The 288,358-nt window shown below is 39.1% G+C and overlaps 2 protein-coding genes and 1 non-coding gene across 4 annotated transcripts; 1 reads left to right on the plus strand and 2 right to left on the minus strand.

The window, feature by feature from the left end:
* Positions 1–835: 835 nt before the first annotated feature.
* CUNH2orf73 (chromosome unknown C2orf73 homolog) lies at positions 836–23,760 on the minus strand. Of its 2 annotated transcripts, none has more exons than XM_032877780.1 (5): positions 23,676–23,760; positions 18,824–19,034; positions 12,187–12,340; positions 2,130–2,245; positions 836–1,329 (listed from the first exon to the last, which is right to left on the minus strand). In XM_032877780.1, the coding sequence occupies exons 1-5, from the start codon at positions 23,678–23,680 to the stop codon at positions 964–966; spliced, it is 852 nt and encodes a 283-aa protein (XP_032733671.1). In that variant the 5' UTR covers positions 23,681–23,760; the 3' UTR covers positions 836–963. The 2 variants fall into 2 exon arrangements, with proteins under 2 accessions (XP_032733671.1, XP_032733670.1); XM_032877779.1 differs by lacking the exon at positions 23,676–23,760 and adding an exon at positions 22,774–22,845.
* Positions 23,761–42,511: 18,751 nt separating this feature from the next.
* Positions 42,512–218,132, minus strand: ACYP2 (acylphosphatase 2). Its single transcript, XM_032877781.1, has 4 exons — positions 217,839–218,132; positions 205,854–205,870; positions 204,416–204,525; positions 42,512–43,081 (listed from the first exon to the last, which is right to left on the minus strand). Exons 1-4 carry the CDS (start codon positions 217,984–217,986, stop codon positions 42,967–42,969), a joined length of 390 nt encoding a protein of 129 aa, XP_032733672.1. The 5' UTR covers positions 217,987–218,132; the 3' UTR covers positions 42,512–42,966.
* LOC116879596 lies at positions 65,889–65,995 on the plus strand. Its single transcript, XR_004385063.1, has one exon. It is a non-coding gene; the product is annotated as a U6 spliceosomal RNA (small nuclear RNA).
* Positions 218,133–288,358: the final 70,226 nt, after the last annotated feature.

Below are 288,358 nucleotides of genomic sequence, written 5' to 3' on the forward strand. Positions count from 1 at the left end.
AACGAGGAGGGAGGGGTACCTGGGTGGCTCAGTGGATTAAAGCCTCTGCCTTCGGCTCATGTATGATCCCAGGGTCCTGGAATCGAGCCCCGCATTGGGCTCTCTGCTCAGCAGGGAACCTGCTTCCTCCTCTGTCTCTCTGCCTGCCTGTCTGCCTACTCGTGATCTCTGTCAAATAAATAAATAAAATCTTAAAAAATAAAATAAAATAAAATAAAATAAGGAGGAGGGCGCCTGGGTGGCTCAGTGAGTTAAGCCTCTGCTTTTGGCTGGGGTCATGATCTCAGGGTCCTGGGATCAAGGCTGGCATAGGGCGCTCTGCTCAGTGGGAAGCCTGTTTCCCCCTCTCTCTGTGCCTACTTGTGATCTCTCTCTCTCTGTGTCAAATAAATAAAATCTTTTTTAAAAAATGAGAAGAATTTAAGGTTACAGGAGAGTATTATCCTTCAGCTGAAACTTTAATTATAGTAATAGTGATAATGTAATCACATTGGTTACTTGCTGATCACTGTATATAATCTCATTATCACTAACCATGGGAAGTCACTATTATCCTGATTTTACAGATGAGGAAACTGAAGTCTAGAGAAGTTAAGTAACTTACCCAAGGTCACACAGCTCATAGGTGGTAGAGGCAAAATTCCAACCCTACTTTGATTCCACAGAATAATTATCCCATAACGCCTCTCATAAAAGTTTTATATTTGTTAACTATGTTCATTTTTGTGCAAAACAAAATTGTTTTGTTTATAAATAATAAAACAGAGATATGTCTCATAATCCACTACTCATCAGAGACGACTCTTAAATATTTGGTGCATTTTAATTGTCTTTTTTCATTTTCCCATTTACGTAAATTCAAATTTGAGGTTATTGATAACAGAAAAAGCAACTGTGAGGGTTTCTATGATTCCGCAATTCCTCTCCATCCCAAGGATTAGATTTTTATCTGAAGAAGGTAATTTATCCTGACTTATCCTGACTTTTTATTGGTGGATTGAAATCAAGCCTGGGGAAAAGAGCATTTACTGCAGTTGCTTGGAAGATGTCTGCAACCTTCTCCCTTCTCTCAGGACTTCTGGGGCATGCCTTGGCTGCCTCTCTGACGTCTGTTTCTGATAAGTGATTTTCAGTCTCTAACAGCTCTGGGGAATTTTGTCGGCAGAGACCTGGTGAGATCATTTTGCTTTCCGCTGAGTTTCCTTTCTCTGTTTTTTTGGACTGTTCTGATGAGCATGACCCTAGAGGATTCCGTAATACCTCCGTTCCCGTAGGAATTATTGGCCTACTCCCTGGTTTTATCTCTGTCTGCACAAAAGCTCCATGTCGCTGGAAAGGAAAACAAAGTTGACATTAACCAGGGCACACAAGTTGCTGGGAGATGCAGCTGTGAACTTATGTGCTAGCTCAAGTTCTGGTGAGGCAGGCAATTCTCTTCCTGCCTCCTCATTGGCCAACACCTAAGTCTAAACTGAAGGCAGCAGCAAGATAATTATCAGTGAGACTTTTACATCAATGGTAAAGTAGGGTGAGCCAGAAATAAAAGGGAAAAACAGAAAGTCAAAGAGGCAGCCTCTTGTTTCCCGTTCCCAACATTTCTATCAGTTGAATTGTATGTGTGCTCATATCGAATTTCATTTCCAGCTCTGGGGTTTGCTGTGGATACACTAGCCACTACAGTTCATAGACCTCAGCATTTGTGATTGCACCCCAAATGTCAGGTAGTTTCAACAAAAGACTTAAGGTAAAATATGAAGACAAACATTGGCAGTTGGGAAAAACATCCGGCAACCGTTACATTAATGTCTGACTTTGTATTAAATCTCAGATGCATTCCCCTGCCACGCCCACATGAGCATTGCCAACGGTTTATCAAACTGCTCTGATATTACCTTAAGTGAATGATTGTAATAATTGAAACCACACTCCAAAGACTGTGATCCAAAATTATGACATCATTCCTTAATTTTAACTGTAACATGTTGCTGAGCTTTTGATCCCCCTAACAACCACGTTAGTTTGTTGAAATAGACTTTTAGAAAGACATTCATGACTTGGAAAAGCTTAATGTTCTACCATAAACCTGTTCCATCCTAAAGTATTAAATAATTGATTCGGAATACTCTCACCTTTCCCCGGATGGGCTCGTTGGGAGTTTTCCTAGCATCATATTGATGTAAAAAAGAGATGTGTTCTATAAAATTCTTTTGAAGTTCTGCTGATGCATCAGGAGAGGCAAGTGGAACTGAGGAAAAAAAAGATTTTGGCAAGTCAGGACAAAAATTAGATTTGTATATGGAAATATAATCAATATTCATAATCACACTTTTTAAAAAATGCTAATAAAACTAAATTTTTTAAAGTATGGATAAATATAATGGATGCAACATTCTTTCTCCATGAAAAGAAATCAAAACAACTGAATTAGCCCCATATGAGGCATTACTAGTACTTTCTAAAACTAATATTAGTGCAATAATGGCTTTAAAATTCTGTTAGAAATGTCTCTTGCAAAGAAACTAACCAAAATTGTAGGAAAGGTGTAAATACAATTCATTTGTCAACTCATTTTTTACTACGTGAAAGGCTATGTGAACTTTATGCATATGTTGCTCCCCACTAGCACTAACAGAATGACCTGGAAGACTCCAGGGCTCTTGCAGTTGTAGTAGAACATGTGATTCTTTCCATTTCCCATTGACAGACGTTCTGAAAATTTGTAAGACTGTAAAACCCTTTAAAAACCACTTTTAAATAATCTTTTAAACTAGGTGATGGGTATATAGGGTTTGATTCTGTTGGTCTCCTCTGTTCCATATTTTTAATAACTTCTAAAACTCACTTTATTTTTACTTTTAGCATGCAAGGTTATATAAGGATCAGAACAATTCCCTGTTTAGTGAGGTAAAATTACATCAAGGAAAAAATTTTAAATTTCTCCCTTTTATAAAAAAGTCACGGGGCACCTGGGTGGCTCAGTGGGTTGAGGCCTCTGCCTTCAGCTCAGGTCATGATCTCAGAGTCCTGGGATCAAGCCCCGCATTGGGCTCTCTGCTCAGCAGGGAGCCTGCTTCCTCCTCTCTCTCTGCCTGCCTCTCTGCCTACTTGTAATCTCTGTCTGTCAAATAAATAAATAAAATCTTAAAAAAATATATATATATTTAAAAAAAAAGTCACATATAGGAAGTTATGTATACCTACCATATCTCTGGAATAACATTCAAGAGATTGATAAAGTGACTGCTGCAGGGGGAGAGAATTAGATCACTGGAGGACAGAGGTGGGTTCACTTTCATTGTATATTCTTTTGTGCCATTTGAATTTTATACCATATGCATGTGTTAACTATTAAAAAATGAAATTTAATTTTTAAAAAATCTTGCCTTTAAAGTTAGGGAGAATATATAAGAAGGAGAAATATGTGGAGAAATATGTTAGTAAACTCATACTACTAAGCATTCACGAATTCAATTTAATATTCAGACATTGATATAAACTAATTTTACTAGCAGGAATGATGAGTCTTTAAGTATTTATATATTACATGATTTGAAATGGCAATGTTTTCCCTGCTGGCAGGGAAAAAAAATGTTAACTGATGATATTTTCTTGATTTCTAGTTGAGATCAGTTGCTCAAAACTCATTTTCTACATAATCATTACTTTTTTTTTTTTTTTTTTAGGATTTGCTAGTGTACAAAAGAACAGCAGGTGCCAAAGATTTACTAAAAATATATGGGAACTATGACATTGAGAAAAGTCTAGCCATACTTACACATTATTTTTTCTACCATTTGGGAAAAGACTACTGGGTTTTGGGTGACTGTCATGGTCATTCATGGGGAGAGGGTTTTTAAATCTCCTCTTGACACCCCATCCCCACATTGCCTTGGGAAGGTCATTGCTTGCCTCAGGGGGGAGAAACTGGCAGCAACTTGCTAGCCATCTGTTGTCAACTGAGTAAGTTTGGAACAGCACAGAAGTCCCTTTAGAGTAGGGAGCTGATGAAAACAGGTGCATGCTGCCCCTTTGGGTATTTGCTCTGCTACCATTCCTCCAGCAACCATCAGTGCTGGTGGACTGAAAACATCAAGAGATTGCCTTTTCTTGGGTTGCCTGTTTTTAGGAATTTAAAGTGGGAGGGAGGGGTGGTGCTCTAACTAGAGGATGACCTAGTACAGTGACAGCAAATGGAAATGGTCAAGGTTGGTTTTACAGGATCTGACACTCTCTAGCCTGACCATCATTTTCTTTCCTTTAAATTCACTGGGAGGCACACAAGCCAGACCCTGGTCTTTACATTTTGCCTCTACAGGGCTGTTGATTCCCCTTGGGGAACATGACCTAAGATAATCTAGACAGACACTGTAAAGAAAGACAACAAAATTAAAAACATATACTGTGTGAGACTGAATAATTAGAACCGATACTCAAAGAATTTAAAATAAGCACAAAAAAACCCCTCAAAGACACAGAAAGTATTAATATGAAGTAAGAAGACAGTCCTACAATTATAGTGAAACAGTATTTAAAAATTAAAGGCTTATGGAAAGAAATATTTTTCATTTGTAATATTAAATCTGGGTTATTAATATAAATCATAAGTAACTATAAATAACTCTATATACAAAGGCCCCCTTTGAACCTTAAAAATCTTATATCAAAACATATTACTCTCAAAAGATTAACTGGACTTTCTGCAGACTTGATGTAACAATAGGATCCAGAAGACAATGGAATAATATCTTCCAAGTATAAAAGGTAAATAACCATGAACTAAGAATTCTATACCCAACTCTACCTTTACCCATTAGAGTGAAGGCAATTTAAAGACATTTCAGACAAAAGTAAAGTGAAGCGTTAGCTACTCCTAAACTCTCATGGGAAGAACAATTTAACGACATGTGATAGTCCATTACATTGGTGACTCTATTTTATTGGTTTTCCACTATTCACATCCCTGTAACAGTCCCCTCCTTGTGAATGTGGGCTGGCTTTGAGATTAGCTTTAACCAATAAGATATAGCAGAAGTAATACTGCCAGTTCCAGGAATAAACCTTGAGAAAGCCTTTCAACTTCTGTTTCTGAAATTTTGGGAGCCCTGAACTGCTGTAAGAAGTTCAGCTACCCTCATACGGAGGGACCACATGTAGAAAGAAGGGCCTGGCCATTGAAGCCTCCTTGCTGAGCCTAGTCCTCAGATGACCTTCCTAGTGAATGCAGTCACCCAAGTGTCCACCACTAAGACCAGCCAAAGAACTGCCCAGCTGAGCCCAGCCCAGATTACAAAATCATGAGCAAATAAAGTGATGGTTGTTTTTGAAGCAACGGAATTTTGGGGTGATTTGTTATGCAATTAAGAAACATACTTCGGAAACAAATCAATTAAAATGAATTATCTTTTAAATAGTGATTTAGGGGCATGTGGGTGGCTCAGTCGGTTAAGTGTCTGCCTTCTGCTTGGATCATGATCCTGGGCTCCTGGGATCAAGCCTTGTGTTGGGCTCCCTGCTCATGGAGCCTGCTTTTCCCTCCCCTCCCCATTAGTGCTCTTTCTCACTATCTCTTTCTCTCTCTCTCACTCCCTCTCTCTCTCTCAAATAAATAGAATCTAAATACATACATACATATATACATATACACATACATACATAGTGATCTAGAACCTCCCAGAGTCTCAAAAATAATAACTTTAAAAAAAAAAAAAACCATGTCTTTATGGGAACGAATAAAGGAAAAGAATACAAATCTGAGCTATTAGAGAATTTCTTTACCCCAACATATCTGTTAAAATTAGACATTACTACCACATTAACTTATGCGAATATATGAGATTTTTAAAGAAGCCCACAATAGTGAAGAACATTTAAGTAGGAAAACATCAAAGAAGATATTCAATTTCTTAGTGGTTATTCTACTTCAGAATTCAAGTTGAACCCAAAGTAATTACTTAAAAGAAGCCTTGTTTTATGAGAATTACAAAACATAAGGCAAAGTCCATGAAGAATGTTTGAAATCCACTCTCTGTTTCTTGGAAACTTGATCTAATTAAAATAGAAATTTTCTAAACAAGGATACGCCAAACAAGTTGGTGTCTAGCCATCTATATTTTACCAACAAAGCCAGAATTTTTATTCAAACACACAACTTGATCTTTATTGGTGGGAACTCAGCAACTTTTACTTTGGGAAATTTTCTTAACTTTTTGTGTGTTAGTCTACTTAAAAAACATTCATCTGTAATATTTTTCTATCAGAAACTCCATTCTTCTAGGTAGTATTTATTTTGATCTTATATATAAGTATTAGTAATATAAAAATAATGGTACAGATTTTCAAAATACAGTGAAAAACTTGAGCATAATTCTAGCAAGAAATCATTATGATGCTACACCTTGGTGCAAAAGAAACAACACTAAAGCCTACTTCAGAAAATTTTTTTCATGATAATCTGATATTGTAATTCAAGAAAACATTAAGATATCAAGTCATTGATAAAAACTGCAACTTTTATTTAAGTAGGACTTTCCTCACAAATTAGATCAGCCTTTCCAATTTATAAAGTTTTATGATATAAAACCCACAGTGAACACTTATTCTTATAGCAACTCAGGATATGATGGAGCCCAGCCGTTTGTTGAAGTGACCGTGGATGGCAGCCAGGAAATTGTGTGGTGGTACAAGAATAAAGGGTACTTTCATTATCAGCACAAAATGACATTGCTGAAATGCCAAAGACCAGGCGTAATTAAGTGGGCTGATGGAACAGAATGACCAGGAGATGACTTTTAATTGGTATGATGCATGTTTACATCCACAGTTTTGAAGTCTGTATGTATATGCACATATATATACATATAAGTAAAATCTGGAATATACAAACTAGTATATATATACATATTTTTTAAATGTTATGCTCAAATATTTCCTTTAAAAACCCTTTTCAGGGGCGCCTGGGTGGCTCAGTGGGTTAAAGCCTCTGCCTTCGGCTCGGGTCATGATTCCCAGGGTCCTGGGATCGAGCCCCGCATCGGGCTCTCTGCTCCGCAAGGAGCCTGCTTCCCCCTCCTCTATGCCTGCCTCTCTGCCTACTTGTGATCTCTGTCTGTCAAATAAATAAATAAAATCTTAAAAAAAAAAAGAATTCTTTAAAAAAATAATAAAATAAAAAAAATAAAAACCCTTTTCACTAGTATCCAAACACCATCCAAAATATGAATAAATTGCAGACCTATATTGTGTTGTGTATGTTTGTTTAATTACATTATGTTTTTAATCTGTTGGATAGATCTGGGCATCGTTCTAGGACCTGGGATATAATAATGAATGTGGCAATGAGAAACACCAATAAAAGAGAGAGAGAGACAGAGGAGGAGGAGGGGGAGGTGTGGGTAAAGGGGGAAGGAGGGCGAGGAAGGAAAAAGTGAGACTTCCACACTTGGTTTCCAAAGCTAAATTCCAGCTAAAGACCTAGCATAATACAATGCAATTATTAATAATAAAAATAGCTTCCATTTGTTGTCTCCTTTGTACCAAGCACTGTAGTAGGCAACTTTACATATTTTTTATTTCTCCTCACAGTCCTGCAAAGTAGGGAGTATTATTTGCACTTCTTGAACTGAGGAAATAAAATGATGAAATTTAAGTAATGAGCCTAGGGATCAAACCACTATAAGTGCTAAGACAGTATTACATTCTACAGGGAGGGAGTATTGATGGTGAGAAGGTGACCATGATTTCCAGTTAAACATGACAAATTCAACATGTGCATTTCCCCCACCCCATCCCAAAACATGGGTACAATGATGGTAAATACCTTAAAAAGCTTAAATCCTTAGGAAAATAGAGAACTAAATGAGAGCAAATATACTAACAAATTTGGAAACCGGAAAGCAGTTGGTTAAATGGCAATGAACTTGAGTAGACCACAAAAAAACCTGGAAGCTAAGTGCTTATGGGGATGGGGTGGGGTCCCAGGAGGGCTCAAAAAATGGAGGCTTCTGACAGATCTGGGACAGGGAACATGGAACAAGGTGAAGAGCCAACAGAGGATTATTGGAGAAATTCCCAGATCTTTTGTTCCCCACTCCAGACGGAGCTTTGGAGTATTCCACTCTGGGAAAATAGACTGGCTCAATAGAGCAGACCTATAGGCATTGAGGTTGAGGGTGTGGAGTGGGCAGTCTCTTAGGAAATGGCTGGGCCTTGCCTGGTCATCCTAGAACAAAGCCCAGCCCTCTGGTTTCATCTTCTACTGTGTCCCATACTGAACTAGAGTAGAAGCAACCACTCCTTATGAGAAAGAACTGGAATCTGACTGGTTACTTAACCAAAAAAGTTAAAACAAAGAATCATAGAATATTATATATACTAAACTTAGATACGTTATTCTAACCAGTTCAGTCTTCAAATTTTTATTGGAATGCCAATGCATTTCCTTTGTGGAAATATCCACTGATTAGAATTGTACTGTGTGTTTCTTGTGGGAACCACACTCCTAATGTATCCTTTCTAGTTTGTTTCTTTAAAACAGAATGAAAACTTAAAGACACATCTGAAATTAAATGACTGAAGAATCCAAGATTTAAAAAACCCACTCCAGCTCCTCTTTTATAATGATTTTGTCCACACCTAATTAGCACTTTTAAAAGTCAGTGACTTTTGGGGGCACCTGGGTGGCTCAGTCAGTTAAGTGTACAATTCTTGATTTTGGCTCAGGTCATGATCTCACAGTGGTGAGATCAAGCCCTACATCTACTTGTCCCTCTTCCTCTGCTCCTCCCCCTGCTTGTGTTCTGTCTCCCTGCCACAAGAGATAAATTAAGTCTTTTTTAAAAAAAGTTAGTCACCTTTGGCAAGCCTTTCCAAAGTATTCAACTTTGACTGTATTCTAGAAACTCTCTTAGTACTCAGATTTTAATTTATAAGAATAAGTAGATTATGGAAATATAGTAACAAGTACACAGGCATGAATCGTTTTGGAAATAGCCATGACTTTCAGAGAACATTCTCTGCCTCCTTGACCTGAGTTAAATACCCTTCTTTTTTTTTTCTAATTAAATTTTTTTATTTTTTTATAAACATATAATGTATTTTTATCCCCAGCTATACAGGTCTGTGAATCGCCAGGTTTACACACTTCACAGCACTCACCATAGCACATACCCTCCCCAATGTCCATGACCCCACCCCCCTCTTCCGACCCCTGTGCCCCCAGCAACCCTCAGTTTGTTTTATGAGATTAAGAGTCACTTATGGTTTGTCTCCCTTACAATCCCATCTTCTTTCATTTATTCTTTTCCTATCCCCCAAATCCACCACGTTGCATCTCCACTTCCTCATATCAGGGAGATCATATGATAGTTGTCTTTCTCCGATTGACTTATTTTGCTAAGCATAATACCCTCTTAGTTACATCCATGTCGTCGCAAATGGCAAGATTTCATTTCTTTTGATGACTGCATAGTATTCCATTGTATATATATACCACCTCTTCTTTATCCATTCATCTGTTGATGGACATCTGGGTTCTTTCCATATTCTAGCTATTGTGGACATTGCTGCTATAAACATTCGGGTGCACGTGCCCCTTCGGATCACTATGTTTGTATCTTTAGGGTAAATACCCAGTAGTGCAATTGCTGGGTCATAGGGTAGCTATATTTTCAACTTTTGAGGAACCTCCATGCTGTTTTCCAGAGTGGTTGCACCAGCTTGCATTCCCACCAACAGTGTAGGAGGGTTCGCCTTTCTCCGCATACTCACCAACATCTGTTATTTCCTGACTTGTTAATTTTAGCCATTCTGACTGGTATGAGGTGGTATCTCATTGTGGTTTTGATTTGTATTTCCCTGATGGCGAGTGATGTGGAGCACTTTTTCATGTGTCTGTTGGCCATCTGGATGGCTTCTTTGCAGAAATGTCTGTTCATGTCTTCTGCTCATTTCTTGATTGGGTTATTTGTTCTTTGGGTGTTGAGTTTGCTAAGCTCTTTATAGATTTTGGATACTAGCCCTTTATCTGATATGTCGTTTGCAAATATCTTCTCCCATTCTGTCAGTTGTCTTTTGGTTTTGTTAACTGTTTCCTTTTCTGTGCAAAAGCTTTTTATCTTGATGAAATCCCAATAGTTCATTTTTGCCCTTGCTACCCTTGCCTTTGGCGATGTTCCTAGGAAGAAGTTTCTGCGGCTGAGGTGGAAGAGGTTTGCTGCCTGTGTTCTCCTCAAGGATTTTGATTGATTCCTTTCTCACATTGAAGTCCTTCATCCATTTTCAGTCTATTTTTGTGTGTGGTGTAAGGAAATGGTCTAGTTTCATTTTTCTGTATGTGGCTGTCCAATTTTCCCAACACCATTTGTTGAAGAGACTGTTTTCTTTCCATTGGACATTCTTTCTTCCTTTGTTGAAGATTAGTTGACCATAGAGTTGAGGGTCTATTTCTGGGCTCTCTATTCTGTTCCATTGATCTATGTGTCTGTTTTTGTGCCAGTACCATACTGTCTTGATGATGACAGCTTTGTAATAGAGCTTGAAGTCCAGAATTGTGATGCCACCACCTTTGGCTTTGTTTTTCAATACTCCTTTGGCTATTCGAGGTCTTTTCTGGTTCCATATAAATTTTAGGATTTGTTCCATTTCTTTGAAAAAAATGGATGGGATTTTGATAGGGATTGCATTAAATGTGTAGAATGCTTTAGGTAGCATAGACATTTTCACAATTATTTGTTCTTCCAATCCAGGAGCATGGAACATTTTTCCATTTCTTTGTGTCTTCCTCAATTTCTTTCATGAGTACTTTATAGTTTTCTGAGTATAGATTCTTTGCCTCTTTAGTTAGGTTTATTCCTAGGTATCTTATGGTTTGGGGTGTAATTGTAAATTGTGTTGACTCCTTAATTTCTCTTTCTTCTGTCTTGTTGTTGGTATAGAGAAATGCAACTGATTTCTGTGCATTGATTTTATATCCTGACACTTTACTGAATTCCTATACAAGTTCTAGTGGTTTTGGAGTGGAGCCTTTTGGGTTTTCCACATATAGTATCATATCATCTGCAAAGAGTGGTAGTTTGACTTCTCTCCACTTTCTTTTTCTTTATTCTCCCAACCAACTTACTTTATCAACTACTTTTTTAGAAATTAAAAAATTTTTTTTTCATCTTTATAGGCATATTCCATCCCTTCATTGTGTTTACCCTTATATATGTTTTTCATTCTTTAAAATTTGGGAGGTAGTTTCTTCTAAGAGACCAAAATACTCCCAAAATTAAGTGGGTGACCCTGTTCTAGTCACCAGTCTAATATATATATATTTTTTTCTCTTTTTTATATTTTTTCTTTGTTTTCTGTTTTTAATTTTTTTTTTCTGAGCTTCTTTTTATATGGAGTGATGACCAGAGTGAGTATTCAATAAATACATTTTTGTTTTGACATGATCGTGCACTTCTTTAAGACCTGCGAATGTCTACTCCAGCCATAAAGATGATTAGGACATGTGGTAGGAAACAGATAGAAGCTGACTTAATGTGAAAATGTTTATTATAATAACATGGTCAGGTAAATAACTTTGAGATCTGACAATGTTTTAACAGTCCATGTAGCAGTATTTCCTACATTGTTTTGTGGGATACCAGTCATGTGAAAATCTAGAAAAAGGGTGAGGTGGTCAGTAGTGGGGAAAACCTAACATTCTTTATTCTTCCTTTTGGAACACATTATGCTTGTGCTTACAGTAGGGTTTTAAGAGTTCTGTGGCTTAAAAAAATCTGTCTAGCTTTATAAATTCAGTTCTCAGAAAACTTGAGCACTTCCTTCTTTTTTTGAACATCACAAGGAATTAGTGTCCCTCAGAGTACACTTAGAGAAATACTGTCTACAATTTTAGTAGTTCTTAAAATGTGGTGTCAACAATAGTGAGCAGAATGCTACTAAGTATATGACTTGGAGGCTGGTGTTATCATGATCAGGCCAATTTTTATTATGTTATTGTTAATATGTTTGGAGATAAGCTGTCCACCAAGAAGGGATAAAGAACAAACATGTCAAGGGCTGCATTGGTTGTATGTGTATTTTCAACTCCTATAGAGAAATAATTTTCTCAGGAGGGGCCAGTACATTGAATACACCTTAATTTGATAGCAGTAACCTGGGAGAATGGGAAAGGGATTTTATCACAGCTAACCTTACCTATTCCACAAGAAGGCTTTTGCAACTTGCTGTGTTTGACTGGCAAAACCAATGGACATGCTGGCTTTTGAAAGTCACTCCTCTGGGTGCTCTTAGTGTCATAAGGTGGTTGGAAGGGATGCTCCAGTCTTTTACCATGTGACCACCAGTCACCCTTTATGGGAAAAAAATTGGAAACACAGAATTGAATACTATAGAATATTTTCATATATTGCTTGATGTCTCTGAATGTTCAATTTTGATTCAATAAGTTATTGGGTATTCTAGTACTAAAATGGAATCCTATAATCTAAGAATAAGTATATTTTTATAAAGACTGAATTTTTTGAAAAGGTACTTAAAAGTGAATTATCATATATTTTCAGCAAAATAAAGCTGCTAAATTCTTAAACTACTTCCTGTCAACAGATGGAATGGTAAAAATCAACTAATTATATTTCTATATTTTGTACAACCATTTTATTTTATATATATATGTATATATATGGTTCGATTTAATGTAAAAATTATGTTCTATACTTTTCATTATGAAAATACAAATAATGTATTATCATCTAATATGGCAGATTTCATAGTTTTCCGTCCATGATCTACACCATGAAATAGATTTTGCCATGCAAGAATACACAATGTGTAAAGTACATAAAACACAAAGTTTCACAATATTTATTCTTACTACATGCAGTGCACTTGACTATTTTTCTATTTTATCATTTGTCTCTTCTATTCTATTTCACAATGCTAGTTGCAACCCACATTGTTTTATAACCCACTAGTACCTCAGTTTGAAAAATTTTGTTCTAAGGGAAAATATCTCCAATGTTACTAAATTTTTGATGGTAAAACCTAACTTAAGTATCCAGGAAAGGGAGAACTAATAGATTCTCCACAAGCACATATTCGCCACAAGAATCTGATCTCTTAGAAGTTGTGAAAAGAGTGAGGGGAAACTTACTCAGCTTAATTCTAAATAAACACTTTTTTTAAAAAAAATCTAGTTGATCAGGTAAACTTAAGACACCTTGGGAAGAGAAACTGTGACACCTGGGAGTTCTTGGATATTATTAAACAATGAAAGTAACTTTGGGTATAATCACACACCTACTTTGGGCTTTGAGGAAAGAGATGGGGTTTTTAAAAAATCAGCCATGATTTCATAGTCAGAGACTTGAAAAATATGATTCAAAGGGGAAGAATATGATATCACAGAAGTAAAATTCTGACAGTACAGTTGAAGCTACAGTGCTATGAAAAGTAAGAAGCATTTGAAGACATTTTATCTGACTCCATAGGGAGTCAATTCCCAAAGTAGCTTAGTTTCTAAGAAGACAGGCATGTATAAAAGAGGTATACAATATCAAATTAAAAAAATAATTTCATGGAGTCACCTTGTCAGGAGATTGTCAAGAAGCTTAGAAGAAATTCATGATAGTTGTCAAAGGCAGCAAAAATAGAGTTTTCTGGGAGAAAAAAAAAATCTATTATATCAAGAAATCACAGAAAGGCTAAGAATTTGAAGAAGAATACATAAATTCAGAGCTGAAAGTCAGAGCTCCTCAACTTTAGGTTCTTCGTTAAGGGATATTATCTTCAAACTGAAAAAGACAGGATGAACATGGACCCATGAGGGAACTGAGCCCTAACAGAAGAGAGAGTTAAACCTCACTTGGAAACTTTTAACAACTGCCAGTTTTTAGGCCAATGACAAATTGTAACCCAGGGTAATGAATAAGTTTGCAGAGATCAAAGGAATTTAGGAACAAAGGAATTTTGGAGAACAGGAGAGATGGGCTGAAGGGTGAATAACAAAAATTAAGACTACTTGATGTCGATCCTGGGAATTCTAGAACAGATTACTCAACAGATGGTGTCTTCTCACTATCTGGCTGAAAATAGTCCTATCTAACTTGTCAGAATGCCTGCTTCTTGCAGGCCTCCTCCACTGCATGAGAATGATAGTGCTTATTGTGCCCCAAGGTCTCCGATTTACAGGCCTTTTCTCACTTACCCTCACCACGATTCTGTGAGTAGATACACACCCACTTCACAGATGAGAAAACTGCTGGGAGGTTAACTTCCCCAAAGTGTATCCCTAGCAGGCAGCAGAGCTGACCAAGTCAGAGCCCTGCCCCCATCCATGCAGGCCTCCCAATTTCCATGCTTTATTGCTTTATCACATCTGCTGTAGAATGCAAAGCAGATAACCACAAACCTACTTAAATTATTTCAGGAGTAACAATAAAGAGATTTTGAGTAACTTGAGAAAGCTCTTCTATGAAAAGTCTTTAAGTACATTGTATATTATCTTCTTTGTTGATTAGAAACTTATTTTGCTAATACCCAAATTACTGGCTAAGTGACTCTGGGATGAGCAAACTTCCTGGCAGCACTCAATTATTTTTTTTGAACAAGAGTTTATTGCAAAAGTTACCCTAAAAGCAGATATCAATTCACCTCTCAAGATTTCTCATGAATTCAGAATTTTACCAAAACGGTCTCTTTAATTTCAAAAAATATAAAGGAAATAATTAACAATGTTTCCTAAAGTGTGACTGATGACTTGAAGACCTCAGAGTTGGAGGAAGTATTCTGATTAGTGTTGTAAATGGGGTGAAGCTTCACTTTGGCAGAATGAAATCCTACAGTTTCAAAAAAACTGTTTTTCTGTTTTCTATTTCTGGATAGCCTGCCCTTTGCCTGAAGAGTCTGGTTTGTTCCTGGAAGAGTGGGAATGTATGTGGACTTGCGCACATGCGCATGCAATTTTGGTACAAGCATTTGTTCATAAAAGATTATAAGATTAAAGAGATAGGTGGAAGCTTATTTTTTTGTTGTTGTTGCCTGTTTTTCCTTTTCTTCTTTTTTTCAAAGATTTTATTTATTTATTTGACAGATAGAGATCACAAGTAGGCAGAGAGACAGGCAGAGAGAGAGAAAGAAGAGGAAGCAGGCTCCCTGCTAAGCAGAGAGCCCGATGCAGGGCTTGATCCCAGGACCCTGAGATCATGACCTGAGCCGAAGGCAGAGGCTTTAACCCGCTGAGCCATCCAGGTGCCCCTGGAAGCTTGTTTTTTCCTTCACCCCATGCTGAAGCCAAAGACTAAGTATAAAAACTTACTGCTCTGTGCAGCATTGCTTGAAGTGGATTGTAAGGGGTTGACATGAGTTATTTATGATGAAATAAGCCAAGCTGGGAAAAGTCTCTACTGTGATTGCTTTGTCTAGATTTCGGGTGTCAGTCCACCTCTTACAGATTGTGGAAGGGGTTTTTCCTAAAGAATTCAAAACTTTGGACACAGAAAATGCAGGATGCCTTCCCTTCTAGCCCAAGGCCAGTCTTCTTTCCTGCCCCAGGCTAACAGTCACTGGAACTCCATAATATGGAGACATCTGGGAGATTCCCGAGGAAGAGACTCCCACTAACCCCCACCCCTGATGGCCATTATACTGTAAACCCCTTAGCCACCTTTGGAAACCACTGTGAGACAGTCTTTGTTATACTTCTGCTATCTCTAAGCCTTCAGAAATGCATTAGGAGACATTAATTAGTTCTCATTCTTTGGGAAATTAAGGAAGAGTCTTGGGAGAGCAATAGTTAAAGCAGTTGGGGCCTCGTGGCAAAGGCCGTTAAGAGAACACAAGAGGTGGTAGGAAGAGCTCCACAGCAGCAGCCTGGCAAAGATGGCTGCCGCTGGTGGTGATCGTCTGTGGAACACAGAATCCTACTTTGGGGATTCCTAGGGAAATACAGACTTTTGTCAACTCTTTACGCAGAATCACATTTTATTAGTGGAGCTCAAAGGCTTTCAAAACACTGAAGTGTTCTGGGAAACGGTAGCGTTATGTTGTATCTATGTTCATCTCTATTTTGCTGTGGATACCAGGAATGTTGAAATACCTCTTTTTAAGCAACTCATAATGTCCCTGATATGTTATTCCTAAATTGTGTTCTGTGGAATACTAGGTCTGTAGCACATTAAAAGGTGTTATATAGAAGTGGTTTCCAAAGTTAAATAAATTTGGGAAATACTGAGGTAAGTAAACTGAAATAAGTTTATCACAGGATTTCTTAGAATCTTTATATACAAATATGATTTGTGAAGCTTTAAGATCTAAATATATAGCTTTTCCAAAACGTATTTGACTTTGGAATGTCATTTTATTGAACACATAGGGCTAATGCTCTGAAACATACACTTTGGAACATGATGACTTAGTATCATCTCTTTTAAAATACCAATATTTAAAAACAAAACTTGTGATGAGAAGTGACCAAGCTACAGCTCCTTTTTACTTTTTCTGGCACCCCCAATTTTATGTCCCTATGTACAACTGTGTGGTTGTTTCATTTAAACATCTTGTAGGGGCACCTTGGTGGCTCAGTTGGTTATGCGACTGCCTTCAGCTCAAGTCATGGTCCTGGAGTCCCAGGATCACACCCTCAATCAGGCTCCCGACTTGGCAGGGAGTCTGCTTCTCCCTTTGACCCTCCCTGATCCTTCCCTCATTCTCTCTCAAATGAATTAAAAAAAAAACTTTAAATACCTTGTAATTAAGTAAAATTAATCAATCTGGTGTTAGGTTCTTAAGCTATTATCTTAGCAAAATATGTAAGAGAGCAGATATGCCACTTTAAATATGAGGCACTTTATTTTCTTCACTCTTGCATTAAAGCCAGCACTGCTATAAACGAGTTAATTTTTTAAAACAATCAAACTAAACATTAAAAAGAAGCCTATCATCTTAAATAAAGGAACAAAGTGTACAGATATGTGAAATGAACATTCTTTATTACTCCTCGAGTACGTGAACATGAGTACACTTAAGATAGCTGTTTTTGTTTTTAAAATATGAACAGTGCCTCCACTCCACGCCTAAAACAAATACGCCCTTAACTCGGTGATGTATCTTCAGTCTTTGTGTATATCTCCTCACTCATATCCACCAGCAGCCTCTCTTCCCTGTCCTCTCACTTCATCTCAAACTTCCTTTCACCATCTCTTAAAGATCTCTGACTCATTTAGCACCAATATTTAGCACCAATAAATAAGGATCCTACTGCTACTGTGTCACCCCATCGGGATCGCAGCTCCTAACATCACTTTTCTCAAGACACCTATAAACTAGGAGTAAGAGAAAATTAGTGCATTGATTTTTGAGATTTTTACATTTTATATTTCCATTCTCAAACCCATTTCTTTTCCTTAGTATCTCCAAGGTAAGGATGGATTCAGTTAATAGTTTGGTTTTAATTCAGTCCTGACTTAGAGCTCAGGAGAGTCATTCATTAACTTTTGTAAGAAACATGGGAACTTCACTAACCTGGATTTCTGGACCAGACTTATTTCCCTCAGGTAGGCCTGGACTGTTAATATCTTTAAAATCCCCTGATGGTTTATAAAACAAAATAGCCTTAAAACTGCCCACGTAAGGTTTTATGACATGACATTAATGCATATTTGACTACATTAATTCCTGCCTCAAGAAGATCTCCCATTCACACACAGTGCCCTTGTATGCTAGTGATTTTACGATAAGAACATTGGATGTTACTGATGTGAAGACAGGTCATTAAAAGCAATCTCTATTTAAATGTCAAGTTAAATCACAATTACACATAAACTCACATGCCAAAAGAACTTTGTGGCTGAGATGAAGTAAAACATCTCAGGAAGAGGACTATCCAGGATTATCTAGGTGGGCCCAATGTAATCATACCCATCCACCAAAGAGGGAGGCAGGAAAGTCAGAGCAAGATTTGAAGATGCCATGCTGCTGGCTTTCAAGAGGACGGGGCCATGAGCCACGGAAAGCAGGCAGCTTCTAGAAGCTGGGAAAGGCAAGGAACTGGATTTTCCTTTAGATATTCCAGAAGGAAACCAGCCTTGCTAATAGCCAATGAGACTGACTTTGGACTTCTGAGGTCAAAAAGTGTTGAGAATAAAATTGTGTTGCTTTAAGTTAAGTGTTTAAATTTGTGGTAATTTGTAATATCAAGAACAGGAAACTAACAGGATAAACTATACCTCAACAAACTGAAGTTTAAAGAAAGAAGATAATGAAATATACGAAAAGTGCGGTTTGACTAAACCAACCATCCTGGGTCAGAAACCTGGCTGTGACATTTGCTTACTATGTAATCTCAGATAAATGAATTTACTTCTTTGTGGTATGTTATCATCCATAAAATATTTCTAATGCTACCTCCTAGAAACTGTTGTACAGATTAAAGCCTATAACTTACATAAAACACTTAGCTCATCCCTAGCACTTCACACACTTTAAATAAACGGTAGCTATTATTTTATAGAGAGTATCATGGGAAATTTTTATAATAGAATTTGTAACACAAATACGATATTATAGATTTCTCCAGTATCTGCCAAACACTACTAAGTGGCTATAATCTGATCCAATCTAGGAAAACAATTATTTGGAGTCCTTCCCTATTTATATATTGTTTGTATGCAACAGTTATCTGGGAGAATAGTCTCAGGTTACTGCTTTTAACTATTGGATTATAACAAATATTAGTCTGAAATATGTCACATCCTTTACGTAGTCTGTGACCAAATTATCCTGCAAAACAGCTTCTGAATCTAAATCTGTATTTGTATATAAGGAACATCCGTCCAACCTGCTTTTCTGGCCCTTTTCTGGGATCTATGTAGGGAACTGGTTCATTCAATGTTCTTGCATTTGTATGAATGAATTTTGCATAATATATACGTCCTCTCCCAACAAATGGTTTTGAATGTTGTGTACTTTTTCCAGGTTGTTTGTCATGTTTGATTTCTTCTTTTTTTCCAGTTACATACACTATACCACCATCTTCTATTTTATGCTCTCTGAAAAACAGAATTACATAGTAAGTAATGTATCCCAATGAACATTTTAGGACTGTGTCATAACTGTATAAAATAAAATTTAATATATTTCAAGTATTAGTCAAGACAATTTAGGTTTTATTAATAGTTATAAGGGACTTATGCAATTAAAATATGGAAGGGTATCTTCTCATTTTAAATCATATAAAAGATGAAGGGATTTGTGTTATGATTATTCATAATAATTCACCAGCACAATGTACAGACTTTCACTTGCTTGGAATCAAAAAAGAGTAGTGATTTTATCATGGTTACAAATCCTGTTTGGAACATGTATTCATGAAGGTAAGTTACATGGTAATCTTAACTCATCTTCTTTAAAAGTTACTTAGGGGGTGCCTGGGTGGCTCAGTAGGTTGAATGACTGACTCCTGATTTCGGCTCAGGCCATGATCTTGGGGTTCAAGGATCAAGCCCAACTCTTGATTATGACTCAGTTCATGATCTTGAGACCCAGGGATCCAGCCTAGGGTCAGGCTCCTTGCTCAGTGGGGAGTCTGCTTGAGATTCTCTATCTCCCTCTCTCCCTGTCCCTCCCTCCCCGACCCCACACACTCTCTCTCTAAAATAAATGAATAAATCTTAAAAAAAAAAAAAAAAAGTTAGTTACTTAGTAAATTCAGTCACCTGGGCAAGGATAGCTATTTAATTTTAAAAGTTCACCTGGCAAACTTATAAAAGGTACCAAATGACCACTATTATTTATCTTTTCAGGAAAATACCATTGTGCAGGCATGAGAACAATCAATTCAATCTCATCACTTTTTGCTTTTAATAACTAGACTGGTACCAAAGTGAACATTAAAGAATTTTTTTAAATATTAAAAAATGTTTAGAAGCAATTTATAGAAATTTTCTCCTTTTAAATAAAGAGTGGTAGACACTATAAAAGGCAGTATTTTAAAATTTCACATACTTGGAAAATAAAGGAAAGAATGAAATAAATTAATGTGAATACTTTTTACATAGAAGCTTTTAAAATTAAAGCCCTGACCTATGGAAGGTAAGTAAATAAGATTACAAATTTATAGAGAAAATGAACAGTTCTGCTTAGTCTTGGCCCTGAAAATATAACCCCTCCGTTACTTCAAAACAAAGTCAGGTGCATCTTTTCTATCATATCATTTTTTAGTAAAAACCCCCAAATGGCTTTGTGTTGCATTTATAGTGAATACTGCTTCCTCATCAGCTCTGAGGCTGCAGGATCCAGCTCCAGCTAATCTCTTCAAAGGCAATGAGACCACTCTCCCCTCACTTCTCCAGACAGCACACCTGCTTTCAGTTCCTGGACACACCAGTTATTTTCCTTCAGGACATGTGCACACAGTGTCCCCTCTGCCTAGGCAGTTCTTCCCTGGGTCCCTGCACCACTGGTCCATTATCTTTAGGTCTCCGCTTAAAAGCCATCTCCTCAGAAGCTTTTCCTAGATTTCCCCCTTCCTGCCCCATGTAGTCTCTATTTTAGTACTTTCTTTCGTAATACCATGACTTATAATTTACGTATCTAGTTTTGTTTTGTTTTTTGGTAAGCACTACAAATACCCTTTACTGGTCAGTAGCTCTCCATAAGGGTGAATGAAGACTGTGTTTCTTTCATCATTATGTAGCTACCTGGGGAAGCATCCTGTTCATCACAGTTAAATGGACCGCCATTATAGTATTTGCATATTTCTGGTGAATCTGCTGGGATTGTTTTTTAGTCTGGCTTAGTATAACTGTATACACCCAACCCCCACTCCAATATACATACAAACAACATTCAGCACTCTTGGACCCTAGCTCCCTGCAGCCCAACACAAATTGCTCTCTGTAAAGGTTTTGGAAAAACTGATTACTGGTCAAGTGTGAGTAACTTCTAAGGCTTTTTCTATTACCTTTAAATAAACACTTATATCTCTGGAAAGGTCATGATCGATTTTATTATAGACATCTGACATCAGTTCTTTCCATCTGCTTCTCATGGTCGTAACTCAGCAATATACTTGCACTGGCATCACATCCTTGAAGGAAGGGACTGTGGCTCTATGCTTGCGTGCATATGCATTCGTTCAAGTAAGTATTTGGGGTGTGAGTAGCTATAGATTAACACATAAGTGTGAAGTATATGATTCTGTAGTAATTTCTTAATAGAAGGAAACACAAAAATGGGCAGTGAAGAAAGGCAGACAGAGTTGGAATCTCAACTCTGCCATTTAATATCTGAGCCTTGATTTCCTCCTTTGCATGGTAAGGCCAAGAATGCCTATTAAGAGAGATGTGACAATAACATTGAATAATTCATTCTTTCAACAGATATTTATTGAATTTTGTTCCTGGTGCTGCTCAAGGCACTGAGGATACAGCAGTGACAAAACAAAAATTCCTGCCCTCGCAGAGCTTACATTCTAGTGTGGCAAGGCAGATGAGAAATCAAATAAGTAAAACATACAGTCTTTTGGGTGGTGTTAAGTGCTAAGGACAACAACAGAGCAGGGAATGGGGAAAAGGAGTGCATGTATGTGGGAGGGAGGCTGCATTTTTAGACAGGGTGGAGGCTGCATTATGAAGGTGGCAACTGAAAAAAGGAAAGAGGGGAGCGAGCTAAGAGGATATTTGAGGAAGGGCATTCTAGCAGAGTGAACTGTAATTGCCAAAGTATGGCAACAGAAGCACCTGGCCTTAGGTGCTTCTCTAAGTGTGGTCCCAGAAGGAGCTGCATTGTCATCAATTTTACTTGATAGTACAAATTCACTGGCCCCATCCCAGGAAACTTAACCTATCCCAGATAGGTTCCCAGGAAACTTAACCAGCTCTCCAAGTGATTCTTAAGTAAGTTGAGAACCACTCTTCTAGTGACAAAAATACAGGCTTTGGAAGCAGATACCCCTGTACCTGTTGGTATTAAACTGTAACACCTTGGTCAATAGTTCTCAAAATTTAGGGTACATCAGAATCACCTGGAGGCTTGTTAAAACCCAGATTATTTATTGTTCTCAACTCCAAATTTCTGATTCAGTATATCTGTGGTGGGGAGCCTGCAAGAATATGCGTTTCTAGTAAATTCTCAGGTGATGCTGGATTGGGGCGGGGGTGGGGTGGGGTGGAGTGGAGAGCACACTTTAAGAATCACTGCTAGCGGGGAGGCCTGCGTGCTGGAGCAGGGTGCAGTCAGAGGGCAAGCAGTAGATAAGACCAGGTAAAGGAAAAGGGGCAGTTTGTGGCAGTCCCACAGGCCACTGCAAGGACCCATGGAGAATAGTGATCTAACCTACGCTGTAAAAAAAGGAAAAAAAAGACCTCTCAGACTGCTAAGTGGAGAACGTACAGAGGCAAGGGGAGCAGCAGAGACTGTTACAACATCCAGGTAAGAAACGCTGGGCCAGCGTGGGGATGATGCTGGAATTCTGGATATATTTTAAAGGTAAAGCCTAAAGAATTTGCTAATAATGTAGATGTGGGTGTTAGGAGTGGAAGATTCCATGGGACTTGAAGACTGTTGGGCCCGACAACGCCTGTAAAGCGCCTGACACACAGTGGGTGCCGGGTAAGCAGTGTGTTTTAAAAAAGTATTCCGGTAAGCGCTCAACTACTAGAGATAGGAAGGAAGAGGAAAAGCTCTGATAATGGCCCGAGGACCGAACCCTCGGGTCTCATTTCACCCTCCCCGAAGGAAGGAAATAGTTTCAGAAGGGGAAATAGAAAACCAAACCCCAGCACTTACTGCTGCTTATCCTCCTTTCCCTCCATGGGCTCCCGCGGCCTGACAGGAGGCAGCGAAGGAGCCTCTCGGGAAGATCTGGGACTAAGCCCTCCCTGGAAAGGGGCGCGCGGAGGGCCGTGACTGTGACTCGTGCGTTGCTAAGCGACGGCGGGCTCCCTGCGCGCGGCCTCGGAAACCGGCAAGGGGGCGGAGCCGGAGCACGCAGGCGCAGTAATCCGAATGGGCTCCGCGAGCTTGCTGGTGCGGCCGCCTGACCAGGCGGGGGCAGGTGGTTAGGTCTATGGGCGTCTTTTCCCGACCCGCCCCAGACTGAACGCTGTGTGTTTGAACTTGGCCTTTCCTATCGGTCCGGGTGGAGTATTTATTAAGGCCCACGCTGGCCTTGGCGATCAAAAGGGGGCGGTTCCCAGAGCCTCCCCCGCGGCCCTAGGCTCTGGTGCTGAAGGCTGTGCTGCTTGCGTATCCGCACAGCCTCGCAGGAGGCCTCCCCGGCGCTGCCCACGTATGCCGGAGCTGGCTCCAAAAGTGCACGCAGGCAGGAGAGAAGCTTGTTTACGTGAACCGTTAAATACTGTGCAAGTAATGATTGCTGCTCCTGGGCTGACTCGTCTTTGCTTGAAAAAGCTTGGCTGTCGCTGTTCTCCACGATTTCTGGCAAATCTTTCCATGGCCCAGCAGCAAGCATTAAAATAGAGCAAGGGAACACTCATCTCCTGCAAACGAGACTCCCCGCGGTGTGTGCATCTGCTCCAGCCTGAATGGGGTTCAGAATCCGGCGGAGGGAACTGTAGGCTATGGCAGCAGGTTGGGGCTGGTATTCGTAGCGCTTATCTAAAAAGAGCAAGTTCCTGGGAAAAGCAGTTGATGACTTGCGTCCACCTTCTGGCCCCCGATTTTCTTACCTCATTTCACCATTGCTTCCCAGTTTCCATTACCAGAGCCAAATTTCTTTGGCATCAGCCGTCGTAATTCTTGTATTTGCCCGGATAATGGGAAAAGAAAAATCCTTAATTGAGTTGAATTCTGCTGTATAACCAAGCTATGCTTGTGTATGTGTTTTGTAACCCAGAGCCAGTATTAATATGTATTTACATTTACCTGGAGTAATGTGGGGAGAATCAAGTCTGGTTGCTGGACTCACTGTACATACATGAGAAGAATATATGAATAGAAGTTTGATAGCTAGTTACCTACACAGCTAAATTGGTAAAAAGAGTGGAGTGTGTAGAAATACATGTGTGTTTGGGGAATAAGGATTGGGTGGGTAAATACGTATGGGGAGAGTGGGTTGAAAACCCCTAAATGGGGGAACTAACAATTGAGTTCCTGCTTGAGAGCCGGCCGTTTGTTCAGCACTGTATGACACCACGTAGTACTTACTTGGTCATTGTCTCTGGGGGCATAGGCCGCTGGGGCAGTCGGTGTTTGAATCCTGGTTCCACCCCTTGCTTCAGTTGAGCAAATGATCTATTCTCTCTGAGCTTCAGTGTCTCCATCCACAAAATGAAAATATTTTTTATTTTTTAATTTTTTAAATAAACATATAATGTATTATTAGCCCCAGGAGTACGGGTCTGTGAATTGCCAGGTTTACACACTTCACAGCACTCCCCATAGCACACACCCTCCCCAGTGTCCATAACCCCACCCCCCTCTCCTGACCCCCCCTCCCCCCAGCAACCCTCAGTTTGTTTTGTGACATTAAAAGTCTCTTATGGTTCATCTCCCTCCCAATCCCATCTTGTTTCATTTATTCTTTTCCTATCTCCCAAACCCCCCATGTTGCATCTCCACTTCCTCATATCAGGGAGATCATATGATAGTTGTCTTTCTCCAATTGACTTATTAAAATGAAAATATTCTTAAGGTTGTTCTCGAGTGAGGATTTCTTAATACAGGCAGAGTACTGACCGGGGTGGGTGGGGCAGGCTTATGGTCAGTCCATGGTCATTACTAGCTTGGGTTTTGACTGAGAAATTTGATGGGATATGCTATCCCATGTCTTTAAGACTTAGTCAACTCTCTCATCAGTCCCTCTAATATTGATATCATCCTTCACCAGTCTCTTCAAGCTCCTAAAACCACTCACCTTCAGGGACAATCCCAACTGCTTGCTGTGAAGAAATGAGGACTTTCTTAACTTTGTCCCTTTCAAAACAAATTCACCTGCATTCATACAAGATGACAGTTGTTTGGTTCTATTTTAAGTCACATAGTAGAAGACTAAAATCTAAATAAATCTATGTCACTCTCTTTCCAATTGTTAAGCAGTTCATATATATGTATATGTATTGAGGGATATAAGAAACATTTTAAAAAGATAATTATGCCTACCACAGAGAAGCCACAATCTGGTTAGGAATATAAGAAATAGATACTGGGAAAAGTTGTGAACAATGACACATGGTACTAGTATGTAACTGGTAGTCATAAGTGTCAAATTTCAGTGCTGAGGATAATACGGTATTACAAAAATATGTCCAGTTTTTTAAAAATGCCAATTACTTATGACTGGTACATCCTCTGTAAGGCACTGCAAAACAATGCAGATTTTATAATAATAGTAAATTTTTAATGTAGAAAAAGCACTGGGGTGTTAGTTTTTTCTACTATGAACTAGCTGCTCTGACCTAGGAGCAACACTTAAACCTGTCTGCTATAGATTTTCACTTGTAAGGGGGAAAAAAAAGGTAGTCAGATGAGATAATCTCTATGATCCCTTTCTGTAAAATACAGTGATTCTACTGGGAAATTTATGTTTGAAAATCAGTGAACACACTAGCCTCAATAATACATGTAATTTTCTCGTGTTAGGTAATTTGGATTCTTGTCAGCGGAGAATAATTCAAAGTGGCTTACTAATATTGTGCAAGTTAAAAATACCAGTGCTATTTGAGTGAGAACACCATATGTGAGGAAACACAATAGGATAGAAATTGCTCATCCGAAATGTTATAGATGCAGAAAATTGTCAACACTTTTTTTCAAACCATAGGAAAATGCCAAAAATAATGAAGGTACAGTTGTATAACTTGAGAGGAAAGGAGAGTCTGGCTTCCTCTCAATTCTTTCTTCAGTCATGTGATACCGGTGAGGAGCTCAAGAGTATGGCATCAAGCCAAATCTATCTCTACTTTTGTTTTTAAAGATAGTTCATTTGCCTCATTTATATGTATTGTATAGGTTAAATGAGAAAACCGAATTTATCCTGACACATAGTAATCACTCATTAAAACTTGGCTGTTAGTTTTCTACCTGATTTTATAATTAGTAGACAGTTCATCAAGTACATCTATTATATTATCTGTTTTTATCTTTATTTTATTACCTTAGACTAATACTTTTTTAAAGATTTTATTTATTTATTTAAGAGTGAGAGGAGCAGAGGGAGAGGGAGTCCCAATGTGGGGCTCGATCAGGCAACCCTGAGATCATGACCTGAGCCAAAATCAAGAGTCAGCTGCTTAACAGACTGAGCCACCCAAGTGCCCCTTAGACTAAGAATGCTTTCAACCCAAAATATACATTAATTTGAGGGCAATGAAAATGAGAAATGTTAGTGTTAGGTTTACCTTTGAAAATTAATAGGTTCAAATGAATTACAGATAGGAAAGAGGCCCTGAGTTTTCCTCTGGTCTAAGTTTAAAACTAAGTGATTTACATTGTACTTTAAAGAGAGATAGATGATAAAACAAGCAGGAGGTGTTACATCAATTAAAAGGTAAAAGTCTCTAGTATAAATCATGTAGATCATTCTAAACAGATATATGCGTGAATGTGTTTATATTCATATAATGTATACATAAAAGTCTTAAGTTTTATGAGCTCTCTTGAAATAACTAAAGCAATTACAGGCAGCCTGGTTACTCTGAAATCATGGTCAGAAATCATGAGTTTGGCAATTTACCCCATTGAAGGAAGAAACCTGTATTTTATGAGTTCGGAGCATTCTAGTCACCACTGTAATTCATGACTAAAGGTTTATTTTCAAATAATCCACCTATGGTACCTTACATAGAAGCTGTATAAGCGAAGGATGAATGAAGGTGGTCCTAGGCAGCTGTTAGTAAAGGGCCGTGTTGGTACTATCATGATGTCCTCAATTGAGTGGTCATGTAGTAAAGATTTATTGAATGAACAGCTATGGACATATTGCTTCTTCAGAAAGGAATGCAAAATGAAACATGGTTGAGGTGGTTACCATTCTCAAAAAGTTAGGAATCCCTAGTCTAAGCTAATTTTGATGGTTTTCTGTCTTCTAGCATATTTTTGGGGCTGTTTTCCTTGTTTGCTATGAAGCATTCCAGAGATGTAGTAATGACTTGCAAGGAAGGGGATCACATCTTAGTATCTGATTATTGAGCAATCCAACATATATTCCACACCTTGTAAGTTCTGGCCTCTCCTCACTGGACCGTAAGATTTATGGTTGATTCATTTAAGGTTCTCAGCACCCAGGAACGTACCTTGCAAACAACAGGTCTTATCAATGAAATTATCAATGAAATTAACTCAGAAAAAATACCTAGAAAACACAAAATATACTACTTTGAGCTTTTCAGTGTTTTTAATGGACATAGGTAGTAATTGTTTAACAACTTCCTTAGAGAATCTCCACATTTTAAAAATGGTAATTAAAACTACCTTCTAAACTAAGCAACTTAAGTTTTTGAATTCCTGCGAAATAAAATCTACCTTTGATCCCTTTGATGATACAACTATTCTCTGTACTTGCCCTAGGAGAGGAGAACTCATGTTTACTGAAATTCAGGGTCAGAGCTGAGCTTAAGCCCTAGCTGCATTTTTAAAGCTTTCTGACTCTGCGTAAGTTATTTAAATTCTTTGAGCTTTAGATTTGGACTATGTCTCTTATTAATCTTTAAAAAATAAATGAATGGTACTCACGTCAGTAGCACATATACTAAAAAATAAATGAATAAGATCCCAAAAGAATAGGGATGAAAGAACTTACCTTGTAGGGTAATAAGGCAAGTGTAAAGCACCTTGCATAAAGTGGGCACCCAAAAAGTATCGTTTCCCGCAGCCCTGCCCTAGCCTTACTCCTTGGTGGAAGCTCACCCGCTGGAAAGCGAAACAGCGAGGATTTGTTTTTAGATCAGTCTTTTTTACACTCACCGCCTCTGCCTAATGTTTCTCTACCTCTTGTTTAAATCATGCCAATAAAAATGGAACATAAAATTCAAAATAGGGTCTTCCTAGTGTCACTATGGTGTGAGAATGGGTAAAAATAACTAGAAAGACTAAACCCAGCAGATGTTTCAGGAGTAAAGGCCTTCAAAACAGGAAGGCTCCAATAGGGGAGGAGAATATAACAACCATCAGAGATGGGGGCAGGGGTGTAAAAAGTGAATGTTTGCACCGTCTACTTGTAAACTGTCACCATACACAGTGCATCGTCACCAACGATGCTCTGATGCTCCAGCTGATGTCGAGGGCCGCTGTTGGTAAAACAGAAACAGTAGCAATCCAAAAATAAGCTCATAATCGCTGGTCGCCGCAGCTCCTGGTACCACACTGTCAGCCTTTAGGGATGAGCTGCTGAGTGATGATAATTATTTTTTTCCTTCTTTTTAAGATTTTTATTTATTTGATGGAGAGAGACACAGCAAGAGAGGGAACACAAGCAGGGGGACTGGGAGAGGGAGAAGCAGTCTTCCTGCTGAGCAGGGAGCCTGATGAGGGGCTCTATCCCAGGACCCTGGGATCCCAACCAGAGCCACCCAGGTGCCCCCTGATGATCATTATTTTTATATGGATGGGTAGACCTATGATAAATTTAAAAATGCTTTTCTTCTTTAGTACATGTGAAGAGTTAGGAGAGAAGCTCCCACTTAAAAATGAGGGTTTTGACCTAGAAGTTAGAATATAACTTAAAAAAAAAAAAAATCACAGGTAAGATTTTTAAATAGAAAAGTACAACACTTTTAATAAGGGGAAGTTTACTTCAACTACCTCCTAGGCCCATCTTTTCAGTCTGACACAGCAAATCAACATTTCACAAGTCATTTCCTTTATCATTCTAACCTATCCCCATTTCCCTTATGTAATTATATGATGGTATTATATGCTCCAAGTTACAGTTAAATATTTTGGTGTTTATAAGCTTTTCAAGAGTTTGGAAACTTAGCCATGCTTTTTTTTTTTTTTTTTTTTTTTTTTTTTTTTTAATCATTAGGGTAAGCTGGGAGCAAACTTCTTGATTTAAATGTCTTTATTTATTTATTTATTTATTTATTTATTTATTTTTGCTTTCTCTGCCAACATTGCTTTAAGGCATTAATAATGGGTTGTAAGATTCAGAAAAAGAAATCTTTTTTTTTTTTTTTTAAAGATTTTATTTATTTATTTGACACAGAGAGAGAGAGATCACAAGTAGGCAGAGAGGGAGGCAGGCAGAGAGAGAGGGGGAAGCAGACTCCTCGTTGAGCAGAGAGCCGGATGCGGGCCTTGATCCCAGGACCCTGGGATCTTGAGGCAGAAGCTTAACCCACTGAGCCACCTAGGCGCCCCAGAAAAAGAAATCTAAAAGGATTTTCCCATATTGTAAGAGAAGGGAGACAGCATTAGAAAGAAAGCTTCCGTTTTTGCAGTGTTTTGCCATGTAGAGAATGGAGTGGGGAATGCCATAGTCCGTCCTTTCTCAATGCTAGTCAGTATCATGGGGACTGTGTGGGAGCTATGCAGGCTGTAAGGAGCGGCCACCATGAACAGAGGCCTGAGCGCCCTGACAGAAACCCAGAGGGCAAGTCTGACCTCTCAGAGCTTCTGTGCTTTTGTCCATACATTGGGAACCAACACCTACCCTATTGGCTGCAGCGATTCTAAGGGAACTGTTGCACACCCAAGATCTTTGTTAAAGCACCCTTTATTACATGCGTTGGTTGGGCCATTCTAGGGTCCTCCCTCCCTTTTGGGGTGAGTTGCAAGGGAAAAAGCAACTGCCCACAGGTGAAGTACAGTTTGTGTCAGTGTCTACTTTGGCCATAAACTCTTCTGCAAAATTTGTATTTCCTTTTGCTTTTTGTTTATTTTTAGCTTCTGCTCCCTTGTTGAGCCTGCTGTGAATCCTCATTTTAAGCTATATTTCATCTGTGTTAAGACTGTTAGACTGAGAAGCCCACCTATAAGATAATCTGCTCCAAACTCTCTGTCTGTAGATGGGCCTGAATAGAGTAGAAGATGGGACCAAGTAATTAACTTCTTAGGCTTTTGCTTTGAGTGGAATATAGTTTGATTAGCTTGGATGAGAACAAAAAACCTCACTAATGGGAAAATACAGTGACTTTAATTATGTTATTTCCTTAATGAATGTTTGAGGTTACATAAAATAAAATCTATAGAAGCCATATAATTTCATCTTGGCTATGCTTCATGAATTTCTATCCCAAAGTCAGTATTTTCTTTCTATCCTTTCCTATTCGTATTTGTAAGAGTTGGGTTTTTTTCCTTAGAATTACTACTCTTTAAATTTTTTACCTTATCTAAAAAAAAAATTTTATACTTCTTAACAGATCCATTATGGGTTTTGTTGCTGCTGTTGTTGTCGTTGTTTAGAGAGGAAGGGGGTGGGGGCAGGGAGAAGGGCAGAGGAAGAGGGAAAGAGAGACTCTGAAGCAGGCTCCAAGCCCAGCCCCACGCAGACTCTGTCTCACAACCCTGAGATCATGACCTGAACTGAAAACCAGAGTCAGAGTCAGACATTTAACCTTCTGAGCCACTCAGGCACCCCATCCATTAGGATCTTTTATTCTGAACTGAATATGGATAGAACTGAAATTCTACTTGTTTTTAATATCCTTTTTGCTTCTCATTCAGTTTTGCAGGAATATAGCAGAATAGGCAGAAACCGTGCCCTAAAGTTGGAACCACTCCTTGATGACATGACTTTGAGCAAGTTTTACCTTTCTGAACCTTCATTTCCTCATCAAAAAGTGGTAATAATGATTGTCCCTGTCTTACTCCTGGTGTTCTTATGAGGCTGTCATAAGATGGTCCGTGTGTACTACGTGACACATGGTAGGTGCTCAGCCACTTACCTGTCAGCATTACCATTAAAAAATAAATGTCTTAAGAGTTGAGATTGTCTCATACTCCTCTCTTCGCACCCAGCCTCAGGCACAGTGCTTGGGATCTGGCAGATTCTTGTTAGATATTTCCTGAATAAATGACAAAAGTACCCAGTAGTAAGTCTTACATAGTCCTCATTATTGGTTTGCCAGCCCACCGGTTTATCCCTGCTTCTGGAATTTTTCACTGAGAGTTATGGGTACCAGAGCTTGGACTCCTGGAGTGTCCTGAAACCTTGGTATTTATGCAAGAAAAGCTACGTTTTTAAAAATCAGACTGCATATTTTGGGGACATATTTTTCAGCCCTCTTTTGGCTTTGGACTTGGCACTCTTATGAAACATGGCTCTTCACACTGGCCCTACTGATCTCACAGCTCCACAGTTTGGATCCTCTAGTCCAAACAGTATTTTACCATAAACCATCCTCATTTCTACATTACTCTGTTTACATATCTAGTTACCTTACCTAGACTCTGTTCCCTCCTGTTTGGAAAAGGGGACTTTGACTTTTGCTCATGGTTTAAAAGGAAACAGTTGCTGTACTTCCAGTATCCCTCTCTGCACCCACTTTCATTCCACCAGAGAACAAACTTGCTGCACAGACTTTCAGGAATGGATGCTGACTGGGGCCATTTTACCAGCAGGGGGGATCACTGCATTAAAGGTCATTGCTCAGGGTTGGTGCACTTCCTGTCTCCAGGAACTGGACAAACCAGAAAGGGTCTTTCTCAGCTGGCCTGGCCATTTTAACACTCCATTCTACCTGCAGCTGGATGGAGCTGATGAAGCAGTCATCAGAATCATGCAACTATTTAGAGAGGGTCTAGAACTCAAGGGAGAGCACGTGAGGAGTAAGAGGGCTTGCTTTGGCCTCCTACTCCAAATTAGCTTCTGTAATCTAGCTTTTAGTCATAGTCTACTTTTACTCCATTGTTGAACTAGGTCCTTGTCCAGTTAATGAAATCATGACTTTGTTTGCTGTTGGGCTGTCATCTCTTGTCAATGTACTTCTTTGGCAGAGAATCCCAAATTCTTTGGGAAAATTTGGGAGAGAATACCATGGCTTTAACCAAAGCCATGAACAAAACCAAACCCTTAATGCTCTTCTCCATCCAGTCCAACCTAGTTCACAAAAACTTTTTAGACAACCACTGTAAGGATCTTCTTCTAAAGCTAGATGTTTTGCAATATTAAGAGAGTTAGTCTATTTTAATATTCTCCTATTCACCCTGTTGATGAGGGTGAGAGTCCAGCCTACAGTTACAGGGATGACTGAACACATGACACCTGACACTGGACAGATGACACCATCAACAGTTTACTAGTCACATATACTCAGAGCCACAGAGATGGACACCATGCCCAGCAGGGCCACATGGGGGTTGCATCAAGAATGTAATGAACACCCCATAGCTGTGGGAGGCAGGCTTTGTAGTGTCAGGAGGATAAGGTCACCCCTGGTTTCCCCCGGGAAATGTGATTGGCTTGTTTGACTACTTTGGCAGACTGGCAGGGAACTAAAACTTGTTACTCAGATAAGCAGGAAGTGCATCTGGTCCCTTGGAAGGGAGATTGTTAGGCCAGCGAATCTTTTCCCTGGGAGTGGAGAAAGATATGCAGTTGGGTCATCCAGTGTCAAGGCAGCACATATATTGGACCTTAATTTTTTAGGATTTGCACCACACAGATTATACTAACATAATGGCATTCGTTCATGACCTTGGAATTTTACTCTAGATGTGTGTTTGTGAAGGTCAAACTTCCCAGTAAGATTGTGCGCTACTCAGGGAGAGCCAGCACTTAAAAAACCATGAACACTATGGTTTTGAAAAACATGATTTGCATTAAAATGACCAGTCCTATCTCAAAGTGATTTTGTCAGTTTTAGTCCTATGAGTACCATTTAATACACCCAAGTTCTGTCCTTGGATGTGGTTAATTTCTTAAATGTAGCAAAGCTTTGAGCCCTAAAGGATGTGCTTGGTAGAATTTAAACTTGTATCAGTGAAGAGTTTGAACTCGTGGCTGGCAGCTCCGCCCACGTACTGCCCTCGCACCGCTGAATTCAAGCCCTGTGATGTGCCGAGGATTGACAGCTCTACACAGTTAGAGTTACCCCCAATTGCTGACAATTGCTGAGAAGAGCTAATGTGGTTTTTTTCCACTCTGTTTTCAAACAATGGGTAAAACAATAAAACAAATGGAACACTGGCATTCTTTTTAAAATCAGAGTTAAGCTAAGGCCTAAATACCAGAATGCTGATGTCTCAAATGTATTATTCAGGCCGCATATTTTAGGCACTAATGGGGCCCATTAAGAGGTCTTATTGTTGCTAAATTGAAGCAAATTGGTGTGAAGGAGGAAATGTGAGGAGGTCGTAGACAGATTGAAAGAATTGACAGTATATCCCCTCCATTTTCTAAAAAAAATCTAATACAAAGTCTTTTATTCATTTCAATTTAAGTCCATTAAACCGATTTTATTGTTCTACTTTATTAAAGTATTTGTTAAATTCTATGCAACTGTAAACACAAGGCTCTTCCCCTTATAACTGTGATCTAGTTAGAAAAATGAATGAAAATTTCAAAATTTCACTGATTTTTATATTGTCAGAATAATCCATTACGTCTCTAAGATAGAATGGCTTTCTTGTACTTCTTACAAATAATCCGATCTAGATCCATCACCGTACAGAGGAACTATTGTTGTAAAGAAACTACTCATTTCACTTGCACATGAAACCAAATGAGAGTTCCATTTTGCTCAACTCTTCGTTGGCATAGAAATTCCTACCCAGAGATGAACCCTGCTTTTAAGGATCAAGTGCTAATTCAGTTTCTCTATATTAGAGTTTAATTCTAAAAACTTTCTGGTGAAATCCCCACTTGAAATTCTAAATTAGGTATTAGGAATTTGATGTACACATGTTTTCAAGAGTTTTTTTTTTTTTTCTTTTCATATTATAAAAGAACACATACTTACTATAGAAAAATTTGGTAAACATAGGTATAAATAAAGCACAGTTTGACCTGCTAGAGAAACCAGTGTTCACTGTCAGTGGATTTGTTTCCATGTTTCCCTCATCGGTCTAGAGCTGTCCATCTAATATGGCAGCCACTAGCCACAGGTAGCAGTGCCTCCCTAAACCCCATTCTGTCTCTTCTCTTCAGCAAGGCCTCCATACACTGTATGGATTCCCTCTTCCTGCTCCTACAGTCTGGAAATTGCCTCTAGGCAGAAAATAATGGCAACTGAAGGGCTCACCACATTTGTTCCCCTTTCATGGGATCTCAGTCCTGCGTGGCCTGTGGCCCGATGTCTGGAAACAGTTGTTCTGTATATTTTGCGCGTGTTCTAGTATTTACCATGGGAGGTTAAGTTTAGGGCTTGTCGCTATATCACAAATGATAGTGGAAGTTGTCACCTTATGTGTTTCATAACATATGGTTGACTATGGGAGAAGTTGTGCATAGGGAATTGAAAACCTCTTTCATAGACTTTCATGAAGACTGAGTCTTTTGTCATCTTAGTTTAAGTCTTTGGGGGACTATTTCTTTTTCTATATTTAATTCAACAAACTCTTGAGTACCTACGATGTCCATGCACTATCCTAGGTGCGACAAATACAGCAGGGTACAAATTTACATACATTCCTGCCCTAAAGTAGCTTACATTAGGATGAAGACAATAAATAACATGTAGACTATTAGATAGTGATAGGCACCATGGAGAAAGAGAGAAGTATCTAGGGGAATGAGTGACAATTTAAATAGGTGAGCAGAGAAAGGCTGGTTGATAAAGTGACATTTACCAGAGACCTGGAGTGGTATCTGTGGATGTCTGCGAGAAGAGCATTTAAGTCAGAAAAATCACTAAGTGGAAGACGTGCAGAGGATCCCTGGAACTGGCAAGGAACACCAAGAAGGTCCATGAGGCTGGAGCAAGTGAGCAAGGGAAGAGCGGTAGGAGATGAGGTCAAAGACATAGGGGAGGCCAGATTGTCTGATTGTAATGCATTGTAACCATTGTGGCTTTTACTTAGATGGCAATTGGAAGATTGTAAGCCAAAGAGTGACACAATCTTATTTCTGTTTGAACAGTATCACTTGGCTTATGTTGAGCATAGGCTGAAGAAGGACAAAGGCAGAAGCAGGGAGTTCAAATAGGAAACTATGAGAGCATTGATGGGCACTGGGGTCAGGTGTGTTGCCCTGGAGTTGATGAGAAGTGGTTGGATTTGAGCATCTATTTTTTATCTGGAAAATACAAAGGAGAAGATAGGGAATGGTCTAATGCTCTCCTATGTGCCCACTTTCTAGTAGATGTCAGCTCGTGTTTAATCTTGTTTTATCTATACCTCAGCCACTGTCTGCCCCTCCCTTCCTCCTACTGGATTATTTTTAAGCAAATTAAGTATATTTGGAGAGAGAGATAACAGGGGAATGAATGAAAGAGAAAAGGCAAAGATGACTATCTACCCCATTCCACCCCCTCTACCCCCTCGGAGTTTTTGCCCTTGAGCATTGCAAACTGTGGTGTGTCACCATCAACAGAGATGGAGAAGTCTGTGGGAGGGACTATCAGTGAGGTGGGGAGTCTGTTGGAGTAAATTTGGAACTCAGTGTGAGACATGAATATTTGAGATGTCTAACAGAAGTCCAGTTGGCAATGTTGAGTAGGCTGCTGGTTATATGAACCTGAAGTCAAGAGAATAAGCCTGAGTAGGAAATGTAAATTTTGCAATTATCAACATGCACATGGTATTTCAAGTTAGGTGATTGGAGGGGTACCTGGGTGGCTCAACAGCTAAGGGTCTGCTTTCACCTCAGGTCATGATCCCAGAGCTCTGGGATAGAGCCCCCACATTGGGCTCCCTGCTCAGCGTGGAGCCTGCTTCTCCCTTTGCCATTCCCCCTGCTTTTGCTATTTCTCTCTGTGTCAAATAAATAGAATCTTTAAAGTTATGAGATTGGATAATATTGCCAAAGGGATGAGTACAGATTAAGAAGAGAAGATGTCTAGGACCTAAACTCTCAGATCCTCCAATGGCACAAAGTTAGAATAGGAGAAATAACCAAGAAGACTGAAAAGGTGTAAATAATGAGGTCAGAGGGAAATAAAAAAAGTGTGATGTCCAGGAAGCCAAATGGAAAAAGTGCTGATGGGTTTAAGTAAGAGAAAACTAGAGAATGTAGCAGTGGAGTTAGCAACAATGAGACAAAATTATTCAGGTTAAGAGGGGTGTCGGTAGAAGAGAGGGGGAAGCAAGAGCATAATGGAAACTGGATTACAGCCAGTATAGACTGCTCTTTGAGGGGTTGGTCTGTAAAAGTAAGAGCTATATGGTGGTAGAGGGAGGGGTCAAGAGAAGGAGAAATAATAGCAAGTTTGTAGATTGATGGCAAAGACTCATTCAGTACAAGACACAAACGGCTGGGGAGGAGTGAGATGCAGGAGCAGCGTCCTTGAGGGAATGGGATCCCAGCATTGCCTTCCCTGGGGTAACCCCATATGGTTCCTCGATAGTCATCAGCAGGAAATTCAAGGAAGTACTTGGTTACCAGGGTGGGGAGGTGGGTGAGTGGAACAGTGGGAGCTTGTGGAAATTCTCTCTTCTGGAGCACCTGGGTGGCTAAGTTAAGCATCTGCCTCTCGGTTTAGGTGATGATCCAGGGGTCCTGGGATTGAGCCCCCCATCAGGCTCCCTGCTCAGCGGGAAGCCTGCTTCTCCCTCTCCCACTCTCCCTGCCTGTGTTCCTCCTCTCACTGTTTCTCTCTCTGTCAAATAAATAAAATCTTTAAAAAAAAAAAAAAAAAGTAAGTCTCTCTTCTGATGGAAACAGGAAGCAAAGCCACGGCGGAATGAAATCATTGTTTAGGAGGGTGGGGATGAGAGAAACAGAACAGTTGCTGGGCAGCCATTAGGTTCTCTGCGAGGTGAATGCCAAAGGGCCTTGTTTGTCTTAATAAATATTTTTTAGCCAGACTTATGTACGGGCCTCTCTACAGTAATTTTTGCTTAAAACTTAACTCCTTCCTAAATATATAACTCTATACTGTATACTTTGTAGCTATATCCTTTAACTCAAGAACGTTTTCTTCTGTCATAACTGATTTTTCCTTCTGCTTCAATTATTCTGGCTTTATTTTTTTACCCTGCACTTTTACTGATTTATATGCTCCTTTCTTCTAAACCACGCATTTCCACTCTCACATTTTTTCACTGTTCTTTCTTTCACTTTCCTGCCAATGTTTTCAGATAATTCTCTACCCCAGCGTTTCCACAGCCTGCCCGATGGTCAAAATCACCTGCGGGTATTTTTAAACTTGCAGATTCAGGGACAAAAGCCATGAAAGATTCTGATACATTAGATCTGGGCTGGGGCCTAGTAATCTGTGTGTTTAAAAGGCTTCCTGAGTAATTCTGATAATCAGCTGGGATTACCAACTACTGCTCTCCCGTCACTGACATTTGCCAGTTCCTAATTCCAAAATGGATTGCCATTTCCCCGTTCCCTTCTGGGTTCCCTATAGTCTGTCCGCAGCTTAAGTGTGTGCCTGTATGTGGGTGTTACCTGCTTTTCAGAATGATTTTCACATCTCAGCTGATTTCCCTTAATCCATATATTTTATTTTAATGTGTACATTTCCCCTCCCCCACAACGGCTGTCTGCTCTTCTTTCAAAGATCAACTTTGATTGCATGCTGTCAAGGACAAAAGCAGATGCTTGCTGAAAATTTTTTCCTCTAATAACTTTTTGAGGTGTGTAGTTCACCAGACTCTGAAGGATAATGTTGCCTTTACCTTAGCTGTGGTGCTTTTTTGGGTAAATTTTAAGGCTAATTTTGTTTACTGTTTATCTTTTAATGCAGAGAATTTGGTTATATACTGGCATTTGCCAACAGAAAAATTGGTATCCCTCTCAAGTCTAAAGCCCCAGAATGGTTGATCTCGTCCAATCCAGTATTTTGTTATTTTGCTATGAGATTTCCAAGAGACTTAGTTTTTTAAAATTATACAATACAGAGGCACCTGGGTGGCTCAGTGGGTTAGGCCTCTGCCTTCGGCTCAGGTCATGATCTCAGGATCCTGGGATCAAGTCCCGCATCCGGCTTTCTGCTCCGCAGGGAGCCTGTTTCCTCTTCTCTTGCTCTCTCTCTGCCTGCCTCTCTGCCTACTTGTGATCTCTGGCTGTCAAATAAATAAATAAAATCTTTTAAAAAAATTATACAATACACATAGGAAAGGATATGTAAAATAACTTAGGAAGTTCAAATCATTATCAAGTGAACGTGTAAGGAGCTACCTGGCCTCGTTTCCCATCCAGGGTGCCACTGCCTGCGTCCTTCCCTTTCCGGCGTGCTTGGATTGAGAAGCGAGATGATGCCAGTTAGTGGAGAAAGAACGGTAGTTGTGATCAGAGAACAGAGCGAAGTCTTGATTTTTCACTTGCGACCTCAAAAAATAGTACCCAAAAAGTAGAATTTCTATTTATTCCATTTATTCTCAAAACTGATGGTACATTGTGTCTACCTGTTTATGCCAATGTCCTGGAGAAGCACTGCAAGCATATTAATACAGATTAATGTGCACTGAATTCAGTTAGAAATTTGGCCTTGAAGCTTGCAAATGACCAAATGACTGACTATAATCCTTGCTTTTAATACTTGTTTTGAAACAGAAACTCTATTTCCAATACAATTAATCTCTTGCATCTTCTCTTTCCCTATGCATTTCTAGTATTTGTAAAAAAAAAAAAAAAAAAAAAAAAGAGAGAGAGAGAGAGAAGGGGGGAAGCATCAGCTGTCTTATTGGAGGCTTGTGTTCACTGCTTCTGGCAGAGTCCACCATGACACCATGGAAAATAAAGCTAATAAAAGGAAAACATAGTTGGAGGATAAAAGCAGCATCTTGGACATCCAACCAATCATGTATGTGTTTAGCAGCAGAGAGAGCGTAAATCACATCTCCAAGCCAGGGGGAAAATCCACTTTCTGTAGAAAAACCTGCTAATCCAATCACATAGTAACTAGACTTTTTAATTCTTAAAGTTTAAAATTTTCCTCAGACTCTGGTTTTATTCCAAACAATTTGAATCCATTAAGAAAAGGAAAATTACCTCTAACACATAATTCTAAATGTCAGGTTAAAATAAAGATCTCCAAGATATGCTTGTAAAATACATTTTAATTAACCCACTAATTACATATCTGTATTTCCTCTTGTATGTTTTTCATTTTGGTAACATAGAAACAAGACCAAGGAAATCAATTTCAGAAATATTTTAGCTACCGTGGAACTTTATGGAGGCCACTGCGAAAACGAAGAATTTGTAGTACTTTTCATAAACTATGCAGGTTTCTGTGGAAGGGGCTAAAGGTAGACCCTACATGCCACACTGGCTTGATGGGAAAACAGGACATGAATTCTAGTTAAAATGTTTAGACACTCAGAAAAGAAGACTCCAGATCCTAAATTCAGTGTCTTGTTGTTGTTTGTGTTTCTTTGAGGACATGTTGTTCTCAGATGTCTTAGGGAGAATCCTATTACACAGAAGAGACGAGAGCAGGGCCGCTCTGACTGGAGCAGATCTTGGGACCCTCAGCTGGTCCATCTTTCCCAGGGCCCTTCTGTACCTCTCCTGGCACTACCTCCTGGGAGGCCCCTGGCTTACAGAAATCCTGCAAACAGTCTCAATTTAGTTGAAACTCATGATTTTGCAAACGTACCTAGGCATACAGCTAATTAATGGATAGGCTGGGCCCAGAATGCATGTCTTCTGATTCCTATTGTATACTGCACAAAGTTGCCTAATTTGCAGTTCCCGAAATTAGTTCCAGATCGAGGAAGCGCTTCCCTTGAACTAAATAAGGAACATTCTTTGATATTTAAATTAACGGACACCAGAGAGAGCGACCATATGAAATATATTTGTGAACTATAGACCTTCCAAATACAGGCTAATATTTTGGCAGTAGATTCTGGTCTTCTGTTGTCTCTAATTGTGAGCTTAGAGATAGGTGGTGCTTCTCAAAAATTCCTTTGGTAGACAGTTAAAAATATTTCATCATAACAGCAGCAACTGGCTTCCGGCACAAACTAGTCCAAGTGGCTGTGTCCCCATCCCCCACCTTTCTCCCACTGCCTGTCAGTTTTCTTCCTTCAGTGCTTCTCTGCCCTTTGTTACCACAAGTAGCTACTTTTTGAAATCACCAATATAGTGATTAAAAAAAAAAAAAAAAAGGTAGCTACCTTCAGGCTGCAGGATCTGCCCCTAAGCTTAGAGATTCCCAGTGTCAGATGAAACCTCCATTGCTTCTTCTCAAGCTCAGGAGCCCATACCCTTCCTGATGGGAAAATCTTTCCCCCACACTCCAGTCACTTCTACAAACCCCAGCTGGTGAAGAGTCTCTTTTGCATATTCCCTCCAGCCAAGAAGATTGTACTGACCTTTATTTCCTGAGCTAGCTTTTTAAAGATAGGCATTTTCATATGAACATAAAAAGTAGTATTTAATACGCTTTTACAAATCGTACCCCCCAATTCTGAGGGTGTGGGCATGTGCAGTATCGTGACACTTGGGTAATTGTCACTGAAGAAGATCTTTGGCTTAATTTTTTTTTCTTGGCTTTTTAAATGTCTAAATCTGACAACACTAAGCCTGTCAAGGTTTATTATTATCTAAAATATGTAAGTTCAAAATTCCCTATGTGAGTTCACTGTGAAAGCTGACATTATCAAGTTTACCAGTAAGATGTGTTACCTGGTCTCAATAACACGGTTTACCTTTTTTTTCCCCTCTCGTTTTCTACCCATTCATGAACACTTACTTTTAATCATTATTTACAACATTCTTCATCCAGTAATAGAATTTAGTTACGTGATCATCACTAAGCAACCTTGACTAATGTGGTTCTCTTTGTGCAGTTAGGAGATTGTGCCAGCAAAGTATGATTTTCTTACAAAGAGATCTGGCAGGGGAACTAACAGAGGGTATTGAGGTAATAAAAAGTGACATATTGGTGTCACTTCTGAGATGGTGTTTTTCTGAAATCACTTAGTCTTCCTGTGGGTAAAGAGATAGATTTTGTTTCAAACTTGAGTGTGCAAGAAATGTCTATTTTGTTTGCTGTAAATCAAATCAAGGCTGTTTCAAGTCCCATCTTGAGAGGTGGGAAGTTAATTCTCAGTCATCCCTGGGGTTTTCTACCATCTTCCGGAAGGACCACATAAAGGGTCTTATGCAGAAAGAGCATTCAGGAAAGACTTCCCTGGTTTCCAGTCCATTCCAGGTGCCAGGATGACTGTCCAAGCCACTGGTGTTTTTGTAGCACTTTGGGGACAGGAATCCTGCCTGGTGCAGGACTCTCTGGGCCTGGGATCCCACTTTTCTGGATGCTCCTGCCACACCCCCCCTCCACCGCCAGGTGCAGCCATCCTGTACAGGGGCCACTAGGGAAAAAACATGCAGGTCTCCATCTCTTGGGAAACCCACAGACTTTGGTCCCTTTCCAAAGTCTTGGATAATCTCCTCCTACCCTTGGCTCTTGCCACTTCTGCTTCTCTTTGACCTGTTAAAGGCCAAGTGTTTATCTTTGTTCTCAACTCATAACATCTTGCCCTCTTTAAAATTAAAACCTGGGAAGAGAAGTTGTCTTTAGGAGACTAGCACCAAAGCTTTCCCGGAGCTTAGGGAACACAAAAGCTTTTCTCTATGCCTTCAAACAGGAAGGAGTAGGGAAATAAAAGGAGAGCAAAATTCAAATGAGTGTCACAAGTATAATATTTGACACATGTTGAGTATAATACTCAACGTGATGATAACACTAGAATAACAGGAAAGTTCTTTATTATTTTAAGTGTTCTTGGAAAGTTTAAAAAATATCTTTGTCATTCACTGATGTTGTACCGTCGTATGTATATTTGATATTACCATTATCCATAGAGTTAACCTTTCAAAGAAACAACGTCAGCCCCATTTCATTTCCTTTTGTCAGTTCTAATCTTGCAGCAGGTGAGGGAGAGAGGCCTGAAGTTTTCTTGCTCCACACCATGGAGAGGAGCAGTGGAGATCAGTTCCCTAGGTGGAATGGTGGTTTCTAATGTGTATTCCTAGGGTGTGTGAAATTGTGCAAGGCCGACAAGCTGCAGCAGAGCAAGTGAGACCAAGCGTGCAGGCATGCAGGGAACTCTGTGCCCATTTCAATCATACTAGCTGTGCTGTTGTACTTCATGTAAAATGTTGTTTTCATGAAGGATTCCAGTGTTAGAAAAATTAGGAAATCCTTGAAGGATATATGCATGTATAGACCTGTAACATTTGAAACTCCCCAGCATTTGGAGTTAAAGATCTTCCTCTTTCAAGAGTGTAATTCTATGATATAGAAATGAACCTTCCCCTTAAACTATTCTGTTCCTTAATTACCATTTACAGATGAAAATCCCCAAATGATAGGTCAAGGTTAGAGGACAGGATGATTTATTTAGACTCTCAGTTCCTTTTCTGGTTAATAGGACATTCATTGTAGATAGCTGTTGACACAAATCTTGCTGCTGGTTATACTGTAATTGTGGGGTCTTATCCGGCTTACTATACAGAACCATATAGTTCATAGGAAGCATTAAGCAGCTCCAACCTCAACCAGGATTTTAAAAATTAATTCCTTATTGATAGGACTTTATGGTTATACTAATCATCATACATTTATATCTAATGACTGGGTCTTTATTTTAAACAAATGACTCAACTTCAATAATGAAATATTATGCAGAAGGTTTTAGAATTCATTTCAGACAAATAATCCTTAAATGGTTAGCTTTATTTTAAGCCTAGCCAAATAACATGTTTGCTAGAACATTCATTAGACTTAAAGATTCCATTAGCAAGTTTAAATGTTCATATTAAATGTTTTGTAATGCGAAGTTTTTACTTTTTAAAAACATAGTTGAGTAAAACTTTGTGTCAGACATTTTTAGTAACACATTCTGTTGCACCTTTCAGAACAGAAAGTTCCTTTTTGAACTTAGTCTATTAATATTCTAATACAGACTTAAGAATATCTAGTGTGCATTATAAGCATTAAAATTTTTATTTCTCTTCTATTAGTATCGAATACTAAAATCTGAGTAGTCAAGTTTAGAAATGAATTTTTCATTAGAAAAGTTCGTGCGGTCAATGCGAGAGCTAGGACTTCCAACTTTGCACAGCCAGGTCATCCTACAAAAAATAAACAAAAATTAGCATATAATGTGTTATCAGGACATCCTATAAAAAATAAATATTAGCATATAACATGTATATGGACTAGCTGAAATAATCCTGCCCCAGGTCCCAATGGGAGTTTACTCTTTTACATCTAATGTGAAATAAAATTCTGTTATGTTGTGTACATCATGTATGTATCAGAGGACCAGAGAGTTTAATACATAATCAAATTTGGACAAAGAAAAACTAATAGCAAATTAAGCACAGTTAACTGATGATTTCATACTGGAGTTATTTCCCCCTTCTTAAAACATCCGAAGCCATTATAACCTAGCTCTTAAATGCAAAAGGATTATATTTTTACAATTCTAAAGTGTAATAAAAACAATTCATCGTTTTTTCTCATTATCCAGCACATAGTAGATCACACACACACACACACACACACACACACACAATTTGTACAGACTGAAAGAAAAAAAATGAAAAAATAAGTGTAAAGAAAGTGATTTTCCACAAACATTAAAATGAAATTAGATGAACTTTATCTATTCAAAAACCTTACTACATATATTACCAAAGTGACATTAAAAAGGGACAAGCTAAATCCTATGAAAGTATTTTTCTGCTTCTGTAGTACAGTGGTTTTTATTAGCAAAATATATATGTGTAATTTATGCCTTATCTGAGATGCTTCCTATACCATTCGGGCTTATTTTAATATTGTTGACATTTCAGATATTACTGCTAAAGATTTTTCCAGACTTTCTACCTATTAACAATTAGTTGGGATGACCAATGAAGTGAGACGACAGGTAAACAGTATGAGGCAGTTTTATACAAGTGGTGGCTATTACCCAGCTGTTGCTATAGAAATAGTCAACCAGTTTGCTCCTGTCCCCCAAGTTCTTTCAGGTTGCGAAGTCAGAACCATACACAGCTGTGTGATATCATAAGTAACAATCTCCTATAACCTTGATTTAAAAATATTTTGTAGGCTAAAGGTGTCAGATTATCTGAAAATTACTCTTACTCAGGCTAGAGGATTCCAATGACTCAAATTGCCATTGTACTATTTAACCCTTTCTTTGGCTCTTGGGACAGGTTTGTGGTAAGTTAAATTTTTTTGTTTTTCCTTCTAAGAAGCTAAGCTCAGTAACACATCTTACTTTATTCAACTCTGTTAAAATCTTAAAACTTGAAATTGCATGTGTTGAACAAGAAAATTCAGTTGCATTAAAAGGAGCCAAGGGCTTCAATTTTACTAGTCCTATCTCCTTGAAATCTGGTCTGAAACCAGAAATAATAAAAACAAAAATATATTGAGCACATTTTGCTCAGCATTGTGTTAAAAGTTCTTTATATAGACTTTTAACTCTGATTGACACATTAACCCTGTATGTTATAGTCCATAGAGAGCAGAACAGTTCTGTATTTTGCTCAGGATAGTAACAGTGGGGGGGTGTGTGTGAAAAATGGTCAGATTCTGGATGTATTTTGAAGGTACAGTCAATAGATTTGCTGGCAGACTGGACATGGTCTGAGGAAAAGAGAAGACTGAAGGATGACACCAGAGTTACTGGTGAAAAACTACTTGGTTGTTGTGATTCACTGAAATGGAGAGCCTGTGAGAAGAGCAGGTTGGGGGTGGGGAGATCAGAAGTGCAGTTTTGGAATGCTGACTGAGCTAGTTAACTAGCAGACACCTACATGAGACGTTGTACAGCAGTTGGATCTTTGGCTGGAGAAGATAAAGTTGGAATTTTTCTGCAGGTAGCCAGTACTGAAGGCATGAGACTGGATGGCATCGCCAAGAAAATGAATATAGAAAAGGGAAGAGTTCTGAGGCGTGTGCTTTACGTTAGGGGACCACAAAGTTCAGAGCCCAGGAAGCAAAGGAAGAACCCGCAAAGAAAAGCAGCAGCATCCAGAAAAGCTGCAAGGGCATCCTGTGCCAGGAGTCAAATGCAGCCCTCCAGGAACAGGGAGGGATCAACAGGGTCCATGCTGCTGGCAGGTCAAGTAAGGTGAGGACGGACTAAGAATTAAACATAGCGGCAACACACTGGTCACTGATGATCTCACTAAGAACAGTGTTGGTGGGTGAAAGCTGTGTTTAAATGGGCTCAAGAGAGAATTAGAGGAGAGCAACTGTAACCAGTGAATCAGTACTAATGGCTCCCTGAGTTGCAATGACTAATCCACCTAGGATGATAACTCCATGTATTTAGCCAGTTGAGAGTCTGACTACCTACTTGTAGCTGGTCTTCAACATCATTAAGAACTTCATCAGCCAGAAGTATGGTCAAGAAGAAATCTATGTCACTGGTAGGGGCAGAATGGTTGTGCTGTTCGGGGATCAGCTCTGTTTATAATGTGTATTTGTATCTGATGGAGGGCCGCTTTGTACCATGTTTCCAAGCCTGGCACCCCAGTTGCTAGGAACCATCTCCCTGACCTACCTACTCCCTGGGGGTGTCTGGTCACCTGTCATGTTGCAAGCCCTAAGGTACAAGCCCTAAGACTTGATTTGTGTGCTGCTCCTGAAGTCAGCCCTTTATAGGTATGGCTCTGGCCTGGAGATGGCAGATCTAGGAGTTCTAGCTAAAGTGCTTTAATTTTACTTCCTTGTTTCATGAAGAGTATTAGTTAAGAACCACATAATCAAACTGTACCTGTTAATTCATTTCAATTCAATAAATATTTAAGTAGCACTGTATGCAAAGCATATCCCTGATATTGGGATGCATACACAGATATCTAAAAGGTTTCTTCCCTCAGTAACTCAGAATCTAATGGAAAAGTTTGGAAAAAGATAAAAATATCTATAATTCAGAATGTGATGAGCAATGTGATTTTAATATAAAGGGAAAGGAACTGGATGGGGTTAATTTCTAGACAAGGTGGTACTCAGGGAGAGCTTTGTGATAGCAGTGGCATTGAAGCTAAGTTTTAAATACTAGAGAAATTTCCAAATCTTAGAATAGGAATTTTAAAACAAAGACTGTAACGAGATGAAGAAGGACTCTTCAAGGGTCTATCCAAGGATAGGATCTAACAATTGTAAATATCTATGCCCCTAACATGGGAGCAGCCAATTACATAAGAAAACGGTTAATCAAGATAAATTCATATTAATATGAATACATTAATAGTAGGAGATCTTAACGTGCCACTCTCAGTAATAGATCATCCAAGCAGAAAATCAATAAACAAGAGCATTGAATGACACATTGGACCAGATGGACCTCATAGATATATACAGAACATTCCACCCTAAAACAACAGAATACTCATTCTTCTCGAGTGCACATGGAATTTTCTCCTGAAGAGACTACATCCTGGGTCACAAATCAGGTCTCAACTGATATCAAAAGATAGAGATTATTCCTTGCATATTCTCAGAACACAATGCTTTGAAACTGGAACTCAATCACAAGAAAAGGTTTGGAAGAAATTCAAACACTTGGCAGCTAAAGACCATCCTGCTCAAGAATGTTTGGGTCAACCAGGAAATCAAAGAAGAACTTAAACAATTCATGGAAGCCAATGAGAATGAAAACACATCAGTCCAAAACCTATGGGATACAGCAAAGGCGGTCCTAAGGGGGAAATACGTAGCCATCGAAGCCTCACTCAAAAAAATAGAAAAATCCCGAATATACAAACTCTCCTTACACCTTAAAGAACTGGAGAATCAAGAGCAAATTAAGCCTAAGTCCTGCACGAGGAGAGAAATAATTAAGCTAAGAGCAGAGATCAATGAATTAGAAGCCAGAAATATAGCAGAACACATCAATGAACACATCAATGAAACCAGAAGATGGTTCTTTGAAAGAATTAATAAGATCAATAAACCACTGGCCAGACTTATCCAAAAGAAAGAAAAGACCCAAAATAATAAAATTATAAGTGAAAGGTGTGAGATCACGATTAATTCCAAGGAAATAGAAACAATCATCAGAAATCATCAAGAGCTATATGCCAATAAGTTAAACAACCTAGAAGAAATGGATGCATTTCTGGAAACCTATAAACTTCCATGACTGAAAGAGGAAGAAACTGACAACCTGAATGGACCAATAACCAGTAATGAGATAGAACCAGTAATCAAAAACCTCCCAAAAAACAAGAGTCCAGGACCTGATGGATTCCCTGGGAAATTCTACCAAACATTCTAAGAAAATAATAGCTTCAGGAGAATAGATATTTCAAAAAATAGAAACAGAAGAAAAACTTCCAGACTCTTTCTATGAGGCCAGCATTACCTTGATCCCAAAACCAGGCACAGAGTCTGTCAAAAAGGAGAATTTCAGACCAATATCCCTGATGAATACAGATGCCAAGATTCTCAACAAGATACTAGCTAAAAGGATCCAACAGTACATTGAAAAGATTATCCATCACTACGAGGTGCAATTTATCCCTGGGATGCAAAGGTGGTTCAACATTCACAAATCAATGTAACAGAACAAATTAATAAGAGAAGAACCACATGGTCCTCTCAATTGATGCAGAAAAGGCATTTGACAAAATATAGCACCCTTTCCTAATTAAAACTCTGAAGAGTATAGGGATAGAGGGAACATTCCTCAACTTCATAAAATCCACCTATGAAGAATCTATAGTGAAGATCATTCTCAATGGGGAAAAGCTGAGAGCCTTTCCCTTAAGATCAGAAACATGACAAGCATGTCCACGCTTGCCACTATTGTTCAACATAGTACTAGAAGTCCTAGCAACAGCAGTCAGACAACAAAAAGAAATAAAAGGTATTCATATTGGCAAAGAAGAAGTCAATCTCTCTCTCTTCACAGATGACATGATAATTTATGTGGAAAACCCAAAAGACTCCATCCCCAAATTGCCAGAATTCTTACAGCAATTCCGTAATGTGGCAGGATACAAAATCAATGCACAGAAATCAGTTGCTTTCTTATACACTAATAATGAAACTGCAGAAAGAGAAATTAGGGAATTGATTCCATTTATGATAGCACCAAAACCAGAAAGTACTTTGTAATAAACCTAGCCAAAGAGGTGAAGGATCTACATTCTAGGAACTGCAGAATACTCAGGCAAGAAACTGACACAAAATTGACACATGCAAGAAGACACAAAAAGATGAATCAGAAGAATAAACATTGTTAAAATGTCTATGCTGCCGAAAAAAATGTCTATGCTGCCGAGAGCAATCTGTACTTTCAATGCCATCATGATCAAAATACCAGCAGCGTTTTTCAAAGTGCTGGAACAAACAACCCTATAATTCGTATGGAACCAAAAAGGACCCCGAATCACCAAGGAAATGCTGAAAAAGGAAAACAAGACTGGGGGCATCACGTTGCTTGAAAAGCTATATTACAAAGCTGTGATCACCAAGACAGCATGGTACTGGCACAAAAACAGACACATAGACCAATGGAACAGAGCAGAGAGCCCAGATATGGACTCTAAACTCTATGGTCAAATAATCTTCGACAAAGCAGTTTTCCAAACTCAATAGAAAAAAGACAGTCTCTTCAACAAGTGGTGTTGGGAAAATTGGACAGCCACATGCAGAAAAATGAAACTGAACCATTTGCTTACACCATACACAAAGATAAACTCAAAATGGATGAAAGACTTCAATATGAGACAGGAATCCTTCAAAATCCTAGAAGAGAACATAGGCAGTAACCTCTTTGACATCGACCATAGCAACTTCTTTCAAGACATGTCTCCAAAGTCAAGGGAAACAAAAGTGAAAATGAACTCTTAGGACTTCATCAAGATCAAAAGTTTCTGCACAGCAAAGGAAATAGTCAACAAAACAAAGAGGCAACCCACCGAAAGGGAGAAGATATTTGCCAAGGACACTGCAGACAAAGGGCCAGTATCCAAGATCTATAAAGGATTTCTCAAGTTCAACACCCAAAGAACAAATAATCAAGTCAAAAAATGGGCAGAAAACATAAACAGATACTTCTCAAAAAAAAGATATACAAATGGCTAACACACATGAAAAACTGTTCATCATCATTAGGCATCAGTGAAATTCAAATCAAAACTACATTGAGATACCACCTTACACCAGTTAAAATGGCAAAAATTGACAAGGCAAGAAACAACAAATGTTGGAGAGGATGTGGAGAAAGGGGAACCCTCTTACACTGTTGGTGGGAATGCAAGTTGGTGCAGCCACTTTGGAAAACAGTGTGGAGGTTCCTCAAAAAATTAAAAATAGAGCTACCATGTGACCTGGCAATTGCACTACTGGGTATTTACCCCAAAGATACAGATGTAGTGAAAAGAAGGGCCATATATACCCCAATGTTCATAGCAGCATATCCTTCTGGAATATACAGAGATGGAAAAAGCAGAGATGTCCTTCAACAGAGGAATGGATAAAGAAGATGTGATCCATATGTACAATGGAATATTAGTCATCAGAAAGGATGAATACCTGGCTTTTGTATCAACATGGATGGGACTGGAGGAGATTAGGCTGAGTGAAATAACTCAAGCAGAGAGAGTCAATTATCATATGGTCTCACTTATATGTGTAACATAAGGAATAGCGTGGAGGACATTAGGAGAAGGAAGGGGAAAATGGGGCGTGGGAATCAGAGGGGAAGACTAACTATGAGAGACTATGGACTCAGGGAAACAAAGTGAGGGTTTTAGAGGGGACAGGGGTAGGGGATGGATTGGCCTAGTGAGGAGTATTAAGGAGGGCACATATTGCATGGAGCATGGGGTGTTATATGTAAACAATGAATCTTGCAACACTACATCAAAAACTAATGACGTACTGTATGGTGACTAACATAATAAAAAAAATGTTAACACAGATTATGCAACAAATGAATATGTTACTTTTAAAGCATTTTTTCATTTTGTATTAAGTCACAATTTATATATAGTAAAATTCAATCTTTGTATACAAAAAATGCAATTTTTTTGTATACAAATATATAGCCATCTAATAAAAAAATGGTCAAAGAATGAACAGATGAAAAGGAAAGAAATATAAAGGGCCAATAAATATGTACAAATATTCTCTCTTACTCATAATTTTAAAAATACAAATCAAGCAAGAATGAGATACCATCTGTTACTTATGGAATGGCAAATATTTGAAAATTTGATATCGAATAATGACAGTTAAGGTGTGGGAAAAGAGGCACTTTTCTGGATTGTTGATAGGAATGCAAATTTGTACAGCCTTTTGAAAGGGAAACTTGGTACTCCCTATCAAACTTTTAAATGTCCATGACTTACAGAATTGCTGTCATAGAGAGTGGAGCCTGGGATACAGACTCTGAGATGGCGACTAGCTTGTAGAGATGCTCTCAGGTTCAAGAACTGTGGGAGGCAAGGACAATAGACAGAATTGGACTGAGGGAGAGGCTGGGTGAGATGCAGCTTCATTGAAGACCTCAGCCAACACATGAGGAATTATGAAGCAGGGAAGACCCTTCAGTGTTGTCCCAATTTACAGTGAGAGGGCAGGTTCTTAATATCCACCCCACCTCCCACTCCCACCATGAGCCAGTCATTAGAGAAGAGCTGCCCAGAGAAGGAGGTGTGACAGTATGGTGACTTCGTTCCACTGAGGCAACTCCTGAAGTGGGCTGATGGCTGAGGGCCACCTTCTACCAGCACTCCCAGTATCTGGAGAATAAGGCCCTCAGTTTTGAAAGGGAGGCTGAGTGGCACATCTCAGCGCTACTGCACACATTCTAACAAGTGGGCAGAGGGAATGAATTGAAGATGCAAGACAAGTGGTAATCAGTTGGACAAGGCTCCAGGGCAGGTTGGAAGAAACAGGATCATTAAGTACTCATTAGGTTTAGAGAAGAGGCCACATCTTCTCTGTACGTAAGAGAAGGAGTCAAGAAAATGAGAGCAACTTGGATATGAAGAGATATTGGCGTAAGACAGCCTCCATTTCTTAGTAAAGTAACAGATAAAGTTGAGGTTTAGGGTTGAGGAATTAGAGTGAAAAGGTGTAAATAATTGCTATGGAAGTTCTTGCTGAAGAGCAGGGAGAGCCCCTGAGGGTGACCAGATGGCCAGGAGCAGTATACATGCTGCCTGCATTGTAGGACATCTGTCCTACAGCATAGGTGGGACCAGTGGGGCCAAGGATCAGTGCTTGTTTGGGCCAAAGGCTTCTCCACTGGGACATCCCATCTTAGAGGCAGAGTTAACAATTCATTCAGATGTTTCCTAGAGTGAACAATGGAAGGCAGGACTTCCCATCCCCCAACCTAGAATGGACTTCTCTTAAGCCAGAGGCAGAGCTGTGGTCTTAGGTTTACTAGAGAGAGGTCAATAAACCATTTCATGGGGAAGCCTCTAATTTTGATATCTTTGTATCTCTTCTCTTGGTCTGGGCAAATCTTCAGGGAAGGTGTGTCTCATATCCCACTTAGAGTCCATCAATTTGGCTGTGTGTGTTTTGGGAAGAAGGGTAAGGCCTCAATATTCACTGTGTAACTTTCACTGAATAACTGTTTTCAGCTGTTCCTAGAAGACCCTCTCTAGAGCATGAAACTCTGGCTTCCACCTAGGTGGGCAGGGAAGCTACTTCATAGTGTAGGAGGTGGAGAGAATAGCTTATTAACAAATTTTAAATCCTTGTATAATGGACCCCACTTTTCTGCTCCCATCCAGTGGCCTGAGTCTTGGGGTGTTTCCACTGTTGAAAGGGCCATATCTCTGCTCCTCCCACTGGACCCTTACCACTCAAGTCACTAGCTCGTCTGATTTCTGAAGTTTTGTTGCCTTGTTTTTCAAAGTTTTGTAGCTTTCTCTCCCATTTTTCATTCCTGTGGGTGTTTAAACCTTAAAAAAAAAATCAATTTTACTCATACTTAAGTGGGGTTTAGGTGGGAGCAGAAGTAAATGCATATGTTCCAAATGTAACATCTTGAATTGAAAATATGACTTTATTCTTTATATTTAAATCTTTAATCCATCTGGAATTATATGATTGCATGGTATGAAAAAGAGGTCTTAATTCTGAATGTTTATTTTCCCCAGACCAACTATAATCATAGATTAAATCTGTGTATGTGCCTGAATATTTTTCTAGACATTCTATTTAAATCCATTGATGCCTTTGGTTAATCCCTAAACCAGCATTAAACCATCTTATTTCTTATAGCCTTAGAATATATATTAATGCTCAGCAGTCCAGTCCCTATACTTCCCCATCCCTTAACCTAATAATTCTATTTCTAATTGTCCTTGTTTATCTAGAGGTCTACTAGATTTTAGCATACTTTAATCCCTTCAAATCCCTTTTAAATCCCCTTCAAATCCCTTTTAAATCTTAAAGATTTTATTTATTTATTTGAGAGAGAGCGAGAGACCGCACAAGCAGGGGAAATGGCAGGCAGGGGGAGAGAGGGAAACAGACTCCCCGCAGGGCAGGGGAAGCCCAATATGGGACTTGATCCCAGGACTCTGGGATCTTGACCTGAGCCCAAGGCAGCGGCTTAACCTGCTGAGCCATCCAGGTGGCCCTCCTTTTAAGTCTTAAAATAATTCAGAAAGAAGTGGCATTCTAACATTTAATCTTGTCATCAAGAGTAACAATTTTTCCTGCTTTTGTTCAAGTCTTTATGCTCCTCATCAAAATTTTACAGTTTACTTGATTCAGGTCCTATTTCCTGATAATACTTAAATATGTTCTATTTTTCTTGCTATTTTGAACAAGATGCTTTTTAATTGTCATGTTTTTAAACTAGAATATAGGGAAAGTAGAGACATCTTCATTGTAATCAGATGCCTTACTCAAGTTCTTTAGTGGAATAGTTTTCTTTTTGGGGTTCGTAGGTAAACCACCCTATGTAGTTCTCCAGAATTTGTTCTGTCATCCATTTTTATCACCTTGGTTGGATAATTTCAAACTCTTTACTGTAGACTATCAAGCCACATTCTAGCTATGTCCGTACCTTCAAGAGAATTGCCTTAGTCTGCAAAGAAAAAATCATAAACACTGTTCACTCAGGACAGGGCCAGCATACGCGGCTCTTGCTCCAGCATATTTTACCTATTAGGTTAGTAGACTGAACAAATACTGATGGATGGTTGGAAGGACGAGTGAATGACATTTGCTTGAGCGACACTGAAGTCTCATATTTCTGCGGTAAATCTCAGTCTGCTTTGCGTGTGTATATCTTTCGGGTATTTCTATTTAAGAAATATGATCCACTGATAGGCTTTAAAAAAAAACAAAATAAGACAGTTCAACTAATAAAAACGGAAGGATAAGATGTTAAGGGGAAACTCTATTAACATGAGTCGTGTTACTTGATAGTCATGTTCTCCCTTCACTCTAATATATTTTAAATGCTGTACGTAGAGTTTCTGCAAATGAAACTAATTTCTATTTACCTAAATCAAGTTGTCCTTAACAATAAAGTAATAATCGGGGCGCCTGGGTGGCTCAGTGAGTTAAAGCCTCTGCCTCCCGCTCAGGTCATGATCCCAGGGTCCTTGGATCCAGCCCCGCATCGGGCTCTCTGCTCAGCAGGGAGCCTGCTTCCTCCTCTCTCTCTCTGCCTGCCTCCCTGCCTACTTGTGATCTCTCTCTGTCAAATAAAATCTTAAAAAAAAAAAACCACAATAAAGTAATAATAGAAGAGAAAATTTCATTATGGATGCATCTCTTACATGTTTGATGAGGATTATACATAGCTATAAGAATAATTTCTGTGTGGAATGGCAAAAGACAAGAATCTTGCATGTAGTTAAGTATTCTCCAGGCCATCTTTGTGCAAAAGAAAATGAATAAAACATGGTGCTGATAAATGTAAGATGACCAAGGAAAAATCTATTCATTTAATAAATTAACTATGTTGTGTTTTTCCATTCCTGCTCAGGTAGGCACCAACTATGGGTCCCCTCGGGGTTTCCAGGGCACTCTGACTGTTCGGTGCAGATGGCACACATTTTCTATCAAGTATAGTAAACGCCACACATTTATGGCCTCAGCAGCCAGCAAAGAGGCCAGCTGTGGCCTTCTAAAATGCACTCAGGTTTCTACCCTCCCAGAGACCCTTTGCTGACTGCCCCTATCTAAAAAGGACCCTGCCCCCAACTATGATGTGTATCATGGGAATGATCACATTCTGTAATTGCTATGTCTATGTAATTCTTGATGTGTTCACTATATGCCTCTTCCACATTAGAATGCAAATTCTAAGAAGGCAGAGTAGGAGTCTGAGTCACTGTTGCCTCCCCAACATCTCACATGGTGCCTGATGCCAGTGGGCACTCAATAAATATGATATGTACTGAATGAATCCCTTAGTCCGCTGCCTGCCTTCTTCCAGTCTAGAGATTCCATGCATGAGAAAGGGGGGCATTTCTCAGGTGTTCTACAGTCCACACACAGAAGGGAGCCCTAGGCACAACATTTTAACTCTGACTTTATCTCACATGAAACAAAACACTCCCATTTTTAACACACTTTGAAAGGTAAACAAAGAGTTGCTCTTATCACAGGAAAATGATAAAAATTCATGGCAGTCCCTATGAAATAACACGAGTAATGACTATATTCATCCTCTTAGAGGAAGCTTAGAGGAAGCTGAAGGTCTGTGGGTCTGACCTAATACCTGCATGTAAGCACATGAACCAAGTTTATTTGTGGAATCTCTTCACCTATTTTTGCCAGCCTCCGAATTCTTGTGATTTTAAGTTTACTCATTACATAAGAAAGCATGGTAACGGACTTCACCCAGAGTGCTGAGTGACTATTAGAACACCCCCGGAGGGCCAAGTCCGTCCGTAAACCCAGTCGCACAACCTGCCACCATTTAAGTTCAGGGCACAGTTGGTTGTATATCTTCAGATGTACAAAAATCTTTAGACATTATTCTTAGTATTCCAAAGATGTGCAAACGCCTACTGTCGTAGTTGTAGTCAGGCTTTTTAAACTTTTTAAAAAGAAGAATCCCTTCCAACATAATCTTTCATGAAAGCTTGATGCTTGTAGAAGTGCGTGCTTCTCTGAAGTAAGAGAATGGTTGGGGGTGAGGTGCAGAAACTCCCCCTCAGGCCTCCATTTCCCAGCTCTACCTGGAGCACCTCTGGGGAAACCCAGGGGCTCTGAAGAGTCCAGTGTAAAAATTGCCCTATTAACTGATCACTGACAAGGATATAGGGAGTGCAGTGTATGGAGAATCCATTGTAAGTATAAGTGAAAATCAACATAGTACTGTCTCTTCTATTACTCAAGTAATAGAAGTAACATTTAGTGTTTCCTACAAAATGTAGTAAGCTCCTGGCATGACAAGAAAAATTCCATTTAACTAATATCCTTCTTGAAACAAAGAGGTGGAATTAAAGCACTAGAAAGCCAACACTATTAATAATTCATACCGGTTCTATTTCCTGGGTCTGAAGTGGGGCAGAATAATCCTTTCGGATATCTTTGCAGCACTGGTGTAAAATGTAGACCATAGCAAGAAAGCAGACAGTAAGAAGAGACAGCTAATGAATTAAAAGCAAACGTGGTGCATGCTGGAAAATATTGAGTTGCCTGCCCATTTTAAGCTTTTAAAATAGCATTAATAATGGAAGGAAAGTACATAATATTTTTGCTATTCTCCTTTCTTAAGCATGTTTCTTACTCCATTACGTGTGGACAAATAATGCCATAGACTTGTTCATTATTGATACAAGCTTTTTAAATGGTATTTTACTATATAGTTGACCCTTGAAGAACATGAATTTGAACTGCACAGGTTCACTTGTATGAGGGTTTCATATAGCACAGTACTGTAAATGTATTTTAATAAAATTTCTAGCTTATTTTAAGAGTAGAGTGTATAGTCAGGGGCACATGGGTGGCTCAGTCAGTTAAGTGGTTGCCTTCAGCTTAGGTCATGATATTGGGGTCCTGGAATTGAGCCTGCTTGGGGATCCCTGCTCAGCAGGGGAGTCTGCTTCTCCCTCTCCCTCGGCCCCTCCCCCAGCTCATGCTCTCTCTCACACTCTCTCCCTCTCTCTCAAAATGTTAAAAAATATATAGTATATAATCTAACATACAAAATATGTGTTAATCAACTCTTCCTGTAATCAGTAAGTCTTCCTTCTGTCAATAGTGGGGATTAGCAGTTAAGTTTTTGGGGATCCCAAAGTCATACATGGATTTCGAATAGTGTAGTGTTGGCACCCCTAACCCCACCCCCAGCATCGTTTAAATATTAACTGTAATGTCTAAAATTTCTCTCATCTATAGCCCATGAGCAGAGAAGTGTTCAGTGATTATCAAGGGAATCCCAGCACTTCCATAATTAACCTGAACCCAGATTACTCCTCTTTAAAATAGGGGTAGCCCCCACCTTACTGAGCTCCTGAATGAATTAAAGAGAAAGTATAGAAACTGCCCAGTGCAACATGTGACACACAATAAACTCTTAATAACAGTTGCTACAGTATACTTGTTCTCCGTCTTTGCCAAGGATGGCGGAGAGCCTCTTAAGCAAGCTATGATGGTCTGTGATGGTCAGAGTCCTGTACTTCTAGTGCAGTTCCACTAGGAAAACCCACTGGCGTTACTGCTCTGCTGCAGGGGGAAAGGGCGTGTCATTCCACCTCCCCAGCTGGGAGAGTCTGGAAGAGCTGCCCAGGCTTCTCAAAACCAGACATGGGGATCAAAGGGCCTGGGAGCATAAGAGGCAGAAGTGAGGGCATGACTGAAGCCTCTGGCTTCTCTGTCTCACCGCCGTTTTCAGGTCAGCCAAGAGACAGTTACCCTCTCCTTTCTGTTTTATGGAGGAGAAAGACAAGAGAGAATGGCACAGTGGTCCTGGAGGAAGACTTGGGGATCAATTCCGCTGGAGTGCGAATCAGCTACCACCTCCCCGCTGGTCATGTGGGGCAAGTTTCGTCAACTCTCAGTGTCCCCGTCGGTAAAATGGAGAGTATGTTACCTGCCTCTGAGTTGTTACTGAAGATGAAATGAGGTCATCTGCCAAGTGTTTCAGACAGTATGCAGAACCTAGGAAACCCTCCATTTTTAGCTATTGTATCAGGGGGCTGTAGCAGGTGATGAAAACCACCTTCGCGCTTTCAGAAGGGAATTTGGTCCTTACAAAATCACTAGGAGGGCTGGAAGAACATACTTAGATCAGGTCTGTTGGAGCAACTCTGTAGAATTGGTTGCTAAAGAGTAAAATGTTAAAACTGAGATTCTCCTGCAAATATAAAATGACTTGTGTCGAATATCTCTATTCAATGCATTCATTGATGACAGAGCATCTGCCAGGTTCTATCTGGTTCAAAAGAGAATTGAGAGACGCATACACATGTAGACATATGCATGTATATAAATACATACAATCAGGGATGCTGAACTCATCTGGCTAAGAGGGCGGAACCTGGTTGAAATTGGGCAGGACTGCCCAAGAGCCGTAAGATGAGCATCTTCAAGGAGCCGTATTAAAGTAAAAATAAGTAGGTGAAATTCATTTTGACATTTTTTTAGTTCAGTATATCCAAATTACTATTTCAGTGTATGATCCATACAAACAATGAATAAAGCAAGCTATTTTACATACTTTTTATATTGAGGTTTTGAATTCTGGAGTGTATTTTACACTTAAAACATATCTCAATTCAAACTTGCCACACTGCGAGTGCTCAATAACCACATCTGCCTAGGGGCCCCCATATTAGTGTAGTTTTAGAGCAATTAAAGAAAAAGTGTTTGGGACTGCCTTTTCTTAGGGGCAAGAGTCAATTCTCTATCTACCAGAAAAAAAGTAATTTGCTTTGCTATGAACAAGAAGTATTTGCATTTCTTTAGTTGGCTACAAGTAAATTTCTACCTTAGAGTTGTAAAATCGCCTTGTTAGTAGAAAATTAAAGGTGCACATCTGTATAGAATCAGAAAATTCCTGAAAGCCACCTGCAGAGAATACCCAGAACTTCCCTGAAAGACACTCCCTAATCTCCTTTGCTAAGCCTTGGACAATTTTTTTGTGTGACAAGCCCATGGGGGAAACTGCTGGGGATCAGGAGGCTGGCACCGAAATCACTGCATTAATGACCCTGCTACTCTCACTGCACTCCAGGCATCAGGAAGTCCACCAGGATTGCTCCAGAGCCCAGGACGATCTGCAGGATCATCATACCAGCTAAGTGCATGACTCAGATACGCCTGCCGCTTCGCTTTCCACCTAGATCAGTTTCAAATTCAGATGTCACATGAGGACCTCTGATGGATGAAATTACATCTCCTTTGAGGCTTTAGCTGCAAGGGAGTGAGGAAACCAGGTTTCCTACCTCGCCTCTGCAGTCAAGGAAAGGCACCAGAGGGAATGTCGAACCATGATTGAGCAAGGCAATGTACCATGTCCACCACTGCTGTTATTCAGTGAACTAGAACTGAATGAACTTCTACACTAAGGGATACAGAGGTTTTTTGTTTGTTTGTTTGTTTTTAAACTAATCTGTAAGACAGCAACCCTGCTGTGGGCTCGCTCAGATCTGGAGTTCCTCTCTGCACTAGAACTGAATTCCAAGGAACACCAACATTGAAGAGGCGGGTGGAAAAGTAGAAGCGGGCAGAGGACAGGTGGAAGGAATGACTGGCGAACAGGGAGATATCCACAAAGTATGGCGTTGAAGAAAACCCAGGCCACAGAATATTTTAAGAAAGACGGAGAAGTCAACTTCCAGATGCTGCTGAGACCTAAATAAAATCGGAGCTGCAAAATGCTTTGGGGACCTTGGCAGGATCAGCCTCAGTGATGTGGTGGGGTGGAAGCCAGATTAAAATGGCTTCAGGAATGGGGGACGTGAAGCAACGTAGACAGCGAGAACAGATCAATCTTCTGAGCTGTCTGATGCTGAGGGAGAGGAGAGACACAGAGGAGCTTTATATATCTTTAAGGTTCTGTTCTTGGCAAGCAAGCCTGCCTCGATTCTGAATTCAATGCCTTCCAATATTTATGAGCGCTTTGTCTCAGAAGAACAATATTTGAGGAGGATTGTTTTAATAACACACAGTCTAGGGCGTTTCCTATTCAAGATATGTTAAAATCTACTCCTACATGAAGCCAAATGAAAAGTGAGTTGGCCAGACTCCACTGTGTTTTCATCCCCTCACCCTGACCTCTCCACCTCCCCCGCCTAAAAAATGCTCACAAGCCAACTGAGTGGGGTGATGCCATTAGCTGATAGAGGGCTACAAGACAGTTTAGACAAACTGTGACCCACCCAGAGCAGAGGTTATTATTTTATACATTTTTTTAAAGCCTTGTTCCTGGCCCTAGTTTATGTTCCCACCCTTGTTTTTTGTCCTCTTTCACTTTTATTTTTATTTTTTTTAATTTTATTTATTTGACAGATCCCAAGTAGGCAGAGAGGCAGGCAGAGAGAGAGAGAGAGATGGGGAAGCAGGATTCCTGCTGAGCAGAGACCCCGATGCAGGGCCCGATCCTAGGACCCTAGGATCATGACCTGAGCCGAAGGCAGAGGTTTTATCCCACTGAGCCACCCAGGCGCCCGGTCCTCTTTCACTTTTAAATGTACACACTCTCAGGGTGCGTACATTTAAACCCACTGGGTAGCTCAGTGGGTTAAGCCTTTGCCTTTGGCTCAGGTCATGATCTGAGGGTCCTGGGATAGAGCCCCGCATCTGGCTCTCTGCTCAGCAGGGAGCCTGCTTCCCCTCTCTCTCTGCCTGCTTCTCTGCCTACTTGTGATCTCTGTCAAGTAAATAAAATCTTAAAAAAAAAAATAAATGTATGCGCTCTCATTATAGTTTTTATATTTTCTGGCAAATCACTTTAAATCATGTGGGAACAAAGTGAGGTATAAAAACAAAACTGAAAGGTTTTTCTTTTTCCCTTGCTGATACTGTTTCTTTGATTTTTTTTTTAAAGGAAATTATTGGAAAGGAGGGTAGAGATTTATTTATGAAGTTTTTCTTTACCATCGACTTTATTAGATATTTTTCCATTTAAAGCAAGGCAGGTAACGTTCCGAGGTCCTAAAGATATGACTCTTTAGGGCAGTGGTCTCTGTTGCTGACTGCCAGTCTGCTGATGGCCCTGAACTTGGGGATTAAGAGCTCTCATGGCAGCTTGGAGCTGGGGGGTTCCCCTTAACAGAGTGGGGCTGGCCAGGGCAGAGACCTTGAGTGTGGTGCTGGGTGAGAGCTCCCATACAGTGCTCTCCCAGAGTTGCTGTGGAGGAGTATAGGCTCTCCCAGTCCAGGCCAGCATATGTGGAGTGGAAGCCTCGTGGGGAGGTGTGTGCGCAGGCTTTAAAGACAACTTATGAAGCATCTCCCTGACAGTCACTGAAAACAATTTGCGCAGAATTCAATCTCAAGAATAGTTCGAAGGAGAATGGAGAGGCAGGCAATAACACAGGAACCACCGGAAGAACAAGCAATTTGACAGGTGGAAAATGTGAAACAAACATGTTCATGGAGAGAAGACTGTCAGGATTTCTTTTAAGAGCATCGCCTGTGACAGAGTTTATTGCACTACATGTTGTTAACCCTAAAGATGGGGACCTCCGTAAGGCCTTTAAATATTCACCAAGGAGTCAAAATAGCGAAACTTTTCTTTATTGGGATTTTTTATAATTAGGGAAAAGGCTTATCTTCTGAACCTACCAGGGTTAAAAAAAAAAAAAAATTTTAGATTCTCATTTTCCCCTAGAAGAGTATTTATTCTTTAAATCTGCGTGATTCCGTTCATAGGGAGGCTCATGATAGGATGTAAGAACATCACTGAAGTGCCTCAGTTCATAAGCGGCCACCCACGAGTGGTACTTGGGTATTACATTCTGAGTATTTTTCAGCACTAATGTATTCAATGCTCATAAATTTCAATCTGTTATAAGAGATTCAGAAAGACCCGTTTCCCCTCAAAAGGTTTTCCTTTTTGTATTCATAAAAATATATGCCAGTTCATTTCCTCCTTTTACAAAAATAAAGAGCAAAACGGAAGGTGAAGGAGAAAAATACGTATCCTCTTAACATTAATGATTTTTTTTGCAGATAGTCAAAAACACTCATTGTTAAATCCCAATGAACCCTTTGGCCTAAAATTTAAAACCTAAAATTGCATATATTGTCACCTTAATAACAAAAAAACTTATATAGTGTGTGCTTGCTAAATGACTTTAAACAGTTATATTTTTCATAAAGGAATCTGATGAATCTTAGGCAACTTGAATATATTGATGATGTCCTTTTATTGGTCTATTGAGTGAGCTGAAAAGGGCAAAGAAGAACAGACTACAGGCTGAGGGGGGAAGGGAGAAGATGTAATGGAAGACGCTGAGAGACAGGTGATGATCCCTCCCTGAAGTAAAATGCTTCCTCATTTTACTACTGCATTCTAAGATGTGCTCTCTTTCTCTGACACCATTAATAAAATGATCAAAAAACGTCTAGTCACTCGGATAAAAATGCCATTTAATTAATTATATCTCCCTCTTCTGAATCGAAAGCTTCTTAGAGAGTAGATGGCTGTCATATTTAGTTTTCCAAATGACTTTTAGATGAAGCTGCTCGAACTGGGCATATAAACCCAAACTCACCAGCGTGATACGCTTGCATTTCAGGAGAATTGAAAGTATGAGGTTTCCAAAGTTACAAGCACAAAGCTGAAGTCAGTAGATAGATCCTACTGTGGAAGGAACTGGCTGGCCTCCCTGACACTGGGTCTGGCAATCATCCAGATGAGGACTAATGTTTGGGAGCCTCTTCTAATTAGACACACTTTCTTGCTACAGTGACACTTGGATCAAAGAAAGAACGAAATTAGCTAGCAGCTTCCTCTAGAATCCTTTTAGTTATCATTACCTTGGTGAAGACGCCCACAGTCTTTGGTGGTCTAGGAAATTGATCCTAAAAGCTTTCTCTGAAATGATCCGGTTTAGAGGCACAAATAAATGCTAACCAAATTCACAGATCAACTTATAAGACAGAAGACCCTGTCTTCTACAGGTGCTGTATTTGTCAAATATATCATCGGTTTGTGCAAGAATTTCCCACCTGAGGAAGTGTGCTGAAATGGAATTACATTAGATTGCTTTCTCCAGTCTAGGCATATTTTGGTTTAGAGAATCTAAACGGACAGTCCTTCTTCCCAAGGAAACATTGAAGAAGTGATAATATAGATGCCCTTTTTACAAACTCTTCATCACCTAATGCTTTTCACTCAGCACATCATTGCCTCAGACAGGTTAATGAGGCTATCGTTTTCTTTACGCTTGCTTTGCTCCGGTCCTGAGCACATTCTCTGGCCACCTGGATTACGCTGAAACTTAGTCTTGGTAGACGCTCATTGTCCTCTCCACCGCATTTTGTCTGACAGAAGCCAGTCACCAAGGATCACCCATATTCAGGGGCAGAGGAGTGGAAAAGAATTTGTGAGCTTGTTTAAAATTACCCCAATAACTCTGTAGAGCTGAAGAATTATAGGCAATCATACCCTTTATTTATTTACTCATTCATTCAACAAATATGTGTTGAGCTTTTACTATAAACTAACTTAACCTAGCCTTCTTAAAGGGTTCAAGATACCCTAGCCTGAAACAATTCCTATTTGGACATGACATGCATCAGGAAGAATGTACTTTATTTCAGGCCTGTCATATGAAAGCACGTCAACACAAAAAATCAGATGATGACAGTCATCCATTGGGAGGGGAATATAATCTCAGCGCATAAATGCATTTTTATTAGAACTCATTCAAAATAACCTGAGAAAAAAGCAGTATAAATCTTCATTAGATACAAATATATTCTAGAAAATGTATTTGGTGAACAAATTTGTGTAAAAGCAAATCTTTTCTACTAACTTTACACGTTTAGTGATGAATATATAAGAAAGTTTTCCTTGACTTCCCAAATATTCCAAATTGCTTAGTATGTGAAAGGAGGGATGTTCTCTGATAGGCCAAAGATAAAATATGGAATACACAGGAGAAGGTATTGGGTAGGAAGAGATTCAGCTGTGGGGCACAGTGACACTGGCTTGAACAAGGGAGGTCTTCACTTGGAAGGAAGCCTGGACGCAGGTAGTCCAGGACTGATGTGACAACTCAGGGATCCTCAGACACATTTTCAACTTACCACTCCGCTAGCTCTGGGATGTTGTCCTCATCTTCCTTACCCAAGACAGACACTAGAGCTCCAACCATTGTGTTTGTATTCTAGGCGGCAGAATGGAGGAAAGGTAAACAAAGGGGCCAGGAATGTGTGTCTTACGGTAAACTGCCTTAAAGTGTAGTTCGTAAATATGGTACAATAAGTATTTCCCAGAAGTGGCTACAAAGTACTTCCAATTACGTTTTATTGGCTAGATCACACTATACAAGAGACTGAGAAATGTAAGCCACGTTGACTTTATCCTGAGTGGCCATAGGCCCAGTAGAAGTCACTAGCATTACAGCAGAAGAAGGGGAAGATGGTTCCTGGAGGGCAGCAAGCAGTCTCAGCCACAGCATGGAAATCAAGTACTCTGTGTTGCACATGTGAAGCGTGAGATGCCTCTTAGACACTCAAGTAAACAACAGTATATACGAGTCTGGAATGTAGGGGAAAGACTGAACCCAGGGTTAACAACTGGGAACTTGTTGGCCTACATATGATGTTAATAATATTAACATGTTAATAATATTAACATCATATGTAGGCCAACAAGTTCCCAGTTGGGAATGGGCTGGATGGCAACACGTGAGGAATGAATGGAGACAGGGAAGAGAAGTGGTGAGCCAGAATGGCCGCCCCCAGAAGAGGCTAAGAGGATGTGGTGAGAGAGAGGAGAGGAAAACCAGGAGACTCTGGTACCCTAGAAGCCACGGGAAGAAAGGATCTAAGGAAGACCAGAGTCTCCACAGTCTCACAGGCTTCGGGGAGTTTAAGTAACACAAGGCCTAAGAACTGATGACTGACTTCAACAAGGAGATCAAGGAGACCAGATGTGCCCAGTTACAGCATAGAGGTGGATGGCAAAGCCTGCTGGAAGGGGCTGTAGGGGGGCTAGGAGAGGGAGGAAGTACAAACCAACACTATCTAGAGCTTTCTCCAGGAGATGTGCTGTAAAGGACAGTAGCTGGAGAGGAATATGGGATCTAAAGAAAACCTTTAAAAACATGACTGTATATAATAGAACATATTTGCTTATGGAAGTATACTAACAGAAAAGCAAAAAGTGATGATGTGGAAGAAAAGGATAATTGCAGTAGAAAACGAGGGTCCAGTATATAAGTGGAGAGATGAAAGAGTTTAAAGAAAGGATAGACAAAGAGCTTAGACAAGAGAATAATGTAAGAGTTACTGAGAGAAATCAAGGAAAAATACATGGTGAGTGGATTCTGGCAGTGGAATCAAAGAGCAAATACTCAAAAGACAAAGAGGATTCACCTCCACGGCCACCTGGGATTCACTGGTGGTGGCTGCCTGGGTCTCTGTGGTGAGCAGACTGGGAGAAGCCTTATCCACCTCAGCAGGGGACACTGCAGTGATCAGTAATGTGCTCCCCAATGTTCTGACCTAAAATGCTTAGGAGCCTACTTTTGAAAGTCTGTTTCTTTTATTTGGTTAAATAATCACTACTCCCTACATGAGGCTCAAACTTATGACCCCAAGATCAAGAGCAACATGCTCCACCAACTGAGCCAACCAGGTGCCCACTAGTAGCCTACGTACTGTTGTAATCTTTCCCACTTAATAATATTAAGACAATTTGCTTTTATGTCAATGGATCAATCTAATCTCTACATCATTTTTTTTTTTTAGATTTTTATTTATTTCTTTGACAGAGACAGATCACAAGTAGGCAGAGAGGAAAGCAGAGAGAGGAGGAAGCAGGCTCCCTGCTGAGCAGAGAGCCCGATGTGGGACTCAATCCCAGGACCTTGAGATCATGACCTGAGCCGAAGGCAGAGGCTTTAACCCACTGAGCCACCCAGGTGCCCTCTACATCATCTTTTTAAACGTCCCTCAAATCTTGCATTTTATGGATGGACCCCTTTGTACATACATCCTATTGTTGAAAATCCAAGTTGTTTCAGTTTCAAAAATAAATATTTACTCGTTAAACTCCTCCTACTAGATTACACAGACCTTGTGATCTGGAAGACACTGTGAAGTGGTGGTTTAAAAGAATGGACTGTTGAGCCAGAGCCTGATTTAGTCCTCTGGGATTCAAGTAGCTACTACCTTAGTTCCTAGCTGTGCAGTCTTGAAGTCACCTATCTGTGCCTAAGTATTTTCATCTGTAGAATGGGGTTAATGATATTTCTATTGTATAGAAGTGACATAAAGACGAAAGGATACAATATTTACAAAGCACTAAGCACCATGCTTACAGCATGGAAAGCATGCAATAAAGGCTAGCTTGTGTAATTGAAGGATATTCATGTCTGTCCAACTCTATCCTCAGTGCCCAGCCCAGGGGCTGACAAGGAGAAGATGTTCAATAAGCCTATTGAATGAGTAATTTGTACACAGGGTCTTAGGTAACAATATTCAAAGATTACAATCCTAGTAGGAGAGACAGGACTAAATTGTAGAATCCCGAGCCAAGATATACAAAGTTAACAGAGGGTTTATGTATAAGAATTACTTGGATAATTTTTTTCTTTTTATTTATTTTCATTCATCTATTAGGACAAAACCTAAAATATACATCATTGATTTAAAAACACCACTGTGAAAAATGTAAAGATTTCAAATCCGTGGTGGTGCTATTGTTTCACAGTGCTGTTGTCTTAAGTATGTGAATGCTTATTAGAAATAATCATATTTTTATTCCTAAGCTATTGATTAAAACAACAATATGTGTTCATTTTGGCAGCACATATACTAAAACTGGAATGGTACAGAGAAGATTAGCATGGCACCTGAGCAAGGACGATACATAAATTCATGAAGCATTCCATGTTCTTAAAACTCTGACAGTGTAGGTCTAGAGGGTACATATCTCAATACCATAAATGCCATCTATGAAAAACCCACAGCAAATAAAATTCAGTAAGGAAAAACAGACCTTTCCCCCTAAGGTCAGGAACATAGCAGGGATGTTCACTCTTACCACTGCTGTTTTCAACATAAGACTAGAAGTCCTTGCCTTAGCAATCAGACAACAAAAAGAAATAAGAGGTATCTGAATCTGGCAAAGAAGAAGTCAAACTCTCACTCTTTGCAGATGACATGATACTCTATGTGGAAAACCCAAAAGACTCCACACCAAAATTGCTACAACTGATACAGGAATTCACCTAAGTGGCAGGATATAAAATCAATGCACAGAAATCAGTGTCATCTCTATACACCAACAACGGACAGAATAAAGAGAAATTAAGGAGCTGCCCATTTACAGTGGCATCAAAAACCATAGGATACCTAGGAATAAACCTAACCAGAGGCAAAAGATCATATTCAGAAAACTATAGAACACTCATGATAGAAATTGAGGAAGACACAAAGAAATGGGAAAACGTTTCATGCTCATGGATTGGAAGAACAAATATTCTTTTTTTTTTAAAGATTTATTTATTTATTAAGATTTTATTTATTTATTTATTTGTCAGAGAGAGAGAGAGAAAGAGAGAGAGTGCACAAGCAGGCAGAGGCAGAGAGAGATGCAGGCTCCCTGCTGAGCAAGGAGCCTGATGCAGGATTCGATCCCAGGATTCTGGGATCATGCCCTGAGCCAAAGACCACAGCTTAAATGACTGAGCCACCCAGGCATCCCAAGATTGGAAAAACAAGTACTCTTTTTTTTTTTTTTTTGAAAAACAAATATTCTTAAAACATCTATGCTACTTAGAGCAATCTACATATTCAATGCAATCCCTATCAAAATACCATCAACTTTTTTCACAGAACTGGAACAAGTAATCCTAAAATTTGTATGGAACCAGAAAAGACCCCGAATAGCCAAAGGAATGTTGAAAAAGAAAACCAAAACTGGTGGCATCGCAATTCTGGATTTCAAACTCTATTACAAAGCTGTAATCATTAAGACAGCATGGTACTGGCACAAACACAGACACATCGATCAATGGAACACAACAGAGAACCCAGAAGTGGACTCTCGACTCTATGGTCAACTAATCTTTGACCAAGGAGGAAAGAGTATCTAATGGAAAAAAAATAGTCTCTTCAACAAATGGTGTTGGGAAAACTGGACAGCCAAAACATTCAGAAGAAAGAAAGCGGACCATTTCCTTATACCATATATAAACATAGACTCAAAATGGATGCAAGACCTAAATGTGAGACAGGAATCCATCAAAATCCTACAAGAGAATATAGGCAGCAACCTATTCGACCTTGGCCACCAGAGCAACTTCCTGCTAGATACATCTCGTCTCCAAAGGCAAGGGAAACAAAGGCAAAAATTAACTATTGGAACTTCATCAAGATAAAAAGCTTCTGTACAGCAAAAGAAATAGTTGACAAAACCAAAAGACAACTGACAGAATGGGAGAAGATATTTGCAAGTGACATATCAGATAAAGGTCTAGTATACAAAATCTATAAAGAATGTATCAAACTCCACAGCCAAAGAACAAAAAACTCAGTCAAGAAATGGGCAGAAAATATGAATAGACATTTCTTCAACGATGAGATATAAATGATGCATGGAATACAATGTTCCACATCACTTGGCATCAGGGAAACACAAATCAAAACCACAATGAGATACCACCGCACACTGGTCAGAATGACAAACATTAACAAGTCAGGAAATGACAGGTGTCGGCGAGGATGTGGAGAAAGGGGAAACCCCCTACATTGTTGGTGGGAATGCAAGTTGGTGCAGCCACTCTGGAAAACAGTCTGGAGGTTCCTCAGAAAGTTGAAAACAAAGCTGTCCTACAACCCAGCAATTGCACTCCTGGGTATTTACCCCAAAGATACAAATGTAGTGATCTGAAAAGGCACCTGCACCCCAATGTTTATAGCAGCAATGTCCACAATAGCCAAACGATGGAGAGAGCCCAGATGTCCATTGACAGATGAATGGATAAAGAAGATGTGGTATACCTATATACAGTGGAATATTATGCACCATCAAAAAATTGAAATCTTGCCATTTGCAGTGACATGGATGGAACTAGAGGGTATTATGCTAAGTGAAATAAAGCAATCAGAGAAAGACAAATATTGTATGCTTTCACTGATATATGGAATTTAAGAAACAAGGCAGAGGAGCATAGGGGAAGAGAGGGAAAAATGAAACAAAACAAAACCAGAAAGGGAGAAAAACCATAAGAGACTTATTCTTAGGAAACAAATTGAGGGTTGCTGGAGGGAAGGGAGTGGGGATGGGATGGCTGGGTGATGGACACTGGGGAGGTAATGTGTTGTGGTGAGTGCTGGGTGTTGTGTAAGACCTATGAATCACAGACCTGTATACCCCTGAAATAAATAATGAACATTATATGTTCATTAACTGAATTTAAATTTTAAAAAAGCAAAACAAAACAAAACCAAACCCAGTAATACCTGCTCATCAAAACAATCTCAGTCTTACAGGATACAAGTATAGGAAGCAGAAAGTGACAGCTCCCCTTCGTACCTCCCACCCCACTCTTAGATGTTGCCACCCCTGAGGTATAGTCTCTGACCCTGTTCCTCTGCATATACAAATACAAGTATACACAAAACTCAGTGTGCGTATACCCGCACAGAGAATCATCATCATTGGATCTTAAGTCTCAAAATGGTGCTGTACCTTCATACTAAAAACAAAACCAAACCAGCCTCTAAGCGATTGCCACAAGAAAAGATTGTCACCAATCTGGTGTTTTTACCTGCTGAAGTTTGTTTCCAGTGGCATGTTATGCCTGCGAGTGACCAACTTAGTACTGTTGGTTAATCACTGCAAAACAGATTAGATGTTTTTGTTCTGTTCATAAGGAAGTGCTTTTTCTTAAACATTCATAGGAGTACATGGGGCGGAGGTGGGGGGACGAACACATAAGACCAGAACTAAGACCAAATTAGGGAGAATCATGCTCTAGTTCAGAACTAATTTCCAAGATCTTGAAAATGAACCACAAACAGGGTGATCTGCCAACCAAGAAGCAAAGTCAAGACTGAAACAGGCAGAGGACACAAAGGAGGATTACAAACCAGTTTGGGAACTGTTAAATTCCCAACACTGAAATTCCCAGCATGAACACTGATTTTTAGTTTCCCATCATTCCTGATAGTAGGATTTGCTAGTCATTTATTGGGGTGTTTTTTTTTTTTTTAAGATTTTATTTATTTATTTGACAGAGATTACAAGTAGGCAGAGCAGCAGGCAGAGAGATGGGGAGGCAGGCTCCCCGCTGAGCAGAAAGCAATCCCAGGACCCCGGGATCATGACCTGAGCTGAAGGCAGAGGCTTAACCCACTAAGCCACTCAGGCGCCGCTATTGGGATTCTTTTATTTAAAGCCCCTGATCTCTACCCCAAACAGACATGGGAGTGTAACTCATCTTGGGATACAGTTGTATTCCAGAGGAATTTGCGAGGGATTTGGAAAACCTGGATACTCTTCTGAATTGTTCTTTCCTAAGAGATTTGGATTTACTATATAAGTCAAATGTTGGAGGCAAAAATACTCAAATTAACATAAATTTCATTTCCAAGGGAACTGGGGTCTCCTGTGTAATGAATTATTAATAAAGCTACCTAAAGTGAATAGCAACAGTCACTTCAGCTCCTTTGTGGAATTAGATAGTATATAAATAAGTAAACGTATAAATGAAAAAATGAAAAAATAAACAGCAACGAAGTTTGCTAATTATGTTGCTTGCTTCTGTTATAACTCCATTCTAAAGAAGGAAATAATTAGTGGGTAGGGCACAATTACTATTTTTATAACTTTCTTGTTCAGACATATTTAACTGAATTTGTGTAATGGGAAAAAAGTGGGACTCCGTAAAGAATTTTCTATAATCCTCTAGGTTCTCTGTCACTTGGATCTATATTTAACTCCTTAGGACACAATCAAGGTCTCCTTCCTGGTGTTTTCACCAAGAGATAAGCTACTGTCATTTTAAAGAATATGGTTCCAATTTTGTCTTTTTCATTTTACTTCAGGATACCAGAGCCTAGAACCAACTTGTATATCACAAAAAAACTGAGCACCCAGGTTTCACCAAACTCTAGCTCAGGTGACTTCTGTCATATGATGTTTTCACTGTCTAGTTCCAAGTTATCTTAAATAACTGACGTTTGCTCTGGTCCCAAACCCAGCCCATCCGTACCTTTCCTGGGCATTATTAGGCTAATCCCGTGTACCTCTCAGCTTACTGACTGAGGCGCTGGTATCCATAGAGTGTCCATGGACAGAGCCCTGTACAGGTGCACTACAGCAGCACCCCTGATTTACTTTGTACATGGTGCTTACTTTGATGAACTGAATTAGTTAGCTACCTGGATATGATTTAGCAATCCCATTTCTGGGTATTTCTCCTCAAGAACTGAAATAGAGATCTCAAAGAGATATTAGCACTCCCACCTTCACTGTAGCACTATTCACAGTAGTCAAGATAGGGGAACAACCTACATGGCTTGTTGACAGATAAACAGATGAGGAAAGATGGATGAATGGGTCAAGAAAATGTGGTGTATATATACAAGGGAATATGATTCAGCCTTAAAAAGAAGGCTAGACCTTGAGTACATTATACTAAGTGAAATACACCAGTCATAGACCAATACTGCACCATTCCACTTATATGAAGTATCTAAAATATAGCTAAATTCATAGAATCACAAAGTAGAATGGTAATTGTCAGGATCTAAAGGGAGAAGGAAATGAGGAATTGCTTAGCAGTTGCCGTAAAATTTCAGTTAAGCAAGATGAATGCATTCTTGAGATCTGCTGTCCAACACTGTACCTGTCATCATCAGTAGCAAACGTACGAATGAATGATGGAATACGAACATAACTGTTTCATACACCTAATAAATTTAAGAGCGTAGCTCTCATGTTAAGCGTTCTTATACAGACACAAAAGTTATCTGGCCTCCAAAGCATCAGAATATATCCAGTTGTCAGAAGAAGGGACTCGTGCCCTGATTTCTGAGCTGTAGTGACAAGGTTAATCAGAAATAGATCCTAATACTAAGTCACCATGACAGAGACTAATCAAGCGTTGAGTCAAAGTAATAAGTGGGAGTTGATAACACAGAGTGTAATGAACTTTAGAATAGCGCTCTGCTATTTCAAAGTGTTTTTGATTATGTTATTTCATTTAAACCTCCAACATCTCTCTCAGGAAGATAGTATTGCCATTTACATACAGAGACCTAGGATCACAGAGATAAATTCCTTTCCCTCTTCGTGAAGTCTCCTTTTCCACTTGACTTTTAAATGCCTCCCCACTATGATCCTGACACCTGGTCAATTCCCTTCCAACAATAAATCAATAATGCTAACCATTTGATGGAACATATACCCACTTTCCAATTACCATCTCATTTCTCTGTTTTTCTCTAATTTTTTTTCTTTTGTGTCTTCGGAGTAAAATGTGTTCAATGCCTCTTCCCTACCCCGCATTAACTCTTCAACGCATCGAAATTGGCTTTTAAGTCTACTCCTCCACTAAAGCTGCTCTCAGCCAAGTTAGCAGAGACCTCCGTATCCATTACTCAATCCAAAGCGTCATACGTTTTGGCTGTTTTCTTACTTGCCATTTCTCCTCCTCACAGCCCTCAGCTTCTGGGACATCCCATTTTGTCTTCCTACCACATCTCCAGGTGATCCTTCTCAGGGAGAGTTCCTCTTACTTTGTTAAATCCTTACTTACTTACTTCCTTCTGGTCTCTAGGCTTCTGCTCCTAATCCTCTGCTCTCTCAATCTCTATCTTCTCTAAATGATTTTTTTTTTTTTTTTTTTTTAGATTTTATTTGACAGAGCTACAGTGAGAGAGGGACACAAGCAAGGAGAGTGGGAGAGGGAGAAGCAGGCTTCCCGCTGAGCAGGGAGCCCGATGTGGGGCTCAATCCCAGGACCCTGGGATCATGACCTGAGCCAAAGGCAGATGCTTAACGACTGAGCCACCCAGGTGCTCCCTGAATCATTTCATCTAAACTTAGATTTAATACAAAAGCTCCAGATTCATATACTCCTCTGCCTACTGAGTGTTTCCACTTGATTGTACCGTATCTACCTCCACCCACACTTCCCTTATCCAAAATGCTCTTCCTCGCACATTCTGAAACGTGACAGAACCTGGGGAGTCATGGACTCTCAACACTCCTGCATAATCGATCAGCCATCTCCTGTTGATTCTAGCACTCTTTCTTCTCTCCTGTCCATTTTTATTGCCCTTGACTTACAACAGGCTCTTCTCTACTTGCCAGGAATACAAGTCAAAATGGGCTCTGAGGCTTGGGGCCATTACTTATCAGGTGCAGTGAAAAGACTGGAGACATGTTACCTTCCTAATACAGTGTTCTGACTCTGAACATCTCCTGTTGCTGGGAGATTAGGGATGGGGAGGCGCTTGCTCAGGAATGGAAAATTATAAACTACAATGTTCGCGTTTCAGCTTTACAACAGTTGAAGTTTATCTTAAAGTAGCCATGAAAGATGAGGTGTCAAATGCAAACCAATGAACAAATAGTTGTTAGAGATTTATTCTGTCACGTGTGTTGGGTATCTGGGTTATGATGACAAATGTGGCATGGTTTCTATACCCAACAAATTCACGATCTAGTGGGAAAGCCAAATGATTAGAATTCAGCATGATGAATGGGATAACCAAGGACTATCTGAAGCATTGTAGGAGCACAGGACAGTTTTCATTCTGCCCTTATTGCAGTAAGTACATAAGGTGATGGAGGAGGGAGTGACATTGGCCTGAGGAGGCAGAGTAGGGCTTCCAGAAGATGTGAAAACTCGCTCTCTCACAGAAATCTTAAGGGACTGTACCTCCACAACCTGACAGAGATGACGTGGGGAATTCAGCCAGCTGTTTTCTCAAGTTACATAACTGAGGTGATTCCCAATCTCTCCATCTCTAAAATGAAAAGGCTGGTTTGAATCAGAGCTTCTATAAAGGGCCAGATAGTAAATGTTTCAGGCTTTGTGGTCCGTATAGTCTGTCACAACTACTCAACTCTGCTCTTGTAATGCAAAAGCAGCCACAGACAAGGCAAAAACAGATGGGCCTGGCTGCATTCCAATACAACTTGATTTACAAAAACAGGCAGTGGCCTGGATTTGGCCTAAGGGATGTCTTTTGCCTAGGCTTTATCTCAATGATCTTGAAGATGCCTTCTAAATGTACCATTCTATTGGTTCATGAAACGGTAGTTCTCAAAAACTTGATATACTTGATATTTTTTAAATATACTTTTGTTGTGGCTAGTGAGCTCGGTAAGTTTAAATCAAGTTAAAGTGAGATTAAAAATAAGATTTGGGGTTTGATTTCTTGTGGGTCACTTAGCTTTTCTGCTCCAAGACCACAAACCACAAACCACACTGGGAACTTGAACAGATTCATGGTCCTGCCTGGAGTCAGGTAGAGCCTTGTGACCAGGTGAATCCCAGACTTTCCTGCTTCCACAAACAAGCCCCTCCCCCCCACCAGTGCTCCCTTAATGATGGGGCAGCAGCCCCCTCTTTACACGTGTACCAGCACCACTGAGTCCATTTCAAAAGAGCAACTTATTTTCGAGAAAGGTTGTCAATGTAAAAGCAGGCTTTGGGCATCTGTAGGTCAACAGAAACATCTCATAACTTTTTCATTAAACCAAATTGGTTTTTATGGCTGCTAAACAAAGGAATGGTACAAAAGCACACTGTTACGGGCTTTAGCTGAAGCAGAATCAGCAAACTACAGGGCATTGATACGAACAATCCTCCCTCCCTGCCTCCTCCCTTTCCTTTGGTAGACATTACTAATTAGTTCTAGCACTTTTCCCCACAGAGCTGGAAGTGTTCCCCTAATTCTTCCAAACACATGGAACCAGGAAGCTACACTAAGGTGAACGGCATCACTGTGCTAGATTAAATCTATTGTCCTATTACAACCAATAGGCCTTACTTTTCCTATCATCTTCCCTTCCTACCACCAAGTTTCTCTTGTTAAAAAAGATTACGTAAAAATAAAGGCATACAACCTTGAATACAGCAGCTCTAAAATTCAACAAAACAAAACTGAAGCTAGTGTAAATCTCGTAGAGCAGATAAGAGTATAAATCAGTAAAAACGTTTTATGGAGAAAAACTCGGCATGGTTTATTAAAAGCCTTAAAATGTGCATACAAGTCGTGTACTTGGGGCTTCATTATATTGTTCTTTCTGCTTCTGAATGTGTTCAAATTTATCTGTATAAAAAAATGTTAGTGTTTAATGAAGATAAAAATATCATGGTAGTAAGTGACATAGTACATAAAAGTAAAATCTAAAGTAGTAGTACAGAACTGAGATAATTTCACGTTGCCTTATTGTAGAAAGCTTTTGTGTCCGTGATTTTTTTAAGCATATGAAATTACAAAACAAATTCTACTACTGAAACCATTTTACTAGTCTCTTAACAGGCATACTGAAGGATTTACATAAGTTTATAAATGCATGAGATATTTCTGGAAAAATACATGGAAACCACCATAAGTAGCTACTTCCCAGGAGGAAGAACGGAGCCTTACTTTTCAAGGAATATCCTATTGTTCTTTTGGAATTTTTGTACATCTTGCACACATTGCCTAATTAAATAAATAAAATGTGACTCCATGATTCCACTCCTAAAAATTTATCCTAAGGTAACAATTGAGGAGTAGCTAAAGATCACACCTCAAAGATATTCACTATATGCACGAAAATACTTCAAGCAATTTAAATTAGGAATTGGTTAAATAAGTTACTATATATAAAGGACTATAGGAGATAAATTACTATATATATATAATTACTATATATAAAGGAATATAGGAGATAAATGTTTACTTATAACGATGTTTGTAATATCGTGTTAAGTTTTTTAAAAGCAAGTTTCACAACAAGATGTATAGTATGACTTTAGTTTTATAAGAAAATACACACGGACATAAAAATATTTGAAAGCTATATATCACAGTGATAATAGTAATCATCTCCTGAAATCTGGATAGTTTCCTTCCTTTCTTCATTCCTTCTTTGTTTACTTTCAAATTTCTCCAAATAAATATTAATCATTTTAAATTAACAAAAGATTACTGGGAAAATGCCTAAGGGAATAAAAATAATTTTTCTCTTCTTCCTGTGTGAAAGAGCAATCTGACACAGAAATAAAAAATTTTGGCTTTTGTGATCAAAGTCATTACAAAAATTGCTGAAATTTTATTGACAATGTCTCTTGCAGGGGGATAGTGACATCCAGAGATGGATACTACTAATCTTTTACCAATGATATCAAGTTTTTTCAAATTTAGTAACTCCAACATGGTGATGTCAGGAATGATTTTCTCCATATGAAAAATAGGTTTTGTAATACTAAAAACGGTTAGACATATATAGAATCTGTAATTAATAAATGAGAATATTGGCTGAAATACCAGGTATTCTAAGTGGGAGACTCATATGATTTAAATAGGCTATCGCGGCCATGGGCTTGATGGTGAAGGGTCTTGTACAGTGTCCAAGGGATTTGGACTTTTTCTATAAAGACACGGACTGAGCTTATTTCAGAATGAAAACTCAAGGTGTCCACAGAGAGTAAAAATTAAAAACAGTAGTGCAGCTGGGGCATTTTTTTTTTTTTTAATTGACAGAGATCACAAGTAGGCAGAGAGAGAGAGAGGGGAGGAAGCAGGCTTCCTGCTGAGCAGAGAGCCCGATGTGGGGCTCCATCCCAGGACCCTGGGATCATGACCCAAGCCGAAGGCAGAGGCTTTAACCCACTGAGCCACCCAGACTTTCTTTAATCTCCCCTACAAGGATAGAAAGGGCCCACTAAAAGCTATTTGATTCAGAAAGAAAAAAGATATATATATACTTAAAACCCATAGCAGGGGTGCCTGGGTGGCTCAGTGGGTTAAAGTCTCTGCCTTCAGCTCAGGTCATGATCCCAGGGTCCTGGGATTGAGCCCCTTGTTGGGCTCTTTGCTCAGCAGGGAGCCTGCTTCCCCCCTTTTTCTCCCTGCCTCTCTGCCTACTTGTGATCTCTGTCAAATAAATAAATAAAATCTTAAAAAAAAAAACCACAAAACCCATAGCAACTGTTATGTACACAATTAAAATATATATAGTTAGGAATATGCTTAATGTTGCCTTTTATCTGACTAAATATTAACTAATAAATTATATTGAATTGGAACTTACTTTGTCCTTATCAAATACCTTACACTAGGTAAATCAAGTACAGCTAGATGTTCATTATAAATCAATACATGCTGACATTCCAAGTTCGCCTACATGGAATTCACCTAATATGTTAGATTCTACATATCTACTTTATCATTTCTCAGAGATTAATATTCCTTAGAAAGATAAGTATTAAATACAAAGGCGATCCCCACTCTGAGGGCTATCCGTTTCTTCCCATGGGACCCTCGAGAAGCACAGCCCTGAGGTTGCCAAAATAAAGTACTAGAAAATGTCCCCATTTCGTCTTATTCCATGATTTTGTGGAAAATGTTAGAAAAGGGTTTTCTTTCTTCATCTAATTCCAGAAGCTAGAAATACTCAAGAAGTACTAGTTTCCTTTCAAAATTAAAAACTGCTGAAAACCTGAGACTTTTACCTCTCACCAACAGTCCCACAGAGCGAATGCTCAGACTCCTGTGCACGGGAGTGGCACAGGGAAGCATGCGACAGAGGGGCAGGTGCAAGGAGTCAGATGTGACCGGAAGGGTACACTGGGATTTAGGTTGACATTGTTCAGGCTCTCTTTTGGAGAGCGTAGTTGAACTCATACAATGTAAGGGTTTCCCTGGAATTTAACTTGAATAAATACAGAGAAGCAGCCCCATTATAGTCACCCAGGAGAGCTAAGGCATTTTAACTTGAGGTCAAAATAAACTTTATTGGAGCATTTATTAAGACCAAGTTTACTGAGGTGAGAAGGTCCTTGTCAGTCATTGTCTTTCGTATACCTCACCTTGCACAGAATTGTCAAATACCACTAGGAAGCCTGGAGCACAGTCTAGAGCCTCCGAGACCGCCTCTGCTCAGGCTGCCAGAGCATCCTCTACAGCTCAGCCTTGTGCCTTTCCTTTCAAACTAAAATAACACTGAGAATGTAAAAAAAACATCTACACTATGAATAAGTTATTACCCAAACTTAATTAACATGATGCTTCCCCAGAAGAGATTCTGGGACAATAAAGCTAACACTATCGCAAAGTGGTAAACAAAACAAAAACCAAAACAAGATTCTGAAAGGAAAGACATTTGTGACTGTATTACCTGTTTCTCAGATTGCAACTAAATGCAGATATTTTGGGTAATAAAGGATAAGGAAAGAAGGTCTCTGGGTGGCTCAGATGGTTAAACAGCTGCCTTCCACTCGGGTCGTGATCCCGAATCCTGGGATCGAGCCACATATCAGGCCCCATGTCGAGCCCCACATTGGGCTCCCGGCTCAGCGAGAAGTCTATTCTCCCTTACCCTCAGCCTCTCCCCCTCAAATGAATAAACAAAATCTTTAAAAAAATAAATAAAGGGTAAGAAAATAAAGGATAAGGAAAACACCACTGTTGGTCTTTACTGGGGCAGCTCTCACCTGCTGTTGTGGTTTGCATCGTTCTCCTTTATATCTGTGTTAGGCAAGCTCTTCTTGGTTTATGTAATATTTTCTTTGCCTGCAAATACTGTGGCTCATTAAAAAACAGTTTGACTCATTATGGCTTTCCCTCTCTAAGTTTCCTTTTTTATAAAAACTCAGTCAAAAATTGTTTGACGTGCTAAATAATTTTCAACAAAAAATGTTTAATTTCCCCCAGACTTTTAGCTTCAGGGAACAATAATTGTATTGCCTCACTATGATGTGGGTATTATGAAGCTCAGGAGACAAAGCCAGCCACTTGTGCATGCTGCAAATTCCTGCTTTTATTCCAAAAATAACCTTCGCTAACTAGTGGCCGTGCAGGTCTTCCCTCCCTACCCTCCTTGGCTGGGGGTGGAGGAAGGAGCAGAAGGGTTGCTGGGACATCTGCTTAGAAGGTTTGGGACATGAAGGTATAGAACTGGTAACTAGTGACTTCAGTGAGATTTTAAGTTTAAAACCAGTAATTACAGGACGCCTGGGTGGCTCAGTCGGTTAAGCCACTGCCTTTGGCTCAGGGCATAATCCCAGGGTCCTGGGATGAAGTCCTTGCTTGGTAGGGAGCCTGCTTCTCTCTCAGCATCTGCCTGCCACTCTGCCTGCTTGTGCACTCTCTCCCTCTGACAAATAAATAAATAAGTAAATCTTAAAAAAAACAAAAAACAAAAAAAAAAACAACCCAGTGATTACAAAATCCATAGGTTCTATGCCTCTCGAGGGCCTGTGTATCTTTCTTTGGATTTGGGAGGCATAAAAAGAGAATATTAAATAATGCAGAAGTGGTTCAGTTCTATCTTCTGAGGGTGCACTGAACACGTTGTGTGTTTCAATTATAGATGGGAACTTACAACGTAGTAGTTCCTAGCCCGTGCCCAAACAGAGAAGTTAAGGTATGCTCCCCTTAATCTGCCATTTATTCAAGATGGGGTTTAGACAGGCTTTAGTTTTGTTAAATATGAATAGTCAGGTTTTTTTGTATTGTCACTGTCACAGCAGCACAGAGATAGAAAGAGCCCAAAGAGCTTTATCCGAGAAAACTCTACCTACCACAGCTCTCACCTTGATCCTTCCTAGGCTTCCAGCATCCCAAAGCTCTATTCTTTGTTCTTTTCAGACGAAAACAAGCTGACCGTTACAAAGTAAGTATCTTCCTGTGAAAAGGCCAATGACCAATGCAGTCTTTATAAAAGACTCCACAGTTGAAACATGAAATATCTTAGGGGCTCCTTGTGTCCTAGCATTGCAAATGTTTTGTGGGAAAAGCGCTAAGACTGTTTTCTTTGACTGACTGATTAATCATTCATTCATCCAGCATCAATATTCACTGGATGCTTGTTATATGCAGAGCAATAGGAGTGATTCGAAATTGTGCAAGAACAGTCTCTGACTTTAGAAATTTGCAGTCTTGAAGAAAGAAGTATGTAATGTGTATTTAGTAACAGAGTTGTCGTCCTGCCTGTCAAAACTGGACTGTTTATAGGATTCTCTTGTTGGACAGATGAGGAAACCACAGAGGGGTGAGATGAACCGCCCGGATCGTATCACGGGTGTAGACATCATTGGGAGAATGGAGAAACCACCGGCTATCAAGGAAGTCATTTACTCCATCACCATTTCTATGATTTGGGACACATACTTAACCCACTGAGCTAAGCCAGACCTCAAAGAGCTGACGAGGATTGGAAGACTGATGAGAAAGGGAATACGGACTTCCTTCAGGACCGTTTCACACAGACTTACCTACCATGACCCAGAGACAGGAAATATAAAGTGTATGTACAAGACAGGGATGAAAGTGAGCTAATGCAGCTTCTCCATGCCTCCTGCCTTCCTCACAGACCCTTGGCTGAAGTTCACTGGTCACTGCAGCCCCCAGGGAGTGATAAACCTGTCAGGTCACCAGGCTGCAGGCCCAGAGCGTGGGCCATCCCTGGCCTACTGTACCTGCTCAACTTGACTCTCCTCGCTTATGGTATTTAATGATATACATACTCTGTAGGCTTATTCTAAGCCTTAGGCAAGATGGCCTCTGACAAGTGCCTAGCAGGGTGTCTCGCTCAGACAAGGTGCTTCATAGACGGCTTTCTCAGTTGAGGATATGGAAGTACAATTCAAATTTCCTGACTCTCCAGCCTGAAGCTCTTTTCAGTATGCAAATAATGGCTGCTCCATTTAGTAGGTACTCACTTAGTGCCAATGGAATGTGATGTATTGAAGGGTGACTGTAGGTCTAGAAATCCTAAGAATCTGTTTAAGTTTATTAGCCTATATGCCTTTATTGAATTAGATTGACTTTATAATGAAGTTACTGTAACTAGGAGCTTTTTTTATGATGGTATGTACCAGCTCAATAATGTAATAAAAAGGGAAAAAATTCCATTGAAAATAGCAAAGTTACACAAACAGGAGGGAGGATAAACTTATATAATGCTGATCTACTTCCTAGGATATCCTAAAACTGAACATGTTAATTATTAAAATAAGGGGTGTCTGGGTGGTTCAGTCAGTTGAGCATCTGACTCTTGGTTTCAGCACAAGTCATGATCTCAGGGTTGTGGGACTGAGCCCTACATCAGGCTCCACGATTAGTAGGGAATCTGAGATTCTCTCCCTCTTCCTCTCCCTCTGCCCTTCCCTACCTTGTGCTCTCTCTTTCTCTCTCTAAAACAAGCAAATTCATCTTTAAAAATAAATAAATATATGAATAAATAAGGCAGTGTGGAACAGAGCAATTAATTTACAAGTACCATAAAATTAGGAAAAATAATAATTATTTAATAATTGTGTAACTACACTTTAATAATTCCGAGGATAACTAGCTAACAAACACAAAACAAAACATGATTTTGATTGGCTTTCACACCACATACCAGACTAAGCCCCCAGTGGATTAAAGAGTTAAATATTTGCTTTAATTCTTAGCAAAGCAAGGAGAAATAATCAAATATTTATGAAATCTTTAGAGGGATATATCTCCAAGAAGCTTATAGCAATAATGGAAATCATAAAGGAAAAAAAAAATGGCTTCAAAAAAACCAAGCAAGAAAATGACTGTAACATAAAAAACTAACAGAATTAAGGAGAACATTTATATTGATTATGATAAAAAAAAGTTGGTATATGTAATATAGAATTTATTCAAACCTTCAAAAATATTAAAACCCCACGAGATAAATGGTCAAAGGATGTAACTGCAATTCTCTTATGAAAAAATGTATGTGAATTATATATGTATATTAAATATAAAATATGTAACGTATACTCAAATATATATTGGTATTATATAATATATAATATTAGAAGACTATTTACAACAGCAAAAACTGGAAACAAGCAAAATGCCCAATATAACTGTATTATATCAACCCAATAGGCTATTATATACAGGTAATAGAATTATAAAAACCAGAACAAATTGTTCTTATTTAATAGTGGAGGGGAACCCAGTAGTAATTCCACTTACTGTGCATATTGAAGAAGACAGAACTGAAAGTCACTATTGACATGGACTAGTGCAATCATGGATAGTATTTTTTTCCGTATATAAATCTGGGGAAGAAGGAGGAACCAGCCATACCAGTAGTTGGACAGTACTAGTTGTTGAACATTACTGACTCTAACACCTAGGTTATTTTTCAGTACCTATGGTATTTTATAATTTTTTTAAGATTTTATTTTTTTTGAGAAAGAGCTCATGGGAGATGGGAGAGGGGATAGGGGAGAGGGAGAGGGAGAAGCAGACTCCAGCTAAGCAAGAAGCCTGACCTGGGGCTAAATCCCAGGCTCCTGGATGATGATCCGAGCTGAAGGCAGACGCTTAACCAACTGAGCCATCCAGACACCCTAACACCTACAGTATTTTAGATGAAAGTAAAAAGTTAGAAGAAAATAGGACTATCAGTGTCAAGTGGCAAGTTATTAGCTTTCCTAGAGGAAGGATCTTTCACTGTGCCAGCACCTTACAGAGACCACTCGTGTTTCCAAAAGGCTCAGGAGAATGCAAAACTTACACACCTTGAGAAACAAGGGTTTGCAGTTTTGCCACAGCTTTGTGGAGCCTTGTTCTGAGCTGTTGGTATCCTGTCTTCCCTCTTCCTGATGATGCTTTATTTTTACCATAATATTTGTTTTAAAAGTTTGCCTGAATTTAGACAAATGTCTTCATCTTTTACATGTGAATTTATTTCTTACAACTCCTAATACATTTTGCTTTCTGTTTAAGGTCCTTTGCCAAATCCCATATAAAAGACATAATTTAGATCAGGAGTTATTAACTAGAAATAACAGACATGGATTTGAATTCTGACTCAGTTGTGTGACTTTGAGCAAACTGCTTATTTTTAATCTTTGGATACCTTCATTTGTAAGATGGAAATAATACTCCATAGGATGGGTAATTATGAGATCTAAAGAAGATAATTCATGTAATGTACTTGGTGTAGTATCTACTTCTAACATTAAACTTTCAGGTAATGACATATGAATATGCCACTTGAAATTCTATTCAACTACAACAATTTCAACTACATAGATAAAAAGGAAAACTTACAACCTTAAAATGGTCCTTCAATTTTTTCCAGTATGTATAGTGGATCATTTTCCTTACAGAGAGTCATAGCTTAATGAAAAAGAGAACTTTCCATATTTTCTGTCCTGTCTTTGCCTTTAAAAAAAAAAAAAAATTATTTGAGAGAGAGAGACAGTGTGTGTGTGCACAAGAGCATAAGTGGGAGGGGGAAAGCGTGAGGGACAAGCCAATTCCCCATTGATCGCTGATGGGGAGCCTGATGTGGGGCTGACACCAGCACCCTGAGATCATGTCCTGAGCCAAAGTCAGATGCCTAACCAACTGAGCCACCTAGGTACCCCCATCTTTGCATTTTTAAAGATGCTCTGATTTCTTCCTAAAATGGAATCATGTATAAATAAATAGATATACCAAGTTCCCTTAATTCCAACACCCAAATGAAAAGTGTTCATTTACTAAAACTGGAGAAAAGACGGAAGAAAATGCATCTGTTCGATCCTGGCTTTCTGACTCTAATAGTCCAAAAACCTCATTTCTCCAAGTGAAGGCTGTAGAACGATCAAAATCAAAATACACGACTATGTGATGGGGTTCAAATTTAAACTTTTGAGAATAAAAAATGAATCTCAGTTAAAAAGTTCAGGTAGGGAGAAAAGGGCATTTTAACAAAATTAAATGTTGTGGCTCAGGCTCAGAATACCTACGCTGGCAGAAAATCAAGGCTTTGTGTCTTCGGCACTGTCAGTGACTAGTGTGGGTTTTCTGGATGTGTGTTTTTCAAATGCTTCTTGCAATCAGTAAATGTAATATGAGCATTCCTTGGACCTCATTTGAATTTATTTGAATTTCAACAGCTACCAACAGATGTGCTTAGAAGGAATGGGCCCCAATTCCCAAATAGCACAGTATTTCGAATCTATTTTAGACTCTGAAATGAGAGCCCATTCTAGGAAGACAGTACTGAACTCTTCTCCCAGCTATAGAAATACCTCCTCTTGTTGCCCCCGGACGTACACCAAGGGAAGCCACTTGAAAAGATGTTCTTTTGCCAGCAATCATTTACCACTATAACCCACAAATAGAAAAATACAATGTTGGCTCCTCTTCAGACAACCCATTCTCACATCGCCAGAACCAGGCAGATAAATAAAACCATAGAGTTCTTTTCATTCCCTTCTCATTTTCCAAAACTATCTTGTTATTTTTGTTACCTCGGTGAGCTCAAAAAAAAGGGGCTCATCTACTAATGGTTAGGTCATATTAGTCTTTCTCAAGGTAAGTTCCTTTAGCCAAGGTTCTAGGACAATCCCTCTCCCCCATTCCTTGGGACTTAACTCCATTCGTTTTCACACTTACCTAAACTGATGTCTCTTCCTCCCACTCTTCTACCCAACACTTGAGCATATACAAGCCCTTCTTACCGGAAATTTAGAAACCTCTAACCCCAATTCTTCTCTGCCTATTGCCCTATCTTATCTCTTCCTTCAACAACCAAGCTTCCAGAGCTAATAAATCCCCCCTAGGTCAAGTGGAAACTCGAGGACTTTGCTTTCAGACATAATAACAATGACTTTATTAGGTGGCTCTCTATGCCAGACAGTCTTATAGGCCTTAGAATTTTTTAATTAATTAATTGAGAGGGAAAGAGAGGTGGGGAGACGGACAGGAGGAGAAGTAGAGAGAATCACAAGCAGATTCCACACCCAGCACAGAGCCAATAGGAAGCTTGATCTCACAACCCTGAGATCATGATCTGAGCCAAAATTAAGTCAGATGCTCAACCCACTGAGCTACCCAGGGGCTTGATATTTTTTTCTTGATCACAAAAATGTATTAATAACTCATGTTTGTTATTAACAAATCAAACAACATAGAAACAGATAAAGACAGAATCAATGCCTCCCCCGCCTAAGCTCCATATCTTATCTCATCGTCACAACAACCAGGAGAAAATTGAGGCAGAGAAAGGCTCAGAATATACCCTGCAGTGTTTCAGAGGAAGAGCTGTGGGGTCGGATTGCCTGGATTCCTATCTTGCCTTAGCAATTTACTATGTGTCCGTGAGCAAATTACTTATTAGTTCTGCACCTCAGTTTTTATATCTGTGAAATGGGGCTAATAACAGTACCTAGTTCAGAGGGTTCAGTGAGGATGTAATGCACCAAAATGCAAAAATTTTGTTGTTTCTAAAGGAAAAAAAAAAAAGATCAGAAAGAGATTATTTAAAAATGACAGTTAAGAAGAAAGCACCAGGCATTAAAACATTCTGTTCACCATTCTTTAACTAGTAGAGTCTAAAGAAGTCTTTAAAGCAGCCGGAAGAATTTGCCCAAAAAATATGTTCTTGCAATGATGACACCATTGATGTAATTTGTTTTTTAAGATCATGCTATTTTTTTTTAAAGATCCCACAATATTTCCAATTTTCGTAAATATATTTTGACTTGCTATAGTATCAGTCATTATTCTTAGTCATTCATTTTATACAGGCTGGAATAATTATGTTTAACATTTAGATATTACAAACACATTTTCTATGTTATGTTTTATACTGTATTTTTCCATTTTTGTACTGGCTCTGTAGACCCCTGGGCTGATCTTGGTCAAACCCTGTCATCTGGCTCTGCCACCCTGGGGCCAGTCTGCCGGGCCAGCCATCGACACAGACCTTCAGCCTCTCACAGACCCATCAGGCACCATCGTGAGTGTTTGCGCTCTCTGAGTGCTGTCTTACTAGAAAATGATTAAGTCACAATTATTGACTTTCCCAGAGTAAATCATTATCCACACTCTGGTAACTAAAATATTTTCACTCCACTTCTCTTTATTTATATACGTTTCTAAGAGGCCATAGATGACTGCCACTGTAAGTCTATTTGGTCAATCACTCAAAGCCTCTTTCTCACCATTCCCTCTGCAAACACGGTTTCATGGGCTTTCTAGGGGAAACTGAGGAAATGAACAAAGTGTGCATCTCTGTCTCTCCTCTACCCACGTTCTTTCCAGTCTTAAGCAAGTAATATAGTCCTGAGGCCCTCGGCATTCTGCCCTGGGTGGGCTAGCCCAAGGAACCACAGCTCTACGTGCCAAATCACTAGACAAACACGCTTGTTTAAAGAATTAAGGCAAGAGTGAGAGATCCCTTTCAAAACAGGGAAGCACTGCTCAGCAAAATTGGAAGAGTCCAAGGGAAAGAAGACTATACAATTCACAGCCTCTCTTCATTCATCTTCTATTAAGTTTATCTGTTAAAAGAGCATGCTTTCCCTGTTTCCCAGGGAAGTCAAACACCTCACAATTCTACACTATGCAGAACAGTGGTCACACTGTACCTCTCCCGAATAGCCATCCTTCCTTCTTTTTCTTCTTTTCTTCCTTCCCCTTTTCTTTCTCTTTCTATCCCTTCCCATTCCCTCTTCCTCTCCTTTCTCATCTCTGTCTCTGCCTCTGGTTGACTAAATGGTCAACCAGATATTTTGTATTATCTCTCTTTATCCCCCCTTTCTAAAGAAAAGATTATTTATATATGTGTGTTTGTGTGTGTGTGTGTGTGTGTGTATGTGTGAGTGTATTGCCAGAACATCCCATTTTGTTATTTTTAGTCATTTCTAGTCCATCCTCTAGGACACAAGCAGAATAAAAGACTCCAAAAGAAAATTACATTTCACACTAAACAGTATTATCACCGATCACTTTCCAATTAAAAAAAAAAAAAAGTAGACATACCTTAATTTCGATCAGCTATTCTATGTGTAACCTTCCTCTAGGCACTTAGAAAAATAGAAAAATACAGGGTCTGTGACATTAACATGCAATTCTAAAGGTGTCTGCTTTCCCACTAACTGATTTCAGCCAAAGGTGGCATTGCTATGTAATTAACCTTGGCCCCAGAATACAGACCGAGCTTTAAATCTGTCATCAGTTTAGATCACCTAATGTCCTGCATTCATGCCACTCCCACTTCATTCCCCTCATTCTTAATGATTTTAGCTCCTGGCTCATTCTCACTGCTCTCTGGTCTTATTTTTCTGTGATTTCAAAATACACATCAGTGATCCATCCCACCCCAGCCTCCTGGTTCATTGACCTTCTCCCCTGGAATGGTCTTACTCTCAGTCGGCTTCATCCAAGTCCCACTTGGAAGGATGCATATGATTCTGACCAATCCCTTACAGTCCACTCCCAGACCACTACGGCATCCTTCTAGCTCACTCTGCTACTCGGCCTCAGTGACCTTCAATTCCCTGGGTCTTCCAGTGTATTGATCAGGCCACCGTTTCACTGCCCCTCATCCCTGTGTGTCCTCCACTCCTCCAGGCTTAAATTCTAAGATCGATTATTGTTATTCTCTTGCCTTTCTTACTTCGGCTCTAAATCTAACTCTGCATACTCATGCTGGGCCTGTACACTCTATGTGGCTGAAGAAAAATTCACAACCACGCTGATGGGCCTTACTTCAAATGTATGACCTTGATGCTCTTTCCACAGAGTCTACTGCCTCTTGCCTCATCCTCACTCACTTAATAATCTTGCTTTCTACTTTACTGGCAACACTGAAACAACCAGAAGAGAATTCCATAGATTCCACCACTTCTACCCACTGACCAACATACACACCCTCATCCTTTGCCTTCCTGCTGGTTCCCATGGGTGAACTCGTCATGCACCCATAGACTGCCTCCTCCTCCACCTGGCAGATTCCATCCGCTCTTATCTATTCAAGGACCTCTATCCATTGGTTCTCCTTCCTCTCTCCTCCATCATTAGTCTCTGCTCCCTACTAAATCATTGACATCAGTATGTACACATACTTCTTTTTGTGTCATTCTAAAAACCTTTTCTTTGACACTTTCTCCATCAGCCATCACCTCACTTCTCTGAAGTGAACTCCTCAAGAGTTGTGTATTCTTGCTGCTTTCACTCTCTCCCTTCCCATTTCCTCTTATACACATGATAGCTAAGCTGTCATCCTCCCGCTCTTCCAAACCTGTTGTCAGGTGAGGACCCTATTCCTTTCTTTCCTTTTGGAGCAAATTCCTCAAAAGGATTGTCAGTATTCATTGTCTCCAATTCCTTTCCTCTCATTCCAACCCCCACACCACCACTGAAAGTGCTCTGAGTTACCAGTAACTTTTTGTTGTAAAATCCACTGATCAATGCTCAGAGTTCATTTTACTTGACCTGAGAGCATCACATCACACAGCTCAGCACTCTCCTTTACACATCTGGCTGCCAGCATGTTGCACACTCTCACACTCCCTCCTACCTCACTGATCTCTTCTTAGTCGTCGTCTTCCCCTTGACCTTGTAATTTTGGAGGCCCCAGGGCTTAGTCTATCATTATTCACACCCTTGGTGAGTGCATCCAGCTCTAAGGCTTTAAATATCATGTATACTGATTATTCCCAAGTATGAATTCCTGTCCCAGACCTTTTCTGAGCTCCAAATTCCTAATGCTTATTATCTCAACTCTGTTGTCCAAAAGTGATTTTAAATTTAACTCCTCCAAAAGCAAACTTCTGATTCTCCTGTGGAGATCTGCTCCATCACGACCTTCCCCTTCTTTGTTTCTGGCAACTCCATCTTACCGGCTACTGAGGTCAAAGTCTGTGGAGTCGTCCTTGACTTCTTTCTTTTATTTCTCCATTCAGTTCACCATGAAACCATGCTGGCTATAACATCATACTACATCCACCATCCACCTCCATCGCTACCACTTCAGCTGAGAAATTTCTTTCACCTGGTTTACTTGGACAGCCTTCTACAAGATCTCCCTACATCTACTGCTGCCCCCCTCCAATCTATTCCTCATGCCAGAGCCACAGCGATCCATGCAAAACCTACGTCAAATTCTGAGTTATCTCTTCAAAAATCCTGAAATGGCTTTCCATTTCACTATGAGCAGAAGCCAGACATCTTGCAATATCAGATTAGACACTACTTGATCTGGCCTCTCTCATTCAGTCTGCTCCAGTCACACTGATCTTGTTATTCCTCGAACACCCTAGGCACGCTCCTGTCTTAGGGTCTCTGCTTAGCTCTTCTCTCTTCCTAGAATGTTCTTCTGTAGAATACCCACTAGCTAAGTCTCTCATCTTTGAAACTCTGCCAAAATTTCACCTTTTCAATGAGGCTTTTTCTGACCACCTTATTTAAAACTACTGCTTCCCACTCCCAACCCCAAGAACCCTCAACCCCTTATTCAACTCTGTTTCTTTTCCTTACCACTCATCACTTTCTAGTATGATTTACTATTCACTTGTTATTGTCTTTCTGTGTTACAAATTTCAAGAGGGAAGAAATCTTTGTTCTATTTACTGATATATCCTAAGGGCCTAGAAGAGTGCCAGGTATACCACAGGCACACAATAAATATTTAATGTTTAGTAGGTTATGCATTCCTTAAATGTATGGTAGTATTTGCCTCAAGACCATTTCAGCCTCATGCTGTTTCTGTGGTAAGATTCTTTTCAAACTCTTGATTTAACTTATTTATTGCTTCTATGTCTATTTAGGTTTTCTATACACTTCAGTGTTAATAAGTTACACATGCCATGAATATATTTCATCCAGGTTTGAAAACACAGTGGCATAAAGCTGTCCAACATGCTCTCTGATATTTCTTTAGATCACTGCTGTGACTACATTTTTCATCCCCAATACTGTTTATCTCTCTCTCTTTTTATTGTTAATCTTTAGTTTGATACTCTTTTGTCATTTACGTTTCTTCTCTTATGTTCATTACCTTTCCTCTACTTTCTTTGGCCTAACTCTGCTGATCTTTTACCCATTACTGAAGTTATACTCTTTGAGGAGTGATATAGTGCTCACGAGTACTTCTTGTTTTCCTCTTCCAGGCTCGGGAGATAACACTTACCCAACCTTCTGAACTAGGCAAGGCCATCTGACTGGCTCTGGCCAATGATATATGCCACTTTTGATGAAAATATTTAATGCACGGGGAAGTGAGTCTTTTCAGTAAACAGTGTCTAGTCAATTCAATATTCATATGGAAAAAACACATCTTGATTCCTATCACTCACAAAAGCCAATTTCAGATCGGTTGTATATAAAAATGAAAGATCTTGGAGAGGGAAGATTTCTTTAATAGCACAAAAAGCACTAATCTAAGGGGGAAAATGATAAATTGGACTACATTACAATTTACAACTTTGGTTCATCCAAAGACATCATTAATATAGAGAAAAGCAACTCAGAAAGGGAAAAGATATTTACAAGACACCTTCCTGAAAACAGATTTGTATCTAGCACATATAAAAGATTCCTACTAAAAATATGAAAAATACAGAATACTCAATAGAAAAATGGGGAGAAGACTCAGATGCTTCATAAAGAGAGGATATCAGAATGGCCCCAAACCACATGAAAAGGTTCTCATTTTGTTACACAGTAGGTAAATGCAACTTAAGACCTCCGTGTGATCCCGTCACACATCCACTAGCAACACAGAAATAAAAAGGATGACAGAGGTTATGGAAATGGACTGTCATGAGACTGACCCATGGAGGGCCTGGAAGCAGCCTCTGGGCAACTGATAGCTGCCTGACCAAAAAAGGCTTTCAGTGTGAAGAGCCACATGCCCCTGGTGGAACAAGGGCTTAGAAATCTAAGGCACGGGGAAGCTGGGGTCTGAAGTGATGACTGGGGCAAAGGCCAAGGAAACAAAGACTGAAGGCTGTGTCGTCTTCCCCGGAGCAGTGCATGAGGAGGAGGGGGCTGAAGTGGTGGAGTGAAGAAACGGAAGTGGTGGAGAAAAATAAGGTGGTAAGTGAAGTGAAGGTCAAGGCACGTCCCTGGTCCCTGAACATGGATGCCCACACAAGCTCCCTGGAGGCCATAATCCAACTGGAAGTACAGACTGAATGCTCAGGCTGAAAGAGCCGCACTACAGTTACAGTGCAAGTGTGGTCAGCTACATCAACATTTCCTAGAGCGGAGGAACTGCATCACTTAGAATACCCCCTGGCTTCTGGGTCAGTGCCTTTTGGAATCAGCAACAGCTATCTACCCTGCTTAGAGGCCCAGAAGCAGACATGTTAAGATATAGAGCCAGGGGGCACCTACGTGGCTCAGTGGGTTAAGCCTCTGCCTCGGCTCAGGTCATGATCTCAGGGTCCTGGGATGGAGACTTGCATTGGGCTCTCTGCTCAGCGGGGAGCCTGCTTCCCCCTCTCTCTCTGTCTGCCTCTCTGCCTACTTGTGATCTCTCGCTCTCTGTCAAATAAAATCTTAAAAAAAAAAAAAAAAGATATAGAGCCAATTTGGAGACACTTTAGGATGGGCTGCAAGTTCAAGTTCCTTCAAATAAACCCACGGTGCAGAAACAAGCTGACTGTCAAGGAATAGGAGGTTAGATCATCTAGCCAAGTGGAATCTCTTGCCACTCCAATCATATGGCACCCAGGCCATGAACTCTAGTCCTTCATTCACAGGAATCAAGACATCACCTACAGCTTCTTCCCCTGGTTTTCAGACCACATCCTTCCAGAGCCTTACACTCTTGCCGAGATTATCAAAGGGGACCTCTTTGACCAAATCCACTTGAGTAGTACCTATTGTGTGAAGGGGCCCGTAGAGTTACACTCTGCCAGATAAGGAAGCTGATGGACATCCCTTTGGGTTCCAATCTTGTTAACAGCTGCCCTTGGAGATACCCACATGCAAGATCCCCACCACTTCCTGCTTTACCTGTGCCCATTACTCTTCGTCTGCTGACCTTTCTGCACCTTCCTTCCTTTGAACACTCACTCTCTTAGCTGCAGGACGGAGACCTTCGTGGCTCTTCTGCATTAATGGTTCACACTCTTCTAAGCCAAACAAATGATGCTATAAATTGCACTGTCTTTATCTACACTGCTTGCACCCTGTTTGTTCCCAGGGCCTCTAGTCTTGTTACTACCACCTGGGTTTCTAGTTATGTTTAGGAGCCTGTTTGTTTTTTGTGGTTTTTTTTAATGTATTTTTTAAATTTAAATTCAGTTAACTAACATGTATTATTAGTTTCAGGGGTAGAGGTCAGTGATTCATTAGTCTTATATAACACCTAGTGCTCATGCCATCACGTGCCCTCAGGAACCTGTTTGACTCACTCTGCTCATCACTGGACAACTGCTGGGCATTAATCAAGCCCAGGGAGAATGGCAGTGTGCCACTTGGTCTATGTGACATATGCAACCCCACTGATCTTCCCACCCTTCCAGTCACTGAGTGCTGCCTGCAACTGGCAATACATCCCCCCCTTGGACTGCTGCCTGATGGATGTCCATTTTCGAGACCACTGTCAGCTCCACTTCCTGGTTTTTGATCAACAATGATCTCCATAAATGCTGGCAGACAGAGGCTCCCCTCCATCAAAGGCATTCCTATTCCTCCCCTCAACGACCTTAATTCCACACCACCATGACCACCATTCAGGCACTACTGGCTGTCAGGCTGTGGCTGAGGGGACAGGTTAGACCCGATTCAGATGGCAAGGATGACAGTAATGTCCTTGGTGAGAACGTACCAGGCTTTTTCAGCCTCTCCCAGTGAATTCATACAAAATGTAGGGACTTTGATTGGCCTCCTTTCTTCGTCCTCAACATGACCAAGTGTCAGAGGTTCCAGGGTGGTGTACACCTTCTGTTCTCTTTCTCCTCTTCATCTCCTTCTGTTTCTCATCCCTCTTTCGTATCTCTTCTACCTCTTTTTAAAAGTGGTAGACCCTCTCCCCCCCCAAAAAAAAATAAAGAAAATAAAAGTTGGTAGCCCAGACATGTCTGCAGAAGCAGGCTCTTTAGTTTATTTATTTTTTAAAATATCTTATTTGACAGAGATCACAAGTAGGCAGAGAGGCAGGCAGAGAGAGGAAGAAGCAGGCCCCCCACTGAGCAGAGAGCCCGATGCGGGGCTCGATCCCAGGACCCTGAGATCATGACCCGAGCCGAAGGCAGAGGCTTAACCCACTGAGCCAACCAGGCGCCCTGCAGTCTCTTTAATCTAACTCCCTTTTCTTCTCCAGAGGCAGAGCAGGTGTCCTGTCACGGAAACTTCCGGAGCTCTTATTGTCCCTCTGTGGTCTTCCCGCCCTTCCTTCCCTTAGCAGTGCCTACAGGGTTCAAAGGAAGACCAATGCACAGGGAAGGAAAGGTGTTTCCAGTTCAGAATGGATGAAAGGAACCAAAGAGATTGTGGTTGGTGCCCTAAGCAAGGCGAACTGAACAAAAGGCCAGATGCAGAAATGAGCCAGTGACATGCAGGGCCTAGAATTAAGACTGGCTCGACCGCGAGCCTGCGAGGAAGGCAGACTCGCTTTGCGAGTGGTGATGGGAGGAGGAATACTTTTCTCAGGACTGGCCTGGGAGAACTGCAGGTAGCTGAAGAATTCACTCTGTTGCCCCACAAAGGGTTCTCTAAAGAAAAACAGTGCCACGTAGGCTGTTTTCTCTCTTGTTCCCATGTGATCTTATTCACGTGGAAGATCAATACAATACTACTGTGCCCTTAATTTCACTCGTGTTTAGTAAAATCCTATTACTTTCTCTGCTTCTGTTTACTGGGAAGATTTGGCGGAAATAGAATATTTTATTTTCAACTGGGAACATTTGGAAGAATATCCGTCTCTTTTCCGTATACCATAGAGAATTCTGTGAATATTCATAACAGTTTTCACCTTGTTTCTGTTAAAACTGTCTTTAGAAATGTATTTGAATAACGTGGTTTTGTCAGAAGCTGAAGACTTCAGAAATTGTTATCTTCATGGAAAAATTCCCTAACAAAAAATTTGTGGTTCTGATTGTCTTGACAATTTGCCCTGGTAACAACTTAGTCATTGATGTCTCTCTTTTTTCTAAATAGCAAAATGACTTGTGAGATTGCTCTGTAAAATTGGAAGGGTACCATTGGCATATTTATCTTTATTTACACACAGTATGGCAAAATCAAAGCATGTCAGCCTGAAAAAACAGTGAAACTAAAAAGATGGAAAATAACAAGGGTGGAAGAGTACACAGAGAAACCAGAATGGTAAAGAGTAGCCTGATACGAGTACTTCAGACAACTGTTTGGCAGTCTCTGTGCACACCCTCTGATCCAGCTCTGGGAATATTCCCAACAGAAATGCATATATGTATTCACAAAGACATGCATAGATGTGTTTATAACAGCACAATTCTACTAGCTAACACTGGGAACTGCCCCAATATATTCACCACTGGTGGAAAAAAATAAACAAGCTTTAAATATTCACACCATGGAATACTGTGAGAAATAAAGATCTATGCCTACATGTAATAGTATGAATGAAATTCACAAACATGATGTTGGACAGAAGCCAAACTCAAGAGTATATGCTATATAATTCCATTTAGATATGAAGTTTAAGAACAGGTATACTTGATCTATGGTGGCAGAAGTCCAAACAGTCATGACTACCAAGAACAGTGAAGATTCTGGTATCTGACCCCACCTACTTACGAACTTAGCATGGTAGGCTACCTAGTTAGAGGATGCTGAGTCAGAGCCAAAGGCCAGTGTCAGTACTCGCACCAGTCTCTTGAGCCCTAATTCTTATTCTGCAGCATGAAGAAAGCCATGTGACACCTGCCCATGAAGTGGGCTGCGTTAGAGGAGAGGAACCCTGGGCTTAAGGAAAGTGAAACCTTTATAATGGGAATTAAGGTGTCTGCCCTTGGCTTTGAAGGCAGACATTATCTTAATTATACTGAACAGCAAGTAAACCTGTACTTTGCTCCATAGGAGACACAAGCTCTACTTTTTCAAGGCTGTAAGCAAACTGCCCTTTGCTCTGAAGGGAAACACCATTTTTGTCTTCCAAGGCTATTCACAGATATCCTTGAAAAGATACTCTGAACAAAGGTAGTTAGTGTTTCTGCTTCCAAGAGTGCAGAAACATCAGAAACCATGATAAGGATCTCCCAACAGTTTTGGGGGGTGGATACCTATTGACTGGAAGGGACTATAATGGGTGGATTCTAAGGGACAGGGGGTATTCTGTGTCTTGATCTGAGTGCTGGATACCTGGGTGTATTCAATTTGTGAAACTTTACTGAGTTGTACACCTGAGAAACATACTTTTCTATATGTATATTATCCTTTAATGAAATATACTTGAGAAAAAGGAAAAAAAAAAAGGAAATCCGAAGTAAACTAAGAAAAATAAAACAAACCAAAAACAACAAAAACAAAATCTCATTTTTCTGGAACCTCCAAAATGACTGGCCAACTTAAAAGTATGTCTCAGATCTTTCTGGGTAGGCAATGATTCCATAGATGAGAATTCTAATGGGGTCATTTACTGTGCCACAAATGACTAAAATCCATTTTCTAAGAATAAAGGCACTCAATTATCTAATGGGCCATCAACTTTTACTATTTTTACTGCGCCTGCTCCTTTTGTCAACGGACCTTTATCAGAGTTTTTCAGTCATAAACAGTTCATTAATTATGGCTTTTGATAGTTCATTTCTTTTTCTGTCACGTTAAGTGTACTCTTTAATTCTCATCACATATTTCACCCACCTCCCCTCTGATAACCATCAGTTTGTTCTCCATAGTTAAGAGTCTGTTTCTTGATTTGTCTTTTTTTCCCCCTTGCCTGTTGGTTTTGTTTCTTAAATTCCACATATGAATGAAATCATATGTTATTTGTCTTTCTCTGATTTATTTTGCTTAGTATTATATTCTGTTCCATTCATGTCATTATAAATGATAAGATCCATTCTTTTTTATGGCTGAATAATATTTCATTACACACACACACACACACACACACACACCCCACACATTTTCTTTATCCATTCATCAGTTGATGGACACTTGGGCTATTTCCATAATTTGGTTATTATAAATAATGCTGTAATAAACATACGGGTGCATATGTACTCCCTTTGAATTCGTGTTATTAGATTTTAGGGTAAAAACCCAGCAGTCCAATTACTGGATCATAGGATAGTTCTGTTTAATTTTTTAAGGAAAACTCCATACTGTTTTCCACAGTGGCCATACTAATTTACATTCTCACCAATAGTGCAAGAGGATTCCTTTTTCTCCATATCTTCATCAATCTTCCTTGTTCCTTATATTTTTTTATTTATTTTTTTTTTTATTTCAGTCATTCTGACAGTTCTGAGGGGATATCATGTTGTAGTTTTGATTTGTATTTCCCTAATAATGGGTGATGTTGAACATCTTTTCTTGTGTCTGTTGGCTATCTGGATGTCTTCTTTGGGGAAATGCCTGATCATGTCTCCCACCCATTTTTCAACTGGATTATTCATTTGTGGTTGTTGAGTTTTATAAATTTTAGATATTAACCCTTTATTGGATGTGTCATTTGCGAATATTTTCTCCCATTCTATAAGTTGCCTTTTAGTTTTATTGGATGTTTTCTTCACTGTGCAGAAGCTTTTTATTTTGATGTTGACCCAATAGTTTATTTTTGCTTTTATTTCCCTTTCCTTAGGGGATATATCTAGAAAGAAGTTGCTATAGTTGATGTCAGAGACATTTCTACCTATGTTCTCTTCAAGGATTTTGGTGGCTTCCCATCTCACACTTAGGTCTTTAATCTATTTTGAGTTTATTTTTGTGAGGATTGTGTAAAAATATGGTCCAGTTGCATTCTTTCACATGTAGATGTCCAATTTTTCCAGCGCCATTTGTTTTTCCCATGTTCACGCTTTCCTCCTTTATCAAAGTTTAACTGACTGTGTAATAATGGGTTTATTTCCGGGTTTTCTATTATGTTCCATTGATTTATGTGGCTGTTTTTATGCCAGTACAATACTGTTTTAATTATTGCCACTTTGTAATGTAAGTTGCAATCTGGAATCATGATACTTCCTGTTTTTTTTTGTTTTTTTTTTTTTCAAGGCTGCTTTGGCTATTCAGGGTCTTTTGTGGGTCCATACAAATTTTAGGATTATTTGTTCTAGTTCTATGAAAAATGTTGGAAATATTTTGGTAGGGATTGCACTAAATCTGTGTATTGCTTGGGATAGTATAGACTTTTTTTTTTTTTTAAGATTTTATTTATTTACTTGACAGATAGAGATCACGTAGGCAGAGAGGAAGGCAGAGAGAGAGAGGGAGAGAGAGAGGAGGAAGCAGGCTCCCTGCTGAAGCAGAGAGCCCAATGTGGGACTTGATCCCAGGACCCTTGGATCATGACCTGAGCCGAAGGCAGAGGCTTTAACCCACTGAGCCACCCAGGTGCCCCTAGTATAGACATTTTAACACTATTCATTCTTCTAATCCATAAGCATGGAATGTCTTTCCATTTCTTTGTATCATCTTCATTTTCTTTCATTAGCATTTTATAGTTTTCAGAGTACAGGTCTTTCATGTCTTAGATTAAATTTATCCCTAGATATTTTATTGGTTTTGGTGTAATTTTAAATGGCACTGTTTTCTTAATTTCACTTTCTGCTGCTTCATTATTAGTGTATAGAAATGCAACAGATTTTTGTACACTGATTTTGTATTTCATGATTTTACTGAATTTGTCACTTCCAGTAGTTTTTTGGTGGAATCCTTAGGGTTTCTATATATAGTATCCTGTCATCTACAAATTGTGAAAATTTTACTTATTCCTTACCAAACTGGATGCTTTACTTCTTTTTCTTGTATGACTGCTATAGCTAGGACTTCTAGTACTATGTTGAATAAAAGTGGTAAAAGTAGATATCCTTGTCTTGTACCTGCACTAGGGAAAAAGCTCTCAGGTTTTTCCCATTGAGCATGATGTTCACTGTGAGTTTTGCATATAAGGCTTTTATTATGTTAAGGTATGTTCCCTCTAGAGCTGCTTTGTTGAGGGATTTCATCATGAATGGATGTGGTATTTTGTCAAATGCTTTTTCTGCATCTACTGAAATGATATGATTTTTATCCTTTCTCTTATTTATGAGCTATATCACATTGATTGACTTGAGAAACTGAACCACCCTTGCATCCTGGGAATAAGTCCCACTTGATTGTGGTGAATGATTTTTTGAATGTATATTGTTGGATTTGGTTTGCTAGTATTTTGTTGAGGATTTTTGCATCCATGTTTATCAGAGATAATTGGCCTGTAGTTCTCTTTTTTTGTAGTGTCTTTATCTGGTTTTGATATTGGGGTGATACTGGTCTTATCGAATGAAATTGGAAGTTTTCCTTCCTCTTTTATTTTTGGAATAGTTTGAGAAGAATAAATATTAACTCTTCTTTAAATGTTTGGTAGAATTTGCCTGTGAAGCTGCCAGGTTCTGGACTTTCATTTATTGGAAGCCTTTAGATTACTGATTCAATTTCATTGCTGGTACTCAATCTGTTCAAATATTTTATTTCTTCATTTGGAAGATGATATGTTTCTAGGAATTTATCCATTTCTTCTAAGTTGTCCAATTTTTTGGCATATGATTTTTTCACTATATTCTCTTAAAGTTGTTTGTATTTCTGGCATGGTTGTTATGTCTCTCTCTTTTTTTTTTTTTTTTGCTTTTGTTTTTGTTGTTTTTTGTCATTTTATCTATTTGGGTCTTTTTTTTTTTTTTTAAATGAGGTGATAGTTCATTTCAAAGTTCAGCTCCACCAGCCAAATAAATAAAATCCGTGTATAATTTAGTTCCATTGTTCAGCAAGGGTGATGCTAGTCCAAGGATGGGCCCCATTATATATCATTATGATGGTCTTTATCAAAGTTTCATGACTTTGTTTTCAGGCCTCCCTCTTTGAGGTGTATTTCACTTGATAATTAAGAGTTAAGGGCGCCTGGGTGGCTCAGTGGGTTAAGCCGCTGCCTTCGGCTCAGGTCATGATCTCAGGGTCCTGGGATCGAGTCCCGCATCGGGCTCTCTGCTCAGTGGGGAGCCTGCTTCCCTCTCACTCTCTCTGCCTACTTGTGATCGCTCTCTGTCAGATAAATAAATAAAATCTTTAAAAAAAAAAAAAAAGAGTTAAAATAACCAAGCCACACCTTTGGCACATACCATAGAAGACTGTCATTAATAACAACACAATCTTGGGTGCTAAATGAGAAAAATATACAGCCAAGAATATTTTAACCCACTAGGGTCTCATTAAAAATAGGAGCAATAAAAAGCTTCCAGGACAAACAGAAACTAAAATAATTTCTGATCACCAAACAAGTCCTACAAGAAATATTAAAAGGGACCCTCTAAGCAAAGAGAGAGCCCAAAAGTAACACAGACCAGAAAGGAATAGAGACAATATACAGTACTAATAGTCACTTTACAGGTAATACAATGCCTAAATTCATTTTTCAATAGCTACTCTCAATATAAATGGGCTAAATACCCCAATCAAAAGATACAGGGTGTCAGATTGGAAAAAAATCAAGAACCATCAATATACTGTCTGCAAAAGACTCACTTTAGACCCAAAGATACCTCCAGATTGAAAGTGTGGGCATGGAATACCATTTACTATGTTTATGAACATCAAAAGAAAGCTGGGGTGGCAATCGTTATATCAGACAAATTAGATTTTAAAACAATGACTGTAACAAGAGATGAAGAAGGATACTATATCATAATTAAAGGATCTATCCAACAAGATCTAACAATTATAAATATTTATGCCCCTAACATGAGATCAGCCATTATATAAACTAATTAATAACAAAATCAAAGAAACACATTAATAATAATACAATAATAGTAGGGGACTTTAACACCCGCCCCCCTGCAGTGGACAGATCTTCTAAACAGAAGATCAATAAGGAAATAAGGGCTTTGAATGACACACTGGACTAGATGGACATCACAGATATATTCAGAACATCCCATCCTAAAGCAATGGAATGCACATTCTTCTCAAGTGCACATGGAACATTCTCCAGAATATATCACATAGTGGATCACAAATCAGGTCTCAACTAGTACCAAAAGACTGGGATCATTCCCTATTTTCAGATCATGGTACTTTGAACCTGGAATTCAATCACAAGAAGAAATTTGGAAAGAACTCAAATACATGGAGGCTAAAGAACATCCTACTAGAGAATGAGTGGGTCAACCAGGAAATTAAAGAAGAATTTTTTAAAATTCATGGAAGCAAATGAAAAGGAAAACACAACTGTTCAAAATCTTTGGGATGCAGCAAAGACGGTCCTAAGAGGGAACTATATAGCACCATAAGCCCTTCTCAAGAAACAAGAAAGGTCTCATATATACAACCTAACCTTACACCTAAAGGAGCTGGAGAAAGAACAGCAAATAAAGCCAAATCCAGCAGCAGAAGAGAAATAATAAAGACTAGAGCAGAAATCAATGAACTAGAAACCAAAAGAATAGTAAAATAGATCAACAAAACTAGGAGATGGCTCTTTGAAAGAATTATTAAGACTGATAAGCCCCTGGACCGACTTATCAAAAAGAAAAGAGAAAGGACCCAAATAAATAAAATCATGAATCAAAGAGAAGAGATCACAACCAACATCGAAGAAATACAAACAATTATAAGAACATATTATGATCAACTATATGCCAACAAATTAGGCAATCTGGAAGAAATGGATGCATTCTTAGAGATGTATAAACTGCCATAAATGAACCAGGGAGAAATAGGAACCTGAAGAGACCCATACCCAGCAAGGAAATTGAAGCAGCAATCAAAAATCTCCCCAAAAAACAGAGCCCAGAACCAGACAGCTTCCCAGGTGAATTCTACCAAACATTTAAAGAAGAATTAATACTTATTCTTCTGAAGCTATTTCAAAAAATAGAAATGGAAGGAAATTTCCAAACTCTTTCTATGAAGCCAGTATTACTTTGATCCCAAAACCCGACAAAGACCCCACCAAAAAGGAGAATTACAGACTAATATTCCTGAAGAACATGCATGCAAAAATTCTCACCAAAATACTAGCCAATAGGATCCAATAGTACATAAAAGGATTATTCACCATGACCCAGTGGGATTTATTCCTGGGCTGCAAGGGTGGTCAACATTTACAAATCAATCAATGTGATACACTACAAAAATAAAAGAAAGGAGAAGACCATATGATCCTCTTAATAGGTGTAGAAAAGGCATTTGACAAAACACAGCACTCTTTCTTGATTAAAACTCTTCACAGTGTAGGGATAGAGGGAACATACCTCAATATCATAAAAGCCATCTATGAAAAGCCCATAGGAAATATCATTCTTAATGGAGAAAAACTGAGAGCTTTTCCCCTAAGGTCAGGAACACAAACAGGGATATCCCCTATCATCACTGCTATTCAACATAGTACTAGAAGTCTTAACCTTAGCAATCAGACAACAAAAAGAAATAAAAGGCATCTGAATCGGCAAAGAAGAAGTTAAACTCTCACTCTTTGCAGATGACATGATACTCTATGTGGAAAACCCAAAGGACTCTACCCCAAAATTGGTACAACTCATACAGGAATTCAGAAAAGTGGCAGGATATAAAAACAATGCATAGAAATCAGTGTCATCTCTATACACCAACAATGAGATAGAAGAAAGAGAAACTAGGAGCTGATTCCATTTATAATGGCACCAAAAGCCATAGGATACCTAGGAATAAACCTAACCAAAGAGGTAAAGGATTTGTACTCAGAAAACTATAGAAAAGTCATGAAAGAAATTGAGGAAATTGAGGAAGACATGAACAAATGGAAAAATATTCCATGTTCATGGATTGGAAGAACAAATATTCTTAAAACGTCTATGCTACCTAGACCAATCTACATATTCAGTGCAATCCCTACCAAAATACCATCAATTTTTTTCACAGAACTGGAAAAAATAATCCTAAAATTTGTATGGAACCAGAAAAGACCGCAAATAGCCAAAGGAATGTTGAAAAAGAAAACCAAAACTGGTGGCATCAGAGTTCCAGACTTCAAGCTCTATTACAAAGCTGTAATCATTAAGACAGTATGGTACTGGCACAAACACAGACACATAAATCAATGGAACACAATAGAGAACCCAGAAATGGACCCTTAACTTTACGAGCAATTAATCTTTGACAAAGCAGGAAAGAGTATCTAATGGAAAAAAAGACAGTCTCTTCAACAAATGGTGTTGGGAAAACTGGACAGCCAGAACATGCAGAAGAATGAAAGTAGACCATTTCCTTACACCATACATAAAAATAGACTCAAAATGGATGCAAGATCTAAATGTGAGACAGGAATCCATCAAAATCCTAGAGGAGAACACAGGCAGCAACCTCTTTGGCTTCTGCCATAGCAACTTCTTGCTACACATGTCTCCAAAGGCAAGAGAAGCAAAGCAGAAATGAACGATTGGGACTTCATCAAGATAAAAAGCTTCTGCAGAGCAAAGGAAACAGTCAATAAAACCAAAAGACAACTGACAGAATGGGAAAAGATATTTGCAAATAACATATCAGATAAAGGGCTGGTATCCCACATCTATAAAGAATGTATCAAACTCCACAGCCAAAGAAACAAAATAACCCAGTCAAGAAACGGGCAGAAGACATGAACAGACATTTCTCCAAAGAAGACATCCAAATGACCAACAGACACATGGGAAAATGCTCAACATCACTTGGCATCAGGGAAATACAAATCAAAACCACAATGAGTTACCACCTTACGCTAGTCAGAATGGCCAAAATTAACAAGTCAAGAAATAACAGATGTTGTCAAGGATGTGGAGAAAGGGGAGCCCTCTTACACTATTGATGGGAATGCAAGCTGGTACAGCCACTCTGGAAAACAGTCTGGATGTTCCTCAAAAAGTTGAAAACAGAGGTACCCTATGATCAAGCAAGTGCACTACTGGGTATTAACTCCAAAGATACAAATGTAGTGATCCAAAGGGACACCTGCATCCCAATGTTTATAAGAGCAAGTCCATGATAGCCAAATTATGGAAAGAGCCATCAATAGATGAATGGATAAAATGGATAAAGAAGAGGTGGGGTGTGTGTGTGTGTGTGTGTGTGTGTGTGTGTATTATGGAATACTACTCAGCCATCAAAAAATGCAATTTTGCCATTTGCAATGACATGGATGGAATTAGAGGGTATCATGCTAATAATTGTCTTTCTCTGACTGACTTATTTCACTTATCATATGATCTCACGGATATGTGGAATTTAAGAAACAGAGGATCATAGGGAAAGAGAGGAAAAAAAGAAAGACAAAATCAGAAAGGGAGACACACATAAGAGACTCTTAACCATAGGAAACAAAATGAGGGTTGCTGGAGGGGAGGGAGGTAGGGGGATGGATATTACGGAGGGCATGTGATATAACGAGTACCAGATATTATGTAAGACTGATGAACCACAGACCTGTATCTCTGAAACCAGTAATATATTATATGTTAATTAAATTGAATTAAAAGTTTAAATATATATATGTATATACATATACATATATATATTTAATAATATATATATTTCTCAAAAAATAGCAACACGATCTTCTATTAAAAATGTAAAGAAAAGGGGTGCCAGCAAAGGAAACACTCAACAAAACAAAGAGGCAACCCACGGAATGGGAGAAGATATCTGCAAATGATAGTACAGACAAAAGGCTGATATCCAGGATCTATAAAGAACTTCTCAAACTCAACACACAAAACAGATAATCATGTCAAAAAATGGGCAGAAGACATGAACAGGCACTTCTCCAATGAAGACATACAAATGGCTATCAGACACATGAAAAAATGTTCATCATCACTAGCCATCAGGGAGATTCAAATTAAAACCACATTGAGATACCACCTTATACCAGTTAGAATGGCCAAAATTAACAAGACAGGAAACAACATGTGTTGGAAAGGATGTGGAGAAAGGGGAATCCTCTTACACTGTTGGTGGGAATGCAAGTTGGTGCAGCCACTTTGGAGAACAGTGTGGAGATTCCTCAAGAAATTAAAAATAGAGCTTCCCTATGACCCCGCAATTGCACTACTGGGTATTTACCCCAAAGATACAGATGTAGTGAAAAGAAGGGCCATCTGTACCCCAATGTTCATAGCAGCAATGGCCACGGTCGCCAAACTGTGTAAAGAACCAAGATGCCCTTAAACGGATGAATGCATAAGGAAGATGTGGTCCATATACACTATGGAGTATTATGCCTCCATCAGAAAGGATGAATACCCAACTTCTGTATCAACATGGACGGGACTGGAAGAGATTATGCTGAGTGAAATAAGTCAAGCAGAGAGAGTCAATTATCATACGGTTTCACTTATTTGTGGAGCATAAGAAATAACAAGGAGGACATGGGGAGATGGAGAGAAGAAGGGAGTTGAGGGAAATTGGAAGGGGAGATGAACCATGAGAGACTATGGACTCTGAAAAACAATCTGAGGGTTTTGAAGGGATAGGGGGTGGGAAGTTGGGCCAGCCTGGTCGGGGGTATTGTGGAGGGCACATATTGCATGGAGCACTGGGTGTGGTGCATAAACAATGAATTCTAGTACACTGAAAAGTAATTACAAAAATAAAAAATTTAAAAAAGAGAAGAAAAGAAAAGGGGTGCCTGGGTGGCTCAGTGGGTTAAAGCCTCTGCCTTCGGCTCAGGTCATGATCTCAGGGTCCTGGGACTGAGCCCCGCATTGGGCTCTCTGCTCAGCAGGGAACCTGCTTCCCCTCTCTGCCTGCCTGCCTCTCTCCCTACTTGTGATCTTTGTCAAATAAATAAATGTTTTTTTTTTAAATGTAAAAAAAAAATTTGGTTTGGCTTATTTGAGCAAAAATTTTCCATTTCTGTATATAACAAGGTATTGGGGGATAAAAAAATAATTCACTGTTCAAAATGTAAGCTTCATTTTCGCATAAGGGTTATAAAAACATTTAATAATATACAAGATTAACTTATTGCCTTTGAAGCAGAAGGTAGATTAGGCTTTTTACAATGCATCCTATCAATTCATATCACACATAATTTTAAATGGCATCCATCTGGATGGCTTGCCCTATGTTTTCCAATGGCAAAATTTTGTTTGCTACTGGTAGCTAGAAGCATAGGACATATAGGATACTTTGATTCATGTAAAGGGGTCCAAAATTCAAGTTTATTCTGTCTTACCAAGTTGGATAGTGACAAAAAGGTAATAGGTGGGATTTTTGAATCTAGCATTAAACCAGAGTCCAGAGCATTAAACTAATAGTGCACTGAGTTATAGGTGGGGACACCTTCGTTCTAGGGGGCTCTGCCCTAAGTTGTTGGCAAACCACTTAATTCCAAAGACAGTTTTATTCCTCTTCTAAATCTGAAGATTTACCTATGCATTAAAACTAAATTTTCTGCAAAGTTCTGTGCCATTACCAGGCTTGCTATCTTGGTACTTTTCATGGGTGACTTTAACTTCCCATCATCTTTGAAGAAAAGACTCTAAAATCTGGAATCGCTAACCCTCACTCTAGACCAGGGTCTGACATGTGCATTTGTACAGTGTTTTCAGAAATCTCCAGTCTGCCTCTCCTAAATCTGATCTTTCTTTTCCCAACATTGACAGAATGATCAAGTCCCTTTTGACCAGGTATCTTTGTCAGCACACCACTGCCTGCAGAACAAAGTCCCAACACCCAGCTACTGCACTCAGTAGCCCCCATTCAATCATCTTGCCCACTCACATGGGACTCTCTACTGTACCTCAAGCAGCCATGCACTGTCCTGCTTCTGTACCTTTCCCTCATCTTGAATTTTCTTCCTCACCTCCCTACCTATGGAAGTCCTATCAAAATTCAATTTAAATGCCATCTCTTCTAAATAACATCCCCAACCCCCTACTTCCTGCGTCATATACTTTGTAGGCATTTATTTCATACAGACTCATACTGTATTCTTTATATATGTTACTTGCTTATATACGTCTTTGTTACTCAATTTTAAGTTATTTAATGGCCAAGATCATGCTGTAGTTATCTTTTTCTTCTGTAATGGATAAGACACAGTCTTGTCCTCAGGTAGCCTAGAATCTAGCACAGGAGACAATTTACAGTGTGAGAAATGCTAAAAGGAGTGTAAGCACAGAATGCCACAGGAACACATGAGAATAGTATTTCCCAAGCTGAGGCTAAGGGGTGTCAGGGAAGGCTTATATTATTATAAGAGGTGGCTTTCAAGTTCCTTTGTAGACACCATACTAGACTATAAGCTTCTTCAGAGAAGACATTTATCTTTTCATCTCTGTATCCAGAGGGATACATTTTTTATGTTTAGCATAAAAAAGACCCTCCAAAATGAATGAATGTGTAAATAAAAGATGGCCAAGTCATTTATAGTTCTAAATTTATAAGTGAATCATATTAGTCTTTTGTACTTTTTAATCATACTTATCAGAAGTCAATTAATAATTGGTTAATGAAAACCTCATAAAAAAAGTTAATAACCTATTTTTAGGTTTGAGGTTTTAGGTAAGTGTTAACTGGCATAGCTACCCAAATAATTCCTAAGAAAGAAGAGCCAGAGCGGAGACTTCAGTAAAAATCCTTCCATATACCTTAATTCCAAGTCTCAGAAAGGAGTATATGTGGATAAGTGAGCTGTTTTGAAACTATAGATCCAAATTGTATCAACACTGATGTTTGCTCCTTAATCTCTAAATTCATCTAAGTTGAAAAGAAAACAGACCTTTATTACAGTCCTTAACAACAGATTATACTAATAATAGCTCTCATTTATTAAGTCCCTACATCACGGTACCACTGTGCTAAGCACTTTATGTATATTATTCCCTTAATTCTCATACAACTCTACAAGGTATTCCTGTTCCCATTTTTCAAATGAGGAAAATAAGACACAGTTGAGATACTTGTGTTTGGTCATTCACCAAGGTAGTAGTAAACTCAGGATTCAAACCCAGCTCTGACTCCAGAGTCTCATAACTATATATGGATAGAAATCTTATCTTTTGTTTTATAGTGGAAAATCGTTAATCAAGATAATCTGCCAGTGGTTTCGATTTTTCCCATTTGTGTACAAAATTTTTATAGCATATGAAACACTTTACCAATTTTGATGATTAATGAAAATTCCAACAAGAAAGGGTAAGTGCAAAATCAGAAGAACAGTACTAATAATATATAATTGTTTTTCCTTTAACGATTATCAACCATACTATGACCTAATGTCTTTTGAAATCTGAATACCACATACAAATGACTTTGAGATACAATGGCATTTATGGCACATCTACTGTTGGTTTGCATCACTTTGCTAAAGTCACTGTCACAGCTGAATCATATTTTTAGGTATTCAGGTGGCTCCAACAAGCTTTTTGTCCCAAAGTAACCAGCAAGATTTGGAAGACAATTCAATTTGTCCAGGAAGACCAAATAACAGAGATCTTTCTGGGTGGGAAGGGATTATGTCACTGTCTAGAAATCTTTGATAAACTTGGCTCCTCAGCAATGGCAGGCTGGGGAAAGAACCCACAGCCAAGCAATACATGTGAACTCCCAGAAATGTGATGGAAAGAGAAGGATAAAATGGAAAAATCTCAAGGAGAAAGCACAATGAAAGAGAAAAATAGTTGTAAGAGAAATTTGCAATGTTAGTTGTATATACCCAAAAGACCATTGGTGTGAGAGACCTAAAAGACAGTGATTTTTAGTTCCAGCTTGTTTTTCAATTTAATTTTGGGACTTCTGGGAGGGGGGGTGTGTAATCTCCCTGTGGTTAGAATTTATTACTCATGATGAGAGGGAGGTGGACTAGAAAGTCTAAGTTTCCTTTTAGAGCATTGATACTACCATGCTAGGGAGGCTGCAGATACACATCCCCAGGGCTTTACTACTAGTTAGAAATATGGTAGAACTTAATAAAGGAGATATAAATGGGTATCTTCTTAACTTGATAAAATATACCTTGTCCCCAAAGTGACCACTGTACTTCTGGGGGCAGCAGTAGAGGTATTCCCACTCAGGTTAGGAACAAAGAAGGACATTCACATTCATTTGTCATCACTATTACTTAACAGTACTTGATATTAGACAGTACAATTAATAAGAGAAAATTAGAGGTACAGAAATGTAGAGAAAGAAATAAAAATATCACCATTTGTTATTGTGGGAAACCTGAGATATTCAACTGAAAAAGGACTAGAAACAAGAAAAAGTAATAAAGTAACATGACAGAGAATTACTAGAAAGATATCATTAAATTTCAGATGAACAAAGACAGCAAACTAGAAGAGGAAATGGAGGAAGACTCCATTTACCATTGCAAAGGTAAAGGATGAAATATCTAAGAAAAATAATTTCAGAAATATTTAAGATTTATAAATACAATTTCAAAGCCACAAAGATGTGTAGAAAAGGAGTGACATAGGGATGCCTGGGTGGCTCAGTTGGTAAGGGGCTGCCTTTGGCTCAGATCGTGATCCCAGGTTCCTGGGATCAAGTCCTGAATTGGGCTCCTTGCTCAGCAGGAACCCTACTTCTCCCTCTGCCTGCTCTGCCTGCCCTGCCCTCTGCTTGCTCTCTCTGACAAATAAACTCTTAAAAAAGAAGAAGAAGAAGAGGAGGAAGAAGGAAAAATAGTGTAACAAGTTCTTAGATAGGAAATCTCAAATTCAAAATGTTCTTCCTAAACAAATTTTAAAAGTTATTATATGACCCAGCAATTGCACTACTGAGTATTTACCCCAAAGATACAGATATAGTGAAAAGAAGGGCTACATGCACCCCAATGTTCATAGCAACAATGTCTACAATAGCCAAACTGTAGAAAAAGCTGAGATGCCCTTTAACAGATGAATGGATAAAGATGTGGTCAATATATACAATGAAATATTACTCAGCCATCAGAAAGTATGAATACCCACCATTTGCATCAACATGGATCAAACTAGAGGGGATTATGCTAAGTGAAATAAGTCAAGCAGAAAAAAACAATTACCATATGGTTTCACTTATACGTGTAACATAAGGAATAGCATGGAGGACGATGTTAGGAGAAGGAAGGGGAAAATAAAGTAGGGGAGATCAGAGGGGGAGATGAACCATGAGATACTATAGACTCTGAGAAACAAACTGAGGGTTTCAGAGGGGAGGGGAAGGGGGATGGGTGTACCTAGTGATGGGTATTAACAAGGGCATGTATTGCATGGAGCACTGGGTGTTATATGCAAACAATGAATCATGGAACACTACATCAAAAACTAATGATGTACTGTATGGTGACTAACATAACATAACAAAACAAAAACAAAAAGACAAAATAAAGGAGTACTATTGAATAAAGTGGTTTTTAATTGGTCAAGTCCAGAAATTTAGGAAGGGTCAAAGAGAGAAAATCCTAAAATATATTAAAAAAACAATGGCCGTGGGGCACCTGGGTGGCTCAGTCTTTGGGCATCTGCCTTCAGCTCTGGTCATGATCCCAGGGTCCTGGGATCAAGCCCCACATCGGGCTCCCTGCTCGGCGGGAAGCCTGCTTCTCCCTCTCCCACTCGCCCCGCTTGTACTCCCTCTCTCGCTGTCTCTCTCTGTCAAGTAAATAAATAAAACCTTAAAAAAAAAAAAAAAAAAAAAAAGCAGTGGGTGCCTGGGTGGCTCAGTCGTTAGGCGTCTGCCTTCTGCTCAGGTCATGAGCCAGGAAGCCTGCTTTTCCCTCTCCCTCTGCCCCTGATTGTGCTTCCTCTCTCACTGTCTCTCTTTCTGTGTCAAATATATAAATAAAATCTTAAAAAAAAAAAAGAGAGAGTTTTTATCATGAATGGATGTTGACCATGTAGATTTAAAATTTTTTTCATGAATTACATTTAGTTATCATTATTATCTTTTATGTATGCATCAATCTTTTCCTTAACATCTCCATATTTTAAAATAATAGAGAGGCCTCTCCACTCTAAGTTAATAAAGAGATTCTCTTTTGTGTTCTTCTAGTTTTTTTATGATTTCATTTTTTAAAATTTAAGTCTTCTTTGAAATTTACATGGTGTACATCATGAGGCATAAATCCAAATTTATTTTACTAAAAACATCTCTCTAGCTTTTAGAGTTTTTAGAGTTGTCCATCTTTTCCTCAATGATTTCAGGTACCATGTTTATCCTACACCAAGTTCTATATGCAGTAGGGCCTATTTCCAGATTTCCTTTTGTTTTCCATTGATTCATCTATTATTGTGTAAAGACTATACTTTTAATTATCACAGTTTTATGTTAATTTGTAATAAGTATTAGAAATACATCCCCTCATTTCTGCTCTTTTTTTTTTTGAAAGTACCTTCTACCCCTAGTGTGGGGCTTGAACCCATGACCCCAGGATCAAGAGTTACATGTTCTACTGACTGAGCCAGCCAGGCACCCCCCTCATTTCTACTCTTTTTTATTTCCTTCAAATTGTTTTTTTGTTTGTTTGTTTTTTGATTTGTTGAGTTTATTTATTTATTTGACAGACAGAGACAGCGAGAGAGGGAACACAAGCATGGGGAGTGGGAGAGGGAGAAGAAGGCTTCCCACAGAGCAGGGAGCCTGATGCTGGGCTCAATCCCAGGACCCTGGGATCATGACCTGAGCCAAAGGCAGACACCTAACAACTGAGCCACCCAGGCACCCCCATGATAAAAACTCTTAACCAGTTAGGTATAGAAGGAATATATTTCAACACTATAAAGGCCATACATGACAGGCCCTCAGCTAACATCATAATCAATGGTGAAAAGGACGAAAACTTTTACTGTAAGGTCAGGAACAAGAATGGACTCTCACCACTCCTATTCAACAGAGTACTAGAAGTCTTAGCTAGAGCATGGGAGTGGGCGGGGGGAGGTGGGGAAGAAGAAAAAGAAAGAAGAGAAAGAAAGAAAAGAGAAAGAAAAAAAGTATCAAAATTGGGAAAGAAGAAGTAAAAATGTCTATTTGTAGACAGTATGATTTTTATTTTAGTAAATCCTGAACACTCAACTAAAAAACTGTTAGATCTAATAAATGAATTCAGAAAAGTTGCAGGATATAAAGTTAGCAAACAAAAACCACTACTAGCTTTTCTATATACTAACAACAAAATTTCTGAAAAAGAAATAAATTAACCCAACTCATAGTATTTTTAATATTCTATTTCTAGAATATATATTTATGAAATATATTATTCATATCATATATTATATAATTTATATTATATAATTATATAATCATATTATACAATATATAATATTTATATATTATAATAGTATATTACTATAATATATAATATATGTGTGTGTCTATTTAGGTCCTTTACCCATATATATATTAATTTATATAAATAAATTTACAACAGCATGAAAAAGAATAAAATACTTAGGAATGAATTTAACTAAGGAGGTAAAAGCTCTCAATGCTGAAAACTATTATAAGATACTGATGAAAGAAATCAAAGAAAACATGAATAAATGGAAAGGTATCCCCTGTTCATGGGTTGGAAGAATATCATTAAAATATCAATGCTACCAAAAGCAATCTATAGACTTAGTGCAATCTCTATCATGAGTCCAACGGTAATTTTTAAACAAGTTAAAAAAAAAAAACAAAAACCTAAAATTTGTATGAAACCACAAAAGACCGTCCCGCAAATAGCCAAAGAAATCCTGAGAAAGAAAAACAAAGCAGGAGGCATCACACTCCTGATTTGCAAACCATATATGTGGAAAGGGGTTAGTATCTGAAACATAATGAAATCATACAACTCAATACCAAAAACACATAATCCAATTAAGAAATGGGTAAAGGACCTAAATAGACATTTCTCCAAATCCAAAGAAGGTGAACAGGTACATGAAATAATGTTCAAGATCACTAGTCATTAGGGAAATGCCAATTAAAACCAAAACTCTTACACCTTTTAGAATAGCCATCATGTAAAAGACAAGAGATAACGCAAATGCTGGTGTGGATCTGGAACAAAAGCCATCCTTGTGCACTTTTGGTGGGATTGTAGATTGGTAGAGCCACTATGAAAAGGAGTATGGAGGGTGTTCTAAAAGTTAAAAATATAAGTACCATATGATCCAGTAATTCCATTTTGATGAATATATTCTAAAGGTAACAGAAATACTAACTTGAAAATATATCTGCACACTGTTTCTATCAGTTTAACTTACAATAGCCACGACAGTGGAACAACCCAAGTGACCACTGATGGATGAATGGATAAAGAAGTTGTGCTATATACATACAATGGAACATTATGCAGCCTTAAACACACACACACACGCACACACACGCACACACATACATCCTGCCATTTGTGACAATATGGATGGACCTTGAATACTTAATGTTAAAAGAAATAAGAGAAAGCCCAAACCTATGTGATCTCACCTTAACGTGAAATCTAAAACAAACAAACAAACAAAAAAAAACCCATATATAAAAAGGTGAGACTGGGGCACCTGGGTGGCTCAGCCATTAAGCATCTGCCTCTGGCTCAGGTCATGATCCCATGGTCCTGGGATCAGAAGCCTGTTTCTTCCTCTCACACTCCCCTTGCTTGTGTTCCCTCTCTTGCTATGTCTCTCTGTCAAATAAATAAGTAAAATCTTAAAGAGAGAGAGAGAAGAGATTTGTGGTTACTAGAAATGGGGCAGGAGGAGGAGGCTGATTGGAGGAAACTGGCCAGAAGTTACAAATTTCCAGTTTTAAGATAAGTACCAGGGATGTGACATATGGTATGATGACTACAGCTAACACCGGCATGTGATATACAAGAAAGTTGGTAAGAGAGTAAATCCTGCAAGTTCTCAACACAAGGAGAAAATTTTTTTCCTCGTTTTTCTTTTCCTCATTCTTTTTTTTTTTTTTTTTTTTTTATCATATCTATATGAGAGGATGGAGCTTAGCTGAACCTCCTTTGGCAGTTATCCCAGTGTGTGTATGCAAGCCATCACACTATATGCCTTAAACTTACAGTGTTGTAGGTCAATTATTTCTCAGTAAAACTTGGGGGAAAGACTTTAAAAATCTACATGATAAAAAAAAAAAATCCATAAGCAAGTCAAAAGAAAAATCCCCAACTGGGAATATGTAATTTTGTATCACCAAATTTCTAGAAGGGTAAGAAAGGATTACTCTGAAAGGCTGCAAATCACTAACCCAGGGATTTCCCAAAGAAGGATACTAACTTTAGTTGATGTGTTAATTTCACCTAAGGTGTCAAGTAAATGTTTCTTCTGTCAAATATAAGTCTGTTTTCCATTTTAGTGGGGAAAACCAATAACCAGAAGGCCACCAGTGCAAAATGAGTAAGACAAGCCTGCACCTGTCTCACAGGACATCAGTGATGAGCAAGGTCACCTTGGGATTACTACATTCTGGGAGGATATTCTATTTAACAAGCTTGATCATTTCCATCCTGTTTGAGGCTGTGTTTTAACTGCCGCAGACTGCAGCCACCAGTCACTTCTGGAGTGGTGTGCATGAGTTTGCACAGATTAACTCGAATGTTATGAATATGGCAACGCTGATGTTACTTTCACCAAATATGCCACGCTGTTATGGCCTCTGCATTTTTATTAGGCCTATTAGAAATTCACAGCTAATTTTTTCCCACATACTATTATTTCATCTGAAGTATTTTTATACTCTTGACAGCAACGCATGAAGAGTAAATCTGGTCTACTGAAATATGGTTTATCTCTTGGACAAGAACTTTATTCGATCATTCAAGAGAAGAGTATGATTACCTCCAGGTCTCCTGACATATAAATCTTGGTCTCATAGAGGAAAAAAAAATAAAACCACAAAATTTTTTTGCAGTCTCTTTCAGTGTTTGACTTTGGATAGAAATAACCCAATAACATCACAGGTTTCAATTAAAGAGGTTTGAGGGAAGGCCCAGGGTTACTGTACCTAGAATCTTTTCAGTGAGTTTTATCAAGTTAAGCCTACCTCCTGAGCACCTGAGCATATACTTGAGAAAAGCTCTGTTAGTAGGATTTCTGTTTTAGGGTCAGTACCACACAAAGCAGCTGGATATTTCAAAACAGTCCCAGAACACACTGTGCCCTAAGAGTGCTATTTCCATGAAAATTTGGATAGTGGTCAATCAGCATATATTATAAATAGTTTCCCGCACTATGCCTAAATTAGAAATCAATTCAACTTATAATAACTGAATTAACTTAATTAACAAATATTTTTTCATGGCTTGCCACTAACGGGCATTTGCGGAGGGGATAAGAGTGCTCCATTTTGGTACTCCTTGCTCCAAGGGTGAAAAGAATACATTCTTTGGACCATGTCAATGGCACTTGCTCTCCAGCAAGCCAAAGAAAGAGAAAAGAACTAAAGGATTAAAAAGGAACATTTTTATCAAGAATTATTTAAAAAAAAAACAAAAAACCTCTTAACTTCAACAAGAGCACAGATTCATCCCATCAGCCTAAACATTTTCTTTCTAGAATTACTAAAATTCAAGTGTTAGATCTAAGTTACATATCAAAGGTGAAAGGGACCTTATTTTGCAGCATGAGCCACGGAAGCCAGGAAAACATAATCACGGTCAGCCTGTGAGAGAACAGGAGGCCTAGTCTGGCCCCCACTGGTTTTCTGTCCCAAACACCCTGGTGCTCCTCACGCTATCTGCGGGGGAGCTGCTCATCTCAGTTGCATCCTTTGCAATACAAGTCTGAGTCCTGGAATTTTAACTTGCTATGGGTATGAGGAAGCAGAGGATGCTACAATGGAAAAAGTTCTGACCACCCATAAAAATAGGAAAAGTAGAAGCTGGAGAAGGAGAAAGTTACAGATGTCTTCAGGTATGGTACAGAAGCTCTGATTACAGACATTTCCAAGTTAATAGAGAAAGAAACATCTCCAGAGTAGAGAAGAAGAGTGAGTTCTCCAGGCCACAATCGTTTGATGAGTACTTTACAGAAAAGACAATTTTCTTTTTTGATTCTTTGACTCCCAAAAAGGTTTCAGTACACATGCAGATGGATTCCTGAATGAGGTGTGTTTTCTACTCTAAATTAATACACTGTTATCTACTTTATTCATCATTCTCTTCTTAGTTATGAGATTATGACTTCATTCTTCACCTAAAATTTAGGTCACAGTGACACTGCCCAGCCCCACCCCAGCCACCTCTGTAGGCAGTCTCAGCCCCACCCACATGCGTTACAGGAGCCCCAGAGCCCTCTCAACCATCCACTTGGTCAGGAAGGCAAGAGCATACCTTTAACTTCATTCTGAGAAGAAATTCCCACCTCTACTGGCAGAATGCTTGGCTCCTACACCACTGGAGTCACTGTTAGGGTCCGTAATCAAAGGAGCGAGACTGATACAAAGCGAAGGTCAAGCAAAGCTTTATTTCGCGCCAAGCATCGAGAATTAAACTGACCGGTCAGGGCCGTCTCTTGCAAAGAGGCGACCCCTCCCAGCCTCACAAACTAACTTTTATAGAGGTAGTTTAGCCGGGCTATACACAGGTGGCCAATGAGATTGCAATACACAGAGAAAACTACACAGTCATGCTAAGTCTGCCACACACAGAAAAAAAAAACTGCTAGGTAACACACGGGTGGCCAATTGAATTTCAATTTACCCTAGTAGATATATGCCCGCCCAACTGATTGGATGTCTTCACCTGGCCTGACCCGCGCTTGTATCTAGGCTTTGCAAGTAAGTTCCTCTGGGAGGGGCAGGGCCAATCTAAGTTTACTACAACAAAATGGCTCCCTCTGGCCAACCAGGCCCTTACAGTCACCCTTCCTTCTAGGGAGCACTCTAATTTTTCATTGCTGAATATATGTATTGTTTTTGTTATAAATACTTTATATTAAGGGCTTGTCTTTAGAATACTTCTCAGAAGAATCCTAAAAATATAGAAATGAATAAATTCAGATGTAAACCTATGACATTTAGAAATATTTACCAGTTTCTTCTTCCCTATTTCACCATGAAAACAGCGTATTTGGCCTTTCGATCAGCTGTGACTAAGCCCCTCTATTTAGTTTCTCTGCCATACCACCTTCTTAGATCACCATGGGTGGTAAAGTAAGAATTACACTAAATTTTAGTGCCCCTGAAATAATGCTGTGCCCCTCATAACCTTGCTGGCTTAGACAAACCCCTGGTGCTTCTTAGTCATTATGAGATCACTGTTTCTGACAGGGACATATGGCATAGCCCTCATCCTCCTCTAGTTCCTATCAGATTCTAACAACCCTATTTCAAAGATGAGGAATGGGGGTGGTGGAAGCTTTCCTTCTTAACCTTTCTAGGAAGTACTTATTTACATCATTAGCTTCATTCTAGACTAGAAAAACACATGGGCGGTGCAAGGAGGCTCTGAGTTGATGACTTTATCAGTTCCATTTCTGTTTTTTTAGGGGCCAAGTTTGTTTTAAGCTGGCTAAAAGAACAAGACAAAGCCCATGCTTGCTCTCTTTATAGACAGTGAAATGTTACAGTATGGCATCTTTTCTTTCAGGCAAGATCCCTCTGAGACATTCCTGAAAAAGCAGCACAGTCCATGAACACCAGAAAGGCATGCTGACCTCGGGCAACCTAGCAAAATAGTGGGCAGCAGTGAGACAAAACAAAACAAAACAAAACCAAAAACAAACAAAAAAACACCTTACTATTAGGAGAGTCCAGTCTCTCTAGACAACTAGCTTTGGCCTACATGGTAGATTCTTTCTCAGTAGCTATAATGACAGCACATCATGTGTAAGTCTAGGCATTATAGGTAGATTTATGGTTTATTTAGGGGAAGAGATTTAGGAAGACAGAAATTAGAGTTAGTTTTTTAGCCCATAAAAAAAGGATCTATTCATGTGAGTCCCTAAATAGCAACACCATCAAAAAATGAAACAGAGAAAGCAATTCCCAGGTGCTGCTGAATTTAGCCTTTGTACTTATAAGCAAGCATTCATAGTATCTTAAAAAAATAAAATTTTCTGTGCAGTCACAGTAATTTTGCACTATGAAAAATATTCATCTTGAATGTACATGTTTATTATTTCACTGGAAAATAATGTAGCTTATTTGGTAGGTGCTGTAAACTGAACTGTATACTCACCAAAATTTATATGTTGAAGCCCTAACTCCAATGTGATAGTATTTGGAAATGCGGCCTTCGGGAAATAATTAGGTTTAGATGAAGTAGTGTGGGGTTCAACTGCTGAGATTAGTGCCCGTATAAGAAAAGAAAAAGACACAAGCTCTCTCTGCCATGTGAGGACACAGCAAGGATGCAGCCATTGGCAAACCAGGAAGATGATCCTCAGCAGAACCTGACCATGTTGGAACCCAGATCTCAAATTTCTAGCCTCCAGAACGATGACAATATAAATCTCTGTTATTTAAGCCACCTATTCCATGGTATTTTGTTTAGCCAATACAGGTTTAACTTTTTTTTAATTAAAATGTCTTTAAGAAGTTAAAGCACATGGGACATGTGTCTAAACTAAGTGATGAGATGCCAATTAATTTAATGAAAGTGCTATTTTCAAACTGATATTTCATGTTGCTATTTTAGGTAACAATGATAGAAATATAATCAATGATACTGATGAGGGAACAGAAGGCTGGCTGAGGACAAAGCAAAAGCAGGCACCCTCCAACTTTCCCCCACCCCCACTCCTGGGTGGGACATCTGTGACATTCTTCAGGAATCTCCCACCCATCTTAATGTTAATACCTTGCTAGAGGGCAAATTGACCTTGGCAAAGGCAAGGCCTCTGGTATCCGGTATCTTTGTAGGTCCTCTTTAGCATATGAAAGTTCTATTGAAACCTCCCTTTTCCTTACTTCCCCCACATCCATGGTATATAACCTGCCATCCCTCACAACCCGTGGCAGCCGCTCTTTCTGCCCACAGGTCTTGTCCCCGTGCTTTAATAAAGCACCATTCTGCACCAAAGATGTCTCAAGAATTCTTTCTTGGTCATCAGCTCCAGACCTCACCCCATCAAACCTCCCCTATATTCTAGAACTTCATCAATACTATCCTTATTTACAAAAGAATAAAGCATAGATAATAAAATTTAAATGCCTTCCTTAGATTATTTTTTTGTCTGCTTTTTTCCTTTTCTGTAGAGAACTTTATCTTTCTATATGCATTATCTATTAATCACTCATTCATTCATTCATCCCAACAAGTATTTACTGAGCACCTAGCTCTGCTCTAGGCAGAGTTCCCGTGATATGAGCAAAAAAGTCTTTCTCATAGAGTTTATATTCTAATGGCGGGAGACAGAAAAGCAAACAAATATTAAATATAAAATATGTCCTATTAAGTGCTATGAAGAAACAAAACCAGGTAAAGGGTAAGAGTGCAATGTGGAAGAAGAGGAGTCTGAGTAATCATTTCGAAAAAGTAATCAGGGCAAGTCTCTGATACGACCACATTGAGCGGATACTCGAATCATGTAAGAGAATGTGTCTTGAACAAACAGGGAGAACAGTGTTCCAGGCTAAGGAAGTGGTACTTTCAAAAGGCCTGAGGCAGGAACAGGCTTGGCTTGTTAGAGAAAGAGCAAGGTGGTTAAAACAAGTGACTGAGTGTGGCTGAAGATAGAGTTAAATAGGCTTCCAGGGATCCATTCATGTATGCCCAGAAAGTTAGAGGGATAATGAGAAAGTCCCCAGAGGCGAGGGAAGAAAGAATGAAAAAGAAGCAATATTCAAGAAGATAATGGCTAAGATTTCCCCCAAAGTTGATGAAAAGTCACAGATTAAAGTAGCTCTCTGAATACAAAGCAAGATAAATAAAAAGAAGTACACGACACATTAGAGTAAAACTGTTGAAAATCAAAGTTAAAGAGAATATTAAATGAAAATTCAAAGATAAAAATGAACTTCAAAGGAGCAAATTTTAGACTGACTGCTGACTCCTCTGAAGAATCAAGGAAATGCAGAAGAAAATGGGATCTTCTAAGTGCAAAAAGAATAGTGAAGTCAATCCTCAATAATGCAGTGAACAACACATTTTTTCAGGGAAGAAATGGGGAGAATTTTTCACCAACAGGCTACTTTTTTTTTTTTTTTTTTTTTTTTAAGCTGTAAACCCAATGTATGGCTTGAACTTATGACCCTTGAGATCAGTAGTTGCACGGTCTAGGGGCATGTGGTTGGCCCAGTCAGTTGAGCATCTGATTCTTGGTTTGGGCTCAGGTGGTGATCTCAAGGTCATGAAATCAAGTCCCACACTGGGCTCCATACTCAGCCCAGAGTCTGCTTAACTTTCTCTCTCCCTCTCCTTTTGTCCCTACCCCTTTGCTCTTGCTCTCTAAAATAAATCAATAAATCCTTTAAAAAGAAAAAAAAAAAAAAAAAAAAAGAGTTGCAGACTTTAGCAAGGGAGCCAGCCAGGCACTTTAAATGCTACTTTAAAGAAAATACTGAAGGGCGTATTTAGATGTTACAGTATTAGATACCAAATTGGGAGCTCAAAGGTGCTGGAAGGAATCTAAAAATAATGGAAAGGACAAACATGTGAATAAATGTAAATGAATTTTAACTGAACATAGGAAGAATTATAATAATATATTAGGGGATTTTAGGTACATATAATATGAAAATATTATAAGCCATATTTGTATCAGACACAGGAGACTAAGTCAAAAACCATAACTAGAAATACTTCAAAATTACATAGGGTTTTCAGTAAAAGATAGTAATTCTACATTTTTATGCACCTAGTAACAGTCCAAAATTATATATCAAACAAATATTGACACACCAGGGAAATAAAAAAAATAGAGCAATTTTAAGATACCTCTTTCAGGCACATTAGACAAAATAGTGTATACAAATATATAAGATTTGAACAACAAAATTTACATGTTTGACCTAATAACCACACATATAACACTGTCCCCTAAAACCCCAGAATACACACTGCTTTCAAATATACATAGATTATAAAAATCAACCATGTGAAAGCAAACTGCTATAAATTCTAACAAATTGAATTCATAAAAGCCAATTTTTGAACACTAAGGAGTTAGACTAGAAATTGCTAACAAAAATATACTTAGAAAATCTACAATGCTTGTAAATTAAAAAATATACTTCCTAATAACCCATGGGTTCAAGAAGAAAGCACAATGGAAATCAGAAAACTTTGAAGTCAATGTTCATGAAAATTTATGAGATGCATTACAAGTATTTTAAGAGGAAAATTTATGTTCCTAAATACATATATTAGAGGAAAAAAGGAAAGCTGAAAGGCACTGAGCTAAACATCCATAATAAAAAGTTATAAAAGAAACAAAGAAAATAAAAAGACACAAATAAAAAAGTAAAAACAGTAACAAGTAAAATTTAAAAAAACAGACACACAGGAGATCAGAAAAAATAAAAACTGGTCTTTTGAAATGACAAGATATAAACCAGCCCCACTCCCATTATGATGGAGAATAATGAAGAAATACAGAGTTAGCTTAAATAATAATATTAGAAATAACAGAGGGGATATCAGCACAGAGCCTACAAATATCAAAAAATATTGTGAGCAACCAATAAAGTGTGCATTTGTAAAAAAAAAAAAAAAATCAGCCTTTGTGCTTAATATCATACACACCATTAGGTATCTGTTATATTTCACAAAACTCAAGAAAACACGCATCTTATAAAAACTTACAGCAAACGAAGAAACAAAATGTGAATGGTCTGTGTCTATTTTACTTTGTTCATTTAAATTTTGCATATTTTTTGTTTTTATTTTAATTCCAGTTAACATACAATGTACTACTAGTTACAGGTGTTCAACATGATTCAGCACTTCCACACATTGCAGTGTCCATTACCAGTGTCGTCCTTAATCCCCATTGCCTATTACACCCACCCCCACATCTCCTTCCCCTCTGATAACCCATTAGTTTGTTCTCTGTAACTAAGAGTTTGTTGACTGATTTGTCTTTTTCTCTTTACCTGTTTGTTTTGTTTCTTATATTCCACATGAGTGAAATCATATGGTACTTGTCTTTCTGTCACTGACTTATTTCACTTAGCATAATACTCTCTAGCTCCATCCATGTCATTATGAACTGTGTCTATTTTAAAAATGAATCAGTATTTTAAACCACAAAGAAAACTCTAGGTCCAGTTGGTTTACCTTGTTGGTTCAAACCAAAGATTTAAGAAAAATAACATCTCTTTTATACAAGTTCTTCCAGTGAATAGAGGAGAGTAGAAAACACCTTTTGGCTCATTTTAGGCGGTCATCATAACCTTAATATCGAAGTACAACAAAAGTGTTAGTATAAAGAAAAATTATAGTCCAATTGTAGTTATAAACATAGGATTTTGCAACTAAGCAGGATATTAGATTAAATGAATATGGAAATATATAAGAAAGACAGCCAATATACAATTAATTGTTTGGGTTTATTTCAGAAATGAAAGGTTAGTTTGACATTCAAAAATACAGTCAGTAATGCAGCTCATCTATAGTGACAGCATATGGTCATCTATGATGATAACAGGTCAGTGACTGGGAGTCTCTGTGAAGAGGCATCTCCAGGGAAGGGACTAAAGATGGATTATGAGGGGCATGAGGATACCTTTGGAGGGAAGTGATAAATATGTTCATTATTTGATTTCAGTGATAGTGTCATAGGTATATACGTATATGAAAAATGATCCCACTATAGAATACAAATATGTGAAGTTTATTTTATACCAGGATACTTCATTAAAATTGTTTTAAAAAATGATAAAGAGGGTACCTGGGTGGCTCAGTTGGTTAAGTGTCTGCCTTTGGTTCAGGTCATGATCCCAGGGTCCTGGGATCGAGCCCCACATCAGGCTCCCTGCTCAGTGGAGAGCCTGCTTCTCCCTCTCCCTCTGCTGCTCCCCCTGATTGTTCCTTCCCTTTCTCCTTCTCCCTATCTGCCAAATAAACAAAATCTCAAAAAAAAAAAAAAAAAAAGGGATAAAGAAGTTGTGGTGTATTTATACAATGGAATATTACTCAGCCATAAAAAGGGGATGAAATCTTGCCATTTGTAGTGATATGAATGCAGCTAAAGTGTACTATGCTAAGTGCAGTCAGTCAGAGAAAGACAAATACTATATCATTTCATTCATATGGGAATTTAAGAAATGAAACAGATGAATGTGATGGGGGGAAAGAGAAAAAAAACATAAAACAGAATCCTAAGTAGACAGAACAAATGGAGCGCTGCTGGAGGGGAGGTGGACAGGGGTGTGGGTTAAATCGGTGATGGGTATTAAGGAGGGCACTAGTGATGAGTACTGAATGTTGTTAAAATTTTTTTAAATAAAATCAGTTGGCCAATTAAAAAAAATCTATCAGTAATGTATCACATTAAGAGAATAAAGAATCCACACGATCATCTCAACAGAAATGAAGAAACATTTGATAAAAATCAACTTCCATTCATGATTTTAAAAAACAATTCTTAAACAGTGAAAGTAATTTCCTTAAACTGATAAATATCTTAAAAAAAAAAAAAACCTCCTATAGCAAAACATCATACTTTAAATTAAAGTGTCAAAAGCTTTCCATGTGAGACTGGGAATAAGACAAAGATGTCTACCCACTATCACTTCACCTCTTGCTCCATCATGTACCTCTCTGATTTGATTGACACTGACCACAGCCTCAGGTATAGGTTTGAGCTAAGCAGCTAAACAGATTCCTTGTGTCCAGGGATAAATCCAAGAAAGGACAGGAATAAGTTAGTCAACACACTCCAACCCCCTACTCTCAGTGAATGTGTCAAAGGTAGCACAAGATCTAAATTGGTCCAGTCAAAGGAAGACAAAGAGTTTCTGTTTGGGAGAAGAGAACCTCTCATTCTAAAGCAGGGTACAGTATGTCCTGTCAGGAACTGCTGCAACAATTTCTAATATGGTAAGGGGAGCCATGGATGAAGATGGAATGAAAAGAAGCACAGAGAATATAGCCCAGTCATGAATTATTCTGTGTGTGTGTGTGTGTGTGTGTGTGTGTGTGTGTGTGTGTGTGTGAAAAATTCCCTTTATTTTTTGAGCCAGAATGGTTCTGCTTTTCGGTTATTTGCCTCTCAACGCCTCCTGATACAGTCTGGCTACATAAAGTGCCATAATTAGTTCAAATCAATAGAAAGACTAAGGAAGGCAAAAGGCAAAGGAATATATGCCCTAAAAGAAAATACACACAGTTCAAAGTTGTGGTACACAGTCAGAAACTAAAACTTTGCTTCAAAGAATGGCTGTTCTGATTAAATGATATAATATACAGAAATCACCTGGCACAGGGCCAGAAGCACACTAGGCCATCACCATTAACTTCAGAGAGCTAATGATGCAGCAGGTTGTACAGAGTGCCCAGGGAAGCAGGGAAGTCTTTTATGTCAACAGTATTTTCTTACAATATGTTAATTTGACTCAACAGTCTTAAAGTTCAGATGCCAATGAGTGGTAACAGTTTTTACTGGAAACCTACATTTGCAACTTAAAAAAAAAAAAAACACAACAGATGTGTATAAAGATTTTTATTTATTTATTTGACAGAGATCACAAGTAGGCAGAGAGGCAGGCAGAGAGAGGGGGAAGCAGGCTCCCTGCTGAGCAGAAAGCCAGATGTGGGGCTCAATCCCAGGACGCTGGGATCGTGACCTGAGCCAAAGGCAGACGCTTAACCCACTGAGCCACCCAGGCAACCCCCACACATCTGTTTTTTCACAAGGACCCTGCAAGATAGGTACTATTCCTAAAGGACCCATCAAGAAATAAATTCAGAGAAGTGAACTGACTCAGTAGCTGGGTAAATAAATGGTGACACCTGCTTTCACCACAGGTCCCAACTCAAGCCCAGGCTCATGCTCCCTCTCAGGCTGGCTCCCTAAGGGGGAATGAGACTCTAAGACGCACGTGAAGCCTAACAACTTACAGTACAGATATCACAGAAAGTCACTCTAATTCCTGGAAGCATCCTATATTTTAAAATTTCTTCTTTTGGACATCTCAGACTTGGTCCATAGTAACAAAGCTATTTACTGAACAGATCATGACAAATGCATAGATCAAGGGAAAGATTTTTGAATAGAAACCACCCCGTATTATGGGAGTCATCTAGAGAAGAGCTTCCTAACACAAATGAAGCTAACCTGGGTTCTTGAAAACATTTTTGGGAGATCTTTAACAGCCCTTACAACTAGATCTACGAAATCATGACCTTTAAAAAGAATGGATCATTGTACAGTCTTCAGAGCTGTTCTAAAATATGGAAACAGCAGATAAACACTACATGAAAGAAAAAATAAAATTGCTTGTTTCTTCCACAGAATAGAGGATGGGAATAGGAAATGTAAACCATTTAAATGACTCTCCTAAGTACTGCTATCTTGAATGTTTACTCAGGCTTTTAAGGATACAAACCCTATCTACTCTCCAAAAGTTATTATAAGTCAGAATAAACAAGTGACATGAATTATTAAAGAACAATTTCATATCTACTTGTTCTTTCTAATAATCTCCCAAGTGTCTTAGCAAACTCCACAATCAATATATTACATAACATATTATGTTTGTTTTTAAAAAAGTAGTAAGAGAACAGAACTTAGATTGGGCCCTAACGATATATGTAAAAGAATGCTATTTAGGTTTGTGATTATGCTATCCAAGTTCATTGCCATATTCCACAGTCTTGGCATCTCCTGGCACAGCCACATGATCTCTCACCATCTCCCTGAGATACAGGGGCTGCCATGGGGAAGAAATGATGTTAGTGAAATGAGTAGATTCTAGCCTCTCCCTGGAGCTCTAACCCACTCTGGTTAGGTTGTCATGGCTCACCTAGCTGGTGTCCTTGCTTCTCTTTCCCTCTGAGCTGAATCTATGAAATTAACCTGACCTATACAGTTACACATCCAACTCTGGGGCCAACTCCAGCTCTCAGCAGTTTAGATACAGTAAGAAATCCTTTGTCAAGATCTTCCTGCCTGTGCCCCAAATTATTGTTCCTCTGACTTTGCTCTGATTTTATCCCAGTACCCTGTGACTGGGTTCCCTGCCTCGTATTCCAGTTTCCTGTGGCTGGGTATCTTACTGTGACCTCCTCAATCTCCTTTAATGGGTCCTTAATACTTCATGGGAGACTCCCACAATACAAAGTACCTGTTAGACTGAATGTTTGGTTTTGTTTTTTTGTTCTTAAGAATTATCTTGGTATTTGGGCCAGTTCCTAAGTAATTTAGAAGTTGGCCTCCGTTAGAGCCACATTCCACCAGATCCACACCATCCCCTCATCTGTTAACAAATTTGATGGATTAGGAATCTACTTTTCACATTCATGGGAGGTAGTATGACAGACTGGTTATCAATCAGACTAGCTGGCAATCAGATTCCCCAGGTGTGAAATCTAGCCCAGCTATGTATGACCTTGAGTAACAAGATTCTTATTCTCTGTATACCTTGATTTCTCCATTTCTTTTTTTTTTTTTAAGATTGTATTTATTTATTTGACAGAGATCACAAGTAGGCAGAGAGGCAGGCAGAGAGAGAGGAGAAAGCAGGCTCCCTACAGAGCAGAGAGCCCGATGTGGGACTCGATCCCAGGGCCCTGAGATCATGACCTGGGCTGACAGCAGAGGCTTAACCCACTGAGCCACCCAGGTGCCCCGATTTCTCCATTTCTTAAACAGAGATAAAAACAGCACCTGCCTCACATGTGAATTCTCTGTCAATGTGGCTGATAAATAATGAGCACTCCATAAAAATTAGCTGTTGTTATTATTATGGTTCCTGTCTTCCCATCTATGCAATTATAGGCTGTATTACTATCTTTAGGTCTTGCCTGATGCTGGAGATCTGCCTAACCCCATGTCTATTCATTTGTGATCTGCCTCCCTACTTGTATGTAAATTTCTCCTTAATTTACTGTAAATGTAATCATTTTTCCAAAACAAAGTAATAAGGGATGGAAATCCATTGTTTGCATCTATCTTCTTTTCCTTCCAAAGAGAAAGGAGCTATTGTTTACCCAGCTGAACCTGTTCACACTTCTCTGTATCTAGAAGATGCTACTTTTAGAGCCACCCTGTCATCATGGCTTAAGGAGCAACTGGGGTTTAGTTTCTGAGCAGCTGATGTGTAAGTTTTGCAAATGTTTTAGCCAAAATGGTAGTAGCTTTGGGTACTGACCTGTTCCATTCCTACAAGGCCTTAATGCTAGAATCTTTAAGCTGTGACCTGAAAGATAGAATCTGAAAATAGACATGTAGGAACCTTTGCATCTGATTTTGTTGTTCCAAATACTTGTGGAATTTTTATAAAACAGGAATATAAAGATTTATTAACTGTGAATAATAAAGGTTAACTAATGTAGCATTCATTTACATGACTGCTGTTATTTTATGCAATGTTGCTACCACTGTCCATATACATAACAAAACCCTGGGTTGATAAAGTCTTAAAATACCACTACTTCTGATATTTTAAGGCTTTATCATGAAGAGTGGTACATGCATGACACCTTCAGATACAGGCAAGCCAGAATTAGTGTACTGATTTTATAAACTGAATAAAAGAAACAAAATAAAAAGTGATTTACTCTAAACTCTTATAAGGGAGAGTTAAATAAGAAACCTAGTCCCTATCCATCTAATACCTGGCTAAACTGCCTTTGGAAAAAGAAAAACTCATTACTCATTCTTTGTAAAAAAGATACTCTAGGGGCACCTGGGTGGCTCAGTGTTAGGTTAAAGCCTCTGCCTTCGGCTCAGGTCATGATCCCAGGGTCCTGGGATCGAGCCCCACATTGGGCTCTCGGCTCAGTGAGGAGCCTGCTTCTTCCTCTCTCTCTGCCTGCCTCTCTACCTACTTGTGATCTCTCTGTCTGTCAAGTACATAAATAAATAAATATTTAAAAAAAAAAAGATACTCTAAATATGTACAGCTATTAAGGCTCGATTTGAAACTGAAGACGTCCTACCACTGACTGTCCAATTTGGAACTCTGAAGCAGTCAACCACCAAATTCAACTCACTTTCAATATTTATGCCTGAAGGCTTATGGACAGATCTTCAGATTATACGTACCTTCACTAAAATATATTCTTACCCAATTTCATAGACTTGGACAGCTTTCCATTACTCTAGACAAATGTATTGATAAAAAATCCTAAATCTTGTTTAGGAAAATGTCATCCCGTTTCTTTGAGCATCAAGATCAGTGCTATGAAGAGTCCAGCTGTTCTGAGACTCTAATCCGGAATTGTGTTTTTACACTGTGCTGGCTGCTAGGTGTGGATTCATGGTAAGGGAGTGGTGAGGAAGGAGCCGCTGCCAAATCCCACGCTGGGGCAAGAACATCAGTCAGAGAAGACACTGGATTCCCTTCCTAGGACTGAACTCTGTCACCCCTGCCAGCATTTACTTCTCCTCGCTGTGGTTTCACTTAGGAATTCATTACTTCAATGCCTCTTGTGACCCACGGCCTGTGAATTCCCCTGTTAACTTTTCGGGAGTAGATCACAGAGGTATGTTCTCCGGTATTTGAAATGAACACTTCTTTCTTACCAGAAATGGCTCAACTCTTCCTGACATCAACATTATTATTGAAAGTTCTATACTGTAAATTCTTTTTCCTTCTGGACCCTGCCCTTTCTTATTGCCTACAGCCAGTAACAAAGACAGACTGTCCAAGCAAACGGGCCTCACAAATGCACATAAGAATTCCAGATGCTCAACATCTTTAAAACACGGATCCAGACTTAGCGAAGAGAATCCATTTGTACTCACTTGGGTATTGAAACATTTTTTGTTTTGAATTTTGAACGTGGGCTTAGCTACCATCTCCCTAAGCATTCAGTACATCGTGTGACTTTTTGATAACAGTGAGTATTGGGGCCACACTAGTGCCACTGTGGGATTTATACCATAAATACAAACAATTAAGACCACCATGTTTACACAAGACTTCATCTTCTCACAAACTTTCCCTTATTTTCTCTAAATATTTATTTTAAAGTAGGCAACAAAGTAGCAATTCTACTGGAGTAAAACAGTAGTTAGATACAGTACAGAATTTGCTTTAATACCAGATTACTCCCCACCCAGATTACGCCACCCCTAGATTTTTTGTAGTTTTTAATCTTAGGTTAGCTTCCTTACTTTACTTGGCATCTTCTAGAATGTCTCCCCTTCTTACTGTTGTACTACCATGAAAGTGAACTGCTTATTTTATTATTTGTCTAAGAAAGAATTAAGTTGGGAAGAAATCATTAAGGCACTTTGGAGTAAAAAATGATTACCATTAATTGGGAGTAATCTTTTCATTGGGTCCTCATTAATATGAATAATATGTTATCCACTTATATGAATAATATGTTATCCACTTAACCATCAGAGATAAAGCTCACTAGCAATTTAACTTTTGAATACAAAAGATGAGGTTAAAAAGGATGGCTGAAGATTTACTGTCCAACCAGAACACTAGCAATAGAGTAGAACCTCAAAGTGACAGTGTTCTTGAAATCTGAAAAGAGCATAAAAGAAACATGAAACATGACAAAACTATAAAGAAGACCCTGCAACTCCTCATTTAACAAAAAAAAAAAAAAAAAAGGTATACTCAGGGACCATGCTAATCCCTGTATTATTCCAGTTTTAGTGTATGTGCTACTGAAGCAAGCATAAATCAAAACCACAGTGAGATACCACCTGACACCGGTCAGAATGGTTAAACTCAAGAAGACAGTAAATTATACATGTTAGTGAGGCTGTGGAGAAAAGGGAACCCTCATGCACCATTGGTGGGAAGGCAGACTGATACAGCTGCTGTGGAAAACAGTATGGAGTTTCCTCAAAAATTTAAAAAGAGAATTACCATATGGTTCACTAATTCCACTACTGGGTATCTATCTACCCAAAGAAAATGAAGACACTACTTTGAAAAGATATATGCATCCCTATGTTTACTGCAGTGTTATTTATAATAGCCAAGATATGGAAGCAACCTAAAGGTCCATCAACAGACTCATGGATAAAACATTAAGATACTGAATAAAGAAAATATTTGAGGGATGCCTGGGTGGCTCAGGCAGTTAAGTGGCTGACTTTGACCTGGGTCATGATCTGGGATCAAGTCCCATATCCGGCTGCTTGCTCAGCGAGGATCCAGCTTCTCCCTCTGCCTGCTGCTCCCCCTTGCTTGTGCTCTGTCTCTTTGACAAATAAATAAATATAATCTTCAAAAAAAATGTCTGAGATAGTGTATACTCAAATTTTTTAAAAATATTAAAGGAAAAGATATGATCATGGGATTTTGTTTGTAACCACCCTTTTTAAACACCCTAATTCTTTTCTTTTTTATGTTAAACTGTTAAAAATATGGTGCATTGTTTCTTATTTTTTTGTTTAGGTACAATTTATACACAATGTTACATTAGTTTCAGGTGTACAACATAATGGTTCCACAAGTCTACACCATATGCTATGCTTTCACCACAACTGTAGCTTAAATTACCCTATTTAATGATGGAAAAAGACATGCCACACCCAGTCACAATAACCAGCTCTTTTCTGCTCCAATCACACTCCGCCCAGCCTTCTTCCAGCTCACCTCTGAGTAAGGATGTACAGCTCTGTTGTCCATAGCTGGATTGGAAACTGCTGGAGGGCAAGATGTGTATCTTGTTATTGTATATATCTCTAGCAACCTCCATGTGCCCAGTCCTTTGTAAACACTCAGTATTACTGAAATGATTAGAGTTGGCATTCACTGGGGTCAGTGAATAGTCCTGTCATTGCTGTGCCACCCACTGGTGGTACCCTCCCTGCTATCTTTCTTTCTTTCTTTCTTTTAAAGATTTTATTTATTGGGGCGCCTGGGTGGCTCAGTGGGTTAAGCCACTGCCTTCGGCTCAGGTCAGGATCTCAGGGTCCTGGGATCGAGTCCTGCATTGGGCTCTCTGCTCAGCAGGGAGCCTGCTTCCCTCTCACTCTCTCTGCCTGCCTCTCTGCCTACTTGTGATCTCTCTCTGTCAAATAAATAAATAAAATCTTTAAAAAAAAATAAAGATTTTATTTATTTATTTGAGAGAAAGAGTAGGGGAAAGGGAGAGAGCACAAGCAGGGGAAGCGGCAGACAGAGGGAGAGGGAGAAGCAGACTCCCCTGCTGAGCCGGGAGCCCAGTGTGGGACTCGATTTCAGGACCCTGGGATCATGACCTGAGCCAAAGGCAGACACTTGACCAATTGAGCCACCCAGGCACCCTCCCTGCCATCTTTCAACCATTTAGGATTTGAAGACAATCCATTTTCAAATACACTGAGGGAATGAATTTAAGAACAACCTTCCTTCTTATCCATCTTGCCACTTTTGTGCTCCACAAATATAATCACCCATGTCTAGTTACCTTACAACACAAAGGACTTTCATATTTACTGTTTTTGTCTGATCCTTACAACCTTTAGAGGTAGGCAAAGCAAATACTATCCCTATTTAACACATAAGGAATAGGAGGTTTAAGGAAGGTTAAAGAATCTGGTCAAGGTCACACAGGGGTAAAATGTTATTTTTCAGTCTTAGTATTAAGACCTCTTTAACAGTAAGAGCACCTTAACACCAATGTTCCAATGTGCAATCGTGAGACATCCCACTTTTAAATGCATCTCACTTCTGAGATCTACCCCATCTTTCACTCATTCCCTTTTGCTATTGCTTACATGTTTGAAACATGCCCCAATGCAATGCTTTCACAAAAAAAATAATGTTTGTTAAGTAAAAAACAGTACCACTATAATAATGAAATATTAAAAAAGCACATGAATTCCTCAAAAAATCCTTAGGGCCAGTATCTTTGGTAAGGTTTTATTTAAAGGAACTAATGACTGCCAAATTACTAGGAAAATTGCTTCCTAAATTAAAAATGAATCAATGAATATTATATTTGAAATGAGTGAGAATCAAAGTGTTTTTAGTCAACTGGTTTTTAGATTTCTCCATTAAGAATAATTCTGACAGGGACGCCTGGGTGGCTCAGTTGGTTAAGCGGCTGCCTTCGGCTCAGGTCATGATCCCAGCGTCCTGGGATCGAGTCCCACATCGGGCTCCTTGCTTGGCGGGGAGCCTGCTTCTCCCTCTGCCTCTGCCTACCACTCTGTCTGCCTGTGCTCATGCTCTCTCTCTCTCTAACAAATAAATAAATAAAATCTTTAAAAAAAAAAGGTATAATTCTGACAGGAATTAAAATTTTAGTGGCCAATCATACAAGACAAGACAGTAGTCTAGGCTTATCCAGAAGCAGAAAGCAGTTCTTCAACCATATCTAATACAGTGTTGTAGACGCAAATGCTTCAGTCTCTTTAAATTTATACCAGTAGCTAAATTCTAGACTCATACACAAACTAAGCTCTCAAACTCCTAAAGTTCACTCTGAATAGCTAATAGGAAAAGAGGTCTGGAAAAAAAAAAAAAAAAAAAAAGACAGAAAAAGCTTATATTCAGATTTATTCTGTAATTTTTGTAAATCACATTTTTGGAAAGAGGTAGGAAGAAAAATTCTAAATATAGGCTTTTTCTTAGTTATGTAAAGTATTTTATTTCTAACCTAGGAAGAGTAGCTCTTTCTTTTATTAGATGTTTTCAGTTCCCACCATTTAAGGTTAGTTGAACAAAACTGTTGATGTTGAAAATTCAGTGAAATTCAAATAAAAATCCAGCTAAATGGGGGCTGTGACAGTGATGGGACTAATTCCAACTTTTGCTGTTTTCCCAGGAGGATCTATTTTTGCCTTTAATGAGATAGAGACAGGGAAGGCACACAGTGGTACTCCCATCTGGGGAGAGAAATGATTCCCAGAGCTGTCAGGTGCCTGGAGTATCAAGGCTTCAAAGGGAACAGAAAGATACTCCGCAGACCAGAAGGAGAATTTGGAGAGAGCATTCCAATTAGGGACAAGGCTGAGAGAGGAAGAATGGTGGAAGACCTTGGGTGTTTCATGGGATCCTTAGTTCATAAATTTAAATATTCATAAATGTTCATAAATTGCTTGGTGAAGGTCATGTGCTGCAGGAACTGGGAAGGACAGAGCTCTACACCCAGACGTGGCAGATCAAGGTGGCCTCCAGACACACAGGAGAGGGACCATAAGAGCATGAAACCTGGGAATTAGAAATCGTGGAGAGAGCTTCAGACTTTCAAAGGCCGTAACATAACTGGCGTCTAAGCTAATTACTGATTTCTGAATGCTGACGTAATTCCACGTGATACCCGGTTTAAACAGCAAATGATGGTTAAAGAGAGACAGCACACCAACAAGCATACGGTAAATCCATTCAAAAATTCTATCTTCTCTCCTGCTTCCACCCTTCCAAACATGAGCAATACAGTGACAGCAGTAGTTTGATCTTTGAAGTCCATCCACAAGTCAAATCCCAGCTCTGCCCTTCCCTAGCTGTGAAACTTGAACAGGTCACTTAATTGCCCTGAGCCTCAATATCACCAAAAATTAATGCAAGACATACTTTGCAGAATGGCATATAATTAGTGGCTCAATAAGTATCTGTTTACTGAATGACAGGTTTGCTATGAGAATAAGATGTGATATTAATGCCAAGCACATGTGTGGCCAGGTCCTGAACAAATATTAGCCATGGCTCCTATGTCATTCTGTTTTGTGATTAAAATACAGTCATGTTGAAAGAAAGAGAGGGAGAGAGAGTGGGAGGAGAATGAAGGGGAAGGGAGGGGAGAGGGGAGAGGAAGGGAGGGCTTCAAAAACTAATTCATCAAGTTTCATTTCAAGCATTTTACTCAAAATTTGAAATGGCCACTTGCCAGGAGATAATCTCAAATAGTATTATGTAATATTACTTTTCAACTAATAAAGCAGAGAGCTGGGACGCCTGGATGGCTCAGCTGGTTAAGTGTCTGCCTTTGACCCAGGTCATGATCCCCTGCATTGGGCTCCTTACTCAGCAGGGAGTCTGCTTCTCCCTCCGTCTGCAGCTCTCCCTGCTTGTGCTCTCTCTCTCTCTCACAAATTAAAAAAAAAAAAAGTCTTAAAAAAATAAAATAAAGTAGGGAGCTGATAGTTTAGGCATGTATAATTATGCTTTTGCTCAATGAAAATATAAAGACTGATTTTTTATAGACCATGCTAGTCAGCCGTTGCTACAGTAATCCTACAGAAATAAAATCCCAAACTCAATGGCTTATAACAAGCACTTACTCTCATGCTCATGCATCTGAGCATGCAACATCCATGTTGACTGAGGTTTGGCTAGTCTAGGCAAGGCTTGGTTGAGATGCTTTGCTTCAGACTGTGGTTTGGTTCAGGCTCATTCCACCTATGTTCACTCTGAGACCAAGCTGAAGAAGGGGCAGCAGCTGCCCAAGGTCTTCACAAGGGATATTACCAGTGTGCAAAACCAAAGCCAAACCATGTGAATATACATACGGCTTTGTGTCACATCCACCAACATTCCATTGACCAAAGCAAGTCTCACGGCCAAACCCATTATCAGTAGGATGAGGGCTGAACAGTCAGAGAATAGCCAACAGTGAACACTAAAATTTTAACTAATTGGGTATAATTGTATTATATATTTATTTCTACATGGAGCTAAATTTATACTATGGAATCTCTGACAGGAAAGATCTTGTGGTAATTAAGAGGAAATTCTGGAGAGATAAGACACTAATGAAGCTGAAAATTCCTGATACTCCAATTACTAAATAAGTGATGTAAACTCAGGCTTCAGATGTTCATTTATGATTATGTAGGAAATAATTTCAAGCATGTTTTATGTGTTTCAATTGAATCAAACTGTCTTATCAAACTGCTGTGTCAAACCATCAAAACTAATTGATGTCACTATTAAAATAGAAGATAAATCTTTACTATTTAGAGATTTACACTTGAATAAATAGCTGTCATTTTGTAAAATTCTTAAGTGCACTGGTGAAAATCCCAACACACCTTACTTATTTAAAAGAAACTTCGCAAACTGCACTAAGAGTGACTTAAAAACGAAAATGAAACAGTAGGTCAACGTAAGTGCTTTAAAGATTAAGCATTTTTGACAAACTTAAAATTCTAGGTTGAGAAAATAGCGGACATCAAAAGTACATTTAGTCAAAAGAGCACCAATCTGTTTTCAATCATCTTTTTATAAATTATTCAGTGCAAGCTTAGAGAAATGATTTTAATTAAGAAAGATTACATGTGGGTATTAATATGATAAAATATGCTGACATAATATTTAAAATCTATTGGTATTAAGGGAAACAATCTCTCCATAATATTAAAAAAATACATTTAACAGAAAATTTGATTTCTCAAGTTACACTGGACTGTAATTGGAGACTTCAAATATAACAATATTAGCTATCTATTTTAAGTACTGGAGACTCCTTAGAACCAATTGCTTTGGTCAAAAGTATTATGAACCATCTTAACTACTGGATAGGAGGTACTGCATTAGAAATTAATTCTAATGAACAAATCTGTGAGTTATTCTTTTAAACATTCTCCCCAACTTATTTTCTCTTCCCCTGTAACAAGAGTACATTACTTTTGCTAAGCTGGTCCCGTGACTCAAAAACATAGCTTAAGCATGTTATTTCCTACTTGCAAAAGAGGCATCCAGTGCCTCTGTATCATACTACGACAGTACTCAAGTCCTACCTCTCACACTCAAGATTTCCTGGTCAACTCCATCTTTCCAAGAGCTCTTGTACTTCAAAGGTCTAGGAGCACTTACTACCTGGTTGTACCTATGAAATTTTCCCTGCAAAAAATTTTGGAACTTGACAAATTATTCTCAGATTTATCTAGAAAATGACCTGCTATTAGACTAGCCAAGAAACTTTAAGAGGTTTTGCTCAAACACAGCAAATGAATATTACAAACAAAAATTTAAAAAATTTCCCTGTAATTGTCTTAATTTGAACTTTTCACATGTATCTTATCCCCTTGCAGATCCTAATGGCTTTAAGTGTACATTCCATATCCAAAGTACATACTCCAGGTTGCCCATCCAAGATTCATTCTCCTTTTCTTCCTTATGAATAGAATCCAAGTTTTGCTAGGTAACAACGTGCACAGTTAAAAACATGCACCTTCCAAAATTCCTGGCAGATGGAAATGCCCATGTGACCACAGTTTTAACTAAAGAAAAGAGTCTATTTTTAGAGACCTCTAGAAAAGCTACTGTTCTCCTGATAGAAAGGGACAAAAACATGAATATGATGCTTGGAGGTGGAAGGCCCTCACACGGTTATAAGGACAAAATGTGACATGTTTTATATGTCCTTAAATGTTAAGGACAAAAAAACCCTGGCACATTCATGACATTATGGCATCACTGTACCAGCCCTAGACTATATGTCTCCAGACTTATTATTTGAGAAAAATAACTCATGTGTCATTAGGCTAGTCTAGTCAGATATCCATTACACACAGCAAAATGACAATCCTAAGTGATAGGTCTTGAAACTTTTTATGAATATTTTAAATAATTACCAAACAGTTATTCAATACTTAGCCTTGTGCTAGTACACAGAAAATACAAAAATACATATGATCTCTGCTCTCCCAAAGCTATCATTTGAAGACATACAAAACACTGATGATCAATATAAGTATGATAGGAGTCATTTAATACTTACTGAGCACATGTATATAGATACACGTGTGTGTGTGAATATGAATACACACACACACACACACACACACACACACACACACAGCACACCAGCAGAGGACAGAAAAATAAATCAGTCAAGGATTATTTCCTCAAAAAGACTACAATAGATATTATAAATACTGCAAAAGATAAACATATCTTTTGTAAAACCTATCAATAGGTACAGATATGTATCTGATATGCATTCATGAATATTTTGAAGAAAATGTGTAGGACTAACCACTACAAAAATGAAATTAAATCCTAGTTTCAAGGAAGACAAAGCTACTTTTAATCAATGACATCAAAAAAAGGGTCTTTCATTCAGAAGACACATTCATGAAGGACCTTCAAGAATGGGTAAGAAGTACGTCTATGGAAAGAGGGGAGGGGTGGAGGAGTGTCTGGGTATTTGGAGACTAGACAGAGGGGAGAAAAAGAATACAGTTTTGGGCTGGAATAATGGTAGAAATGCAGAAATAAGGAACACAGAAGAAGGTACATGTTTGGGTAGATAAACAGAAGGTTGACTTTAGGAGTCTTAGTAACAAAACAAATAGATGGAAAACAAGCTTTCCTTCAACCCTCATCCAGTTATTCTACTCTACTCTCACATTACGTTACAGGCATCTCACTTTTACCCCATCTCCTTTATTCCTAGCTGGCTTTACTATCTTTAAGATGCATCTAAAATAAATACTCAATATAATTAACAGTGAAAACCTAGAACTGTTCAATACAATAGCCTCTAAACTGCTGGCTGTTGAAATTTAAATTATTTAAAATCAAGTAAAATTAAAACTCAATTTTCAAATTTCAGTTTTCTCACTAGTGACATTTCAAGTTCTCACATGGCCATACGTATGGGACATTGGGAAAATAATCCCATAGTTACAGAAATTCTACTTAATAAAACATAACAACCTAGTCTTTCTCTTTCAAGTCAGGAATCAAGAAGGAAGCCCAGTTATTGAAATTTTGAATACTTTCCTACAATAAGTTTGAGCCTAACACAATGTATCAAGAAAGGGAAATGAGATCTAAAGGAAAGAAGTGATTGTCTCTATGAAAAACCCAGAAAAAATAAGGTAAAAATCTGTTAGAAGAAAAAAAAGTTTAAAAAATTCTATATAAAACAAATATAATCAAATTCAGATGTATTTGTACTAGCAATACTCAAAAAGAGAAAAGGGTCCTATTTATAATATCAACAAAGAATAAAGTGTTTTGTAATTAACTTAATAAGAATATTAACTATATGAATAAACTAAAAAAGGTCATTTGGAAGTAAAATAGATAAAATGAATAAATATGGATATGTTTTATATTAGGTTTTTTCCATATTTATTGAGAAATAATTGACATATAGTATTGTGTATGCTTAAGGCATACAATGTAATATGACATAGTATATTGTGACATTACTGCAATAAGGTTAATTAATACATCCATTACCTCACATAGTTACTTTCTGTGTGCTAAAAATATTTAAGATCTACTCTCTACTACAGTACTATTAACCATAGCCACCATAGTTTATATTTAATGGGAAAATGTCATAAATATGTTAATCTCCCAAAAGTAATCTTTATATTTAACATAATTCCAATAAAAATATTCAAGTTACAAAAAATTTTGGAACTTGACAAATTATTCTCAAATTTATCTAGAAAATGACCAGCTATTAGACTAGCCAAGAAACTTTACGAGGTTTTGCTCCAACATAGCAAATGAATATTACAAACAAAAATTAAAACAATAAACCCGGATCTTACACAGGAAGAGAATACATCAATGAAATGAAATTTAAATGTCTAAGAACAGATCTAATTATTTATATCAATCATTGTTTATGACCAAACTGGCATCTCAAATTAGTGGAGGAATAAATTACTTAGCAAAGGGTTTTAGAATAAAAATAAAGTTAGCTTTCTGTCTCATAATATGAGACAAATTCTGTACTGGTTCAAGCTTTTACTATTTAATTAGAAACCAACTAACCGAGTACTAGAAAAAAAAAAAAAAGAGCTGAATAATTTTTTTTTTAATTTGTATTGAGAAGGATATCCTAGGAATGATGCCCAAAAGAGACACAGTAACAAGATTGAGAGATTGGACTCATAAAAATGTAAAACTTATGTACGGTACAAACCCCATCATAAAGAATTGTAAGATAATTTTTTAATCCTAATGAGCTTTTTAAATAATGTATTTTTTAATATATCCGTACAACGGAATGTCACACAGCTTTTATTAATAATGGGAATATGTATTTGCTAACATGGAAAAATACACAAAAAAGACACCTTAGTATGTATGGTGTGCTTCCATCTAGTCATAAATTTATATAATTTATTGTGCAATTTTAGTCTGGAAGAATCTATACCAAAATCTTAATATCTGCTATCTCTAGATGGTATTACAATGGGTATTTTTTTAAAGATTTTATTTATTTATTTGACAGACAGAGATAACAAGTAGGGAGGCAGGCAGGCAGAGAGGCAGGCAGAGAGGGGTGGTGGTGGGGGAGTGGGCTCCCTGCTGAGCAGAGAGCCCAATGCGGGCTCCATCCCAGAACCCTGGGATCATGACCCGAGCCGAAGACAGAGGCTTTAACCCACTGAGCCACCCAGGTGCCCCCACAATGGGTATTTTTAAATTTTAATCTATATTTCCTATTTTTTCTACAACTAAATATATGTTACCTAGGTAAAAAAAAAATAAGTAATTTTAAGTTCTTGTGGTGAGAATAGCCAAGACATTAAGAAAAAAAAAAAAAAAAAAAAAAAAAGCTTGGAGGAGGGGTAAAATAGAAGGGAGTGGGGGGACTCCATTTCAACCAGTCCCCTGAATATAGCTGGATATCTACTAAGCCAGTCTGAACACCCATGAAATTAGCCTGAGTTGTAAGTTTATACGTCTGGATCTCTACAGGGGCAGAGGATCTTCAGTCTCGAGGTACAAAGGACAGAGTTGTGATGGCACGGACAGATATTGGAGGATAAAAAGAAGGGGGAGGGGCCCACCAGAAGCTACCCACTGGAAAGAAAATAACACCCCAGTCCAAAATTTCCTGCACATAGGGATCAGTGATAGCTTGCAGAGCAGTGGTGGTGGGACAGGAAGTACCTAATAACAGTGCTCAAACAGAATCCAGGAACTTAAGGGACAAATGCTGGGACCCCATGGCTGCTTGTGCAGAACTGTGCCTGCAGACCTGGGGGGCTGGCCTTGGGTGCCACTGCCTGCACTCACTGCCAGCACCCACCACCCAAACCTTCCCAGACACGGATTGCTGGAGGTTTTGGAGACATGGGGGCAGAGACAAGCAGGGGCCTGGGTCAACCATTGAGAGGATCGCTGGGGGCGTGTACTGCCTGTGAGGGGCTGCAGTTTTCACTGGCACTTACAGGGGGTGACTGTGTTCTAGAGGGTTCAGAGAGGAGCAGACTGTGGCTTCTCTCCTCTGGGGAAGAGGTGTGGGTGTGGATATTTTCCTTTGCCCTGAGAAATGTGGCCAGAGAACAAAAGCTCAAAAACCAGTTTCCACAGAGCCCAGCCCCTTGATAGGGGCAGGTTAATTCTGCCAAAAACAGGGGTCCCTGAAAAATAACCCAGCAGGCCCCTACCCCAGCTAGAAGAACAAGAGGACAACAACCTCAGGGTCCCCATAAAACTGTAAAACCCCAACACCAGGGGAAAATAGTATACTGAATACCTAGTGTTGCCTCACGGCCTGTATAATTCTTAGATTCAACTTTTTTATTCTTTCTCATGTTTTTTCTGTTTACCTACTTAGTATTTAAACTAGATGCTTAATACAACATATTCCATAGTAACTTTTTAACTTCTGTTTTACACATATACATTTTTCTTTTTCTTTTTTATATACATATATATAAACTTCAATGTAGTCCTTTTTTCCCTATTCAATACTAATATATATGTATATTATATATATGTTTAATATATATTTAATATATATTTACATTCTTATATAAATATAAAATATATATTTAATAAAATATATGTTTAATTAAAATATATTTAATAAAAATGTAAATTTCATAAATTTTTAAATTTTAATAAAATTTTACAAATTTTATGAATTTTATAAATTTGTTAAATATATATTTTTATATAAATTTATAAATAAAAATAATTTATATAAAATTATATATTTAATATATATATATGTATAGCATATATATATATATATATATATAGTAGCTGGGAACTTCCCTAATCTAAGGAATGAAACAGGCATTCATGTCCTAGAGGCAGCAAGGACCCCTCCCAAGATCAGTGAGAAGACAAACAGCCTGGCATGTAATAGTAAAACTCACAAATCTCAGAACCAAGGAAACCATCTCAAAGGCAGTTAGGGGGAAGAGAGTCCTTATATACAGAGGGAGGAACATCGGAACAATGTCAGACCTGTCCACAGAGACCTGGCAAGCCAGAAAGGGCTGGCAAGACATATTCAGGGCAATAAATGAGAAGAACATGCAGCCAAGCATACTTTATCCAGCAAGGCTATCATTCAGAATGGATATGGAGATAAAGAGCTTTCAGGACCGGCAAAAACTTAAAGAATATGTGAACCACTAAACTGACCCTGCAAGAAATATTAAATTCTCCTATAAAAGGAGAGAGACCCCAATAGTGACACAGAACAGAAATATACAGGGACAATCTATAAAACAAGGACATCGCAGGCAACAAGATAACAATGAAATCATATCTTTCAATAATCACTCTCAACATGAATGGCCTAAATGCTCCCATGAAATGGCACAGGGTTGCAGACTGGATAAAAAGACAGGACCCATCCATATGCTATCTATAAGAGACTCATTTTAAACCTGAAGATACATCCAGACTGAAAGTGGAGGGATGGAGAAATATCTTTCATGCCAACAGACCGCAAAAGAAAGCTGGGATAGCAAGTCTCATGTCAGACAAATGAGATTTTAAGCAGAAGACTGTAGTCAGAGATACAGGATACTCTTCAAGGGTCTATCCAAGAATAGGATTTAACAATTGTAAATATCTAGGCCCCCAACATGGGGGCAGCCAACTACATAAGCCAACTGTTAATCAAAATAAAGAGACACATTGATCAGAAAACGTTAATAGTAGGAGACCTCAACACTTCACTCTTAGCAATAGACAGATCATCTAAGCAGAAAATCAGTAAAGAAACAAGAGCTGTGAATGACACACTGGACCAGATGGACCTCATAGATACACACAGAACATTCCACCCTAAAACAACAGAATACTCATTCTTCTCGAATGTACATGGAACTTTCCCACATCCTGGGACACAAATCAGGGCTCAACCGATACCAAAGATGAAAATTATTCCCTGCATATTCTCAGAACACAATGCTTTGAAACTGGAACTCAATCAGAAGAAAAAGTTTGCAAGAAATTCAAACACTTGGAAGTTAAAGACCATCCAACTTGAGAATGTTTGGGTTAACCATAAAATCAAAGTAAAACTTAAATAATTCATGGAAACCAGTGAGAACAAAAACACATCAGTCCAAAATCTGTGAGATAGTATATAGGCAGTCCTAAGGGGGAAATATACAGCCATTCAAGCCTCACTCAAAGAAAACAGAAAATTCCTGAATTCACCATCTAACTTTACATCTTAAAGAACTGGAGAAAAATCAACAAATGGAGCCTAAGCCAGGCATGAGAAGAGAAATAATTAAGATTAGAGCAGAGATCAATGAATTAGAAACCAGAAATAGAGCAGAGCAGATGAACAAAACCAGAAGCTGGTTCTTTGCAAGAATTAGTAAGATCAATAAACTAGTGGCCAGACTTACCCAAAAGAAAACAGAAAGGACACAAATTAATAAAATTATGAATGAAAGAGGAGAGATCACAACTTGGTGTTACCAAGGAAATAAAGACAATTATCGGAAATTATTATCAACTACTATATACCAATACATTAAGCAACCTGGAAGAAATGAATGCATTCCTAGATACCTATAAACTACCAAGACTGAAACAGGAAGAAACTGACAATCTGAATAGACCAATAACCAGTAACAAGATTGAAGCAGTAATCAAAAACTTCCCAAAATACAAGAGACCAGGACCTGATGGATTCCCTGAGGAATTCTACCAAATATTCAAAGAAAAAATAATACCTATTCTCCTGAAGCAGTTTCAAAAAATAGATATAGAAGGAAAACTTCCAGACTCATTCTATGAGGCCAGCATTACCCTGATCCCAAAGTCAGGCAAAGACCCCAACAAAAATGAGAATTTCAGACCAATATCCCTAATGAATATGAATGCCAAAATTCACAGCAAGATCCTAGCTAATAGGATCCAACAGTACATTAAAAGGATTATACATCATGACCACGTGAGATTTATTGCTGGGATGCAAGGGGGTTCAACATCCACAAATCAATCACTGTGAAAGAACACATTAATAAAAGGAGAGAGAAGAACCACATGGTCCTCTCAATTGATGCAGAAAAAGCATTTGACAAAATACAGCATCCTTTCTTAATTAAAACTTTTCAGAATGTAGGGATAGAGGGAACATTCCTCAATTTCATCAAAATCATCTATGAAAAGCCCACAGTGAATATCATTCTCAATGGGGAAAAGCTGAGAGCCTTTCCCTTAACACCAGGAACATGACAAGGATGCCCACTCTCGCCACTATTGTTCAACATAGTACTAGAAGTCTATGTACTAGAAGGAATAGCAATCAAACAAACAAACAAACAAACAAAAAGAAATAAAAGGTATTCAAATTGGCAAAGAAGTCAAACTCTCTTCTCAGATGACATGATAATTTAAATGGAAAATCCAAGACTATCCCAAATTACTAGAACTCATACAGCACTTCAGTAATGTGGCAGGATACATAATCAGTGCACAGAAATTGGTTGCTTTTCTATACACTAACAATGTAGCTATAGAAAGAGAAATTAGGGAATCTATTCCATTTACGATAGCACCAAAAACCATAAGCTACCATGGAATAAACCTAAACAAAGAGGTAAAGGATCTACACTCTAAGAACTACAGAACACTCAGGAAAGACACTAAAGACGACACAAAAAGATGGAAAAACATTCCATGCTGATGGATCAGAAGAATAAACAGTATTAAAATGTCTATGCTTTTCTGAGTAATCTATACTTTCAACACTATCCCTATCAAAATACCAGTGGCATTTTTCACAGAGCTGAAACTAACAATCCTAAAATTTGTATGAAACCAGAAAAGACCCTGAATTGCAAAGGAAATGCTGAAAAAGAAAAACAAAGCTGGGGGCATCATGTTGCCTGATCAAGCTATATTACAAAGCTGGTATCACCATGACAGCATGGTACTGGCACAACAACAGACACAAAGATGAATGGAACAGGATAAAGAGCCCAGATGTGGACCCTGAACTCTATGGTCAACTAATCTTTGACAAAACAGGAAAAAATATCCAATGGAAAAAAAGATAGTCTCTTTAATAAATGGTGCTGGGAAAATTGGACAGCTATACAGAATAGTGAAATTCAACCATTCTCTTACACCATACACAAAGATAAACTCTAAATGGATGATAGACAATATGAGACAGGAATCCATAAAAATCCAGAGAAGAACATAAGCAGTAACCTCTTCAACCTTGGCCACAGCAACGTCTATCAAGATGTGTCTCCAAAGTCAAGGGAAACAAAAGCAAAAATGATCTTTTGGGACTTCAATATAAAAAGCTTCTGCACAGCAAAGGAAACAGTCAACAAAACAAAGAGGCAACCCACAGAATGGGAGAAGATATTTGCAAATGACACTATAGACAAAAGGCCAATATCCAAGATCTATAAAGAACTTCTCAAACTCAACACCCAAAAAACAAATAATCAAGTCAAGAAATGGGCAGAAGACATGAACAGACACTTCTCTAATGAAGACATACAAATGGCCAACACACATATGAAAAAATGCTCATCATCATTAGGCATCAGCAAAATTCAAACCAAAACCACATTGAGATACCACCTTACACCAGTCAGAATGGCAAAAATTGACAAGGCAAGAAATAACAAATGTTAGAGAGGTTATGGAGAAAGGGGAACCCTCTTACACCATTGGTGGGAATGCAAGTTGGTGCAGCCACTCTGGAAAACAGTGTGGACGTTCCTCAAAAAGTTAAAAATATGGCTATGCTATGACCCAGCAATTGCACTACAGGGTATCTAACCCAAAGATAGAGATATAGTGAAAAGAAGGGCCACAGGCACCCCGGTGTTCATAGCAGCAATATCCACAATAGCCATAGGGTGGAGAGAGCACAGATGCCCTTCAACAGATGAGTGGAAAAAGATGTGGTCCAAATATACAATAGACTATTATTCAGCCATCAGAAAGGATGAATACCCAACTTTTACAACATGGACGGAACCGGAGGAGATTATGCTAAGTGAAATAAGTAGAGAAAGTCAATTATCATATGGTTTCACTTATTTGTGGAACATAAGGAATATCATGGAGGACTTCAGGAGAAGGAAGGGGGAAATGAAAGGGTGAAATCAGAGGGGGAAACGAACCATGAGAGACTATGGACTCCGGGGAACAAAATGAGGGTTTTAGAGGGGAGGGCGGTGGGGGGGATGAGTTAGCCTGGTGATGGGTATTAAAGAGGGCACATACTGCTTAAAGAACTTCACATTAAAAAAAAAAAAATACACACACTAACACACACACAAATTTCTTTTCTTTTCTTTTTTTAAATATTTTATTTATTTGACAGAGAGAGATCACAAGTAGGCAGAGAGGCAAGCAGAGAGAGAGAGAGAGAGGAAAGCAGGCTCCCTGCTGAGCAGAGAGCCCAATGTGGGGCTCGATCCCAGGACCCTGGGATCATGACCTGAGCCGAAGGCAGTGGCTTAACCCACTGAGCCACCCAGGCGCCCCCACACACACAATTTCTAAGCAAAAAAAGGCTAAAGGTAACTTCGATTGAAATGTGGTTATTTCTAGGAAGTAGGATTATAGTTGATTAATATTTTCTTCACCAAGACTTTTTGAGTATTTTTATACAAGAATATATTTACCCTTTTGGTCAAAATAACTTAACTCATCAAGTACATCTGGCTACTGTGTAGCTAGTGATTACACGACAACTTTATAAAAGGAAATTTGCTGACCCAATGGGCAAACTGACCAATGAGGAATGCACATGACCTACTCTGCTTCACACTTATTGCCTGGGTCACATCTAAGAAGCTATATGTACAAGGTCAGACATTAAGCCATTTTCTTTGTATTCTTTTAGTGTCTCACTAACCACTGATGCTGGGAACAGGGAAGCAAATGGTAAAGGCCAACAAGACAGACTACTACTAATATGATCATAACTGGGTTATTCCAGGCCCAGTAAGGCACAGAGAAATACATTCTCACCCAATAGTGCAAGGAAAAGGAGATTACATCTGAAGATCCCAAGTGAGTTCAAACTAAAATTGAAAAGCAAGACAAAGTAGAAGTTCAATGTGCAATTTGATGTCTGATCTATGACAACCATTTCCTGTAATGTGAAAGGCAATCCATCCATTTGGTTATCCAAAGATCATGTTCCTCCTAAATACATTAGCTAGAAGAACTAGCAAATTTTCCACAAGACTCCTGAGTCTCCAAAAGTAAAGGTTCACTCAACACAAAAATCAGTAAGACAAAGTCTCCAGCTTCAAATGATAAACCATCTAAAACATAGCTCTCTGGTGTGTCTAGGTGGCTCAGAAGGTTAAGCTTCTGCCTTCGGCTCAGGTCATGATCTCAAGAGTCCTGGGATCGAGCCCCGCATAGGGCTCTCTGCTCAGCAGTGAGCCTGCTTCCCCCTCTCTCTCTGCCTGCCTCTCTGCCTACTTGTGATCTCTCTGTCAAATAAATAAATAAAATCCTTATAAATAAATAAATAGATAAAACAAAACATACCTCTCTTGAGAAACTAACATGGCCCCACCATCACCTCTACTACCACACAAAATTCATCCATCCATTCATTCTTCATTCATTTCTTCTTTCATTCACCTACAATGAATATCTATGTGCCAAACACTATAGCAGGCAGTGCGTGGAGCTTATAATCAGCCCCTTACCAAATGTAAACATATTACGCCCCTGACTGAAACTGTGCCAGATTTAAGTTAGCGGAAAATTAATTCAAAAAATCAAGCAAGCAAGCAGAGATCCTGGCATCATGAAGAATACAGCTTTGCTCTGCTTGAATTTTCAAGCACTGATCATGTCCTACCCTTTTGGTCCATTAGAGGTGGAAATAATGAGTCTTGAAGTTGTACAAGAAAGAAGCCACTGTAATGCAAACCATAGAGACATGGCAGGAGCCAGACATCTGACACGCAGAAAGGGTACGGAAAATAACTGGTGAGGCTAGAGTTCAATTTATTCTTCGGTAAATGAATCACGTCTATTATTTAGAAATTAAATGTAACCAGTAACACACAAAAATGTTGACTATCACAATTCTCAAAGTAAAATAAAATTATATACTTAAACATAAAACCAACAACAGTGTCCAGAGTCAGGACTGGATATAGAAGCCACAAAAACGGAGTTGGGACACCTGGGGAGCTCAGTCAGTTAAGGGATGGACTCTTGGTTTCCACTCAGGTAAGATCTCAGGTTGTTAGATTAAGCCCCTCATCAGGCTTAGCTCCAAGTCTGCTTGAGATTCTCTCTCTCTCTCTCCCTCCATTCCCCACTGGCCCTCCCCCTACCTGCACACATGCATGCTTGCTCTCTCTCACAAATAAAATCTTTAACAAGAAGAAGGCAACGATGAAGACAATGACAGTGACGACAAAGACACAGATGAAGATGGCCCCAAAGCTGAGCTTCATGGTCAATCTTTCAGCCAAGCTAAGTAGTTTAGGATGTTCACTGCCTCAGAAGAGCAAAGGCTAACAGGAGTTAGTGTGGTATCTTAAAACCTAGGACATATCCAAGTTCTTTATAACAACATATTTCATAAATAAATATAATACTTATTTCATTGTAGGTCCTAGATAACAGATTTAAATATCAAAGTGCTATGCTTTAGTAGTGGATCTAAAATTGAACACCTATTCACAAATCTATCCACAAATAGTGGATCTAGAATTGAGAATCTATTCACAAACCTATTCACAAATCTATTTATTTATTTATTTGTTTATTTTTTATTTGACAGACCGATCACAAGTAGGCAGAGAGGCAGAGAGAGACAGGAGGAGGAGGCAGGCTCCCTGCCGAGCAGAGAGCCCGATGCGGGACTCGATCCCAGGGCCCTGAGATCATGACCTGAGCCGAAAGCAGAGGCCTCAACCACTGAGCCACCCAGGCGCCCCACACAAATCTATTTAAAGACAGAAATTTGTATTTGGAGCCCAGAGTCTTTTTTTATTATCAGTAAACTGTTGAGTACTCTGTGGCAGTATTTCTCAAACTAAAATCTAAGGATACTGTATTAAAGGTCTTCAAGTTCTGGATGATGGTTTATAAAAATATGTGTTTTAATTTTTATAATTTTTTACAAAGAATATAAAGACAATCTGCATCTTTTGGACGATCTCCATGCAACTACATATTACCACAAGATTTTTATGCAGTAGTCCGTATGTACAAGTGGGTTTAAGTCATTTGTCATCAGGCAAAGCTGTGCACCTGAAAGGTCTTGGGGTCCAAATAAACAGAGTGGTGGGAGAGCCCAGTAACACCTTCGTGCCAACCTATATCCATTTATTGGGAGTATGGTGATAAGAAATAAATTTCCTATTACTAACCCTTGCAACAATTACATCAGATACCTATTTAATGAAGACATCAGTTAGGCTAACTTTATCAAGTGATGAGGTTTTACAGAGTCACCCAGGACTGTAGCTTTAATGTGCTGTACCAAGACTACTCACTGGCAGTTTCACTAAAGATAAAGCTTAATTTGCCTAACTTCCAATTATAGACTTCAAGGTACTAACATTCTTTGAATAACATACTTAAGTAAACAAGCATTTATGTAGTCTTATCAGAATCCAAATACAGAAACGGATGAACCACACAACTAGACCTGAGGTGACATCTTTCTGCTGTGAGCCCCCAAATCAACAGCTATTTTAGCAAAGTAGCATCACCCATCCCATTAAGTCCATGTGGATATGCCTTCAATTGTAATGTTCATTTGAACTCTACTGCTTTCATAGTCCTATTTACATGTAGTATGAAAATTTGTTTTGCTTTTATATAGTCTTAGAGTTACAAGCATAAGATACTATATTGTAGTTTTAGGTTTGTGTATATTAAGTAACATAATGAACAATTTAAGTAAAATAAGTGTTTAGAGTAATATAATCATTTAGGTCAACATAGGAGTTCACAGGTATTTTACTTTTTCAACAAAGTGGGACAAATCCTTCAGCTTGAGGAACTCTGTTTTATGGCACATTAGTCTTATCTAGGATTTAAGATAAAAGGAAGCATATTACCATGGTTCTCCGTTGGCAGCTTAAATTTTATTTATTTCAAAGTAAGTTGCTCTGTGTCCTTACTTCTGCTTTATTCCCCAACTTCAAAGCTCAAAGTAGCAGGCCATCTAGAGATGACCAGAAATGGTAGGACACAATCAGGAAAAGGACCAAAAAATTTCCAGTTTTCAGACTAAGGACTGCAGAGAACTCCAGTCTAGCTCCAAGAAAATGGGTCAGAACAATGTCTTAATACAGTGATTTTAAGAAATACTCTACAAGAAGTTTATTTGATTTTGACTGAAGAAACAGTCACAACTGATTAGTAAGTATCAATATTCTCCCAGACTAACCTCTGTAAGAGGCTCTCCAAATGATCATCAACAATCCTAAGATCACATGAACTGTATATTCAAATTTTCCAAAGAAAATAAACATGAGCAATTTTATCTCCTTTCCAGAACAATCGTTAACTATGAAGTAATGAATACATCAACCCAGAACAAGAAGCCAAAAACTAATAGTGAATTAAAAGGCAGTATTCAAAATGTTCTAAGATATATTTTTAATTTAGTCATTCACAAAAACGAAAAGTCTCCATACCTCCCCCAAATATTTTAAGAAAACAGATTAAAAAAAAAAAAAATTTCTGGGTGGTACTAACCTAGAAGCCAGCAAACATTCCTAGCTTCATTCTTAAGAACGGATGAAACACATCTGCAAAAATAAACAGCTTGAAAAAGCTGAGTTTGCCCAAAAAAAAAAAAAAAAAAAAAAAAAAAAAAAGGGTTTTTGTCATTTCCTCCATACTTTTCTTTCATAAAGGAGAAATCAAAGGAAAAGCTAATAAACTTTATATTAGGAATTGCTTCGGTGAACATATATGCCCTCCACACATACACACGTAATCACACAATAAAGTGTGAACACAATCTGATAAATGACTAATCCTATAAAAGGTGATTTATGACCCAGAATATTGCTCAGTACTCTAGGCAAGTAACCGTTTTTCTCCTTAATTTTTTCTATGACCAGGACCTATGCTAAGCCCTGAAAAACAAACAAACAAACAAACAAAAAAACCTCCCTTTCCTTCCAAAGTCTAAACCTCCACTCTTAGCAGGCTGTCTAATGAGTTAAGTCAATCACTAAGCCACTATTTTAGTTTTGCTTCTGCAGCAAAGAGGCTTTGGAGCTAAGAAAATCATTTCTGTTGTGTCCCGCTATTCTGTACAAAAATTAATTTCCTGCCCAACCCTAAGGGTCACATGATACCAAGTTAATGGAAAATCATGTAGAGATCAAGCTCCAGCAATTAAAAAGACACATACACACACTCAACTTCCATTCACCATTCTAGATTTAAAGAATAAACTGCAATCATCTTAGGGAAAAAATATAGTTGAAGACAGTCACCTAATTTGAAAATAATAATATACTGTCCTTAATCTTAGATTTCTCAACAGCAGGATCAGAACTGAAGGGGCAAAAGGAGGGAAGGGGGGAGCGAAAGGGAAGAGAAGAAGAGGGAGAAGCACTTTAGGACTGCAGGGAAAAAGATAAATACACTTTTTTTTTTTTAACTTGGAGACAAAAATAAAAATTAGAGGGTGGAGTGCAACCTCCAACTGGATCATGTGAGGTCAAAGGAAAAGCAAGCTCCACATCTCCTTGAGCTGGAAGAGCTGGAAGCAGACACAAACCACATGAGGAATATAACCCAGAAGATACATTTTATGGATCTGTGTGAGGTCCTGGCACATTCTGTGTTGTAACAATTTTGGGATTTCAGAAATTCCACAGGATAGCCAGTTGATTAGCCTTCTCTCTTTAATCTACCTTTTGGCCAGTATTTTAATTATGCACTCAAGATTGCCCAATATTGAATTCACACAAAGAATTTGAAGGCTAAGTTTCAAAGAACATACTGAAACAATACTATTATAGGAGATTGACCCCTCCCTCCAAAAAGGGAAAAAATCCAAACTTATTAATAAAAAGTATGGCTTATGATTTGTATGTTTCATGTCCCCCACTCAACTTTGGAGTACTAAATAAGGTACAAATCGATATCTTTATTACTGTAGAGTTGTGCCAAATATTGAATCCAAGCTACCAAAAAACCTAGCTACCATTATATTTAATTTAGGTTCATAAATGTATGCAAGATGCCAGTGATGATTAATTTTATGTGTCAGCTCGGTTAGACTCCATAGTGTTCGTTGTTTGGTCAAATATTAGTCTAGATGTTGCTGTACAGGTATTTTAAAGATGCAATTAACACTTATAATCTGTAGACTTTAAGTAAAGCAGAGTATTCTCCATAATGTGGGTGGGCACCATCCAATCAGTTAAAGATCTTCAGAGTAAAAACTGTTTCCAAGAGAAGATGGAATTCTGTCTCCAGACTGCAACTTGGAAATTCTGCCTGGGTTTCCAGTTTTCAGACTAAGGACTGCAGCATCAATTCTTAACTGAATTTCTAGCCTAGCAGCATATTCTACAGATTTTGGACTTGTTAGCTCCCATGACAGTAAATCAATTTCTATATTTATATGTAGTGTGTGTGTGTGTGTGTGTGTGTGTGTGTGTGTATAATAGTATTCTAGTATACCATATATATTTATATATATACTATTGGTTCTGCTTCCCTGGAACTCTGGTTAATGCAATGCCCAAAATCCTAACCAAAAAAATGAGTATATCATTTATCCTAATAAAATTCCAATTTTATAAGTAGTGACAAACATCGGTTATCATCACATTTTCATGGTTTTCAAATCACTCAAAGAACCTGTGTTAATATGAAGAGAGCCTACAAATGTTCCCTCTATGGATTATAGATTTTATTATACTTACTAAGAGTTTAAAACAGATTGCACCCCCTACAGGGGAACATTTAGTTTGCATTTCTAAATTATATTTTGGAACAATTAACAGCAGGGAAAGATTACAAAGAATATTTGATTAAACCAAAGTGAAACGGGTTGATACACCTGTTTCAGGGAAGCAAAAAAGAGACAGCAATACCATGAAGAATTTATATAATGCTAACAGGCACCTGGCATAAATAAAGGATGTCAGCTCTGAAACCTCTAAGAGTCTTAGGTCTGTCAAAGCACAAAGGATAAATTATCTTGTTTTCAAAGAACCTTTTAGTATATTAGTTTTGAATCAAACACAATAGAAGTATCACTAATTACACCTTTAGCAAATTGACAGGAAACCTAATTAAACGAAAACATATGAAATATTTTGGGTAGAAACATTTTATAAACACCACAAGACTTGAGGGGAAAAAAAACCTTTTAACCAAATAGAAAACAATGCCAGATCATTCTCTGGGTGCAGCCAGCAATGACAGTCAATAACAGATCTAAACTGCAATTTGTGACATGTACCTCTAATTCACAGTATCATCCGTTACAGTTATTTAAGAAAACTATTGGCAAACAAATAAATTACAATGACATCTTGAGCCCAAGTTCCCAAACTTAAAACCCAAATGCATTCTAGAATAAGGGAGTGAACAGAAATGCAGGAAGCATGAAGTGTAATAGACAAGTGAGGACACAGGGCATGCAGACTCCATCAAAAAGAAGTTTACACTAAAATGACATGGTTAACAACTTTATTTCTTCCCAACAAAATGCATCAGCCCCAAGTGGAATTCAACCAAGAGCTGCCAGTTTGTGATCCTTGAATAAGACAACAGAAGTAAGTTAGAAGAGTAAATACATGAATTAGTGATAGAGAATACAGCCATAAGGATTCAGGAAATATACTCTAAAAGGGGATGTCTATTTGCTCATTACTCCAGGATTACTGAAATCTATTTAACCATAAAGCAAAGCCTGTATCATAGGAAGAGTGCAAAGTTAGCTGCATAGGAGTATTCATGACCCAATATATGAATCACTTTGGTAAATCGGTATAGATTAAAAGGTACAAAGAAGAGAGTTAAAGTCTGGGGAGTAGAAGAGAATTTCAGGAGAAGGGATTTAGGCATGGAATGAGTTACTACTGGAAGAGATTACCAGAAAGGAGCTACCTGGTAAGGTAATTCTAAGCCACTAAAGGCAAGAATATTGAGGAGATGGCTCCCCACCACCTCCTGAGGCGGTGGGGAGACAAAAGCATCCCAGGCAACAATGATGTGACTGCTGCCTCATCTGGGAAAAGAAATCAACTCAAATCATCTTAAGAAAGGGATGGAGGTTAAGTGTGCTGTAGGAGTGGATGGGAAGAGGAGATATATAAACAGTAACCTAAGGGGATTTGCAAAAGTTTTGTGAGAAACCAAGGATTTAAAAAAATAAAATAAAAAAAGTAGACCTCCCCTTCAAGAACTGAACCTTTCCTTTCTCACAGTCAACCTATCTGCTTCTCTCTGGGCATTATCTCTTTGAAGCAAACTGGTTTCCTTTGGTTCTTCACCTTACCTTTGACCAAAATGGCCTCTCCAGGCCCAGGTGCATTCCCAACAGTTTCTGAGATCAGCTCCCACAGGTCATTGGCAACATTCACCCGGGCTGAGAGACTTCACCCAACACACCCTGTAAGATGCTTGGGAGTGAACACTCCCTGGACCTAAGAAAGCAAAAAAATAAAAAACAACTGCACAGACATTTCAGGGAACTGGCAGTTCAAACTAGGGAAACCAGAATGGACAGAATAAGCAGCTTCTACTAACACCAGATGAATGGAAGAAACAATAAAAAAGTATTAAGAATGTTCGAGGGGAAACACAAAGAAAAATTACAAAAATTTCAGGGAGGGGGTTGCTAAGGGAAACATGAAATCTAAGGTCAAAATTCCAACAGAGGAAGTAAAATGGCTAGTATTGAAAACCAAACTATAAACAGGAAGATGAAGTAAAGGAACTATCTATCACATGATAAAGCACAGATTACAAAGAAATGTAAATTACTGGTAAAAATATAAGAGGCATAGAGGGCCAACCCAGGATTTCCAGAAAGAGAAAAGAACAGAAGCAATGTAGGAAAACTTTAGTGAGCTGAAGAAAAAATTGAGTTTTCAAATCAAAAAAGTTCACCAAATGCCAAGCAGTTGTAATGGGGGCTGGGAGGGTGGGGAGAGGCACAATTAACATATTATGGTGAAGTTTTTGAACTCCAAGAATAAAAACCAACTCTCAGAGATCTTGAGAGAGAATGGGATATCCACAAAGATAAAATAATCATACTGCCAAAGGATCATGCATACCATACTGGCCCCTGAAAGATGTGTATAGACTTTAAAGAAAAAGGGACTGCATTCCAAGAATCTGGTCTCCAAACAATATATAGTATGTAACTTGAATGAGAGAAATTTCAGACTTAAAAGGATTCAGAAAATGGATCACTCATTTACCTTTTTTTGAAGGAAAAAGAGAATTTAAAAATCACTTCAGGTTCAACATATTTTAAAAAAATCGATTAGCCTAATATCCCATAGTATTAGAAAGAAAAAACATGTGACCAATTCAACAGATGCAGGAAAAACATTTTGACAAATTCTAGCATCCTGAGATGATTAAAAACCACTCAACAAACTAGGAATAGAAGGCAGCTTCCTTAAGCTAACAAGGGACATCCACGAGAAACCCACAGCTATCCCTTTAACAATAGGATAAGGATCTCCAACCTCAACACTTCTGTTCAACATTGTACTAGAGGTTCTAGTGAGGTCAACTAGTCAAGAAACAGAAATAAAATTCATCTAGGCAGGAGAGGAAGAAATGAAACTATCTCTATTTGCACATGACATGATCTTGTATATAGAAAATCATAAGGAATCAACTAAAAAATTATATGAACTAATAAATGGATTCAGTAAGGTCATAGAAGGCAAGATCAAATTAAGAATCAGTTGTCTGAAGAAAGAGAAATTAAGGAGTCAATCCCATTTACAATTGCACCCAAAACCATAAGATAGCTAGGAATAAACCTAGCCAAAGAGGCAAAGAATCTGTACTCAGAAAAACTATAAAGTACTCATGAAAGAAATTGAAGAAGACACAAAGAAATGGAGAAATGTTCCATGCTCATGGATTGGAAGAACAAATATTGTTAAAATGTCTATGCTACCTAAAGCAATCTACATGTTTAATGCAATCCCTATCAAACTACCATCCATTTTTTTTTTCAAAGAAATGGAACAAATAATCCTAAAATGTATATGGAACTAGAAAAGACCTTGAATAGCCAGAGGAATGTTGAAAAAGAAAGCCAAAGTTGGTGGCATCACAATTCCAGACTTTAAGCTCTCATCATCAAGACAGTATGGTACTGGCACAAAAACAGACACATAGATCAATGGAACAGAATAGAAAGCCCAGAAATAGACCTTCAATTCTATGGTCAACTAATCTTCAACAAAGCCAGAAAGAATGTCCAATGGAAAAAAGACAGTCTCTTCAACAAATGGTGTTGGGAAAACTTGACAGCCACATGCAGAAAAATGAAACTGGACCATTTCCTTACACCACACATGAAAATAGACTCAAAATGGATGAAGGACCTCAATGTGAGAAAGGAATCCATCAAAATCCTTGAGGAGAACACAGGCAGCAGCCTCTTCCACCTCAGCTGCAGCAACTTCTTCCTAGGAACATTACCAAAGGCAAGGGAAGCAAGGGCAAAAATGAACTATTGGGACTTCATCAAGATAAAAGACTTTTGCACAGCAAAGGAAACAGTTAACAAAACCAATAGACAGCTGACAGAATGGGAGAAGATATTTGCAAACGACATATCAGATAAAGGGCTAGTATCCGAAATCTATAAAGAGCTTAGCAAACTCAACACCCAAAGAACAAATAATCCAATCAAGAAATGGGCAGAGGACATGAACAGACATTTCTGCAAAAAAGACATCCAGATGGCCAAAAAATACATGAAAAAGTGCTCCACATCACTCGACATGGCTAAAATTAACAAGTCAGGAAATGACAGATGCTGGTGAGATGCAGAGAAAGGGGAACCCTCCTACACTGTTGGTGGGAATCCAAGCTGGTGCAACCACTCTGGAAAACAGCATGGAGGTTCCTCAAAAAGTTGAAAATAGAGCTACCCTACGACCCAGCAATTGCACTACTGGGTATTTACCCTAAAGGTACAAATGTAGTGATCTGAAGGGGCACGTGCACCCGAATGTTTATAGCAGCAATGTCCACAATAGCCAAACTATGGAAAGAACCTAGACGCCCATTAACAGATGAATGGATAAAGATATGGTATATATATATATACAATGGACTACTACACAGTCATCAAAAGAAATGCAATCTTGCCATTTGTGATGATGTGGATGGAACTAAAGGGTATTATGCTTAGTGAAATAAGTCAGAGGACAATTATCATATGATCTCCCTGATATGAAGAAGGGGGGTTTGGGGGGTAGGGAAGGAATAAATGAAACAAGATGGGATCGGGAGGGAGACAAACCATAAGAGACTCTTAATCTCACAAAACAAACAGAGGGTTGCCAGGGCGCGGGGTGGGGGGGGGGGCAGGTCGGGAGAGGGTGGTTGGGTGATGGACATTGGGTAAGGTATGTGCTATGGTGAGTGCTGTGAAGTGTAAACCTGGCGATTCACAGACCTGTATCCCTGGTGCTAATAATACATTATATGTTAATAAAAATTTTTTTTTAAAAATCAGTTGTCTTTCTCTAGACTAACAGTGAAAAATGTGAAAAATGAAATTAAGAAAACAGTTACATTCACAACAGAATCAAAAGGAATAAAATACGTTAGGAATAAATTTAACAAATGAAGAGCAAGACTATGCACCAGAAACCACACAGCACTGTTGAAAGAAATTAAAGAAGACCTAAATAAATGGAAAAGCATCTCATGTTCACGGACCCAAAGACTTAATATTGTTAATATGTCAATACTCTTGAAATCTATAGTTTCAATAAAATTCCTATTAAAATTCCAACTTCTTTTTGCATAGATGGACAACCTGATCCTAAAATTCACATTGAATTTCAAGAGACCATGAATAGCCAAAAAAATAAGACAAAACAAAACAAAAACAAACCTTGAAAAGGAAGATTTAGTTGGAGCACTCACACTTTCCAACTTCAAAATATAGTATGACTCTACAGTAATCAAAAATGTGTGGTAATACCATATGGAGACATAGAGGTAAATATAACAGAGTTAGTAATATGCCTATCTCTCTATGATCAATTGATTTCCTACAAGGATACCAAGATTATTCAATCAGGAAAGAGTCCTCTAACAAATGATGTTGGACAACTGAATACCTGTCTGTAGAAGAAAGCAGGTGGATCCCTAACCTTATTCCATATGTAAAAATTAACTCCAAATGAATAAAAGATCAAACTATAAGAGCTTAAAATATAAAACTCAGGGTGCCTGGCTGGCTCAGTCAGTGAAACATACCAACTGTTGATCTTGAGGTCATGTGAGCCCCATATTGGGGATAGAGTTTACTTAAAACAATAAAAAATAAGTATTTTTTAAAGATTTATTTATCTTTAGAGAGAGAAAGAGCATGTGAGAGAGAGTTGGGGGAGGGGGAATGGGAGAGGGAGAGAACCTCAGGCAGACTCCCCCCTGAGCCCAACTCCGGGCTCCATCTCAGGATCATGACACCTGAACTGAAATCAAGAGTCCTATGCTTAACCGACTGAGCCACCCAGGCATCCCTAAAATATATGCATATAACTCTTAGAAGTAAAAAATTGGTATATATCTTTCCGACTTTGGAATAAGCAAGGTTTCCTATATGTAACACCAAATGCACAAGCAACAAAAGAACCACAGATATCATCAAATTAAAATTTTTTTGTGGGTGCCTGGGCTGTTCAGTCAGTTAAGCCTCAGTCTTCAGCTCGGGTCATGTTCTCACGGTCCTGGGATCGAGTCCTGCATTGGGCTCCCTGCTCAGCAGGTAGCCTACTTTTCCCTCTGCCTCTCTCCTTCCCCCCCCTCCACTTGTGCTCTCTCTCAAATAAATAAATAAAATCTTAAAAAAAAAAAGAGGAAAAACAATTAAAAATTTTTTGTTTTGTTATGCCCCAATAACGGGTCCGTGATTAAAGGGGTGAGACTGATATAAAGCTAAGGTCAAGCAAAGCTTTATTTTGCGCCAAGCATCAAGAATCTAACCGAACGTTCAGGGATGCACCTCTTACAAGAGAGGGCGACCCTTCTCTGTTTCACAGACTAGCTTTTAAGGGCAAAGGCCATACAGTCGGGCCTGGCCATGCACAGGTGGCCAATGAGATTGTAACATACACAGGAAACTCCACAGTGATGCTAGGTGACCAGATGAGTTACAATTTACCCTAGTAGACATTTGAACCAGCCTATTACACCTTGATTGGGATTGGCGCCCAAAGGGCAGGGCCCATACTCCTTGGTAACCAGGGAGACAGTATGCATCCCCCCACTGATCGATGTCTCCACCTGACCTGACCCACCTTTGTATCTGGGCTTTGTTACCTAAAGCTGGTTTCCCAGACTTGTCTCCAAGTAAATCCCCTGGGGGAAGGGGAGCAGGGACAGTTTCTAAATAGGTCCTTACAGTTTCAAAGGACATTATCAAGGAAATGAAAAGAGGGGCGCCTGACTGACTCAAGTCAAAGGAGTGTGTGACTCTTGATCTTAGGATCATGAGTGTAACCCCCATGTTGGGTACAGAGATTACGTAAATAAATAGGACTTTAAAAAAAGAAAAAGAAAATTAAAGAAGTCTACAGAAAGGGGGAATATGTTTGCAAATTCTATAGGTGATAGGGGTCTAATAGAAGAATACGGTATGGGCGCCTGGGTGGCTCAGTGGGTTAAAGCCTCTGCCTTTGGCTCAGGTCATGATCCCAGGGTCCTGGGATGGAGCCCCGCGTCGTCGGGCTCTCTGCTCAGCAGGGAGCCTGCTTCCTCCTCTCTCTCTGCCTGGCTCTCTGCCTGCTTGTGATCTGTCAAATAAATAAAATAAAATAAAATAAAATAAAATAAAATAAAATAAAATAAAATAGAAAGAATACGGTATATAGAAAACTCTTAAAACTGAATAAAAAGGCAACCAAATTTTTTTAAATGGCAAAGGATGTAGAAAAACATTTCTTCAAAGTGTATATAACTAGTAGCTAATAAACACATGAGAAAATGTTAACATCATTAGCCATCAGCAAAATGAAAACCAAAACCACAATGAGATACCAGTTCATACCCACTAGGATGCCTATGATACAACAACAAAAAAAAGAATGTTTTTTGGTGAAGATGTGAAGAAATCAGAACTCTCATGCATTGCTTTGCAAAAATGATGCAATCACTTTAGAAAACAGTTCAGCCACCCCTCAAAATCTTAAATATACAGTTACCAAATGACTTAATTCCAATCCTAGGAATATTCTCAAAAGAACTAGAAACTTAGGTCCACACAAAACCATGCATACAAATGTTTACAGCATCATTATTCATAAAGGCCCAAAGAGGAAACAACCCAAATGTCTATCAACTGATGAATGAGTAAATCAGATTTGGCCAGGTCACATGATAGAATGTTATTCAGCCATAAAAAAGAATGAAGTACTGATCCATGCTGCAACACAAATGAACCTAGAAAGAAGCCAGACACCAAAGGGCACATATTGTAGGATACCATTTATACTACATGTTGAGGACAGGCAAATCATAGGGGCGGAGCATAGGTTAGTGGTTGCCAGGATTTGAGGCTACTGGGGAAAGGGGGTGATCACTAATGGGTTTCTCTTTGAAGTGAGGAAAACATTCTGCAATTAGGTGGTCATAACGCTTGCATAATCTTGTGACTATACTAGAAACCAATGAACTCTTTTAAGTGGTAGAAGAGGAAGTCAGAGACTTGAAGCATGAAAAGGATTTCATGCATGGTTGCTGGCTGAAAAATGGGAGTGGTTCATAGGATTCCACTCATATGTGGAATTTAAAAAACAAAACGGGAGCGCCTGGGTGGCTCAGTCGTTTAAGCATCCAACTCTTGATTTTAACTCAGGTCTTGATCTTAGAGTCATGAGTTCAAGCCCTGCACTGGGCTCTGCACTGGGGCATGGAGACTACTTAAATTATAAATAAAGAAATAAACAAAACCAAGGGGGGAGGGGGGAGCGACACACACAAACGAAAAAACAGATTCTCAACTATAGAGAACAAACTGACGATGGGGGGAAGGGAAATGGGTGAAAGAAATGATGGGGATTACGGGGTGCACTTGTAGTGATGAACACTGGGTGATGTACAGAATTGTTGAAACTGTACTGTAGACTGGAAATCAATGTAACACTGCACGTTAATTATACTGGAATTTAAAAATTTTTTTTAAAAAGATGGAATTAGATCATATCACTCCTAAAAGCTGAAAATGACCCCCAGAAAACAGCCAGCAAAAATGTGAGGATCCCAGTCCTACAACCACAAGGAACTGGATTCTACCAAAAACCTAAAAGCACTTGGAAGTGGATTTTTCCACAGTGTCTGAAGAGTGACAGGAATTGGTTTCTGGCTTTTGTGATACCGTGAGCAGAAAACCCAACAATGCCATGTCAGACATCGGACCTACAAAACTGTGAGCTACTAAATGCGTGTTGTTTTAAACCACTAAATTTGGGACACCTAGGCAGCTCAGTCAGTCAGTTACTTATCCGCCTTTAAAACTCAGGTCATGATCCCAGGTCCTGGGATCAAGTTCCACATCGGGCTCCTTGCTCAGCGGGAAGCCTGCTTCTCCCTCTGCCTGCCACACAACTTGCTTCTCTGCTCTCTCTTGCTCTCTGACAAATAAATAAAATCTTTTTAAAAATAAAAAATAAACCACTAAATTTGTAGTAAGCTTTTACACACTGATAGAAAATTAACAGACTCCTTCAGGGAACAGTGGCTGGGTCTTTGTGAGTATCAGTGAAAGGAAGGCAGCTTACTGCCCCTTAAGGTAACCAATGGGAGTCAGGGGAGACATTTCTTAGCCTCTTTCAAACTTAGCAGACAATGAAGGGAACTAATTCTGAGATGCATTCTTCATGGCTCCTCAGAAGGGTCCCAAGAGGTAGAGTGCTCTGGTAGCCTTGGGGTAACCAGATCCCAGCTCAACATCAATTGCTTACTGGCTGTTTTTCCTTCCAAGTTTCCTTCTCCCTTCTCCATCACTGCCTCCTGGGACTGTCTCCCAACTCAGTCACACCCAAGCCAGGGCCTCAGGGGAATCGAAGCTAAAATAACCTCCACAACTCCTTTTTCTCATCTGTAACATGGGGGTAATAATACTATCTAATATCATTAATACTTTATATGCAGTGCTTTTACATCAGGTAATATATGGAGAGTTCTCATCCTAGTGCGTGGCACACAGTAAAAATTCAACCAACAGTACTTTGTTCGTAACAAACAGCGACCAAGTAAGATCTACAATGACATGCTTTTACAGAAAACCAAACAGACAATTTAAATATATGTGGGGCTATCTTCCCACACAGTGGTTCTCAGTGAGGATGATTTTGTCCCCCCAGGGAACATGTGGCAACATGTGGAGATACTTCTGATTGTCAAAATTGGGAGCTGTTACTGGCATCTAGGGATGCTGCACAAGACATACCCCTCACAACAAAGAATTATCTGCCAAAATGCCAAGGGTGCCAAGGTGGAAAAACACTGTCTAGCACAATATCCTTGCAATAGGAGCCTCATAAATATTTAATGTAACTCATCAAAAACTCTAAAAAATTTTCTTGAAATAATCCTATCAGAAGAAGAAAATTAAGTGTTGACAGAACATTTGTTCATGTTGACCACAGAAACAAAACCACATGAAACATACCTCCATAGCTCACTTGGTAATAAAGGACAAATCTTAAAAATAAAATGGGTTAAATATCAAAAAGCAGCAGAACTTTCTAAACATCCATATAAGACATATTTCGCCCTTCTTCCTTAGTAATAGAACCCCAATTTTAATTGATATGCCAATATGCCAGCTCAAAGAATTTATTTATCATCCCTTCTTGTGACTAATACAGCACAAATCACTGAATGGGGCTCCTGAGAAAATGCTTTTAAGCCAGGAAGCATGCCCTTTTGCCTTTGCCCCTTCTTCCTTCCTGCTGCCTCAGCTGTCGATGTTATAGCTGAACTTCGGGGGCCATCTTGCAATTCTGAGGAGCCCTAGAGGATGGAGTCTGTGATCCTTATGACCAAGGAACTGCCAAGTGAGTCTTGAGCTGCCTGTCTCTGGACTTCTCTTACCCAAGAAAAAAATCAAGTCTTTATTTTGTTTCAGCCAGTATTCATTACTTGGATTTTCTGTGACATGCAGCTAAACCTATTCCTCACATTTACTCAAGAGATTAAACCTACAAACCATAGTCATGAAAGATAAGTGAATGTCAAAAGAGCTATATGTAAAATATAATCTCTCAGTTGACTATCATGCCAAAGAAGTCTAAGAACCTGAGAAGATCTGCAGTGCAAGAGGTTGACTGAATCGGTCTGTGGCGAGTATAGCCCTCCATGATGGAAGCACGCAGGAACCCACACTCCACCCCTGACAACAACAGCATTCCCAAATGAGCTAAGGCTGAGAAAAGACAACTGTCATCCTGCAGACAGCTGCATGCTAGGTGCAGTAAAGATCAAACTTTAACTGAAAAGAAAAGAATGATGCAGTTTAGTCGGAGTTTTCAGGGCTCTTTTTGACCTAGTTTGGGGAGGTCCCCCAAACAAGCAAACGCATATGGTTCTTGCTTTCTTGACTTCCACTTGAATATTCATTTATCAGAAAATACAACTTCCTAAAATAGCTCCTAGAGTTTTTGCTAGTGATACCAACTCTGAATATTTACACTAAGTAATATCGCAGTTGAGCAAGCACTCCCTGTGTGGATAGCATTTTAATGAGGTACAGAAGTTTATAAAAGAAGATTTCACCTCTAACCGAAGAATTTTTCATATGTAGGTAGAAATAACAAACATTACACTTACAAAGAAATCAACTGTAAATTACAAAGCAAAGGAAAAGAAAAAATGTTAACAGAACTTGTAAATAGAGTAAAAATAGAAAAGAAAATAATAATAAAATTGTTGAGGAAAATAAGAATCATTGACATTGACTGTACTACTCTATAGGTATGTATTTTATCTTTATATAAAATTATAATATGGACTTCCTGATAAGAGAAAAATTTCAGTGCATTTAAGATTTGAATCAAATACTTCAAGGATAAAGAGGCTGGGCTGCACACAAGATTTAACTCAATAAACATGTACAGTTAATTTTTTTCAGCCTCACTTATTGATGTCTTCCTGGAGCATTGAACCAAAAGCCATTATACAGTGTTCCCAAAGAAAATGCCAATGGGATGAAAAATGATCAGTCTTGAGGTTTTATATATCATGCCTATTTAAACCTCTGGCTTCTAATTTTTTTTTTTTTTTTTTTTTTTTTTTTAGAGTGAGTGCAAACGGCATGGGGGGTGGGTGTTGGGAGGGAGGAGGTAGAGGGAGAATTCTAAGCAGGTTCCACGCCCAGCAGCACTGAGGTGAGGCAAGGTTCAATATCATGACCCTGAGCCCAGGACCTGAGCTAAAATGAAGAGTCCAACCCCTAACTGACTGAGCAACCCAGGCACCCTCTTTGTGAACACAGTACAAATAAAAGCAAAACAAAGAAATATTTTACTCTGTAATCTTATTTTATTTTATTTTATTTTATTTTATTTTATTGGGAGGGGGGCAGAAGAGAGACCCTAACCCTAACCCTATGTGGGTCTTGATCTCACAACCCTGAGATCCCCAGACCTGGGCAGATATCAAAAGTTGGTTGCTTAACCATCTGAGCCACCCACACACCCTTTACTCTGTAATTTTGAAGCAAACTTTAACTGAATTGAAAATGGGAACGTTTCTATATTCTGCAAATTCATAATGTCAACTATTTTCTAATCTATGAGTATCACTTGCAGATAGAAAGACAATTAACAACAATTCCAAAACATGAATTGCTGCCGTTGTTCTAGCAGAATGTGCTATTTGTGTAATAATAGTTGTCGATCATTCCAGGTTACATTCCAGCCTATATTATAGGCTAAAAAATAGGAGCTTAATCTTTTATGGTAGTATAATTATATATAATTATATATATTATAAATAAAATAATTCACATAATATAATTCACATTATCATTAAATGAAAAACTGGACTCTTGAGCAAAACAAGAACACACCTTCCAGAAAACAAAGTTTCACTTACTTTGATGTATTTTATCTTTGAGCACTTATCCTGAGTATACCAGTTTTCAGGAACTAAGTTACTGATTCAAACTCATTGTGGAGTCCCCTGCTGGGGGCTCTTTCTAGTCCTACCATCTATAAATGGCATCAGGTTCAACAAGTTCCTTCACCTTCCCTAAACTTCCCTTCCCTCAACAGTTAACAAAGTTTGTTAATAATTACAGTCTTACAGAACTAATCCAAGAATTTAATGAGATAATATATTCATGTGACAACAAATACATAAACATTCAGCAAACTACCTGTTATTCCTATATTGTTACAATAAAGCTTAAAAGTACACCTTGATAAACAAGGAATATAGACATCTTTTCCTCCTTCCAAGGCTAGCAAAGACCTCAATAGGTCTTAAAACAAGCCCTCAACTTGCATCCAAATGTAGGTTACAGGAACAGCAGTGATCAGCGCTGTTGTCATGTTTAATTCACATCTGTAATATTCTTTAAAATAAGGACTACTGGGGCACCTGGGTTGCTCAGTTGGTTAAGCAACTGCCTTCAGCTCGGGTCATGATCCTGGAGTCCTGGGATCGAGTCCCACATCGGACTCCCTGCTCGGCAGGGAGTCTGTTTTTCCTGCTGATCTCTCTCCTCTCATGCTCTCTCTCTCTCTCTCTCTCTCTCTCAAATAAATAAATAAATAAAATCATTAAAAATTTTAAAAAAAAAATAAGGACCACTAATTGAAAACCGGCTTTCTCCTATTTTAAAAATATTCCAACCTTCCATTTTTTTGTAAAAGGCAAAATCTTACTAATTAAGCAGCACCAAAGTCTACTAACAACACAACTTCCCAGGTTTTTGCTGGAGTCAGAACCTTACATCTATGAAATTGAATGTTATCGGTATTTGTATTTTGAACAGTGCTTAGAATTCTGGATTTCACAGACCAGTTGGTTTTTTGTTTTTGTTTTTCAATTTTGAGAAGTACCATAATGTTGACAACATTTCATTCTTCAAATTTGTAAGAAATTTTAAAATAGGGATAATAGCATTTTAGGGGTGCCAGGGTGACTCAGTGGTTAAGCATCTGCCTTCAGCTCAGGCCATGATCCCAGAGTCCTGGGATCAAACCCCACATTGGACTCCCTGCTCGGCAGGGAGCCTACTTCTCTTTCTCTTGCTGTGGCTCTGTCAAATAAATTTAAAAAGTCTTTTAAAAAATAGTATTATATTAATTAGAGTAATAAAAATAAGGATACTAGGAAAACATTTAAAACTATGATCTACTATCAAAAGCAATTAATTAAAGAAAGGATATTTTGACACTGTAAGAGGAAGGACAGACTTCCAGAATAAGGAAAGAAGTTATTTCCCAAGCAAGAAATGCTGGCTACCCTATTTTGATATATATGTATACATGTTCATTCAGATATTCTGATAGTATTCTTTTTGATCTTTGCCAGTTTGTGGTGGGAAAGGTCTCTCTAAATTTCCTTAACTACTAGGGATATTAAACCTTTTGCATGTATTTGCTGATCAAAATTTTTTGTGTGTGTGAACTATCTGGCCATTTTTTTCCCTTTGTATTTTTTCAGGCAATGTTTTGTTCTCATATTTATTTTCTACTCACAACATACCTCATTTAGCTATATTTTAACAATTTCCTTTTGCCCATAAATTTTGTTTATGGTGTCCCTTGGCATATAAAGTTCTAAACACTTCAAGTTTACCTTATGTATCCTTTACATTTTATTTGCCTTTCAGTTTTTATAAGGCCCTCACTAACTCCAATGTAGAGATTTGGTATCTGTATATCCTTCCAGTTCTTCTATGGTTTAATCTTTTACACTCAACTCTTAATCTAGATAGGATTTACCTGGTAGGAGGAAGGAAACTAATATATTTTTTTTTAATTTATTTATTTGACAGACAGAGATCACAAGTAATCAGAGAGGCAGGCAGAGAGAGAGGGGCAAACAGGCTCCCTGCTGAGCAGAGAGCCTGATGTGGGGCTCCATCCCAGGACCCTGAGATCATGACCTGAGCTGAAGGCAGAGGCCTTAACCCACTGAGCCACCCAGGTGCTCCCTAACATTCTTCTTAATAGTTACCCATGGTCTTGGCATTGCTTACTAAATAATCCATTTTCATCATATAGGAAGTGCATGCATTAGGGTCTGTTTCTGAACTTCCTATGCTCTTTCACTGGCCTGACTAATGTATTTGGATTAGTATTGCACTGTTAAGATTACTGTAAGATTTTAAATTTTTCATTCCTCCACATAAATTTGAAAAGCATTTTCTCATTTCATTAAAAAAACATTTGTGGGAGATAATGATGACTATATTAGTTAAGATGCTCTAGGGTACAAAACCCTGAAAGCCCAATTCAAAGACATTAAAACAATAAAGGAATTGATTGGCATTCATAACTATGAATCCAAAAGCAGGTCAAATTTCAGTATTCCTTGAAATGACGGCTCCTCCATGTCATTAATAACCCATGTGTCAGCCTCCAGCTCTGCTACCCATTAGGTCAAGTTCATCTTAAAGCTACATCTCCTCGTGGCTGCAGGATGGCTGCCAGAAGCAACCTGGACCATTGCGTCCTCACTGACAGCCAGCTGAAGACGAGGAGACACCAGCAATTGTTTGCTCTATGCAATTAGGCCTGAATCATGTCATCTCACCAGTTCTTTTTTTTTTTTTTTTTTTTTAAATCAATCACAACTAAGAAAACAAGATTAAAATTATTTGCTTGGATTAATGAGGGGTACCCACAAACCTGGCATGGAATTTGTATTGAGGAGACAGTCACAACTTTCACTACAATTAGAACTGCTTAAATACATAGGTTCTTGGTTGGCTCAGTGGGTTAAGTCTCTGCCTTTGGCTCAGGTTGTGATCCCAGCCAGGGTCCTGGGATCAAGTCCTGCATTGGACTCTCTGCTCAGCAGGCAGCCTGCTTTCCCTTTTCTTTTTCTGCCTGCCTCTCTGCCTACTGTGATCCTCTCTCTGTCAAATAAATAAATAAAATCTCAAAAAAAAAAAAAAAAAAAAAACAGTTTAAATCCATTAATTTTAAATGCACTGGCATCTTTATAATTTTGAGACTTTTTATCCAAAGACATAGCACCTCTTCCCATTTATTCAAATTTTCTGCTTTTCCAACATGTATTTTAGTAAGGGCTTGTGGTTTTCTTCATATACACACTATACATGTATGTATTTCATAATCTACCTAATTCCAGATAATTTTTATTTAAGGTTCTATTGTGAATGGGATCTTATTACATTATATTTTCTACATAGTTGTATGAAAGTTTGCTGGTTTAGGTCACTGCCAAGTCTTAGAGAGTACTACCCTTCGACACAAGCAAGAGGGCTCCTGCCCTGGCCTCACACTCTACAGCCCCCCCACCAGAAAGGACACTAATAAATACATTTATTAAACAGTGCACTAGTTCCTCTGTTACTCAGGAAGTGACACTAAGAGGTGACAAATGCAACCTGTAATGCTAAACAGCCACTCTTGTGACTAACACTATTTAGGCTCCTGGGAAGTATTTCTTGTCACTTCTTGCCCTGTGTCCTCAAAATTAAACAGCAACTTTTTCTAAATACTCTCCAACCGTGACTTTTGAGACAGACCCTGCTCCTAATTAAGAATAGTTTTATTTTCCTGAAAATAGGGTTAAATTTCAAGATATGAATGTTAAATCCTCATTTATTTAAATGACTTTTTAGATAATTCTAAATATTTTAGGGAATAAATAACATTTTTGGAAAATATATTAAAGGGATGCCTGGGTGGCTCAGATGGTTAGGCATCTGACTTTAGCTCAGGTCATGATCTCAGGATCCTGGGATCAAGTCCCACATGGGGTTCCATGCTCAGCTGGGAGTCTACTTCTCCCTCTCCACCTCCCCCTACTTGTGCTTCTCTGTCTCAGTCTCTCTAATAATTCAAAATATAGATATATTAGAACATTTAATCTTTCAAATGTTTGCAATTGCTTTAATATACATTTAAATGAAATATTCAATTGGGTACATTTTAAATATTATCGCATTTTTTAATATTTTAGATTATGATCAGTAATTTTTGTTGTACCTACAATAATTTTAGTGATTTTGCTAAAATGTAAGGGAAATATATTTTGTATAATTATGACTTGTGTTATTTTATATTAGTACTCATCCTAAATTTCTGACCCCTGATCAGCACACCCAGGTTTGCAAGATAATTATTTAATGCAAACATTTATTTTGCCAGTTTACTGTCTTATAGACCGCACTGTTCTACAATTGATTTGCATGTTTAATTCTGTTGTACTAGAAGGTTTATCAAAGTAGGGAGGTAAAACATTTTACTTAATGGCTTAATTTAAAAATTCAACATAGAAACATGGCTGGTGGGCCTCCATTTTTCCTCTCACCCAGACCCTGCAACGATTAGGGAAGGACCTGGTCTGAAGTTTTTATGTGGCCTGACTACGGCTAGATCCAGGGATCAAATGATGTTGCTAGGATGGGATGTCTGCTGACAATCCCGTCAGCTCCTAACTCTGTAGTCCTAGTAGAAGGTGGGCTCTTTCAGCATTTCTTATTAGTCCTGCTTGGGGCCTATGCTCACCCCCCAGATGTATCATGGTACCAAGGGAATGTGGTATCGTGACAAGCCCAGAAACATCTCATACCCTTCCCTGTATCTGGGACTGGGCAAGGGTCACATGGAGTGGATCAGGGGTGATTCTCTAAAGATAAAATGCCAGCAGTTAACAAAATTAAAATTACACTGAAACATAAGGCAGGTACTTAATTTCATAAATTAATTTTATATCTTCCCTCTTATTTATTTATTTATTTATTTATTTAGGGCGAGGGCGAGGGCGAGGGGGCGGGCGAGGGCGAGGGGGCGGGCGAGGGCGAGGGGGCGGGCGAGGGCGAGGGGGCGGGCGCGAGAGGGGGCGGGCGGGCGCGAGAGGGGGCGGGCGGGCGCGAGAGGGGGCGGGCGCGCGCGAGAGGGGGCGGGCGCGCGCGAGAGGGGGCGGGCGCGCGAGAGAGGGGGCGGGCGCGCGAGAGAGGGGGCGGGCGCGCGAGAGAGGGGCCGCAGGAGCACGAGCTGGGGTAGGGGTAGAGCGAGATGGAGACGCAGATTCTATCTGCTTGGGAGCAGGCTCCCCTCTATGTGGGACTTGGTCCCAGGACCCCAAGATCATGACCTGGGCCAAAACCAGATGCTTAATAGACTGAGCCACCCAAGTGCCCCTGAATCTTCCCTCTTAATGAACTCTTATTAATTCCAGTAATTTTTCTGTTGGTTCTGGTGGATTTTCTAGGTAAACAATGACATAAAGGCAGTGATAATCCTATCTCCTGCTTCACAAATTTGTTATAGCTTTCATTTTCATTGTATTACCTTAAACTCTCAAATCAGGATTCAGCGGTGGTAAGAGCTGATATCCCTGTCTTGTTCATACCTTGAATTGGATTTGCCTTTAGTATTTCGCCATTAAATATCACTTTGATGTTGGTTTAATATATTCTTTGTCCTTTCCATAGGAGATCCTTCCAGAACTAGTTGTCCAGTTCTCCCTGGCAAGTTCTGGGGAATATGGGTTTGTACTAATGTGGACACCACTATACACAAATGATAATCCAAAACAAAATACACAAAAGACCCCCCACAACACCCAACTGGATAAACTGCTCAAAATTCAGAGTCACTGCCTGTTTCATAACTTTGCAGGACTGCACCCCAGTTCTTTTGCTCCAAGCCCGAATCCAGAAGCAAGGCTGTCCGGGCAGCCAATGGTGGCCATAAATGCTCTCTTCTATTTTTCTGTTTCTTTTATTCTTCTTAGTGAAGGAACAGAGATTTATGATTGGCACAGAAATAAGCATTTTGTAAGAGAGGGCTCATCAGACTGTAAGATTTATAGCCCATGTTTTATGCAGATTTTGTACATGTTTATTTCATTTCACAACCACAACAAAATTTGAATATATAATGTGCCTACCAGTGGGATGAAGCACTGTCACTACTCGTCAGGAGAACCAGTGCTCAGAAACAGTTTTGTCAGTCACAAATAAGGTTATCAGATGAATTCTGACAAGGCAGGGATGGTGACTCTTTCATTTGCCGTAATGGATCACCACGGACAGGTGCACAGTAAGTGCTCAGTAAATATCAGATGTGTTAAATTGATTCAAAGATGTACAGAAGAGTTTTCTGAAGTTAGATCATTGGAAAAATGGGTATTCTAGAATTCAGATTATATATAATTTTAAGAGCTTTAACAAGAAACCTAATATTTATTTGTGACCTGACAGAAAATAATGCTCACAGTGTCAGGAATTTTCTCTAATTCTGTAACTCCTGTAGGAATCATTATCTTCAGGCTGTCAAGGTGTTCTGAGAGGCTGAGCAATTTGCCAAAGGTCCTCAAGCCAAGTCCCCATTTGACTACATCATTCTATTCTAGGGTGCTAACTTCTGTGACAAAATGAGTTTGGCCTTACCCTGACCATCCAACGTAAAGTGCCCTACCTCATTTACTCTTCATCATCCTATGTATCCCCTTCTTGTCATTATTCATGAGTATCTTATTTGTGTACTTATTAATTACCCAACTCCCTCGAAAGATGTCAGGTACATCTACAAGTAGATAATTTAGCCAGCTTGTTCACAGCCATAGCCTGGTCCCTACAACATGGTAGGTGCTCGGTGAGTATTTTTTGAATGCACTGAATGAATGAGCGAATGAATGAACGGGCTCAAGGGATTTTTGTAAAACTGGGGGAAAATTAACCTAAGTCCAGAGAATGTACACAGGGTAAGGTAGTAAGGTAGAGAACTAGCAGCCCAGAATTTAAGAGCCCGTTATTCCTTCGTCTCCTACTCCTTGATTAAAACCCTACTCTTAAGGTTTTCAAATATGGCACTATCCTACACAAGTTAGGTCAAACTATGTTCTCTCCAAATCTTTTCCACTAAATGCTTTTTATTTTTTCTAGAATTATGAGCACACAGGAAAATAAAAAGGTCACCTAGTCCATTATCCAACACCCAAACAAAGGCTAGTCCAGAAAACAGAAAAAAATCTCAGTTTCAAGTAAAACTATTACTTCCACCCGTCAGTTCAACTGTTCTGAGCCCAGAATTAAAGAACTTGAAGTTTTAGGTCTGGGCCACAGACTTGCTTTATTCTATAGAGGACAGAGTACAGCCAGCCAACTATCTTGAAAATACACTTCTTCGTCATCATAAACACTACATTAAACAAACCAGATGGTTGACAGCAAATCTCTTGTCACTCTTCAATAAACAACTCAAGCTTTGTGCTTTGTTCATAACAGAGTAAACATTTAAAAATGTGTTTATTGGGAGTTTTTCATGGTACCATAAATGCTTTGACGTATCATGATAAAAATCAGTATAACACTGTGTACACACTTCAAAAATAGAGAACTAGTTCGGGAAACACTGGGAAGGCTATGTGACAGAATTTCACGTGGCCAATAAAAATCCTGTTTCAGAAGAATATTTAAGAAGTAGGGAATGCTTTCCACTCATCTTGGCATCAGTCCTGGTCCTTCCAAAGAAGAGATGGCACACTCAAACGGGGTGACCACGCTAAGTAACTGCTTATGAAGGACTGAGCAGGGATAGAGGAAACCACGGAGAGAGGGTGAAGCACCCCAAGGCTAGCAACACTGGAGAGCTGCTCTTGTGTGGTTCCTACATACGCCTACAAAACGTACAATAAATATTTCTCTTCCCATTCCCTTGTAATTCTTACACTCCTCACTGGGATGCAGAGATACAGAAAAGAAGGTTGGTGCCCTTAGCTACACATTTTGTTGGAGGGGAAAGGACTAAGGGCATCGGCTGTTGTTACAAAGTCTGTGACCACTTCGGTACCATCAATGTGACAGTAAGTAGATGCTAGTGGGTCTAACTTCAAACGCTGGGGCTGGTCAGGTAACTTGCTATCAAGAATCATAGTCTAGAGCGGTCAGTTGATGGTTATAAAAAAGACAACATTCCTGAGGCAGGTTCTACAAATCCTTCGGCTGTTTATACCAATGAATGACACTTTGCTACCTAGCTGCTCTTTTATCAAAAACAAGTTTTTACTGGTGAATTAGTGACTTGTTCATTGGCATGACAAATGTTCAAAATGAATTATCATTGGTGAAATTAAAGGCATTCCAAGTATGTGGATTAGCTCAAATGGCTTAGAAACACTCCTCCATCTTTGCACAAATACAGTATAAAAAAGTGACTTATAGCATGCACTATTAGGGTCGACAGGAAGGGTTCGATTCTGTAACTGGTCCCATATGAACTACTAGTTTCAGAGGAGTAGTGATGGCATGATTTTTTTTTCTTCCCCTGAGAATGTAACGTCCGTCTTTAATAAATTTTGCATACGAGCTTAAGTCAAAGCACTTACAAGAACAGGGCACTGAAACTCCACTGGGTTTATAGAAAGTTTGAATGAACTGCTTTGGGCTACTTGCTAATGAATGCTCAATAAAAACCTGTATGTGTGCCTGAATTTTGCCTAAAACCTGCTGTTATAATTACTGACAGCAAGTCTGTGAGAATAACTAACCATACCAGCCCTCTGATAGCTATCATTATTCACAAGAACACAAGAGTCATGCATGTCTAAACTAAGAATATTCACAACATGTATTCTGTTAGCCAGGCCAAATCCAGGACATTGAAAGAGTGGATATATTCTTATCCTTCTAGAACTATGTATTTATTCAGAATTAATTTACAAGAATATTTTCACATTCTATTTTTTTTGGAGTACATATATTGATTTCTTCATGTAAAAATTCCTCCCTTTCATTCTACTTTACTAATTCATTCATTATAATAAACTGTAAAAAGTGTTGGCTAAACAATGTTCTTCATCAGGGGTCAGGAAACTACAGCTTGAGGACAAGATCTGACGTGCCATCTGTTTGTATCTAGCCCACAAGCAAGAATGGTTTTCACAAATTAAAAAGGTTAAGGTTACAGCATTATTTACAATAGCCAAATTATGAAAGCAGCCCAAGCACCCACTGACAGATGAACAAAGAGGTGATATGATACATAGACACGCACACACACACACATTTATAACAGACTATTACTCAGGCATATAAAAGAATGAAATCTTGCCATTTCCAACAACAAAGATGGATCTAATGCTATCAGAGAAAGACAAACACTATGTGATTTGACTTCTATGTGGAATTTAAGAAATCAAGCAAATGAACAAAGGAGAAAAAAAAAAAAAGAGATAAGCCAATAAACAGACTCTTGACTACGAAGAACAAAATGATCATTCCTGAGGGGAGGTGAGTGGGAGATCGGATGAAATAGGTGATGGGGATTAAGAGTATACCTTTCATGGGGCGCCTGGGTGGCTCAGTGGGTTAAAGCCTCTGCCTTCGGCTCAGGTCATGATCCCAGGGTGCTGGGATCGAGCCCTGCATCGGGCTCTCTGCTTAGCAGGGAGCCTGCTTCTTCCTCTCTCTGCCTGCCTCTCTGCCTACCTGTGATCTCTGTCAAATAAATAAATAAAATCTTTAAAAAAAAAGTATACCTTTCATGATGAGAATGGAGGAATGTACAGAATTGTTGAATAACTATATTGTACATCAAAAACTAATATAACAGCATATGTTAACTATACTAAAATTTAAAAATATGTATTATATTGGAAACCAAGTGCTTATTTTGACAATTTTATTAGGGCATATATTAAAAAATAAGTACATAAAGCTATCCCAATAAAAAAAGATTAAGGGGCGCCTGGGTGGCTCAGTGGGTTAAGGACTCTGCCTTCAGCTCAGGTCATGATCCCAGGGTCCTCGGATTTAGCCCTGAATCAGGCTTTCTGCTCAGGAGGGAGCCTCCCCCCCCCCACCTACTTGTGATCTCCATCTGTCAAATAAATAAATAAATAAACTTAAAAAAAAAAAAAGGTTAAGAAAAAAGACTAATAATCATGACACATAAAAATTACATGAAATTCAGATTTCACTGTCTATAAAGCTTTATCAGAATACAACTTCATTCATTTGTTTACCTATCATGTATGGCTGCTTTTGAGCTATGAGAAAAAAGCTGAGTAGTTGTGACAGAGACTATTTGACCGATGAAGCCTTAAATACGTGTTACCTGGTTCTTCACAGAAAAAAAAAAGGCTGAATTCCTTCCTTTGATGATGCGGATATACCATTGACCCAGCCCAAATACAGACTCAATTCTCATGGAGCTAAGATTCTGGAAGGAGATAGAGAAAAACACAAAAATACCCAATGGCAGTAATGCTGTGGTGAAAATAAGGCTAGGGTGACAGAGAGTGACACCAGGCCTACTTAGATAGAGTGTCCCACAAATCTCTCTGAGGAGGGGTGCTTGAATGGAGCACTGAACAACAAGGGGATGACCTTGTGAAGATGGGGACCCTCCAAGCTTGCAGTATTGGGGGACCAAGAAGATGGCCAACAGAGCAGGTGCACGGCCAACGGGGAGAAGGTGATAGAAAAGTGAATGTACTCGCCATGCCTCTAGAGATTGTCAGGGACATTAACAATCTACCTGGAACTTGATGAGAGCAGCTGAAGAACCATTAGTGACCACCACTTGGCCAATGTCAAAGACACGGAGACACAATGGCAGATAGGCTGAGAGTTTGCACCATTTCCCTCCATTCACAATCCTAAAAGAGACAGCAACTTAACTGAAAATTACCCTTTTCCTTCCACTTTTCATCTCCAAGTGTTTGGAAATAAAGTGAGCAACTTAGTGGACATCAGTCAAGGTAATATGTAAGCCTTGCCATGAGCTACCAACTACAGACAGATGAGCCGAGGGCTGACTGCAGTGCAGTTCCCCACCCCCTCCCCACTCCGGCTCACTGTTCCTAGGCCACAAGTGGAAGCGGACTTGGTCTCCCCACCCATTCACCATCATGGGTTATACACGCTGTCGGGTATGATGGATTTGGAGAGATGAAAGAAATTTAACCCAGCCCATCACTGCAGTTGCTACAAATGTGTTCACAAATAAAAGCACATGATCATATTCAACAACATCAGTGTGAAAAGCCTTACTTAAAACAGGACTTCTGTGTTATCCCTTCGCATGTATTTTTTAAAAGTACGGTTGGAGGAAATATGAATTTTTAAAATGTATTAGTACAAAGAACTCAACACCTCTTTAAAGAAAAACAAGCTTCTCAAAAGAGAAGAAATGTAATTAGAAATGTATTAAGGCCTAAAAAGCTGTTTTAAACTTGTTTCCTAAGAAACCAAAAATAGAATTGACAAGTCTAACTTCCAAAGAAGCTTAGATCTACTTAGTCTATTATTAAATTTTCCAATTCAGATTTTTAGAATCACTAACTTAAGGGGTGAAGAAATCTCTTACATGAAATAAAATTAAGTCCCCCCATTAATTTTGTTTATAATTCTCCTAACTCATGAAAACGGACCTTCACAAAGAAACTACACTGTTGCTCTCCAGCAGGGTAATTACGTATTTAGCAACCACTAACACATTGACATTCTTACATAACCACAAGTGACACCAAGAGAGTCTGTTCAATTTATGCAAAGAAAAATTCCTGGCAGCTAAAGTTACTTATTTTTTGTAAATTCAGTCATTGGAAATGAAAACTCTCAAGAGATAGGAAACAATCAACTCATCCTTCTATAGTATTTTCTTTTTGTTTTAAGATTTCATTTATTTATTTGAGAGAGAGAGAGAGAATATGAGAGAACATGAGAGGGGAGAAGGTCAGAGGGAGAAGCAGACTCCCTGTGGAGCTGGGAGCCTGATGTAGGGCTCCACCCCGGGAGTCCAGGGCCATGACCTGAGCCAAAGCAGCTGCCCAACCAACTGAGCCACCCATGCGCCTCAGTATTTCCTAGTCTAATTGCTATCTTCAGTGCGAGGACACTTGTGACTGAAAACTGAGCTCCTGTGTCTTATAGTTCTTTTAAGTAGTTTTGTGGTACTGAAAGGGTCCCTATTTGGGGCTGGTACAGAGCAGACATGAAGGAAAGCCAGCAGGAAACCTTGGGAATACAAGACCCAACCACAAGCTTCAAAAGCCAGCATACTCCACCTCATGCAACCATTCCACTCCCCTCACTAACCAGCTACACGAAGAGCAGCTGTCAGAGGCAGACCATGACTGCGTAACTATGTGCCATTCAAGGAGTTCAGGAGCTTCAGATAAAGCCAATAGACCAAGAATATAAAAGACGTACCCTCCCTTCTGTGGCTTATCCAAATCCTAAACTGCCCTTCCCAAATCCCCTATTCAGAATCCCTGCTCTCAAGAATTTTCAACATCTAGGGAGAGATGTGAATAGGCTTCCAACCATAAAAGAGGTTATGTCTGGTCTATGACCAAAAGTGTTTTGGGGGCACGTAGGTGGCTCAGTCAGTGAGGCATCTGACTCTTGATTTCAGCTCATGATTTGGGGATCCTGAGATCAATTCCCGTGTTGGTCTCTGCCCTCAGCAAAGAGTCTGCTTCAGATTCTCTCTCTACCACTTCTACTCCCCCTAGTTGTGTGTGCTCTCTTGCTCTCTCCCTCTCTAGAATAAAAAAAATTTTTTTAAGTGTTTTAAATAAAATGTTAACTGGATCCAGGGGTCAAAGTTTGCCAATTGCATACAATGGACAATAAAATACCATTAAGTGTCACCAAATTATAAAAAGGAGACAAAAACTGGAGCCAGATTCCTTCCTGGGGCTTCTTAGGAGAATGAAGAACAGTTGTACCCCCTCCCAGACTTTAAGAAGGAAAAGGGGTGCCTAGGTGTCTCAGTCAGTTGAGCAACTCTTTATTTCGGCTCAGATCATGATCTCAGGGTCAGGAGATGGAGCCCACAATGGGCTCTGGGCTCAGTGTGGAGTCTGCTTGAGATTCTCCCTCTCCCTCTGCCCCTTCCCCTGCCGCCCTCTCACTTGGTCGTGCACTCGCTCTCTAAAGCAAATAAATCAAGGAAGGAAGGAAGGAAGGAAGGAAGGGAGGGAGAGAGAAAGAGAGAGAAAGAGAGAAAAGGAGAAGGGAGGCAAGTTACAGGCACCTGCAACAAGGATGGCCTCCCAAGGGCTCCCAAGTATGTTCTTGGAGAACAGACTACTCACCTAACAGTAACACTGAGATCTCAGAATATAAAAACTGACTGCTAATTCATACAATCCAAAGTCAGATACAGACATGCTAGGGGGATGAGGAAAGCTAAGTGTGGTATAAGCAGTGTAACAGAGTTACATCCTCATCGATCATAATAAAACGTCAACAGATTCATCTAGCATAGTAGAAAGTCAACAGAGATATATGTACTTTATACTAAGTATATTTGAAGGATATTATTTAGAAATTCAAAGGAACACCCAAAGAAATCATTAAAACTATTGCTGAGGAGCAGGATGGGATGGTTTGGAGAGGGGAGGCTACTATTTGTTACTTTTAGCACTATTTCACTTTTAAAACAAGGTCATTTTTTTAAATAAAAAACAAAATCGGGGCACCTGGGTGGCTCAGTGGATTGGGGGCCTCTGCCTTCGGCTCAGGTCATGATCCCAGGGTCCTGGGATTGAGCCCTGCATCAAGCTCTCTGCTCAGCAGGGAGCCCTCTTCTGCTTCTCTCTGGGCCTGACTCTCTACTTGTGATCTCTGTCTGTCAAATAAATAAAATCTTTAAAAACAAAACAAAACAAAATTAACTTAAAAACACACAAGGCAGAGTTTTCCTTAGGTGGGAAAAAACTATTAATTTTTGTGGGCCTTTCCTATGAGCTGTTTGTCAAAAATGTCTAGAGTGGGGGCCCTGGGTGGCTCAGTGGGTTAAGTCTCTGCCTTCAGCGCAGGTCATCATCTCAGGTCATAATCTCAAACCCCACATCGGGCTCTCTGCTCAGCAGGGAGCGTGTTTCTCCACCCCTCCACCCCCGCCTGCTGCTCTGCCTACTTGTGATCTCTCCCTCTCAGTCAGATGAATAAATTAAAATCTTTTTTAAAAAATGTCTAGAGTAACAGATATAGCTGGTAGACTACAGCTAGTTTGAAGTCAAAATCCTAGAGGTTGAATTTTTCTAGTAATTTTTCTGATATAAGGGCCAGATAAAAGTATGTGTTTGTTTAGGTCAGTGATGACCATATTTTAGAAATGGAAGACTGGAGGGAGGGGCAGGGGTGGCACCTGGATGGTTCGCTCAGTGGGTTAAATGTCTGCCTTCAACTCAAGTCATGATCCTGGGGTCCTGGGATTGAGTCCCGCATCAGGCTCCCTACTCAGCAGGGAGCCTGCTTCTCACTCTCCCTCTGCCTGCCACTCCCCCTGCTTGTATGCATGCTTGATCACACTATCAAATAAATAAGAAAAAGAGAGAGAGAGAAAGAGAAAGAAATGGAAGGTTGGAGAGAGAAGGGAAAGGCTCTCATGGGCATGACCACAATTTTACAGAAACTAATAAAAGCCAGGTAGACCCAACAAGTCAAGAATACCATAGAAGGACTGAAGAACTCAAGAACACAGTGACCATTTGGCATTAGCACAAATTAGCACTACACATGTTAATTGGCCCTGGAACAGTCATTGCTGACTTTACAGACTGAAGTTGTCCAAAAAAGGTTAACATCTATAAAACAGCTTCAACTTGGGGGGCGTGAGGTAAATGGATGAATGTAATACACTTTAATAGTTTACAAAGAAGAACATCAAAAATGTGTAGGTAAAAAAAAAACCTAAAACTAAAACAAAAAAACCACCACCAACAACACATCACCTCTAACATCCCTAATTGGCTCTTTTGGCAATAAAATCAAGTTTTACAAATCCCACCAGGTTTAAAGGGATGGAAACTGGTGCCAAAAATAAGTGAAACCCATGTTTCACCTTGGTTGCCCACTTTATATGCCATTTCATTGAATTCATGCAATACAAATTTTGCCTTTGTCATCCCTAGCTCTCCAGAAAACTCCAGTACTTAAACTTTTATTTCTAATGGTTATAAATACAGCCATACAACTAAAGTATTATCTATAATAATCATACTCTCTAGTACTGATGTCTTATCCATGTTACATTTCCCAAGAGATGTTTTATATTCATTTTCACAGTTCTTTATTAAATGGAATTTCTTACTTTAATTCAACAATTACCATATATATTTTTAAATAACTGCAGATAAATAATTGATTCTATTACACCTGTCTAAATATTATCCTAGTAATATGTGTAAAGTTATATTATTAACGCTTCCCTTGGTAATATCCCATTACTTTTTATGGCCCCTAATTCACCATTCATGTTGCCTTTTTCCTTTATTGAATATTTTGATGTAGCAGATTTGACCAGTGGTTTTGTCTGGGGCATGTCTATTGGCCTAGAGCCAACAGCAAAGTACACATTTTAAGAGGTCTATACCAAAATATAGAAACACTTTATTCTAAATTACAGTAACACTAGGGGTGGGGAGATGGGATGGTGTGAGGCCCTGGGATGGTAAAGGAACCAGGAGAATAGTTTCTGGTTTGCATATAATATGGTAAATTTTTTTTTAATTAGCTTGTGGGGCACCCAGGCCTCACAGTCGGGTAAGTGTCCAACTCTTGGTTTCGACCCAGGTTGTGATCTCAGGGTCAGGAAATTGACCCCATTGAGCTCCATGCTCAGTGCAGAGTATGCTTAAGATGCTCTCTTCTTCTGCCTGTCCCACCTCCCCCACACATACTCCAAAATAAATAAATCTTTTTTAAAAATTGGCTTGTTATTAAGAACTTACCAAAATATTCCAGACCCAAAACAAGTATATCCGTACAGAATGAACAGACCATTAGCCATTACTCTCTCTTTAGGTATCCCCTACACAACTCTCTCCCCACAGACTTCCTCATGACAGTCTGAAGCATTGTAAATAAAGTTACAGACATCACAACACTTATACTTCAAATACTTCACTATACAGCTCTGAAAAACAAAGCCCTTTCCTGTATAATCATGATGTTAATATCACAACTAACAAATTTAACATCAATTCCTTAATGTTCTTTAGTTCCCAGGCTATATTCAAATGTCCCAATAGTCCCTCAAGTATCTTTCACAGCTGGTTTATCCAAATCAAGAAAAAAAAAAAAAATTAGTATCTATATTTTTGACAGGAATCTAGAAAGACCTTATAATTACAAAATCTAGAGGTAGGTGTTCATTATGCTATTCCCTCACTTCCTATTCATTTGAAAATATTTATAATCTAATGCTCAAAATAAGTACATATTATGTTTTTACATATTTGTCTATATGCATGAAAGAGAAGTTTCTCAATCATGTACCTGGGCCTCGTCCTGTTCAATATGGTCATTAATTACTTGGACAATGATATAGAAATAGCTTTGTCAAATTTCCCAGTTGATGAGCTGGGAGAAATAATGGAGGTGCTGGACACCTGAATCAAGACCCAAAAACATTTTAACTAAATATAACAAGGATTGGTGAAAGGAGTGGTGATATATTGGATATATTTTCATGTTCAGCGAAAGCTGGAAGCAGAAAGACAACAGATGTAGTAATGAGGAAGGGACCTGAGGACTGCCTTCTAGCTTTCCTGATGGCTACAACAAATGGAATTGTTGAAAGCATGTAAAAAAGGGGGGGGGGATTCTTTAACAAGAGGGGCCATTGCCCTTCCTTGCCTGTGAGCTGTTTGTCAGCTTCACATTGTAACGGATACTGGGTTGATCAATGTCCAACTAAGAAATGGAACAAAGGGGTGGGATGAAAGGCAGAAGTACAAAAGCCAAACTGCTGTAAAAATCCCACGGGTCTGTGGTTCTGGAACACTTCAAGGTGAGAAGCAAGGCAGCCTACCAACCTTGCTAGTGAGAACTGAGTGTCGCTCAGGCATCTAACTCAGGCACTTGGTCCAGCCCACCGTCAGAGATTCCCTAGCTGAGTGTTGGGCAGATTTCACAAGGACAGAATTATCAGCCAAACTGGAGATGAGGACATGTTTGAGCAATAAAATACCAAAGTACCAGAATGATGTGACCTCAGCATATAGAAGTGACAAGGGAAGCAGGAGGGTCTCAGTTTCTGAGAAGGGTGAAGTCCTGTACATAGCCCCCAGGACCCTTTGAGGTCAAATCCTCATCTTGCTTCATCCTATATACATCTTCTCTGTTCCTTTGTCCATCTTCCCTGAACCTTTGAGGGCAGAGACTCCATGACTCATCTTTGTATCCAGAGTTCCATCCTCTCCCTGGTTGATACACAGTAGAAACATCATGGAATGAACATACATTTACCTACAGGAAACAGGCAATCATCTGTGCCTCCCATCATGTATCGAAGATTTTACATAACGTTCTGGACGCTCTCAAGGCACTATCACAGCCATAAAGAAAATACCCTTGAGTCTCCTTGGCTAGCTGAGGTTGATAACTGAGACTGCACCCACATTAAAAAACAAACAAACGAGGCACCGCTGGTTAAAGCTCCCGTTTTGCTATGTGACTGTCTGAGCTAAAATGCATAGCCACAAACTTAGAGTTCACACTAGTGTGTTTTGGTGTAGTAAGGCACTGTATCTTCTTCACTGACTCAAAACCCTTATAACGGTTCCAGGGATTTTTGGAGAGCTAATCTGCAAATGACCATTAATTGTCAATAAGGAGCCACCTAGATTTCCTGCCAGAAGATCCCAGTCCAAGTGCACTGGTTTTCCACTGGGGTAGAAGAGGGAGGCAGACTCTTTGAAACTCTGCTTCAGAGTGCTCTACTCATACCAAGACAGACACCTCCCCGCTCACCCCAGCCTGAAGCACCTGTAATCAGATCAGACACAGCTTTGCAAAGCATCTTATCGGGGACAGGGCTTGGTGATACTAGTCATTATTTTCAAGTGCCATTTCCTTCTGCCTCAAGTTCTAAAGGACTTCTGCTGTTTCTAAAGTGCAAGAGAGAGAAGACCAGGAAAAGACAGAGAATGCGTGTGTCCTACCAGATCACTTCTCAGGTTCCTTCTAGATTTAAAATTTTAATATGATTGCTTTCAAAGTACAGCCTAACATCTTGGGAATTTGTAACTGGCAGTATGCAAAAACATACTCATGATAGCACAAAGTAAGGCAGAGCACCATAAAAGGAGATATAAAACCCACAAGATAAATTTGAGTGTAATAAGCTATAAATCTCAAACCATACAGAAAGGCAGTATTACTTAACCTACCTAGTCTACACAGTGTCTTCAAGATGTTTACATGGGAGATAAGGTTGTTTGCCAAAAGGAGGACCTCAAAAGGATAGACATAAGGACCCAATGTCCCTAGTTGCCACTTATATGAATTTATCTTAACTTTTTAACCCACTTGTATTTTTGGCTTAGATTGCTCCTTTGCCAAATCTCTTCCTCATATTTCCTGCAGCGTTCTCTCAGGCCTACTGCCAAGGCCACCCAATGGAATCCAAAGTGTTTCTGCCTCCAGTCTTTGCCATTGCAATTCTTCCTGCACATTTCCTTAATGACTTTTTCTAAGTCCTCATGACTGGGTCATTCACGCACATCCCACCCCCCACCAAAGCCTTCTTCAATAGCTCCTTGGTATACAAGGAATTTAAGGCAAAACTCAGAAGTCTGGCAGTTAAATCCTTACCAATCAGGCTCTAGCTCCCCTTCATAATGTCCCCAAAACAAGACATCTAACCTCTGTGGTCTGAGCCATTCCTCTGTCCCCATGTACACCAAAGATTCACCCCTGAAAGCCACACCTTGGCCCATGCCACCTTGTGTTTTATGGTATCCCCTTCTTTCATTCTCCTCTAAATATCCCAATTCTACCCACCCCCAGAGCCCAGATTCCCCACTTTTAACCTCCTCAGCCAATAGCTATCCTTTGGTCTTTGAGATTCAGCCACACTTCTTTACCATTTGACAGAATGTTCCCTATATTTGTAATTAGCTTATACATGTATAGGTTTTATTGCCTCAGGTAGATCGTCATCTCCAAGGTCAAGGAATTTAGCTTTTCTTATTTTTTTTCTTAAGTGCCCAGTGCAATGGTTTGCATGCCAGGGGCTCAGTAAGTATGGAGCAATGAATGATTCCCAGCACTTGTAAACCACTTCTCTTTGGTTGAGATTATTTTGCCTACAAACACCAAACTTCAGAATTGTCTCCCTACCTTTATCATGCCATGAATGAACAAGTTTCCTCAATTAAAAAAATAACACAATCCACAGCATGCTTATTGTTTAGCAGAGAGGGTCTCAGAGACAGATTCTGGCAAACAATACCCTCTTGTAGCATTTAACAAGGGTGAGTCACTTTAGACAAGACAGCGTTATATTCTAGAACTACCTTCTTCACACTATGACAGATAAAGGAAAACACAATGACTTTAGGCATACTAAACCAAAAGTAGATATTGATAAATCATAGATGACTGCCATATGTGGGCATGAGTATAATCAATATCCTAGTCAATGTCCTCCCTACTCAAAATTTAATCCATGGACAAGAAAAACACACATCAGTTGGGAGCTTGTTAGAAATACAGAGTCACAGGCTCCACCTCAAACTTATTCAGTAAGAATTCTGCCTTTTAACAAAATCCCAAAGTGATTTTAAAAGCACATGAGAACCTTAAATGAGCACAGCTGATTGACCGTACAGGAGTTTTTGGAAGTAGGCATCAATGAGTATGGAATTTTCTCATCTTTTCAAAATAGCTTATATTAGGGGCTCACATAGGTTGCACACTACCCACAGGGTTTCTGGTTCGGTAGGTCTTAGGTGGGAGCAAAGAACAGGCATTTCTAACAAACTTCCAGGTAATGCCAGTGGCGATGCTGCTGGTCCAGAAACCACAACCACTAGGTTGCACCATCCCAAAAAACGCTGCCTATTCTGGAAATTCTGCTTCAAGCGTACTTCCAGCAGAAGGGAGAATACTGAGCTAGTTAACAGGTAAGAGAAAAGAAGTAGCAGCAAAATATTTCCTTTTTGTTACAGGAAGGTAGTTGTTAACACGCCTTTGTACACAATGGGGTAAAAACAGCTGAAGAAGTTACTATAGCAACAGCTGTGTTCGCCACAAAGTCTTCCTCCACCAACAAAAGGAATCCCACCTTATGTCAATTCTATTTCAACACTAAGAATCATCAGAAACAAAAACCATGGAAAACATCCCATTCATTAAATACTACAGATAAGGGGCACCTGGGTGGCTCAGTGGGTTAAAGCCTCTGCCTTTGGCTCAGATCATGATCTCAGGGTCCTGGGATCAAGCCCTGCATCGGGCTCTCTGCTTAGCAGGGAGCCTGCTTCCTCCTCTCTCTCTCTCTCTCTCTCTGCCTGCCTCTCTGCCTACTTCCTTTCCTCTCTCTCTGCCTGCTTCTCTGCCTACTTGTGATCTCTGTCAAATAGGTAAATAAAATCTTTGAAAAAAAAAAAATTACTACAGATAACAATACAGATTTAAGATGGATTTGAAAATGACTCTGAGCTCTGGATTTGGATTCTTTGGGCAAGCAAGGAAACAGAAGTGTAAGCATTTATCCGTATGACTCTAAAACAAGAAAAGGAGAATTGAGAAATGTTGTAATACTTACGAATTTTTTTAACATCTTTTTAAGAAGAATCCCAAACACCTTTTCTGAAACAAAGACTCTCAAAATTATAAATAGAACAAAATACCATATAAACCAAAGAGCTCCACCTAGACTTTGCAAACAGGTTCTCGTTACTTGAACACACAAATGACAAAGCACTATTTACCAGTATCTACACACTACTTTTCACTGATGTTGAAAAAATATTTTTACAATACCTTTATAAAAAGAGTAATTTCCTCAAGTATGAGGTAATGTTAGCTAAGAGGAGAAAGTAATTTTTTTTATAAACCTGTCTGTAACCTGTTTTTCCAATAATCTGGCAGTTTTGTCACTGTGACAGATTTAAAGACCAGTCTCCTAAAAGCAATTTATTAAAAAAAGTGGGAATAGTGTTCATCACCACACAGAGAAGACAGTTTTAAAAACTGACTCTGGGCATTTGGGTGGCTCAGTTGGTTAAGCACCTGAATGTTTGAATTTGGGTCCCATCATGATCTCAGGGTTCTAAGATCCAGGCATGCGGAGTCTACTTAAGATTCTCTCCGCCCTTTCCTTCTGCTCTCCCCACCCACTCTTGAGCTCTAGACAGAAAGAAGGGAGGGGAAGAGAAGGGGGAAGAAAAGAGGAAAGAAAATCACTCTCACCTGAACTTTAGGACCTTGAGCAAGAGGATTTCCAGCCCTGAGTTTTCTCATCAATAGGGGTTCTGCAAGTTTAGTTCTCAGCCCTGGCTGCACACTGGAATCCTCGGGGAGAAACAGAGATGGACTAGTGTCTGGTTCCCACCCCCAGAGATTTTTATTTAATTGCTCCAATGTGGGGCCCAAACTCACTGACAATTAAAAAAAAAAAAAAGCTGCACAGATGATTCTGCCATGCCGATTGGTTGCATCAGACCAAATGCTCAAGCTCTTCATCTCAGGTGTCTGCAGCTCTAGGTAGTGTCTCTCAAGCATTAGGTGCTTGAGAGTCACCTGAAGGTCTTGCTCGAACAGACTGCTGGAACAGCTTCGGGAATTCTGATTCAGTGTCGGCGCATGAATTTCCATTTCTAACAGACTGCCACATAGTGTTGATGTTACAGGGCTGGGATCATACTTGGAGGATTACTATTCTAGATGAGGACCTCAAAATGACGTTCTCCAAATTCCCCCCAAATAATCCTTACTCTACCCTAACAAATCACAGTTAGGTACTGTTAATGAGCCTCCCGGACTCCAATCGCTCTCCCACCAATTCCTACACCACACCACCAACACATTTACTATGCTAACCCACAAATCCTATGGTCACTCCCTTGCCTGACACTCTCCAGCAACTCCCCAGTGCTAATACAGGGAAAGGACAAATTACCAGGACATTCAAGGCTTCTCACAGTTTAACCCCAAACCGCTTTTCTAGCTTCAATTTCCACTAGTCCCCAAAACACACAACGGAGGCTCTTTCAGGCTCCCTTCTTTTCCTGACATACACGTCACCATGCAGCATGCCAGATACTGTGCTAGGCACTAAGAATTCAAGGAAGAAAAGGATATACAATTCCTTCCTGTAAGGAGCCTAGAGGGGTACGATGGCCATTGTTGAACAGTGAACTCAACACATGATAATTATCCCTTCTCACTGTATTGTGTGTGTGTGTGTGTGTGTGTGTATACCCACACTTTTTTTTTTTTTTTTTAACTTTCTGTATATTATGTTTTGACATCTTAAAAAAACCTTCTGGCTGGTGGAGAGGAAAGTGGACACTGCCTCTCCTGGGGACTAACCAATTCTTCCAGGTAGCAGAGTTCAGCCTTTAGTATATACCTTTAATACGCAAACAAAACAATCCAGAGCCCTACCCCTTCCTCTCTCACACCCATGAATCCCAGGGCTAGGTACCCAGCAACTAAAACCCAAAGCCCTTTGGAATTCTTCAAACTACCCAATCCTCAATTGTTCACCATGCCCTGTCTTGCCTTTCCCTTGGAAACCCTGATATAGGCTCTGGCCTAATCTTCCCTTTGCTCCCTCCTGACCGTGCTGGTGTTTTCCCCTGTGACCCTGTGTGGCAGGCCAACCCCACCATCTCAAAGAGCTCAAGTATAATACTCTTTTCCGAAGCTGCTGTCTGCTCCTGTGGCCGCAGCAGACTGACCATCTCATAAAAGAACACAAAACACTTACCTTCCGCACCAGGTGCTGGAAAAGCTGGTCACAGGTACAGATAACCAGTGGCACGAACAAGAAAGTGTGCTACAGGCTTCTGGGAAAGTTTGCTTCCAAGACGTAAACAATAGACCCAAAGCCATCCCTTCCTTCAGCCTTGAATGTGGGTGAGGCTAGGAGTGGGGGCAGTCATTTTATAACCAGAAGGAAAGACCAAGAGAATCCTTCACAACAAACAGCTGACTCGGATAGTAAGACAATTACCTCCAACGTGCTCTGGTCTCCAGCCTCCTTTACATCTGCGAAGAACCAACCCCTCTCTGTCTGAGCCACTTGTTTATCAGGTTTCCTGTTCTTACAGCAGCTGAAAGCATTCTCTTGGGGTACAGGTGGTGGATAGTAAGCAAGTAATACTCCCTAACAGCTGTAGTATGCGTCTCAAAGAAGCAGAGCATGCGCTGAGAGGGTCTAACGGGGTGGGTGGGAATCATCAGAGAGGCTTGGAGGTACAAATTCCAGGCCGCCAGAGCAGCCCTTGCAGAAGTCCCAAGTGTGCAAGAGCGTGGTATGGTGCAGGGACTAAAAGTCAGCGAAAAGAACAGTGGCACAAGAGGCCAAAAGAGAGGCACGGCCTGGAATGCTCCCCAAGGCCGGAGGGGCACCCTTGCACAGTGCACACACACACACCCTCACCCACCGCACTCCATTCCCAGGCCCCACTCTGGCCTGAATCAACCCGTTGCCTCTTTTTCCCTCGTAGACTGGACTTGTCACAACACATTCGACCATCTTTGTACCCCCGGCACCTCACAGGGGAACATGGGAAGACACATACTAAGTATCTGCTGGATAAAACATTATCATGATAGAGTATTTTAACTATTAAAAGTCATCTCCCAGGGGTACCTGGGTGGCTCAGTGGGTTAAGCCTCTGCCTTCGGCTCAGGTCATGATCCCAGGGTCTTCGGATTAAGCCCCACATCGGGCTCTCTGCTCAGCAGGGAACCTGCTTCCCCCTCTCTCTGCCTGCCTCTCTGCCTACTTGTGATATCTGTCAAATAAATGAATAAAATCTTAAAAAAAAAAAAAAGTCATCTCCCAAACTTATAATCCAATAAGGGACCTGACTGATTATAATTTTTGAGGCCCCATTCTGCAAGTAAGTCCCGTCACCCATGCAGGCATGCCTTCTCCACATGATTGACTGAGATGCCTGTTCCAACAGGACCTTAATAGGGTTAAAATATTATGTGAATTCTGATAAGCCAAACAGTCCTATAGCTTCCTAAATATGAGTATTTTCTAAAATCACTAGGATCTTGACTTTAATATCCCAGCAAAAGAGAGACATAAATAGTTCCATTATTAATCAAAATAATATTTGCATTTATTTGTTTGTATTTATTTTTAAACAGTGAGTTTTTGGATGACTATTTCATTTCCATTTCTTAAATCTATATAATTGTTTACTCACAAAAGCACATAAAACAAAACTTCTTCATTCATGAGTCCTTAGTTTATTCAGTATTTATCTGAAAAATACTTAATTTTTATAACTGAAAGTGAACTACCAATTTACATTTTAAAAGCACATACCTGGGGCGCCTGTGTGGCTCAGTGGGTTAAGCCTCTGCCTTCGGCCCTGGTCATGATCCCAGGGTCCTGGGATGGAGCCCCGCATTGGGCTCTCTGCTCAGCAGGGAGCCTGCTTCCCCCTCTCTCTCTGCCTGCCTCTCTGCCTACTTGTGATATCTGTCAAATAAATAAATAAAATCTTTAAAAAAAAACAAAGCACATACCTTTGTTTGACTCATGTCTAGGAATCAGTACTTCAAAACTACAGGGATATAGGAATAAGCACACAATGTTAGTGTTGTAGCGGGGGGACCTAGTGGAGAACAGGATGTTATTGGTTAGAATTGCTGGCACAGGGTGGTAATAAAAAGTGACCCGATTTTAGCTGGTTTGCTCATTTTCAGGTTCCCTACATACAGGCACCCTCATTGCCTGTAACAGGCAGATGCTCCCACTGCCCTGCCCTGCAGGGTGCACAGCTGCTTGTCCCCACCCTGTGCACACTCCCAGGCTCAATCACAAACCAGCAGCCTCCTCTACACCATGCAGCTCTCAGCTGGGATGTCACCTCCACGGAAACCTCCTCCTTGGCCATCCCATCTGAAGTCGGAAAACCACCACTACTCCCTTCTATCTGAAAGTATCTAGTTTATTTATTGTTTATTTATTGTGGGTCTCCCCACACAAGAAATTGAACATCATCTCTGGCTCACTGATGAATGCCAGCACCTGGAACTCCCTGGGACACGTAAGAAGCCAAATAAATAATTACAGAATAAATGAAAAAGAAATGCATACATAAATACAGATGCTCACTGTAACAAGATTCATAGTAGCAAAAAATTACAACAATATGAAGGTCCAACAGTAGATGAATGATTAAATTATGATTGATCCATACAGTAGAATACTCTGCAGGGATTTAAAGGACACTTACTGCCCTGGAAAGATACCCATGGTACTGCAACAGTGTTGTATGGTGACAGATGGTAGCTACACTTGTGGTGAGCAGGGCATAAATATAGACTTGTCAAATAACTACGATGTACACCAGAAACTAATGGAACATTGTATGTCAACCAAACTTCAGATTTTAAGAAAAGCTATCCACAAAACACAAAGTACCACAAAGTACCGTGAAATGCTTAAAAGTTGCAGAATAATATGTATAGCATGATTCCATCTTTGCAAATGATAAAGAGATGAATATAACCATATGGGTATATATAGTTGTGGGTTTTTTATAATAACAGGATTATACCATACGTATTTTTAACATATATACATGTTTTATGCGCACAAATAAAAATGTGTTAGACTATGATCTTGGAAAGACAGGCAAGGCCTATATCTTGTAGGCCATATGATTCTATAGCACTTGAATTTTGGGAACAACCATGTAAACCTGCAAATTAAAAAAAAGAATTAACACATTTATTTTGTAGCGGGTACACTGAAACAGGTTTCAAGCTGCTAAAAAATTGAGATATCTTTTTAAAAAATATTTTATGCCCACATTTTCATAGTAAGTTAACTTTAAAATATGTAACAATAAATATGTTAAAAGGGTATTTATTTTATTTATATTTTAAAAAGTAATTAATCTCATAATCAAGATGTCTTTCAATAACTAGATGGATAAACTTACTGTGGTACATCCATACAGTAGAGTACTATTCAGCTCTAAAAGGAAATGAGCCAAACCCACAAAATGTACAGCACAAGAGTGAACCCCAAGGTAAACTGTGGACCTTGTGTGGTTACAGTGTGTCAATGCAGGTTCATCCTTGGTTTAAAAAAAAAAAAAGTGCCATTTTGGTGAGTGATACTGATAATTGGGGAAGTTCTGCATGTGTGGGGGAAGGCATATATGGGATATGATTAGGCCTTCTTCTCAATTTTATTATACACCTAAAATTTCTCTTAAAAAGCAGTTTTTTAAAAAAAAAAGCTTTAAAAATGTCACTGTTTCTGTAACTTTTGAAATTCAATGTATACATCGAATATACATCTAACCAAAATCTGTTTCTTGAAATAAATTCCAAGACCACACACACATACACACACACACACACACACACACACACACACACACACACAAAAGAAGGAAGGAACTCTCCATCCAGGAAAAGACATGGAGGAATCTTAGAGGCATGTTTCTAAGTGAAAGAAGCCCATCTGAAAAGGCTGAATGCTATGGGATTCCAACTATATGACATTACGGAAAAGTAAAACTGTGGAGACAGTAAAAACGTGACTGGTTGGCAGCAGTTGGGACGGGGAGGAAAGAATGAGTAGGTGGAGGAGACTGTTCTGTATCATGCTACAATGGTGGATCCGTGTCATTATAATTTGTCAAAACCCCACAAAATATACGACACAAAGAAGGAACTCCAATGTAAACTATGGGCTTCAGTTAATAGCAGTGTATCAATATTGGCTCATCAATTGTAACAAATGTGCTACACTAACATATGATCTTTATAATATAAAGGAAAGAGGGGTGGGGTTGGGGGGCAGATGTGAGGGGATGGATGGGAACTCTACTTTCTGTACTTAATTTTTCTGTAATCCTAAAATTCTCTTAACAATAAAATCTATTAATTTTTTAAAAATTAATTAGTGCTGCATTATGCACTTCTTAAATATGATTATCTTACCAAATTCACATATCTAAAACGTAAACTTTTAAAGCAAAAACCATGAATTTAAGCAGTTTTAATAAAGATGTTACATTCCAAAGGAAAATAAATGACTTAGTATTTGAGGTCTAAAACCTGATGTGAGAACTCCAGCTCCACTATAGATATTTTTTATTTCTAACTTCTCATTGGAATGATTTATATCATCAGGTCACATGAAAATTTTTTCCAAAATTACACCTCCTCAATGAATTTTTGTCCTAAAAAATGTCCAAGTCTTCTGTACTTCAGTAGAACAATCCCATGTACTCATATAAGAAATACTGATGGATAGGGCATAAAAGTGTTAGCTCAATGCTTTGAGATCCCCTGATGAAAAAGTTAGGAAAAACTAGTAATTCTGATTCCATAGAAATTCACACCACTAATGAGCTGCCAGAGAAAAGTTATTTTTAAAAATTTTAAATAACTTTGAATTGGACACTACCTAATTGTTTACAAAATCTATTCCAATCTACTGTTTTAACAACTAGAAGTTCAAAACAATGGCATTTCTCAGAGCAGAAGGCTGTTAAAATTGGCCATCTCACACAAATGCTAAATATCTGTGGAAGAGATAAACAGAATTATTTCAGTGAATCCACCCCTATTCTACTTTTAACTATGAACACATTTTAAAATTCGTGTACATTATCAACGCTGTAGACAGCCACAGAACCTTAGCTGGGCAGGATCTAGGAGGTCACCTCCACTAACTTACCACCCAATAAGATCTTCCACAACGTCCCTGACCCGTCTGCTATCTCAAGCACAGGCTGGCAGATTCTTTCCGTAAAGGGACAGATAGTAAATACTTGAGGCTTTGTGGTCATCTGGTCTCTTTCAATTGCTAACTCTGCCACATTAACACAAAAGCAACAGCAGAGCAAAGGCGAATGGATGGGCGTGGCTGTGCTCCCAAAAGCCTTTATTTACAAAACAGGCAGTGGGCCAAATCTGGCCCCAGGATATAGTATGAGGACCACTCCTAGTCATGGCTAAAATTCCATTAGATATATTAGATGTCTTTACGGGAAAATTCTTTGTCAGGGTGAACTGAAATACACAAAGTCATCCATTGCTATACCCAAAATTCTCACCCTCTGGAACAACAGAGAACATTCATCTTTACCCACGTATCAGCCCTCCAAGAAACGATCACGATTCTTTCAAGTATTCTTTTCTCCAGTCTAAATACCCTGCCCGCCTTCAAGCACTCCCTGTGCTGTGACACCGGTCTCCGGACCACAGAGCGTTTGATCACTGTCTAGAGTCCATACTCCAGCCCATCAGCGATGCTTTCAAGTGCAGAGTACAGATACAGGACATATGGTTTTAAAAATATGTACCAATCAAGATGGAATTTTAATTTTGGGATTTGGCTCAATGTCTCCAAATGCAAATGTTTTTAGTTTTTTGTGGGGTGTGTGTGTGTGTGTGTGTGTGTGTGTGTGTGTGTTTTCAGAATTACCACTTAGGTTCAAAGAAAAATTTTTTTTGGATAGATTTAGTCAAAAGATGATTACCAAGAAATAGAAAATATTTTTGTTGAATTTGGGGGGCGGGAGGGAATAGGTTTTCTAAAACAAAAGACTCAAATGGCTTCTACACATCAAAAAATGTTGGCAGATCTTACCGCCACAATTGGAATCACACAGTGCAATTTGCAGAAGAAAGCCATCAGTCATTGCTTCTGAGAAAATGAAACACAGAAGGGGAAGGAAGCAGAGAGATCTGTAGCTGGTCCTGGGACGCTGCTGGTTCCTTTGCACGAAGAGAGCACAGCTGCTCTAGTCCCAGCCAGACCACCTCCAAATGATGGTCCCCATTGAACTCCACATTTCAATAACTTAGGAAGAAAACACACCTGTGTTTATGAAGACAATTTAATTCTGATTTTTGATGTCATAGCATTCTTAAGTAAGTAAAGAAAGTTTTTTTTAATAACAGGATGAAAATACGGCCATATTTATATAACTATAAATATAGCACATGGGGTCTGACCTTAACCACCTATTTCTGTAACTTCTCTCAACAACGGTTTAATTTTTGGATAATTCAGTACTTTAAACAATATGTGGCACAAAGTAGCTGCTAGAAGAAGAAATTCACTCTCCACAATCTAAATATGTTTATTTGTAATGACATCCCAATTTATCATGTTGGTTAAGCTTGATTTACATTCTCTGATGTGTGCTTCCGGCTTGCTTGTCATCACAAAAGCTCTCCCTGGATAATCCCATCCATGCACATAACTTCAAACACTACCCAAACAGTGATGACAACCAAATTTATTTCTCTAGCCCAGGTTCTCTGCAGGGATGACCCATATATCCAAGAGCCTAGTGGCATTTCCACCTGGCCAGCCCAACTGCCACCAAAACAAGTGCAAAGATGGAGAATCACGGTCCCATAACCATAGCAAATGTTTATTTATTACTTTCTGTGCCAGGCTCTGTGCTAAGTGCTTTATGTGGATTTTCTCACTTAATCTTCACAGTGCAATTAAACGTGGTATGCTTATCTCCTTTTACCTGAAACCCCATTAAAATGATAGCATCAAAATACAAAAAAAGGTAGCAGACATCATTCATGGCTTATCTATTACCCATTACCCTCCCCTTCTTCCTGGCCCAGAGAACACTAATTTTGTTCAGGGAATCAATATGCCAAACCAATTTCCCAGTCTTCTTTGTAGCAAAGAGTATTTATATGACCATATGCAGGGCAGTGAAACACTCACAGATGTCTTTTTGGGCGAGTTCGGGGAAAGCAACACAACCATTATCCCTCCTTGCTTTCTTCAGGCCTTAATTATGGATATTCTGTGCAGCTGCACTTTCCCTTTTTTTGACCACGAAGGAAAGGCTGAGAGAATCACAGAGACATTGACCCTGACACCACAGAGCTACTGAACCAAGCCCAGTAAGCATCAACCCCCAGACTTCTTGTTACTGAGAAAAATGAACCCCTGTTTGGTCTATCTATTCTAAGTCTGGCTTTCTTTTAACTTGCAGCTGAAACAGTTCCAGTTGATACAGAACTATAACCTGAGCAAGAGATTTCAATACATTCAAAGGAAAGCAGATGTGGGATAAGTAACTACACAGAAAAACAAAAGATAGCTTCCACATAAGTGACTGCAGAACCCAAAACGAGGAGCAGCAAGTCAGATCGCCTCCTGACTCCACCACAGAAGTGTCCGGAACTGGAGGCACCAGGAAAAACAGAAGACAAAACCTACAGATTTAACATTTTGGAGGTTTGCCAACAAAAAGGCCATCTCTCCCTGCTTCTCCACCATTCCTCCAGCCAAGTTATAATTACATGTTGGAGAATTTCCTTAAAAGTCTGTTTATTTGTGGCTGTCTGTTCATATTTATGAGGAAGTTACTGAAAATATGATTTTAAGTATAACAACAGAGAAGCAAAATAAGCAAACCAAAAACAAGGAAAGGCAAGGAAGAGTGGGGGAAAAAAGGGGGAACTTCGAGGAAACAGAAACAATGAAAAAAGCAGAAGATAACAAAACACACACACACATACACACACACACAGAAAATACCCCCAGAGAGATCTGGAGAAAACATGAAGAGCTATGAAGCAGAAACAAAACACCGCAACAAAGACAAAATTAATCAGAAAGTTGGAAGACGAAAGTAAGATAGTTTCCAGATAAAAAGTTTGGAAACTAGGTGAGGAAAAAATGAAAATTAATGAGGATGAGGTCCACAAGCAAGTTTCAAAAGAAGAGAACCAAGGGGAGAGCAGGCAAGAAATCGTCAGAGACAGACGATTCTCCTCCTCTGAGAGACCAGTATTTAAAGTGCAATTAAAAGAAGCACAAAGGCAGATAACTGTGAAACACAGAAAAATAGGGATACAATGAATATCTAAAAAGCTTTCTGAGTGAAATAAACATAACTTCCACTCCTTTGTAGGAGAATGACATCAAATCTCTGGACAGCAGCACAAGAAGTCATGCAGTTTTGCCTTCAAAATTCTGAGTGGGTGATGTTTGGGGGGCATAGAATTTCTTTTTAAAGATTTATTTATTTGAGAAAGAATGTGCACACACACTAGCAGGGGGAGGGGCTGAAGGAGAGGGAGAGTGAGTCTCTCACAGACTCCCCACTGAACACAGGCCTAGAACTCACGACCCTGAGATCATGACCCGAGCAGAAATCAAGAGTCAGCACTTAACCTACCGAGCCCCCCAGGCACCCCGAGGGCATAAAATTTTATAACTTGAACAATCAATCAAGTATGAGGACAAATGAAGGCGGACAAGGGTACAAACTTTTTGTCTCTCTGGTACCTTTCCTGGGAAGCTTAGGGAGAATTATGCTTCAACAAAACAAAGGAATAAATCAAAGATGATGAAAATATGATTGAGAAAACAGGAACCCATTTCACAGGAAAGGGACAAAGGGCAGCATGAGAATGATGGCTGTCCAGCAGGCAGAGACCCACCCTGGGAAAAAGACAAGCCTCAGGGAAGATGCAGTAGGTCTGTGACAGAATGCACTTTGATATTTGGAGATAGATCTGCTGTGGGTTTGGAAAAATACATTGAGGGCACCTGGGTGGCTCAGTGGGTTAAAGCCTCTGCCTTCAGCTCAGGTCATGATCCCAGGGTCCTGGGATCGAGCCCCGCATCGGGCTCTCTGCTTAACAGGGAGCCTACTTCCTCCTCTCTCTCTCTCTCTCCCTCTCTGTCTCTCTGCCTACTTGTGATCTCTGTCAGTCAAACAAATAAAGAAAGAAATAAAAAAAAAATACATTGACACGCACATAGAGTTTCTGTCAGAGAAAAACAGTAAAAGTTTTAGATTAAAAAATGTGAAATTGCCGGTTTGTACCTTAAAATTTTGTCAAATTGACAGTTTCACATTGTTCAACCTAACTTACAGGTGCATAATACAATGCAGAAAATTGGCTTTATATACTCTAAAAATGAGAAAAGCAAAAAACAAGTTGGAGAACTATGTGGAATTAGAATGCCAGAAGTTATTACTGAAGCTGGTTAATAGACACATGGGATTTGTTGTCCCAGTCTCTCTACTCATGGATAGGTTTGAAAATCCCATAATAAAAAGCAGTGAAAAAAGAAAATCATGACAACCCCAAAGTGTGTGAAATTTCACTAATTTTTCAGGCAGCTGGAGGAAATTCCATTTAGCAGTACTCAGATGAAGTCCAGTTAAAGAACACAGGAAAATGCCAGTGACAGAGCCTATCCACACCAGCACTTCACTCACGGCGGGGCAGGAAACAGAGATGTCTCACATCCCCACTCTATCCCTTTCCTTCTGCATTGACTCCACGGATTCCGGGCTGCATTGCGCAACACAACAGTGCTCCCAAAGCTGTCACAAGTCCCTAGGCCCACAACTGAATAAGACAACCATTTCTCACCACCCATCAATTTCTTGCCAGCCCATTTCTCATCTTGCCCAAACCTGACTCTAGGCTCCATCATTCTAGGCACACTCTTGTAAATGCCCTCCAGCCCGGCTCTCTCACTTCTTGGAGAAGGCAACAACCAGCCCCCAATGAACCCCACTTCATGCCTCCCCCGCATATGTACCCAGGGAACTAAGTATTACTGGGGAAAATGACCTAAACCGACTGACAGGCTTAATGTTCTACTTATTATCGCAAACTGTAAACTGGCAATTTTACCACTGCTGCCATTTTAAATGTGCCAAAATTACTTTAAAGAAGCAAAGTGCAAAACTGACAGCCGATTTCACAACAAAACAATGGGTGCTAGACACTGTAATGGTATCCACAGGGTACAGAAAAGAGTAACTGTCAGGGGGCGCCTGGGTGGCTCAGTGGGTTAAAGCCACTGCCTTCAGCTCAGGTCATGATCCCAGTGTCTTGGGATCGAGCCCCACGTCGGGCTCTCTGCTCCATGCGGAGCCTGCTTCCTCCTCTCTCTCTGCCTGCCTCTCTGCCTACTTGTGAACTCTGCCTGTCAAATAAATAAAATCTTTAAAAAAAAAAAAAAAAAGAGTAACTGTCAGGTAAGAGTTCTATATGCAACAAAGACATTTTTCAAGAATGAAGGTAAAATAAAAACATAGAGAGAGAAATGAAAACTGAGGTAATACATCACCAACAGCCCAAATGAAGGAAAATACTAAAGAACAATCTTTTGGCAGAATGAAAAATATTCCTATACAGAAGAAGCCCAAAGACTCAGGAAGGAGGAAAAAAGCAACAAAAATGGCATATACACAGAAACCACCCCCCCAAATCTTGACTTTCAGAAATAATTGCTTTTTTTTTTTAAAGGTTTTATTTATTTATTTGACAGAGAGAGATCACAAGTAGGCAGAGAGGCAGACAGAGAGAGAGAGAGAGAGAGAGAGAGAAGCAGTCCCCCTGCAGAGCAGAGAGCCCAATTCAGGTCTCAATCCCAGGACCCCGGGAACATGACCTGAGCCAATGCCAGAGGCTTAACCCACTGAGCCACCCAGGCACCCTAGAAATAATTTCTGATGAGCTTTAAAACAGATCATTTAAATTACATCTAAATAAATAGATAAATGGACTTAAAGGGCACTGTAGATCTCACATTGTTAGGGAAAAGAGTAAGACATCAATTAATATCAAATTTTGACCAGTTATGGTTGTATGTTGTACCTCTAGGAAAATACTAGTAAAAGAAACAAAAAAATGGAATAATAAAAAACAGTCAATTTAAATGAAGCCTAGAGGGGTGCCTGGGTGGCTCAGTGGGTTAAGGTCCCGCCTTTGGCTCAGGTCATGATCCTGGGGTTCTGGGATAGAGCCCCGTATGGGGCTCTCTGTTCAGCGGGGAGCCTGCTTCCTCCTCTCTCTCTCTGCCTGCCTCTCTGCCTGCCTGTGATCTCTGTCTGTCAAATAAATAAATAAAGTCTTTAAAAAATAAAAATAAAAATAAATGAAGCCTAGAAGAAGAAAAGGAAAGCAGAAAACAAGGGGGGAAGAACATAGTAAGATACAAATTTAATTCTAAATATGAGTAATTCCATTAAGCTTAAATGGATAAATACATTAATTTAAAAACAAAGGTTGCGTGACTGCATAAAGAAACAAAACCCAACTATATGCTGCTTGCAAAGGACATATATAAAACATAATGAGATACACTTCAAAGTAATATAACATTGCTCATCAACTACTTCAACAAAAATAAACAAAACCACACAATAAGAAAGAAACACTGAAAATTATACAAGGAAAAAATTATATTCTACAGTAACACAAAGTGTGTATAACTGTTAATATCAGATAAAGTAACTTTTAGGCAAAAAACATTATTAAAGACAGAGAGGGACACTGGATATTTCAAAAAAAACACATACCCAGAAGACCACTGTCATTATTCAAAGAGGAACTAAAAATGAAATTACAAACTATCCCGAAAGCAATGAAAAGAACACTTTTAACCAAAATCTATGGAAAAAAACAAAAGTTTATTCAGAGTGAAATGCCTAATCGTCTTCATTATTAACTTAAAAAGACTAAAACTAAAGGAAGCTACAATTCATGTTGAAGACTTAGAGAAGGATCAACAAAGAAATAAAGAGGGAATTAGTAAAGATGAAGGTTGAAATTAATGAACAGAAAACCAAAAAAAAAAAAAAAAAAGAGAGAGAGAGACAGAAAGAAAGAAACGATCAATAAATCCAAAAGTTGTTTTTTAAAATATACCAACAGATAAATTCCTCCAGAACCTGATTAAGGAGAAAGGAGGTGAGAATAAAATTATATAAGATTAGGAATTTTCAAAAGATATATAACCACAGATACAAAAGAGACTTTTACAATATAAAATCCAGAGGCACCTCGATGGCTCAATTAAGCATCTGACTCTTGATTTCCACTCATGTCATGATCTCAGGGTCATGAGAGATCGAACCCCACATTGGGCTCCATGCTTCGGAGTCTACTTAGGATTCTCTCTCCTCCCTCTACCCCTCATTCTGCTCTTCCATGAGTTCACTCTCTTTCAAATAAATAAATAAAATCCATAGCAAGAAATTTGGAAACCTAGAAAAATTGGATAATTTCCTAAGAAAACATAAATACGGGTCCCTGGGTGGCTCAGTCAGTTAAGTGTCTGTCTTCAGCTCAGGTCATGATCCCAAGGTCCCAGGATCCAGTCCTGCATTGGGTTCCCTGCTTGGTGGGGAGCTTGCTTTTCTCTCTACCTCTGCCTCTGTTTCTTTCTCTGTCTCTCATGAATAAAATAAAAATAAAATCTTAAAATCAAACAAAAACAAAACTTATAAATGAATCTGGGAACAAGTAGAAAACTCAAACCCACCAATTACAATAGACTAGATTGGAACAGTGGTTAATAGCCCAGCATTGAGAAGGCACCAGGACCAAGTAATTTCATAACTTGTTTGAGCTAATTTAGTAACAGTAATTTCGATATTATTTAAGTTATTCCATAATGAAGGAATGGATGGAAAATTTCCTAATATATTTTGTGAAGCCAGCATAACTTTAACACCAAACCTGATGTAGTAAAAAAGAAAAAAGAAAAAGAAAAAAGAAACCATAATCCCACTTATAAATATAGATGCAAAAATTCTAAATAAAATATTAGCAAATAATATTCAGCAATGATTCAAAAGAAAAACACTCTGTAACCGATAAGAGCTTAATTCAAGGAATGCAAGAGTGAAAGTCAATGTGATAAAGTATATTTAACAATAATCAATAGCAAGCTCTTCTACTTGATGAAATAAAACCATTTCAAATACAGACAGGGATGCCCACTATTGCTATTACTCAACATTGTCTTGATGGGTCGGTCTGGCAAATGAAATAAACACTGAAAAAAGGATACATTATTTTTGCTAATTACATATTTGAATACTTAAAAAATCCAATAACTATAGTTTACAAAAAAAAAACTTAGTAGAATTAATGAGAACATTTGATATGGCAACTCTGATATAAGATAAATATACGAAAGACATTAGGCTTTCCCTATTCTAGCATAAGCACACAGAAATAGAAATGGGAAAAATATTCCATACATAATGATTAAAAAGACAATAAAATCTTCTTATGGAATGTATGTATCCCCCCCATTCATATGTTGATGCCTTAATCTCAATGTGATGGTACTCAGAGGTAGTTAGATCATGAGGGTAGAGCCCTCATGAATGGGATTGGTGCTCTTGTAATAAGAGGCTAGAGAGCTAACTAGTGCTCTTTCTGCCATATAAGGATAGAATGAGAAGTTGGTAGTCTGCAACCTCTCGGAGGACTCCCACCAGAACCTGACCATGTTGGCATTCTAATCTCACATTTCCAGCTTCCAGAACTGTGAGAAACAAATTTCTATTGTTTATAAACCACCTGGATTATGGGACTTATGTTATAATAGCCCAAACTGACTAAGACAAAGAGTTAGGAATAAAGTCAAGAAGCAAAACACAAAATCTATGTGATGATAAATATAAAACCATATTGAAGGATAAATTTAAAAATCTGAGTAAATGAAAAGGTATCTATAATTTTAGATGGGAAGATTTAATATCAATTCTCTTAATATCATAAAAGTGTGGGATTAATAGCAAGTAAAATATGAGTTCCTAAAAGAGAAAAGGACTATTAGGTAAAGCTGAAGAAATCTGAAAAACCATGAACTTTAGTTAATACTAATTCATCAATACTGGCTCATTAATTGTAACATATGTATCAGACAACATAAAATGTTACTAGGGCAAAGTGGGTGAGAAATATATGGAAACTCTTGGTAATATCTTTACAATTTTTCTGTAAGTCTAAAACTGTTCTAAAAAATAAAGTTTTGGGTGTTTTTAAGATCTGATTTTATTTTTTTGATACTTATTTATTTTAGAGAGACAGAAAAAGAGAGACAGCACAAGTGAAAGGGCAAAGGGAGAGGAAGAGAGAATCTCAAGCAGACTATCGGCTCAGCGGGGAGCCCAGTGCAGGACTGGATCCCAGGACCCTGAGATCAGGACCCAAGCTGAAACCAAAAATTGGACACTTAACTGATGGCACCACCCAAATGCCCCTAAGATTTATTTTTTAAATAATCTCTACATTCAGTATAAGGGCTCAAACTCGTACCCCCTCAGACTAAGAGTCTCGTGCTCTACGCACTGAGCCAGCCAGGTACTCCGAAAGTTTATTTTAGAAAGCACATCTGTAAGACCATCAGGGAAGTTTTAAAAAATATATACATATATATAATTCCTTGGGGCAGTTAGGTGGCACAGTCATTTAAGCATCCAACTCTTGCTTTTGGCTCAGGTCACGAGATGGAACCCTGCATCAGGCTCTGCACTCAGCCTAGAGTCTGCTTAAGATTCTCTCTCCCTCCCTCCCTCTCTCCCTCTCCCCCTATCATGAGTGCACGTTCTCTCTCTCTCTCAAATAAATAAATAAATCTTTAAATAAATAAATAATAAAAATAAAAAACAGATATGATTCCAATTAAATGGATAAGAGTATCTTAAAGTTTAGAGAGAAAATAAATGCCCAAGGAAGCAAATAAATGAATGAAAAAAATAGTGAAGGGAAATAACCTCCAAAGACACTGTAATTAAGTCAATATGGAGTCTTAGTCTAGGAATAGGTGAGTAGCTCTAGTAGGGGACCAGAACAGAGAACCCAGGAATAAAATCCAATTTATATGCTATTTCAATATATGAAAAAAATGTATTCCAATTTGATGGGGGAAGACTGATTGTTTAATAATAGTGCTGGCACAACTGGCTATCTATCTGGTAGAAAACAGTCCCCAATCCCATATTATAAATAAAAAAAAACAAATCCCAGATGGAATAAATGCTAAATATAATAAATAAAGCATCGAAAATTTAGAACAACACTTATAATCTGTTTCTCTTTTTTTAAAGAGTGTATTTATTTATTTGACAGAGAGAGACACAGAGAGAAAGGGAACACAAGCAGGGAGGACTGGAGAGGGAGAGGCAGGCTTCCCCCTGAGCAGGGAGCTCGACATCAAGCTCAATTCCAGGACCCTGGAATCATAACCTGAGCTGAAGGCAGATGCTTAACAACTGAGCCACCCAGGCACCCCCTACAATCTGTTTCTTAACCAGAAAGAAAAGATAACCATATTTGAGTTTATAAAAATTAAAACAGTTTATGTTGCAAAAGCTATCATAAATAAACAAAACTAATGAATAGGCAAAGGATAGATTTGGGAAAATACTTGCAAAGGAGATAAGAGATAATGAGTTAGTAATCATTACCAATATAAAAAGAGCTCTTAAAAATTGGCAAGAGACAAAGAGTCCCATGGAAAAATGGGGAAAGGATGTGAAAGGGAGTTAGTTCATGAGAACAAATCCAGATAGCCATAAGTATGAACATGCTCAAAATAACCAGCAATTAGAGAAATGCAAATTACAGTGAAAAAAACAATACATCACTCTATACCCAATCAGATAAAAGAAAATTAGAGAGTAATAATACAATTGCTCACAGGATGAATAGGAAAAAAATATAAATTGTTTACAGCTATTTTGAAAAGTAGTCTGACAAATATTTTTAAAATTAACAGTAAACAGACATGTCAACCAACAAACACACTTCTGGGAATCTATCTCTCAAATATAAAATCACCAGTAAAATATTTATTATGGCATTGCTCTTACTGGAAAAAAAAAAGAGAGAGAGAAACAAAAAGAATTCTCAGCAATAAGATAATAAATAATGGCACATTAATACTGTGGAATATTAAGCAGCTATTAAAAAGAATGGATTAAAGCTCTACCATTTGATTTGGGTGAGTTTTCCTGGATGTATTTTTGTTGTATTTTGTTTTCTAATTCTAGTATAATTAATATACAGTGTTCTGTTAGTTTCAGGTCTACACTATAGTGATTCAGCAATTCTATACGTTAGTGCCCATCATGGTAAGTGTACCCTTAATCCCCTTCACTTATTCTACCCACCCCCCCCTTCCATAACCATCTGTTTGTTCTCTATAGTTAAGTCTATTTTTTGGTTTGTCTCTTTTTTCTTTGTTCATTTGTTTTCTTAAATTCTGTACACAAGTGGTATCATATGGTATTTGTCTTTCTCTGACTAATTTTGCTTAGCATTATACTCTCTTGGTCCATCCATGTTGTTGCAAATGGCAAGATTGCATTCTTTTTTTTTTTTTTTTGGCTGAGTAATATTCCAGGGTGTGTGTGTGTGTGTGTGTGTGTGTAAGTAACATCCTCTTTAACCATTCATCTATGGATAGACACTAGGGCTGCTTCTATAATGTGACTATTATAAATAATGCTGCAATAAACATACAGGTACATATATATTTTTTGAATTAGTGTTTTCATTTTCTTTGGGTAAATCCCCCATACTGGAACTACTGGATCATGTGGTATTTCCATTTTTAATTTTTTGAGGAACCTCCATACTGTTCTCCACAGTCACTCCACCAGTTTGCATTCCCATCAACAGTGCTTGAGCGTTCCCTTTTCTCCACAGACTCACCAAAAGTTGTTTCTTGTGTTTTGTATTTTAGCCGCTCTGATAGCTGTGAGGAGATATCTCAGTGTGGTTTCGATTTGCATTCCCTGGTGATGAGTGATGTTGAGCATCTATCCATGTATGTATTGGCCATCTGAATGTCTTCTTTGGAGAAATGTCTATTCATGCCTTCTGAACTCTTAAAAATTGGATTATTTGTTTCCTGGAGATATTTTTGAATATTAAAGTGAGATGCAGAAAAGTGTGTACACCATGATCCCATTTTTAAAAAGCAAATACTGACCACAACCCAAAACTGTGAATATGGAAACAAACACGGATTGCTAACACGGATCACTGGTAGTACTGGGAAGGAAGAGGGGGTACCCAGGGATTGAAAAGAAAAAATGACAGAATGTATCATATGGGTATGTGAAGGATATTAATCAGAAACCTGCTACAGCATGGATTAGGCTATAACGTGATAGACATGAGCATCTATCCTCCCTTGCAGCGCCCATTCCCAATACTTCATAGTCATTTGGCGCTTTATCATTTTATGAACTACTTAGTTCTATAGAACATAAGTCTCACAGTCTTATCTGCATTTTGGGCAATCCTACTGAAAATTATTGTTTTTCCTTAACTGTTACCATATACTTTATGAAATTGAATTTTTAGACCCACTTTCCAAGTTGGGGTATAATTTTATACACAAAGTATGTACTTAGATGTAAAGAAATTAGAAAAAAATAAGGACTTAGTGGTTAATTGTTTACTGATTGATGGATATCTATAAAATGAAAAAGTAGTTACAGAAAAATATGTATAAAGTAGTTTATTTTGGTAAAAACAAGCAAAATCCTAACTATAAATGCTTAAATACTTCTAAGTGAAAGAGAAAGCTTCAGAAAATCTTCACAAGGCCACAGGCCCGTGTTCTATCAAGGGGAGGAAAGGAAAGAAGGGGCAGATTACTAGCTTTGCTTTTTTACCTCTCCGCATCTTATTACTTCACTTATTACAATAAACAAAAAAGTATTACCTTTGAGATCTGAAAACATTAAGTAATGAAAACAAAAATAAATTGCAAACAATAAAATAAATTGGGTATGACTTAGCACTAATTTCATAAGATCCATTGTGAATATTAAATGAGATAAACCACTTGAAGTGTGTACCATATTGCCAAATGCTGCTAATCTGCAGTAAACGTTAGCTATTTTTTATTAAAAAAAATACTACAGAGAATAGTGGAATTTATGAAACTGAAAAGATAAGGCTTTTGAATATGACAGGGCACTTTTTTCATTACTACTGAATCTGGTCTCCTTTCGAACGCAAGGACTCATTATGGTAACCATACAACTCATAAAACACACTTTTACCAACAGTAAAAATTACAGTTAGATAAATAAGATACTTAATAAGAAAGAGAGAGCAGCCTTTTGGCCTTGAAGTCTACTTTAAGAACTTTAAGAACCGGGGCGCCTAGGTGGCTCATTCATTAAGCATCTGCCTTCCACCCAGGTCATGATCCCAGGGCCCTGGAATCAAGCTCTTTGGCAGGAAGCCTGCTTGTCCCACTCCCCCTGCTTATTATGTTCCCCCTCCTGCTGTTTCTCTCTCTGTCAAATAAATAAATAAATAAATAAAATCTTTTTTAAAAAAAGAACTTTAAGAACCAGGAATGCCTGGGATTTCAGCTCAGGTCATGGTCTCAGGGTTGTGATAATGAGCCCCATGTCAGGCTCTGTGCTGTGCATCGGGCCTGCTTGAGATTGTCTTTCCCTCTTTCTCTGCCCCTCCCCTCTTCCTCCACTGTCACATGCTCACACACTCTCAAAAAAAATCAATCAATCGTCAATTAATTAATTAAAAGAACTTCTAAAACCATCCAAAGGCTTTTGCTTCTTCACAGCCACTTTGAATGAGAGATACATGGGCCCAAGATGTTTGTTTCCCCCACGTTAGAAGAGACAGAACACAATTCAAATAGATTAGAGAATGACGCCATTGTTCTTTTGGAGGGCCTGGCCAAGTGGGAAATCCGTTCCTAAATGCACAAATTCCATTCCCAACTCTGAAGAGGCATATCAACAAGGAGCTCATACGCCTAAAAGCATGTTAGTTTAGTTACAATCTACAAACTGAATTTGGTCCATCGATACTATTCTTATTGTTTAATGAAACATTAGAATAAGTTCATTAATCACATGAGTGCATTATTAGTCTTACTACTTACATGGAATCGACTTTCTCTTCAGGGCCTTGCACTTGGCCTGTCACAGTGCCTTTGCTGGTATTCTTCACCCAGCCAACCACTCCTATTTTCTTAGCCTCACCTTCTGTGTACTGGTTTTAGGAGAAAATTAGTGAAACAAAATCCAGCGTCAAAAAATGTAACCGATAATTTTTTTTCCTACAGTCCATGACAAAAATTACGTAGCTGACCTACAATCACTCCTCTGTTTACAAGAACCTTCATTTAAGGGTAAATTTTATTAAATTCCACTTTCAGTAAAGATGAGCACATTATGAGAAAATAAACTGATAGAAAACAGTTTCCATGATGTGTTTTGGGATTCATAAAATTCAGTTGCACTGCCCCAATACCTTCCAACACTGAATTACATTGTCTGGGTTCCAAATGATGATCATCCTAAGATTTTCAATCACTGAGGGAAAATATTGAATTATGATCAATACACAGTATTCAGTTAAAAGTTTCTGATGTCTTCCACTGGCTGTGGACTTGCCACACAAATGTTATAATTGTCTATACGTAAGTTTATTTCTCCTATTATTCTTTACAGTCTTTTAAAAATTTCTCAGTTTTAAATTCAGTTATGTTTACAGATGAAAACCTAGCAACATTTTAATTTGAACAATTTTAACTACATCATACTAAATTCTTGTGGATGCTATCTACTGGAACTTTTTAAAAACACGGTCTTCTGTTTGGAGGTCAGAGTGACTAAGAATCTATACACTCTACTTCCCCAACTAAACAGAGATGGTTACAGCTAGGATTTATGTGGGAGCCGGTTCTGAAAATAATAATGAAAGAGGAGACAATCTGAACTGTGGGGCAGGGGACTATCTCAAAAGGAGGAGACTTCACTGGTTAGGAACATACTAGAACTCTTGGGAGGTTAGGAAGAGAGAGCTAATCTAGTGACTGCTAGCTCTGACAGTAGGTGAAAACACATGCACCTTTTAAAGGAGAATATTAACAAAGGAAAAATTTTAAAAGCATTAAGGAGCCTTAACCTGTCTTAACTCCTGAGAACCACTTCCTTACGCAACACGGGCATTTTTCATCCTGGAACTCAAGATTTGCCTGGAGGACTTCTTCCATCCAAACATGGAGCAGATCCCACACTTTATGTTCAGTACACCTAGCCAAAATGTTTAATTCGATCATCCCAGTAAATGAATTTTTGAAATTCATACAAAAGATTAACTACAAACTAGACAGGCTGTAATGTTTTTGATAGACTACTTTCAAAAGACAACTTTAATAAAAAATTTCAGGCAGTAGTTTGGAAAAAATACAAATATTTCATTTACTGTCAAGGACAGAAAATAAGCAGTAAGCTAGCACTAAGTAGAAAACTGCTCTATCTCTGTAAATAGAAATAACAAGTAGGGGGAGGAAAAAAAACAAAAAATTGACTTACCATTCTGAAGCAAACACCTGTATTAAAAAAAGAAGATAAAAAGAAATGTTAGTTTGTCTACCTTTAAAAAAATTATGTATTTCCTGATTTAACTTTCATCTACTTTATTAAATAGTAAGTAAATGAAATGAACAAAAACTTTCATATCTGAACATATTCAGAAAGTGTTTTTTAAAATTATTTTCTTTTAAAATAATAACAGAAAAAGAAGGCTTTTTGGAGAAAAATGGTAATATTCTGAAACCAAAGACTCATGAAAAGCCACACTGCATATTCACTCTATTTCAAAATGGTTAATAAAACAAAATACTTATTACCAAGGACCGTTCGGTATATGTGGCATACAACTTACTTATCCTCAGCTTTCAGAATTTCTTCTTTAAATGCAAGGACTAAATTCAAATTTGAATGTAATAAAACATTTCTGTTTTTATTTCAGGGACAGGAAACTGATCAGGTTTGCCAAGGGCTGGGGGAAGGAGTGCTGCAAAGAGGCAAGAGAGAACTTTCTCGGGTGAAGGCACTGCCTTACATCTCAACTGTGGTGATGGCTAAGTGTATGCATTTTTCAAAACTCATTAAACTATACACTAAAAAGGATGAATGTTACTGAATTTAAATTATACCCCAACTGAAAAAAAAATTTTTTTAATACATTGGGAAATCATAAGTGATAGATCAAACCAATATTCAAAGAGGTCAAAAGATAGTGCCTATACATACAGCAATTAAGCCTACTTAAGAAGATACAGAAGGGATTGATGGCTTAGATAATGTTATATACTTTGTAAGCAGATTTATAATAGCAGGGGGTATCATTTGTTTCCTGATGATTGCGTATTGTGGTATTGAATGAATATGAAGAAAAAGAGCAGTAAAGCAATAAATACAGGATATATCACAAATGGGATTTTTATATGGCTGTAAAAATATTTAAAAGGTACATATAAAATGAGGAGAAATGATGAGTGGCAAGCATTGATCAGAAGGGGATTCACAAAGGTATTTAGTCATATAGACAGAAGGGAAGACGGTAGCTTGTAGATATGCTAGGAACTGGTGGAAAAGTCACAGAGAAACTTCCACTAAAGCAGACCATGTAGACGAGAGTAATGAAACAGAAGAGAAAACAGGCAGAACTGTGAAAAGCGTTTAGTCATTTTATCCTAAGCGTGAGGGGATCCCGAAAGACGCTGCCCAAGAAGCACGAAAGGTTTGAGGCAGGGCTGTATTGTGCCCATTCCCCAGAGGTCCTCCACAGCAAGCAGCCCCCTTGATGTCAGCATTAAGAAAAAAAAGTCAGGCAACGGAAGTAAACAGAAATTGGAACAGCTGGTCCAGCTCTTTCCCATTTAAAAAATAGCCCAATGCCCAACAATAGCACCAGCAGAACCAGAGTTTTTCAGATAATTGTATTCTCAGGCCCCTCCTCAGACCTACAGAAACAAACTCTGCAGGTGGAGCCCAGGAATCTGGTTTTAGCATCCTCTCTGTGTGATTCACATGCCCACCAAAGTGTAGAACCAATGCGTGATGCTACCTTCATGGAAGGCCTGGGAAAGGCTTGAAAAGGTTTTTGTTTTTTGTTTTGTTAAGATTTTATTTATTTCTTTCTTTAAGAGAGAAAGAGCACGAATGGGGGATAGGTGCAGAGGGAGAGGGAGAAGCAGACTCCCTGCTGAGTTTGGAGCCCAATGAGGGGCTTGATCCCAGGACCCTGAGATCCTGACCTGAGCCGAAGGCAGACGCTTAACCCACTGAGCCACCCACGCGCCCCATGATTTTTATTTCCAATCAAGAACTGCATCAGAAAGGGAAGAGTCTGATAGGGTATCGCAAATCTGATGCATTTCTGGTTGACACTGTTCATGTTGGTAATAAATCATGTGCTTGCAGAGCAGCGTTCATTCACTGATTTTACACGCCCACAGCACCACAGGAGAGGAGCTACAGACAATAAAAAGCCAAAAAAAACCCTCCCCTGAGCCCTCCTTGGACCTGGTTTGGGAGCAGCCCAGGCAGCCCTTCACTTAGATTGTCACTTAAATATTCAAAATCATGTCACTGCACTCACTTTACAAATTATTTCTAGTCCCAAACTTCATTTAAGACCTATAATAAATAAATAAATAAATAAATAAATAAATAAATAAATGTGATTCTATTTCAATGTTTTTAGAAAAATGGGTAATACTGTTTTCATGCCCTGGTCCAAATGACCATCATCTCTCCACAGCCTCCTTAACTAGTGTCCCAGCTTCTAGTACTGCCCTCCTACAGTCCATTCTCTATAAAACACCCAAGGTGATTTTCTTTATTTAAGTAATGTCATATCGCTTTCTTCCCCAGCTTAAAACACTCTATCTGTTTACCATTACACTCAAAATAAGAGGTATGCTACTTGCCACAGCCTCCAGACCCCTACCCCCAACTTATGAGTCTACCTCATATTTTAGGACTCCCTCTTGAGCTCTCTCCATTTCAGACAAATCTCCCTCCTTCGTGCTCCTCAGTATGCCAAGCATACTCCTGCCTCACAGCCTTTGCAAGTACTATTCCCTCTGCCTGAAATGCTCTTCCCCCAATCTTCTCATGACTAACTTTGGCTCATTCATGTCTCTGCACAAATGTCACCTCCTCAGAAGTATTAATTAAGTTGGAAGAAAGGCAGGCAGGAACAAGCACCCCATGCCCCCAGTCCTAAGAGGAAACCACCCTTAAAAGGATTTTACACCACCCTGGAAGGAGCCCTCCACCCTTTCCCACGTGATAGGTAGATGACAAAAACCTGACTGGGTGACAGGCTGGTGGAGGGTTAATCAGATGAAGTCAGGTAGGTCTCAGCAGGGGGAGCTCTCATGCCCTACCACTCATAGTCCACTTCAGACCCAACACAAAGTGAGAGACCTGACCTTACACAGGCTTGACCTTGCCCGTGAATACTATTCTACTTCTCCAGCCTAAGGAAGAAACACTTTCCTCATCCCCTACCCCCTATCTGGGCAACAGCTCAGCCAATGAGAAGCCACCACACTTGATATTCCCAGTTTACTCCCCTGGACTTTTAGTTCATGACAGCCTTCCCAACGTACCCCTTTTCTCCTTAAAAAGGCATGCCTGTCCTTTGTTGCCCAGATTCACCTAAGGTTGTGCCCCACCTTGTTTGTCCTAACTCTCAATTCTCTTTCATTCCCAAATGAACCCTTTTTTGCTGGTAAAATAACTGGCAGTTTTACTTTAAAAGTTAAAATTACATGTATACATACCTATTTAGTATTTAATATAAAGGATAGCAAGAAGCCACTGAGAATATCTAAGTTGACAAAACAAGAAATAGTAATATCTGCATGTTGTTTATAAATAAAGACATAACAACCACAAGAATGGAAAAAAGGAAAGGTTGAATTGGTCATCTTGGAGAAGTTAGAGGATTTGAGATGAGAGACAGAGCAGGATCTGGTGGCTGTGTTTTTAACTATGAGTGATAAGGGCACACTCATATTTACCGAACAAATCCTAAAACAGTAGAACTCAAGGACTGCCATTTAAGTTTATGAGACATAATTTTAGCCTAAATTCATACTGCTTGACAAACAGGGTAGAAAATGGAAGTGTTGCTCCTGACTCTAGGCAGTGACTGATGGACAACAAAACATAAGACTGAAATAAATCATGTATGAAAGATTCAATATGGACTTAACAGAAACTTGGCTTGCTTTGGTTATCGATCTAATGTTTTGAGGTTGAGATTTCCTGTAACATGTCCTTCTGTGTCACTACCTGGGGAAGTATACAGAATGTAATCATTACTGTTAAATTTACTTAATATATGTATATCTGTGGGGCAGACACTGCTAGCTGCTTACACAGAATTCATTCTCCCCTTCTACCTCTCTAACAGACTCTGATTTTACTTGGGGCAATAACATGCCTTTCTATATTTCCCATCTTCCTTGTAAGTAGAGTGGCCCATGAGATGCAATCCATGTCTAGAGGTGGAGGGCTTCAGGAAAGCACCTTGACAGGACTGACTCGATGGTGGTTTGGTCCTTATAGCCTCCCCCTTCCTGACTGTAGGGTGAATATCATGATGGGGCTATAGCAGCCTTCTTGAAACCATGAGGAAAAGACCAAGGCCATTGCAATGGGCTCGGCCTTTGACCCTCCTGAAGGGAATGGGGAATGACTGCTAAAGGGGAATGTGAGAGAGGAGTTTTTGGAAATGTTCTGGAACTAGATAGTGGTGATGGCCGCAAAAAATTGTGATTATTGGAAAAATCATTGTATATTTAGTATGCTTTGAACACTTTCAAAGGATGAGTTTAATGTTATGTGAATTATATCTCAATTTTTAAAATGTCACCAAAAAAAAAAAAAAGAAAGAAAGAAAGAAAGAAAGAAAGAAAAAAAAGAAAGAAAGAAAGAAAAAGAAGAGCAGAAAACAGGACCGTATTTAGTCCTTCCTGCCTTTATCTGCCGAACAAGGGCAGTCATTCTTCCGTTGTGGTCACCAGACAACCTCCCTGACTCTTCCTATTATCCCACACAAAGACACTCTGGGGAACAGAACATCTTTAAGTGCCTTTTTAGAGCATCTTTAAGAGCTACATGGTTGAGATCTCTCTGGACTTTACAACCTATTTCTAGAGGAGAAAGCTTCTTTGCCTCCATGATAGTTCCTGCCTTGAGGAGAAATAATCCGTTAGTGTGACCCTCCTGGTCACTCCACCCTGCCCCTACTCCGTCACAGCGACATGCAGGGACTTACTGAACTGGTAAGTCCAGAAGGAGAAACAAGCATAGCCCAGTGCTTCGACTTCTTCCTTCTCCTGGAGAGAGCTTCCCTCGGGGATCATATCTCTGCTTGTCAGGGGAGCCCTGCCTGTCCCCCAGGAGAGTGTGTTTTCTTCTGCACTAGAGACTGTCATGAAGTACACTTACCTGAAGATTCACACCACATTCCCAAACTCTGCTTCACATAATGAAGAGGGGGGTTATTTATTAGGCCTCTTAACCACAAAGGCTTATGAGGAATGTGCATGGAGAGGCATCAGGACCTCTAGCCCACTCACTTTGTGAAGCAGTGAACCATGCAAGAATTAACTATCCAAAGCTCCTCTGTTCTCAGAACCTTTCTGAGAGTGCTGATCCCTAGTTGGAAGCACTTGGTGCAACAGAGGGAGGGCCGTATGGAAAGAAAAAGCCAACGCTAATATAGATTCTCTGCAGTTTATCGGCCCTGGCTGGAACGGAGCCCTCCTGGGACGCAGTCTATGTGGCAAGAGATGCTTCTATGGGCTTCCATGCCCTCTCTGCCCCGCTTCCACCTCGCTTGTTAAAGAGCTGAGGTGACACATGCAGGTTTTTTACAGACACACCACTCTGGAAACTGGGACAGAGACATCAGCCCCTTCAGTTATGAAAGACTCCAAACACAATTCACTGCTGCGTCGGGGCTCAATCGGCCGCAACTATGGAAAGATGTGTCAGTGAGAACCTCTGAGATGAATATTTGCAAAGCAAATCCTACTTTAAATTCACAAAGAAACACTGATATTTAAAGAAACCATGATGAATTTTAAACATCCGCATCCTTTCATATAAAATCAAATTTTTATATTGTCTTTTGCCCCTTCATCCTGGGATGTGACTGCATGTGTCAGGTTTGAGCGCGGGAAGTCATCCAGGCACTACTTTACACAGCCGCTCTCAATGAGGTTAAACATATTTCTTTAGAAAGTCCTTCCTTTAACCTTCACCTTCCATCCAGGGTCTGTCCCCTGGAGCCACACACCATGGCATCTTTCAGATTGTTGAAACAGCCGTCTCACTACTGTTTCTTCTCCAAGCCAACTATCCCCAAGCACTTCAATTTAATTGAAGACACTTTTAAAGTCCCCACCAGAAGCGCAGCTGTAGGGGCTATAAAAACAAGCCATCAGCTTGACCTTGAAAATACTATCCTTTTTGCCTAGTAAGGGGCACAGATATGTGTACACAAATAATTGTAGTTGAAAGCAGAATAGATTAACAAGAAGTAAAAACAAGGAGTAGAACAGGACTATAAATGAAATGCTATAGGGAACAAAGATAAGCAAGGGAATTAGACTTCACAATATTTATGTGTCTTGACTGTTGGTACTAAAATTTTCAACTTCTCAAACACAGCTTTTCCTGTCTATGTAAGGAAAAATGTGTACATCCAAATCATGTGGTGTCTGACAAAGCTATTTAATAACTCACCCCAATTTTTATTTTAATCAATCTTAAAGAAAATTATGTATGTCTGTAGTCCAATAAGCTACTCCTATTCTGAGTCTGAGTTAACATTGTCAAAAATCAACTGTTGAATTTCTAAAGCACAGGTAAACCAACAGAAGGCCACAATCCATTTCTATGACTGTCATTAGTATTTACCCAAGAGCCAGCAAAGCATCAAAGCATCTATACACAGCTTCATCAATTTCCTTTTCAAATTTTCAGATTATATTCTAGATGTAACTGTAATTAAAGATTTGTAGAAACATTCTAAGCCATGCATGGTTACAAATGCTCTAAAAAGACAGAAGGTCAGTCCCCTGCTCCCCTTCCCTTATCCCAAAGGCCCCAGTGCAACAGAAATTGGTGGGGGAAAAACATGTTAAACCATGTTCTAGAGAACATGGAAATTATAAAGATTTTTTTTAATTAATTAATTTATTTATTTGACAGATGGAGATTCCAAGTAGGTAGAGAGACAGGCAGAGAGAGGAGGAAGCAGGCTCCCCGCTAAGCAGAGAGCCTGATGTGGGGCTCGATCCCAGGACCCTGGGATCATGACCTGAGCCGAAGGCAGAGGCTTTAACCCACTGAGCCACCCAGTCGCCCCTAGAGAACATGGAAATTAAAATGTAGAGGATGAAAAGGGGTGGTGGGAGTAACTTAACAGTGGTGAAACCTGATGAACACTATCCCAGCTAGGCAATCGAGGTTAACATCAACAGTGATAATCACAGTGATAGTATGTACACTCAGTACTGTGTCTGTACCCTCGATAAGTACGGTGTAATGAGAATGGCACTTTGCCTCTATGGTCTTCCTCCCAATAAGCCATAACCCCAACCTTACTATGACAAAAATACCAGAGAAATCCCAAATGGGGAGCTTTATACAAAGTACCTAAACTCAAAGTAATCCTCAAGACTACTAAAATCAATGAACACGAGGTAAGTCTACAAAACTGTCACAGCCTAAAGAAGACTAAGGAGACACAATGGCTACATGTAAAGTGATATCCTAATGAATCCTGCAACAGACAGAGGACTTCAGGTAAAAACTAAACAAATCTGAATAAAATACAGACTTTAGTTAATAATAATGTATCAGTGTTGGCTCACCAGCTGGGACAAATGTACTATACTAGTGTAAGATGTTAATTAAGGAAACTGAATATGGGGTATCTTCCAACTTTTCTATAAATTTGAAACTATTCTAAAACACATTTATTTTTTAAAAAGGTAGAGTTAGAGATGTGGCAATGAAAGCAACAGCAATCAAAGGCTCTCTATGTAAACTTTGCAGGAAAAACTGAGAGGTGAATCCACTATTGGTAATATTGTTTCTATAAGTGTATGTTCCTGAATTTCAAACAACCAAGTTATCTAATTCTTGGAATACAATCTGTTTGTAAATTAGGCTGTGTGTATTTGAGAACAAGGCAGGTAATACTCGACCCCTAGAATATCTTGACTGCCTTTTGTCACCAAGGATGTCTCAAATTCAAACATTCTAAACAGAAATATAACAAACTTTTTGGCTGGAAAATATTTTCTATCATAAACTCCAGCAAGTCAGTTAATTCATTGACCAATTTTTCATCAGGACAGGACAATTAAATCATTTTCCATATCTTCTATGTTCATTTTGCTATCACTGAAACCATCTTCATCAGGAATATTTTCCATTTAAATATTTTACTGACAATTTTATTTGTCAATCTGTTTTGTCCATATTAAATATTCCCAATTATAGCTACTTCCATTGTAAATTTATTTTCATAGCCATTATTTCTAGCAAGCCAGCTTTCACTTTTATTTCATACTTTAAAAAGTTAAATTAGCAATGTTCCCTCTAATTATTATCCATTTTATATTAAAATTAAATTTTATTTTGATTATTGTCCATTATTTCAACATCATCATTAAGACTCAGACAAAAGGCTAATGGTTGTATTTATTTCTTAGGTAATCCATGAGAAAATAGTGGATTTTATAAGACAGAGATACAGACTGATGAAATAGTGGCAGTGTCAGCCAGCAGCAGAGAAAGAGGCATAGGTCTGATTGCTTATAGACCAGGTCAAACTTCCTTGGAGCCAAACTACTATAAATATACCCTCTGGGTCATCCAGAATTGTACAAATGGCTGAGTCCAACGTCCTACATCAGTGTATATATGTATATGCGTTTGGTGCATTAGTTAGGAAGAAGGCAAAATAAAAATGGAAAAGTATTGAGAGGAGAATCAATAGATTATAATGATTAAGAAGAGCTTGGGCTCTAATATCAAATTGTCGAGGTTCAAATCCCAGCACCACCACTTAACTCACTGCATAACCTGGGAAAGTTAATTGTCCATGCCACAATTTTTCAACCTGTTAAATGGGGGAAATGTTGAGATCACAACAGGGTTGAGGATTCAATGAGACAACTCATGTAAAACATTGAGTACAAAGCTTGGCACATCCTAAATTCTCAGCAAATGTCAGTGTATATGTGTGCAAACATGTGATTGTGAATTTGTCTTACAAACTATGTCTTGATAAATCAATAGTATACATGTACTCTTCCATTGAACATACTGCAAACTATGGGAGTTAGCCCTAAAGCTGATTTTTTAAAATCCCACTGCTTATGTGTAGTACATTTCTTTCTTATATTTGTAATGCTGCCCAAAATTGATCTTCACATACCACAAGACCACCATATGCACAAAAAGTATAATTATATTGTTAAAATCAAGAGAAACACATTATATATTAACAGAAAAACACTGCATAATGGAAAAGTACAGGTTTTAGAATCTGAAAGATGCAGGATCAAATTCCATTTGTCAACTAAGGACTTGTCCAACTTAGTGAACCTCTCCATTTCTGCTTTCTCATTGTGAAAACAGCAGTGAGACATAAATCTCACAAAATTGTAATGAGGATTAAGTAAAGAATAGTAAGATGCTCAGCACATGGAACATACCCCATAAATGTCACCTACACACACACACATGCATGCACTCCTTAACTACTGCCATTTCTATCCAAATGACTAAATATTTTGTCAGATGGTCTCTGCCACCATTTTCATATTCCATTGCTTCCAACGACTTACTGCAGTTTTCAATCCACAATACCAGACCATTGGGTGTACCCAAAGGCTTTCTATAGGGTACAAGGCCATGGATAATTTTAAGCAAATCGATTTCCAGATCTTCAACTTTCACATGTATTCTTTCCTGACAAGGGCCTGAGAAAGCACCTGTGCTCTGAGGTGGTTCTCCTTTCCTACCTTTCTTTTCACATCTATCTTTGAAAGGAAGGCCCACTGAATTACAAAAAGCATACTCTTGCCCTTCTTTGATCTGACCTTGTGCATCACCCTAAAGTGTAAAAACCTCTAGTGTACCAAAATAGAGTACACATCCTTTAATCAATGTTCCATAAATACCCCCAGATTTCTCCTTAAGGAATAAATTTCCGATACAAACTTTCCTTTTAAATTGAATAATGTTTATCATATCTTTAAATGTATTTTTAACTTCCTGATAGTGTTCCAATAATAATCACAATAGCAACTCACGCCAGAAGTGAAAAAAAAATAATAGAGCTTTATGGCCAAAGGAAATCAAGAAAATATATCTAAATGTATATGTGTATATATACACACATACATACTATACATACAAATTACCAAAAAGCTTGATAGGGTGATCGGTAAGAAAGTCTCAAACATAACAATGGGATAAAATTCTGTGGGGGAAGTAGAACGGAAATCAAACTCAAAAGAGGAAAGGTATGATGTAAAATTTCCCGACTTTAAAAAGCTTTAATTTAAAATGGATAAAAGACCTCAATGTGAGACAGGAATCCATCAGAATCCTAGAGGAGAACATAGGCAGTAACCTCTTCGAAATCAGCCACAGCAACTTCTTTAAAGATATGTCTCCAAAGGCAAAGGAAACAAAAGCGAAGATGAACTTTTGGGACTTCATCAAGAGCAAAAGCTTCTGCAAAGCAAAGGAAATAGTCAACAAAACAAAGAGGCAACCCACGGAATGGGAGAAGATATTTGCAAATGACAGTACAGACAAAAGGTTGATATCCAGGATCTATAAAGAATTCCTCAAACTCAAGACACACAAAACAGACAATCATATCAAAAAATGGGCAGAAGATATGAACAGACACTTCTCCAATGAAGACATACAAATGGCTATCAGACACATGAAAAAATGTTCGTCATGACTAGCCATCAGGGAGATTCAAATTAAAACCACATTGAGATACCACCTTACACCAGTTAGAATGGCCAAAATTAACAAGACAGGAAACAACATGTGTTGGAGAGAATACGAGAAAGGGGAACCCTCTTACACTGTTGGTGGGGATGCAAGTTGGTGCAGCCACTTTGGAGAACAGTGTGGAGATTCCTCAAGAAATTAAAAATAGAGCTTCCCTATGACCCCGCAATTGCACTACTGGGTATTTACCCCAAAGATACAGATGTAGTGAAAAGAAGGGCCACCTGTACTCCAATGTTTATAGCAGCAATGGCCACGATCACCAAACTGTGTAAAGAACCAAGATGCCCTTAAACGGACGAATGAATAAGGAAGATGTGGTCCATATACACTATGGAGTATTATGCCTCCATCAGAAAGGATGAATACCCAACTTTTGCAGCAACATGGACGGGACTGGAAGAGATTATGCTGAGTGAAATAAGTCAAGCAGAGAGAGTCAATTATCATATGGTTTCACTTATTTGTGGAGCATAACAAATAGCATGGAGGACTAGGGGAGATGGAGAGGAGAAGGGAGTTGAGGGAAATTGTAAGGGGAGGTGAGCCATGAGAGACTATGGACTCTGAAAAACAATCTGAGGATTTTGAAGGGGCAGGGGGGTGGGAGGTTGGGGGAACCAGGTGGTGGGTATTAGAGAGGGCACGGATTATATGGAGCACTGGGTGTGGTTCAAAAACAATGAATACTGTTACGCTGAAAAGAAATTTAAAAATAATAATAATAATAATAATAAAAGCTTTAATTTAAATGAATAACGGTAAATAGTAAATCACCGCCATACTTATGTTCCATTGAATAAATGTGAGTGACTTAACATTTAGAAATAACAATAGTAAAAATAAGCCAGACATTATATGCTTTGCAACTATTTAAATTTAGGATGAAACAAAAATTAGATAACTTAATTTTTTTAGGAGCTGCATTGGCGGGGCGAGGTAAGGAGTGTAATCTCTCTGGCAACGTGAACCATCAAACATCAGTTAAGTGTCCTTTCTGAAACTCAGGTCAGCCCAGTAGTTTTAGTGGCATCAAACGAGGACCACTAGCTCAAAGGCCCTTTCTTCCTCTCCCACCCAATCTTGTTCTTTCCCTCTCTGCCCGCCAGGCCCCGACCGCACACCCCTTCACCCAGCGGGCTCGGAACGCCCAGCGGTCGCTTTTCTCCCTCCCCTCACACCCCACTCCGCCCCCGCCCCCCGCGTTCTCCACTCTCCTACCCCGCCCACCCCGGCTCTACCGCGCAGGCGCGCTTCGCTTTCTTGGCCTCCCGCGCCTGCTGTGTCATGGCAGAGCGGAAGTCCCGGCCACAGCAAGTTGGGGAGCGAGTTGGGGCGGGGGGTTCGTTAAGATGGGTGGCGCTTCTAGTAGCTTTCTCCCCGTCCTCCCCTAACGCTTCCTTGATCTCCCACTGTAGGGGGGCGGTCCCCTACCCTGCACTCTCCCGAACACTTCGTAGTCCACGGTTTTGAGTCGCCCTGCGGCAGACATGGCGGCGGCGGTAGCAAGTTCTCTGCCGAAGAGCCGGAGCGGGATTCGGGACGCGGCGACTGAGGCAGCCAGGAGAGGGAGGGGGCACATGGGATCTCTCGGCGCACCCCGCGCCTGTCACCGGCTCAGGACGCTAGCGCGCCGGGGTCACGCGTTGGAAGGCGGCAAATGAACGGCGGGTGCCGGGAACGGGGGCAGCTAAGGACACTAGAGGGAAAGAGCGCTCAGCCACCGGCGGAGAAGCCTTCTTCCTTGTCCTGCCCTCCCTTGTGGAACCAGACTGGCTTCCCTGGGAGGGATGCGCCGCTTTCGCACTCCCTGCGATTCAGTTAACCTCGGGGCTCATTTCTCGGTGTTAAGTAAATAAAAGCCGGATTTCGTGCCCAGATGTCAAGTTTGGTAACCAAACGTGATTGCTTTTGAAATGAGAGATCTGCTAGCTTGGTGGTTGAGGGTACTTGGTTAGTGAGTTGATTTTTATGAAACGTTTAGGCGACTGCCAAGTCTATTTGGCGATTTTGAGCCAATTCTTGTCCGCATCCTCTTCACCTCAGTGTTGAATCAGAAAGGTTTGGGGCCTGAATCCATATTCTTTGTAGACTGTGATATTTTCAAGGACGAAACTTAAAAAAATCTAACCTGTTCTATCCTAGTTGGAACGGGGAGGAAAGCAATCGTCTTGTCTGCTATTGACTTACATAGCTTTTTTATGGTCTTGATTGTTCAGTAACATCCCAGTTGCCTACAAGGTTAAGGCACTTTGTACTTAGAGAATTTTGCTTCATGGTGAACTGTTATGAAGTCTTAATTGAAAGCAGCCCACCACTCCAAAGAATCTGGATACAGCTATTGATAAGCTGCTGTCTTCTAGAATTCCGAATCTTTCTACTTGTGAGAATTTGCATTTCTCAACATATTTGTTGGCTTCAATACCTTTCCATATTTCTCTGCATCTGGCCACAGAGTTAAAATAATCCTCTGCAGTCTGATTCAATATTATGTGCCAGTTCTGTTAGGGAACACCAAAAATCATCCAAAACTTGTTTGGGATTTGGTTGAAACGTTTTGTGCTAATTCAGGTAATTTTATGTAATGAAGATAGTGCTTTATTGCAGAGACCTCACAACTTATGCCTTCCTTTCATCTCCCTTCCAGTTTATTCCATGCAGATTCTAGAATCATTTTTTTCAATGGCTTTTCTTCAGAGTCTCTACGTTGCATTCTGAATAACACTGAAGGTCTCCAGCCTCCACTAACCTCTTATTACCTGCTTATCCTCATCCACAGATTATTCTATAGTTTATAAGTAAGGTATAGTCAAGGCACTTTGGATTTTTTACCTCTCTGAACATAACCTAACCTTAAAAAAAAAAAAAAAACAAAACCTTCACTCTTGGATCTACTTTATCCTACTACTTCCTCCTACTCCCAAATCTTCCTCTATCCTGTTTAGTTGTTTGTGCAAGTACTTACCAGATTTCATCCTAATTATTTCATCCATATAATTATTTCATCCTAATTATTTAGTGTCTTCCCTGCTAGTACTGTGCCTTCCAAGAAGTAAAACTCAAATTGGGTTGAGATCCTGTCACTATCCTTAATCCTGTCACTGATGAGGTTGACATTTTCTTAGTCTTGAGTTTTCTCTACATTTACCCAAGAGTAATCCTGCCAATTATTATGTAGCTTTATTGTAATTTTAGAAATGCTATGGCAACAATTAGATAACTGCAAATAGAAATGCATGTAGCAACAATTGCCATTTGCTTAGCTAAAGTATTTTGGGTCTGCCAACTACAGAACATTAGTAAACAGGCATTTTTATGTACTGTTTCAGCATGGATTGCCAATAATAAGTAATTCTAAGACTTTAAAAATTTAAAGCAAATATTTTTAATATTTAAGCTAATTCTAAATAATAGAAACATCCATGCATAGAGAAATTTTTTTTAACTGGAGAAAATCATAACACAACCTTTATCGTTTGTGTATTCTCTCATATATATTTTTTAAGTAGTTAAAAACATAGCATAAATTCAACTTTTATTCTTTCTTTTTCCATATTGTAGCCTTTCCAAAAAATATTTTATAACTTCTAATTTTTCATTACTGTAAAAAATATTATGAGGAAAATATTCATGCACAGAGCTTCCTTTCCATATTTTTTAATTATTTAGAATAGAGAGAATACCCAAACTGTATAAATGTATACTGTTATTGATACATATTGCCAAGTGGTTTTTCAAAGGGCTGCACCCATTTCCCTGTACCACTAACAACACCGTATGAGTGTATGACTATTTGGCTTCTGATCAACAGATGTAAGCAGGTGCTTCACATACACTACGGGATTCAATTAGAAGAAAATTTTCATTTTGTAACCTGAGCAATAGCCTTATAATAACTAGGCTTTGTGTTACTGCTCGTTGAAATTAAAACCTAGCAAAATCAGTTGGTTTCTGGAACTCTTTAAGAACTCTAAGGTTCAAGGGTTTCTTGAACTTTTTGTGTGTGATGTAGGATCATGTTTAAGGTAATATATAGAAAAGGGAAATCCTGCCTACATAATATAAGAGTAAAAAATGACTAGGCCCCAGAACCTATGAAGTAGGGACAGACAATATAGTCTCTGTACCCAAAAGACATTTGAACTGAGGAGGTTCCACCTATAAATCTTTAATTCATCACCACAAAGGGTCAGTTGAGTGTGATTTCTCAGAAATTTGCTACTAAGGTATAGTTAATTTCAGGGACAACCAGAATTACTTTATCCATCAACATATTTCTACCCCTGAAATAGTTTTATAATAATTATGTTAAAAGAGCAGGAGTCAACAGAATACATACTGTTAACTTCCACAATTGAAGAGGCCTAAACGAACCAACTCCATGATTCCCTCATGGATGGAATACTTTTTTTTTAATGGACGGAATACTTTATAGACAGATGGTTAGATAATTAAAACCAAACTGGATTCAAGATCATTAGAGGTCAGACTATTAGGTGAGAAAGTAGCTAGTTTCCCAGAAGAGGCTTTAATCTCATTACAAATTATCAGAAAATTGCTTAAGCATTTTATCAGGAAAGCATATTTCTTCCCAGAAGGAAATTCTGCCCCGGGTTTCCACCAATTTTTCTTTATCACAATCCAATTTGATATTCAAAACTCAGAAGTACATTTATCATTAAAGTCACTTCCCTCAGGGCACCTGGGTGGCTTAGTCAGTTAAGTGTATGCCTTTGGCTCAGGTCATGATCCCAGGATGCTGAGATCTAGCCGCATGTTGGGGCTCCCTGCTCAGCCAGGAGCCTACTTCTCTGTCTCCCTCTGCCTGCCTCTCCCCCTGTTTGTGTTCTCTGCCTCTGTCAAATAAATAACATCCTTTAAAAAAAAACAAAACAAAAAAGTCACTTCCCTCTCCTAGCTTGGTATTGCTAGAGAGGGGAGAGGACATGGTTGCTACTTCCCTACCTCAGTTTCTCCCTGCCCGCATGAGAATTGGATAAAAGTCATACTTCCGGAATCTAGTTTGGGCTCTTCAGGTTTGGTAGATACTCAAAACCGATTAGTTCTTGTGAAGGAACCTTTCTGGGGTGATTCAGAGCTTTTCCCCCCACCAGAAATTCCCAACTTTTATTCTCCTGATGGACAACGCCTATACTTTGGACGTGCATACACACCCCATCCCAACTTCTGTATTGAATGCTACACCTCCAACCCCTTTCTGCTGGATGACTAGCCCTCAGCAAGAAGAATGCATGGGTGGGATCCCTTCTAACATGAACACAGGACCAGATCCCTCCTTCCTGTCACATCTAATTGTGGGGCTCCTATCTCTGCCCTACCACTGAGAAGTTGCAGTTTGCTCTGAATTTGAACGCCTCTTTCTGCTGTCTTGGCAGGCATCAGACAGATCATCTCCAGCCACAGCCTCTTCTCTTTACCTTCCTCAGGTATGAACCAAATACCAGTCCCTTCTAGCTCCAAGGAGTAAATGACAAGCTCTCAAAAAAAGGGGGGTTCTTTTAAAGACCCTCTCAAGTGGGTACGTGGTGAATGGAAAACACCTGATTTCTCTCTCCCATAGTGGGAAGGGGGAGAAGGGAAAACCACAGCTCTCCAACCACTTCTCCTGGAAGAAATCCTCTCATGAGCCTGAGGTGGGTATTGGACTAAGGATCTTAAAGCCAGTTTTAAAACGCCCCTTTTGCGTGACATGGTGGTGCAGTACCTCACCTTGAAATGAGGTGTAGCTATTGTTTTCAGTCTTAGGTCTCAGCTAAAACTGAGGCCAAAAGTCCTACTTTTCAAATCAACAGAATTCAATATATAAACCCTGTTTGGATCCTGATTTGAAATTAGGAGTCAACCAGATATTTTTGAGACCATTGGGGAAACTGAACACAGGTTGACTATTAGATATTACAGCATTACCGGGGCGCCTGGGTGGCTTAGTGGGTTAAGCCTCTGCCTTCGGCTCAGGTCATGATCTCAGGGTTCTGGGATTGAGTCCCGCATTGGGTTCTCTGCTTAGCAGGGAGCTGCTTCTCCCTCTCTCTCTGCCTGCCTCTTTGCCTACTTGTGATCTGTGTCTGTCAAATAAATAAATAAAATCTTTTTTAAAATAAATAATAAATATTACAGCATTACCTTTGTTAATATAATCATGACTTATAATTTTGTGGTTGTAATTTTTTTAAAGGCCTTACAAAGTAGACGTGTACACTGAAATATGGAAGGGTGCTGTGAAATGATATTTGGGACTTGCTTTTAAACCCTCTGGCATTGTTGTAGGACAATGTAGATAGAAGAAACTTAGTAAGTTGGTGATAGTTATTGCAGGTAAGTCGTAAGTACATGGGGATTGGATTCACTATACTATTCTCTAATTTTGTTAATGTATTTGAAATGTTTATGTAAAGTTTTAAAATAAAATTTAGGGGTACCTGGGTAGCTCAGTCGGTTGAGCATCTAGCTCTTGATTTCAGCTCAGGTCATGATCTCAAGGTCCTGACATGGAACCTACTTTGGGCTCCATGCTCAGCAGGGAGTCTGCTGCTCTTTCTTCCTCTGCCCCCCACCCCCTGCCCCGCATGCTCGCTCACTCTCTCCCTCTCTCTCTTTCAAATATTTTTCAAAATTTTTTACTTTAAAGATGAGAGAGAAGAGAGAGAGATAGGGGAGGGCCAGCAGGAGAGGGAAAAGTGGACTCCCCATTGAGCAGGGTCCCCACTTCGGGGTCCAATCCCAGGATCCTGGGACCATGACCTAGGCCAAAGGCAGATGCTTTACTGACTGAGCCACCCAGGCATCCCTTTAAAGTGTAAAATGTAAAAGAGTTGATTTGCAGTCTACAAATTATGTGATCAATGATCCTCAAAACTGTCAAGGCCATGAAAAACAAAGCCTGAGAAATGACCAAGAGGAGGCTAAGGAGACATGCTGATTAAAGGTACTGTGTATTCTGGATGGGATTCTGGAACAGAAAAAGGAATTTAGGTAAAAACTGAGGACATCTGAATAAACTGTGGACTTTAGTGAAAGAGTAAGGTATCAATAATTGGCTCCTTAAGTGTGGCAAATGTACATATTAATGGAAGATATTAATAATAGGAGAAACTAGGTGTAGGGTATAGAACTCTCTGCACTATCTTCATAATAATTTTATGATCTAAAGCTCTTCTAGGGGCGCCTGGGTGGCTCAGTGGGTTAAGCCTCTGCCTTCGGCTCAGGTCATGATCTCAGGGTTCTGGGATTGAGTCCCGCATCGGGCTCTCTGCTCAGCAGGGAGCCTGCTTCCTCCTCTCTCTCTCTGCCTGCCTCTCTGCCTACTTGTGATCTCTCTCTCTCTGCCAAATAAATAAATAAAATCTTTAAAAAAAAAATAAAGCTCTTCTAAAATTAAAAATTTACTTTTCAAAAGTCCATTTTAATATCCTATTATATTTTCATAATAACATTTCAAAATAATTTCTCACGAAGTACGTGAACAAAATTATTAGTCAAAAAAGATTTTTAACTCTTTCATTAAATGGGCACATGATTTAAATTTTTAGTGATCTAAGTCAAGCTAAGATAGGACAAAACAAATGACTTTCAAAGCACCAGATCAGGCCTTAATTGGTATAAAGAAGCACAAATAGATAATTAAATATAGTAATACCTCAATTAATGAAAAGAAACATAGTTTACTTCCAGAAGAAGAAAATATACAAAATGCATAATATGTCTAGGTATGAAGAAACAGTATGGAAAATGCCATTATACTTAGCACTGAGTTCTTTAGAAAACAGGAAATATGTGTCTGTATGTCTTAACTAAGGAAAAGATACAGTTAAGGTTACATAAAGAGAGAACTAATCCTAGATACTCTTACTTGGACACTTAACAGAGACAACAAATGACAAAGCCAGGTTTTAAACAAAGTATGCCCAGGCTCTGAGCTATAGCACCAAGATCAGGAAGGGGGAAAGGGTCAGACACTAACTTGGAAAAAAGTAGGCAATATAGGCCCTTCTCTTCCTATTACTTCTCAAGCACAGAATTCAGCCAGTCTTGGATTTGCCTTTCCTGTGGAAGCGAGAAGCCTATCTGGGAAAGACATTCTTTTGGCTTCCTCCTTAGTTTACACACACACACACACACACACACACACACAGAGTCAAGCATTCACGCTCATTCCCTGAGAGATAAAAATCACATTTACCCTCAGATCTGGGCTAGTGCCATCAAGGGTTCTCCTGTCTTTAAAACAAATTATTTCATGATGCACTTGGTAGATAACTGAGTTGGTACAGAACAACCATTTCAATTTCCTTCCAGCTTGCTTTCCTGTTCTGTAGAACTGAGACGCTTAAAGCTCCATCCCATGGACATTCTTGCAATTGGGACTCCTTATGTGATAGAGGATCAACCATCAGAAGTTATCATGCTGGATGCAGAGGGAGGGTGTGAGTGAGGCGGAGGCCATCTGCTGCTGGCTCTGTGATAAGCACAATCAGAGAGGAGGAGTTTTCCAGTGGTGGTGGTAACTGAGGTCACAGTGACTGGAGCTTCTTGGGCACCAGGAGGCAGGGTGTATGACATGCATGTTACTAGTTAATATCATAGCAAGTGTGGCAGATTCTGGAGTAGCAATTCCCTGGATGTGGCAGTTTCCAGACCACGGCAGCTTCCTAACGGTGGCAGGGGAGACATGGTTTTAAAGCCATCTCAATTCAGCACATTTCCTGACTGCAAAAAATCAGTAGCTCCCTTGGTGGCCCTGTGCTGCAGTGAAGGTCAATCCTGAAACCTCAGCCTCAAAGTGATTCTCAACCCTATATGCACATTAGAATCACCAGGGGAGCTTACTAATTATACACATACACATGCCTCCCCCACCCTACCCCCCAAGGTTTGGATTCAATATGTCTGCAGTAGATTCCAGAATCTATATTCTTAAAATCAACCCAGATGCTTGGGGTATGAAGCTAAGGCTGAGAACCACTGACCCAGAGACTCTTTCATTAGCCAGTTAACAACTCCATAAGCCATTTAATACTCAGTGTTAAATCCATTTCTGTTTAAACTGTCTAGAATGAATTTTTTTTTTCTGTAACTGAACCATGACCAATGCAATGCCTGGGGACAAAATCTTCACAATAGGAGTAGATCAAAGTTTAAGCAGGATGAAAGTTCAAATATGCCACCCACCCTCCTGTCAATAAAGAGGCATTAAATTTTCAGTGCTCATGAAGAGAAGGAATAAAAAGTGTAAGAATAAACAAGCTGAGACCAGTCATAAAACTAAGCCTAGAGTTTTGAAATATAACTTGCTGTTGAGAGATTATAGCGTGAAGATTTAGGCAGCCTACATCCTGTAAATTAGTTACATCATGCTCATTTATTTTCGATGTCTACTTGCTTTGCAGCTGTACTTTTAATTTTGAAAGAAAATTAATGAAATGATAAAAATAACCCTTCCAAAGCCTGGGTTGGTTGAATTTACTGTAATTTCTGGTCTGTTACTGCCACCTACCATCTGTCCAAGGCAAGGCAGGCATGTGCAGGTGACTACTATTCCAACCCTTCCGGAATGTTAGTACCAGCTAAGTTACCACTGTTTCAGAGTCACACTTCTAAAATACTTTTAGGTGCATGCTGAACCCTAATAATAAGCAGTTTCAGTGTTGTCAGGGCTCTTTACTCAAGAGATCACTTAAATATGAAAGGATCTTGACCATGAATTACTAGTAGATATGGATGTTATAGGTAAAGCAAAACTTTTAAGAAAATCCATCCAGTAAATGCTGATTGAACTCCAACTATGTACAAGGCATCATGGTTCACAGTATACTCATCTACTGCATCCTTTAAATTAACCTCCTTTAAAATCATGTGTCTCAGGGATATCTTGTTATACTAATAAGATGGTGATGACCTGGGCATAGAAAACTTCTGCAACATGGAAATTTTTCATCTAGAATGATTTACTTTTGGGGCACCTGGGTGGCTCAGTTGGCTAAGTGGCTGCCTTCAGCTCAGGTCATGATCCCAGAGTCCTGGGATTGAGCCCCATGTTGGGCTCCCTGCTCAGCAAGGAGTCTGCTTCTCCCTCTGCCTCTCCCCGCTGGCTTGTGATCTCTCTCTCTCTCTCTCTAATAAATAAAATATCTTTTAAAAAATAAAATGATTTACTTTTCACTATCATTTATAAAGTCTTGTCTTATAATAGTTGATAATAAAAAAAGTTGTTAATGAGATGAATATAATGTCAGTAATCCAGCACAGAAAACATATTTTGCTGATTGAATATATATGGTTTCCTTTTGAGTGAGTCAATGGTACACTAAATTACATTTGCAGTAGCATTTTACAGTTACTAAGACACTTATATATGAGCTCCCTTTAACATTCACAGTAACCCTGAGAATGAAGTACATCAAGGCTATTTAGGGAAATGGCCTCAGGACATCCAACAGCTAGCCAGAGATCACCCAGGAACAGAACCCCACCTAGAACCTCCCCTTCTGACATCAGCTGAGTTCCTGAATCAGGTCGGCCCTGAGACCAACATCCAGACGAATGAGGCAATAAATCCCATATTTTGCTTAAACTAGTTTGTATTAAGTCTCTGTCATTATAACCAAGAGACCTAACACACTAATATGTTATTTGTATTTGTCCTAACATAACTGAGATATTGAGTTCCCTAAAATCACAAATAATAATAATAATAATAATAATACTGAGTATTATTGCTGATGTGCCAAAATAGAAACTCTCACACATTGCTGGTGTTTGGATACAAACATTTTGTGATTTGACTATCAATCTCAAAAGCCTTAAAAATTACACATACTTGGAGGAGGGAGAAAAAGATGACTAGGGACAACACAAGGGACCTTTAGAGTAGTGGAACTCATCTGTAAAATACCTTAATGATGAATACATGGCATCATACATTTGTCAAAACGCAGAGACCTGCACAATACAAAAAATGAAACTTGATGTACAATAGGACTTCAGTTAGTAATAAAGAAGCAATATTCATTCATCTATTGTAAGCACATATGGACCACACTAATGTAAGATGTTAAGAATAGGGGGAATTCTGGGGGGGGGGGCAGGAGGGTATATGGAAGCTCTCTATATTTTCTGCTTAATTCTTCTGTTGTCCTACAACTGCTCTAAGAAGTGAAGTGTATAATTTTAAAAGAAAGAAAAAATTACACATGTATTACCCAGCTGTTCTGCAATTATAAATATTTTCCAAGGAAAATATTGGGCAAGGATGCAAAGATATGAATAAAACAATTATCATTGCAAAGTTGTTTTTTACTATAAAAATTTGGAATTGGAATCTACTCGAATATCCATCAGTTTTTAAAGGTTACATACATTCCTAGGCCATCTTAGAGAATGCTGATGTTGATCAGGGCTTCTTACCTAGAGTTCAGGATGGGCTGCAGAGGTTCAAATGCTGACTCTCTCGTGGAGCCACTGGTGGGTTCTTTGAATGCCATGTGAGGCACTGTCCCCACAAAGCTCTCTGACATGGGGAGTGCTATTAAAGTACCCGTGGAACTTGGAAATTCCTTTGCCCTGCTGGATCGCAGTGCCTTCTTTGGACAATTACTTCCAAGAGAGCTTAACCTCAAGTGCCTCGCATTCCTTAAAAACCTGCAAGAGCCTCCTAGGACCTTCAAAGTCCAAACTTCTCGGCATGGTATTCTTTCTTGACCTTCCATTAGAATTAGGTGGTTTGAGTCTACTGTTCCAGCCTAATTTCCCATTGACAAGGGGCTTTTTTTTTTTTTTTTTTAATACTAGGTACTTTCTTCTATTGTGGTTCAAAAAAATTGTCCCTTATGAATAGCCTGATGATGGAATGGTCAATCCAAACCAGTTTCAAACATCATTCCTGTCATGTATCAAATACAAAGCAAGTTAAAATGTGGCACGATTTTGTGCAATTGGTGGAGTGTAAAAAAATGAGAATCTATTTTAATGTGACACTAGAGGACATTCTTTGGTATAGGGGTTCTAACACAACCACATAAAGAAGAAATCAAAGAGTATTTTTTGGCTCTGCAGTTGAACTATGCCTGAAAAGCCACAATATTGTAAATGGGCATTTAATTTCTACCATTTTAGGATAAACTAATAGGCAAATCCCAGAAGACAAAATTGTGATTACAGGAAAAAAAATGTTATCCAGCCAGAAAATTTAAAACTAGATTTACTGTCGATAGAATTTGGGAAGTAAAAGGGAAGAAGAACAGGTGATGGGGACCATCCAAGCATGAACACCCTCAATGACAGGTGCTCTCCCGGTTGATGGAATGACAGTTAGAGGTTCAAGAATACTGTCTGAAATCACAGAGGTGAAAGAAACAAAGATCCATGACAAAATCATGTTGGGAGAAGTGAGGCAGCGGAGGAGAGAGGCAGGGCAAGCAAGCTAAATTTGCACACATCATGATGTCTAAATCAAGAAACACTCATTTAAAGATATCAAGGTAATCACGAAGAGAACTAAAAACAGGAATTGCTAAAAGTAGTTACCTCCAGAGAGCAAGTTAAAGGACACCACAAGGAAGCCATCAGTCAAATCCAGAATATGGGACATTTCACAAGATGACTGACCTAGTTTCTCCAACAAATCGATGGTATGGGGGTGGAAATGAGTTATAGAATAAATGAAATTTAGGAGATGAAACAAATTCAATGTGGAGATATCATTTAGGATCCTTATTAGAATTATTTTGAAACAATTAGAAAAATATGATTATGATTCGGATATAAGATGATGATAGAAGATGGGCGCCTGGGTGGCTCAGTGGGTTAAGCCGCTGCCTTCAGCTCAGGTCATGATCTCAGGGTCCTGGGATCGAGTCCCACATCGGGCTCTCTGCTCAGCAGGGAGCCTGCTTCCCAATCTCTCTCTCTGCCTGCCTCTCTGTCTACTTGTGATCTCTGTCTGTCAAATAAACAAATAAAATCTTTAAAAAAAAAAGATGATAGAAGAAACCATTAATTTTGTTAGGTATAATAATGTCATGGAGGTTAGGTTTTCAAATACACTTGTTAGAGGCATCATGAAGCATTTCTACATAAAGTAACATGATGCCTGGGCTTTGCTTTAAAATACTCTAGTGCCAATCTCCTATAGCCCCCAAATATAGCAAGACAGAGAAACAAGACTGGGCAGTTGTTGATAATTATAGAAGCAGGGGTCATGGGGTTCACTGTATCATTCTCTCTGCTTTTATGTATGTTTGTTTGAAATTTTCCAAAAGAACAAACTAATTTGTTTTTACATACATACATACATATATACATTTATTTTTAAAGCAGGTGTCTCTGAGAAATGTGATAGTGTTTGGAGAGCAGTAGAGCATGCAAGACTGTTTTATGTTAGGGATGCCTGGGTGGCTCAGTTAGTTAAGCTTCTGACTCTTGGTTTCAGCTCAGGTCATGATCTCAGGGTCATGAGATTGAGCCCCGCATCCAGCTCCACAGTCATCTTGGAGTCTGCTTGTCCCTGTCCCTGTCCCTCTCCTTCTGCTCCTCCCCCCACTTGTTCTCTCTCTTTCTGTCGCATAAATAAATAAATAAATAAATAAATAGAATCTTTTTTAAAAAATTGTTTTATGTTTTTAATTTATTCAATGAATATTCATTGAGTCCCTGCAGTGTATGAGGCACTGTTTAGGCACGTTGGGGATTGGAAAAGAACAAGTCAAAATTCCTGTTCTACTAAAGCTCACATTCCAGTGAGAGGAAAACAACAACAGCAACAACAACAACTAAATTACATACAAGAAGCACCTGACTGGCTCAGTCGGAAGAGCATGCAACTCCTGATCTCAGGGTCATGAGTTTGAGCCCCACATAGGGTGTAGAGATTACTTTAACCAAAAAACCACAGACAGAATAAGTAAGCTTTAATATGTTAGAAGTGGATATGTGCTATGAGGAAAGAATAAAGTAGGGTAAGAGAAATCAAGAGTGGGGCCAAGTTAAAGACAAAAATAACATGTTCAGGAAAGGGCTCATTGAAAAACATGACATTTGAACAAAGACTTGAAGGCGTGAAGATTATAAACCCTCCTGAATTGTTGCCTTTTAATTATTAATTATGTCCATGGTTTAGCTTGATAAAAGGAATTGAAAATTACTTTAAAAATAAAATAAAATCCCCTTCCTCCTCAGTCCTCCTTCTCTGCCTACTAAAATTCTCTTTTAGTCTTCAGGACAACTTCTAAGGTCAGTCCTCATGAGGTCTTTCATCTACTGACAGAATTAACTGCTCTTTTGTGTTCTCTAGTTCCTGGCTGGTAACGTGTATTCCATTCTCCCATCTAATATTTATGACTTTACTAAGCATTTTCACTTTCATTATTTTATTTATACCTCACCATACTCTTGCATAGTTTTTACTTCAATATCATTATTATTCCCACTTACCAGATGAGAAAACTAATGCTCTGAAAGAGTAAGTGACCTAAACTAGATTAGCCAGACCAAGCATAAAATTCCAAACCTCTGAATGCAAACATTACTTCTTGACCTCCCTCCACTATTTCTCCACAAACAGTTGCCTCAAAGAGTCCTTACTTTATGTTAAAATGTGACTTGAATGAAAGTACTATTTGCATGTGATTTGAAATGAGATAGGTCAGAAAATCTGAGAGAAAAAGCAAGGCTCCACGTGATCAGTCCCCCCTGACTTTACAAGGACAAGTCATTGTCATCTCTATTTGTAGTTTTCTAACAGTGGTCGTCTGTGTTAACTCTAGACAATATGTTTACACCTTTATATATTGATCTTTTTGCCTTCAGGCATTATTTGCTGGCTTTCTCCTATGAAAAGGGAAGATTTTGGTTAGGTTTCTGGGGACACAGACTCTGAGACAGAGACTTGTGTGCAGGAGGCTTTGGTGACAATGCTACTGGAGTAAAGGTGGCAGGACTGAACGGCAGGAGGAGGTGACCTGCTGTGCAGAAGAAACCTCCACCTGTTTCAGAAGCTCTGGGGCAGGGAGACCCCTTCAGAGTTATCCTGAATTTGAACAAGTGGACTGGGACCTTGCACCCTGCCATTGAGCAGTCTTTGCGTATGAGCTGGGAGGTGTAAAATTAGACAGCTAAGACTCTTTCCTCTCCAGAAAAGTACTTTCAGGGAAGTTGTCACCAGACAATACTTCTGAAACGGGAAAACAGACAGCTTGGTTCCAAAGCATGTCAGGAGGTGAGCAAAGCACCATGGCATCCATCACAGCCCACTGTGTACTGTGCTCGGATACACTTGCTTCTTTTAGTAAATCCATTCTATTTGCAATTAGCTCCCTTGGCTTTCTGCTTGGTTCCTTTGTTTGGAAAACTTAGGAAAATGTTGGTGAGTTGGATTACATCCCTTGCCCCTGCAGGTGCTCTCAAAACCACATCTGAGATATTCCATTTCCCTTCCCTACTGCCAATTCCAGATTCCCCTTCCCTCGGCTAGCACTTCTCCCGGTCTAAATGGCTTACTTGGAGTGGTGGTGGCAGAGAGTGGGGGGACCCTTGACCTTCATCTCAGAGGTCTCTGAGGAACCAGCTCTACCGAGGTTAGGTTGTCTACGTTGCCTACTTATCATCAGAACAGGACAGTCAAGAAAGAAGAGATCCCCTGAATCAGCTGGGTGCCAAATGTATTCTCTGCCCTCCAGGGAGCAGACATCTCTTCTTTCCTGATGCTCAGCACCCATTATCCCTTCATTATGCCTTCCCTGTCCTCTGTGGTTTCCTTTTCTATTCTTCTCTCTTTCACATCTCACATACTTACAGGTGCCTCTAAGACAGCTTTAATCCACTGTCCCCTAGAACCACAAATTCAAGGTCTTCAAAACTAAATCAACCTTTTTTTCTCACTCATAAACTTGTTCTTCCTCTTTCATCCCTCCAGCTCCTATGCTGGAAATCTGATTCATAACCTCCACCTCCCTTCCCTATATATCCACCAAGTTCTGAAAATTCTACCTCCTACGCAGCTTTTAAACTCATTCTCATTCTCCTTCCCCATGGTCACTACCCTTATTCAGGGGCTCATCATTTCTCACCTGGACTATTACAAAAACCTCACAGCTTCTTTTCCTTTCTCCCGTCTCCCCTACACCCCACCCACCCACATATCACACCACATCTTTCTAAAAGGCATGCCATTTCGCTGCATAAAATTCTTTTCATGGTTAGGCTTTTCACAACTTGGCCCCTTCTAGTTCTCTGTTCACTCCTCTCCACCCCTTCCTACCCCTACTTGTCACTTGCAGCTGCCCAAAGATGACAGACCTCCTTCATGCCTTCATGTCTCCGCACACTCTTCCTCTTGTCAGATTCAACTTTTCTTTTGAGGTTTACTTCACTCCATCCACGACTCTTCCCAATAGGTAGGATCAGGTGCCTCTCTCCCCATGGTCACACTGCAATTCTTCCATACCTTTATCAGGACACTCATCACATTACATTCAGTTATTTGCCTCAGACACACAAATATATGTGGCTGAAATATATAAAAAATTGCAGTGGGAGCACCTAGGTGGCTCAGTGGGTTAAAGCCTCTGCCTTCGGCTCAGGTCATGATCTCAGAGTCCTGGGATCGAGCCCCACATCAGGCTCTCTGCTCAACAGGGAGCCTGCTTCCCCTTCTCTCTCTGCCTGCTTGTGATCTCTCTCTCTCTCTCTGTGTCAAATAAATAAATAAAATCTTTTTTAAAAAATTGCAATGGTCTTGTATTATATTCAGTTGTGATCCTAGTGTATTGCATTACTTTCACAGTTCCTAGAAACAGTAGATAACAAAAAAATATTGAATGGATAAATGAAATATATAAATGTTGTTTACAACACAATACACCTGACCCACCATCAGCAATTGAACATACACTTCACAGTTTCCCAACAGTGTTGACTGATGTTTGCTGACTGTCCCGTATTCTCTGGCTTAACCTCAAGATGACTGCCAAGATTTTATATTCATAGCCTAAGAATGAATAATTCTGTTTTCCCCAAGCGATGAACCAATGGCTATCATCTACTTTAGGGACGAGACTGCAAAAACTAAAAACAAAGCAGGCAGACCAAAGGAACACTGGGGAAGAATCACCTTAACTATAAAGGGCGACTTATCAATTACTTACTTATCCAGAATCCAGTACAATGACTCAAATAGAGTAGGCATTCAATAAATACTTGTTGAATGACTAGAGAAAAAAGAGGAAGGAATAACAAATGATGCCCTTGCAAGTGATGCAAAGTTTCAGAAACCTCTCAGTAGGGTAGGAGAGAGTGAGATGAGCTCAGATTTTAAGCAAGTAAGTTGTAAGCTGTTTGCCAAGCAGGACATAACCTAAAAATGTAAAAAGAAGGAGAAAATGGGTGTCTCGGTGGCTCAGTGGGTTAAACCTCTGCCTTCAAGACCTGCCATGGCTCAGGTCATGAGCCCAGGGCCCTGGGATTGAGGCCCGCATTGGGCTCTCTGCTCAGCGGGGAGCCTGCTTCCCCCTCTCTCGGCCTGCCTCTATGCCTACTTGTGATCTCTCTCTCTGTGTCAAATAAATAAATAAAATCTTTTTTAAAAATTTAAAAAAGAAAGAGAAACTAAGAAATCTGCAATTGGAAATATATTTACTTAAAATCAAGATAGTGAGGTGCTCCCAAGAGATAAAAGGTCTACAGGGGTAACCATGTTTTGTACTTTTTTAACTCTTTTGTTATTTACCTCCATGATCCTAAGTAATATATTTATACTGTTATTTTGTTGAATTTTTTTCCATTTTAGAAATTATGTATTGATTTCCTAATTACTATGGAAGATGAAGATTTAGCTTTCTTCCTGTGAGCCCCATGCCAATATACACATTCTTCTCCCATCCTCCAATATAGTTATATTACATATGTACCAAATCAATATTCAGTGTTTATTTTATTCATTTATTCACCCAATAAATACTCATTTGAATTGCTTTAAGAATTTTAATCAGAGTATATAATAACACTCACGCTTTCAATCATTCCAGGCTGCCTTTTCTAGGTGTTACCTTTTGAGAAACATTAGCATAGTTCCTCTGCCCATTTTAAAGTAGAAAAATGAACAATAAATAAGTCAAATCATGTCAGTTCTTATTATGTCCAAGGCACGTGAGGGAAATCAAAATGTCTAAAACAGAATTGGGGCACTTGGCTGGCTCAGTTGATAAAAGCATGTGACTCTTGATCTCAGGGTTGATCTCTCAGTTCGAGCTCCTTGTTAGGGGAAGATATTACTTAAGTAATAAAAAAATCTTCAAACAAATAAAAATAAAACAGAATCCTTAGCCTCCAAATATCAAAATCCAGATGGTCAAATCATGCAAACACACACAAAAAGTTAACAAGTTAATGCCTCCTGAGTGGTGTAGCCTGATAGATTCCCAGAGTCAGAGAAGAGGTCCCTGTGTATTGGGCTGACCCAGGACAATGCCATAGAGAAGGTGGGACAGAGTTATGAGGGATCCATTAAGATGCAAGAGTAAGTAGGGCAAAGGGCAAAGAGGAACAGGAAGAGCACTCTAGGCAGGAGGAAATCATTAGGCAGGAAGGGAGGAAACACTGTGCATTGGGGGATACCAAATAGCCCAGCTTGACGGCAAAACAGGTTCATGGACAAGAATGGCAGGACAGAAAGGGGCAAGGACAGGTGAGAGCAGAGTGTACTCAGGCTTGAATGGCAACAAGAGAATTCCCAGCATTTTCCATCTTGTGGCTCCATTAAAATTTACTAAGCAATGATGCAGGGATGTACAAAGTTTTTATAGTTACAATTCAGTGGGGAAAATAAAGTGCTGAATTATGATGGAACATATTAAAATGATATGTTGGAGGACTAAATTCTCACATTGGAAAATAGTAATAACTCAATAGCATTAATATTACTGAAATATGTAGTTTTAAAAAATCAACAATACTGATTGAACTAGTAATGTTACTTACGGTTACATTAACAGTTAAGAGTAGTTTATCAGCTTTTTCTGTGTTCTGGAAATTGAAGTAAACCCTGAGAAGTAAAGATGAATAAGAACCAGTCCTTTGTTGGAAGAAGACTCAAGAACCAGTCCTTTGTTGCAAGGAGTTCATGGTCTAGCAATAAGACAAACATTCTCAACCCCTTTTTGCATCATTCCAGGGTATCTCTAGGATTCTCTAGCAACATCTGGGAATTGTTAGAGTAGAAGTTCTGCTATCTTTATCAATCAATCTTACTATCTTATCTTTCTTACTCTCTCATCTACCCATCATCTAACACTCAGCAGCCACGTGAATGCACAACTTGTGCGGTGCACAGACTCAGAAAAAGGCCACTGCAGGCAAAACAGAAAGTTAGGTCATAACCACTGGGGCTGAGAAACAGGGATGCGTGTGATCAAGCACAACTTTACTTCTATCTTCATGTGCTCTTTACGAAGAGTTAAGCAGGGACAACCTTTCCCCGAATCTGAAATGAAAACGGTGCCAGTTTCCATAACTTTTCAGCTCAATCTTAATTAACAGATTGTTCACTCTGACTTTAAGTGACTGTCACTTTAAGTCACAGTCTTAATTCATAATTAGACTTTCAGCCCAAGATGTCAAATAGAATTCTGAACTTGATTTAAGGGTGGTTTTTCCTGTTTGCCTGGCTGGCTCATGTTGGTAGAGCTTGCCACTCTTCATGCTGTGGTTGAGCTCAACCCCCATGTTGGGTGTCGAGATTGTAATGAACAAATGCTTGAATGAATGGGTAAATAAATAAAGTGATTCTTTTCTACCCAGTTGAGTCCTGTTGCAGACTACAAACCTGCAGGGAGAGAGGGGGTTGTGTGGTTGGTTTCTCCCCCTCCACCTCCAACCCAATCTCAGTTTTCAGGCCAATCTCGGACCCCTGCAAGGGAGCAGGGAGTGTGGGGTAGGAGGAGATACTGTGTGCTCTCTGGCCTGGCAAACATGTAATAAGTTAGCACTGGGGCGCCTGGGAGGCTCAGTCAGTTAAGCGTTTGCCTTCGGCTCAGGTCATGATCCCAGGGTTCTGGGATCCAGCCCTGAATTAGGCTCCCTGCTCAGCAGGGTGTCTGCTTCTCCCTCTCCCTCTACCTCCCATCCCCACTCCTGCTCATGCTCTCTCTCTCTCTCTCTCAAATAAATACTAAATAACATATTTTTAAAAAATAATAGGTTGGCTCTCTGATGGGCCATTTGCATGGGTTCCTCAAAGACCACCCCACTTTTTCTTCTACCACTTTATATCCTTGATCTAAGAGTCTTGAGGAAATCTCTCTTGTAAACTCTGCATATGGGAATCTGTCTCTAGCATTTCATGTCTATTTTATTTTGGTGTTCTGGATAAAACTTCAGTTTTAATATCCTGCCACCTATCTATCCATCTGTCCATCCATTTATCCACTATCTACCCATCCATTTGTCCTAGGCAACACTTTTAAGGAAGAGTTGGTGGCAATAATGAAGTACAAGAGAATAGCAAAAGATATGGAAGAATGAATTTAGCATGGTGGTGACAATGAGATTGGGAGGGTTTAGCATTAGTGAATACCAGGATACACTTTAGTTTCTAAAATGTATGTGTGTCTAAAAACAGCTACAAGTGTGTTTTCTTAATTTGGATGTCTCCATAGCTTAATATTCTACTTTTCGAATGCCTCATTTTCATTGAAGATTTATATCTAAGTCACATTGGCTCCTAGAACTTTCCAACCATAACTTAACATACAATAGTGTATACAAAACCAGTCTCTGGGAAAACCATTGTTTCTAGATTGTCATTTAATAGCAATAGGATTTAGTAGAAAACATGAAGGTGTGATAGGTTTTTTGTTTTTTTTTTTTTAATCTTTTTTTTTTTTTTAAGATTTTATTTATTTATTTGACAGACAGAGATCACAAGTAGGCAGAGAGAGAGGAGGAAGAAGGCTCCCTGCTGAGCAGAGAGTCCGATGCGAGGCTCGATCCCAGGACCCTGGGGTCATGACCCTAGCCCAAGGCAGACGCTGGACTACTGAGCCACCCAGGCACCCTGGGACTTCCCAGAATTTTAAATAAACTAATGTGCTTTGACTCTGAAGGAGATAATATGATATGCAATGTTTCCAAACTTATTTGACGACAAAGCACTTCTTTTTTTTTTTTAAAGAATTTATTTATTTGACACATAGAGAGAGAGATTACACGTAGGCAGAGAGGCAGGGAGAGAGAGAGCAGAGACCCCAATGCGGAGCTCCACCCCAGGCCCTGAGATCGTGACCTGAGCCGAAGGCAGAGGCCTAACCCACCGAGCCACCCAGGCGCTCCTACACATTTTTTTTCAAATGGGAAAACAGTTTAGGAAACACTAATTTCATTCCTTCCACTGTAGCATTCTGCAGTTGTTTCAAACGCCTAGCAAATGTACCTGCATGCTCTCACGCAGCACACGCACACAGGTACAGACAAGTGCACGGCTCGTCTCTTGCATCAGAAACTCCCGGGGGGCACCTGGGTGGCTCAGTCCTTGGGCATCTGCCTTGGGTCGGGTCGTGGTCCCAGGGTCCTGGGATGGAGCCGCGCATTGGGCTCCCTGCTCAGCGGGAAGCCTGCTTCTCCCTCTCCCACTCCCCCTGCTTGTATTCCCTCTCTCTCTGTGTTTCTTTCTGTCAAATAAATAAATAAAATCTAAAAGAAAAAAAGAAAAGAAACTCCTGGGATGGCACTTCCTGCTCTTTGGTAGAAAAAGTTGTTCCTTGAGACCAGAAAAACAGATCTGGTTCTCAGATCAAAACAGTAATAAATGACGCAGCAAAATAGAGAACAGAGAAATATATTAATCACTTCAACCTTATGTTCTTTGTTTTTTTTTTTTTTTTAATTTTAATTTAATTCCAGTGTAGTTAGCATACGGTGTTACATCAGTTTTGGTGTACAATACAGTGATTCAACAGCGCCACACATTACTCAGTGCTCATTAAGATCATTCCTAATATATTTCACCTATTTCACCAACCCTCTTACCCACCTCCCCTCTGGTAACCCCCTGTTCTCTGTAGTTAAGAGTCTGTTTTTTGGTTTGTCTTTTTTTTTCTTTTGTGCATTTGTTTTGTTCCTTAAGGTCCACATATGAGTGAAACCATGCGGTATTTGTCTTTCTCTGAATGGCTTATTTTTCTCAGCATAATATCCTCTAGATCCATCCCCGTTGTTGCAAATGGCAAGACTTCGTTCTTTTTAGGACTGAATAATATTTCATTGTGTATGTGTATTTCACTTCTTTTTTATCCATTCGTCTACCAATGGACACTTGGGTTGCTTCCATAGTTTGGCTATTGTAAATAATGCTGCAATAAACCATAGAATGCATATATCTCTTCAAAATACCGTTTTTGTATTCTTTGGGTAAATATCCAGTAGTGTGATTACTGGATCATATGGTAGTTCTGTTTTTGATTTTTTGAGAAACCTCAATATTGTCTTCCACAGTGGCTGCACCAGTTTGCATTCCCACCAAGAGTGCACAAGTGTTCCTTTTTCTCCACATCCTCACCAACACTTGCTGTTTCTTGAGTTTTCGGTTTTAGCCATTCTAACAAGTGTGAGGTGATACCTCACTGTGGTTTCGATTTGCATTCCCTGGTGATGAGTGACATTGGGCATCTTCTCATGTGTCTGTCAGCCATCTGAATGTCTTCTTTGGAGAAATATCTGTTCATGTCTTCTGCATATTTTAAAAATTGGGTTATTTGGTTTTTGTGTGTTTTTTGTGTATTGAGATATATAAATTCTTTGTATATTCTGGATACTAACCCTTTATCAGATATGTCAGTTGCCAAAATATTCTCCCATTCAGTAGATTATCTTTGTTTTGTTGTTTCCTTTGCTGTGGAGAAGCTCTTATTCTGATATAGTCCCAATAGTTTATTTTTGCTTTTGTTTCCCTTGCTTCAAAGAAATACTATCTAGAAAGATGTTGTTAAGACTGATGTCAAAGAGATTACTGCTTTTGCTCTCTTCTAGGATTTTTATGGTTTCAGGTCTCACATTTTGGACCTTAATCCATTTTCAGTTTATTCTTGTATATGGTGTAAGAATGTGGTCCAGTTTCATTCTTTTGCATGTAGATGTCCTATTTTCCCAACACCATTTGTTGAAGAGACTTTTTCCCATTGCAAATTCGTGCCTCCTTGGTCAAAAATTAATTGACCATATAATTGTGGGTTTATTTCTGGGCTTTCTATTCTGTTCCATTGATCTACATGTCTATTTTTGTGCCAGTTCCATACTGTTTTGATTACTACAGTTCTGTAATGTAACTTGAAGTCTGAAATTATGATACCTCCAATTTTATTTTTATTTTTTAAGATTGCTTTGGCCAGGGGCGCCTGGGTGGCTCAGTGGGTTAAAGCCTTTGCCTTCTGCTCAGGTCATGATCCCAGAGTCCTAGGATCGAGCCCCACCTGCTTCCTCCTCTCTCTCCTCCTGCTTCTCTGCCTACTTGTGATCTCTGTCTGTCAAATAAATAAATAAAATCTTAAAAAAAAAAAAAAAAGATTGCTTTGGCCATCTTGGGTTTTTTTTTATTCCATAAAAATTTTAGGATTGTTCTAGTTTGTTCCTTGCATAATACTTTGTGCTTAACCCTCTACCTCCCACGTCCACTTATAGGATCAGTGAGCAAATCAAACAGCATCCTAGGCTCTCCCTCTGCTACATGAAGTCCTGCCCACAACAATCCTCCTGCCCATTTGCTTTCTAGTTTTTGGAGGAACAATGCCTGAATTAATTAATGCATGGACCACCAGATGCCTGGTATGGAGTGTCAGCCTCTCAATTCTGATTCAAAGAAACTTGGACAGACAGTCCTTAAATAGGTATATTCTCCAGGATCTTAAGGATGTTGGCATAAAAATCATTCTTATATTTTTACAGTAGGGAAAGCTTATTCATTAGGATCACCTTTCACTTAGAATGTAAAATTTGGTTTGGGGCTTTCTTTAGAAATGATTCAAAGAAACTTCCAGAATCACTAGAGGTCAGGGACTATAATTTCTTTTTACATATGTCTTTTTCCCCAACATTTTATTTTGAAAATTTTCAAACCTTCCAAATAGTGAAAATAAAAGTGGTACAATTAACATCCATACATTTTTTTACTGAGACCAAATTATTTTATTTTTTTTTATTTTTTATTTTTGTTTTTTTAAAGATTTCATTTATTTATTTGACAGAGATCACAAGTAGGCAGAGAGGCAGGCAGAGAGAGAGGAGGAAGCAGGCTCTCTGCAGAGCAGAGAGCCCGATGTGGGGCTGGATCCCAGGACCCTGGGATCATGACCTGAGCCGAAGGCAGAGGCTTTAACCCACTGAGCCACCCAGGCGCCCCTGAGACCAAATAATTTTAACATTTGGTGCATTTGTATCTGCCTACCCCCTGCCTCCCTCCATTTTTTTCTCCTTTTCCATATTTTTTTAAAGATTTTTTATTTATTTATTTGACAGACAGAGATCACAAGTAGGTAAAGAGGCAGGCAGAGAGATAGGAGGAAGCAGGCTCCCTGCTGAGCAGAGAGCCTGATGCGGGGCTTGATCCCAGGACCCTGGGATTATGACCTGAGCCGAAGGCAAAGGCTTTAACTCACTGAGCCACCCAGGTGTCCCCATTCATGTTTTTTTGAAAGTAAAATGAAGACATCAGAAAATTCCACCCCTAAATATTTCACATGCCTCACCTAAAAATAAGAACATTCACCTACATAATCACAATACCCTTACCACATCTAAGAAAACTGACATCAATTTAATAGTGTCTTTTGATACACAGTCTGTATTTAAGTTTTCCCAGTGAGGGATTCTCTCAGCACCCGCCTCCAAGGTCCTTACTCGCTCTGCTGGACATGGATGGCAGGAAGGGGGCAGCACAAGGCAAGCAACAGCCCATGTGGGGAAGCCCCAGAAGTTGGAGCCCATTTATGTTGGTATTCCTTTGCTACTAAGTAATACTAGTAAACGGTTAGGAATAATCAAATGACTTGCTTAAATGATTGTGATTTTCACTTTTACTTCCAGCAAATCCATTAGAGGAAAATCAAATCTGCATTATTTATAAGTTAAGAAGCAAACAAAATACTAAGATTTGAATTTAATCCTTGGACGGTCCTCAAATGGGTATGTTCTCTAAGCTCTTTAAGGATATTGGCAGAGGGTGCCTGGGTGGCTCAGTGGGTTAAAGCCTCTGCCTTCAGCTCAGGTCATGATCTCAGGGTCTTGGGATCAAGCCCCACATTGGGCTTGATCTCTGCTCAGCAGGGTGCCTGCTGGGCGGGGGGTGGGGGCAAGGGGGCCCGGACTACTTGTGATCTCTGTCAAATAAATAAATAAATAAATAAAATCTTAAAAAAAAAAAAGATGTTGGCATAGAAATCATTCTTAGATTTTTGCAGTAAGGGAGGCTTAGTCATCAGGATCATCTTTTATCTAGAGTGCAGAATTTGGTTTGGGTTTTTTGTTTGTTTGTTTGTTTTGTTTTGTTTTGTTTTTTGTTTTTTAAGGTGTTTTGCCCAGGATCTAGGAGAGTATGAGACTGTGTTCTTTTTTTGTCTGTGAAGGTGGAGTTCCCATGATTATCAGCAGGACCTCAGCTGCTTGACAGCAGGCCAGACTCTCCCAATCTGCTAGTGTAGAAAGTCATTTCTGTAACATATACTTGTTTCTTTTCATCCTTCTAGATTCATCATTCTTTCCCACCACTCTGTTTACCACTGACCACTCCACCACTGGCTGTTCTCTATTAATTTAGGACTTTGATTTCTCTTGAAAGTAACAACCCATTAGGACTTGTCCCAGTTGAACATTCTGGGTCAGATTTGGGGTTTTAAATCCTTAGAGCTCACCAAAAAAAAAAAAAAAAAAAAAGTAACTGAACAAAGAAAAATAGGTATGCTGTCATTAGAGCTTCATATATAATGGAAAAGGAAGATAATGTGTCAGCTTCACATGGCTTGCCATTGCTGTGGTCTCTGTCTGGAAAGGTAATGCTCTTAGTGATTAGTTCTCAAGAGAGACATCATTCGCAAACTGACCCCTGGCACTGTGGCAGCAGAGTCACACTTGTGTTAGCATCAATAACCGTATGAGGAGATCCTGGTGGTGTAAAGACATGGGCAGCTGTTGCCTTGACAACACAGCATGCCAGTCTCTGGTTCCCTGAGAAGACTGTGATTACTTATCAGTCCTACATAATGAACTTGGGTTTTGCTTACAAGACAAAGAATGTGAACCTACAACTCAATTACCGAAAGTTTGTCAGTACCAGAAAATTTCACCTAGATTCAGGCTGCAAATACAGAAAACAAACTTGAAGACATGAAATGCCAATGATAATGTGGAATGGTAGGCTTAAAACTTGATTACTGGGGACAAAGCATTCCATTTTAATACAAGATACTTCTACTAGGAAAGAATTATACAAATTATGCATCCTAACATAAGACAGGAATAAGGAAAACTGATTCAGCTCCATCATTAGAGATCCTTAAAGCCATATCCCTGTACCTAATTACTGTTGGATCAGGGTTAGGACTCAGGTAGAAGAGCATCAGGCCAGACCAAGGCAGAATTTGAGAATTGGGAAGGGTTTGTGAGACTCTTGTGATTTCGTCCATGAAGCAAGCAGAGACTTGAAAAGGACTCACACTTCCGAATTTGCTCTATTACAGATCTTGGAACAGTGACCGCCCTGTGAAGGAGCCCAAGAGAGCTTCCTGGAAGATGGGACACACGAAGCCTAATCTTCCCTGTTGCCTCAGCTGAGGGCCAGCCAACCACTGGTCACCAAAGTTTGCATCCCTGCTCATCCAGTGACCACCCACCAACTGACAGCCACGTCACACCCATCAGTGAGTGAAATGTGATGAGCTGAGTCACGACCCAAGGAATCCAATCAGATCATCAGATGGGGCAAGTGTAAGCAGAAACAGAAATTCTCTCCTGCCAGGTATACACTGGTGATGCAGTATATAAAATTAAAAATGTACCAGGCTCTTTTTTTTTTTTTTAATGATGGGAATCATTTGAGATAGAACTTACCAGAATTCCTGTGCTTCTAGGACACAAACTACAGCAGTGCAGTAAACAGAACTGAGGAGTCACATGTATGTAGCTGCTCCAAGATACCAATATCAATGAGGAGAGCAGGAAATTCAAATCTGCCACGACCAAGAAGACACTAAGGACGGTTGGTAACTACAGTAATCAACTCAAAGTGCACTAAGTTTTACATTTTGAGATGTAATATTTAGGACTATCATTGTTCAAGAAAATTTGAAAGATCCTGAAATCCTTTAAGTCACATATGAAATGTGATGGAGGGTGTCCCAAATTTGACAAACTTGTACACTTCGGATGCCATTACTATAATGCCATAAAAATGAAATAAACTTTTTTTAAGGTTTAAACAAAACAAATTTGGATCATGGAAGAGGAAATACTGCATTCTCTTCAAGATTATAAAATCTCTCTAATGCTATTGTCTTAAGAAAAGGACATCAAAGAAAATGCATCCCAAAAAGTAGGAGCAAAAACTGCCATAAAGATATATAAGGCAGGAAAGAAAACAAAAAAAAATAGTTAATTTGGAAATATTTGTCAGCTTTTCAAAATTCATGGTTTGGTATGATTTTTTTCTCATTCTAATTAAATATTCACATTTGAACTTCCTTTTGCATTTGTAATCTTGCATTCCTTTTCTTTTTTTTTTTTAAATATTTTATTTATTTATTTGAGAGAGAGACAATGAGAGAGACTATGAGCGAGGAGAAGGTCAGAGAGAGAAGCAGACTCCCCATGGAGCTGGGAGCCCGATGCAGGACTTGATCCTGGACTCCAGGATCATGACCTGAGCTGAAAGCAGTTGCTTAACCAACTGAGCCACCCAGGCACCCTTGCATTCCTTTTCTTAAAGAGAACTCTCCAATTGTATAAGCTTTGAAGTCACTCCAAACCTAAACCTGGATCTGCCCATGGTTAGATGGGAATCATTTGACATAATCTCAACACTATCATCAAGGAGTTCCTGTCTTTCCATCTCTCTGCTCTGATATCTATGGTATCAGCATCATCTTAATTCTGGCTTCCGTCTTTGTGACAAAATGAGTGCAGCAGTTCCAACTTCCCATCTGCATTTCACTTCAGCCAGAAGGAGAATGACTGATTTCATAAAAAAAAAAAAAAAAAAAAGAGAAAGCTTTCTCTCAAAAAAAGCAGAAACCTTTTTAAAACAGAAGTCTCTAGTTATAAGCCTGAGTTGGTCATCTGCCCTTCTTCCTGAATCACCGATTGACTTAGGTTTAGATTACCTGAACAAACTCCCTGTATCGAGGTGATGGAAGGGGTCAGTCTCCTCCTCAAGCCTCTGGACTGCTGCATGGTGAAGGTGAAAAGGATGATGGAGAGACAAACACAATGTCTAGCAGAAGGAAGACATGAGAATTGTGACGTGGTGACTCATGCACTCCACAGCCATCTCCCTAGAACACACCATGAACTCAATTCTATCTCAAGTGTCAGACGAGGGAAACAAAGGCGAGTAAGAACTAGAGAGTCCCCAGCTTGTCCTCCTTGTCCTTGGGCAGGTTCTTCATTTTAAAAGTCTATTTGGGGCCCAAAAATAAGAAAAATAAAATAAATATATAAAAGACCATTTTGGAGTTTGGGATATTTGATTTTGATACTATAAAGTGAATTTATAAACTACAGTGAGGGACTCCTGGGTGGCTCAGTTGGTTAAGCGTCTACCTTCACCTCAGGTCATGATCCCAGGGTCCTGGGATCGAGCCCCGCATCGGGCTCTCGGCTCAGCAGGGAGACTGCATCCTCCTCTCTCTGCCTGCCTCTCTGCCTACTTGTGATCTCTGACTGTCAAATAAATAAATAAATAAAAATCTTTTTAAAAAAAGATTTTATTTACCCATTTATTTATTTGAGAGAGAACCTGCTCACATAGGCACCCATGCTTGAGCAGGGGGAGGGGCAAAGGGACTAGTAGACTCTGTACTGAGCCCATAGACATTGTGGGGCTTGAACTCATGAACGTGAGATCATGACCTGAGCCAAAATCAAGAGTTGGAAGCTTAACCTACTGAGCTATCCAGGCACCCCTTGAATTTTCGCTTTCAACGAGGGTTTGTTATCAGTGATTACTTCCAATCTGGGTGAGAGGCAGTAGGTACTATTACGTATGCACTTTGACCTGTGGGACTTCTCTCAGACATCAATTCTCTTGTAGAACAACGTACTTCCCTGTGTCAGAGACGAAAGAGAAAGCTCAATAGTTACTGCTTCGGTAGGCTGAGGGAGTTTACACAGAACACACTCCTAGTCCAGCATTGCATGACTTTGTCTCTTAGGTGAAATGGTACAAGGGAAAGAACGTTAGTCCAAGGAGCCAGAAAACTTGGTTTCTTTTCCCAATCCTGCTACTGATTTACCAGACACCTTGGGAAAGTCACAGCCTCTCTGAGCCTTAGTTTACTGGGAACATAGATCATTTAGATCATTCCCCTGTCCTATACTTTTCCAGGCTCCTTGAAGCCATTGCTTACTTTGCAGGATGAGTTTGCTGGGCACTCTGATGGTCACTGTATCCTCATGAGCCATTTCTCTGTATCACCACCACTTCCTCTGCTCAGAAGCCTCTCTTCCTTGGCTTGCTTTGTGCTTGTCAATAGTTATTTGCCCACATCCAGCAGCCAAGCTGCAATATTCCATGCACTGAGAATTGTTGAGCCTCTGTTACTGACTCTGCAATTAGCCTTGAAGTCATTCATTTCACAAATATTTATTGAGCACCTATTATGTGCCAGGCACAGAGTTAGGGATAAAATGTTGAGCAAAAAGTCACTTTGCCCTTATGGAGCAAACAGTGGATAGATTCACCAAGGAGCTTATGAGAGTAAAGGGAAGTCATAAATTTAGGTCTTTTGTCCTTTAAATTCACAGCTGAGCTAAGTTAGCTTAGGTGAATCTACAACTTTCTCTAACTCTTAAAATCTCTAATTTGCTTTGACTTTGTTGTATTTTGTGAAAATTCATCTTAAATTTTGCCAAGAAAGAAAACCAAGACACAGAATATAGTGAATTAAAAAGTAACTCAAAGGGGTGCCTGGGTGGCTCAGTGGGTTAAGTCTCTGCCTTCAGCTCGGGTCATGATCTCAGGGTCCTGGGATTAAGCCCCTCATCGGGCTCTCTGCTTGGCAGGGAGCCTGCTTCCTCCTCTTTCTCTTTCTGCCTGCCTCTCTACCTACTTGTGATCTCTCTGTCAGATAAATAAATAAAATCTTTTTTTTTTTTAAAGTAACTCACAATGAAGATAGAGTGTATTAGCTTTGTCTATAAAGGAAAGTACATTATTAAAAGCCATATGTGTATTGAGATACACATATATATGTATGTATATATGTGTGCTTAGTAAAATTAAATATTGTTGTTTTGCTTTCTTTTTTTTTTTTTTAAGTAAGCTTAGCACTCAGCGTAGAGCCCAGTGTGGGGCTTGAACTCATGACCCTGAGATCAAGACCTGAGCTGATATCAAGAGTCAATGCTTAACCAACTGAGCCACCCAGAAACCCCAAAATTAAACACTGTTTTATTTCCAAATAACACATAACTAGAAGACCCTAAAAATCCAGGTTCAGGTTTAGAGGTAAATAGAAAGAGTTTCTAGAAATAGTTAAATCTTCATACTCAGACATAAAATCACTAAGGCAACTTTCAGGACTGAATACAGGGCAACTACTAAGTGCTATCTTTTTCATACTCCATGGGAGCCATATTTGACTACAGGTAAAGGACACTGGTCTGTGTACCAGCCCCACTCCAGCATAGCCTTAGCCTCTCTACCCTCTTTCTCTCCTTCCTTGACTCATCTCCAGGCCCACCAGTTCTTTCTCCAAGGCACTCTGGTTTTTTTCCTACTGGAAAACACAAACTTGAATCTTGCAACTTAATTTCTCTAAAAGAACCTACTAAGCTTCTAGACTAGTTAATATTTTCTATATTCAGTATATGAAAAAAAGATGGTTTGACCTTTGTAGTACATTACTGGCTGGGTAGATGATTTAGAGCATGGGACTAAGCGACATGGCTTAGTGGAATGGGCTTCTAGTCCTGTTGCTACCAGTAGAACGACTTCCTCCAAGCCACTATTCTGCAATCTGCGAAATAAGGGAATCAGATCAGATGTGTTATTTTTTCTTTGCTAATTACAAAAGTCATCAGTGCATATATTCTTCATATCGATTTTTAATATAATACAGATAAGTTTGAAGACCACTTTGAATTTCCCCCATTTTCTCAGCTCCAGTTCCTTTTCATCTCCCTATAATTATCTCTTTCTTATATCTCATTCCAGAATTCTTTCCTCAAATTTCTATAAGCTCCTTACCAGGTTTAATATTTTATATAAAAAACTAAGCAGCCTTTGTGCAAAGAAATAAGAGCTTAACTTGTGTTTAAATGTAGGAGTTTCCAGATGGGAACATTTTCATTGCTAGGCCCTGGTGAATGTTGAAGAAAGATTGTTGCATCTAAAATCAAAACAGCGGGGTGCCTGGGTGGCTCTGTTGGTTGAGTGACTGCCTTGGGCTCAGGTCATGATCCTGGACTTCCGGAATAGAGTCCCACATCGGGCTCCCGGCTCCTTGCGGAGTCTGCTTCTCCCTCTGACCTTCTCCTCTCTCATGCTCTCTCTCACTCATTCTCTCTCAAATAAATAAATACAATCTTAAAAGAAAAAAAAATTTTTAAAAAATAAAATAAAATCAAAACAGGGAGCCCGGGTGGCTGAGTCCATTAAGCATCTGACTTTGGCTTGGGTGGTGATCCCAGAGTCCTGGGATCCAGTCCTGCATTAGGCTGCTTGCTCAGGGGGGAGCCTGCTTCTTCTTCTGCTTGTGCCCTCTCTCTCCCTCTCTCTCTCTCTCTGACAAATAAATAAATAAAATCTTTAAAAATAAAATAAAATGTTTGGCTCTTCTTTAAAAAAGTAAATTTTAAAAATATAATAAGATCAAAAAACTTATGGGGAACCTGGGTCAGTTAAGCCACCAGTTCTTGATTTTGGCTCAGGTCATGATCTCATCAGGGTCCTGCGATTGAGCCCTGAGTTGAGCTCCAGGTTCAGCATGGAGTCTCCTTGAGATTCTTTCTCCCTTTGCTCCTCCCCCTGCTCTTATGTTCTTTGTCTCTCTCAAATAAATAAAATCTCTTTTTTTAACATTTTATTTATTTGAGAGAGACAAAGATATGAGAGCATGAGTGGGAAGGAGGGGGAGAAGCAGACTTCCCACTGAGCAGGTTGCCCAATGCAAAGCTCAATCCCAGGACCCTGGGATCATGACCTGGCTGAAGGCAGACACTTAATTGAGCCAGCCATGTGCCCTGAAATAAATCTTTAAAATAAAATAAAGTAAAAACATTTTTTTAAAAGATTTTATTTATTTATTTGACAGAGATCACAAGTAGGCAGAGAGGCAGGCAGAGAGAGAGGAGGAAGCAAGCTCCCTGCTGAGCAGAGAGCAGGATGCGGGGCTCGATCCTAGGACCCTGGGATCATGACCTGAGCCGAAGGCAGAGGTCTTAACCCACTGAGCCACCCAAGCGCCCCAAGTAAAAACATTTTTAAAATGCAAAACTAACAATATATGCTACAAGGAACTCACAAAATATATATGTTAATAAAAAGGAGAAATGACATGAAAAGAAAAAGAAAACATTAATGACATTTTAAGCCTTTAGTTGTATAAAAGTTTAGGAAAAGGAAATTTCTAGAAGTAGATACTATGTCATTTTACTATTAAGAATTATTTTTATCAGCCCCATTATTAATGCTATTAATAGCCTAATTAGTCTGTCAGGCACACACTGTCCACTGAAATTTTACTGTACAGAGCAAGCTATATCTAGAACTCTGTAATTTGTCTAAATTAACAATGACTTTCCTAAAGTTTTTCAGTCTCTGGGACCAATAAGAAAATGGGAAGAATAGGTCTTTGTGTTAATTTTTTTGTCAACTTGACCAGACCAATGTCCAGGTATGTGGTCAAACATATTCTAGATGTTCCTGTGAGAGTATTTTTGGATGAAATAAAGATTTGAATTGGTGGACTTTGAACAAAGCAGATTATTCCCCATAATGTTGGGAGGGGGTGTCCAAATAGCTGAAGGCCTGGATAAAACAAAAGACCAACTTCCTCTGAGCAAGAGGGAATTGCGCAAAAGACAGCCTTCAGATATGAACTGCAATTTCTGCTTATCCCTGGATCTCCTGCCTCCTGGCCCTCCTGGTCCAAAACCCTGCAGATTTTGGACTTGCCGGACTCCAAAATCATGTGAGTTAATTCTTTATATTCAATCAATCAATCAACCAATCTACCAATCTACCAGTCTCGTTAGTTCTGTTTCTTTGGAGAACCCAATACAGCTCCCTCCCCCCATATAAAATGGATATATAATTCTTATATCATACAATTCACCCATTTAAATGTACGATTCTATAATTTTCAGTATATTTACAAAATTGTGCAGCCATCACCATAATCAATTTTAGAACACATTCATCACAAATTTAGAACACATTCATCAACACATCATCACATTTTAGGAACTTCATACACGTTAGCACTGAACTTTTTTATTAGTTCTTTGAGTTTTCCATAGATGCTTTTAGATTTTCTATATGCAAGATTTTATCATCTGTAAATAGGATATTTTTACTTCTTCCTTTATAATCAGGATGCTTCTCATTTCTTTTTCTTGCCTAATCACTCTGGCTTGAGCCTCCAGTACAATGTCAAATAAAAGTAGTGAGAACAGACATCCTTGTTTTGTTTCTAACCTTAAGGTAATGTTTTCAGTTTTTCGCCCATTTAGTATGATATTAGCTATGGGTTTTTGTAGATGACTTTTATTAGGTTGAGAAAATTCCTTCCCTATCCTAGTTTATGAGTGTTTTTATCATGAAGTCATGTGGGATTTGCCAAGCAAAGAATAGCTTATTTGGGGGTGGGGGTCAGAAGGAGAGAGAGAGAAAGAATTTTCAGCAGGCTCCATGCCCAGCTTAGAGCCTGATGTGGGACTCAATTCAATAACCCTAAGATTATGAAAGCAAGGGTCAGACACTTAACCAACTGAGTCACCCCAGAGCCCCTGAATAGGTTTTGAAAGTAACTTGAATTATATTTTGTTTTCACTTAGCTATCACTTAAAATTAGAGTATAGTTTGTAAAGTAACTAGAATTATAAAAAAGGTTCTCTGAAATTCACAGGGATTAATTGGTACAGTTTTCACCAATTCTGGAACAATATACTATTTCAGACAGATATTAACATATACAATTAAATCACATTAGAACTGAGTATACATAAAAGAACTGAGTAAGTGGAGAACCATCGTGGCTTCTAGAAGCACAATATATAATGGAGAGGAGCAGAAGGTAGTATACTCTGATTCCATGTAAGTTTAATTCTCATGAAACCACTTAACTCATGTTTGACTTCAATTTAATTATTTGATTTTTTTAAAATATTTTATTTATTTACTTATTTGACAGACAGAGATCACAAGTAGGCAGAGAGGTAGAAGAGAGAGAGGAAGGGAAGCAGGCTCCCTGTGGAGCAAAGGGCCCGATTCGGGGCAAGATCCCAGGACCCTGGGATCATGACCTGAGCTGAAAGCAAAGGCTTAACCCTCTGAGCCACCCAGGCACCCCTCTTATTTGATTTTTTAAAGATTTTATGTTTAAGTAATCTCTACACCCAACATGGGGCTTGAACTCACAACCCTGAGATCAAGAGTTAGCATGCTGCAATGACTGAGTCAGCCAGGTGCCCCTGACTTTATTTTAAATCACTGCAATGCTTTAACTTGTATTAGGATTTCAGAATCCTCATTACAAAACATTTTGTTGATTATCACTGGACACTTGCAGATTCCAAATGCATTTTTTCTTTTTTTTTTTTTTAAGATTTTACTTATTTATTTGACAGACAGAGATCACAAGTAGACAGAGGCAGGCAGAGAGAGAAAGAAGGAGGCAGGCTCCCTGCTGAGCAGAGAAACCCGATTTGGGACTCAAACCCAGGACCCTGGGATCATGACCTGAGTGGAAGGCAGAGGCTTTAACCCACTGAGCCACCCAGGTGCCCCCAAAATGCATTTTTTCTTGAGAAGTAAAACATCTTGAGCTTTAACTTATCCCCATATAAGTACTCTAAATTAATTATTCCTAGCACAATCTGTTCTATGTTTTGTTAAAATCTGCATATTTTAGCAATCACTGTTTTTATTTTTTTAAAAGATTTTATCCATTCATTTGAGAGAAAGAGAGAGTAAGAGAGAGCATGAGAGGGGAGAAGGTCAGAGGAAGAAGCAGACTCCTCATGGAGCTGGGAGCCAGATGCGGGACTCAGTCCCAGGACTCCAGGATCACGACCTGAGCTGAAGGCGGTCACTTAGCCAACTGAGCCACCCAGGTGCCCACAATCACTGTTTTAAACACATATAACTTGCTAACTATAATAATCACATACCTCAATTCAAAACCTTAGTGACCTGCATGCATATTCATCAACTGGTCATCTCTAGTGTGTTTTTAAATATGGTGGCCATACAAAAATCTTTCCATTTATCCCAAATTTGGTTTCATTTGGGCAGTGGGAGATGTTTATACAAGTTCTTGGGAAAGTTGGGGAGTAGGGAATGTCATAGTAATTATCCTCATATATGACAAAACTGAAACACATAATGTCCTGCTTTGGTTCTAGATATTCCTCATCTCTCTGATTACCAGCAATGGGCATATTTTGATGCTGACCAGTTACTATCAGGGAATCTATAGTTGGCATTGGCAAATAGCGCAAAATGGGATCCTAAGTCAGAAATTAGCTGATTTCTGACTTCTGAAACTCCAAGTGACTCTGGAGCAGGAACTACATCTTGGCAATCCCCTATATCCCCTGCAAAAATACAACCCATGTTAAATAACAGGCATAAAAAGTCACCTATTTGTTTAAAACATAAAATAACTTATATTATGATTCAATAAGAATTGCCATTTTGCATAACCCCTTGGCTATAAGAAAAGTCACCATTAAATACCACGTTTATTGCAATTTGCTTATTTTAAGTATTTCATAGATATTCCTGTCAAGGTTGAACAGACTACTCCTGATCCCCAATATGTGCCGTTGATCAATATTTGGTTAATTGTTCTAATTCAGTTGTTTTCTTCCACAGAACAAAGCAATAGCAAAACACTCCTTCATTAGAAATCTATTCCTACTTACTAAAACTGGCCAGACTTGCTTAAATATACCCCATCTACATGGCTATATCTTGTGCTCTTTACATATTATAAATAATGTTTTATCAGTTATACCAAACAAGGATATTTAAAATAAAATTTCATTATACCACCTAAAATGGCTGTATCAATAAATACATGTACCAGCAGCCTCCTCAAATAGCCTGAGTAGGAGGCTTTATTACTTTATTAATGACCACTAAATAATGAGTCATTTGGGATACTGAGAGCACATGTAACAGAAAAGAACTAGCAAAAACAAGAAGAGAACATTTATTATAAGGACACAGATGTGTCATAGAATCTAATGTCAGGAATTCAACGAGGCCCCAAAAAAGAACTGGAAATAAGAACTGAAAAGCCATCAGAATGCGGGTGGTTTTCTTCTTTGTACCTGAACTAACCTCCTCTTCTGGCAGAATAGTCTCTTTTTGATCCACGTAAGAGGAATGCAATGGCCAGTTCATAGGTATCATAGCCAGACTGACTCTATTTCTTTATTCAAATTTCTAGAGAGAAAATCTCACTGGCCGAAAGTGTTCTTCCCTCCATCTGTGGCCTTTTGCCAGGTGGGAATCCTCTTACTTCCCACTGATGGCTTGCTAGTGCACCGTGTAAACATATCAATAAGTGTGGGACATTTTGCATAAGAAAAAATAAATCACTTTTTAAAAATATCACTTTCAGATATAAATGCAAAGTTGAGATGCTTTAAAAAATTTTTAGCTACCTTTATCACAGACTTTCCCTCTTAGTAATGAATAATTCGCTAGACTGAGTTCTAGGAATACCTGAAAACCACCCCCCCGCCTTTTTCTTTCTTTCTTTTTTTTTTTTTTTTTTTTTTTTTTTTGCAGATAACAATTCATACTAAGTAGGCTCTCTCTCTAAATATATTCTCCTAGTCTCATCTTTCAACATTATCTGCTAAATTTAACCACAGATGCTTTTTTCCCATAAATGGTCTTAAGCAAAGCTATTCTAAAGAGGGGGAAATGCACAACGCAAGATAGAATTTAATCCAGATTTTATTTCTGATTTTCTCTCTGACACTGGAGAACTTATTTCAGCTTCTTGTTCTGTAAATTTTCTACACTGGCAATACCTCACGGTGCTGTAGGAAGAAAATAAAACATGAAGATTGAGCAAAAGCTAAAATTGCCATGATTGTTGATATTGCTGTTAGTAGCATTGATCTGTTTACAGGAACACAGACATCATTTGCCCTAAACTTCGCTTCCAAAAATTCTAACTTTAGGGCTTCATGTAAGTTAATAATACCTATATTTGCATAATGCTTTATAGTTGATAAATAACGTATGTAAATGTTGCTCATTTAATACTCACTGTTACATAACAAAAGTGCTACCATCTGAGGAGACAGACTCTGAGATGTCAAGTGATTTGCCCAACTTCACACAACTGGTAATAAAACTAGGATTCAAAAGCTGAGATTCAAACCCTATATTTTGACCCCAGGGCCAGTATTTCCCCTTTATTGTAATAGAGATGGTCTTATTTTTTTAAAGATTTATTTATTTATTTTAGAGAGTGGGTGTGTCGGGGAAGGGCAGGAAGAGAAGGAGAGAAAGTCTCAAGCAGACTCTACGCTGAGCACAGAGCCCAATGTAGGACTTGAGCCCATGACCCATGAGACCACAACCTGAGCTGAAACCAAGAATCAGACGCTTAACCAACTGCACTACCCAGGCACCCCTTGTATAATGTTTTAAAAAGCTTCTAATCCTAGGCTCACCTGGCTGTCACAGTCAATAGAGAGTGTAATTTTTGATCTCAGGGTTGTGAGTTTGAGCCCCACATTGGGTGTAGAGTTAACATAATTAAAAAAAAAAAAAAGAAAGAAAGAAAGAAAGAAAGAAACCTTCTGATCCTATTTCTCACCCTAAATTATAGGATTCATATGGAAGAATCCACTGAAAAATGTTAGACTAACTTTTCCAGATTGATCAGAGATCCTGATGACTTTTCTTAACCGGTTAAATTTTCAATTCTTTAACTACTTTAAATCCTCACTCTACTAATTCACTAACTCATTTGTCTACACTTTTATCACTATAAGACTATCTAACATGATGTCTTCAATTTCAAAACAATATAATACATTCTGGATTGATAGCAGTTAGGTAACATAGAATAAAGGAGAGGAACAAATGGTAAGTTACATGATTTTGTGGCACAGTGATTTGGCATGGGCCCAGTAACATATTAGTGGGTTCAGATTAGGATTTCTAAATGTGGACCTCAATTCTCTTATGTATAAATTGGGGTCAACAATACCTATTTTACATGGTTAGAATGAGAATTAAATAAATATATGGTGTGGGAGGGGCATATAAAATATATTTATTAGTGGTTGACAGAGTAATTGATACAAAATAAGTGTATAATAAGTTGTAATTTTATTATTTTGGTTGAGGAAAGTTGTCAATCAGTCAAGTTTGGAAGAGGTATAAAACACAGCTTGACCCCCATTGAGGAGGTTATGAATACCAGTAAGAAACACCAGCCTCTCAATTTCCAGATGTCAGGTCATGGTGTAAGGGCTGATGCTAGTGGACTTTATAAATTCTTTCAACTGAGGATGTACAAACAAGCCCAGAAGGGCATTTAAGCAACATCCTTAAACAGAAAACAAAATTTAGAGTTTTCTCATGAATGGAGTTGCTGCATATCACTTTCCAGCTACCACCTGTTAAATGTTTTATTCACCAGTTATGTGTAAGAAGCAAAGCCCATGCACAACAGATGGCAGCCTAATTCTGGCTTCTCTAAAAAGGTTTTCCTCCTACTCATAAGAGCCCAAGGATATGCTGATGTGAGTGTTGCAGATGAATCCTCAGCACTACTACTTAACAGTGAGACTCAGAGACCAACTGTGTTTCTCCTTATGGGTGATAGCCAAGCATTGAAACATGGTCTGAATTCAGAGTCTCGATCTGAAATCAATTTATGTGCAATTCGTTATCCAACTCCAACAAGTTTATGCATGTATATAAAGCATAGAAGGATGAAAAAATAATTTTGACCAACCATTACATCCTTGGTAGGGATCAAGGCTTTAAACAAAGTAGTTGAATCTAGAGTCAACACTGGCTCAGGAAGCAGAAAACTGAGGATTACCTTTGATGCTTCTCTTTTCCTTAACCTCCCCCACATCTAATCATAGCAGCTCACTTGCTAAACAATCCTCAGGTCCATGCACTTCTCCATATCTCCACTGCAAGACCCCCTTGTTCTAAACCAACAACACCTATTTCGTGGTTTCCCTACATTTAATTTAGACCTTCTTCATTGCAGTCTGAAAGATTTTTCCAAAATGCAAACTCTATCTGTCACTGCCACTGCTCTATTCCTGCTGCTTAAAAGCTTTAAATAGGCTCCCTTTGTTTCTGTGGTAAAGGTCAAAACATTGAGCCAGGTCATTAAGGCGCAAGGTTCTTAGTTACTACCCTGTACTTAGTTACCAGATTTCTTAGTTACCAACAACAGAAATAGCTTCTGGCCCACTTAAAGAGCAAAGAAATTTATTAAAAGGAGATTGCCTCTTGCAAGAAATTGACTCTGGTCTATTTAGGCAACAAAGAAATTAATAAAAGATTGTGAGCTACCCGCAAGGCTGAGGGCCAAGCTGAGGAAACAGATGCCACAAGCTTGCACTGCCAATCCCCTAGAAAGCACTGCCCAAATCACAGCCATACCTGCCAAGAGAAGAAAATTCTTCACTGTTCTGCTTCTGGCTCCAGATCCAAAATGGGGTGGGTGTTCTTGATTGGCTGTGATTACACCTAGCCACCTGGAGGTGAGCTTCTATAATGGGAAGCCGGCCAGCCTCCCACCAATACTCCTAAAGTGGGAATTCCCCAAACACAAGGAGGAGTTTCAAATGTGGAGCAGCCAAAATGAAGAAGAAGAAGAAGAAGAAGGAGGAGGAGGAGGAGGAGGAGGAGGAGGAGGAGGGGGGGGAGGAGGGGGAGGAGGGGGAGGAGGAGGAGGAGGAGGAGGAGGAGGAGGAGGAGGAGGAGGAGGAGAAGAAGAAGAAAAAGGGAAAAAAGGAAATCCTTTACGTCTTTTACATGACCTAGGATTCGGCCCTTGCCTCCCACTCCACCATCATCTCACCCCTCCCTCTCTATGCTTCAGCTACACGGTCCTGTCTTCAAACACTTCCACTCCAGGTCTCTTCCTTTTACCTGCAGTGCTCTCTTCTCCATCAACAGCCCCACCCTGCTTTGGTCTAGGCAAATGTATCAGTCTAGGTGCTGGTAGGATGAGTTCAACGAAGGGACCATTTACAGAGATATGGGTCCCGTGAAAGGAGACCAGCCAGCTATGGTAAAGCATCCTAGGCTAGCAAGAGCAGGAAGCCCTATCATCTTTCACCTAAAAGAGGAAATGATGGCGGGTTTTTGGAACCCACAGGGAATAGCTGTGCCCTTCAGAAAAGAAAGAAGTCAGTCTATACTGGTGGGGAGAGAGAGATTAAATAGCCTGACCTTATTCAGCTCCCACCCTCTAACCTCCTGCTCATGCTTCTGATTGGACAAACCCAACCTGAGACCGGACGACAAGTTCCCTGTTGATGAAGGCTGTAGAAAAACAGGGTCAGAAAGATGGAAGATGCATCTGGAAAAATTCCAGGGTGGTCGGTGTCCTTTGCTTCAGGTTCCTTTCCTTAACAGTATCTATCTCTATTTGTAAATACATAACTATAAGTGGTTTTTAAATTTATTTATTTATTTTTAAAGATTTTATTTATTTATTTGACAGACAGAGATCACAAGTAGACAGAGAAGCAGGCAGAGAATGAAGAAGAAGCAGGCTCCCTGCTAAGCAGAGAGCCCAATGCGGGGCTCTATCCCAGGACCCTGGGATCATGACCTGAGCCGAAGGCAGAGGCTTTAACCCACTGAGCCACCCAGGCACCCTAAATTTATTTTTAACATTTAAAAATTATAGTTAAACTCCTCAAGGTCAGGAATTGTGTTTGTCTTTGCTACCATAGTTTCCCCAGGAACTAGAAAGGTGTCTGATACATAAAAGGGCCTCAATAAATATTTCTTGGGTTAATGAAAGTATCTTCAATATGCAATATCATGCTTTCATCAGGCTAATTTTCAAGCCTTTAATAACTAGAATAGGGAAATCATGCCTTCCTACTTTCTTGTTAGCCAGGCTCTTTCCCAGTTTCTTCTTTGCCCACATAGTAAAATGCCCTATAATCGCAAAATCTCTGAAGCCCTGCCAAGATTAAACTAAAATTCTAATAATTTATTTTTATTTTGCCCAAACTCTCTCCTGGTCAGTTATTTTTTCTAGGTTATTCTATGGTCATTCTATGTTTTCTAGGTCATTCTATGGCATATATGTAGAAAGATAACTTTCTCAGGCTTTGTGATAACCAGAAAGTTTAAACCACAATGCACAGCATACATTTCAGCTTAAGCCTTTTGCCTTTGTGCTATATTAAAATATCCTGAAACAGGCATAATGCCATATGATGAATAACATATGGTACACGACAGTCCCTATTCATATATGGAAAATATGCTAATGATATTCCATACAGGAAGCAAAAATGGAACCATATTTATTTTTTCTATGTGGGTTTATCTGGATTCAGCATCTAAAAATACTGATTTCTAATGTCACGGAGGGAATGATATGGAAGCTGAACAAAGATGACTGGTGTGCAAGGTCAGTTACAAAATAATCCACTGGAGGGAGATAGGAGCAATCCATGATCTTGCCTGGTCAGAGTTCAAGTAACGTGGCGGGCTACGAAGAGATGTTTACAGAAGCCCCTGAGTCTTATCAAGGGAGCGTCCTCAGATGCAAAGGACTGTCGTCAGATGCAAAGGACTCACACCTACCCACTGTGGGAAACCGAGTCAGCTTCCCCCAGATGTTACTTGCACGGGTACATCATCTTGTCTTCACTGGCCAGAGCTCTCTCAGGCCCAATGACCCCTTTTTTATAACAAGCATTTTGTAATGCCTCCTCTGCTTTCCTGAAATGGAATTCATAGGTAATATAATTTACATGAGACATTTTTTTAAACCAGTATAATGATCTAACTACAAAACAAAGGATAAGTAAAATACACTTACAATAAAGTGATATACATGTCAGAATGTAAATTCTTAGGAGGCACTCAGCTCTTACATCTATGGGTAGAATCACTGTGAACGTAACAACCACAAATGCATATCATGTTGCCCTGGAGACTCAAACACCCTGAGCAGTGTTGTTGTCAAGGATGGGCATTTTCAAAATAGTGAATGCCTCTTGCATTCCCCTGCAAACAGTGTGCAATCTTCTCTCGGCTTACATAGCAGATACATTCCTGGAAAATTCAGTGATCTTAAAAAATATGTCAAAACTACATAAAGCTTCATATAAAATAGAGTTGGGTTCTAGGCACAGATAACTGTATACATACATGAAAGTCCTATGCAACATTCAAAAGTCTCACTCAATTCAAGGAACAATTTTTTTGATGTGTGGGTTTGTCTTGTACATTGAAGAACATCTCCGGCCCCAGCCCATGAAATGCCAGCACATCTTCCAACATTTTAACAAGCCAAAATGGGTCAGCAAATTTTCAAAATGTCCCCACAGTATATAGTGTCTCCTCTATTGAGAACTGCTAGGCTGGAGGATTCTGTAATCTGTTTTCTGACTATGATAGAATCACTGTGATGCTATCAGTATGTGACATTCTAAACCTTCCTTTGGCTGGTACAATTCTTTCCAGCAAGCCCAGAAACAGTATCCTTCTAACTCAAGGGGGAAAAAAAAAAAAGCTAAAGCTTATGAAGGATACTGGGGCAGTTCACACAACTGAAGAAAGAACTGAAAAGAAAGCTTCAGTGAATCACTTAGGATTAAGTTCCATTAAACATGATAGAAAGCAGTGGCTTCATCAAAATGGAATTTTAATTCTGTCTCACAGAAACTGAGCCTGATGGTGAGATGTCCAGAGTTGGTATAGCAGCCCTACTTCATGAAGTTTCCTGGAAGCCAGGCTCATTCTACCCACTCTCTACCATCCTTAAGATGTGGCCCCGGGGGACGCCTGGGTGGCTCAGTTGGTTGGGCGGCTGCCTTCGGCTCAGGTCATGACCCAGCATCCTGGGATCGAGTCCCACATTGGGCTCCTTGCTCTGCAGGGAGCCTGCTTCTCCCTCTGCCTCTGCCTGCCACTCTGTCTGCCTGTGCTCACTCTCTCTGACAAATAAATAAATAAAATCTTAAAAAAAAAAAAAGAAAAAAGAAAAAAAGATGTGGCCCCGGTCCTCATTGGCCAAGATGTCAGCAGAACACATGAAGGGATAAAGAACCAGGCAAATCCCAACTACCTCCTTACAAAGTGTCTCAGAAGCTTCCACAAGACAATTCCACTTACACCTCATTGCCCAAAACGTAGTCCTATGGCTATGTCTTGCTGCAGGAAGGCTGGGAAGGTGTTTATGACTATCTGAAAATTCTATTACTAAAGAAGAGAAGAGAATGGATATTGGATGACCAAGTAATAATCAGTACCCTGCTTGTGGGGAGGAGGAATCAAGGCAGCTCTGGGGTTTCAGCTGATGGCAGTGTTTGGGTATATTCAATGTTGGCAGCAGTGGCGGTTTCTGACCATGCTGCACTGTAACCCAGCTGTGTTCATGGCTGTTTAGCTCTCCTTGATGTGGTGGGCTGAATAACGGCTCCTGAAATATCTATGCAGCAATCCCTGGCACCTGAGAATACTTTGCTTTACATCGTAGATGGAACTTTGAAGATGTAATCAAAGTAAGGTTCTTGAGATGGGGAGATTATCCAGGACTACATGGATGGGCCCACTGTAATGACAAGAGTCTTTATAAAAAGGAGGCAGGAGATCAGAGAGAGAGAAAATGTGTCAACAAAAGCAAGAGATGGGAGGGATGCGAGGAGTGGGCAGTCTCTAGAAGCTGAAAAGAGGTAAGGAAACAGATTCTTACCTGAAGCCTCCAGAAGGAGCAGATCTTGGTTTTACACTTCTGATATCCAGGGCTATAATAAAATAAATGTGTGTTGTTTTAAACCACAATGTTTGTAGTAATTTGTTACAGTGACAGTGGAAAACTAATATACTTGATGACTGACTTTTCTTTGAACCTGATTCTACAATCTCAAAAAATTGCACAAACCACTAATATGCTCCCATTAAATCCCTTTCCTACTGTAGGAAAGTTGTTTTCATTGTGTCTACCAAAGGACCCAGGCTAGTACAATCATGAGCCATTCCTCTAGGGGTCACCAATAAGAAAACTCAGCACCATCTGTACTCTTGGTCTCTATTTGTCTCTGCTCGGGAGTCATATTCCCATGAGAGTAAAACCAATTTTCCAGATTAGATCACATGCCCATTCCTGTGGTCAGGGGCTGAGGTTCTGTGACTGGGCAGTCCCATAGAATCACATGGATCAGAGAAGGGACAGTTCACTCAAAGTAATGAAGCAAGTGCTTTTATCAGAGGAAGGAAGAAAATAATGCTGGTCAATCAAAGCCAACATGTTTTTTTATTAATTTAATGTTTCAGAGACATAAAAGACATCTTCATTTCCATGAGCCAGACTGCCAAAATAAAAAACCAGTAAGGGACTTCCAGTTAAATATGGCAGATAAACTAGATATGTTTGTCTTGTTTTGCAGAGGAGTAGAATCCCACCAAAAAATGGTACAAACCTCAAGGGTAAATAGGAAATGAACACCAGCAGAGGAAAAACAACACATTTTTGAAAGCTAGGAAACAGATGGAAGAATGGTAAAACACATTGCTGAGCAAAAGAAGCTAAACCCTAAATATCCAAAGAGATAGATACCAGGAAGCAGGCAATTTACCCTGTAGACATTCAGAAAGTTAAGGACTTAGAAACATGAGTATTTCCTGTGCATAAAAAGAAGCATTTCAAACCTCATTATTAAACGTGAGCAAATAGAGAATTTAATAAAATTCTATGTAGGTATAAAATATAATTGAATAAATAAATTAGTATACCTTACTTACCTCTGGAGAAAATTGTTAGATTATTAAAATATAAGTAGATAACCAATGACTAAACAAGATATTTGAGGAAAAACTCCAGTATCAACAACTAATCCCAGAGAAAACAAAGATAACACAAGGAACAAAACAAATCTTTATTAAAAATTATAACTGATCTCATCAGAGAGATAAAAGAAGGTATTATATTCATGAGACAAGAGAAGAATGGTGTTTTTTTTTTTAAAGGATAATCAGAACAAGAAAAATAAATTAAAATTAAATGGAAATTAAAAACATGGTTTCAAAATAAACAAAAACATCCAATAAAACTGTTAGAAGATAAAAGCAAGGAAATCTCCTAGAAAGTAAGATTAAAGAAAAAAAAAAGATGGACAATGGAAGGGGAAAAATAAGATGCTTAAAGGATCATTCCAGAATGTCCAACATCTGATTGATAGGATTTCAGGAAGGAGAAAATGGGAGTAAAGACTGATGGGATGAAATCATCAAATAAGAAAGAAAATAACCCAGGGCTGAACTACATGAAATTTAGCCATGCAATTTCAGATAAAAAGAGTCCACTAAATGCCCAGTCCAATGAATAAAAAAAGACTTATACCAAGTCACATAATAAAATTACAGAATTCTAAGAAAAAACTTAAAATTTCTATTGGGTTGAGGGAGGGAGTAATCACATAAAAAGGATCAGGAATCAGAACAGGCATCAAGCTTCTTGATAACAATGGAGTTCAGAAAACAATGAGGTAATGCCTTTCCAGTTCTGAGGGGAAACTATTTCTATCCTAGAATTCTATTCCTATCCTTAAGTAACAATGACCTATGAGGATAAATATGCAAAGATGCCCATGCACTGTTTCTCAGGAAGCTACTAAAGGATGGGCCCCAGGAAAATGAAAGACTTGACCAAAAGAAGAAAATATGGAAGCTGGGAAACAGGAACTGTCCCATAAAACTAGCAAAGATTGTCAGTCCTGAGAGATGCCTGAGTGGCTCAGTCGTTTAAGCATCTGCCTTCAGTTCAGGTAATGATCCCAGGGTCCTGGGTTTGAGTCCTGCATCCCCACATGGAGTTCCCTGCTCAGTTGGGAGTCTGTTTCTCCCTCTGTCTGCTGCTCCCCCAGCTTGTGCTATCTCTCTCTCTCTCTTTCTCTGACAAATAAATAAAATCTTTTTTAAAAAAAGGAAAGAAGAGAAAAATAAGATTGTTAGTCCTCAGATGACAACCAAGGTATCAGCCAGTCCAGATAGGAACAGGGGGACAGAGACAATCAATAGATTATCTGAAATATTAAATGTAGTATGATAAGCATCTGAAAACCTAATGAAACATTTGATCAGATTGACAGAAAACTGATAGAATGAAAAACTAGGCAATTCTTAACTCTCAAGAAAATAAAAGTTTGTACAATGAAAGAAAAGTAGTCACATACACTTACTTGACTTACCAATGAACAACACTTACATAATAATGTAAATACTAAATATTGAATTAGCTAGAAATTAATTTAGATTATATTAAGAGAATGGGAGAGAGGATGGGGAGAGAAGTATATGTATGTATGGAATTAATAGATAAAGCCTAAAATTTATATATATATTTTAAAGATTTTATTTATTTATTTGACAGAGCACAAGCAGGGGGAGTACAGAGGGGGAGAAGCAGACTCCCCACTTAACAGAGAACCGATGTGGGGCTCAATTACAGAATCCTGGGATCATGACCTGACCCGAAAGCAGATGCTTAACCAACTGAGCCACCCAGGGACCCCTAAAGCCTAAAATTTATAAACCAAGAAATAGCCATACAGTTAAAGGCATAATATAATCAGGAAAACTGCCAAAGAGTTAAAAGCCTCAGATGTGGGGTGGGAGAAGGCACTGCTTCTTTTTTTCTTTTTTTAATATAAGCTTTGTACTATTATTTAATATTTTGTCTAAACTTGATTTTAAAAAATTAATACTGGAGGCACCTGACTGGTTCAGTCAGTGGAGTGTGCAACTCTTCATCTCAGGGCTGTGAGTTGAAAACCATGTTGGATATAGAGATTACTTAAAAATAAAATCTAAAAATTTTTAAAAATAAAATAAAATCTTTATTTTTTTAGAGACAGGATGAGCGAGAGTGGGATAGTGGAAAGGAGAATCCCAAGCAGGCTCTAAGCCCAGCACAGAGTCCAACATGGGGCTGATCTCAAGACCCCAACACCACAACCTGAGCCAAAATCAAGAGTTGGACACTTAACTGACTGAGCCACCCAGGCACTCCTAAAATAAAATCTTAAAAAAAAAAATTATACTGTACTCCCTCTAAAGAAAAAGAACCAATGAGAAAAAATCCACAGATTATTCATGTTTTAGCTTGTGCATCAATGCCAACACTCTTTAGTTCAAATTCTCTTCAGAAATTCAACATTTGCTGAGTTTAGAAAAAGCTCTGGGCTCCATATGCCCTGTCTCCCTCCAAGACCGGTATTTGAATTTCCAAAGAATTACTCACAATGGGAAAAATATTCTCTCCTATTTCCCTTGTGTGATTAGAGAATATAAGAAAGCACGAAGTATTTTAAAATATTTGTTTACTGAATGTTTATTTATTCTCTATATTTATGACTACTCCTTTGTTTGCCATTTGGTAACTGAGTGAAAAGCCTCCCTCACTCTGCTGTGCCTTGGCCTGGTTCTCTCTCAATTCCCTCTAAGACCTTGACTCCATTGCATCACGCAGGGCTTTCTCTGATTTAATTCCCAATTTATGTGAGTAATTCCTACATTTCACTTTATAAATTACCGAAATATTTTATAAACAAGAGTATTGTAGATATTTTTGCAAACAACAAATACATATAAAGAAGTTTATGAATTCAGAACCTATTAGCAATCTAGAATAAATACACTTTTAGCACAATAAAATGTACCTTCCTGATAGAACAAAGTCTGTTAGTGACTATGTGACAGTAAACAACTAGCTCAGAATTGAATTAATCAAACACAGGCCCAAAGTTTACGTCTTTAAAAAAAAAATATTCATTTCTGGGGGTGCCCAGGTGGCTCAGTCAGCTGGGCATCTGACTTGGCTCAGGTCATGATCTCAGGGTCCTGGGATTGAGCCTGGAGTTGTGCTCTCCACTCAGCAGGGAGTCAACTTGTCTCTCTATCCCTCCCCTGGATCATGTGCTCTCTCTTGCTCTCTCTCAAATAAATAAATAAAATCTTAAAAAATATTTTCATTTCTATACATGGGCATTTTCTCCTCAAACTGTTTGTGATAGGTTCTGCCGTACTGAGGATAACTTGGCAAACCAAAGCCTCTGAAGAACTGTAAAGAGAATATATTCATTAAAATTCAGTATTTATGTTTAAGACTTACTTTAGTTAATTACTGATTTTAAGAAAGCATTCGAGGAGCAAACAAAATGTTCTCCACCCATGATTTTTTCTAACGATCTATTTATTTATTTTAGAGGGTGGGGAGGGGCAGAGGAGAGAGAAACTCAAGTGGACTCCGCAGTGATCACAAATCCCATCACAGGGCTGGATCCCATGACCAGAGATCAGATTTGAGCCGAAGTCAAGAGTCAGACCAACCAACTGTGCCACCCAGGTGTCCCTCTCTGTGCACGATTCTTCACTCACAATTACGATAGTTAAGAATAAACTCTGATACTTACACAGATTTCTAGCTAGGAAAAAAAAAGAAAGATGCATATCTTCAAAACAAAATGTCAAAACAGTAAGAAAAATTTCATCACCAGAAAACCCCCAGGGGCAGGTTGCATAGTTATCTGATGAAATTAATAAAACTAGACAGTGTACTTTATGGTTCAAGTCAAAAGTCATACATTGTCCCCGGGGTACCCATATACTTAGGGGAGGGGGAGGACTCACTAGAAAGCTATTTTGCCTGATTTATTTGGATAATAGCTGTATTTTCCATTTAATTTTAATTAATTTTAATTTAATTTTAAGGAAGGTTTTGGTAAATTATACTGCTCCCTTGTTTGTTTGTTTGTTTGTTTGTTTATTGAGAGAGTTTGAGAGAGAGAAAACAGGGAGAAGGGCAGAGACAGAGGGAGAGAGAGAATCTTCAAGAAGACTCCCTGCTAAGCGTGGAGACTGACTTGGGGGGGGGGGCAATCCCTGGACCCAGAGATTGTGACCTGAGTTGGAATCGAGTCAACCCTTAACCATCTGAGCCACTCAGGTGTCCCTGTTCCCTTGTATTCTTAATGCAGGAACCAACAGATGATATAGCAGAAAACTGAAAGCAAGGTGAGAGATGGTGACTAAAATGCCTTCAGAAACAACACGCAATATATTTACAACTTTCTGAATAAAATATCTAGACCCAGATAAGCAAAAATGCTTTTGGGGGAAAATAATAAATAACCTGAAATCAGAAACTGTCCCAGAAAATCCAGAATGTGCACCTGAAATATGCATCATTATAAACACAGGGAAAGATACCATTAAGTCAAAGAATACAAGGTCCCATTTTATGCTCACTTAACTACCTAGAATTCAACCTCGTACTTTCATTTTTTTTCAAAGATTTTATTTATTGAGAGCGAGAGAGAGAGAGAGAGAGAGAGAGCGAGCACAAGTGGTGTGAGGGGCAGAGGAAGAAGCAGACTCCTCCGTGAGCAGGGAGCCTGATGCAGGGTTCAATCCCAGAACTCTGGGATCATGACCTGACCCTTAAGCAGACTTGTAACCAACTGAGCCACCCAGGTGCCCCTAACTTCATACTTTTAGTAATTTCTTCTTCTTCTTCTTCTTCTTTTTTTTAGGTTTTATTTATTTATTTGACAGATAGAGATCACATCGCAAGTAGCAGAGAGGCAGGAAGCAGGCTCCCTGCTGAGCAGAGAGACCGATGTGGGACTCGATCCCAGGGTCCTGAGCTCATGACCTGAGTTGAAGGCAGAGGTTATAATCCACTGAGCCACCCAGGTGCCCCTACTTTCAGTAATTTTTAAAAAAGAAATAGAAATATACGTAGTATAGCTAATTATGCTTCTGCTACCCTCAATGACCATGTGACCTTACTAATGGATACAATCTAACCTAAATTTATCTGTTGATGTTGACAAACTTTGGAAAGAATATATGCTTTTTTTTTTCCCCATTGGGTTGTATCCTTGACCATGGACAAAGAAGTCAGAAGCATTGCCCATATCATAAGGCCAAGAATGGTGATGTCCTCTCTGATCAGATCAACAAAAACTAGTATCTTCCCTGGTTCCACTCTCTAATAATATACTAATCCTTTTCAAAGAAGGGCTTCATTCTGCAGTCAAGCTGGTGGAAGACAGCCAGCTCTTTTTCCCTGTTCTCTGAAGAAACTTCCCAGATGGATATCTCTCTTGAAGTCAGTTACATTAATCCAAAAAAAGCACACATTTTGGAATCCGAGGGATCTGAATTTAGATTATTTACTTAACTTCTCTGAGCTTCTATTGCTATGTATATAAGATGAGAGAAGAAATAATATCTACATTATACACATGGGGGTACTATATCTGAGGGCACTATACCTACATAAGTCTGGGTGTTCATCACAAGATGTGTTGTAGAATTGTATTTAATGTTAGTTTATGCCCACTCTTTTTCTACTTGACTTCAGAATTAGACTCATGCCTGGAACACTTAGAAGCCTTGTTCTCTCCACCAGACTAGACCTCTGGGTGCATATGATTTGTTGAACAACAATGGGCTTAACATATCTTTGGCTATTATGTAATATATGCAGGAAAGAATGGCTAGGAGAATAGAAGTCAGATAGATCCGAGTTAAAATTCAGCTTCTACCAGAACACTAACTATAACTCCTTGAGGAAGTAATTAACTTCTCTGAGCCTCTATTTTTTTCCTTTCCTTTAGAAAAGTACTTTTTCTACCCACCTAGTAAATATTTTTTTGAGGTGTTTAAATTGCATAATATAGATCAAAATTCTTTATAAACAATAGAATGCTATGCAAGTGTTATTGCTTTATTATCACTATTATTATTATAAATAACAGTTAATTTTTTACTATTCCTGACAGATGATTTAGGGGAAAAAAAAAAGAAATTATCTCATTCAAGAAAAACTAGTTATTGCATAGTGAGCTCTTTCCTATACTGGGGGAAAGCTAAAGTTACTAAATATTTAAGTAAAGAATACTAGCCAGAGAATTAGAATACAGCTGTATTCTAGTCTAAGTGTGAACACTAACAATTTCTTAGACAAATCTTCCCAATTTATTTAGCTTGGTTTTCTTATCACCAAAGTAATTCCTACCTCACTTGAGTAATATGAGGACAAATATAAAAAAATAATGGGAGGGGTGCCTGGGTGGCTCAGTTGTTAAGCATCTGCCTTCGGCTCAAGTCATGATCTCAGGGTCCTGGGATCAAACCCCGCATCGGGCTCTCTGCTCTGCTGGGAGTCTTCTTCCCCCTCTCTCTCTGCCTGCCTCTCTGTCTACTTGTGATCTCTCTGCCAAATAAATAAATAAAATCTTTTAAAAAAAGATACAAAGGGCAAGTAGGTTGAAGATCAGAACATTAGAAAATGGTCATATTCAGCATGATTTCCACTTTAAGGGTGGTAGTTAATGGAGAGGACTGTTAGATGATCTGTAACATGGTCTCTGCTTTAGAAAGGTAATGAAGTCTGATTCAGGATGGTAGACTGAACACAGACATCTAAATCCACCACCACCCATACTCTATTAAGTGATAGTAAAGCAACCAACCCACAAAGATGAAGAGAATGGAAAGAAGAACTTTCTGCAGTGTGGGAAGGAATGAAAACTTGTTGATGGATTACAGAAAGCAAAGAAGCAATAGCCTAGAAAAGAGAGGGAAAGGCAGCAAAGAGCCAATCTGTCTGACAAAACCCCAGGGTAGCTGGAGGCTCAGTCAGCAGGCAAAGCAGAAGGCAAGAATGAATCCAAGGGGAGAATCCAAGGGCGACTGGAAAGTCTGTCTTTTAAAGAACCACTCCAGTCATGAACATTCTATTCAATGCCAACGTTAAGAAAAGTGGAGTCCAGTGCCTCAGCCAGGTAGTTAACTAACCACACCAGTTACATTTTCTGATAATTCAAGCTGATCTCTTATCTTATTCTTAGTTTATGAATGTACAGTCAAAGATTACAATTTTGCCAAAGTACCTATTTTTAATGTTTGGAGGGTAAAGTCAAGGTAACATCACAGAACATAAAACAACAGCAGCAGCAACAACAAAAAACTAGAAACTATGAGAGATAAAGGCAAAGTGGAGAATCAGTCTGGGAGGTCCAACTTTTCTGGAGCTCCAGAAAAGCAAGGAATAAAACTAAAAGCAGAGATAATTATCAACACATAACATTTATTAAGCACATACTATTCGCCAGGCACTTTATGGAACTTCCTAAATATTACTCATTCAATTCTCAGTCCAACCATAAGGAATATATTAATATGGTAATATTATTAATACTCTTGAGTTTCAGATAAGAAAGCAAGCACAGAGTTTGAATAACTTCCCCAAAGCTACAGAGCAAACAACTGGTATTTGAACTCAGTCTACCTCCAATAAAAACCAGTACTCAACACAGCCTCTAAAATAATAAGAAAGTTTCCCAATATAAGAGAGAGGCATTAAAGGAGTCTACTGAGTGCTTCCAAGTGTGAAGGGATAAAAGATACAGCTTATATATCATTATGAAATTGCAAAGCAACAATCATAAAAAGAAGATTCTGTAAGTTTCCATGAAGAGAAAGAAAAATTAGTCACTAAGAAATAAGAATCCATATGGAATCAAGCAGCACTGATATAAAAGCACAATGGAGTTATGTCTTCAAAATTTCCAGGGAAAAATTTTTTGACTTAGAAAAGAGGATTAATTTAACACAAATACTAGAACCATTCTTCTTCAGGTGGCACCAGGCTTTGGACCCACTGAGAAAGAAATGTAGTCCCAGCACAATATTTGGCCCTTAAGTGAACAAAATTCATATAATTATATTATAAATGCTATTTTATAGTTTTCAGCTTTTAGCATTATATAGGTATAGTATGGAAATTTTAAATATGTTTACAGAATTATGTTATGAGCCTTAACAAGAAAAGTGTATTAATGGTTGACAGAAGATGGAAAGTAGAAAGAAGGGTGCTAATATCTTTATTTAACATGTACTGAAGAAATACTACCCAAAGGAGATGAAACAAGGAATAGAAGTTTAATGTTGAAATCAAAGGAACTAATATAATAACAAATTTATCTCTCTAGCCCTGGCCTTTTTGCTGAGCCTCGAACTCCCATCCAGCCACCTACCTAACATCTTTTCCTTACAAGCTAATCTCCTTTCAAACCTAACATTGCTAGGATACCCCCATTCAAACCTGTCCTCTGCCAGTTTTCCTCTTTTCAATAAATGCCACTTCTATTCCCTCTCAAGTTTTGATAATCTAGAACTCATTCCACAACTCTCTACCTTCTATATCCAGTCTGTCAACAAATCTTGACACCTATTTCTCCAAAATATACTCCATATCTTCTTGCTAATATTGTAAAGCTCCTGTTAGCCTGCTTTTTCTCTTTCTCCTCCAAAATATGTTTTCCACACCATTTTTAGAAGGATCTAAATTTAGATGTGGTTGAGTCAACCAAGGCGATCTTTAAGGAACATTGGAGGTTTGACAAAGCAGGAAAGAATATCCAGTCGGGGTGGGGAGACAGTCTCTTCAACAAATGGTCTTGGGAAAACTGGACAGCCACATGCAGAAGAATGAAACTGGACCACTTTCTTACACCATAAATAAAACTAAATTCAAAAAGGATAAAAGACCTAAATATGAGACAGGAAACTATCAATCAAAATCCTAGAGGAGAACACAGGCAGCAACCTCTTTGACCTTGGCCGTAGCAATGTCTTTCTAAACACGAGACTGGAGGCAAAGGAAACAAAAGCAAAAATGAACTATTGGGACTTCATCAAAACAAAATGTTTCTTCACAGAAGAGGAAATAATCAACAAAACTAAAAGGCAGCCTATGGAGTGGAGAAGATATTTCCAAATAGCATCTGTTAAAGGGTTAGTATCCAAAATCTATAAAGAACTTATCAAACTCAACACCCAAAAAACAAACAAAAAAAAATCCAGTCAAGAAATGGACAAAAAGCATGAACAGACATTTTTTTTAAAAAAAGACATCCAGATGACTAACAGACACATAAAAAGATGCTCAACATCACTCATCATTAGGGAAATACAAATCAAAAGTGCAATGAGATACCACCTCACACCTGTCAGAATGGCTAAAATCAACAACACAAGAAATGACAGGTATTGGCAAGGATGCAGAGAAAGGGGAATACTTTTGTGCTATTGGTGGGAATGCAAACTGGTACAACCATGCTGGAAAACAGTATGGAGGTTCATGAAACAGTTAAAAATAGAACTAATTACAATCCAGCAATTTTACTACTAGAAATTTACTCAAAGGATAGAAAAATACTGATTCAAAGAGGTGCATGCACCATGATGTTTTATAGCAGCATTACCAACCAAAATATGGAAGGAGCAAATGTCCATCAACTGATGAATGGATAAAGAAGATGTGCTACATATATATGAGGGAATATTACTCAGCCATCAAAAGGAATGAATTCTTGCCATTTGCAATAACATGGATGGAGCCAGAGTATGTTATGCCAAGGGAAATAAGTCAGAGAAAGACAAATACCATATGATTTACCCATATGTGGAATTTAAGAAGCAAAACAGATGAACATATAGGAGGGGGGGAAAGGAGAAAGAGAGAAACAAACTGTAAGAGACTCTTAATGGGAGAACAAACTGAGGGTTGATGGAGGGAAGTGGGTGGGAGGTGGTCTAGATGGGTGATGAGCATTAAGGAGGGCACTTGTGATGAGCGCTGGGTGTTGAATGTAAGTGATGAACCACTGAATTCTACTCCTGAAATCGATATTGCACTGTACATTAACTAACTAGAATTTAAATAAAAATTTGGGAAAAAAAAAAAGGAACATTGGAGGATCTCAGCTTCACTGTTTAATTAGAGCATGGCTAACAAAAAATACTACTATGTTAATAAGACTGTTCAAACCACAACCAGGTAAAAACCAGAAACTATGCAGAATAAGAGAAACAGACATTCAGGAAATCTGATATAGGATCAGTCTGTCAGCAGAATCTTATAAGAGCTTCAAACTTCCTTTTTAGACCCAGGAAATTTTCTTTAAAAGAAAACGTTAGATAGGGTTCCTGGCTGACTTGGTCAGGAGAGTATGTGACTCTTAATCTTAGGGTCATGAGTTTGAGCCTCACATGGAGCCTACTTAAAATTAAAAAAAAAAAAACAAAAACAACAACAACAAAAAAAACCTTTTTAAATGCATTATTGGCAGGAATCAAAAAGAAGCAAAGGAAGAATTCCCCCTTTTTTCATATTAAAACATGTTTAACTTAGAAACTATATGATTACTATGCCATTTTTAAGTGTCAAGTTCAATGAAAAAAAGTCATATTTTACATCTCAGTATAAGTAATACTGTTTCCACAATAACTCCTCTTACTGCACCATAGGTAGAAGTCTGACAAACATTTTGAACATTTACCAGTTCAGATCATGACATGTACTCAGCAGCTGTCCTGTCATCATACAGGAAACTCCCTTTCTCAGAACTCTACCTTGAGCTACAAGCCAGGACCTAGGGCCTAGGGCCTGAGTACAGTGAGGGCTCCTCTACCAACAGGATCCTCCACCCAGAGAACCTGGACCAGTATTATCATCCGGTTTCCTGACAGGAAATTGCTTTCTTCTCTTTCTTGAAATGAGATTCAACAAAAGACCCAGAACACCGTGCCCTCTCCTAGGGAGTACAGGTTTTAATTAGTCCCAGTCAAATCAAGAACCAGAACCACAGAATAATTTTAACAGGTGAAGTTTAATATAAGGAATTATTGAGCAATGATAAGAGAGTAACTGTAAAGAAGGAAGAAGAGCTCTAATCAGGGGTAATGAAGAACTAAGGGAAATAGCCAAAAAAAAAAAAAAAAGAAAGAAAGAAAGAAAAAGAAAAACTGGGAGGAGATTCAAATTTCAAAGCTCATTGAAGCTCAAAGCTCAAAGCTCAAACTTCACCATGTCTCTCTGGGCCAGAGATGACACAGAGTTGCCAGGAAAGCAGAAACAACCCTCTGGGCACAGGGCACCTAGAGCTAGTGGGCAGGCTGGGTGTACAGAGGGAAACAGGGACAGAGAGATGCAGAGAGCAGAGGGCCACTACAGGTACGAGGCCTGGAACTCAGTGTCCATGTCAGGACAGTCATGGGACACAGGGAAGGTAAAGCTAATGGTGGGTGAGGGAGGTGTGCACAGAGGAGTTGGACTGAGGCTGTGGTCACTGTGGGGGCTGGCTGCAACCTGCAGAAGCTTCCCTCTGCAAGAACCTAGCACACCTCTGCATAGGGCTTGGACCAGAGCATTCTGCGCCACCAAATAGGACAAAGGTTGAACATCCAGCTCACTAGACAGCCAGCCTGATAGGGACCCCCCGCATGCCTATGCAGAGCAACAACTGGGGCTGGGGTAAAGGCTGTGCTGTCTGGAGCTCCCAGCCACACCACTGCTCTTTAAGTCAGGAGCTGAGGGTAAACCCAGTTCTCCTTCAATGTCTGTCAGTCTCTCTCTCTCTCTCTATTGCCCTCTACCGATAGAATATTGAGCCAGCTAACAAATGAAAAATATTTAAAGGGCCCAGACCCATTTTAACAGATGAGTCCATGAAGGGAACCGAAAAGCAATAAATTGGTAACCTGCACATTCTCTGGCTGAAGACCTGAAGACCTGCATACAGTCAGACCTCCACAGTTAATTGCTCTCTCTACTGCCCCCTAGAGTTTATCTTGTCTCCATGTGGCACCTACTTCCATCAACTTCCCAGTAACTCTCATCTAACCCATCCTTCCAGCCATTTTAGCAGGATATTCAGAAATAGCGCTACTGCCTCATAATTGTGAACCAGTGGAGCCCCCTGGTGGAGGACAGAGTATTGCACAACTCTTTAAAGGAATTTGAGGGCACAATCAAAAGTTGAATTAGAGAATAGGATATATACTTGAGGAACTACAGAACACTCATGAAAGAAATTGAAGAAGATACAAAAAGATGGAAAAACATTCCATGCTCATGGATCAGAAGAATAAACATTGTTAAAATGTCTATGCGCCCAGAACAATCTGTACTTTCAATGGCATCATGATCAAAATAGCAGCAGCATTTTTCAAAGTGCTAGAACAAACAATCCTAAAATTCATATGGAACCAGAAAAGATCCTGAATCGCTAAGGAAATGTTGAAAAAGAAAAACAAAGCTGGGGCATCACGTTGCCTGATTTCAAGCTTTATTACAAAACTGTGATCACCAAGACAGCATGGTACTGGCACAAAAACAGACACATAGGCCAATGGAACAGAGTAGGGAGCCCAGATATGGACCCTCAACTCTATGGTCAAATAATCTTTGATAAAGCAGGAGAAAATATCCAGTGGAAAAAAGACACTCTCTTCGATAAATGGTGTTGGGAAAATTGGACAGCTATGTATAGAAGATTTAAACTCCACCATTCTCTTACACCATACACAAAGATAAACTCAAAATGGATGAAAGACCTCAAAGTGAGACAGGAATCCATCAAAATCCTAGAGGAGAACATAGGCAGTAACCTCTTCAACATCAGCCACAGCAAGAGGCCACTTTCAAGACATGTCTCCAAAGGCAAAGGAAACAAAAGCAAAAAGATAAAAACCTTCTGCACAGCAAAGGAAACAGTCAACAAAACAAAGAGGCAAACCACAGAATGGGAGAACATATTCACAAATGACACCACAGACAAAGGGCTGATATCCAAGATCTATCTATGAAGAACTTCTTAAACTCAACACCCAAAAAATAGATAATCACATCAAAAAATGGACAGAAAACATGAGCAGACACTTCTCCAATGAAGACATACAAATGGCTAATAGACACATGAAAAAATGTTCATCATCATTAGCCATCAGGGAGATTCAAATCAAAACCATATTGAGATACCACCTTACACCAGTTAGAATGACAAAGATTAACAAGACAGTAAACAACAAATGTTGGAAAAGATGTGGAGAAAAGGGAACCCTCTTACACTGTTGGTAGGAATGCAAGTTTGTGCAGCCACTTTGGAAAACAAATATCTGAGGAGGTGAGGCAATCTTACAGTTTGCTGGGAAGATTAACAAAGGACCAGGGACACCACTAAGTTCACTATTTCTAACCTATCCCTGAACAGAAATGGAAAACAGTTTGGAGATTCCTCAAGAAATTAAAAATAGAGCTTCCCTATGACCCTGCAATTGCACTACTGGGTATTTACCCCAAAGATACAGATGTAGTGAAAAGAAGGGCCATATGTACACTAATGTTCATACCAGCAATGTCCACAATAGCCAAACTGTGGAAAGAGCCGAGATGCCCTCAATAGATGAATGGATAAAGAAGATGTGATCCATATATACAATGGAATATTACTCAGTCATCAGAAAGAAAGGATGAATATCTAACTTTTGCATCAACATGGATGGGACTGGAGGAGATTATGCTGAGTGAAATAAGTCAAGCAGAGAAAGCCAATTATCATATGGTTTCACTTACTTGTGGAGCATAAGAAATAACATGGAGGACACTAGGAGAAGGAAAGGAAAAGTGAATTGAGGGAAATCGGAGGGGGAGATGAACCATGAGAGAATATGGACTCTGAGAAACTGAGGGTTTTAGAGGGGAGTGGGGTGGGGGTGGGCGAGCCTGGTGGTGGTTATTAAGAAGAGCACGTATTGCATAGAGCACTAGGTGTGGTACATAAACAATGAATCTTGGAATACTGCATCAAAAACTAATGATGTATTTTATGGTGACTAACATAACACAATTTAAAAAAAAAAAAAGAAATTAGGCAATTTTTACAGTGATGGGATTGTTCTATATAGCACTGGAGCGGTATATATACATAACCTGCATTTCTCAAAACACACAGAACTGTATATTACAAAGAATGAACTTTAATGTATGTGAAACTTTAAAAAATCAACCAGGATATTAGAGGATCCTAGAATGGAATGCAGACTGTGAGAAATGAATCTAACTGTATTATAAATGCATGACATAACCTTTCTGAAAGGGGAAGGAGCTAATCTAACATAACTTTGGAAAATGGTATCTTGGTTGGAAACTATAAAGCTAAAGATTAAAAAGAAGTGTATATAGGGGCGCCTGGGTGGCTCAGTGGGTTAAAGCCTCTGCCTTTGGCTCAGGTCATGATCCCAGGGTCCTGGGGTTGAGCCCCACATCGCATGGGGCTCTCTGCTCAGCAGGGAGCCTGCTTCCCCCTCTCTCTCTGCCTACCTCTCTGCCTACTTGTGATCTCTGTCTGTCAAATAAATAAATAAAATATATTTAAAAAAAGAAGAAGAAGTGTATATAAACACTGTACTTTAGTCTGGAAATTGGTTCCTTACAGGGATACAGGTTAAGAATTCTGAAAGTACTGCATGTCTATTCTAGGGCTGGAAAAATAATTTTTGAAAATAGATAACAGGAGCCAGGTTCCTCATAGTTAAAGGAAAAAGTTACAAATAAACAAGGAGAGAGGCTAGAATAAATCCTGTGATACCAATTCAGAGTTGAGGAAATCAGTATGAGCTCATGTTTAATTTAATATATAATGGATAGATAGGTGGGTAAATAGATAGCTATAGGTATGTATATATATAGTCCAAAAGAAAGAACCAGAGCTCCTTGGAGAGATGGCTGACTCTAGGGCTCAGGCAGGGAAAATACAAGATGAACTTAGAGAAAAGTAAGTACAGCGCCAGAAAGTAAGGAAGTGCTCAGACAACAAAAGGGACACATGAGCCAATTTGAAAGAGCTCCTAAATGCCAAAGCTGGAAAAATTTGAACAAGAGTGTGATTCTGAGATGTGGAGATAAATTTTTAAAATGCATGTATCATTATAAGAGTGGAGAGTGTCTGTTTCTAGGGAGTAAGAAGCAGCAGAGGGGCTGGGACTGTTGTTAGTTGTCAAATGCCTTGGAAGATAATTTGACACTTTAAACCATGTCCATATTGGCTTATATAGTTTGGAAAGAGGGGAAAAGCACATTAAAAAATTTTAAAAAGAATGTGGGGCTAACAAAGAAGGATTTTGACGAGAGAGGGTTTGTTTGTTGGTTGGTTTGGTTTTTCTGTTTTATTAAAATGAAAGACACCTAGTGAGTTTATATGTGGATAGGAAGCCAACAGAGGGAAAGGATACAACTGCATGGAACACAGAAATAATTCTTAAGGCACCTCTGAGGAGGTGAGGCAATCTTACAGTTTGCTAGGAAGATTTACAAAGGACCAGGGACAGCACTAAGTTCACTGTTTCTAACCTATCCCTGAACAGAGATGGATACATCTACAATCTCAGGAAACCTCTGTCCTGGTCCCCTCCTGCTTCTTGCTAAGCCCTGAGTTGCACCCACCCTTGCCTGGTATGGGGTGCTCTCTTATGAGCTGCAAAGGTGCACTCCATGGCAATTTCAGAGGCAAGTCTGTCACTTCCATTTGTAAATGTCTAAACTAATTATAAAGATATGGCAACGATTCTCCATATTTAGGCACTGAAGTCCTCTAAGAAAATGTAATATACGTGAATGTACTTAATGCCACTGAAATTGTACACTTAAAAATGGTTGTGATGGGTGACTTAGTTGGTTAAGTGTCTGACTCTTGGTTTCAGCTCAGGTCCTGATCTCGGGGTCATGGGATTGAGCCCCACCTCAGGCTCTGTGCTCAGCGAGGCATCTACTTAAGAATCTCTCCTTCTGCCTGCCCCCTGCAATAAATAAATAAATCTTTTTAAAAAAATGTTTATAACTGGGGAGCACTTGGTTGGCTCACTCAGTAGAGCATGTGACTCTTGATCTCAGGGTCATGAGTTTGAGCTTCACGTTGGGTGTAGAGATTACTTAAATAAATAAAGAAGCAAACAAACAAATCTTTAAAAAAAAAAAATGGTTGTGATGGGGCACGTGGGTGGCTCAGTGGGTTGAGGCCTCTGCCTTCGGCTCAGGTCATGATTCCAGGGTCCTGGGATGGAGCCCTGCATCGGGCTTTCTGCTCAGCGGGGAGTCTGCTTCCTTCTCTCTCTCTGCCTCTCTGCCTGCTTATGATCTCTGTCTGTCAAATAAATAAATGAAATCTCTAAAAAACAAAAATGGTTGTGATGGTAAATTTTATGTTATACAGGCTCTACTACAATTTTCTAAAAAAAGCTTTTTTTCAAAATAAGTTACAAAATTAGGGAGAGCCATCCCTAAATCCATAATGCCACATGTGTCAGATTGTATTTAGTGATAGAATAAAGCCCAGGTTAAAATGTATTGAAGGAGGTGGGGACAATTTCCCTTCACATGCAACCATGGAACTAGCCTTGGTTGGGAGAAAGAATTCACCTCCCACATCACATGAGCAATTTTGTCTTCCTAGCAACTGAAGAGTTTTCTTCCAGAACTATGACCTCTCTGGAGGCAAGTTCCTTATCACAGTATGGTAGCCAATGTACTTCCACTAAGTGGAATAGGCATGACATATTCAATACATTAAAACCTTTTTTAGAAAATCCATTTCACATTTAAAAAATTTGTTCTCAACTTCAGAAATAATCTTAAAAGGACATGCACTCCCAAAGACTACTTTTAATTACAGTAATAACCAAGGAATTAATAGGGTGTATTTAGTCAAATGGAAGAAAATCCTTCCAGTCAGCCTTACTTCCACTTTTCATTCCTCACTTAGCCCAAAACCTATTCTAATACAATACAATCAACTGATTCATGACAAGGTGATAATTAATATGTATTTCTAGCAAAAAAGGTCCGATGATTTTTTTTTTTTTTTTGATTTGTACCTTCTTTGGTTGAGAACATTGCATTAAATAGCTGTATGGCAAATAAAATGACTTGGCAGGCCCACGCAGCAAAGGCAGTATTTTCAATAGCAAGTTGCCTTTATATGGGCATATTTCTACATTCTAAAATAATGTCTCCATTATCTTGGTTAGAGTTTAAATCTTTAAATCTATAAGAAATATGTGATGCCTGAGTGTGTGTGATGATTCACAGATCTGAAATAACACCTACTCTCCATCGGTTCCAGCACAAAATGTGTCAGTGAAGCCTGCAATTAAGAAAATTATCTTGGCCTGTCTTGCCACAGGGATGGTGACATCAATACATACACCCAGAGCAGAAATGTGTTAGTAAAAATGAATTTACAAAACAATTCTACACCAGCCCTGCTTGGTGCCTTGATGCCTTTGCAATGTCATCCAGATGTTTGTCACCAATAACACTATCTACTGAAAATTGCTATCTTGTTTTTTTGTCTTCACAACCTATTGCTTCTTTTAGCCTTTCTTTAGTCTTCTGTTAGTCTTCTACTTATCTAGGAGATAGGTACCATTATGGTTCCTATCTTACAGATTAAGAGAGGTTGAAAAAGTTGCCCAGGATCATAAAACTAGCGAGTAGCAGAGCTTGGATTTTAACCCAGGTCTCTCAGACTCAGATGTCCTCTCTCTTCACCAGGAGTGGCTACAGAATTTGAAGGGCCAATGTAAAATGAAAATGTGGGCCCCTTGTTCAAAAATTATTAATAATCTCAAGACGGTAACAACAGAGCATTAAACCAAGTGTGGGGCCCTTGTAAGCACAGATTACGTACCCGTGAGGCCGGCCCTCCTCTTAACCATATCACTTCCCTTCATTGTGTTCTTCATCTCCATACCTCAGCCTCATTCAGCAAATATTTGGTCTCAGCCACAACTCCACTGTAGGGCGTCTTGCGTGGATTCATGAGAGATACACGTTTTGGAGTCTGGAAACAAACAGCATTTATTTCTCAGTCAGTTCTTTTACTTGCTGAGATTTCACATTATGCTCAACAGCAGAAAGTATCCCATAATTTTGTAAGTTTTGACTATCAAGCCTTCTCTTTGGTTGGTCCCTGAGACATTCCTTTTAGTCTGTTTCTCTCTTTTAAAAAAATCACATTGCCATTTGCCACCGCAGTTTTAAGCATATAACATTGTGGTGACGTGCACTGCCTCTTCCTGCTGGGATTATTTGCAGCCGCTTCAACCTAATGATGGGGAAAGGCCTCAGATCCTTATAATTGTAGGGTCCTGATTAATGAACACTTTGCCTCTCTGGATCTTCTTTTGAAGATCTTTCCAAACCTTTCACTTGGCACCTTCATTCAAGTGGAATGTCTGGAGCTTGGTGGATGACATGTTTTAGTGTAAACCTTCTACTGTCCAGCTCACATCCTGAGAACAAAGGAAGTCTGTCTGCAGTGTGTACGGAGTAACTGGGACATGTACTTTATATTTCCAGGAACAGGAGTGGGTTGTGTGTGTTTGTCTGGGGTGGAGAGAGTTTGGGGGTGGAAGGTGAGAAGACAGAGAAGGCATGATCTGCCCCCCTGGTGAGGATATCCACCTAATCTGATGCCTAACCTCAGATTCTCTCATCCTCACATACCCACCTTTACTGTGATTTCCTTTTCCACCAGAAGCTTTGGCTGTTCCTATCTTTAATTTCTTCCTAATGTGGGATGAGGCAGATGGAAGCACAGACAGCCCCTAACTGAAAACCTTCATACTTTCGGATTTAAATGTGAACTCCTGAGATGGATGCCTCCCTACCTCTTATGCCTAAGGGTAGATGAGATTATAGATAATTTCTGAATTTGCCTGGAAAGGATAAGGCATAACCAAATATCTAGAACAACAGTTCTCAGTCATTAAAGACCCTACCCCTTTTTATAATTTTCTTCGGGGGCACCTGGGTAGCTCAGTCAGTCTGCCTTCTGCTCAGGTTATGATTCCAGAGTCCTGGGATCGAGCTCCGAGTAAGGTTCCTTGCTCAGCTCAAAGAGGAGTTTCCCCCTCTCCCTCTGCCTGCTCTTCCCCCACTTGTTCTCTATCAAATAAATAAATAAAATCTAAAAAAAGGAAGGAAGGAAGGAAAGTCTCCTTCAATGTCCTGAAATGAAATTCATATATAACTTACAACACACAGAAAAACGTTTTTTAAATTAACATAATGCTCTATATGCAACATAAAGAAGAAATAAAATTAGAGTTGGGGTCTATGTTCAAATAACTATAAGTAGGTTTTTCATCCACATCAATGCCCATTGAAGGACATGTGAAAGATAGGCAGGACAATTTCTTTGTTCTATGGAACTGTTCCACACATCTGTCAAGACTGGCTCCCAGCCACCAAATACCAGTTAGCGTGGCTTCAATCACTGTGATAACCAAAAATGCACACACGATTCCCAGAACACCTCCTAAATGGTGGTACTGTCCCTGTAGGGAACCACTGGTTTGAGTAGGAGTGCTCATGTATTGAATTCCTTTGGATTCTCCCTTGGTTGGGATTTCCAGGTAACAGGACAAGATATACTTGCCACACTCCCGGGCTAAGCGTTCCAGGGCTTGGCAAGCCTGAACTCAGCAAATACGTATCTTCTACTTGTACACAACTATTTTTAGGCCACTAGTTTTAATATAGCGCACACACACTCCGTATTCACCAAGGTCCCTGACCACAAAGAGTAACAAGTCTTTGGCCAGGGAGGGGCCATGCTATATATGTAGAATGAAGGAGAAAGAACACTCATTTTGTGCCATATTTAAAATTCAGAGGATGAAAAATGATGGGTGTGTCAGTGGTGGATCGCTAAGAAAAGTTGCTTGGCCTTGTACCTTGTTTCTTGGTCCTCTCTGACCCTGCTTAGATTAAAGGAGACTGCACTGTGAACATTTTTTCCTGAATGGCTAAAGACAGATACTAATATTTGCCTCTCTTTCTGCCTGCTGAAGACAAAACTGAAGACAAACAGGGACCCAAAGGGAATGAGAGTTCCCTTGATACACAGTCCTAATTAGGATCAACCCAAATATTTATCAGGCACTTACAAAGACGCTGAGTTCTGGCCAAAAAGAAAAAGAAAAAAGTTGTATGTTCATGGAAACTTCTCTGAATCACTCTCCAGCATTTACCAGAGGTCAGTGTTTTGCTGCCAGAATAAGCTAATATTTGAATAGAAGATGAGTTCTAAACAATCGAAGGGAAAACTTAAAGAGCAAAACCCCTCTTCACCATGACCCATGACATAACATTTGCCCCGCTCCATTATTCTTACCCAAGAACATGTTTACTAGCTTAACCCCAAGCTTGGTTTCTAGATTGTACAGTTCTTAATGTGGGCTATTAAGAATCAAATGTATTAAATCAATGGGTGGAAGAGAAAAAACTTATTCCAAAGGGGAAAGAGTTCATTCATTCATGTATGTATTCATTGAATTCCTTACTCAGCTTAAGTTCACTTATATTACATTGCATGTGCCCTCAGTTCCCTTGACCCCTGCCACACTTTAAGATATTTACTTGATTAAACAAGGACCCTCGTTAAAGGCACCGTTCCCCATAGTACCAACTGTACATGCTAATGATCATGTAATAAAGATCCAAACTATGCTGAGATCCCACTTTAAGTTATGATCATAATCCACAAGTAGGCCCTAATGCTACCAGCAATCATACTGTTTTCCTGGTCCTTTTATTCTCCCACTCTCCCAGGGGATATTTTATACCTTCTCCCTTTCTGTTCTGCAAACCTCAAATACCCACTCACCACCCATTTTGATTCTGTCGATAGCCTTGCTTCTGGTTTCACTAAGGAAGTAGAATGAATCAGAAGAGAGCCCCCACAAACATCCACCACCTGCGTCAGAGCCATGTCCTGGGCCTCTTTCCCCTGGCTGTAGACAAACACTCTGTGCCCTAGGAAAGCCCCCTTTCCCCACTTGTAGACTAGCTACCACTTACTTTCACCTACTCAAGGACAATACTCCAGTAATTACTTTCTCAATTCTTCCTTTTTTACTGGATATTTTCCATCAATCTATGGACATTATTTTTCCCACCTTTGAAAAATCCCCTCTTAACCCCACTTCTGCCTCCAGCTACTACCCCCATTTCTTTCTTTCTACAGGTTGTCTGTGTTCACCATCTCCAATATCTTCCTTCCCATTCTCTCTTTTTTCTAAAGACTTTATTTATTTATTTATTTATTTATTTGAGAGGAAGAAAGAGAAAGAAAGAGAATGTGAGTGGGCGTAGGGGCAGAGGGGGAGGGAGAAGAAGAGAGAATCCCACCCAGACTCCATGATGAGTGGAGCCTAATGCAGGGCTCAGTCCCATGACCCTGAGATCCTGACCTGAGCCAAAACCAAGAGTCAGACCCTTAAGTGACTGAGCCACCCAGGTGCCCTGCACACTCCCTACTTTTTACATATCTCCACTCATTATATGCAAGCTTTTTGAAGGCAAGGATATATGTATATATGATTTAGTTTACTTAATATAGCACTTACTATAGTACTATACCAGGCACTATTTCAAACATTACATATTTAGTCATTTCATTCCCATAACAGTCCCATGAGATATAGGACTTCTTGAGCTATTACTCTCCATTTTATAAATGAGGAACCCAAAGTACAGAGTTAAGTAATTTAGTTTTACTCATCTTTCTTTCACTAGCTCCCAAAGTTGATGTTTTGCATAGGGTAGGCATTCATTCATTTAATATTTATCCAATACTCCATATATCTCAGGTATTCTTCTAATTGCTAGGATACAGCAATCAATGAAGTTGACATAAACCCTTCCTTTGTGGAACTCATATTCTGGTGGGTAGATACAGGCAAAAAAGAAAAAAAGGGTAAGTAAAATAAATCTATGTTCTGGTTGATGGCAATAAATTTTACATTGTTGGGCACCTAGGTGGTTCAGTCTGTTAAACATCCAACTTTTGATTTCAGCTCAAGTCATGATCTCAGGGTCTTGAGATCAACTCCTGTGTGGAGCCCCACACTGGTTCCGTCCTCAGCCGGGAGCCTGCTTGAGGATTCTCTCTCTCTCCCTCTACCCTTCCCCCTGCTTGCTCTCTCTCTAAAATAAATAAATCAACCTTAAAAAAAATAAAGTACAGAGTGCACAGTGTGGTAACACAGAAGATGGAAAAGCTCAATTTCCCCTTAGGGCCAAGGAAGCCTTCACAGAGAAAGTGATATTTAATGTGAATTTTGGAGAATGAAGAGGTGTTTACTAGGCCAATAAGAAGGGCATTCCAGGCTGAGAACACAGAGTAAATGTTTGAAGAAGGCTCGGAAGTTAAGAATAAATCTGACCTCCCACCTTCCAGGAAGTGATGATCCAGAGTTGTCTCCATAAATTCAGCTTGTTTTTCCTACTTTATGCCTTAATTTCTTTATTATGTAAGGGAAGGCATTGATAACACTGAATATTAAGTTGTAGAAAAAGTTTTGGAGATTGTTACACCCTGGGGAAATGTTTACCCCAATCTGTTTAATGTACTTGATGAAAAGAATCTGCTAATTCTCAGTCACTTAATATTCTTAAAAGAATCTTCAGGTTTCTTATAATAATTAATATTTCTAACATCTTTTTGCTCATAATGATCACTGATAACCATTTTGCTTAAAAGTGTTACATGAGAATTCATTTGTTTAAAAAGCACTCTGATTTAGGGGTATCTGATTTAGGGGCACCTGGGGGCTCAGTCAGTTCAGCATCTGCCTTCAGCTCAGGTCATGATCATGGGGTCTTGGGATTGAGCATCAGGCATCCTGCTCTGCCTCTCCCTGTTCCTCTGCCATTCCCTGGTTTATGGCCTCCTATCTCTCCCCCCACAACCTCAAATAAATAAAATCTAAAAAAAAAAAGCACTCTGACTTCAATTTTACCATATACTTTATTCATTTATTTCATTAGTTAACTGAAAGTAGGCTTTATGCTTCTGCACAGCAAAGGAAACAGTCAACAAAACAAAGAGGCAACCCACAGAATGAGAGAACATATTCACAAATGACACCACAGACAAAGGGCTGATATCCAAGATCTGTAAAGAACTTCTCAAATTCAACACCCAAAAAAACAGATAATCACGTCAAAAAATGGACAGAAGATATGAACAGACACTTCTCCAATGAAGACATACAAATGGCTATCAGACACATGAAAAATGTTCATCATCATTAGCCAGCAGGGAGATTCAAATCAAAATCACATTGAGATACCACCTTACACCAGTTAGAATGGCCAAAATTAACAAGACAAGAAACAATGAGTGTTGGAGAAAATGTGGAGAAAGGGGAACCCTCTTACACTGTTGGTGGGAATGCAAATTGGTGCAGTCACTTTGGAAAACAGTGTGGAGATTCCTCAAAAATTTAAAAATAGAGCTACCTTATAACCTTGCAATTGCACTACTGGGTATTTACCCCAAAGATACAGATGTAGTGAAAAGAAGGGCCATCTGTACCCCAATGTTCATAGCAGCAATGTCCACAACAGCCTAACTGTGGAAAGAGTTGGGATACCCTTCAACAAATGAATGGATAAAGAAGATATGGTCCATATGTACAATGAAATATTATGCCTCCATCAGAAAGGATGAATACCCAACTTTTGTATCAACAGGGATGGGACTGGAGGAGATTATGCTGAGTGAAATAAGTCAAGCAGAGAAGAGTCAATTATCATATGGTTTCACTTACTTGTGGAGCATAAGGAATAACATGGATGACGTTAGGAGAAGAAAAGTAAAAGTGAATTGGGGGAAATCAGAGTGGGAAGACAAAGCATGAGAGACTGTGGACTCTGAGAAACAAACGGGGGGTTTTGGAGGGAAGCGGTTGGGGGGTTAGTTGTGCCTGGTGGTGGGTATTAAGGAGGGGATGTATTGCATGGAGCACGGGGCTTGGTGCCTAAACAATGAATCTTGGAACACTGAAAAAATAAAATAAAATTTAAAAAGTTAAAAAAATAAAAGTAGGATTTATTTAGTTACAATGTCGGAATATTATCAGTACTTATTTTAAGAATAAAACAACCTTAATGTCTATTAAAATATGTTCCAAGAGACTTTTTTCCAAATTAAAAAATATTACATAGAAACATTACTTCACATACCTTTGACCAAGTCCTTTTTTTAAAATGTTTTTTTAAAAGATTTTATTTATTTATTTGACAGAGACAGATCACAAGTAGGCAGAGAGGAAAGCAGAGAGAGGAGGAAGCAGGCTCCCTGCTGAGCAGAGAGCCTGATGTGGGACTCAATCCCAGGACCCTGAGATCATGACCTGAGCTGAAGGCAGAGGCTTTAACCCACTGAGCCACCCAGGCACCCAAAATGTTTTTGTTTGTTTGTTTTTTTAAAGATTTTATTTATTTATTTGACAGACAAGAGATCACAAGTAGTCAGAGAGGCAGGCAGAGAAAGACGGGGAAGGAGGCTCCCCACTGAGCAAGGAGCCTGATGTGGGCTCGATCCCAGGAGATCATGAGATCATGACCTGAGCCAAAGGCAGAAGCTTAACCCACTGAACCACCCAGGTGCCCCTAAATGGTTTTATTTTTAACTAATCTCTACACCCAATGCAGAGCTCAACCTCACAACCCCAAGATCAGGAGTTGTATGCTCTGACTGAGCCAGTCAGCCACCCCCCACTTAAAAAGCGTCCTTTTAAGTGAATGATCTAGAAATCAGTAAAGAAGGACCTCTAGAAGCTAAAAAAGGCAAGGAAATGCATTTCCCTCTGAAGTCTCTAGGAGAAATGCTTTGCTGACACTTTGATTCAGCCTCAGTAAGACTCAGTGTGGACTCTTGATCTCCAGAACTGTGATAGAATAAATCTGCAATATTTTAAGCCAATAGGTTGTGATAATTCATTACAGCACCAAAAGGATATTAATATTGACTCTGAGGCATCTGTATTAGTTAGAATTAGATTCAGCTATAAGTGATAGAATTCCCCAAATATCAGTAGTTTGAACAAGGAATACTTGAACAAGTTATGATCTCTCATTAAAATGGGTCCAGATTCAACAATCCAAGACTTATATAGCAAATCTACCATTATTACCCAGGCTCCCTCTATCTTGTTGCTCTGCAATCCTCAAGATTGGTTTCAACACCATGGTTCAAGATAGCTGCTTAATCTCTAGCCATCACATACACATTCTAACCAAAAGGAAGAAAGAGAAAGTAGAGGAAAGCATGGTCCTTCCTTATAAAAAAAAAAAAAAAAAATTACTGAATATTGTACATACCATGCAGCTTACATCTCCTAGACAAACACTTGGTCATAGGGCCACACCTCATCTCAAAAGATGCAGGGAAATACAGTCTTTATTCTTTATTTCACTGTGCCCAATGAAAAATAAAAGGTCTTATTCCTAGAAGGAAAGAAGAAATAGTAAGAACTACTTATAATAACTGTCACAGCATCAATCTCAGTTGAGATTATATTACAAGAAGAATCAAAATCCTCAATACTCCATTAGCTGTCACCCCTGCATCCATCTTCATTAAAACCAGATGCACTCAAGCTAAGACTTGTTTTCTTTTACTCTGAGCTTTGTGGAGGACAGTCAGTTTTGCCTATATGTTTCTTTACCTAAGAGTTAAAGGCCAAACAATACTTTTTAGACTGATATCTTTAGCTGTATTAATATATCATTAGCCAGGTTATTGGCATTTTGCTGGCCCAAATCAGTCTATTTCTTTTAGGTAGTTATACATTTTTCTCCTATGATCCTACAGTTTATTTTCAGAGGACATTCTTATTTCCTCATTTACAAGTTCTAGAAAGGCACTTCTCCATAGCCTCAAAGAACAATAATAAATTATAAAGATATTTGCCACTGGGTTAAAACCTGGTGCCCATAGATAAATTTCACTCTCTTCTATGGCCATTGATCATGGTCAGGCATTCCAATCCTAGAATTGTCTGAAATTTGTCCCAAATGGAGCAAATTGTGACCATGTGGTTGAGTATAAATCCAATACACTACTTGAAAGATAACTGTGCAATTTGCTCTTGAAATTCTTTTTGGCTAAATCTCTTTTTGAAATTCTTTTGGCTCGAGTCAGGGTTGGTCTAACAAGTAGGTGAAGAGAATATCTATGCTCACTGAACTACAACACCATAGGTGAAATTAATATCCACATTTTGCTGATGAAAAAATTGAGGCCTAGAGAAATTAAGCAATTTGTCCAAGGTCTGGGCTCTCAAACATTACACTATTAATATAACTTGAGAAATATGGGGAATGTCTCTGCTGTAAGGTATTTCCTCATGAGGGGCACCTGGGTGGCTCAGTCAGTTAAGTGTCTGACTCAGGTCATGATTCTAGGATCCTGGGATCAGACCCCATATCAGGCTTCCTGCTCAGCAGGGAGCCTCCTTCTCCATCTCCCTCTGCCTGTTGCTCCCCCTGCTTGTGCTCTTTTTCTGTCAAATGAATAAATAAAATCTTTTTTAAAAATATTTCCCCATGAATTTTCAGGAT

Source organism: Lontra canadensis, unplaced genomic scaffold (assembly GCF_010015895.1).
Source record: "Lontra canadensis isolate GAN:19392208 unplaced genomic scaffold, GSC_riverotter_1.0 scaffold61, whole genome shotgun sequence".
In the NCBI taxonomy this organism is placed as follows: domain Eukaryota; kingdom Metazoa; phylum Chordata; class Mammalia; order Carnivora; family Mustelidae; genus Lontra; species Lontra canadensis.

Coding starts and splice junctions, on each gene's coding strand:
- CUNH2orf73 (XM_032877779.1), bottom strand. CDS start 22,799: ATGGAGGGAAAGGAGGATAAGCAGCA. Junction 19,035..22,773: donor GGAAAGGAGGATAAGCAGCA/GTAAGTGCTGGG, acceptor TCTGTTTTTCAG/AGAGCATAAAATAGAAGATG. Junction 12,341..18,823: donor GAAAAGGGCCAGAAAAGCAG/GTTGGACGGATG, acceptor TTTCCCATAAAG/GGTGACTGGTGGTCACATGG.
- ACYP2 (XM_032877781.1), bottom strand. CDS start 217,986: ATGTGCCCCCTCCCTCTCCTGGCTGCCTCAGTCGCCGCGTCCCGAATC. Junction 43,082..204,415: donor GAAGAGAAAGTCGATTCCAT/GTAAGTAGTAAG, acceptor TATTTTTTGTAG/GATGACCTGGCTGTGCAAAG.